This window comes from Megascapheus bottae, chromosome 3 (genome assembly GCF_031878675.1).
Source record: "Megascapheus bottae isolate mThoBot1 chromosome 3, mThoBot2.hap1, whole genome shotgun sequence".
NCBI classification, from domain to species: Eukaryota; Metazoa; Chordata; class Mammalia; order Rodentia; family Geomyidae; genus Megascapheus; species Megascapheus bottae.
The window spans coordinates 57993763-58227523 of NC_143511.1; the positions used below are offsets into that span (position 1 = coordinate 57993763).

At 41.8% G+C, this 233761-nt stretch overlaps 3 protein-coding genes, 1 long non-coding RNA gene and 3 pseudogenes across 14 annotated transcripts; 4 read left to right on the forward strand and 3 right to left on the reverse strand.

The window, feature by feature from the left end:
- The first annotated feature begins 18994 nt into the window (after positions 1-18994).
- On the forward strand, positions 18995-19648 carry LOC150065530 (adapter SH3BGRL pseudogene; annotated as a pseudogene).
- Positions 19649-39102: 19454 nt separating this feature from the next.
- On the reverse strand, positions 39103-39546 carry LOC150065531 (large ribosomal subunit protein eL29 pseudogene; annotated as a pseudogene).
- A 21178-nt stretch (positions 39547-60724) lies between these two features.
- On the forward strand, positions 60725-61215 carry LOC150065532 (large ribosomal subunit protein uL23 pseudogene; annotated as a pseudogene).
- Positions 61216-84700: 23485 nt separating this feature from the next.
- Positions 84701-168993, reverse strand: Aptx (aprataxin). 10 transcript variants are annotated; one of them, XM_090330092.1, is made up of 10 exons: positions 146847-146923; positions 138423-138559; positions 136435-136481; positions 135887-136198; positions 135215-135274; positions 133799-134025; positions 129877-129980; positions 128442-128592; positions 117299-117345; positions 84701-84719 (listed from the first exon to the last, which is right to left on the reverse strand). In XM_090330092.1, exons 2-9 carry the CDS (start codon positions 138553-138555, stop codon positions 117312-117314), a joined length of 1068 nt encoding a protein of 355 aa, XP_090186218.1. In that variant the 5' UTR covers positions 138556-138559; positions 146847-146923; the 3' UTR covers positions 84701-84719; positions 117299-117311. The 10 variants fall into 10 exon arrangements, with proteins under 10 accessions (XP_090186218.1, XP_090186226.1, XP_090186227.1 ...); XM_090330098.1 differs by lacking the exon at positions 84701-84719 and adding an exon at positions 108793-109768 and having other exon boundaries at positions 136112-136198; XM_090330093.1 differs by lacking the exons at positions 84701-84719; positions 146847-146923 and adding exons at positions 108794-109768; positions 168759-168993.
- Positions 100005-124802, forward strand: LOC150065534 (uncharacterized). The gene is made up of 2 exons (XR_016534965.1): positions 100005-100169; positions 124622-124802. It is a non-coding gene; the product is annotated as an uncharacterized LOC150065534 (long non-coding RNA).
- An 856-nt stretch (positions 168994-169849) lies between the features above and the next one.
- On the forward strand, positions 169850-179262 carry Dnaja1 (DnaJ heat shock protein family (Hsp40) member A1). Its single transcript, XM_090330102.1, has 8 exons — positions 169850-169989; positions 170102-170279; positions 171456-171560; positions 172307-172534; positions 175717-175831; positions 176240-176355; positions 176626-176726; positions 178024-179262. Exons 1-8 carry the CDS (start codon positions 169858-169860, stop codon positions 178240-178242), a joined length of 1194 nt encoding a protein of 397 aa, XP_090186228.1. The 5' UTR covers positions 169850-169857; the 3' UTR covers positions 178243-179262.
- A 4248-nt stretch (positions 179263-183510) lies between these two features.
- Positions 183511-213657, reverse strand: Smu1 (SMU1 DNA replication regulator and spliceosomal factor). 2 transcript variants are annotated; one of them, XM_090330103.1, is made up of 12 exons: positions 213556-213657; positions 206501-206711; positions 205285-205437; positions 203543-203653; positions 199869-199997; positions 197605-197724; positions 192888-193004; positions 191450-191577; positions 190556-190682; positions 187054-187221; positions 185063-185215; positions 183511-183877 (listed from the first exon to the last, which is right to left on the reverse strand). In XM_090330103.1, the coding sequence occupies exons 1-12, from the start codon at positions 213579-213581 to the stop codon at positions 183779-183781; spliced, it is 1542 nt and encodes a 513-aa protein (XP_090186229.1). In that variant the 5' UTR covers positions 213582-213657; the 3' UTR covers positions 183511-183778. The 2 variants fall into 2 exon arrangements, with proteins under 2 accessions (XP_090186229.1, XP_090186231.1); XM_090330105.1 differs by lacking the exon at positions 213556-213657 and adding an exon at positions 212799-213101.
- Between the last annotated feature and the right edge of the window lie 20104 nt (positions 213658-233761).

The following is a 233761-nucleotide window of genomic DNA, read 5'->3' on the forward strand; positions in this document are numbered from 1 at the left end:
GACAAACGGAAAAGAAAACAAAATAGCAACCATGGCAACTGAAAAACATGTCTTGTTTCCTTTTCTTGTTTCCTATTCTACTTCATATTTTATATGATCATAGACACAGAGCTATTGAGCCTTTGTCAACCACTCCTATGCATATCCTCCTTTCGCCTCCGTGTATGAATGGCTAGAGTCCCAGTGTATGTGTATATATATTTTATAGTCATTCCATGTGTTTACGTGTAGATTTATAGGCACATTCTAATTAGCACTAATGAGGGAAACCATGAAATCTGTTTCTTTGGCTTTAGCTTACTTCACTTAATATAATTTTTCCTAGTTTTTCTATTTCCCTACAAGTGGTACAATGCCATTCTTTCTGATAGATGAGTGGAATTCCATTGTGCATCTATGACCCATTTTCTTGGTCCATTCTTCCACTGAGGGGCAACTGTACACAAATTCAATGCAACACCCATCAAAATCTCAACACTTCAAAGGAATGGAGAAATCAATCCAATAATTCATAGAATAATAAAAGGCAATAGCAAAAACAATCCTTAGCAGGAAGAACAGTGCTGAAGGAATATCAATGCCAAATTTCAAGCTTTAGTGCCAAGCCATAGTAATAAAAACAGTTTGATACTGGCACAAGAATAGGCCTGAGGATCAACTGAACAGAAGACTCAGAAATAAGCCTGAAAATATACAGTCAACTAGTATTTGATAAGGAAGCCAAAAATACAGGTTGGAATAAAGATGGCCTCTTCAATAACTGGTGCTGGCAAGATTGGCTATCTATGTGCAGAAAACTGAAGCTAGATACTCATGTCATCCTACACCAGAATCAACTCTAAATGAATTGAGGACCTCAAGGTAAGGCCAGATGTTGTGAAAATGTTACAGGAAGGAATAGGGGAAACCCTGGTTCCCCGAGGCACTGGCAGAAACTTCTTAAAGAAAGATCCAGAATCACAACAAATCAAAGAAAGACTGGATAAATGGGATTATATCAAACTGAAGACCTTACTGATTTTCTACTAGCTGGATCTGTTCATTTCTGATAGAGGGGTGTTAGAGCTTCTAACTGATGGTGGATATATCTATTTATCTTTGTAGTTTAATTAATTTTTGTCTTTTGTATTTTGATCCTTTGTTTGGAGGCTCATATATAGTAAGAACTGGTATGTCTTCTTAGAGAATAAATCTATTTATGATTATATAATGTGCCTCTGTCTTCATCATCCTAGGTTGCCATAACAAAGACCCATAGACTAGGTATCTTAAACAACTGATAGTGCTTTTCTTACCAATCTAGAGACTAGAAGTGTAAGACTAGAGTGGCAAAACAGTCAGTCTTTCATGAGGATTCTCTTCTTGGCTTGTTGGTTGCCAATGTTTTGTTTATATGTTCATATGACCTCTAACTTGTATAGAGAAGCAGAGACGAGGGAGAGATGGATGGAAGGATATAGGGAAGGAGGCAAAGAGGGAGAGAAGGAGAGGGAGAAGGAAAGAGAAAGAGAGAGAAAGAGAGAGAGAGAGAGAGAGAGAGAGAGAGAGAGAGAGAGAGAGAGAACATAACTCTATCCACAAAGAAGAATTTGAAAACTTTCAAGATCCCTTTTTAATTCAGATTTTTTTAATTAGATTACTTCTGAAATTGCTATAAGAACAAAAGACTCACTCAAGCATAATGGAACAGTTTAAGAGCCAATCAGCTTGCATTATTGATGTCAACTGTTTAAAATACTCAAGAGAAATGAGGGAGAGCAATGGGAGGGATGACACTCCTCAAGACACGCCACACTCATAAACGAATTTTGTTCAGCTGAAACCTTTGTAAAACTAAAGATAATAATAGAAAAATACACTCAAAAAACTTAACAAATGGATTTTCAAAAATCACAAGGCCAAATCATTCATGACCTTGCACAATCTTTTCAAAGTTAATTCCCACAATTTCTTAACTACATGGTATTAACAACACACATTCAAATGAATTTAACTGAAGCAGTAACAGCAAACAAGATTAAACAAACAAAAAAAAAACTATTCATCCAAGCGTGCTGGCTCACACCTGTAATCCTAGCTACTCAGGAGCCTGAGATCCGAGGACTGCAGTACAAAGCCAGCCCAGGCTGGCTGTGAGACTCATCTCTAATTAACTACCAGAAAATCAGAAGCGGCACTGTGGCTCAAGGGGTAGGGTGGTAGCCTTGAGCTGAAGAGCTCAGGGACAGTGCCCAGGCCTAGAGTTCAAGTCCCACGACTGACAAAACAACAACAGAAAAACTATTCATGGGAGTTTGGTCTAGTGGTTCAGTGCTTGCCTAGCTTGCATGAAGCCCTAGGTTCAATTCCTTAGTACCACATAAACAGAAAAATCCAGAAGTGGTGCTGTGGCTCAAGTGGTAGAGTGCTAGCCTGAGCTGAAGCAGCTCAGGGGAAGTGTCCAGGTCCTGAGTTCAAGCTCCATGACCAGCAAAAAAAAAATGTTAATTCATTGGTTTCTTTTAAAGACTACAATTCTAAAAGTATATATATATATATATATATATATATATATATATAATTTCAAGTATGTAAACTACCCAGCTCTGTGTATCATTAAACAAGGAATGAGATGAAAAAGAAACTTTTGTTACTTCATATAATTGATTTATTGTGTAACTTACAATTCTGCCAACAATGAATTCCATAATCTCAGACCAAAAATTGAAAACACTGATTGAAATCTCTAGATTCATATTTGCAAAGTTGAAAGTACATAAGGTATTACATTTACATACTATACAGCTAAAAGTACCCTAAATGGAAGGGAAATTTCACATACAAGTGACTAGTTCTACATATTTCCTCATTTAACTCTATGACACATGAGCTGGATATCTCATTCCAATTTTTACAGACGAGAAAACTTCCGGCAATACAGATGGCCTGTTCAGGCAAATGGCGGACCTGGATCCAAGTCTGCTGTCCTTACCTTGGATTATTTATAACTTGCTACACCATCTCCCTTGAATTAGTAAATTCTGTGAAATTACTTATGTCTAATGACTAGTACAATTCAAATATTTAAAGCACGCATGTAGATTTCTTGCCCCTGTAAATAGAAGTGCCTTATTTAATTTGTTGTTGTTGTTGTTGTTTTGTGGGGGGGGGGGTGGGGGTGTGTGTGTGTGGAATGGAACTAAAGGGCATCACCTATGTATACAAACGCTCTTACCACTGAACTGTATCCCTAGCCCAAAACACATCATTAAAGGTGGAATGATTAGGCTAAGAAATGAATATCGACCTATTCTTGAAAAGATTCTTCCAATAATACCCCAGAGACTCATCAAAGAATGGAAAAACTACCATCATGGCTGATTCTTTATACTTGTTCACTGCCTCAATCCCCAGATCTTAAGCATATCAGCACATACACATCAGCTCTGAATAACTGCCTCTAAAGACCATTGTTTATTCCCAGTAATTAATACATAGTCAGCAAATGTGTGGTGTAATTGGAAGATACTTCTTTTCCTATCCTGCAAGAAAAACAGAGACTGTAGGCTGCCTGCATGCCTGGAAGTCTACTGATGACACCCAACTTGTATCCCTTGAAGGTTAAGCTGCCTGTGTTCACAGTGTCTAAGAAACACATTCTGGTGCTCAGGATAGCTTCTTCACAAACGTAACATGGCCAAACCAAGGACAAGGAAAAAGCAGAAGAAAATGCCCAGTTTACATGCACATACTTAAACATAATGTGTGGGGTCCTCTTCTTGCTATAAAATAAATACAGATTAAACAACGTCTGAGGAGAAAATCTCTGTTCTCATTCTCTTCCTTGGAAGGTATGTCCACCAGCCACACACACACACACACATACACACACACACACACACACACACACACACACACACACACACTACAACCTCACAGCTCCAGTTTAATTGTTGTACCATTTCTTTTTGTAATGGATTTGGCACCTAAATTCTTTCCTTACCTCAGACTTCCCCCATGCCTACACATCTACTCACTAGCCTCTTGCATCTAGTGATTCATTTCTCTCAGCCCAGGAATGGCTCGGATCCTTATCCCCACAATGCTGACATCTGCCACCTCCATGAGTTTATCCTATTACTCATTCTGAACAATAATGCTTCTCCTTTAACCCAAAAAGAACATATTAAAAGTCATTGGTGTGTGCTTCTATGGAATACACAACTCTGTGAGATAAGCATTGCTTACCTTCCTTGTGGCTGAGCAGGTTACTGAAACTTCCTACACAAAAATTCTAAGTGACTGAGATAGCCAGAGAAGTAAATGAGCTCCACTGGGGCCCTTACTGAGTGAATAATAATATAATAATAATAATATAAAAACCTGAAGGATTCATGGAACACCTGCCTGCTGACAGCATTCCCCCCCCCCCCCCGACCACCACAGTGGTGACCCACTTACAGAGGCAAAGCACAGATCTTGGTGAAGATGAAGCACAAGCAACAAGTTCATTTGCCTTCGACTTGGGACAGGCCTCTTGCACTTGGACCCATGATCTGTAGTGAGAAGGTAGAGCTCTTTCTCTGTTCCTTAAACCTGAACAGCAACCATACATTCTTCCCAATAAACCTACCCTGACCAGCCTTTGTCTAGAGTTGTTCCAATACTAGCAGGCTAACAGGACTTAATTCTGCTGCTTAGAGCCCTTCATAGGCAGCTATGTACATCTCCAACTACTGAAAGTTTAAGGAGTGTATTAAGCATACATTAATAAGCACTGTTTTTCAGGGAAAAAAAAAGACTATCTTTGAGAAAAAGTTCACCTGGTGGGGGCCTGAGGTGGGCTCACTGGCCATACTTCCGGCCATCTTATTTGCTGACTCTCCTCATTATAAGCTTCTCAAGGAGCACAGCTACCCTAGCTCCTCTCTCAATGTCCAGGACACCAGCGCAAAAATGTTTGCACCCAGTTTTGTCAGATAATTAGGAAAGCTTTCCTGAGCTGAGCTGTCAAATGACTAGAGGTGCATTTTCAGAAAAGAATGAATTTGACAAGGTATGAGGGATAGAATAAAGTGTAAAGGGGTGAAGGATAGAATGAAGTGGGGATTAAAGTCGGAATCAAGTGGGGGTGAAGGATGGAAGGAAGTGAAGATAAAGGTTGTGAGGCTGGGAAGGGCAGAGACAGTGTAAGTCATGGGCCTCTGACTGTGGAAGGGGGACACACACTCTCCTTGAAAGTAATACAAGGAACTTCCAAGAATGTCTCAGCAGGTGGATGGCTGCATGCTTTCCGGCATCTCTCCTCTAACTTCCTGATTAAAACCTAGAGGAAATTGAAAAAGACTTGATATCTTTCAGGGGGTGGGGAACCTTCTTTCTGAAACAGAAAAAGGAACACCATACTCTAAAAGCTTCCAGTTGGCCTTCTGTAGCCTGACCTAAGACCAAAAGGAAACTAATATTTAAAAGGATATACAGCTCTTGGCAAGGGCAGAGCAGACCCGTCCCTCTTTGGAAGGTATTGAGAATTATTAAAGAAAAAATTCCCATTCTAGATGTGGCCAGGAGGGATCACTACTACACTGTTGGTGGGAATACAAACTCATTCAACCACTGTGGAAAACAGTATGACAGTTCCTCAAAAGACTAAACATAGAGCTCCCCTATGACCCTGCAATCCCACCTCTTGGCATTTACCCAATCGTCCAGAAACATGGACATACTAAAGCCACTAGCACAAAGATGTTCATTGCAGCAATATTTACCATAGCAAAGATATGGAACCAACCCAGATGCTCCTCAGTTGATGAGTGGATCAAGATGTGGTATTTATACACAATGGAATTCTATGCTGCTGTGAAAAAGAACGACATCGCCCCATTTGTAAGGAAATGGAAAGACTTAGAAAAAATCATATTAAGTGAAGTAAGCCAGACTCAAAGGAACATAGGCTCAATGGTTTCCCTCATTTGTCATAATCAGTAGAAACCTTGGGCTCTCCTAGCAGAGATTTACAATAGAACAAAACCTACATACATAAGGCCATATAGGACGATGCTAAATGAAAGGACCTCCAGGATAAAGAAACAAAAGCCATAGAATAAGTGATTGTTATCCTTAATGTACTATGTTATCTCTCATCTCTTTTGTTGTCCCTTGGTTATTTCATATTGTTACAGTATTTCACCTGGTTATCTGATATATTGTATATATGTGTATTTGGTTATTTGAAATAGGAAAGGGAAGGGGGGAAAAGGATGAGGGGCAGGGGTGGGAGGAGGGAAATGGGGACCAAGACATGAGAAAGGGTATCAATGTTTGTGAAGTAATGCACCTTCTATCTGGTGAATATAATGTAACCCTTCTATTAATTACAATAAAATATATGGGAAAAATCCCATTCTAAAGCATTGTCTCCAAACGGGATCTTACTGCCTGTTATTTCCATGAGGAAAAAATAATACTACCTCCTGTCACATCCTCATTTGATATCATAAGAATAATTTACTCCATAAACAAGAAGTCAGTAGCTAATGAGGCCCCACAGGACAGCAGGCAGCCTGGAGGAAGAAATTACCTAAAACTCTGAGTAGAACAATGGCCATGGTTTGGGGCAGGGGGTGGTACTGGGGGAAAGAACTTGGCAGGGGCTGGGGAAAAGACAGGAAGCAAATACAGAAAGGGAAGCAAGGAAACTTAGGGATGATGGCATTTGACAATTTCAATTTTTTTGTTGAGAACTAGCCCTGCCCTGACATGCTTAATGAACTCTTTATCTACCATCAGTACTGGACAACTTCAGTCCTTATGGATATCACGCAGTGCCCTCTCCTTATGTCTTCCCACAGAAGAGGAGATGGGTAGTCATTTCATTTTTATTTTTTTTATCCTTTAGTTCATGGAGTTTTAATTTTTTATTATCTTTAAATGGTTGAACAAAGAAGGTGCCATTTCACAAAGCAGTTTATGACTACAAGGCATCTGGATTAGTGTGTGTGAGTGGGGTATGGCTTTAACCTGCAATGATTTCACGTGAGCTCACCAGGGCTAGGATCCTATAAGGCCTGTGAAATCACATGCTCTGTTCCAGCCAAGGCAACCACGGGCAGAACTCAAAATCCAATAAATCTAGAAGCTTTTTCATAGCAACATAAACATCAATACCAGTTAACATCACACGCCAAACAGTCCTTTCAGGAAAAATAAATAAATAAAAGTCTCCCTTCCCCAGGAAGGAACAGATGTTGCTCTGCTCAGCTGGCCCACAGATGTCACTACAGTTTCAAACTCTAATCTCCTTAGTATTTAATGACAAGAATGTGGGTGGCTGATCTACATGGCTAGAAAGGGTCAAAAGCCAGGGAAAACCAAACAGATGAGAATTACTTGACTTGAAACCAAGTTTGAGAGCAATTTGTGGCTAAGTACCCAGGGAATTCAGTTGGAAGAGCTTCTCTCCGGTCCTGGAAGGGACCAGCAGTGACCTAGACCCCTTTGGGATCTGCAGCTGACTTAGTTTCTTTCCAGCCAATAGGTCATCCTTTCCCTCTGTTCCCTGGGGAAGAAAATACAAGTGTTTAATGAGGGGAAAAGCAGCCAACTCAGCCAGAAAGAGAGCCATCCTGTTACAGATGTTCAACTCATTGAACATGACAGCGCACAGCCTCAAGTCTACCCAAGGGAACCTGAGGTCCTCACGGCTTGGCATCCCCAGGAGACGGCTCTTTAATTGGCTCCCCCATGGGTGCTGAGTGTACGCCCCATGACCACTGCTGCCTGGACACCACAATACACTGACAGACTAATGAGTCCCGGTCACCCACGCACACTCACGGATCCTGCTGGGCCAAGGAATCCACGTGTGCGCCCAAGCCAGGAGGAGAGAGAAGCTTAGACTCTGAACTCAGCCTTTCTTGCAGGGCTAAAAAGGATGAGGACCTAGTAACTAGGAGGACTGACATCTTTTAGGGCAATTACTATCTCAGCAGTATCTCCAAAACGAAAAGCAGCAACCTCCTCCAACCAGGCCAGGATGGTGGCCTCTCGTGTTTGGGAGCTTTCTCTCTTGGCTCACTTGGATGCACTCTGCAAGGGAAGCAAATCCCATCTGCATTTGCCCATCAGATCCCCATGAATTCATGGAAATTCATGTCAATAGAGAAGCTTCCTGCAGGCAGAACTCTGTAAAAAGCCATCCCATAGTTAAGCCACAGGAGTGAACTGCTCCTCCTGTGCTCTCCTATATGGATTTCCATGACATTCTCTCTAAACACATTTCATATCTTACAGATGCAAAGAAAGCACAGGAACTGTTCGGGCAATGTCTGAAGGGAATCACCCATCAATGATGTATATGTATCTCACTTTTTTCTTCTTCCCCCTCTGGTTACATTGACTTCAAACAGGACTGGTTTGTTTAGTCTTTCTCTAAGTCACATATTCATTATTGCTCTGGCTTTCCATCTCAAGGAGCTGGAGCTGAATGAAGTGTCCTGATCACAGACCTGGGGCTGGGAGAAAGAGAGCCAAAACTTCCCCTTGCTCTCGTCTCCAGCTTGGAGAGAGTCAAGACCTTCTTCCCACTTGTAGCCACGCCAATTATTTAAGTACAATTGATTTAATGGCCTTTTGGAGGGACTGGTCTTCTAAAGTGCAGCACTGCTGGTCACGTGGCTCAGTGGTGGATCATTTGCCTTGTATACTAGAAGCTCCAGGTTCCAGCCTTGGCAGCAGAGATGGGAAAAGGGGAAGTTCTCTAGCAGCACCTCATTGCAAATGAGCTCACGAGTGAATCTTTTCCTTTTATAGAAGGAGCTTAAGAAAATGACAGTGAAATCTCTCCAGGGACAGGGAAAGATAAGGATGCTAAAACCAGCCAAAAAGGAAGGATGTAGAAAGGGAATTGTGGAGGTAGAGGAAACCAAGGGCATAGGTGACCTATTTCACAGCCTTTCCGTGGATTTCTGGCTCTACTTCTCTCCTTCCTCCCTGCCTTCCAGAAAGAGCATCTCAACCGACGTCTGATCTGTCCTAAAGAGTTGGAAACTATATCATCTATCCATCCTTTATGGGCCAAAGGAAACGTGCAACTCGCCAGCAGATGTTCATCCCAGAATGCTGCATAAGTTAAGATCTTGACCAAAAGTCAAAGGATCTCCAGTTTCACCTGGTACTTTTTCCCCTGTGGCAGAACAGCCTATCCAGTGCTGTGAACTGAGTTTACTGAGCCTGGTGACCCATAAGACTGTCATGTCAGGAGATTTTCTCCCTGGGCTGTCTCCACACACAAGAAACCAATGTCCACTTGGACCTGTAAATTCCCATAACACATTGGTATGCATCTTCAATTGGTTCCAAGATGTGATATGCACTCGAGCTGCACTGAATTCTCAGAGCTGAAGGATAGATAAAGAGCACAGTTTATAGAACCAGGCACCACCCCTTCTTTCATTTTACTGCTCCCCAATAACCAAATCAGATAACTCTGAGAAAAGCCATGGAAATGGAAGTCCTAAAATCTCACCTGGAAAAAAGGTTCCTGGAGACACATCCCAGAAAACATCCACTGGTGTTTCACAGAATATTTTGCATCCGACTGGCTTTTCCCATAGTAGCTATGTGGCAGAGCCTGCCTGCTGACCAAGAAAGCCTTGCATATTCTAGATTGAAAACTCAGTGTTTGGTCATTTTAGACAGTTCTCTAGAAAACTCTCCCCCACGGATGTCACATGCCTCCCTCTACCAGTCAGCTTTTGACTGAGATAAGAGTGGTCAGAGCAAGAATAAAGCTACCAGCCTTGGGAAACCCAGGTTGTACTCTTGCTCTAATCATTTGCGCACTTGCATATGCATGTGCATGTGTGTGTGCATATGCAAATGTGTATGCGCGCAAGTGCATGTGCCTGTGTGTAGGTACTGGATCTTGAACTCAGGGCCTAAGTGATGTCTCTAAGCTTTATTCACTCCAGCTAGTACTCCTATCCTTGAGTAATAGCTCTACTTCTTTTTGCTGGTTAATTGGGGGAAAAGTTCACAGGCTTTTCCTTTGCAGCTGGCTTTGAACCCTGATCCTCATATCTCTGCCTCCTGAGTAGCTAAGATACATACAAGAACTACTGGAAACCAGCAATCCCTGTATTTTTACAGCCCTGTCTACCTGATTATCTTCAATAAGTTAAAAATGACAAAACCTGTGTAATACAAGCCAGGCTAATTATTCCCTGAACAACTATATTAACTAACCAAGCCAATCGTGCTTAAACAAAATTTATTAAAGGCATATTACTGAGGCCAGGAGTTTGGCCTAGTGGTAGAGTGCCTGCCTAGCAAGCACGAAGACCCAGGTTCTATTCCTCGATACCACATACGTAGAACAAAGCCAGAAATGGTGCTGTGGCTCAAGTGGTATAGCGTTAGCCTTGAGAAAGTCCAAAAACAGTGCTCAGGCCCTGAGATCAAGCCCCAAAACTGGCAAAAAAAAAAAAGTGTATTACTTCCCATAAAGAAGATGATAGACTTTAAAGAGCATTTGCTGCCTCTAATTTTTAGGTTACAATGATCTTTCAGAACCTGCCTTTAATGATTATTGGTACTTGTCGACATTTATTGTGTCCAGGTTTGGTCATCTACAATGATGCCTCACCCCTTTAGTATTCCTAGGAAGTGTGTAGACTCATCCCCATTGTGTTGGTTAGGTAACTGAGAGTAAGGAGGTCATACTCATGCCCAAGAGAACAAAACTCAGAAATTTCGGAGCCAGGATCCTAAAGCCATTGCTTTGAATTCTTGAATAATGTTGCTCTAAACCCTAAAATACTCTCCCCCCATAAAGATAGTCATGGGAAGCAAGAAATGGAAGTTCTCTGTGAGAACACATTTTCCTAAAATGAACACCACATTCTAAGCTCTTACCAACCCAGTGGAGAATTTGCTAGCAGGCTTTTAGTAGAATTCTCATCTTTTGCTGCTTACAGCAAAAGTTTAAAGAGCTTCCATTAATGAAGGGAAAATAGTCTGGAAAATGGCAAAAAGCCTTTGACTATCATAATTTTTCAAAAATAACACTGAAACAACCTGGGTTATACGTCATAACAATCCCAGTGGAAATTTCCCCATGGATAGTTAGCTTTTGAGTACCATAGCATGAATGTTCCTTGGAACTCTCCTCCTGACTTTTCCTTTCTTCCAAAAACTTTTGATCATAATTCTTCCTCTAGGGATATAAATCTTCTCCATCTCTTATCAATTTTAGAACAAAAAATGTCATTCTCAAGAGTCTGGATCTATCCTTTATAGAAGTAATCAAGAAGACAGCATCCTAGCTCCCAGATTTTTGGGGAGAGTAGGGACTCAATTTCAATAAGCACCAATCAAAAAGACACAAAATATCTAATTATATGAGCTAACCAGTACCAGGTAGTATTTTTCCATTGCCATACTAGGTGTTTAAACATATTTCTCCTGTGGTGCCAGTGTTGAGTTTAATCTCTTCTCTACTTCAGTAGACCTGAAGAGCCTCCCTTGAATGTTCCACTCCATTTGGTGAAATTTTTCTTTGATGATTTTGGTTCACTACCACCTATGTCAACACATCCTCTCTCTATTAGCAATGATTCTGCTTGTAGCGAGCCAGAGACTGAGGATTTTCCTACAAGGGGAGGTGGAAATGAGTGCTATAGGATCACATTCAGATACTGAACATTGCTAACTCATGTCTTCTCGGTTGTAATTTAGTCAGCAGGGAGACTTCAAGGAAATCATCCCAACAGGCAAGAAGCAGCACATGCAGCCCAGCTTAGACCTCCACCCCAACCTGCCGCTATCCCCACTAACTGGAAGTCCACTTGGACTCACATGAATTTCTTTTTTTTTTTTTTTGCCAGTCTTGGGCCTTGAACTCTGGGCATGGGCACTGTCCGTGGGCTTTCTCAAGGCTAGAGCTCTACCACGTGAGCCACAGCACCATTTCTGGCTATTTTCTATGTATGTGGTACCAAGGAATTAAACCCAGGTCTTTGTGCATGATAGGCAAGCACTCTACCACTAGGATAAACTCCCAGCCCCTCATATGAATTTCTTTAAAGATACTGCACTCTGAATTCAAATAGGATGCATCAGGAAATGTTTGGACCCTGCCACCTTCAAAATCTTGAAGGACACAGACTGCAATTTGCTCACAGAAACAGTGCCTTTTAATTCACAGAATCCCCAACTTGTGTTGTCTCCTGTATGAGCCCCCAAAGGAGCTTCCTCCTCCCCATTAAGCACCCATTATTGAGTGACCCAGTGGGATGTTGATGACCTGAATCAGATCTGTTGGAAATGACAAGCTTAAAGGTGGTTTTAGATAATTTTTTGAAGGTACCAGACAAGGGAATTACCATGTAACTTGATGTGTGTGAGAAAGCATACCAACTAGTTAATCCCTGAGAAACCAGATCTTTGACCTTGTGACAGAGAGAGTATGTTTTTTTCTTTTTGCTGAATCAGGACTTGAGCTCAGGGCCTTGTGCTCACTCACTTGGCTTACTTCCTTATGACTGGAAGCCATTCCTCCTTAGCTGGTTGACACCATCTAGGAGTGAGTTTATTGTCCAATAGACAATATCAGAGCATTTTGGTCCCTATAAATCCAGCAACCACTGGTTCTAATTAGAAAACAATTCATAATCTATAGACCTACAAAGCAAATTTTAGGCCGAGGGTAAGAAAACATGAAGCTACCATGGGAGCCTCAGATGGAGCTAGAAACCAGATCCTCACGTGAGGCCATCAGCACCATCAAGTTCAGGGTACAGAAGAGGAAGTGAACAGCATATCAGCACAGAGGCACAACTAGGACTAAGAGTCCTCAGAAACAACTGGACATTGGTCATGGATTCAGGCGGTGTAAATAAACAAGCAAGAAAAACTAGCTACACGAAACTGTTGAGATCCTGGAGCTGAATACAGCTAGAATACACAATGGAATTTTATGCTGCTGTCAGAAAGAAGGACATCGCCCCATTTTTTAGGAAATGGAAAGACTTAGAAAAAAAATCATATTAAGTGAAGTAAGCCAGACTCAAAGGAACTTAGGCTCAATGGTTTCCCTCATTTGCCATCATCAGTAGAAACCTTGGGCTCTTCTAGCAGAGATGTGCAATAGAGCAAAACCCTGATACCAAAGGCCATATAGTATGACACTAAATGAAAGGATCTGTAGGATATAGAAACATAAGCCATATAATGAATGATTGTTTTCCATAACGTACTATGTTATCTCTCATCTCTTTTGTTGTCCCTTGGTTATCTCATATTTTTACTGTATTTCGCTTTGTTACCTGATATAATGGATATATTTGTATTTGGTTATTAGAAATTGGATGGGGAAGGGGGAAAACAAGATAAGGGGTGGAGATGGGGGGGGAGGGAAATGGGGACCAAGACAGGTGGAAGGGAATCAATGTATGTGAATTAATGCACCTTCTATCTGGCAAATATCATGCAACCCTTCTATTAATTACAATAAAAAGATATGAAAAAAAAAAGAAAACAAACTGAGTTAGTAGTGGAGCAAGAAGAGAGGAGAAAGGAATGTGGACTCAGAGCAGGAAGTTTCCAAAGCAGCACTACATCTGGGCAGTTGGTGTAAGAGCAGCATCAGTAGCCCCTGGCTAACCCCATCCACCGCCAGCAGCTTCAGGAAACCAGGCAACTTGATAAGATGGTGTGTGTAGACTGAAGGGGAAAGAATATGCCAACCCAAAATATAACACTTGGGCATAAAAATTACTTCAGAAACAAAATTAAGAATTTTTAGATAGGGAAGGAATCTGTCTACCCTGTCCCTGGTTGCCTAAAAGTAAGGCATAAATTTCCCTTGATGAAGCTGCCCCTGTGTGTGTGCACGCACACACATACACACACGCACACGCACGCACCATAACAGGAAAGACAAAATAGAAGAAATCTGCATAGCAAACCTTACTAAAATAATCCTTCTCTTCCATTTGTTCCACCCCAGATATTTACCTCCCACAATGTATAGCCAGAAATGATTTTGATTCCTCTTTACAAATGCATTGGTTTTGTTAAAATGGTATATAGCCCGGCACGGTGGCCCACGCTTGTAATCCTAGCTACTCGGGAGACTGAAATCTGAGGATCAAGGTTCAAAGCCAGCCTGGGTACAAAAGGACCTGAGACTCTTATCTCCAGTTAACTTCTAGAAAACAGGAAGTGGGGCTTGGCTCAAGGGTGGGGTGGTAGCATTGAGCTGAAGAGCTCAGGGACAGTGCCCAGGTCAAGTTCAAGCCTCACGACTCACAAAGATAAATAAATAAATAATAAAATGTCATATAAGCCTCTGAGACTAAGTGAGCTCATTGGGCTTTTCATTTCATTGACCCTGATAAGCATATCAAATAAACCTCTTTCTCTCACTAATCTGTATTTGGGACTTGCAAGGCCCCAAGAACTGAGCCTGAGCATGTAGAAGAAAAAAATAGTGTATTCTTTCCTGGCAGGGCATTGCTTCGATTGTGAATTTAAAAATGCCTGACAACTATTAGTTTCATTGTTAAGGGTTACTGGGAAGATGGTCTCTAGCCACATGCTTGAAGCACTAAACCCTGAAGCACACAATTATCAACCTATCTTATCTCTCCTGTGGATGGCCCAGGTCTATTGAAAAACAATTTTCACCATTATGCCATCACCACTGAAATCACTGTCTCAGTTCTAAATGTCATTCTGATTCTGACATCCAATTCCCTCAAATCTGTGGGAATTTCTCAGTGTGAGAAGAAATACGCCTGTCAAGATCATGGTTGGACTACTGCAAGCTAATTATGCACATATATTGATCGGACTTCCCCACACATCGCCAACTAGAAGGCTGGCTGTGAATGGCAACGGAAAACTCCAGGATTGCTTTGAAAAAGTAAGGGTGAGGAATGGGAGCTGCAGTACCAAGTTCTTACCTGTAGGAGCAGCAGTACACAGAATTGGGTTCAGTGGTCAGCTCTGCTGCCAAACTCCCTCTCCAACTTAGGAGCTAAGTAACCCTCTATGAAGGTTATTCTCTACCTCCTCTTCTGTAGCATGAGTAAATAACATCTACTCTGCCTGGTTGTCTTAAAGATTAAATAAGATCAAATATATAAAGCAGTTGGCACAGGATTTGGCACATAATACATCTTGATTGAACTGTAAATATTAACATTATCAGATTTCCAAATAGTATGTTAGAGAAATGAACTGCTTCCAGGTCATTGCTGTGAGCCATAGGAGCTGATTCCCATAAACCACTGATTGTTGTCTGAGACTTCGTCCCAAAGGTCCTTGAGAAGTTGGGAAGTCATTCATATTTTCACACACTCTCCTTTCCTCCTTCCCTCCCTCCCTCCCTCTCTCTTTCTGTCTCTCCCTCTCCCTCCCTCCTCTCTCTGTCTCTCTTGGTGTTCCTCTGTCTCTCTCTCTCTCTCTGATCTAGTGACACCAGCACTACCTGGCATTTATCAGAACTGGCCTCACAAAGCCTCTTCCTGCAGCCATGTTACAAGACTATCTCTTCCAGCTCTGGGGCTGCTGGCACCATGCACAGCATTGAACTTTGCACTGGAGAACATATTCCAACAGTCCACTCATCCCACACACCCACTGATGAGCATCCACATTCCAGTGGATGCTCAGCTCACCAAGGAAATGAAGACAGGGATTTCCTAAGTTTGGCCTTGCCTTGTGGCTCATCACCTTCACAGTCAGGGTGGAGCCACTGTCAGAGGGCATGGGGGATAGGATAATGCAAGAAGTCTTTGGAGACCTCGTCAGGAATGTTTCGGACAATTTGGGGTTCTCATTGCCTCCCTTCCTCCTTCTTTGCAAACTGGAATTGTCTCCAATGTTGTGCTCATATCTGACCTGGTCTTTGCCAGACTGCACTGGAAACAGATTAAAACAACAGAGCAGATATGACCCGTAGGGCTCAGAAGATTGATTTGTTTTGCCCAAACTTTTGCAGCTGATCATTTGGGCAATGTGAGCTCTTGCTTGCCCATGTCCCCTGGGGGTACTATGATAAGTAGAAACAAAGGGCTTTTCCATTATTCAGAGCGTTCCTTTTGTAGACAGAATGGGGAAAACAGAGCTGACAATGTTTTTAATAGGAAAACTTTTCACCTGAAACAATAACTTATTTTTTTTTCAGTAGAAACAATTTCCATTGAATGAGAAATAAAGAAAACCTGGGCCCAGTGGCTCATACCTGTAATCTTAGCTACCTGGAGGATGAGATCAGGAGAATTTCAAATTTGGGCACCAGCCCAGGTAAGGAAGAGAGAAGTTATTCAAAAATAACCAACCCTGGTGCCAGTGGCTTATACCTGTAAATTCTAGCTTGCAGAGAGGCTGAGAACGAAGGACCACAATTTGAGATTCAGCAGAGAGGTTTACAAGACTCCTCCACCCTTAGTTGTGGGCCCAGCTGTCATCCCAAGCCATGTGGAAGGCTGAGATTGGGGAGACTGTGGTTCTAGGACAGCCCTTCTCCATCTGAACTCCAGGAGAACACTCATCACTCTCACATGAACAGTTCACCTTTTCTAGAATTTCATCCCAATGACCCCATTCTGTATGTTATGCTCAAACTTTTACTTGGTATGTTTTTACAAAAAAAAAATCACCCACACACAATAGCATGCACTAATATTCTATTCCTTCTCTATTACTGAGTAATATTTCTTGGTATACATATGCTATGATTTTCTTTAGCCATTCACCAGTTGATGGACATTGGGCTTGTGTCAACTATAATGAATAATGCTGTTAACATTTTCACATCATTATGTTGTGTGTTGTACATTTTGTTCCCAAAGTGTGTATTTAAAATTTAAAGTGTAGGAGGAACCACTTCTCTGAATAGCTAGACTCTGGAATAAATGAATGTAATTACGGTCTTCCAGGCTAAGGTTTATATAATGCCTTTCCACGTGTACTTCTTTATACCCTTCTGTGTGTTATATATGCAAATATGTAAGAATGATTTGACCTTTTAAACTATGCATCTGTTTGATTTTCCCAGATGATAAGATGAATCAAGTCACAATATTAAATACTTCTCTGTGGCCTCAATGGTACCTAACAGTCTTTTAAAAAAATAATTTTATACCCCTTGGCAATTTGTTTTGCTATGGGTTTTTTATTGGCTTTATGTCTGTTTGTTTGTTTGAGGGACAGGAAATCAACCCCAGAGGCTTGCACACGCTAGGCAAGTACTCTGCCACTAAGCTACCTGTTCAGCCTTTGTACGTTTTGTCTTGCAAAAGGTCTCTTTAGGTCTATCCATTTTTAATTGGGTTACTTAGAGGTTTGGCTATTCAGCTGAATTCCTGATGTATATATTATGGATATGAAAATCTTTATCAGATGCATAGTTTCACAAATATTTCCTCTCATTCTACAAGTTGTCTTTTTGCTATTGATTCCCTGCTTTGCTGTTCAGAACATTTATTAAGTACCTCTTATTAAAGTAAATCTTATTTCATTGTTATTATAGCCTTTGCTTCTTAGTTGGATGTAATCCAATTTGTCTATTTTTGCTTTCATTTTTGATGTTTTTGAGATCTTGTCCACAGTTTCTGTCCATTTTAATTTCCTGAAACATCTCCCCTATGTTTTCTTCCAGTTGTTTTATAGTTTCAGGGGTATTGTTGTTGTTGTTGTTGTTGTTGTTGTCCTCAGTGATGGGGCTTGAACTCTTGGCCTGAGTACTGTCCCTGAGCTCTTCAGCTCAAGGCTACTGCCCTGTCCTTTGAGCCACAGAACCACTTCTGGTTTTCTACTGGTTAATTGGAGATAAGAGTATCATGGACTTTTTAGTGCCCAGGAAGGCTTTGAACCGAGATCTTTATTCTCAGCCTCTTGAGTAGCTAGGATTACAGGCGTGAGCCACCAAGCACAGCTACTTTCAGGTTTTTCATGAAAGTCCTAATGCATTTGGAGTTGATTTTTGTGTGGGAGGGGGTCATGGGGCTTTTGCTCTATTGCAGATCTCTGCTAGTAGGATTCCACCTCACTCCAGTTAGAATGGCCAGGATCAGGAAGGGGATGTGGCCAGGAGGGATCACTACTACACTGTTGGTGGGAGTGCAAACTCATCCAGCCATTATGGAAAGCAGTATGGCAGTGCCTCAAAAGGCTAAACATAGAACTCCCCTATGACCCAGCAATTCCACTACTTGGCATTTACCCAACCATCCAGAATCTGGGGCATATTAAATCCACTAGCACAACAATGTTCATTGCAGCACTATTCACCATATCAAAGATATGGAACCAACCTAGATGTCCCTCAGTTGATGAGTGGATCAGCAAGTTGTGGTATTTGTACACAATGGAATTCTATTCTGCCGTCAGAAAAAACGACATCGACCCATTTGTTAGGAAATGGAAAGACTTAGAAAAAATCATATTAAGTGAAGTAAGCCAGACTCAAAGGAACTTAGGCTCAATGGTTTCCCTCATTTGTCATAATCAGTAGAAACCTTGGGCTCTGCTAGCAGAGATCTGCAATACAGCAAAACCTTGATACATAAGGCCATATAGTATGAAGCTAATTGAAAGGACCTCCAGGATATTGAAACAAAAGCCATATAACGAATGACTGTTGTCCTTAATGTACTATGTTATCTCTCATCTCCTTTGCTGTCCCTTGGGTTTCTCATATTGTTACAATATCTCACTTTGTTATCTGATATATTGAATTTATTTGTATTTGGTTATTTGAAATTTGATAGGGAAGGGGGGAAAACCAAGGGGGGGAGGGTAATTGGTACCAAGACATGTGAAAGGGTATCAATGTATGTGAATTAATGTACCTTCTATCTGGCAAATATCATGTAACCCTTTTATTAATTACAATAAAAAATATTTTTTAAAAAGTGAAGTAAGCCAGACTCAAAGGAACTTAGGCTCAATGGTTTCCCTCATTTGTCATAATCAGTAGAAACCCACTTCCTGTTTTCTAGAGGTTAATTGGAGATAAGAATCTCAGGTCCTATTCCAGACGTTACTGCAGCTGTTCCAACACCCCAACAATCAATGGCAAGGCGCCCTTTCCAGGATGGTGATCCACGTGTACATTGCATCCTCCTCTGGCTCTACAGCGATTAAGAAGAAACAGCAAGATGTGCTTGGCTTCTTAGATGCCAACAAAATTGGATTTGAAGAGAAAGATATTGCAGCCAATGAAGAGAATAGGAAGTGGATGAGAGACAATGTACCTGCAGACAGTCATCCCGCAACAGGGCAACCCCTGCCGCCTCAGATTTTCAATGAAAGCCAGTACCGTGGGGACTATGATGCCTTCTTTGAAGCTCGAGAAAATAATGCAGTGTATGCCTTTTTAGGATTGACAGCTCCACCTGGTTCAAAGGAGACAGAGCCCAGGCAAAGCAGCAAGCGTGACTGTTCAGCGTTCTGTCATCAGCATCTTGAAAATTGAGTCTCCTTTGCTTTTTAAAATGGCAAAAGTATCTTGGCTTCTAAAGAAACAGGCTTACTGCTGTTAGTTGGTTTCTCCCATGCAAACAATCAAAATGAATACATAATTAAAATGTGAACACTCTGGTGAAATGATTGGGTGATGAACATAACATCTTAAGTAGATATCATAGAATAGAATAGAATAGAATAGAACTAGTATTGTTATCTGCCAAGGCTTTTTATGTACTTCAGTGATTTTACAAAGAAAACACCCTCCTTTTTTGATATTCTTATTGCAGCTTAAGTATATCTACAGCTAGACATGAAATTTAAAGGAGAAAGGCTCTGCTTCCTAAATTACCTTGTTAACTTGAGTGAACAAAAACATGGGCCTTTTAAATTTGATATTATTGTGACTAAAGTATACTTGCAAATAATGTGTATGGTAGATTACACATTAAGATTTCTTACAATAATTATGACAGTCCCAGTTCTTTTGTAGAAGAAATTTCTTCATACTGAAACATATGTTTTCTGGGCCCCTCAATGTGCCCTTCCATTGCACATTGAGTAGAATAGATGGCATCTCATAAAAGGCAATAAATTCATCAGCTTTAGAAGTCCCTTGGTTAGTTCCACAGTTATGATGGAATTATGTTTCTAAATTACTTAATTTGATGAAATAGGCATTATAAAAACATATGATACAAAAAAAAAAGAATCTCAGGTCCTTTTGTGCCCAGGCTGGCTTTGAACCTTGATCCTCAGCTCTCAGCCTCCAAAGTAGCTAGGATTACAGTTGTGAGCCACTGCACCTGGCTCTGGAGTTAATTTTTTTAAGTGGTAAGAGATAAGAGTTGCATTTCATTCTTCTGCAAGTAGATATTCAGTATCCACTCCTGATTATTTTCAAGGTCCGATCCAGCCAGGGCCACAATCCTCCTGTGACACTGGGGATAGCAGGCATGTGCCCAGCCATTGGTAGAGAGATAGGACTGGCCTCACACCTCATTCCTCCATCTCAGCTTCCCAAGTAGGTGTGTGTGTGTGTGTGTGTGTGTGTGTGTGTGTGTGTGTGTATAATAGTTATTTTATTTAAAAAAAACTAATTGGCTCTAAAGGCAAGGATTTACTTCTTATTTTCTTCTTCTCCATTGGTCTATGTGATGCTATGCCTGTGCTGAAATGATTACAACAGTTGTACAGGGTATTTTGAGACCAGGAGGCATGGCATTACAGGGTAGTATGACTGTGTATGGCAGTGATGAAATGAACCCTTCAAAGAGCTGGAAGAAAGGATTCTGAATATTTTCAACCTAAGAAAGTGCTACATATTTGAGCAGATAGATATGCTTACGTGAATTAAAGATTAAACAACATATAGATGCATAAAATGATCATGGAGTACCCCCATAAACATGTAATTGGTGGAGGACCATTAGAGTTTGGACTCAGGGCCTTGTGCTTCCTAGACAGGTATTCCACACTTGAGCCACGCCTCCAGCCCTTTTTGTTTTAGTTATTATTTACACAGAGCCTCGTGTTTGTTTTGCTTTTGCTCAGACTGTCCTCAGATCACATTCCTATCCATTCCTCCTTCAGAACAGGATTACAAACATGAACTCTCATGCCTGGGTTATTTCTTGAGATGGAATTGTCCTACCTTTTTGCCTGGCTAGCCTTGAATTATGATCCTTCCATTCTCTACCTACCAAATAGCTGGGATCCATTGCAACTGGCTAATATGTAATGTGTATGTTTTTATGTGTCAGTTAAAAGTATAAAATTAGTTACTTTTTAATTGTTTAAACGTTAAAAGGGAAAAGGGAAAAATCATTAATGTTTATAGGCAACCCTGTGTTGGGGATGAGAGTGCATGTATTTGGAACCAAAGCTTTCATCAGTTCAAATAGAGGTAGACCTAATCTATGGAAGTAAAGGCGAGATGAGGGCGACTTTGTCAGGAGTCACTGGTATTGACTGGGGCAAAAAGAAATAGGGGAATGTGGCCAAAGTTTGGGTGAAGAACTGTTCTCTATTTTCACTTGAGGTCTGGCTCCCTGTATATATAGGTAGACAAAAATTCATTTTTCTGTTTTTGGTAGTGGGACTTGAACTCTTGGCTTGGCCACTGTCCCTGAGCTCTTCAACTCAAGGCTAACACTCTACCACTTGAGCCACAAGACTACTTCTGGCTTTCTGGTAATTAGAGATAAGAGTTTCATGGACTTTTGTGCCTAGCCTGGCTTTGAACTGCGATCCACAGATCTCAGCCTCCTGAGTAGCTAGAATTACTTGCTTGGGACACCAGCTCCTGGCTTAAATATATATTTACTTTTAGCAAAAATAAACTAAAAAGCCAATCAGTATTATCTCTCTATCTTGGGACCAAGAAGATTATATGTACAACTGCCCGGTGCTTTCCATCAGAATAGTACTTTGTCAGTGCTCATTTCACTCCCCTGCTCTCATTTCCAAGGAAATTGTATGGCATTGCATTTGTCACAAACATGGACTTTGTCCTGTTATTTACCACTTGTCTATTGGCCACACAAATGAGGCCACATCACCCGCTCTGGAGTGCAAAAATGAACACAGAGTATGCCCTCACAGCCCATCATGCTTCCATGAATGGTTCCAACTGTTTTCAGCTGGACATTAGTTTGTCCAGAGGTGCAAGGCACCTCTGTGGCCTTGCACATAGGTACCAGGCCCAAGACCATGCTTACCGCCTCCCAGTATGCAGGGGCCCATTGGCCCCTGGTGTTGGGGCCCCCAGCACCATCTCTAAAAATAGACAAGATGATGATATATCTTGGGTGGGGAAACTCCTTGGTCTACCCAGCAGCACCAGAAAAATCCTCTCTGCGTCCACTGCAGACAGAGAGCCTGCCTCAATATTATTGCATTGTAGGATCTTGGGATGCTAAAATCCAAACTGGTAATTAAGGAGTCAATTATTTTTCAACAGAGCTCTCTGGGTACAGTGTGCCAGTCTTTCTTACATTCTAATTCACCAGGTGTCAGAGGAACAAGGCAATTAAAAATAACTAACCAACCAGTACAGTATTAAATTATGGTTTGGGGAAAACACTCTTGGAACTTCTCAAGGACCACAAATGTCATCCCACCAATTGGCCCTTTTTTGCCCCTTGAAAACATTCTGTCTTTTTTGTGTAGTTTTTGTCTGTTTTTCATATGTCTTCTTGCTTGCTTGATTTATTTGTGGGCAGTACCATGGTTTGAACTTGTTAGGCAGGTGCTCCACCACTTGAGCCACATCCCCAGATCCCATATGCAAGTAATCTGAAACTCAATTTGACTTTGATGGCTTTAAAGGCTAACAATTCACCCAGAGAAAATTCTACAAAAAAAATCACAGCCCAACTAATATTAGACTAAGACGCAGCTAATGAAGATACCTCATTTATGATTAATCCGAAACTTAATTTATTTCAATGAAAAAATCATTTATCTGTCATCATTACTAATAACCATTATGTTAGTGATTACTGTTGTAGTATATATTTAGTCTACAGGGCAACGTGAGGATTAGGAAAGTTTTTGCGAGCATACCAAATTTTAGGAGACAAATGTGACTTATTATTATTTATTATTATTTTGCCAGTCGTGGGGCTTGAGCTCAGGGCCTGAGCACTGTCCTTGGACTTTCTCAAGGCTAGAACTCTACCACTTGAGCCGCAGCACAACTTCCAGCTTTTTGCTATGTATGTGGTACCGAGGAATGGAACCTGGGTTTTCATACATGCTAGGCAAGCACTCTACCACTAGGCCAAACTCCCAGCTCAATGACTTTTTTTTTTTAAAGCTAATGTATTAAGCATCCTGGAGTTAACAGGAGAAATACTACAAGAGAAAGCCAGTATATAAAGGCATGGGATGGCCTGGGCATTCATCACGTGATTTGTCACGAAGTGTCCTGTGGAAGAACAATGGTGGATGAAGCTGTGTAATAAAGAAGTTCATTGACCAAAGAGGGGTCTGGTCTTTATTTTGCCACCTGGCTACTGAAGGTTCTTCTCAAAGTCCATATAATTTTTTTCCTCCAACCTCTAGAGAACTGATGGCTAAAGCGGTCAGGAGTAGCTAGAGACTACCAGTCAGCCATGTGGACGTATGCAAGCCAGCCCCAGTATCAGTTCTAGACAACAAAGGCCTGGGTAAGCTGCTGTGGGTGACAAAGCTTCAAGTGACTTGTCACACATGGTGACCACAGGGCAAGAAAGCATTTGGATCCTTCCTGGTCTCACCTTCATGTGCCTCATCCCTTGGTTGGTTAAATTTGTATCCTTTCACTACAATAAAACTTTGCTAATAAGTATACGAGTAGTTGAGGAAAGCCCCAAATTTGTAGCCACCTGGTCTGAAGAAATGATGATCTTAGGTATCACCAAACTTGCAGTTGAGTTCAGAAGTGAGAGAATCTGATGAGGATTCAAACTGTATGGCTGGCTGCAGACATTGAAGAGAGCGGAGGCAGTCAGCTACGTAGGACAGGGGAGAGTGGACCTGCTGCGATAGGCAGCAAGCTGTTGATCAAGAGACCGACATTAGCAAAGTATAATTTCATAATAGTGCAAGTGGCAAGAGGCTAAGAGGCTGGATGGGAGATTGGGTTTTGTCCAGGTATAGGGAGCTGAAGATTGATCACAGAAAAGCAAAGGAAAAGAGTAAGTAATATTTATACAGAGCATATGACAGACAACATCAGAGGTCCAAGCCACAAAACAATCTTATCTGAGGGGCAACATTGCTGTCTCTACTTTGCAGATATAAGTAACTAAAGCATAGAGAGATTGATCATCCAGCAGGAAATTGGTAGAGCTGAGATTTGAACACAGATGAAAGCTGACTTGACAGCCTCACTCATAACCATTCTACTGCATGACCTCTAGCATGCACATTAAAAAAAAAACAGACAACAGTATTTCCTGGACATCTGGATATGAGGGAAAATTCAGGAAGTATTGAAGATGACTCTGGAGTTTTTCACATTGATAAGTAAATATGGAAACCCCCAATGCTCAATTCTATTTACTATGAGCACAAAGGACATTGGCCCAAGAGATCTGTGTCACAACCTAAAATCTGTCACTAGCAGTAACTTGGATGGATCACTTAACTTTCTGGCCCTCAAATTCCTTCTCAGCTGAGTAAATCTCTGAATTCCCTTCCAGCCTCAAGAGGCAGTATAAGCTCTTGATATTACAGGTTTGGGTCCTGCTGTAAGAGCTTTGATTTTATCACATAGGATATACAGATTATGATAGTATCTAAGTCATTGGAATGTTGAGATCATATTTATGATGATCAGTTGTCATGTCAAGCCCTTTGCAAAAGCCTATGTGTGCCACAGTAGCCTTCGTGTTAGTTTTCCGACCCTAGCACGCAATGTGACCATGCAGGACTTGTTAGCCCTGAAGACACATTCCTCACAATTCATCTCAGAAGTGAAGAGCTGATTTCCAATCCTGATGAATAATAATATGAGAGAAACAAATATTCTCATTTACCTTTGATGTGGGTGTATATTCTGTCCTTTGCTGTGTGATCTCTGTTACTATGGAGATACGCACCATAAGCAGGAAAGGGTCACACTAACACACAGCCAAATTGTGCAAGAATAATAAAGCAGGCAACCCTAAAAGGTGAAGATTTGGAATTACATCATACTTGAACCAAAATTCAAGTTCATCCATATTTTCATGAAGCATAACAAAGCAAAATCTCAGTTACAATCAAGTCTTACATGCCTAAGAACTTAATCTATTTTTAATTAGCTCCAAGCAAAATTTTCTTCAAATTTAGCCAAAGGATTATTTCAGCTTTCTTTTTGCATTCCTCTAATGGTAGCCATCAGAAACAGGCATATAGGCATCACTCACAGTTGTGCTTTACCAACCTACCCTTGGTGAAAAAGAAAAAACACTTTTAGATCTAGGGATTAGTGAACATCAGAATCCCTGCTTACTGTGTACTTAGTGCCCTGTTTACTATTAACTGTGAGGACTGTTCAAAGTCATCTTTTTGCTGGGAGCATATTTGGATGTGAACATCTGTTGGGAGATTCTGAGAAATAGGGAAGAAAAGCTCAGAGAAGAAAGGAGTATGTAAGGCAAATGCAGTTTAATTTCACTGTAGGATAGAAACTTTAATTCCATAATGCCATGTTTCCCAGTAATGAAACAGGAATTATATGAGCACAGTAGTTTCATCACCAACGTTACCTAGCAACGATGGCAGTTACCTGCCTTTCAGCACTGGATGGAAAGAAAAGTATTGAGAGAGTTGCAGTGGATTCTGCAATGACCTAAACAAACAGCAGGGGAAGCAGTGAAGGTCAGTGCAGGGACTGGTCTCAGTCTTGTTTGCTACAGCACTGGGCTCCCATTAAGCTCTGCTTCATATGCCCTGCAGTTCCAGGCTAACACAGTGTCTAGGACACATGAAGTTCTCATCAACAACGCACTGAATGAATAAATGGTAACTTCTTAAAATTTGTTTGAACCTTGCTTCAAGATTGATAGAATACCTATAGTCCTTCCTCAAGGTACACAATTACAAGTTAAAAAGTCGTCATTGGTACAACTACTTAAAGATAATAAAATTTGCCATGATATGTGTGTGTGTGTGTGTGTGTATAAGAGAGAGAGAGAGAGAGAGAGAGAGAGAGAGAGAGAGAGAGAGAGAGAGAGAGAGAGAGAGAGAGAGAGAGCTGGTCTTGTGGCTTCAACTTGGGCCCTGGGCTCTATCCCCGAGCTTTTCTAGCACTCTATCATTTGAGCCACAGCTTTCCTCATAGACTTTCCTGCCAGACACCATAATCCTCAAATCTCAGCCTCCTGAGTAGCTAGGATTACAGACATGTGCCATGGGGCCCAGTCCTGTCAGACTTTTTTAATATTATAACTTTATCTAAATATTATTTCACTTTTGCTACTTTTACTTACTGGCCATGAGGAATGGGACCAACCAATGTGAAAAACGGAGATGGGGTGCCTCTAACTGGATTATCATCAGATAACACATTATTATCGGAATTAATAAACATGAAGAAGTGAAAGGCCACTCAACCAATGTGCCTGAGATCCTGGACAAAAAAAAATGAAAACTACAAGCTTACTTTTTATGTTAGAGGATGAATAATACCAAAATGCATTGCATCAGGGAATGAAGATTGCATAATGAAACTCACTGAAAGCTGCTGAATAATAGGGAATAATTAGAATGGGGAAAGTGAGAGTAAGCAAGAGCACTGATCTGATTAAAGTATTGTGTATATGCACAGGAAAAATAAAACAACATACACTTGAAATGTAAGATGGGTACTGTCTTCAGTGTGGCAGTAATGGGGAGGCGGGCAATCAGAGAAGGTGAATGTAGTCAAAGTACTTCATGTCCATATGTGAAAATGGAACCACGAAACTTGCTGAGAGATAGGGGGGAGGGAGGGACAGTGGCAGAGATGAGTCTGACTGAGGCACACTGGATGCATATATGGATATGTTGGATATGTTCAAATGAAGCCCCTTGATACCCCTGGCTGAGAGTAATCAATAAATGCGAGACAAATATAATAAATAAATTCATTTCCCTTAGTATTGAAATGATTCTTGATGACAAACACCTGTAGTCCTATTTACTCACTCAGCACGCTAAGGCAGGAGAATTGCTTGAGTCGTGACCCTCCAGGCAACATACTAGGACACTGTGTGTGTGTGTGCGTGTGTGTGTGTGTGTGTGTGTGTGTGTGTGAGAGAGAGAGAGAGAGAGAGAGAGAGAGAGAGAGAGAGAGAGAGAGAGAGAGAGAGGAGACTCTAAAATCAACAAGTGCATGTTTTCTGAGTGCCACCACAAGAAAAGCCATTGGCACAATGGAAGCCACTAAGATTTGGCTCTCTGGCAACTGAAAGCTTAGGAAAATTAGAATTTTTATATAAGGGATTCACTGCCATTAGTTTCCACTTTCCCCCTAAATTTTACTATCATTTCATGTCTCAGGAATCCATTGATGATCATTGTCTCACATCTCCTATCATCTCCATTGTGTAGCCATTCATCAGACTTGGGCAGTGTGGGTGTGGGTGTGGAGCTGTCCTCGCCCTGAGGTGATGCTCTGGTCCTAAGGAGGCTGAGTGAAGATGGCAGTCATGTCCCTGGGAAGGAGTGATGAGGTAAAACAAGGTAAACCCGGTAAAAATCAGCAGGTCCTAATTAAGCAAAAGAACCTCCGATTCAGCACATTTTTTTAAGTTTTCCAAAATCTGAGCCTGAGAGACCAGAATGAGTCAGGCTTATTAATTGCTGTAAGAGGGTGTGTGTGTGTGTGTGTGTGTGTGTGTGTGTGTGCGCGTGCGTGCGTGTGTGTGTGTGTGTGTGTGTGTTCTGTTGTTTATAACAAATTTTCTGTTTGTGTTGTTAGTTTTGTTGGGGGGGGCTTGGTACTGATTTTGTTTGTTTGCTGCTCAGTTCACTTCATACTGTGTGGACACAGTCACAGCACAGTGAGCTTGACTGACGCCAGCTCCATCCCCTAACGTCTGGACCCTTATGGCTTTTGTGGATCAGATGAAAGGGTTTATGCAACAGATTTACACAGAGTGAGGAAGCCATGAAAAAGAAGTCCAACATGGAAATTAACTTGCTCACCAGTTACCCTGATACAGGGTAATTGTTCATATTCTACAACTTCTGTTTCTTGCTGGTAGTGGTTCTTAGGTTTCTTCAGATGAGTTTAGTGCAGGCTTTTTGCGAGGAAGAGGCTGTTTTGCTGCTCCGGTGCCAGCACCTTTACCACCACTCCTCTGACCCCTAAACACATATCTAAAAGGAATCTGCATTATGATAAGGCATAGCTCTGGGGCTCTCTTTAAACTCTCTCCCTCAGTTTCTCCATCTATACAGCAAGGAATGGTCTCTGATATCCAGTTAGGGACTGATTGCCTTGATGCTTGCAGTAAACTGAAAATTTCTGTTTCAGCCTCACAATTTATAACACTTAACTTTTGGGGTTTTCTCTGAAGTTGAAAGACTTTCCCACAAACAAGATGACCTTGGTCCTGCCTCACTGTAAAGGTAGCTATTGTATCCTTTAATGTAAAAAGGGGGAATCTCACTGGGTACCAGTGGCTTGTGACTGTAAGCATAGCTTCTCAGGAGGCTGAGATCTGAGGATCACAGTTTGAAGCTAGCCTGAACAGGAAAGTTTGTGAGATTTCATCTCCAAAATAACCACTCAAAAGCCAGAAGTGAAGCTGTGGTTCAAGTAATAGAGTATAGGCCTTCGGTGAGAAAGCCAAGTGAGAGTGGAAGGCCCTGAGTTCAAGTCCCGGTACCATAACAAAAAAAGAAAGAAAGTAAAGTAAAAAGAAGAATCACATACCTTCTTGCTTCATATTTTAAAACCCACTCCCTAGACTAGAGTAAGGAGCCGATTCATGATGTTTTTTTTTTCATCAGGATACCTTTTAGCTCTAGGAAGTTGGTTAAGGTTTTTGCTGTTGTTTTCTTTTCTTTTTAAGGGAGGGGAGAGGAGGAAGGGGAGAAGGAGTAGGGGATGGGTGAACTTAACCAAATCACATGACACAAGTCACATGCCATGGTATTTTAAAGGGCTGCCTAAAATGTCAACTCACTGCTACCTTGCTCACAGGCCTGCACTCTCTTCTGTGGCAGACATCATGCTCTCCACCTACTGACAATCTCAACCATGTTGTCTAGTCTGATAGCAGGCTCTTGTCTCTCTGCCTTTACATTTGAAATTATAATGAAGTGTGCAGATCAGGTCTGGCCAATGCCATCTTGTCTTCACAGTTGGGGAAGGTGAAGCTCTGACCTCCCAGATGGTGGGCAAGCCTGAATCTCTGCAGGCAGGACCAAGCACTTGAGTGCTAGGTTCCTAAACCCTTCCCCTTGACCTGACCCTATTTAGAACCCAACCAGTTCAGGTGCCATTACACCTGCCACGTGTCTCCGTTCTCCTGTCCCGTCTCTGTCTCCTGGCTCTTCTCCAGTCCGCATGGTGTTTCACTTCAGCTCTCCACTGGAGCTGAATTGGCATTCTTTTGTTCTTTCTTCCTTCTCTGGCCTTCATGGCTAAGTTTCGAGAGTGTTACATGTATTTGCTGGCTGAGGTCTTTGTGACAATTAGCTGCCTGCAGATGGCTAGCACTCCAATAAAGACTCCAAAATTGGAGCTCTCAAAATGTGGCTTTTCTATTTTCTTTTTTTTAATTTATTTTTTATTGTAATTAGTAAAAGGGTTACATGATATTTGCCAGATAGAAGGTGCATTAATTCACATACATTGGGCTTTTCTATTTTCTCATGACTGGATTTATATCTAAGTTAAGGTACAACATTAATACCAGTCACACACATTTACCTGAAAACCATGGACATACTCTGGCAACTCTGACCAAGCCTAACAAGTTAGTGTAAGACTCACCCAAATGGCCCCATATAGACATGCCCCCCGCCCAATCCTGGTTAAGCCTCTTCCCAATACCTGCATAAACTAGGTAACTGGCACACCTGGAGACAGTCATCTCCCCTTCTCTGAGGTCACTTCTTGGACCACCCCCACTCGCACCTCCATAGGATCCATCACAGGATCATCAATCCCAAGCTCTGGGGTCACATCCACATCTGGCCAGGGAAGGTAGCCACTTCTCGCCACACCTTCTCTCCTCCCCCTTCCCTAAATAAACCGTGGCCATTCATCCTCTTCAGCCTCGTGTGTCTCTACCACACCTGGAGGGGCGGCCCTTGGGAAGTAAACTTCCCTTTCCTGCCTGAATACAGTGTGGTGTTCTCTTTCATTGGCTACCTAATTAAAACCTAACTAGTTAGGTCTAGTCTTTGGTCATTACAAACCTGTTTTCTGCTCTAAATTAGAATAGTTGATCATGTTCAAGGAAAAACAACACCCAGTCTATTCTTGGTGTCTGCCCTCTTTTGTCAGCAGTGGCCTCTTGATTGTCTGTCCTCTAGGCCAAGGAATAAGGGGATTGTTTGTATTGTCTTCCTGGCCAAATGGATTGTGCCTAGCCAAGCACATTTTCTCTAACTCAGCCTCCCTTGGGGCCACTGATGCCATGGAGTCAGGGGTGCTGCTGGAGTGAAGAGACAGTGGAAGCTAATTGGAGGCTTGGAAGCTCTGCCTGGGCTCTCATGAGTAACAGCCTTGACTGACCTAGCACTTTGGAGGTTTAGATGGATGCCTCACCTGACTAGAGATACTTTTCAGAACCAGGACCTCTCATGTTAAAGCAGGCCTAGCTCCCACCCTGCGGGGGTTTGTGGTGTAGGTGGTTTAGAGAGCTCCTGGGCTTTGTGCTCTGGGGGGGATGGCGCTTCTGTTCCCCCAACTGGCTATTACCTTCTTCACAGGGAGTTTTCCCTAAGCATTGGAAGGGACATGAACAGTTTTATCTCTCCTCTTTCAGTACTTCAGATTTAAAATATAGTTAGCCTGGCACTGGTGGCTGATGCCAGCCATCCTAGCTACTCAAGAGGCTGAGATCTGAAGATCATGGCTCAAAGCCAGTCCTAGCAGGAAAAGTCTGTGAGATTCTGATCTCGAATTAGCCCTCCTACTTTCCCTCCTCTAAAAAAGCTGAAAGTGAGACTATGGCTAAGTGGTAGAGTGCTAGCCTTGAGCAAAAGAAGCTCAGGGACAGTGCCCAGGCCCCCATTACAAAAAAAAAAGTTAGTTATTTGAATCTCTGGACTGTTGAATAGAAGCAAATCAACTAAGATCTTCATTCTGTTTACAGGGTAAAAACAATCAGAGTGATTTACTGGGGCACATGTAGCCCTCATTTTGCTTGCAGGAAGCTTGGGACCCCCCCCAGAGGGATAAAGGATGAATATTTATTAGAGTCTAATAATAGTGGGAAAGATCAGATTCTGTATTTTTTTTCAGGGAAAGAAATAGGGTGATATTTTTATAGCTCCCTTAGGAATTTCTATCTCAACAGCCATCTTTTGATATACATATTCATAATCTACCTTGGTAATATGCTAAACACTTTTAAATGCAGCATAATCTGGCTATATTGCTACCTCTTCTAGGCATTGTTAATTGAAGCTTTTTAAGGCGTAGTCAGGCTTCTAACCCATATTTCCAGAGCACCTTCCATATCCTAAGCACTGAGCAAGGCACTAGTGAACATAGACAAAATTAAGTTACCCCATACAGGGAGTATATGATCCTGCTAGATAAGCAACAGTGTAGAGCGCTGGTCACATAGTGTGCTAGTTGGATTGTGATGGCTCAGAAACGATAGCAAAGATTACTTAGGAAATATTGACATGTTTCTGCCACAGAAGGAGTAACTTTTACCCAGCCATACCACTCCTGGGCATCTACCCAGAACATCACGAGCCAGGGTACTGTAAAGACACGTGCACATCCAAATTCACTGCCACACTATTTACAATAGCTTAGCTATGGAAACAGCCCAGATGCCCTACCACAAATAAGTGGATCAAAAAAATGTGGTATCTCTACACAATGAAATTTTACACCGCCATTAGAAAAAAAATATGATGTCATTTACAGGGAAATAGAGGTACCTAGAACAAATTATGGTAAGTGAGGTAAGCCAAACTCAGAGAGACAAATGGCCCATGTTGTCTCCCATATGCAAAAGCTAGACCTAAAATGCACGGGAACATGATAAGTCATAAAGGACTCTAGGCAACCACACACAGTGAGACTAAAGAAAGATATGTTTAGGGAAGGAACATAAAGGCAGAATGCATATGTGCATCTGATCATATAAAATAATATTTATCAAAATGATCTTCACAAGATAGAAACAAGAGGTTTTTTTCTTTGTTGCTGCTTTTGTTTTTGTTTTCTCTTTGTCTTATTTGTTCATTTATGTGTTTGTGGAAGGGTAAAAGGCAATCACAATAAGGTCATATAGGAAGAGTCTAAATGAAAGGATCTCTAGGATATGGAAACAAGAACTTTATCTTGTGTGATTGTTGTTCTTAATGTGCTATGGTGCCCTTAGGTTATCATATTGTTACTGTATCTGACTTTGTTACCTGGTATATTGTATATACGTATATTTGTTTATTTGAAATAGGAAAGGGAAGGGGGAAAAAACAAGATGATTGGGAGAGGTTGGGGAGGGAAATGGGGACAAAAACATGAGATGGGGTATCAATGTATGAGAAGTAATGCACCTACTATCTGGCGAATGTAACTGTAACCCCTCTATACATTACCCTGACAATAAAAAATAGAATTTTTTTTAAAATAAAGGGTAAACAATGCATCAGTGGTACTCACTAGCCGTTATGCTGAAAATGAATTATACAACTTGCAGGTCGAGATGGTAGGGGAAATTGGGAAAGAGTAAGGGAAGAAGTGATATTGTCCCTCCAAAAATGCAATCTTTGACTGGCCTGGAGCAGTGGCTCACACCTGTAATCCTAGCTACTCATGAGGCTGAGATCTGAGGATCTAAAGACATGATACTCTTTATCTCCAGTTAACCGCCAGAAAACCAAAAGTGGCACTGTGGCTCCAGGGGTAGGGCAGTAGCCTTGAGTTGAAGAGCTTAGGAACACTGACCAGGCCCAGAGTTCAAGCCCCAGAACTGGTAAAAAACCAAAACAAAAAAAATGTACTTTTTGCCTAACTTATGTAACTGTACATCACCTTTACAATAACAATAAAAAAAGTTTAAGCAAAAAGTGGAGCTGTGGCTCAAGTGACAGAGAGTGACTGCCTTGATCATAAAAGCTCAGGGATAGCACCACAGCCCTGAGTTCAAGCCCCAGAACCAGCACACACAAGAAAGACAGACAGACAGACAGAAAGAAAGAAAGAAAGAAAGAAAGAAAGAAAGAAAGAAAGAAAGAAAGAAAGAAAGAAAGAAAGAGAAAGAAGGGGGAAGGGAGGGAGGGGAGGGAGGAAAGGGAGGGAGAGAGGGAGGGAGAAAAAAAGAGAGACTTGCATCATGCAAGTCTTTAACTTCCCTGGATTCCGGCTCAGATGGCAGCTTGGATGCCATGGACATATAATGGTGACAGTCACTGGGAGCTAGGAGTTATATGAGGATATGAAAATGTCACCATGAAACCCATTATCTTGTACAAATAATATAACCAATAAAAATGTTTTTATAAAGAATGAGTGAAAGGTAGGCTAAATGAGGACAGACCCTAGGAAACCGTTAGCATTTGAGATGGATATGAAGGATACAAAGCTGCTACAAAGATGAGTGGGAATCAGCTAAGCAGTAGGAAGTGTGCCAGTAGAGGAAGCAGAGAAATTCAAGGAGAGAATTCCAAGGGAAGAGAAGTCAATGGGGTTAAATACTGGAAAGAGGTCAAACAGGAGATGGGTGAAATACAATCTATTACAGATATTTATTTCTTCCATTGCATTAAAAAACAGCTTAGTTTATGTCTTAGGCTAATACTCAGTAGTTCTTCAAGCTATTCATTAGAATCCATCAGTATCAAAATACCTTTAGAAGCCAACCCAGTTAGGAAAGTCTTCAATACTCCATTTCCAGCAACAAGTCAGGTTAGAGGCATAACTCAAGGCATAGAGTATCAGCCACACAAGTACAAGACCCTGAGTTCAAACCTCGATACTGGAAGATGATGAAGATGATGATGATGATGATGATGATGATGATGATGATGATGATAGCGATGATGATGGACTTCTTCGTTATACCAGGCACTTGCTAAGGATTTCAGAGGTATTCACTCATATAAATAACATGTCTATGCAGTGCGTACAGTTTTTAATCCCTACTTCAAGGAATAAAGAAAGGTGTGACTTGCCCAGGATCATTAAAGCTGGAAAAGGAGAAGTAAAGCACTGGTCCAGCTCTGGCTCACTCAGAGCTCAAGCTCAGAGTAATATTTAGAACACATCCCACTCCAGTTATAATAGCCATGATCAAGAAATCTAATAACGGGGCCAGGAGTTGGCCTAGTGGTTAAAGTGCTTGCCTAGCATGCATGAAGACCCAGGTTCGATTCCTCGGTACCACATACATAGAAAAAAGTCGGAAGTGGTGCTGAAGCTCAAGTGGTAGAGCTCTAGCCTTGAGAAAGTCCAAGGACAGTGCTCAGGCCCTGAGCTCAAGCCCAGGACTGGCAAAAAAAAAAAAGAAAGAAAGAAATCTAATAACAACAGATGCTGGAGGGGATGTGGCCAGGAGGGATCACTACTACACTGTTGGTGGGAGTGCAAACTTGTTCAACCACTATGGAAAGCAGTATGGCAGTTCCTCAAAAGACTAAACATAGAGCTCCCCTATGACCCAGCAATCCCACTCCTTGGCATTTACCCAATCATCCAGAAACAAGGACATACTAAGTCCACTAGCACAACGATGTTCATTGCAGCACTATTTACCATAGCAAAGATATGCAACCAACCCAAATGCCCCTCAGTAGACGACTGGATCAACAAGATGTGGAATTTATATACAATGGAATTCTATGCTGCCGTCAGAAAGCTCGACATCATTTGCAAGGAAATAGGAAGACTTAAGAAAAATTACGTGAAGTAAGCCAGACTCAAAGGAACATAGGCTCAATGGTTTCCCTCATTTGTCATAATCAGTAAAAACCTTGGGATCTCCTAGCAGAGGTTTACAATAGAGCAAAACTTAGATATATAAGGCCATATAGTATGATGCTAAATGAAAGGACCTCCAGGATATAGAAACAAAAGCCATAGAATGAGTGATTGTTGTCCTTAATGTACTATGTTATCTCTCATCTCTTTTGCTGTCCCTTGGTTATCTATATTGTTACAGTATCTTACCTTGTTATCTGATATATTGTATATATGTTTATTTGGTTATTTGAAATAGGATAGGGAAGGGGAAAACAGCATGAGGGGCGGGGTGGGGGGAGGGAAATGGGGACCAAGACATGAGAAAGGGTATCAATGTTTGTAAAGTAATGCACCTTCTATATGGTAAATATAATGTAATCCTTCTATTAATTACAATTTTAAAAAGAACATATCTTCTCCACTCCACTGCTGGGGCTAGAAGCCTCTACCTGCCTCCACTGCCCTTTGCAGGAGCTACTTTCCTAGCTCAACCCTACTCCATCTCCACCCACCCCCAGTTTAGGCACTTCCTCACAAAACACACAGCAGGGACTGCTCAGATAGCTGAGATTTGAAGATGGAAGTTCAGAGCCACTCTGGCCAGGAAGGTCTATAAGACTCTTCTCTCCAATTAACTACCTGAAGGCCAGGAGCAGACCTGCTCAAGTAGCAGAGTGCTAGCCCTGAGTAAAACAATCCAGAGACAGTGCCTAGACCTTGAGTTCAAGCCCCAGGAAATACAAAGAGAGGGAGAGAGAGAGAAAGGTGGGGGAGAAAGGAAAGCCCAGATGCAGTGCTGGCATCCCAGATAATGATATTTTTTTCTACCTTTGATGCGCAGTGACTTCCTAATGCAAATAAAAAGCGACCCTTAAAAGCATTCACACGAGCAAGAAATGCCAGACTTCAAAACAAAGATGTAAAATGTCATCCCTGTGCTTCTAACAATTAGCTCAAGGAAAAAAATATATAAAACATAAAATATACATTATATATCAGAGAAACAAATTGAACCGAAATGATAAACTACCCAAATGAGTCTTTCGTACTGCCTGTTTCCAAATGGCATTACTTGCTGGAGAGTAGGTGGTTGGGTTTGTTGTTTTTCATACATGAGGTCTAAGGCCTTTTCTGCTACAAGTACTTCCAGGTGTTGGCTGTTTTTCTCCACCTAGGCTTCCAGCACATAGAAACCACTTCACGGGAGCATTCTGTTCCCTCTGTACTGATCTCTGATTCTTTGAAGGCTCTTGGCTAACAAAGGGCTTTAAGGCTTATAATTATCATCCTCTTGGAATCCAATAACCCAGCCAGCTAAGTGTTCCCTGAGAAGGGTATACCACAGAGCCTGCCCTGAATGCTCCTGCAAACCCATACCTGAAGGAATGAGTCTCACTTGGCCATTCGGATACATTCAGTGAGGATGGGAGGTCAGTCAAGGCAACGGAGATAGCCTCTTGTCCAGTGGACTCACTTGGTTGGGATTCATCTGATGCTAGAGAAGCTTTGCTTCCTCCAGTGCACTTCTTTTTTTTTTTTTTAATTTTAAAAGATTTTATTAACACTGCTTTTTTATATCATATTTCAAATGTCATGTTTAACAAATAAGCACTGGAACATAGATTTTAGAACATAATTAAAATTAAGCTGAGCGTTCGTCTGTCATAGATACATATTGATCTATATAATATAACATTATGTCTATAGAGTAAATATCCCATCAAAGATTTATTTATTTATTTTGTATTGGAATGTATAGAGGGGTTACAGTTACATTAGCCAGATAGTAGGTGCATTACTTCTTACACATTGATTTTTTATGTCTATGTATTTATATCTCCAAGACTATGTCAATGACTGTGGGTACCCGAATATTGAGTCATCACTCTTGTACTGTTTGGATCTAACATCCACATATCAAGGAGACCGTGTGCCTTTGTTACTTTGGTCTTGGCTTATCTCACTCTACATAATTGCTGCTCAGGAGGCTGAGCCCTAAGGATCACAGTTCAAAGCCAGCCCAGGCATGAAAAGTCTGTGAGACTTTTATCTCCAATTAACTAACAGAAAACTAGAAGCAGTACTGTGGCTCAAGTGGTAGAGTGATAGTCTTGAGCCGAAGTGCTCAGGAACAACGTCCAGGCTCAGAATTCAAGCCCCGTGACTGACAGAAAAAAATTTAAAAAGGAAAAAAGAAACCATCTTATCCCTGACTGCTCTTTTTTAGCTTTATCCCCAGCAGCCAGGAAGACTTGATTGACATTTCCTTTCAGTAGTTAGACATTTTTAATTAATACACAACATTTTTCATGTTACCAACATAAAGTATGGCAATGATATTCAATATGATGTGATTTTACACAAGATTATATTCAGTTTTTATATGTTATCTATGTGTGCCCCTTTATGCTGGCTGATAAAAATATCCCCCCCTTTTTTTTTTTGGTTGTAGGCCTTGAACTCTAGGTCTGGGCCCTGTCCCTGGGCTCTTCAACTCAAGGGTAGGGCTCTACCACTTTGAGCCACAGTGCTACTTCCAGTTTTCTGGTGGTTAATTGGAGATAAGCATCTAATGGACTTTTTATGCCCAGAGTGGCTTTGAACTGTTATCCTCAGATCTCAGCTTCCTAGTAGCTAGGATTACAGGTGTGAGCCACCAGCACCTGGCTTTGTACTTTAAACATAAAGAAATCCAAGGCTCAGAGGTGCTAAGTGACAGAGAACCAAAGAGGTATGGGCAATTAAGGGTATGGCTAGAGCAAGATCCAAAGGATTTGTAATATGACTGGTTGATCTTTTCTGTTCTACTCTAAGTCTCTCCCATTAACGTCACGTAACCCTTCCAAGCTCATAATTCTCATTGTTTTTTTTTTATTTTAGCAAGTTGGATGCTATGAATTAAATAAAATTCTTGTGCATGTCTAAAAGATAGGGAACTATAACCATACCTACTGGTAAACATGCTTCATGAGGACATGCTTTCTGTGTTTCAGCATCATGATAGTCTCTGTTACCATGCTTTTTTTAATTTAGTGGGGGAGGGTTGGGGGGCTTGCACTCAGGGCCTGAGCACCACCCTGCACTTCTTTGGCTCAAGGCTAGAACTCTAGCAATTGATCCCCTGCTTCACTTCCTGCTTTTTTTATGTGATTAAAGAGTCTCACAAACTTTCCTGCTGGCTCCAAACCTCAGTCCTTAGATCTCAGCCTCTGGAGTAGAGTAGCTAGGATTACAGGCATGAGCTACTGGCACCTGGCTATTACCATATTTGTATGGCCCCACAGCTCTATGATCATGCTGGATTCCTCTCCTAGGTTATGCCAGGGCCCTCGCTGTCCTTTTCTATGACTTTTCTCTGGGTTTCATCTTCACCTACAGCTTTACCACAGCAGTGACCCCTAAATTTTTACTTCCATCTGAACCTCTATTCCAAGTTTCTGACATATATTCCAATTGTTTACTGAAACATCATCTGGATATGAATTCTGAAACGCTCTTTTAAAATGCCAAGAGTTGTTACTTGAGGAGTCAGGTTACTCTTGTTGATTTATCTCTTTCTAAGACAAAACTGTGATCTCCTCATTTGTCGATGTGATGTCAGAATTAGCAACCAACAGCTTCCCTTTTCTTCCTCATTCTCTTACCTCTACATATTTAAGGAGCAAGAACAACAATCTGAGGCCTCCCTGCAACCCAGTTCCTTTAGAGGGAGACGCAAGGAACACTCCTCATCATGTGGCTATCCTTTCTATGAGAGGATAAGAGAAAATGGATCAAAGCAGAAACGGCTTTAGAAATAATCAGAACAGAAGGATGTGCCCAACCAACCATTTAACCATTCTAAAAGTTCCTTTCACCTTTACTGCCTTTTTGTGTTTTTTGTTGTTTTTTGGTTTTTGTTTGCTTGTTTTTACCAGATCCTGCCTCACGTTTATTGGTAGAAATGACGCAGGCCACCAATCCCCTGAAGATGGCAGCCAGGGAGCCACAGCAGTCCCCCTGTCCTCACACTGGCAGACAGACAGAAGTCTTCATTGTGGGGCCTTCACAGGGCCCTGGGCACCCTTAGGAGCTGGGGCTTAGGCACTCTTGGGGGCTGCAGCCTGGGCCTGAGCTGGAGTGGCAGTTGGAGCCTGGGCCTTGGCTTGTGCCTTAGCCTTGCTTTAGCCAGGGCCTGCGCCCTAACTTTGGGCCATGTGAGCCTGCAGCCCTTGGCAATGTAGGCACGGATGCGCTTCCCAAGCCTGGAGGGGGCGATGTAGGTGAGTCACTGGAAGCTTGCATTTGTTGCTCACTACTTTGGGCTTCATCAGGGTCTTGATGGCCTCGGCCCTGTTGCTCATGGCCTTGGCATTGTTGGCCTGCATCTTCTTAAAGCCCTTCTTGTTGTATTTCTTAGCAAAACGCATGTTCCTCAGGAACGTGGGGTCCACCCCCTTCAGAGACTGGGTTTCTTGATGCCATTTCTATGCCATTTCCAGGACTGGTTGGTTGTAGTGTGGTTCTTGGACTTGGCCATGTCTAAACTGCCAACCCTCGGGAGCTGATGTGCCTGGAACCACAAGGGGAACCTGACCTGTTTTTTTTCATTTAATTTATATTTATTAAGTACCTATCATATGCCTATCATGTTCAAGGCATTTGGGCTGTAGCAAGGAACAAAGAGATTGAAATTTCTACCCGTGAGGAGATTGTAGTCCAAATAAGGAGACATATGTCAATCCACCAAGTATATGTAGTTAAATAATTGGTAATAATAGGAGAAAATATAGGTAAATGATAGTCCATATCAATGATGGACCATGGAATTTAAGGCAGATGAAGAAACAGAGACATGACAGGAAAGTGAGGGAGGGAAGGAGGAAAGTAAGGACCCGGGAGAGGAGTGTGAGGAGGGAGGGAAGGAGAGAAAGAGGGAGAGAGAAGATAAGGAGTAAGCAGAAGGGAAAGGAGAGTGAGGTAGGGGAAAAAATTAATTTATTTAAACATATACCAAAATTATATCTAATCAGATAATTGGGGAAAGTGGAAATAGTGAATGAACCCAAATAATGTAGTTGCTGGCACAAAGCAAACTCTCTAGTAGTCAGAATTTGGCTTGAGCTTTCAAGGCAGATCCTTTCTTGCTTTCTTTCTTTCTTTCTTTCTTTTTTGCCAGTCCTGGAACTTGAATGCAGGGTCTGAGCACTATCCTTGGGCTTTCTCAAGGCTAACACTCTGCACTTGAGCCACAACACCACTTCCAGCTTTCTCTATGTATATGGTATCAAGCAGCTGAACCCAGGTCTAGGCAAGCACTCTACCACTAGGCCAAACTCCAGGCCCGAGGCAGATTTTCTTATTATAAACTTTTATCTCCTTGTTGCTCATAAGCATTTATTTAAAGACATCAAAATCAGTTAATAATGTTTGAAAGTTCTGAATGAAATTCCTACATCCCTTAATGAATCTGTTAAATGATATGCACATGATGAATATTAATGCATAATTCTCAGTGGCTTTATACTTTAAAAAACAAAATGAAAACCAAATTGAAAGAATTGTTTCCCACTCTCCCCCCCTCTCATTTCACTTACACACTGTGTTTAACACAGTTTTATCTGTATGAAAATATATGCACAATTTCTGTAACCAGTTGAGATTTATGAACCGGAGGGGGGAGTATTTCTTAAATAAACAAAACCTATAAGTGAAAAGAGCTTCTTTGAGGACTCACATCCTGGGTACCAAAAATCCGTGTTCAACTTCGCAATGATTTGAGTGTGGTTGAGACCAATCCCACAGGAGCCCAGGGTTCCAGATGCAGCCTGCATATTTTTTGTCTGGCTCTCCTTTAACTCTATATACCTAAATATGAGCAGGACAAACTCTTAATACCCGCATTAACTTACTGTATGGGATTTGTGTTCAGTGCTGATTCAAACCAAGAGCATTTTCTGGTCCAAATGAAATATCATACACATGTACACATATATATACACATACACATCCAGCTATAGGTAGAGAACATTTCCTGTTTGTTTGTGTCCTCTGTAGTATCTGATAGAGTGTTTGTCAAGCACATTAATAAAACCAAGCCAGTGCCGATAGCTGCCAGAACCATGTGTGAGGTATAGCTTATATCCCTCTTAGAGGCTAATGAGAATTTTTTACCAACTTCTTCAGCCAATGTCCCTAGATTCCAGGAGATGGGCCTAACTCAAAATCCTGCTCTGTCTCAGTCTCCCTGTCTAAATATAATGATCTACCTCTTCCTATCCATGCTTCCAAATCATTGCACTCACTTCTAAGATAAGGCACTCCCAGTAAATATGTCTTCACTAGATTGCTAGGAGCAGCAAGAAAGGAGGGCTTTGTGGTAGCATTTCACTGGCTATATTTCTGACCACTCACAAGCCTGGCTCTTGCTGGAAACCTCATTGAGAGGACTGTCGTCAATGAGCAGAATGCCCATCATGCTTCCCTTTGGGCAGCAATCCATCACAATAATAACATCTGGCACTTCGATGTAGCCTCCAGTGAATCTGCAAATGTGTGCCTCATCTAATTCTCTGAGAAAACCAATACAGATCAGAAAGGATTTATCTCCGGCATGATCTCCTAATTCCCATTTTTAAAATTTGACCTAGTTTTTCTGATCACATAGAGGAAAACTTTCTCCCTGGATTTAATGTTGTGTACAAAGCTTGCAAATTCACCACCCACTGTGATGCAAAGCAAAGCATCTAGGAAATTAAAAAAGCAAGCCAGGAGCAATGGCTCACACCTATAATCCTAGCTACTCAGGAGGCTGAGATCTGAGGATCATCAAGGTTCAAAGCCAGTCTGGACATAAAAGCCCATGAGACTCTTATCTCCAATTAACCTCTAGAAAACTGGAAGTGGCACTGTGGCTCAAAGAGTAGAGCGGTAGCCTTGAGCTAAAGAACTCAGGGACAATGCCCAGGCCCAGAGTTTAAGTCCCATAACCAATAAAAGAAACACATCATCAACACAATTCATTCTGGGCAAGGTACTTTACATCCAGTGTGTATAAGGTTACAAAAATCCTTGGCTGGTTGCTATAACTGTCTCCTCTCTGAAGAAGAAATGAGAGCTGAGGGAGGAGAGAACCAGAGCAAGCAGTAAAGGGACTTGACCAAGGTCAACAGAGCCAGCCTTACCCTGACTTTGCCCAATTCTAAATTCATTCATGGGGTTTCAACTTTGCCACCATGGACTTCAGCAGAAAATACAAATACCAAAATGAACACAGAGGTTTTTGTTTTTTTCTTATTAGCTGTTTTTGTTTTCTTTTCTTTTTGTGCTGTTTGTTTACATGTCATTGTGAAAGTAAGGAGAGGCACACAAATGGAGGGACAAAGAGTAAAAAAATACAACAATAGCATGCTTGGATACTACATTGAACATGAACTATGTAACTTGTGGGTGGGGGTGGGTGGAAAAACTAGGAAGGATGATGTGACATTCTCCTAAAAGTTTACCTGACTTAAGTAACTATGATCCCTTTGTACATCACCTTTATAATAACAATAAATACGTTTTAAATGCAAATATCTAAAGAAATGTTCTCACATAGGAAAGTTTCATTTTCTCAACAATGTTGTTTCATATACAAAAGACTTTTTTTTCAGTCTGTCTACACCTGCTTCTCTTATGCTTGGTGTTTTTTAAGTTAGAATCCCTTCCCCACTCCCCCCCCCCACTCATGCTCCAACACCCCCCCTTCTGGGAGAGAGGGCTTGAGCGCTCTCTCAATGCCAGGCCTGCAGCTGGCTCTTCAGCATGGTTAATTATTACACCTGCACTGTCAGCACAGAGGCACAGGTGTTGCCCTGTATATACCAAAGACTCATTTGCAGACTGTCCATGAGGAGTTTTCTAGGCATATCCTCTCCTCCAATGAAAACTTTACCACCTTTTCAGCTGACAACTTTTTCTCTCTATCATCAGTCCTTAGATCAATGGCTCCAAAATGACATATCCTCTAAAGGATAGATCTCAAGAGTCACATAACTCTTTCAAATGCAAGCTAAGTTTTGGTGGTACAATTGGAAGATGAAGGGCCTTTCTTCTGTCCTCTCTCCCTTCTCTTAGGAGCACTGAATGGAGTGATTCTGGTGTTTCCAATTCCTTATTCAGTTTCCACTAATGATGTAGACCGTCAGATGGGAAAGAACTCATATACACTGTAAGGCCATTACTGGCAGGCAATATCACTATAGCACCATTATTTCTTCCACATGGTAAACCCCTCCCTGGCCATCCTTCCTGACTAGGCCAGGACTACCATTACATTTTTCTTCTACCTATAACTGGGTAAGAAGGGCAGGCAAGAGTTCTGGGGTGACTCTGTAATGTTATAGCTATTTTATAAGCCAGGTGACTTCCCTTGGCCTCTGTGCTATGTGGCTGGAGTCATGAGTCTAAGGATCACTTTGGGCTGAGAGGTAGAAGACTCTAGTCAGGTTCTCCAATCTGGCTCTTCTTATTTTGCTTTGGGTAACAATAGCTTGCCTGGCCCTGAGAAAGTGGTACTTCCCTTTGAACTATTATTGCTTTTTGTGTTCTCAATTGGTCAGAATCAAAAAGGAAAAAAAGAGGTGAATCATAATCTGAACATCTAAAGGCTGGGCGTTCTTAGAAAACCCAATCTAGAAATACTCTCTGTCCACATTAGAGTAATACCAGGTAGAGAACACAAAAGGCAACTCCTCCCAACTACAGGGTGAAATGCTTGAAATACCTGAAGGATCTATATTAAGAGGATGGTTGTTTAGTTCCGGCTTCATAATCTATAATACGCTTCCAATATACTCAACTCATTGATGCTTTGGCTTGTTACTATAGAGCCCTTTGCAAAGTTGAAGAAATCACATGTGGCTACAGATACTAGAGGCAACCTGGAAACCTAGTTTGAGCATCAAGTAGTTCTGATACTGAAAAACCACACATTTCAATATAATCCAGTGTCTCTTTGACCAAGACAAACTGCTGTCACTCTAATTAATGTCCTGCTCTTATTTGGAGAAGAGGAAATTACATAGTGTCCTGTGAGTCTTCTGGGTCTTAGAAGGCAGAGAGGAAGGAAAAAGCCATGTTCCTCTTTTCTCTTCTCTCTTCTGAATCTTAATCCAATGTGATAGAGTAAGAGGGCATGAGGAGAAGCTGAATTGCTGAAGTGAAGAGAAACCATGATTTCCATTAACAGCTAAGTTTGAGGCATAACCTGCTTACAAAATAAAGCCTTAGAAGAATAAATGGGTAAAATAATGAAGAAAAGGGACTGGGAATGTGGCTTCATAGTTGAGTGCATATCTAGCATGCATGAAGTCTGGAATTCCATTCCTCAGCATCACATAAACAGAAAAGGCCAGAAGTGGCTCAAGTGTGTATATGCCAGCCTTGAGCACAGAGAGGCTCAAGAACAGTACCCAGGCCGTGAGTTTAAGCCCCAGGACTGGAAAAAAGTGAAGATAATAAAATGGAAGAATGCAGTTGCAAATTTAATCCTACAAAATTAAGAAAAGTAAGACAAGGGATGGTTGGGGAAGGATGGGTGAGAATGATGAAAAGGGTAACAATGATGAAGACACGTTATAGTCATAAAGTGCTCCGTTGAATGACAACTCCCTTATAAATCTACTTCAAGATAATTAAAACATTGTTAAAAGGAGAAAAGGAATAAAACGTTCAAAAGTCAAAAAAAGGAGAAAAGGATGAAAAATGGATCCAATGTTCAAGTTTTCTGTATATTATATGAATCCTATCAAGCTCTAACACTAGGCATCATACTAGTCTTTTGTATCGCTAGCAAAGCTTTGGCATAATGAACTACATATAAAAGAAAACACACTCTAAACCAATGAAAAATGCGGAAAGCATGTTTTTCTATCAGCTCTGAAAGATGATTGGTGATAGCTACCTAGATTCTAGGAAAGATCTGGGCTCACAGGAAGAACATTGCTCTTAAGGAAGGACCATGGATGTGAACAAGGTTCATTGGCATGAATGCAACACACATTTTCCATCCTTAATAAATATGGTGGCTTATCCTCACACCCAAAGGCCAATTTGTAAGTACATCCATGAGGAAGTCTATGTCACCATATAATATGGAGAGTATTACAAACTCATGATGTGAGAAATGTGAGAGCCATCAGAGAGGGTGGCTGAGGTGGAGGCATGGTGCCTAAGGCCATGGAGATGTGATCTGACGATGGCAACAGAGCTGAGTTGCCACCCTGGGAAAGCAGGATGAGCCAACACATAGGAGAATGGCTGCCATTAAAAGGCTTTGAAACTTGTGTTTTAGAAGAATGAGAAAGATGTTCAGCCTTAGGAAGAGAAAAACCTAATGAAACCCTGGGACTCACCCTTCCCAGTAATGCAGTATACCTGTTGTCCTCACGTGAGGCAAGCATTACTTTATCTGACTGGATAACCCACATGAGCTCCCTACTGTGTTTATCTTCCTTCCACTTTCACATTGTGCCTGCTGTACCCAGATTATCAAGCTTGTAGGCTGGGACCAATTAGCAATTGTAATTAAAGCTAACTGCAATTTATCACATAATAGTGAGATGTTCTTGTGTAATTTCCTGAAGTTAGGAGACTATGACATTCTAAACGGAAGATAATAATCTAAATAAATCTCCCCAGTGCAGATGTGCATTTGAATCACAACTAAGTAACTGTTCACAAAGCGTATTGTTATCAATTAGAAAGTCACTGGCCCCCACATGAGATGAGTGATATTGTGACCCACTACCAAACCACATGGATGTCCCTGATGCCTTCAAATGCTTACTAGTAGCTAAGGCCGGGCACAGTGGCTCATGCCTGTAATCCAAGCTGCTCAGGAAACCAAGATCTGAGGATCACAGTTCAAAGCCAGCCTGGGCACTCCGTGAGACTCTTATTTCCAATTAACCACCAGAAAACCAGAAGTGGCTCTGTGGCTCAAGTGGTAGAGCTGTAGCCTTGAGCTGAAGAGCTCAGGGACAACAGCCAGGCCTAGAGTTTAAGCTCCACAACTGATAGCTCACCACTATGAAGGTACTTTCTGCTACTGAATAAGTTTTGGGGGAAAACATGGTAATAAAAATACAAGTTTGGGGAGGACTGTCTAAGAGCAGATCAGTAAGAAGGAAAAGGAAAAAAGAGAGATGCTAAGGGGTGAAAAAAATCAAAGGATGTGCCAGGTGTGGTGGCTCATGCCTGTAATCCTAGCTACTCAGGAGGCTGAGACCTGAGGATCAAGGTTCAAAGCCAGCTCAGGCACAAAAGGTCCTGCGACTCTTATCTCCAATTAATCACTAGAAAATAGGAAGTGGGGCTTGGCTCAAGGGTAGGGCGGTAGCCTTGAGCTGAAGAGCTCAGGGACAGTGCCCAGGCTGAGTTCAAGCCCTATGACCTACCCCCCCCCCAAAATCACAGGATGTTACACAAATGCATACATAGATACATATATATGTGTATGCATATATATACATACATAGGTACATATATATGTACATAGTGGTGAGAATGGAGGGAGAAGGGGAGAAAAAAATAGAAAGGAGTAAACTTGTCCAAAGTATACTGTACATGGAAATATAATTAACCCCCAAGATTATAAATGTATTCTGTATATTCAGTATATTATGTTTCTCAATATTATAAATGTAGGCTAATTAAAAAAGAAAAGAAAAGAAACCAGAAGTGGTACAGTGTCTCAAGTGATAGAATGCTAGCCTTGAGAAAGCCCAAGCACAGTACTCAGGCCCTGAGCCCAAGCCCAGGACTGGCAAAAAAATAAATAAAATGAAATTAAAACTATATGCTTTTAAATCCAGGAGTTTAAATTCTGGGTAGATCACTTACTGGCTCTGTTATCTTTAAGCAAGTTACTGAACTGTTCTGAATCCTAATTTTTTCTTCTCTATAAAATGGTAGTGTGTACCTCTTATATGAGATTGGAGCAAGAGGTAAAATGCCAAAATAATGTATAGAAAGCCCCCAGTAATGACCAGGCAGCTGAGGACAGATTAGACTCAGTGTAAAAAGCAATGGATAAAAGTTCAGAGTATGAAGTTATGCACCTTCTATCTGGTGAATATTATGTAACCCTTCTATTAATCACAATAAAAAATTATTTTAAAAAAAAGTTCAGAGATTTCCTCCTTGAACAATTGTTTGTTAAACTTGTCATTTAAAATATGATATAAACATAAGCCATATAATTAATCATTGTTGTTCTTAAGGTACTATGTTATCTCTCATCACTTCTACTGTCCCTTGGTTATCTCATATTGTTACACTGTCTCACTTTGTTACCTGATATATCGGATATAATTGTATTTGGGTATCTGAAATTGGATAGGGAACAGCGGAAAACAAGATGAGGGGTGGGGGAGGGGGAAGGGAAATGGGGACCAGACATGTGAAAGGGTATCAATGTGTGGGAATTAATGCACCATTTATCTGGCAAATATCATGTAACCCTTCTATTAATTACAATAAAAAATATATTTAAAAAAGTTCAGAGTAGACCTATGACAATCAGAAGAAGGAGATTTGCTAATTTGGAGCTGCCTAATGATGGAAGAGGCCCCTCCACAGGGAAAAGCCACAGTCCTGCAAAACCACAGTGCTACAAATCACAGCAGGGGAGAAAAAAATGTATATAACCCACAAACCTAAGGTTCCCAGATAATGATTCACAGCCCAAGACTGAGGCTTTATGGGTGAAGGAGTCACCCATAAACAGCAAACGCACAGTGAGCTCAGACTTCCCAACACGTGGAGTATATTGTGACTAGCAGCCATGCTTATCCAGTGCGTCATCTCTTCCCTATGGGTCACCATGGAGGCAGTGAACGTCTTCTTGATGCTCTTCATGGCTGCAGTCTCATCATCACTGTAATAAGAACGGCTATGCAAACTCCTATTTGTCTGATACTAAACTGTATTCCCCCTCTCATCCATGAATAAAGCTGAAATATGTCCCCCCAGGACAAGCTGTTTTGATGGGCACACTAATTTGCTCAAAAACATAGAAAACACTCAGCTGGAAAATTAGGTTCATTCAGGAAGGCAGAGTAGCTACCAGGTACATTGTTGGTGCTGTAGCCCATCTCACTGAAAATCTTCCCTGTAGCTTTCAAGTATAAGAATAAGAAGAGGCTCAGGGTTTGGCCTAGTGGTTAAAGTGCTTACCTAGCATGCACAAAGACCAGGGTTCAATTCCTTGGTACCACATACATAGAAAAAAGCTGGAAGTGGTGCTGAGGCTCAAGTGGTAGAGCTCTAGCCTTGAGAAAGTCCAAGGACAGCGTTCAGGCCCTGAGCTCAAGCCCAGGACTGGCAAAAAAAAAATAAAAATAAAATAAGAAGAGAAGAGGCAGAAGTGGAGTGGGGGGAGGGGTTCTGCTTACTACAGTTTTGTGTGTGTGTGTGTGTGTGTGTGTGTGTGTGTGTGTGTGTGTGTGTGTGTGTGTATGTGTCTGCAAGTCCTAAGGCTTGAACTCAGGGCCTGGGTGTTGTCCCTGAGCTTTTTTTGTTCAATGGTACCACGCTACCAACTGAGTCACAGCTCCATTTCTAGCTTTTTGCTAGTTAATTGAGAATAAGACTTTCCTGCTTTGACTTGCTTCAAACCATGATCCTCAGATCTCAGCCTCCCAAGTAGCTAGGATTACAGGCCAACCTTAGTGGATATTTTAAATAACTTTTCCTTGATGATTTTTCTAGCATTGTTTTCTTGGAACTCCCAGATGACTTCAGTGAATCTTTTTTTATGCCCTTGTCTGTAAGTTTATCTGCTTAAGTGTCCATGTCTCTGGACTTTGTGAGCAACCTGGGGGCAGAAGCTGTCTTTTCCTTGTTGAAATTTCCAGTACCTTATAAGAGCAAAACTCAGAGTAAATTCTCAAGGGAAGGTGGTTATGTATGTTTGATAGAGCCAAATGAGCTGGAGTATAGAAACAGGAAGGCAAAGTATTGAACCCATATGTCTGTCATCATGAATAAATCCTCATAAAAACCCAACAAGAGTAGACACTATTATTCATTTCTTTAAATGGTTTCTAAAAGTAAGTTTCCCAGAGATGTCCCTTTGTAAATGAGGAGGCAAGATTCAGCCTACAATCTGCCTTTTTCAAAGCTCATGCTATTTTCTCTAGAATAAAATAATTAATTAACCTAAAATAAAATGTAAACCCTCAGTTCAGCCTCTTTCTCTATATATATGGCTGTGCTGTCTTGGTTCTATACAACTCCTTTTCACCCTTGAAGCTTCTCCAACAGCCCAGGAACTTGCTTTACTGTAATTCCTAAGGATCTTGCATACATAAATTTCAATTTTTTAAAGTACAAAATATTTTTAAAAAATTAACAAAAAGAGGGGCCAGGAGTTTGGCCTAGTGGTAAAGTGACTGACTAGCATGCACAAAGACCAAGGTTCGATTCCTCGGTACCACATACATAGAAAAAACTCCAGAAGTGGTGGCTCAAGTGGTAGAGCTCTAGCCTTGAGAAAGCCCAACAACAGTGCTCAGGCCCTGAGTCCAAGCCCAGGACTGGCAAAAATAATAATAATAATAATAATAATAACAAAAAGAATGCCAGTAGGCTAAAACATGTTTTTTCTGAGCGGGTAGGGGCTAAAGGAAAAAAAGTAAGTGAATAGAGAGAGAAATGGTAAGGCTAATACAGTCAGAATACTTGTACATACGCAGTATGGAGAGATGGGGGTGAGAAACAATGGAAGGGATGACACTGACAAAGATGCATTGACACATCAATTGGCATTACATCAAAACCTCTCCGTACAACTATTTGGAGATGATTTTTTTAAAAAACAGAATGAGATGGGCGCCAGTGGCCCACACTTGTAATCCTTGCTACTCAGGAGGCTGAGCTCTGAGGGTAGCTGTTCAAAGCCAGCCCAGGCCAAAAAAAAGTCCCCATGAGACTCTTATCTCCAATTATCCACTCAAAAACCAGTGGCTAAAAGTAGTAAAGTGCTTGTCTTGAGCACAAGAGCTTAGAGTGGCCAGGCCCAGAGTAGAAGTCTCACAAAGAAAGAGAGAAAGAAAGAGAGAGAGAGAGAAAGAAAGAAAGAAAGAAAGAAAGAAAGAAAGAAAGAAAGAAAGAAAGAAAGGAAGGAAGGAAGGAAGGAAGGAAGGAAGAAGGGAGGGAAGGAGGGAGGGAGGGAGGGAGGGAAGGAAAGAAAGAGACAAAGAGAGAAAGGAAGAAGGAAGGAGAGAGGGAGGGAGGTAGGAAGGAAAGAGAGAGACAGAGAAGGAAGAAGGGTGAGGGAGGGAGGAAGGAAGGAAAGAGAGAGAGAAACAGAAAGAAAGGAAGGGAGGAGGGAGGAAGAAAGAAAGAAAGGGAAGGATGGAGGAGAGGAAAGAAAAGGATAAAAAAGCCAAGCATCTTTTGCACCAGTCCTGGGGCTTGAACTTAGGGCCTGAGCACTGTCCTTGGGTTTTCTCAAGGCTAGAGTTCTACCACTTGAGCCACTGCACCACTTCTGGCTTTATCTATATTTATGGTACCAAGGAATCGAATCTGGGTCTTTGTGCATGCTAGGCAAGCACTCTACTACTAGGCCAAAAAAAGTTGAATCTCTCCAATACAAATCTTCAAAGAAACAACCATCCCATTAAAAAGATGGGCTAAAGACTTAAAGCGAGACTTCTGAAGAAGAAATAAGAATAGCCTATAGACACATGAAGAAATGCTCAACATCTCTGGCCATAAAAGAAACACAAATCCAAACAACTTTGAGATTCCACCTCACTCCAGTTAGAATGGCCAGGATCAAGAAATCTAATAACAACAGATGCTGGCAGGGATGTGGACAGGAGGATTACTACTACATGTTGGTGGGAGTGTAAACTCGTTCAACCACTATGGAAAGCAGTATGGCAGTTCCTCAAAAGAGGGACCCCTCCCTGCCATGACCCAGCAATTTCACTACTTGGCATTTACCCAATCGTCCAGAAACAAGGACATACTAAATCTACTAGCTCAACGATGTTCATTGCAGCACTATTTACCATAGCAAAGACATGGAACCAACCCAGATACCCCTCAGTAGATTATTGGATCAACAAGATGTGGTATTTATACACAATAGAATTCTATGCTGCCATCTGAAAGAATGACATCGCCCCATTTGTAGGGAAATGGAAAGACTTGGAAAAAAATCATATTAAGTGAAGTAAGCCAGACCTAAAGGAACATAGGCTCAATGGTTTCCCTACAAACCTAGGACTCCTAGCAGAGGATTACAATAGCTCAAAACCTAGATACATAGGGCCATATAGGATGAGACTAAATGAAAGGATCTCTAGGATATGGAAACAAGAGTTTTATCTTGAGTGATTGTTGTACTTAATGTACTATGCTATTTCTGTTCGCTGTTGCTGCCCTTTGGTTGATCTCATATTGTTACAGTATCTGACTTTGTTACCTGGTATATTGTATATTAGTTTATTTGTTTATTTGAAATAGGATAGGGAAGGGGAAAAAACAAGATGATTGGGAGGGGTGGGGGAGGGAAATGGGGACCAAGAATGAGAAAGGATATCAATATGTGAGAAATAATGCACCTTCTATCTGGCAAATGTAACTATAACCCCTCTAAACATTACAATAAAAAATTAAATAAATAAATAAGCCAAGCACCAGAGGTTTATGCTTCTAATCCAAGCTACTCAGGAAGCTGAGATCTGAGGATTGTAGCTCAAAGAGAACCAGGAATGAAAAGTCTGTGAGATTCTTATTTCCAATTAACCACAAAAATCTGGAACTGGAACAGAGGCTCAAGTAGTGGCGCACCAGCCCTAAGGGCAGGGGCGGGGGGGGGGGAAGCTCAGTGAAAGCACCCAAGCCCTTAATTCAAGCTCCAAGAACCAGCAGAAACCAAGTTATATGTCTTCAAATTGTTTAAATTATCTACCTTACAGTTTGTAGAAAGATTTAATATACACTAATCTTATTTGATCTTTCCAAAAAACTCAAGTAAGTTAGATATTTTCATCGTTGAATGCATGTAAACCTATCATTATTGTCCTTCTAAGTCAATCCATTGGTTTTCAGCTTATAACCTCCTTTCTTTAAAAAAAAATCTTTCAATTGTTATAATAATGCACCATTTCACTAATCTAGAATTGATTTAGGAAATAGTGTGAGGTAAACATGCAACCTAATTCTCCCTACATAGCAGATCTATTATTCCAGCACAATGTATGGAGTACTCCTTCAGACATTAAAGCTGTGTCATGAATTTATTTTATACAGATGCATTTGTTTATTTCAATATATTTTATTCTAAATCTATTTTGCAAACCTTTGTATCAGAAACACATCCTGAATTATTTTTCCCATTAATTCTTCCAAATGAAGCTTGGAATCATTTTTGCTAGCACAACCCTGCATCTTCAAGGCAAGAATAGACAGCCGGAGAACAGCCTTCTCTCAGACAAAAATTGCTGTTCTTCATGCGAGGTGAAGCAAGCAGAGTCTACAAATTACTTCGCTAATCCCTGCTTTCCCATTTCTACTTTTGGACATCTGTATAATTCAAAAGCTCTTCTTATATCAAGCAAGATTTTGACAAAATCTGTTCTCACTAAGCCTATGCTCAGTCTATGCTATAGTTTGGATCTAGAGTGTCCCCAAAAAGATTTGTTAAAAGCTGGGTCCCTAGCTTGGTGAATGAAAAGGTAGTGGAAACTTTAAGAGCCCTCATAGGAGGTATAAAAGTCACTGGAAGCCATTTCACTCAACGGGCATTGGGGGATTCTGTTCTCTTCCTCTTTTATCTCCAGTCATGACATGAGTAGTTTTCTTGCTTTGCTTTGCACTTCCTACCATGATGGACTGTCTCATCAAAGCAGCATGACTAACAGATCACAGACTGACACCTCCAAAATAAATTTCTCATCATTATGAGTTGATTATGAGGTTCTCGTTGCAGTGGGAGAAAGCTGACTGCTACTCTTAGCCAAGGATGGATGAGGTAGGCAGAAGGGCAAATCCACGAACGCCTTCCCAAAGAGTTAAAGATTAACTGAGGGTCCAACAGCTTTGGAGTTTCAAACCGGCTCTACTTGCTACTACACAAAAGCTCTAGGAAATTTATTTAACAGTTCTGTACCTCACTTTCCTTGTATATAGTGCTGAGAGACTCAGAGTTGACTTGTAGGATTCAAGGAGCAGGGAGAATGCATGTAAAGAGTTTTTTCTCAATAGTTGGTAGTACAATGGCTCTGTTTGCCATTTCCTCAGCACCAGCTACATTCTGTCATCCTCCTTTCCCCTCCCAGGGCTCATTCAATGCTAAGACATACGGGCCATTCTCAAGGCTTCTGTATTCTAACAGTCTCAACTCCTTTCTCTGTTCCAGCCACCATGAGGGTGGCAGCTGCTTCCTGCAGCTGCTACCTGTGAGGCTTCTTGGTGCTCCCTGAATGCCTTTCCAATTCTCTAATGCTGGTTATGGTCATTTCTCTGTTAAATAGCTAGTATGCTTTCTGTCTCCTGATTGGACTCTGACTGACACATAGAATCATCTTCTCTAGTGTTTCTCAAATAAGAAAACACACTTAATATGAGAACTTAATGTTGCTATCCACTTCAAAATGCCATACAACCCAGTGAGACACATACCACCATTCCTATAAAAACAGATGTGGAAACAGAGGCTCATAAGTTACAATATTATTGTCATCATTAGTCCACTTAGAAAGGTTCAAAAGAAACACATATCATTATCTCTGCAAACAGATAAGGAAACTAAGGCTCAAAAACTGTGAGGCAGGCTGGGAGTTTGGCCTAGTGGTAGAGTGCTTGCCTAGCATGTAAGAAGACTGGGTTCAATTCTTTGGTACCACATACATAGAAAAAAGCACTGTCCAAGGACAGTGCTCAGGGCCTGAGCTCAAGCCTAGGACTGGCAAAAAAAAAAAGTTGTGAGGCTTCCCTAAAGTTATCATCTAAAGAATAACCAGTACCATCTGAACTGAATTAGCCTAACTACAAAACCAGAGCTCTTGGCCACTCTATTATATTCAGATCTCATCTCCCAACTCCTGTAGATCAGACAAAGGTCCCTGTATCTTCTCAGGCTGGTGGGTCCCTCACTCTCCCTTTAGGTCCACTCTTTCTTTAGACAACTAGTATTTTTCTTGATGGCACAGAATAAAAATCTCAACTATTACTCCATCTATTTACATTTCTTTTCTTTTTTCCTTCATTTTTTGCCAGTCGTGGGGCTTAAATTCATGGCTGGGCACTGTTCCTGAGCCTCTCTGTACTCTACCACTTGAGCCACCTCCAGCTTTTTCTTTGTATGTGGTATCAAGGAATCAAACCCTGGGCTTCCTGCATGCTAGGCAAACACTCTACCACTAGGCCATATCCCAGACCTTGACATTTCATTAACCAAGTCCCCAAACCAAAAAGGGAAGGAAGCAACTGTCATGTACATAATATTATTTGTCTCCTAAGCTATCCAGGAATCTTCAGAATTGCTGAAACCCCTCTCACCACCAATCACAGTAACACTGAGTCCTGGATGATTTAAAGCCCAAAGCTGAAGAGGATTATGCAGCAATTAGGAAAGAGTAAACTCGTAGCTATTAAAGTTATAAATACCTTTAATATGCCTCCTATAGACTGGGCCACAAAATGAGAACAATTCAATATGTTATTTATTAGTTATCAAAAAGTACAAAGTCGCCTTGCAAAAATATCAATAAATCTCTCCCTATTACCTCTTGACAGGTGGAGCCCCACTTATGAGCTTGCAGGGAGCGGGGTTTGGAGTGCAGCCACTCCCTCACCGGGGGCTCTGCTGATCACAGCTAAGTCGGTTAATCACAGGAGGAAGCTGGATGGCTCCCTCATCCGTGTTGCTGCAGAGCTGTAGCAGAAGGGGCTGCTTGTTGTCTACTGGGCCAGCCTGGATGTGCTGCAGGCTCTTGCTGGCTCAGTGCCCTTGTTTCTAGGACACATCCTCAGAGACATTCAGTTTAGGTCAAAACAAGATAGAAGTCAGGAGGCAGCCACAGAGAATGAAGAAGGCTTGACTACCACTCCAAGTTTGAGCCTACCTACCAACGAAGGCAGAGAGAACTTGATGAAGAGATAATGGGCCTTTTCACGCATCCTGAGCCTTGGAGGACAGCTACCTTGAAGCCCTTTAGTTAGTAACTACTTATAAACAACTAGGTATCAGTCACTGACTATTTTGACTATTTGTTCAAGTCAATAAACATTTGCTGAGAAATAATTATGTACCAATACTTTCCTGGAGAGAGAAGTTTTGTGCATAAAGGAGGTAGGTTGAGGTCTTAAGGTGTAAAAAAAAAAAAGGTTGTAGACCATTTGCTTAGCAGATGCAAGGCACTGGGCTCGATCTCCAGCAATGGTGGGGGGGGGGGGTGAAAAGAAGTACAAGGAAGGAGATAGATCCTTCTATGACTTCTCTTGAACCATCTTGAAACTGTGTTTGGGGACCCCAGGCCCATACTCAAGAGTCTCCCTGACAGGTCCAGCCACTCACCCCTATTTGCGGAAAAAAAAAAGAGACATGGTATAAAGGGCAGACAAAATAAATTTATTACGTAGCAGGTACTGGAAGAACCACCTCGTTTATCTTCAGCCATCTCTAGGGGCACAGACATTTGCCCTGGTTTTAAATAGACAGGAAACTGGAGACAGGGGATGAGAAAAGAATGAAGAGTTCAAACAGTCTCAAGTTACAGGAGCAATTATCTCAGTGTTTGTTGGCAGGGTTCTAGAGAAGTGATTATGTCATCAATTGACAGGAGCAGGGACAAGGTTGCCGGTGTTGCCCAGCCTGTGGAATGTTTTCTGTACTCTTTGGGGGAAGTTTTACCTTTCATCACAACATGATAAGAAGGTGTCATTACCTATCTTAGGGATAGTTTGCCATATGTGATAGATGCGTATGGGTAGTAAACTCCTGAAAGTGATTGCAAAGTGACTGCTGGAAAGAATGGCTCCGATCAAAGGGTACAGCTCAGAGACAAAGTGAAGAGCTGGATGCTAACCTTTTATCTTGCTATCATGCTTTTAGCTAATTTCTGGACCCAGAAAAAAAGCAAGTTTTAAGTTGCTCAGGTTTTGGCAGATTTTTCTAAATGCCCCGCCGGCAGGTAGCAGTCCATTGTACTAGGCATTGGGCCAGATGTCAGAAATGCTAAGACAGGCTCTGCTACACCCCTTCTACATAATATAGGCATATTACTTACCTATTCCACATGTTTTTCATCTGCCAAAGGAATCTGATAAGATCCAATAAGTTAAGTCTAATGTCAGTTATCACTAATATTTTCAGGAAAGACAGGGACTGGACAAATATGCATTTTAGCAGTATTTAATATATTCCTTATAGTAGACATAATTCCATAGGGATTAAGAACTAGGCTATATCCAAAGACAGCTCTAATAAAATAGAACCACAGATAGGCTGATCCATGGGGTCGCTCTCTTTGGCTTCACCTTAATTACCGCTCAAAAACAGCCCTTCTCCCACCTCTCCAGATTCAATAGAAGATCACAGAAATGGAAAGGCCTCTGCACACATATAAACCAGTTCCCTGTTTCCACAGACTTCCCATCTCCTACATCCTGGTACACACCTCTTCGCTTGAATACATTCAAAGATAAGGTGTTCATTGTTTGCCAATATGACACTCCTCTCTTATTGCTCTCCATGAGCTCCAAACACTCTCTCTGTCTTTATCTCTCATTGCTCGATGGCCCCATGAAGCTACCTGAATTCCCCTGACCCTCTTTTTCAGGGCAGCCTTGGGCCCATGTCATCATTCTCCTCATCTTCCTAAGAGTTCCTAACAACTGCCTTTCATATGCATCTTTAGCAAAAGGATGTTCCAGGGGAAGAAAAAACTCCACCCCTGACACAATTTGGGACCTATTAACAGAAACGTGTTTGTTCCTCACCCTGATTATTCAGAAGTTGACATTAGGTATGAAAATAGGCATGACCTTTTTAGTCAGACCCTAGAGATGAAATACTAAAAATATATGTATGTCTTCAGGCACCATGGCTATTGCTGACACTACGAATAACCCTCTGAGTTCCCTGGAGACCCAGGCAACATGAAGAGACCTGAAGGCTAATTTGCATATAGGGTACCAAGAAAGTCATCAGCAGAACGGGCCTATGTCCACTAAGATAGCAGACAGAGCTGGTTGCAATGGAGACCTTGTCTGTTCCTCAACCTTTTCCTGGAGAAGAATTAGGAGAGGATTTGGCTATGTTATCACTAGTCTCCTCAATAGTTTCAGTATTTGAGAACTATAATCAAGGACTTTAGCTCAAATTTACATGATTTAATTCAAATAACCCTATAGTGTTATTGATTAAAATGGGATAGAGTGAGCCCACGATATCCATAAGTTCATAACTAAGGACTCTGTGTCATGCTACATTAGAGACTTGAGCATCCATAGATCTAACATCCATAATGAGGTCTACAACAAATTCCCTGGCTGTATCTTTTACTGAATAGTTAATCCCATATAAACATAAGGTTCAAATCTAGCCCAGGCAAGAAAATCCTTGAGACTTATCTCCAATTAACTGCCAAGAATCCCAGAAGTAAGTAGTGCTGTGGCTCACTCAATAGAGTGCTAGCCTTAAGCCCCCAAACTTAAGGACAGCACCCAGGCACTGAGTTCAAGCCCCATGACCAGCATAGAAAAAAAAGTCACAAAAGTATTAAATGAAAGTTTACATGTACATAAGTTTCAGCTTGAATACAAGTCAAGCAACATATTAAAATCTCCCTATCCTACTCATCTTCCTAGGACATGATCACTCACATCTCCAGCAAATCCATGTTATCTATGCCCTAACCCATTGGTTGTTTAGTAGCCATGACAACTTTGAGGTCCACAGTCCTCATTCTGCATGCTTGTGCCCAAATAACCCTTACTTTACTTATTAATGGCACCAAAGGACAAAGAGTAATGATGTTGGCAATTCTGTTACAGTATATTATTATTCTAAATTATTATTAATGTTGTCAGTGTCTTACCCTATCTAATTTGTAAATTAAACTTTATTGTAGGAATCTCTGCTTAGGAAAATATAGCCCACCTACAGTCCAGTACTATCCAATCTGTCAGGTATCCTCTGGAGTTTTTAGAGGGTATTCCTGTGGGTTAGCAGGGAGGGATGAAGGATTACTTCATTCAGTTATGTTTAAATAGTATTGTCTGTGAAATCATATGCATTAAAATATACAACTTTTAAAGTTTTTTGCCTAATTTCCCACCAGTAATACATAAACCACTGCTGGCATATTAGGCTTTATCAGATATACAGATCCTTCTTCAGCTCTGTAAACATGTGATTAATCAAGTTTTTTCAATAACTCTAGAGATACTTGTTCATCGTTTTTTCTGGTTGTAATCTAAATATTTCAAAAGAGGAAGTGTTTCTGTGGCTCAGGTGGTAGAGTGCTAACTTAGCTGAAGAGCTCAGGGACAGCATCCAGGCCAAGAGTTTAAGCCCCAGGATCCATCAAAAAAGGGACAGTGTCCTAGCCTCCAGCTCAAGCCCCATGATGAGAGGGAGGGAGGGAGGGAGGGAGGGAGGGAGAGAGAGAGAGAGAGAGAGAGAGAGAGAGAGAGAGAGAGAGAGAGAGAGAGAGAGAGAGAGAGAGAGAACTGATAAGTATGAGATTTGTGGAGGGAGAAGAGAAAAAGGATGTGTACTCATCACCTGACATATGTAACGGGAGCTCCTCTTTGTATATCACCTTTACAATATAAAACTTAAAAATATAGAGTAAGACCAAAAAAAAGAAAAAGATTTCAAAAGATTACAAACCAAGACTCAGTAAACCAATCAGTGCAACCATGTTCATTGCAGCACTAAGTCACCATAGCCAAGATATGGAATCAACCCAGATGCCCCTCCCTGGATGAATGGATCAAGGAAATGTCATATGTATGCACAATGGAATTTTACTCATCCATTAGAAAGAATGATATTGTACCATTTGTAAAGAAATGAAAAGACTTGGAGAAAAATATGTTAAGTGAAGTCAGGCCCAGAGAGACATGTCTCCCCTTATATGTGAAAGCTAGATTTAGCTTATAAACTTACAAGTAAATATATTGAGTAGTAAGCAAGTATAGACATATGCATTTACTGAAATATGGTACATTCAAGAGAGAATTCAAATGGTTTAATTCCTTTGAAAAGCAAAGTCAAAGTTCAACAAAATAGAAACCAGAAAGTGAGAATACTCAAACAAGTGTGGGGAGGGATCAAGGGGAAAGAAGAAGATGATTGAAGAGGAGGAGAAGTGGAGAATGCAGTCAAGAATTCAATGTATATTCTACAAAATTAAGAAGAGCAAGGGAAGGGGTAGATAAAGGGTAGAGGTGAAAATGTTGAAAGAAGTGATACTGGTCATGCATTGTTTTCATTCATTGTATTCAAACTGCTTTGGTGAATGGCAACCTCTTTGTACAACTAAAGCTAATTTAAAGAAATAAAAATAAAAGATTTCCTTACCCACTGGATAGAGAGATTTGAAAGGGTAATCAGGCAGGCCTGACAATATCAATGAAACACTACAATTTTTGCTTTTTTCCAGGAAGTCTCTCATAAAAGAAGATGAGAGGGATCACCAGAATTCCAAGAAATGGGTCACTAGGTACAGGTTCTTGGGAAATGTTGTCTCTTGCCCCTCCTGTATTCCCTCCTTCTTTCTGGCTACCAGGATATAAACTGCTCTATCTACTATGTTCTCCCCAGAACAATGGACTGACACCTCTGAAACTGTAAACCAAAACAAGTAATTCCTCCTTTTGAGGTGTTTTTGTCAGGCATTTGGCCAAGGGTATGGAAAGGTAACCAATTTAGAAACTCTAATACCTATTTCATGGGGTTGTGTTATAAACGAGATCACACACAGAAAGCCACTAGTGTTGCACTCATTTGGCACAATCACCAAATAAACACAAAATCCCTTCCTTTTCTATAAGCATGGTGAGTAAAGTGACAGGAAATGCATCAGAGCCCTTACTATTGGCCTTCATATGGACAAGTTTCCATGTCCCCAAGGGCAAAACTATCCTGCCTTCAGGAGACATAGGGAGCAGGATAAGCTCTCACCTAAGAGGGACCAGTCCTGTGACTAGTGATGCATAAGTCAATTTTACCCAGCCCTGTATAGTGTGCTGGTGTTAGAAATGCTGGAATCTTTTAACATAGGCTACAAGGAGAAGCAGAAATGGAGCCCAGGCAGTCTTAATGAGGTTAGGTGAAGGTTAGACTTCCTTGTATCCATTTTCTCTTATTAGGATATAACATTCAGGAAATTTTCTGCTGAGTACAGTGACCATGATGTGATTTCTTATGCAGGCCAGGTGTATGCAGAGCATTATAAGACATAACAATTCTCAAAGAGATATATATATAATCTGACAATTTTCATCAGTCTCCAAAAGGATTTTTTTACATTTTGTAGCCATTTCTTCTGTGTGAGGAGGGGTGTGTGTTTTTTAGTGTTACTATAAAAGAGAGTGACAGTGAACCAAATGTATAACCTTTGTATGTCCTTGCAAAAATTAGATGTGTTTTTCACCAAGATGGCGCCACAAGTGAAGAAAGGAGCTCCTGCTCCTCCTAAAGCCGCAGCCAAGGAAAAGGCTTTGAAGGCCAAGAAGGCAGTGCTGAAAGGCATCCACATCCATAAAAAGAAAAAAATATGCACTTCACCCACCTTCCAGCAACCCCCAAGACCCTGCGGGTCTGGAGACAGCCCAGATATCCTCAGAACAGTGCTCGGAGGAGAAACAAGCTTGACCACTATTCCATTATCAAGTTCTCTCTGACCACTGAGTCAGCCATGAAGAAGACAGAGGACAACAACACATTTCTGTTCACTGTGGATGTCAAAGCCAACAAGCATCAAATCAAACAGGCTGTGAGGAAGCTCTATGACACTGATGTGGCTAAGGTCAATACCCTGATCAGGCCTGATGGAGAGAAGAAGGCATATGTTCAACTGGCTCCTGACGATGATGCTTTAGATGTGTCAACAAAATTGGAATCACCTAAACTGCATCCAGGTGGCTAATTATGTACATCTTTTTCCCACTTAAAGAATAGTAATGTGACATCAATGTTGTCTTTTCTTCATTTTCACTACCATCATTTCTCAGCAGGTAAATTAAATATGAACCTGGTCAAACTCTTCTTCTGCATATGAGGATTCCCTTGATTTTGGGGGTTGGCCTATGAGCACCAGACTTTGGGATCAAATAGCAATAATCTAGGCTATAAGATCCTGACTCCTCTATTCTCAACATTTGGATCATGATTTGAGGAATTTGAGAATAAACATCTGATTCTAGCCATTTATAAGCCTTGTTTGACATGAATGTAATTAAGTTGGAGCCCCTAACATCTTTCACTTCTGATACTGAAGTCATTATAAAAGAAATGTATGTGTTTTACATTAAAATTAACTAAAACAAAGCACTTGCCACAAAATTGATTCTTAATTATTCATCATTAATTGTAAAACTACCAATAGCATGACAATCCTCTGCAAAATCCATTGCAATAGATTTAATAAGGATAGTAATCTAAAATTCATATAAATGAGATGGTTTGGAAGGATAGAGGAAAAGTGAGGAAAGGGAGCTTGGATCTGATCAGAACATATGTAGAAATAACACACATAACCCCATTATTATGTGTAACTAATACTTATCATCGAAAATAAAAATAATAGCCAGGCAACAGTGGCTCAAACATTCAATTTTAACTACTTTAAAGGCTGAGATCTGAGAATCCTGGTTTGGATCTTGTCTGAGCAGAGCTGAAACACTTACCTTCAATTAACCTACAAAAAAGCCAGAAGTGGGCCAGGAGAGTAGCCTAGTAGAGTGCTTGCCTAGCACACACTGGGTTCAATTCCTCTGTACCACACACACACAGAAAAAGTCCAAAGTGGTGCTGTGGCTCAAGTGGTAGAATGCTATCCTTGAGGGGGAAAAAAAAAGTTCAAGGACAGTGCTCAGGCCCTGAGTTCAAGCTCCAGGGCTTGCCAAAAAGAAAGACGAAGAAGCTATGGCTATGCTTCCTTTCACCCCACCCATACCTCTATGGAATCCCTTTGTAAGAATCAATCAATGATACAAATGAATAGAAAATGTCAAGTATGGATGTTTTGTTTCATCCTAACGTACTGAATACATTTTGAAGAGAACTGGGCCTTTCTAATGACAGTTTCTAGAATAACACCTACTTGTACAATGTCAGGTTTCTAGGCATAAACCAAGTAACATGAGGAACAAGAGCCTACACATTAGAATATGAGCTGGTAAAAGTTGAAGTGTTCAATCTGCTTCAGTGTGGGTGTACTTACAGTTGGTTTGATAGGAGACACCACACACACACACACACACACACACACACACACACACACACACACACACACACACAATGTATGAATGGTCCTAGTCACTTCCTATTTCCACCTAAGGAGGAAATAACCACACTATCAGGACAGACACAGAGAGCAATGGTCAAGCTTAGTAAGGACCATTCCAAACCTAGAACTGGTCCTGTACATCTCTCTGGCCCAGTGGGAAGTAGGGCCTGAGACAGTGTGCTGTGATTGGAGCTGAATTATAGTAGGAACACTCATCATCCTAACTTCTAGGATAGTTCCTAGGCCTTCCTTTATCACAAAGAATCAAGACAATGAGAAAAGAAGGAAAATGTAAAGTTATTGCAGAAGGATATAGTAACCTACTTAATAAAGAGCTGAGCAAAGAAAGAAGAGTGGAGGGACAAATGAGTTTATGTGAGTTCAATTTAGAGTATAGCAGGAAGTAAGAGTAAAGAGAGACTTTAGAGGACCTTTCTAAAACCAGGACTGCTCCAGCCCAATGGGAATTAGTGCTTGAAACAGCCTTCTATGATGAGAGCTTAAATTCAGTGGAAGACTCTTCAGTCAACAGAACTGGATTCAATCCAACTTCACTTACTGCTTTAGCAGGAAACAATCCTGGGCTGAGAGGCTGTGAAAATTAATGCACCTTGGAGCTCGAGGAGATAAGGTTCAAATCCCAGCTCCCTCACTTATCTTGTGATTTTGGACAAAGCACTTCATTTTTATTTCTCATATGCCTCATTTTCCTCATCTGTAAAAAGAAAATACTGCTCCGTATTCACCAGTATTTGATGTAAGAATCAAATGAGAGTGTAAGCACTCAATAAAGGTGATATTGTGTGGTCTTAGGAAAACCACTTAACATCTTTGAACCTCAATTTCCTTTTTCGTAAAGGACATGATAGATTATGTAATTCCAAAGAGTTTGACAATGATGATTTCTTAGAAGGAATGTGATCCTGATAGAGAGTGATAAATACACGGAACAAAGAGCTAAGGGAAATTCATATGAGATGTTGACTAACTCTTAACCGAAGTAGTCAAGATAGAACTATGGTAACCAAACACATGGGAAAAGCAGTCGCCATCCCACCCCTGAAGGAAGAGGGTACTCCATTCTCCACAGCCATCTGGGCACATAGAAAAATTCCCATAGGAGAGCTTGAAGAAGTAAATTAGATTTCAAAACTATGGAAGTGCCTCAATAGCAGAATCCTTGCCTAGTATATACAAGACTCTGGGTTCAATCTTTAGTACTGAAAAAAAAGTGTGGGTTTTCTTAAATTTATCTTTTTTCTGAACTTTTAAAAAGTTGTATGGAGGGGAGTTTACAATTTAACATGTACATCTGAATGTCTACTACATCCTTACAGAATCTCTTCTGTCATTCTCTCCCCTCCCACGTGGTCCCTCCCCCTATTTCATTTCATAGCTCTCACTTCCTCTATCACATATTACATAGACCATGCTTATTGTATTTGTCCCCTGTTCCCTTTTTCATATATCCACCCTACTCCAACCACACACACACACACACACACACACACACACACACACACACACACACACACCATAATCTCATTTCAGCTTTTAGTATTCATTTTGTTAAACAGTTGTATGAAAGGTCTACCCCATGGAGACTTACTCTTGCATATACTATACCTTAGTTGACATAATGTATAGAAGTATATGCTTCTATGCATGATTATATGGGAAGCTGCACTTTTTTAAATTTTTTATTGTAATTAATAAAAGGGTTACATGATATTTGCCAGATAGAAGGTGCATTAATTCACATACATTGATACCCTTTCACATGTCTTAGTACCCATTACCCTCCCCCCCACCCCCCCACCCGTCTTGGTTTTCCCCCCTTCCCTATCAAATTTCAAATAACCAAATACAAATAAATTCAATATATCAGATAACAAAGTGAGATACTGTAACAATATGAGATACCTGTCAGAGACCAAGGAGTTAAACGGAACAAAGCAAAGACCCTCTAGCCTTGAGCAAATCGCACCTGGTTGAGTCATCTGCACAACATACTTCTCGGAATAACCGCAGGTGGTTGCTTGGGTTAGCACAACGGCCAAAAGAACAGCCTGACCCACCCCTAACCTTGAGATTTCCCGTTCTTGTTATCACAAAAACTCTCCATCCCCCCCCCCTCTATACTCCCTTCCTTACACTCAGGGTATATAAACCCTGCTTTACTTTTAATAAATGAGACCTTGACGCGACTCAGATTGTTTCTGTCTTTCTTTATGCGCCTGGTCTCCTTCCTCTCTTTCCCCCATTGGTTTTCTTCTCTTAGGAGGTGCCTCCTCGGGCTTTACGAATAACTGAACCCGCGGTACGGGAGAAGTGGCGCCCAACGTGGGGCTCGAGGCACGGTGACCTACCGGACGGCGTGGAGAGCAGGGGACCCCGATTATATTAAGGTAGAGACGCCCACACCGGATCGCTCGTGCACCGTGGGAGAGTCTTGAGGTAAGTTCTGCCGTCCCATCAACCATGGGCAAAGCGTTATCAAAAGAGGTTTTATTTATAAAAGAAATGAAAGGATCACTTAGGGAGAGAGGAATAAGAGTTAAGTGTTATCAAAAGAGGTTTTATTTATAAAAGAAATGAAAGGATCACTTAGGGAGAGAGGAATAAGAGTTAAAAAGAAAGATTTGGTAAAATTCTTTTGTTTTGTTGGAGAAAAGTGTCCGTGGTTGGTCTTGCACGGACCAGACATCCATCCCCTTACCTGGAATAAGGTAGGGAAAAATATCAATGATTTACTCCGTCAGGGAGAGCAAATCCCCGAGGCCTTCTTTAGCTTCTATGGGGTTATTAGAGATATTTTAAAGGAAGCAGAGGAGGGAGGTGACAGTGCTCGCTTACTAGCTTTAACAGAGGACTACCTAATGGAGTCACGTTGCCCGTCTCGCAAAAGCGAAAGTGACGATGAAAAACCTATGGTCACTGGCCTTCGGCCTGGCTCTCGCACTCCCTCTTTGATTGATGAGCCTGTGCCCTCAGGACGCCGCTTGGCGCCACCTTTAATCCCCGAAAAAGAGGAACAAGTGCAACCCCCTTTAGAAGACAGGATCAAGAACAATACTAAAAAGAAAAATATGTCACTAAAACCTTATAAAAATATTTATCCTATTATTCCTAAGACTTCTCCTGATAATGGCAGGCTCAACCCCCCCTCTGAGGTGGAGCTAGAGGAGGAGGCAGCGCATTGTGAGGAAGAAAGATATGGCCCTTTTTCTCTTCCCCAAGTTTCTGCAGCTACACAGACTCCAGAGATAAGGGCCCTTCACTGGGCCACCCCTCCCCCCTATCCAGACACCTCTCTCCCGTCAGCCCCACCACAGGAAATGTTGAGATCATTTTCTGTTCCTCCGGAGGTGCAAGGTCTCCTTAAATCCAAAGACTCTCTCTTGAAACAAGTGACAGAATTAAAAAACGTGCTTCATTTTAAAAGAGAGTTAAGGGACCTCACTTTGCAAATTCATGATTTACAAATGGATCTTGTTGGGGAAGCCATGACTACCCCCCATGCCTCGGGTAACAAGCCCCCTAAAACACCCTCGGCCTCAAAGAGCCGCAATAGTAGACTCAGATCCGGGGCGCAAACTGTTTCCCTCTCCTTCCCCGTAATTACTCGCGGGAGAAGAGGAGGTGGACACCACCAGAAGGCAGGAGGAGGGGCAAAACCTAGATTCCTCTGCCTCCGAGGAGGAAGGGGGTGATCAGGAGGAGGCAAGGAGAGATTCTCAAATTACATATAGGAAATTAACGTTTAAACAAATTAAAGAACTACATTCGGCTGTTAAGAATTATGGAATTAACGCTCCTTTTACTTTAACAGTACTGGAGGGCCTCGGGGGTGAGGGACATTTATTGCCTCATGAGTGGCACAAGATTGTACAGTCTGTTTTAACCAGGAGTCAATATCTAACCTGGAAAGCTGAATTTATAGATAAGGCAGAAAATCAAGCCATTACCAATAAAAAACATACACAAATGGCTTCATGGTCTTCTGATAAAATTTCAGGGAGGGGCAAATTTGCCTCGGAGGAAAAACAACAAAAACTCCCTGCAGGAATATTAACCCAGACTGCTCAGGCTGCCCTGGCCGCCTGGAGAGCCGTGCCTGCTGCAGGAGCGGTTACTACCTCTCTTTCCAGGGTAGTACAAGGCAATAATGAACCATATTCTCAATTTGTTGCCAGACTGTTGGAAGCAGCCGAAAGAATATTAGATGAGGTAGATACAGATGACATTATAGTTAGACAGTTGGCCATAGAAAATGCTAATGCAGCCTGTAAAGCTGCTTTAAGAGGCAAAACAAAGACCCTAGATTTAAATGGTATGATTAAAATTTGCAATGATGTGGATTCCTTTGAACATAAAATGTCTAAATCTATTAATTTGGCCATTGGAGCCATACTCCAAAACCAGACTCCACCTTCAGGAAAACTAGGACAAATATCTAGCCCTAAAAACTGTTTTAAATGTGGACAAATTGGACATTTTGCTAGAGAATGCCCTGGAGCTATTAAACAACCCAACGTTCCTGGGACAATTCCCCTCCCCCTTCCCCCTGGCCTTTGTCCTAAATGCAAAAGAGGCCGGGCTAGAGAGTGCCGGTCCAAGACCGATATAAATGGCCAGCCTTTATCTGCGGTTTCGGGAAACGGGCTACGGGCCCCAGCAGGGGGCCCTACCTACCCACCACGACAACCAATGACCCTTCCTGCCCAAAATCTGCCTCTGATGCAAACATCGCTGACTCAGACTTATTCCGAGCCACTGCAGGCAGCGCAGGACTGGACCTCTGTTCCTCCACCACCAGAATTATAACTCCAGAGGAAGGAACAGTTGTTATAAACTCTGGAAGGTTCGGGCCTCCCCCGCCAGGAATGTTTTTTCTTATTATAGGCCGAGCTTCAAGCTCACTGCAAGGACTCTCCTTTAAAATGGTTTATCTGAATAAAAAAAGGATCTGAAAGGAATTCTCTTAAATGTTTGCTCAAAAGGGAAAATAATCATGGAATGTTCATGTAAGTCGTAAAAGGTTTGAGTATGTCGCCAATGGTATGAGTATGTCTTGAGTAAAGTTGGTATGCAGTTAAACTGCAGTAATGTAAATAGAGTCAGAATTGATACACTGATGTGAGGGGTTGCTATACTTGGATGTATATTTTCTAATTGTGTGGGTTTTCTTGGGTGCAGAACTGGGAGGGAATGCTGTATGCCCCTCCAAACCAAAGAATGCTGTCTGCCCAGCATTCTGCCCAGGTCTGATAGCAATTGTTAGCCCCCCCCCCACCAGGCCATATGTTATCTCTGGTATCAGAGGCAGCCCCAGGAGTCATTTAAAGGAAAACTTGGGAAAGCTAAACTAGCTGACAGTGCTAACCATGATTCAGTCCAGTCCTTCCAGGCCTTACAGGTTGATCTAGGGACATGTTCATCGTCTGGTTTCTAACATCCTGGCTCTCCCACAGCTATCCCTAAAGGATTTTTTAAAATTATAATAGATATAAAAGACTGTTTTTTCTCCATTCCCCTCGATCCTGGAGATTGTAAAAGATTTGCCTTTTCCATACCCATGATAAACCATAAAGGCCCTAATCCCCGCTTTCAATGGTGAGTGTTGCCACAGGGTATGGCTAATTCTCCCACTCTTTGTCAAAAATTTGTGGCTCAATCCATAGACCCAATTCGTGTTCAATACCCTCATATATATATATTATACATTATATGGATGACCTATTAATTGCTGCCAAACTAGAACTGGAGGCACATCAAGTAACTCAAAAAATAGTTATTACTTTATTCGTGCTCATTCTGGCCTACCTGGGCCACTAACCCGGGGCAATGAATTACCTGATTTGGCAACCCAAATAGTTACCTTATCTCAAACAGTTGATCCGGATATACCAGTCAAAAGTTCAAACAATTTTGCTCCCAAATGAGCATAAAACATATTACTGGAATCCCCTACAACCCCCAAGGACAAGGAATGGTGGAAAGGGCTCATCAGACTTTAAAAAACACCCTCATTAAACTTGCCTCACAAGAAACATTATATTCCCTTAAAGGAAACTATAAGACTTTGCTAGTACATGCTCTCTTTGTTTTAAACTTTTTAACCCTTGACGCTAATGGCAAATCTGCTGCAGAACGCCTTTGGCATCCCACCACACAAACAGACTACGCCCAGGCCCTATGGAAAGACCCACTGACGGGAATATGGAATGGCCCTGACCCAGTCATTATCTGGGGAAAAGGATCAGCTTGCATTTATAATTCTAAAGAAGGGGGAGCTAGATGGTTGCCTGAAAGATTAATAAAACCATATAATAAACAATAAAGCCATATAATTAATTCCAGGGTGGCGCCTGAGAACAAAAATATTTTTCTTTTACAGGTCAACAACCATGATGATGAGGCCTTCCCCGTCATCACTCCGCATGATGATATTGACGGTGATGCTCTCTGGCAGAAGTTGTCCTCCAAAATCGACGAGGATTAGACTTACTTTTTCTACAGCAAGGAGGCTTATGCGCGGTTTTAAAGGAAAAATGCTGCATATATGTAGATAGAACAGGACTTGTTAAGGATAGCTTAGAAAAAATTACAGCTAGCCTAGAAAAGCGAAAAAGAGAAAGGGAAAAACAAGAATCTTGGTATCAAAATTGGTTCTCCACATCTCCCTGGCTATCAACTCTTTTACCCTCCCTCTTGGGCCCCCTTGTGGGACTTCTCCTCCTAATTTCTTTTGGCCCTTGGGCTTTTCAGCGCCTTACGCGATTTATAAAAAATCAAATTGATTCTGCCTTTTCCAAAAACTCAATCTCGGTGCATTATCATCGCTTAGAGGCTCAGGATGACCCTGTAGGGTCCGAAACAAGCACTCCCGAAAGAGGGCTCCAGTTTCATACACTTCTTGGCTGATAAACCCCAAGCGGCTAGAGAGCATCCAATGACGGGATTATTATGGAGCTTACCCTGGGTGGCACAACATACAGAGGCCGTCGAGGCTGGCTCAACAAGGCATGTTGCCAGGAGTAAGGGTCCCTCCATATAGCCTAAGACAGGGTGTTCTCTCCACCTATAAAGACCTTGTTCTTTAAAGGAAAGGGGGAATTGTCAGAGACCAAGGAGTTAAACGGAACAAAGCAAAGCCTTGAGCAAATCGCATCTGGTTGAGTCATCTGCACAACATACTTCTCGGAATAACCGCAGGTGGTTGCTTGGGTTAGCACAACGGCCAAAAGAACAGCCTGACCCACCCCTAACCTTGAGATTTCCCGTTCTTGTTATCACAAAAATTCTCCATCCCCCCCCCCTCTATACTCCCTTCCTTACACTCAGGGTATATAAACCCTGCTTTACTTTTAATAAATGAGACCTTGACGCGACTCAGATTGTTTCTGTCTTTCTTTATGCGCCTGGTCTCCTTCCTCTCTTTCCCCCATTGGTTTTCTTCTCTTAGGAGGTGCCTCCTCGGGCTTTACGAATAACTGAACCCGCGGGACGGGAGAGATACCCAAGGGACAGCAAAGGAGATGAGAGACAACATAGTACATTAAGGACAACAGTCATTCGTTATATGGCTTTTGTTTCAATATCCTGGAGGTCCTTTCAATTAGGGAAGCTGCATTTTGAATCTAAGACTCATATATAAGAAAAAATGCATATCCTTTGTCTTTCTGGGCCTACCTTACTTAGTTCAGTATGACAATTCCCAGACTAATTTATTTCCCTACAAATGATGTAATTTTACTCTTCATGATGTGATGGCTGCATAAAGTTCATATGAATATATATGAATTCATACTATATTCACATGTGAATCCATATATATTCATATTCATATATAATCCATTCATCCATAATGGAGTATCTGGGCTGTGTCCATAATAAGGCTATTGTGAACTGTGCTGTAATGAACATAGATTTCCCAAGTGCCTTTGATGTATCCTGACATGGAGTTTTCCAGATTAATGCCCAGGAGCAGGATTTCTGGATCAAAGAGTAACCCTATGTTTAGTTTTTTAGGACTCTCCAAACTGATTTTCATAGTGGTTGTACCACTTTACCTTTCCAGCAACAGTATACTAGGGTTCCTTTTCCCCTCTTCATAAGCATCTGTCATTGTTTTTATTCTTGGTGATGACAATTCATACTGGAGTGAGATGGAATCTCTGTGTTGTTTTATTTGCACTTCCTTTATGGCCAGGAATGTTGAGAATTTCCTCATGTGTTTATTGACCATGAATACATCATCTGAGAAATGTCTGTTTAGCTCTGTTAGGTCTGCCTGGAAGAAATGACTTCTTCCCTTGGCTCTCTCCCACTGCACCCTGGAAATCCCCACCTAGCACCCATAACCCCGGCCACTGGCATGCCTGGGGGCAGTGGGAGGTCCCCACTGAGGTATTTCCCCATCCTCTGAGGTCACATCCACTTCCACTGTGTCTAAACCACTCCCCCTACATAATCACTCACTTCCCGCCCTAAGCTCTCTTGCTCGCCTGACTCCATCTTGGGTGGCAGAAGTCTGCTCTTTCCTCACGCAATAAACCCTCTTCTCCTGAACTGCGTGGGGTTTCCTTTCGGCAGACCTTAGAAGCTCCTTGACCATTTATCAGTTGGATTTTTGATTCTTTGGGAGTTTTGTTTTTTTAGCTCCTTATATATTATGATTATTAGGTCTTTGTCAGATATATAGCAAAAAATAAACTGGTCTAAGGATGAATTCTGAGGTTGGTTCTATCAGTAGCTTAATTTTGTTTCTGGTTTTGTTTTGGCTACCAGAAATAATATCACACTTATAGTTCGTGTGTGTGTGTGTAAGTGTGTGTGTGTGTGTGTGTGTGTAAGTGTGTGTGTGTGTGTGTATACATATCCCTGTTGGTTCAATCTGGAGCACTCTGATTACCATATCTATGACCACAGCTTGTTTTATTTTATTTTATATTTTCCTATTTCTTTTTATCTATTCTCTTTTTTTTGTCAGTTATGGGACTTGAACTCTGGGTCTGGGAACAGATCCTGAGCTTTTCAGCTCAAGGCTACCACCCTACCCCTTGAAACACAGTACCACTTCCAGTTTTCTGGTGATTAACTGGAGATAAGAGTCTCATAGACTTTTAGTGCCCAGGCTGGCTTTGAGCCATGATCCTCAGATCATAGCCTCCTGAGTAGCTAGGATTACAGATGTGAGCCATTGTGCCTGGCTTTCTTTGTATCTATTCTTGTATCTTTTTTATATTCTCTACTTGAATTTCTTTACAAAATAAAGTAGAATGTAAATGAATAGAAATCATCTTGTAAGTCACTCAATTACTTTACATGTCATTTTCCTAGGTATGAAACCAACTCTGTTACTTGTAACCTCTCATTTCTGTAGCCCAAACACCATATTAGATATATACAGCCTGGCCTTCAATGACTGTAAGCAGCACTAGGGTCTCTCAGGTGCTTGTTTTCCTTCTATTTTCATTGGGCATCATGCATGCTCTGGAAGACTACAGTTAGCAGTATGAATGACTTTTAAATAACTTGTTTTATAGATTCCTTCCCATGTTATTACCATTGGGAGCTCCATTAGTATTCTTAGATCTAGAGTTCTATCTCTAGGTCTATTAATACCTGCATAGAAATTAAACTTGCAGGGCTGTGAGTTTGGTCTAGTGGTAGGGTGCTTACCTAGCATGCACAAAGACCAGGATTCAATTCCTGCTGTGGCTCAAGTGGGAGTGCTAGCCTTGAAAATAGCCCAAGGACAGTGCTAAGGCCCTGAGGTCAAGCCCCAGGACTGGAAAAGGATCTGCTGGGCACAGTGGCTCACACATGTAATCCTAGCTACTCAGGAGGCTGAGATCTGAGGATCGAGGTTCAAAGCTGTTGGAGACATTGCTTTCAGCCTCCTAGGAAGTAAGATTATAAGACGGCACCTGGCAGCTCACCAATGAGTCAGTACTTGCTGACCAGGAAGTTTCTTTGCATTGGTTGATTTGTTTCTTCCGTGCTTGTGGATAGAGTGGATCGCTAGATTTCTTCCAGGTTTGTTTGCTGCTTTGCAGATGACCTTTACTGTGATTGGCTGCTTAAGGATATAAATAGTGTGGGATTTCCAGGAAAGAAGGGAGAAGAGAGAAGAGAGAAGGAAAAAGGCAGAGAGAGAAGAAAGGAGAGAGAGATTTGAGATCATTCCCAGTCCGCATCCGAAGTGACATGTAGTTGCGGTGGGCAGTGACAAAAGCCAGCCTGGGCACAAAAGGACCTAAGACTCTTATCTCCATTTAACCTTTAGAAAATGGGAAGTGGGACTTGGGTCAAGAGTAGGGTGGTAGCCTTGAGCTGAAGAGCTCAGGAACAGCACCCAGGCTGAGTTCAAGCCCCATGACCCAAGGAAAGAAAGAAGAAAGAAAGAAAGAAAGAAAGAAAGAAAGAAAGAGAGAGAGAGAGAGAGAGAGAGAGAGAGAGAGAGAGAGAAAGAAAGAAAGAAAGAAAGAAAGAAAGAAAGAAAGAAAGAAAGAAAGAAAGAAAGAGGAAGGAAGGAAGGAAGGAAGGCAGGCAGGCAAGCAGGCAGGCATCCCAGTTTGATTTATCCCTGCGTGATAAGTATAATAGGAACCTATCTCCATATCATATATGGGCAAAGGGTAATACAGACAGACTAAGGATTTGCTTCTAAGTCCCTCTCCTAGCTTCGAGTCTTGACTAAAAACAACAACCACCACAACAACAACAAATCTTTCTAGCTCCTGCTGAGCACTTCTAGGTCACACATCTCCTGTAAGAGCCTCAGTAAGCCATGGTGTGGACTCTTGTTAGCTGCAATCCCATGGAATACCATACAACGACTCATACTGCTGCTAGACTTACAAACCTCATGGTTACCAGCAACAGCCTGAGCCCTTTAAATCTTTCGTTTTTGAGCTACACATCATAGTCAAATTCCCTCCGAGCTATTTTATCTGTTAGGCACAGAGGTTCCGTGTCCTGGCACTATCAGCTTTCCAGATGCTAATGGAGGGGGGAATGAGCTGCCTTCAAGCTACCATTAGCTGCTGGGAAAATATAAAATTATATCAGCTTCACTGTTAAACATACTATTCATCAAAAAAAACTCATAATAAGTGAAAACAATTGGAGGGTTAGATTCTTTCATTCTTTGAGAATTCCTAAGTACAATGACTGACTGGAAGACAGGGCCAATTATATTGAGTCAGTAATTCATAGGAAAGAAATTCTGAAGGCAAAACTATAAAATCCTTTGAACATTTTATGGAATTTGGTTTATATTTCATTCAAGATGTGAGGACATTTTAATGTGTCTGGGCTAAGTGATGAATCTTCTAGGAGAGTCCACAGCTTAAAAAGCTTAAAAGGCCTTATGCCTCCCTGCAGGCTGATGTCTTTCAGTGGAATTGCTCCCTGTGGAACTCACAGTCAACATAGTTCCCTCTAGATGCTGAATTTAGCCAAGAAATTCAACTTTATCTGTTGGGAAGAAAATGAAGCTCTCAGGGAACAGTGGGTCCTGCCACAATAACTGCCAGCACAGCTTCCATTGTGCTAGGAATTGTAGATGACCAAGACTTCAGAAGGAAGCTTTCCTTCACACCAAGCAGTATCCCCCAGCTACAAGAGAAAGTGCTCTTCTAAACCTGCCCTCTGGGAGAAGAGTCAAGCAAGGCAATCTCATTGCTGAGAGCATGGTTTTAACTTCCTCAAAGGGCCTTGGGGTATCCTGGAAGCTCCTAAAAATGTTGTAGGTTAACAAAAACATCTTGCTTCCAGACAAAGAAACTGCTGTTGTTAACTTGTTGAACTTCTCAAATTCAAGTGATATATTTTTAAAGGGTAATTCCTTGGAGGCACCACAGCTCTGTGAGAGCAGCCTTCACAGAGCCTAAGCTGTGACCATCGCAGGAAGTTTTTATCCCCAGAGCCCTCAAGACACCTAAGAGAGATGCGCTTTGGAGGACTGCTTCATGACTCCTGAAGGCTGGTAATGATGACAAACCTACTTCCTGAAGGCCTGAGCCTAGGATTCTTGGCTTAAATCCCAGGCCTTCAGGGAGTCCTGGGGAGCTGGGTTACTGAAGCAACAATATTAATGGGCCCTGCTGAAGCTACAGCCAATTCTGGAGCTTGTTTTCCTGCTGGGCAAATAAAAAGCTGAACATCATTGGGGTTCAATGAGGACTTCTGAGTCCTGCTGCATATGGCAGGAAATAAAACACGTTCTTAAAAAAGTGGGGAAGGAGGCACGGGGCTCTATGTCACAGAAATGTGTTTAGGAAAAGCTTTGTCAAGGCTATAGAAAGAATGCTATGTCCTCAGAGACTCAGAATCCTGGGGGAGAAGAAATTTGCCTTCGAAGAGCCCTGGATCTTGGGTTGAGCTTATAGTTCAAAGGTAGATCACTTACCACTTGTCTAAATGCACCAGGTGCTGTATTTAATCACCCATATGGCCAAACAAAAGGAGAGTCTACCAGGGCTGCCTCATCCCCCAGATCGGGTTGTCCCATCTCTGTGCTTCAATTCTCAATTCACTGCACTTCACATCTTTCAGATTGATGCTCAGATCAGCTTGGGTCTCGATCCCTGCATCTCCAGAGGATCACCAATGTAGTCCGCAGACTTCCCTTATCCGTGTTCCCAAGCCAGTTCTGACTGCGGCTAAAGTCACAACTCTGTTCAGATAAATGCTCTGGGTGCTCTCGTGTTGAGATCTCTACAGTTTCTATGTGGAAACTCAGCCAACACCCTTGAAGAAAGAGAACCAATGAGCACAGAGCAATAAATCACCTTCTGAAATACAGTAGTATTCAGTGGGAGCTTAGGTGGTGCAGGAACTTGACTAGGCCTAGAAGACAGAGCCACTGGCCGCACCGAGCTTCCAGTCACCTTCCAGTCACCTTGCTGCTGCGGGCACAGTGGTCTATACTTCTAGAGCACCTAGCACTTTCTCTTTCTGATGGGGGCAATAAGAGAGCCCACAGCCATAATGGAGTAATCCGTGAGCGTGTGTGTGGAAGGAGAACACTAACACCTGTTGAAACTTTCAAGCATGAGAGCTGGAGAAGAGGAAAGATAAAGGACCAAGACGGAGGGGTGAGTCTGAGGAGATGATACAATGTACAGATGAATGAATATGCTGCTGAAAAATCCTTATAAATCTGTGCTAATTTTTTTTGCCAGTCCTGGGCTTGAACTCAGGGCCTGAGCACTGTCCTTGGACTTTTCTCAAGGCTAGAGCTGTACCATTTGAGCCTCAGCACCACTTCTGTCTTTTTTCTATATATGTGGTATGGAGGAATGGAACCTGGGTCTTTGTGCATGCTAGGCAAGCACTCTACCACTAGGCCAAACTCCTGGCCTTTGCTAATTTTAAAAACTCAAAAAAAATAATAATCAGACCAAAAGAGCTGAGGCATAGTTCAACAGATACTGAGCTTGCCTAGCAAGTGAGTTCAAGCCCCATACCACCAAAATAAATAAGTAAATAAAAGATTAAAATGGGAACAGCAATAATTTTAAAAAGAGAGAGGTTACATTCATGGGGACTAACACCGTCTGTGCAGCAAAAATAAAGCAAGAAATCTATAAAGCCAAGATTCATTCCAGCTATCTATCTAATTCTTTTTCTAGTTCATGCTTTGCTGCTCTGGGCATGCCATGATCTATGCGGACCTCTTGCATAATACAATCCATCAGTCTCTTCAAGTTGCAAAGGGAAAAAAAATGTGACAGTCAATAAATACCCCATGGCTGTTCAGGGTAGTACATGTTGAACTTGATCTTTACACTAAAATAAGGAGGAGTTTACCTTATTAGAGAATACATGACAGCAAGAAAAATGAGGCTCATAAAATTATATTTATTTTTTATTAATCTTATAATGGCATCTCTCATCCAGACTAAAAGACTCATAGTCACCTGCAAGGCATATGACTGATTAAGAATAAGCATTTCTCATTCATGAGGTTGACTTTTGTTTTTGGCAGGCCTGGGCTTGAGCTCAGGGCCTGAGCACTATCCTTGGACTTTCTCAAGGCTAGAGCTCTACCACTTGAGCCTCAGCACCACTTCTGGCTTTTTTCTATGTATGTGGTACCAAGGAATCGAACCCAGGTCTTTGTGCATGCTAGGCAAGCATTCTACCACTAGGCCAAACTCCTGGCCCCCCTGAGGTTGATTTTTTGAAGAGCATCAAAAGGAAACAAATTTCTCTTTGTCTCTGCCTCTCTCTCTCTCTGTATCTCTCTCTGTGTCTCTATCGCGGTCTCTCTCTGTCTCTCAGTCTCTCTCTGTCTCTTTGTCTCTCTCTCTCTGTTTCTCTGTCTCTTTGTCTCTCTGTGTCTCTCGGTGTCTCTCTCAGTGTGTGTCTCTCTCTGTCTCTCTGTCTCTTTGTCTCTCTCTGTGTGTCTGTGTCTCTGTCTCTTCTGTCTCACTCTGTCTCTGACTGTCTATCTGTCTCTCTCTTTCCCTCTCCCCCACCCTGTCATTTTCCTTCCCCTTCTCTCGGCCTAAGAAAAGAGCTCACGATGTAATACAAGTTGGCATGACCGAGGCTGACATCAGACATGAGATTCTCCGACTCTGTCTCCTGAGAGCTGGGCTTACGGAGGTATACCATCACAGTCCATGAACTGTCTGCTCTCTTATTACATGATCCAAGATAAGATTCTTCCATTTAAAAATCACAGATACTGACACATCCTGAAACATTCAGTCCTGTGATAACTAATCTAAATCCTCCAAAATACAAGTTCATCCTTAACTGGTCATACTACACTCAGTGATATTTTTTTGCATTTTTTTTGCATTTTTATTGTAATTAGTAAAAGGGTTACATGATATTTGCCAGATAGAAGGTGCATTAATTCACGTACATTGATACCCTTTCACATGTCTTGGTACCCATTACCCCCCCCACACACACCCCCCCACCCGTCTTGGTTTTCCCCCCTTCCCTATCAAATTTCAAATAACCAAATACAAATAAATTCAATATATCAGATAACAAAGTGAGATACTATAACAATATGAGATAACCAAGGGACAGCAAAGGAGATGAGAGACAACATAGTACATTAAGGACAACAATCATTCATTATATGGCTTTTGTTTCAATATCCTGGAGGTCATTTCAATTAGCTTCATACTATATGGCCTTATGTATCAAGATTTTGCTCTATTGCAGATCTCTGCTAGTATACACTCAGTGATATTAAACCTTGAAGATCAAATATACAGTATTTCTATAACATGTATTTAAAAGCAAGAGTTTAAGCCAGGCACTGGTGCTCACTCCTGTAATCCTAGCTACTCAGGAGGCTGAGATCTGAGGATCACAGTTCAAGCCAGCCCAGGCACTAAAGTCCATGAGTCTCTTATTTCCAACTAACCACCAGAAAACTAGAAGTGGCACTGTGGCTCAAGGGGTAGGGTGATAGCCTTGAACTGAAGAGCTCAAGGACAGTGCCCAGACCCAGAGTTCAAACCCCATGACTAACAACAACAACAACAAAAAGCAAGAATTCATTTAATGGTCTTCCATTTAAAAATTATACTTATATTGGACATTTTGTGGTCTTTGTATTTCTTACAGTCACAGTTTTCAGAATAAATGCACCCCACAAGGTTCATCCCACAAGGTTCACCCTTCGGATGAACCTCTGAGAATCACAGAAAATCTATCCTAAGATAAAACAAAATCACCTTCCAGGGTAAAGAAACCTCTTTTAAGTCATACATTAAAAGAAAAAATTTTGATAAAATAATATCCACATGAAGACTAAAGTTTCTTTTGTTTGACAAAATTATCTCTAGAGTTAAAGAGACAGCAATTATAGCTTGAGAACAGAACATCCCAGACTTTAAAAAAAAAAATCAGTCATCATTTTACAAGAGAATACACAAAACTTTCTTTGGGTGCTCAGACCTTGTTTCCTAGCAATTTACAGAGGCTGAAGACTCTCATGGTTAAGCAATTGAGCTAAGGCTGGGGGAGAGTGCAGAGCAAGGCTCCACGTGCTACCGGAAGTGGATCCAAAGGCAATTATGAAGACATGTGTCTTCACTGATGTATCTAAGTTACTTGTTATCCAAGTTAGGGCAAGGCTTTAGATATCATGTAATAATGCCTTTATTGATGAGAAATGATATGTTCTCCTTAAAGGAAGAACAAAACAGGTTTTAAAAAAAAAGTGATTGCCTGATGAAAGTACATGGTAGAGTGTTGTAGATCGGACTGTGTGGCTAGGAGTTCAGTGTTTTACCCTAATATACAAATTAGGGTATGTATGTGCCTATGTGTGAGCATGACCATGCATGTATGTATAGATATAGATAAATAGCAGTGTAATTACAGCCTCATACCTTTTGCTAAGAGGTAATTACACACTAACTGAGAAGAAAAGGGAGCTTCAGGTGGAGATATAAATTTATTTCCAACTACTTAAACATGAAAGAAGGACAGGATAAGGACAGGCTACCACATTTGGGGAGCTAAAGCAAGAGGATCGAGGCCTACCTGGACTATGTAGTGAGATAAAGAGGAAGCGTGAAGAAATGCAGTCTTGTTATTCAATAGACACTATGTGGAAAATGAAGTGTGTTGTGGGCAGGGATGCCGCTGGAGATATGGCTCAAGGAGTAGAACATGGGCACTTGCCAAGCAAGCACAAGACCCTGGGTTCAACTCCAGTAATTCAAAAAATAAAGAAATAAACTACAAAAAGTATACCAGACTAACTATGAATGATTGTGAATGATTTTTCTTCCTGCATTTTTGCATTTTCCTAGTGTGTATATTACAAGTGTATCTTTGACTTCCATGTATAATGGAGACATGTTTAAAAAAACAGCAAGAAAGTCTTAAGGCTAAGGAATAGCAAGCAAAGATAAATGTCTTTACCAGGAAAATTAGTAAGAGGAGTATTGGATTGAGAAGCTGGGGGTGGAGCTGGTAGAGAAAACATTAAAATCTACCTGTGAACCTACACCTGAAGACAGATTGAGTGTGGGCTTCAGTCAATTTTCTGTTGGTAAAATAGGCTGGGAAAATGGCAAGCTAACATATGTGGAAGCTAGAGCTAAAATATAACTGGACATGATAACCTGTACAGGCCCCTAGGTATCCACACTCAGTCGGACTAAAGGAGGATACCTCCGGGGAAAAACCGAAAAGTATTGCTTCTCTGAACATTTAAAACACTGTTTATTGAAATGAATGCCAGGAAATGTGGTGGTGGTGGTGGTGGTGGTGGTGGTGATGGTATTTGGTTTGGTTTTGAGGGTTTTTATGGGGGGCAAAGGAGGAGTACAGAAATGGAGGGAGGAAGAGTGAAGAAATGTAATATTGCTAGGGAAAATGAACTATGTAACTTGTGGACAGGGATGGGAGAGAAAAACTGAAGGAAAACAAAGGAAGGCATGACATTGTCCGGAAAAAAAAAAAACCAGAAATGACTCTATCTGTTTTAAAAGATGAATGGCGGGGCCGGGAGTTTGGCCTAGTGGTAGAGTGCTTGCCTAGCATGCATGAAGACCCGGGTCCGATTCCTCGGTACTACATACATAGAAAAAAGCCGGAAGTGGTGCTGAGGCTCAAGTGGTAGAGCTCTAGCCTTGAGAAAGTCCAAGGACAGTGCTCAGGCCCTGAGCTCAAGCCCAGGACTGGCAAAAAAAAAAAAAAAAAAAAAAAAAGATGAATGGCAATAGTTGAAATAGTCTTTGTATCTAAAACATGATACTTGACAAGTTCATGTGTTGGTGCTCGCCAATAAAAAGCCCTTTAATGAATGTGGTATTTATACTCAAAGGAATTCTATGCTGTCATCAGAAATAATGACATCGCCCCATTTGTAGGGAAATGGAAAGACTTGGAAAAAATCATATTAAGCCAGACCCAAAGGAACATAGGCTCAATGGTTTCCCTCATTTGTAATAATTAGTACAAAACTTGGACTCTCCTAGCAGAGGATTACAATAGCTCAAAACCTAGATATACAAGACCATATAGGATGAGGCTAAATGAAAGGACCTCCAGGATAAAGAAACAAGAGCTATATAATGTGTGAATGTTGCTCTTAATGTACTATGTTATTTCTCCTCTCTTTTGTTGTCACTTGGTTATTCTCATATTGTTACAGTATGTATATTGTATATACCATTTTTTGTTTATTTGAAATAGGAAAGGGAAGGGGAGAAAACAAGATGAGGGGAGGGGTGGGGGTGGGAAATGGGGACAAAAACATGAGAAGGGGTATCAATGTGTGAGAAGTAATGCACCTCTATCCGGCAAATATAATGTAACCCTTCTATTAATTACAATGTAAAAAACTGAAAAAAAGCCCTTTAATGAGATCAGTAGTAATTAGCCTAATCAGAACCAATAAGGACATGTATTGGAAGATATACTGCTAACCTTATATGCACATAGTCATCTACAGGATGGAACTTTCTGGGTGTCCTAAGAATGCTAGTAAACGCAGAGTCTTGGTGAATAGTCAAGACTTACATAATAACAAATGAGTTCCCTAATATGGTGCAAGAGTATTCACTGCATATCACAAACTAGCTTAAAAATAGCAAGAATATGGCACAAGGTTGGCAGTCAGGGCATACACCTGTAATCCCAGCTACTCACAAGGTAGAAATCAGGAAGCTCTTTCTGGTTGGCTTATGCAAAAAGTTGATGAGAACACCTTGTCAACCAACACACCAGGTGTGGTAGTACACACCTGTGCTCCAAGCTACAAAGCAGAGATAGGTGGATCATTATCCAAGACCAGCTTACCTGAAAAGTAACCAACGCAAAACAAGGCTTGGGAGCTTGGGTCAAGTGATAGAGCACATGCCTAGCAAGCATCAGGCCTTGAGTGCCAAATCCTAGTAGGAAAAAAAAAATGCATGCAGGTCTTCTTTCAGTGACCTTGACAGGAATTATTAATCAGTCTACCAGTTTTTCCTGCTGATCCAGGCATGAGCCTAAAAACTTCCCCAAGTGATTAAGGGAATACAAGAGGCAGGGTGAACTTATTCTAAGTTTATTATATCACAATGAAATCATTTTGTACAGGACTAATATATGCTAATAAAAATACCATTTTAGGCCGGGAGTTTGGCCTAGTGGTTAAAGTGCTTGCCTAGCATGCACGAAGACCCGGGTTCGATTCCTCGGTATCACATACATAGAAAAAAGCCAGAAGTGGTGCTGAGGCTCAAGTGGTAGAGCCCTAGCCTTGAGAAAAAAAAAATATATATATATATAATTTTAGCCAGGCATCTGTGTCGCACCTATAATCCTAGCTGCTCAGAAGGTTGAGATCTGAGGATCTCAGTTTGAATCAAGCCCTGGCAGGAAAGGCCATGAGACTCTTTTCTCCACTAAACTATCAAAAAATAAGCTGGAAGTGGAGCTGTGGCTCAAGTGGTAGAGCACTAACCTTGAACAAAAAGCTTAGGGACAGCACTTAGGCCCTGAATCCAAATCACAATACATAGATACATTCGTACACACATACATAGGTTTTTAAAACTCATTGCATCTCCTGATGAATCAGAACTGGAATCAGAACTGTTTGAGGGATGAATATAGCCAAAAGGTCTGTGTGGGTACAAGCGTCTGAAAACCCCACCCTAGGAATGCACAGGGATATTAGAGTTGATGGTATGAGATGAACTGACAGCAGAGCTGGTCATCTGTGAAAGCCACTGACAGGCTATTCCCACAGGGCAGGGAGAGAAAGGACAATAATCCCTCATAAACCTCCAAGCCTGCCCCATTTTACCTCTTGGTTTTTAAACACTGAAGATGGTCACCCAAAACCATTTTCCAGAAAGAGTGTTCTTTTAAAATATGATTGCCTTTTATGCACACCTTGGCTCAGTCGTAGCCATCAACAAACCCGATACAAAAACAGTAAAGGGTAAGGGTTCCAGCAGGGTTTGGTTTGTAGAGGTAAGTGGTTGGGGATTTGTCGATGATGGCAGTGAGCCATGGGTGTGGCCACAGCATCTCACCTGTGGGACGACCTTCTCTGAAGCTCAGCCCTGCCTCAAGAACAGTCCCCTCTGTAAACAGACATCCTAGGCACAAATAAGGAACAAAGCCCACCATTGACAGCTAAGGGAAAACATTTGATTTGGCCTTCTTCCTTAGCAATTGAAATTAGAATTCAAGACAATACTTTGTAAATTACGTCTTTGAATAACTTCAACATTTACATGAGAGAGAATAACTTTTCTAACGAAAAGAGCATAATACTGCAGTATCACTAATCCTTCAGTCTTCATTTTGTGCTCGGTCTTGGCAGTACGAACATGAGAAGATCACTTTTGTGTCTATACATTAAAGAATTACTAATTTGCCAATGGCTATCTTCTTTGCCCATTGAATTCATCTGCTTTGCAAATTGTCATGCTGTCATTCTTCCTGGGTTTCTCTTTAGCTATTAGCTTCTCTGATGATCCTAAGCTATTTTGTATGGGATTTAGAAAAACGTCATTTTCTTCACCTCAATAAAATCCTGAAATGTTTGCAAGACAGACAATTTCTCTTCACATGCTACTACTTATTACTTGATGCTACCACAGCTACTGGAAAAAGATGTAAGCAATAAAGACAGGCAAGTGCTGGCAGGAGAGATATTTAAGAGAAGACACGTCTTACACATTTATGAGTGATTTTCAGGTGATGAGAAATTTTGCTTCTGTGAAGCAACTGTTCTTGTAACATCACTCAGGTACTGAGGATGACTACATCAGGCTACAGCTGGCTGGACCAGAGTAGACTCCTAAAGCCATTATTTTCCCTTTCCTGGGAAGTTAGGATTGAGATATAGTTACTTGAATAGAAGAGTGATCTCTGAACTTCCTTTTGGGGGTGGATTGCTGGAATTTGAGCCTACTGCTTATGCTAAACATAAGCTCTACCACCTCCCACCCAGTGTCTGAATGTTTTTATTGTTATCTCCCTACCATTAAAGTGAGTTAAAATATGCACTTTGCTCCTTTTTGTTGTTGCTTACTTTTGTTGTTCTCTGAGACAGACAGCGCCTCACTACAGTAGGCTAGACTGACCTCAAATTCATACGCCTACAACCTCAACTTTCCTCCCAAATGCTGAGATTACAAGCATAAGCAACCATACCTGGCTAACTGTATACTTTCAATAAATGTTATTTATAAATTGTATTCAGAATCAAAATTTTTTATTTTAAAATTACATAAATGTAATTTTTAATCCTTTTTTGAATGTTTTAACTTTATAATTAAAACCACACATACACACACACACACACACACACACACACACACACACACACTTTATTCTCTGCAACAAAAATGTTAATGACTTCCTATGGCACTTTGGGTCCTTCAACTTCAATTCTTCTTTAAGTCTACATTGTCTATAGACAACAATGAATAGATTTCTCATGTGGGTTATATTCTAGTCTTATTCCATACTATTTTTATTATAATCATTGAATGGAGCAACTGCTCCAGTAATGATTGCACAAAGGCATAAAGCATATATTTTTTTCTTTTTTGAATTTAATTTTATTGTCAAGGTAATGTACAGAGGGGTTACAGTTGCATACTTAAAATAATGAGTACATTTCTTGTTAAACATTCTTATCCCCTCTCTCATTTTTCTCCCACCCACCCTCCCCACATTGTAAAGTTCATGTCCACCACATTGTCCTGTGAGTACCACTGTTGCAAGGATGAGTATCACCCTCTGTCCCTTGTCTCACCATTTTGATGTTCTTCTTCCCTTCCTCAATTCAGATAAACATATGTGTAAGACACAGGATTCCAAAATCAAATACAGTGGCAACATAGGATAAGCCAAATTAAAAAAAGAGAGAGAAAAAAGAAGTACTTTCACACAGTTCATTAAAAGCAACAACAACAGCAAAGCATTATATTTTAAAGACTTCGTTTCCTGGGTGACTGTGGCTGACAGCTGAGTGTCTGGTACATTGTCCCCTGCGGCAGGATGCTGCATACCTTAGCTGTCCAGTTTCACTGGGTCATTGGAGCAGAAGAAGGCAAGGAGTATACGATCTGTCTGTCCACTGTCAGGAATCCAGGGCTAGTGTCCCATCTTTCCCTTCCATCAAAAGAAGGAAGCTATTTTTCTTAACAATAGAGAAGGTATTTAAAAAAAAAAAAAGCAGCACCCATTATAATGACAAGAAAGTAACCAGGGAAAAAAATGAAAAAATGATTACCCAAGGAAATATTTAAACCCTTTGCCCTGATAAGGGCTACTCTGTATTGAAGATCTTGTCACTCTGAAGAGTTCTCAAATGACTTATTTAGCTTTCGAGTCTTAGGGCCTCATGCAAGTAGATGGAATTTACCTTATTAAAAAATCATTTTCTGTGTCTTATGTTCAAGAAGTCTTATAGCACACTGATGACTAATTTTATTGTCAAGGTAATACAGAGGGGTTACAGTTATGTATGCAATTGGATTACTTTAAATGCTCAAATAGTTCAGCTTACCTACATCCTCAAAATCAATTCCACTGGAGAAAATGAAGAAGGTGCCAAGAGAATCACATTTTCCCTTAAAATCAGAGAGCTTTGGCCTGCCTAGCTACAGCTTTGGCTTTTATCCTCATCTTATATGAGATACTTTTTGAAAATTTCTATTATAAAGATTTGATATGTAATTTAAAAGCTAGGTGGAAATGGCATTTACCAAATTAAACATAAGCACAATCTTCAAGACATTCTTTACACAAATATATCTTTTAACCACAAAATGCACAAAAGTCCCGGTGGCTACAAATGGAATATAAATTAGTGTTTCCCAACACTACAGCTAGCTCCTCATCTGAATCTCAGGCAATCTTGGCCCAGGCTTTATCTTTCAATTTCATTAGACTAGTCTCACAAACATTGGGCAAAATGCACCAGTTATTAACTAGATAGCTGATTCCCCCAGAGACAACACTACTTCCAAGAGTTCTGGGTTCTTGGCAGGGTACAGATTCGCCCCAGTTACAAAGCTTCCTTGAGACATTTCTGCCAACAAGAAGACATGTTTTAGGCTTCTGCACCAAAATGAGTAGAACCTTTGACAGCTAGTAAGAATGTACTCTAAGAAAGAATAAAAACCAGAAAATAAATAACCTAAATCATGCTACTTATAAAACCTAGCTATGGTACTTAGGAAAAAAATAACTGAGACCTGAGAAATGTAATTACTCTGTTGATTCAATGTTATTTTATATATACCACTAAAACTATATTTAAGAAAATTGTGTTCACCAAGACGGGTGGGGGGTGTTGGGGGGGAGGAAAATGGGTACCAAGACATGTGAAAGGGTATCAATGTACGTGAATTAATGCACCTTCTATCTGGCAAATATCATGTAACCCTTTTATTAATTACAATTTAAAAATGCAAAAAAGAAATAAATACAAAAAAAAAAGAAATGACTTCTGGATTATGTTCAGGCCCAAAGTTTAAGTCCTAGCATAAGAACCGAAAACTAATATAGTCATATAGTATGACACTAAATGAAAGGATCTCTAGGATATAGAAACATAAGCCATAAAATGAATGATTGTTGTCCTTGAGGTACTATGTTTTCTCTCATCTCTTTTGCTGTCCCTTGGTTATCTCATATTGTTACAGTATCTCACTTTGTTACCTGATATATCAGATATATTTGTACTTGGTTATTTGAAATTGGATAGGGAAGGGGGGAAAACAAGGTGAGGGGTGGGGGTGGGGGTGAAGGAAATGGGTACCAAGACATGTGAAAGGGTATCAATGTATGTGAATTAATGCACCTTTTATCTGGAAAATATCATGTAACTCTTCTATTAATTACAATAAAAAGTATATGAAAAAAAAGAAAAAAAAGAAAATTGTGTTCATATCACTGATGATTAAGGCTCATGACATAATATTGTCTCTTTCTAAAAAATATAAAAATAATGCTTGAATATAAAAATATAAAAAGAATGTTTGAATATGCATTAGACATTAGAGTCACAAATTTAGAGGAATTTTTCCTATGTATAATATAAAATGGTTGAAAAGAAAAACAATTGGCTGGTAATAGTGGCTCACACCTGTAATCCTAGGATCCTCAGGAGGCTGAGATCTAAAGATCAAAGTTTGAAACCAGCTCAGGCAGAAAAGACTATGAAGCTCTTATCACCAATAAGTATCAAAAAAAAAAAAAAAACAGAAATTGGGGGAGTTGGAAGATGGCGCCTAGACAATAGGGACCCAGCCTAGTTCTCTCCCACAAAAAGAATCAGGGAATCCCACGAGCCAACTACCTTAAGAAATCCACAACAACAAATTCAAGAAGCAACGGAGAAGGACTCAAACCAGAAAAGAAATCCAGGTAAAGCTCACAACAGCCCCCTCCCCCAGGCCATTGACTGGAGACTGACAGGCTGCGGGGCGCTAAGACCCAGCACCCCACCAAGGGAGATGGAGGTGTCCCAGGCCCCACTCTCCCAACAGCCTCCTCCCCCAGGCCTCTGACTGGAAACTGACAAGCGGGCGGGTGCTAAAACCCAGCACCCCACCAAGGGAGATGGAGGTGTCCCTGCTCCCACCCCCCCCAACAGGTTCCTCTCCCAGGCCACTGGATCTGGAGAGTGGGGGGGCGCTGAGACCCTGCCTTCCAAAAGTGGATGGGGTGTGCGGGAGTCGAGGAGGCAGCATCTGTCCCACTCAAATCTTGAGCCGGACACGCTCCAGCTGGGAATTCCCAGCAAAACAGCACCACAGTCACAGACTCTCAGCCAAAGTGGCGGAAACACAGCAGGGAACTGAAGGGCAGACCAGTAGCCAAGCTCGCCTTCTGAGAGTCAGAAAGGCGTGGCTCCGCCTTCGGAGCCCACCTCTTTGGCTGGGCCCCGCCCCTGGAAACAGAGCGGAAACTAGTCAAGCTGGTCCAGTTGAGAGCTCCCAGAAACTCTCAAACCCCAGACCCTTGGCCAGGGCCCGTCCCTGGAAACAGCGCAGGAAAACCAACCATCCGCCCAGCGCGCTAAGACTGAGAGCGCAGACCCATCCCACGGCCCACTGTGAGGCCACTAGTTGGGCTGAGAGCTAGTTGTGTAGCAGCACACAGCCTCTGGGAACACGCCGAACACCTGCAAAAACTGCAAACTCTGACCTAGTAAGCAGCGGAATCAATTATTGAAGGTTTCAGGACTCCGAACAGGCAAGATCCTAGAAGGAACTCATCTAGACATATCATAGTAAAAACACTAGACCCGAATACCAAGGAATTGATCTTAAATGCTGAAAAAAACAAAGAAAGAGCTATACTACAATGGGAAAAAAAATTCAAATTACAGCAGATCTCTCCATGCAAACCCTAAATGCAAGAAAAGCTTGGAAAAATATCATTGATGTCCTGAATACCAACAACTGCCAACCCAGAATGATATATCCAGCAAAACTAGCATTTACATTTGAGGGAGAAACAAGAATATTTCACTCCAAAGAGAAGCTTTATGAATACGTGCACACTAAACCAGCGTTACAAAGAATACTAATTAATCGAGAACAAATTGTAGAACATCAAGAACCCCCATCAAGAAGCGAATATCTATAATTCACTAAACAAAAAGAGGAAAAAAAGAGAGAGAAAGAAACTTAGACGTAAAAATAAATAATAACAATGGACACTGACCACTTCTCCATAATTTCCCTAAATGTGAATGGGCTGAACAATCCAATCAAAAGACACAGAGCAGCAGATTGGATCAAGAAACACCACCCATCCATATGTTGCCTCCAAGAGACTCACTTCACTGCCAAAGACAGAAACAAACTCCAAGTGAAAGGACAGAAACGAATCTTCCACTCCAATGCACCATGCAAAAAAGCAGGAGTAGCAATCTTAATCTCCGACAAAATTAACTTCTCAGTAAAATCAGTACATAAAAATAGAGACGGCCATTACGTATTAGTAAAGGGTACAATCCATACCCACAATATTACAGTTATAAACATCTACTCCCCCAACACGGGAGCACCCAAATTCATCAAACAAACTCTCTTAGAATTACAGAACAAGATAGACTCAAACACAATCATAGTGGGAGACCTCAATACACCACTCTCAACAAACAACAGGTCAACTCAACAAAAATTAAGCAAAGACACCATCGACTTGAACGACACCATAGCCCAGCTGGGCTTAACAGATACACACAGAGTCTTCCACCCAACAGCAAAACTTTTTACATTTTTCTCAGCAGCACATGGAACACACTCCAAAATTGATCATATAATAGTTCATACAGAAAACTTAAGCAGATACAAGAGGACTGATATAATCCCATGCATTCTAACAGACCACAGTGGAGTCAGACTAATTCTGAATAATGCAGTCAAAGTCAAAAAAATTCAGTCACTTGGAAGCTGAATAAAACACTTCTGAATAACTCCTGAGTAACAGATCAGATCAGAAAAGAAATTAAAAACTTCCTTGAATGTAATGACAATGAAGAGACATCACAAAGGAACTCATGGGACACAGCAAAGGCAGTTCTAAGAGGCAAATTTAGCGCACTAGGAGCGCATATTAAAAAGACAGAAGAAGAGCATGTAAATAACCTAAAAAAACCTGAAACACCTAGAGGAGCAAGAAAAAGTTAATTCTAAAACAACTAGAAGGACAGAAATAACAAAAATAAAATCAGAAATATCAGAGATTGAAATAAGATCTACTACACACAAAATTGGTAAATCAAAAAGTTGGTTCTTTGAAAGAGTCAACAAAATAGACAGACCCCTGGCAAGATTAATCAAAAAAAGGAGAGGGGAGACTCAAATAAACAAGATTAGAGACCCCACGGGAACAATCACAACTGATATCCAAGAAATTCAGTCCATAATGAATAAGTACTACCAGGGCCTATCTTCAAAGAAACAAGAAAACCTAGTAGGAATGAATGATTTCTTAAATAAATATAGGCTACCAGAAGTGATAGAGTGCTAGCTTTGGGAACAAGAGCTCAGGGACAGCACCCAGGTCCCAAGTTCAGGTCCCACAACAGGCAAAAAAAAAAAGGAATCATGTAAAGACCAATTTAACATATCCCTAATGCTCTTCCCAATTATTAATGGAAAATGATTCTAAATTTACAGAAAAAAATGTCCAATACAGATGTAGTGTCCAATAGCTACATGAAATATGTTTGCCAGATATAAAACTTAGTTAAAATGAATTACTCATTTTTGCCAATTAAACATTTTAATGATCATTTTCTAAAATAATAGAATGACAGTAAGAATATATCAATAGATCTATTAAAATCTGTAGAAACTGAACAGATGAGAAAGATCCTTACAGTGTAGATTTTAACCTAAATGCTATAAACAAATGCTGGGAGCAGGCTTAATATCCCAATCCATCTTATGTTTAAAGGAGCTGAATCAGCTTTGACTTGAAATAAGAACTGCCCTCTGGCCACAGCACATAAAAGTCTTCCTTTGTGCTGTTGACCTGGTTTTCCTATCAAAACTCACAAATGATCTCCAGGAAGAACTAAACTTGGGGAGAGAAAGAGGGGTAAAGTTAATCAAGATGTATTATACTCATAAACTAGCTTGTTGAGTTGAAACTCCTTTGTAGAACTATTCAAAGATAATTCAAAAACCAAATATAAAAAAAAAACACAAATTGACTGGCAAACTATATTGGAATAAAGAATTTAGGTAAAACATATTGTAGCAACCAGATTAGCAACCTACTCTAATTTCTTCCTCCAAATTGCAAAACTCTTTCTCTGTCTCTCCAACATGCATGCAAGCATATTTACAGAGCATCTTTCTTCCTTGCTCTGTTTTGTTTTGTTTTGTTTTGTTGTTGGGGAAGCTGTTTTGTTCTTGATAAGCTGTTGTTGCATAGCCAGCTTGCCTCAAATTCACATCCTCCTATCTCAGCCTCCCAAAAGTGCTCACCTTAAAGACATGCACACCCAGGTAACTTTCCCTTTATTTTACCACCTTTTCAAGACATTTCTTCTCAGAATATTCTAACTTTTGTTCTGTCACTCGCCCCTCTCTGCTACCTAGTTTTTCTTATTAGGCCCCTAAATAGCCTAAATGATTTACACCCTGGCTCCTGTGTTTTACACACTAGGAATGTTATTCTCTCTCTGCTATTGCTATAGAACTCTGTTCTCAAGTTACATATCTCCAGCTATGTAAACTATCCTCACGAATACTAGATCAAGATTTCTTGTATTAACTTCAAATATATGCATCTAAAATGAAATCTTAAACTGGATGTGTATGGCCTACTCTTGTAATCCTAGCTACTCAGGAGGCTGAAATGTAAGGATCAGTGTGCAAAGTCAGCTTGGACAAGAAAGACCATGAGACTCCTATCTCTAATTCATCACCCAAAAGCCAGAAGTGGAGCTGTGGCTCAAGTGGTAAAGGGTTAGCCTTGAGCAAAGAAGCTCAGAGATGGAACCCAGGACCTGAATAGAAGCCCCAGGAATGACACAAAGTATCTTTTTCCCATCCTTCCTGTTTTTTGTCCTATATTTGCTCATTCATTTGGTTAACAGTTGTCTAGTACAAAACATTGCTGACAATTCTTCTTGGCCTTTTGGCTGCTTGAGTCAACTGTATATTCTAACTCACATCTCAGTGTCAGCCTTTCCTCCCTCCTCACTAGCATCCCAGTCGTCATCATCCCTCACCAAGATGTCTGCAGTTACCTCCCAAATACTTTCCCTGCCAGTGAAGTCCATCTACTTCCATATAGTTGGTAGAATTCTCTTCCTAAAAACTAAATTGGGTCATGTCATTCCCTGTTCTTAAAAGCATTCATAGCCCATAGCAATGATGGGGTCTGTGGGCCAACCACATCAGAATCAGCTGGGGAGCTCATTAAGCTGTCATCTCTCCCTGCATCCACTTCCTTGGAGAGAAGACCTAGGAATCCTCATTTTTAATGAGCTCCCTGGTGATTTTTTGAATCTACAAATAGTAGAGGACCACAGCCCTCCAGACAGGAACCCCTCTTCCACAGGCAGAAGTACAAGGCCCTTCACCCTGTAGACACAATCAGCTTCTGTTCCCTCTAGTCTAGACTGTTTCCTCCATACCAGGCCCACTGTTTTTCTCATTCTCACCTGAACACCAGAGCCCTTCCATGCCTCCAGACCTTCTCTTCTTCCTCCACCTAGATAAACCCTTATCCACCTGAATCTTCCCGTGTGCTACTAAAGTTGTCTCTTCCCTCGTTCATCTTTCAAAGTCCTTTCCTTAGGCCTTCATGGTGGCCAGGCACCGGCCCCACTGGGTCATAACTTGACTGTTCAGATCACAGTCTCCTAAAGACATTGTTGCCTAATGGCATTATCTGACAACGTAAAGAACCTTGATAAGTGTCTAATACTCAATTGCTGTCTCTCAATAAGACTATTAATGTATCTAGAAAGCTATACAGAACTCTTTCAAAACTTAAGTTGTAGGAGAACTAATATAAAATAACCCTCTCTGGAGTTAATGGATTCTAAACTCATAATGGGTTATATCACCAATACAAATTCCCTTTTTTAGCTGCTCACATCATTCATAACACAATTTGATGTGTTATGCTGTGCTAATGGGGGACTGTTGTTTATAAAGTTCTCAGGGTAGCTTTCTAGATTGCGGAGACATCTGCCTAATCTGGCACAGGGAAACAGATGGTGAGGCTCACTTCTACATGTCCAGAGGACATTTACCCTAACAATGATCCAGAGCTAGAGTCACTGACACCTTCAAAGCCCTTCATAAGTATGCACTAAGTGATGCATTATTTATCCCCCAGAGAGGGCGGATCACAGTACCCCAAGAACTGAGAAACCACTCCAGAATCTAATTGGCTTAACTAGGCCATCACAATCTGCAGAACATTGGGCCCAGAAACCTACCCATTCCCCCAAAGTCTTACATAACATTCTGGTAGTAGTTATATATAATCTACTCACATCCTTTTTAAATCACATCTAAATTACTTAAACTACCTAATATGATATAACTACTAGCTAAATACTTTTTATACTCTTCTGCTTCCGGGATAATAAGAAAAATGTGTGTACATGTTCAGAACAGAAGCCATTTATATGACTGGTTAAATATGCAGATGTGGAACCCACATATAGAAAGTGATGATTGTAAATTCACAATAAATTTCATGAGGGGAAAAATGGCCCTAGCCAGGAACCAGTGGCTCATGCCTATAATCCTAGCTACTCAAGAGGCTGAGATCTGAGAACGGTAGTCCAAAGCCAGTTCAGCAAGAAAGTCTGTGAGACTCTTGTCTTCAGTTACACACACACACACACACAGACACACACACACACACACACACACACACACACACACACACACACACAGACACACACACACAAAGCTGGAAGTAGAAAAGTAGAGCTGTGACTCAAATGATAGAACACTAGCTCGGCCCAGGCCCTGAGTTAAAATCCCAGGAAAGGCACCAAAAACAAATGACCCCACTGCCTCCACTCTCTTCTCTATACCAGTAGAGGCACCGCTCTATGAGGAAAGTACTCATCCATCATCAATTGTGTTCACTGAAGACTTAGTGTGTTCCAAGCACCACAATTTACAGCATCATCTTCCCTAAGTTTCCCAATAGCCATGTAAAGAGGCTACTCCCCTTTCACAGATGAGGAAACCGAAGACTCAGATCCAGAAAGACTCTAAACAATACTGCCTTTCCAATATGGGGCAGGCTGTATGGGAAAGATGTCAAACAAAGCACGCCATCCCACATCATCCCTAAAGAGCAAAAATGGCAGCTGCCACAAAAGGAGGGAGGAGGGGAAGGTGAGCAAATGCAGTCATTATACTCATTGTGCATTATGTAAAATCTGAGGGAGAACAAGAGAGGGGTATCATTGATCAAGATGCACTGTACTCATAATTGAGCAAATGGAATTGTAACAGCTTTATGCGACCATTTAATAATAGTAACAATTTTTAAATGGCTATTGCTCACCAGAGGAGCTGGATTTATGCATTAGATATAGATGTATTGAGCATAACTGAATTTAAAGTGGCTTTATTTGCCAAATATTAAATCTCAGCATTGGCTGAAATTTCAGTAACAGTGATGGGTTGAACTCTTGACAATTATGCAATCTGTCTAACGCTGACACTGCTCAGGTCACACTGAAAGTCTCCCAGTTGACCTCCCCCCTGGATTCCTCTACACTCAGGCCATCTCTAAGACTGAAAAGATGCTCATCCAGTGAGGTTATATTTCAGTCTGCACACCATTCCAGCATAACTGAGTTTTAAGAAGAGTATTTTAAATGAGATACTATACTATATGTCAAACAACTGACAATGTTATTCTACATTTCAGTGCCATTTTTATTCCACTGTTGCAAGGTACCATTTATTTAGTCCGAATATAATGCATTTCTAGGTGTGGTGGGGATGTTAGCTGAGACATTTCCTGTTTACTGAAACCTCTGTCCCTACTTCTACTCTAGTGCCTACCATTCAGCAGACTGTGGAATGATACATTAAATCTGAATCAAAGCTGGGCATGGAGGTACATGCTTTTAATACCACCTATTAGGAAGCTAGCAGGAGCAACAGTTGAGAGTTTAAGACCAGCCTGAGCTACATAGCAAATCTAAAGCCAGCTTGACAACTTGGTGAGACCTTGTCTCAAACACAAATGTTTTTTTAAAAAGGTGAGTAGAGGGGGCCGGGAGTTTGGCCTAGTGGTTAAAGTGCTTGCCTAGCATGTACGAAGACCCAGGTTAAATTCCTCGGTACCACATACATAGAAAAAAGCCGGAAGTGGTGCTGAGGCTCAAGTGGCAGAGCTCTAGCCTTGAGAAAGTCCAAGGACAGTGCTCAGGGCCTGAGCTCAAGCCCGGGACTGGCAAAAAAAAAAAAGGTGGGTGGGGTGCTGGGTGGTAGGGTCAGGGGCGGTGGTTGCTGGGGATATAGCTCAGCAGAGACAGCACCTGCTGGAATGTACAAGACCTTGGGTTCCATCCCCAGTACTGAAGAGCTGGTGTGTGGCCAGTGATAGAGACCTGCCAAGGAACACAAGGCCCTGTGTTCAAACTCCAGTGCTGCCTTCAGCACTAGATAATTAAGAAAAGATCAAAGGGATGTCCAGAATGCAGATATTTACCTCTTCCCCCAAACAGTAACCATACCCTGGCTGACCAGATGCCCTGCTTTAACACCTCAGATGCATACTTGAGGGGAGAAGTAGAGTTGGGGAAAATGAGAGAGAACAAAGGAAGAAGCAACATGGATCAAAATACATTATAATTGAATTGAAAGCCTCCTTGTACAACTACTTAAAGATAATTTAAAAATTTTAGCCAGGGGGCTGGGAGCATGGCCTAGTGGTAGCATGCTTGCCTAGCATGCATGAACACCTAGGTTTGATTCCCTGGAACCACACATATAGAAAAAGCCAGAAGTGGTGCTGTGGCTCAAGTGGCAGAATGCTAGCCTTGAGCAAAAAGTGTCCAAGGACAGTACCCAGATCCTGAGTTCAAACCCCAGGACTGGCAAAAAAAAAAAAACTCAGCTAGCTACTGATGGATCAAGCCTATAATCCTATCTAATCAGGAAACTGAGATCTGACCATTGAAGTTCAAAGTTATCCTAGGCAGAAAAGTCCATGAGAGTCTTACCTCCAATCAACCACCAAAAAGCCAGAAATGGAACTATGGCTCAAGTGGTAAAGCACTAGCCTTAGCAAAGAAAGAGCACCAGGCAGAGTTCAAAGCCCAGTATTGGTACAATAACAACAATAATAGTAATGAATAAATTATAAAAATATTTATATATTATGCAATAGTACCCCTCTGAACAATACTTTAAGAATAACACTAAAATTATATTTAATTTGAAGAAAGAAAAGCAAAAGGTAAAGATAAAGGTAGGACACCAGAGAGAAAGAAAGAAAAGGAAGAAGCCTTAGATGAACTATTGGCACCATTACTTCCTAGGCATTCACCCAAAAACTGCACAGGAATTTTTTCACATTTTCATATGATAATCATAAAAGAATGTGTTATCTATTTAGATGTTAATTAAAAGGCAACAGACAACTGTGGGGGAGGAAAAACACTTTCAACTCCAGAAAACAGATGGAGATCAACACATAGGTGTCTGAATGACTAAGAAAATACAAAACTGAGACAAATCTCATTGGTGCTTGAAATGGAGGCAAAGGAGAATTTACAGCCAGAAAGTTCATCTGGGGAGAAAGAGAGAGGCAGAGATAGAGACACGAGAGAGAGAGAGAGAGAGAGAGAGAGAGAGAGAGAGAGAGAGAGAGAGAGAGAGGGGGGGGGGAGGGGGAGGGGGAGGGGAGGGGAGAGGGAGAGGGAGGGGGTGAGGGAGAGGGAGAGGGAGGGGGAGAGGGAGAGAGGGAGAGGGAGAGAGGGAGGAGGAGAGGGAGAGGGAGGGGGGAGAGGGAGAGAGGGAGAGGGAGAGAGGGAGGAGGAGAGGGAGAGGGAGGGGGAGAGGGAGAGAGGGAGAGGGAGAGGAGAGAGAGAGAGGAGGAGAGGGAGAGGGAGAGGGAGAGAGAGAGAGAGAGAGAGAGAGAGAGAGATAACCACAATAAAGCAAGGGCAAGAGCTTAGTCAGCATACTGCCCAGAGAAAATGAATTTGCTTGGGTGGGCCGGTGAATAGAGAACCCCAGTCCCCTCACCTGCCCCTCCTCTGGAGGAACTTCCCTGCAGTGGACCAGAGAGTAGAGCTGAGGGAACCAAGGACAAAAGCTCCAACCCAGAGCAGCTGTCAGGGAAGATGGCACTTCTTCCCCATGTGGCTATAGGCAGCACTTCCTGAAAGCAGCTGGGCTGTTTCCAGGGAAGAGGAGGGCTCTTTGCTTGGCATAATGAGCAGGAGGAAGACACCCAGACACAGCATGTCTGGCACCTGGTGTCATGGCTTCCTGAGGGACAAGCCCTAGGACTAGCAAAAAAGGAAAAAGAAAAGAAAAGACTTCCAGAAGCCTTCCAGGTAGTCAAAAGTCCCAGACATCTACATGGAGAAGAGACCTGAGCCCTCCCCTGCTGATCCTGGAGTAGCAGAGGAATCACTGAGAAGTTCCCAGATATGCCAGAGCTACAGCTGCATGGCTCAGAAACACAGCTCAGAACCTGAAAGTTCTAAGCCAGAGAGCTCAGAGATACCCATGCTGGTGGATGACCAGGGCTACCTGGTCACAATCTAGAATCAAATTGAAGACAATAAAATAAACTGAAAGTTTAAAATGTACTGGTTCTTATAAAACAAGTAACTACCCATTACATATCGATTTTTGTGTTCTGAGTTCTTTAAAAAATGAATTTTACAGGCCAGGAGTGTGGCCTACTGGTACAGTGCTTGCCTAGCATGGATGAAGCCCTGGGTTCAATTCCACATAAACAGAAAATGCCTCAAGTGGTAGAGCTCTAGCTTTGAGAAAGCCCAAAGACAGTGCTCAGGTCCTGAATTCGAGCCCAAACTGGCAAAAAAAAAAAAACAGATGCCCTCAGTAGATGATTCAATCAAAAAGATATGTTATGAATACACAATGGAATTCTATGTTGCCATCAGAAAGAATGACATCGCCCCATTTATAAGGAAATAAAAAGATTTGGAAAAAATCATATTAAGTGAAATAAGCCAGACACAAAGGAACATAGGCTCAATGGTTTCCCTCATTTGTAATAATTAGTACAAACCTTTGACTCTCCTAGCAGAGGATTACAATAGCTCAAAACCTAGATACACAAGGCCATATAGGATGAAGCTAAATGGATGGACCTCCAGGATATGGAAACAAGAGCTATATAATGTGTGATTGTTGTTCTTGTATTATGTTATTTCTCATCTCTTTTTTTGCCCTTTGGTTATTCTCATATTGTTACAGTATCTTACCTTATTATCTGGTATATTGTATATTCATTTATTTGTTTCTTTGAAATAGGAAAGGGAAGGGGGAAACAGGATGACTGGTAGGGGGTGGGGGGAGAGAAATGAGGGCAAAAACATAAGAAGGGGTATCAATGTGTGAGAAGTAATGTACCTACTGTCTAGTGAATGTAACTGTAACCCCGCTATACATTACCCCAACCAAAAAAAAATAAATAAATGAAAATAAATATTTTAAAACAAAAGAAGAAAAGGCCAGGCACAGTGGCTCATGCCTATAATCCTAACTACTCAGGAGGTCTGATATCTGAGGATGGTGGTTCAAAGCCAGGCTGGGCACTAACGACTGGGAAGTGGGTCTTGGCTCAAGGGTAGGTTGAGCTGAAGAGCTCAGGACAGCGCCCAGGCCCAGAGTTCAAGCCCCATTACCCACACAAAAAAATGAAAAATGAATTTTTATCTTATAAGGAATTCTGAAAGTCAACAAAGAAGCAAATAATCTGACTTTAAACTGCGCAACAGACCTAAATAGACATTCTTAAAATAAGTCATCAAGCCAGGATTACTGGCTCGCCCCAGTAATCCTAAGTCACTATCTCACTTAAATGTGGAAACAAAAATGGTTGATCCACTATGTTCAATATACACTACGTAACAAATGAACTGAGACCAGAGGGGGCAAATGAAGAAGAAGGAAGGAAGAGGTCACACTGTCCAAGAAACATATTCGTAATCTGAATTATGAAACTGTAACCCCTTTGTGCAACTACTTAATAGCAATAATTTAAAATGACAAGTAAAACAGTTGGTCTCATGTAAACTTAGAGTACAATGGTAATTATGACAGGCTAGGAGGACAAGAAAGACTGAGCAAGTCACACTAAGTTTCAGCTCCATGGAGTAAGAAACTCAGTGGGCGGCTGCACAGAAAGCTGAGTATAGATAACAGTGATGTGCTAGACATTTCAGAAAGCTACAAGGTTTTTAAAGATTTTTTTACCCCAAGTTTAAGACAATAAATATTGCAAAATAAATGCATGAGTCAAAATAATGCATGGCATCCCCAATAATACATATAATTTTATATTTCACATAAATTACTTTTTAATTAAAAAATGATTTCTATGCAACCCTAATGTCCAGTCTGGCTCATTTGTCTCTTAGTTCACATCCTTGAAAGATGAAGTCCCTTTTAGTTCAAATGTCTAGTCGGTCCTATTCAGCCCTAGCCAGGAAGGGAGGGAGGCGCCTGAACGTGCTTCACTTGCCCAGTGGGATATATCTGGGACAAGGTGCTAAAGCAGCTGTCTCTGTTGGAAAAGAGTCTGGCTGAGATGCAGACAGACCAAAAAGACATGGCAGCAGGACATGCTTAACTGTAGCTGATAAAGGCTTAAGAATTGAAACAACTTCAGAGTCGAATCAATGTTGCATGAATAACGTTTGGACAAATCTGAGGCATTTCTCAGAAAAAAACTAAAGAGAGATAAAGTTATGAAAAAGAAAACTAGAGATACTGGGAACAGAGACTAAAGGGACAACATTATTTTATGGGCCTCAAGAAAGTACCAAAAAAAAATAGAAAAGAAACAACAATCCTACAAAGAAAATCCTCTAAACTGAAAAATAAAGATTTATCTCCTCAGTTGACAAGGACCCAAGGCTAAGTGGCAGTAGCTACTCTGGAGGCCAAGATCTTAGGCTCACTGTTTAAAACCAGCCTAAACTAGGAAGTCCATGAAACTTCTTTTTTGCCAGTTGTGCGTCTTGAACTCAGGGCCTGAGCATTGTTCTTGGGTTTTCTCAGGACTAGAGCTATGCCACTTGAACCACAGCACCACTTCTGGCTTTTTCTATTATGTGGTACCAAGGAATCAAACCCGGGGTCTTCATGCATGCTAGGCAAGCGCTCTACCACTAGGCCCAACTCCCAGCCCCAAGTCCATGAAACTCTTATCTCCCTTAAACCTCCAAAAATCAGAAGTGGAGCTGTGGCTCAAGTGGTAAAGCACTAGCTGTCTCTAACTCAGTTAGGCCCTGAGTTCGAGCCCACATACAAAGGACTCATTAGGAGCCAGGTAGAGTCAGTGCCAAAAGACCAATTTCTACAATGCAAGGAGGCAAATAATGAATGTCAAGGTAAGAAATTAATCCTTGAAGTTTCTGGGAAGCAGAAATAAAATTATTTATAAAGAAAGAACAGTCAGGTTAACCTTTGCCACCACACAATAGACAGAATTTTAAGAGGGAAAGTTAATCCATAATTAATTAGTCATTAATCTAAAAGTACGCCATCAGCCATGCTGTGTTTTCCACAAAGAGCAGTGTGCTATGCTGAGTGTTCAAGGCCCGAGGCCCCCCATGCCACAGCCTTTCCAGGAAGTGCTCACACAGCTCTCCAGTCCACAGATGGAAGGACACCAGAGCAGTTACTAGGTAAAGCCACCACCATGACCATGTCATCCTAGCAACATAGAAGTTCCAGTAATTACAGATATGTTACCAACTTGAAAAGTCAAATCTTTGTGAAAGAAGACACACAGCACGCACTGTTGAGCATGTATACAGGTCGAGCTCTGACTTATCCAGTATGCATTCCATTAAGACAAATGAAAAAGAAGGAAAAAGAGAAAGAGGAGGAGGAGATAGAAAGGTAGGTTGATTCATAGGAGGTTAATTTCAAATCTTCTCATGCTATGGGTAGATTTTTGTTCCTAACTTTTTTTTTCCCTCAACTGGAATAATGTAAATTTCTGCCATGGCTTCTTAGGTAAAGAAAGGCATGTGCAAACAATATTTAAACCCAAGAAATATAGACATCATAATAATTTAAAAAATAAAATTGTTATAGGTATAAGGCAGGAACTTATACTTCAGAAAATACCAAGCTGAGTGCTAGTGATTCCCATCTATACTCCTAGCTACTCAAAAGGCTGAGATCCAAGGATGGCAGTTTGAAATCAGCCCAAGCAGAAAAGTCTGTGAGACTTTTATCTCCAATTAACCACCTAGAAATCAGGAGGATTGTCATTAAAGATTTGCCCAGACAGAAAGTTTGAGAGATGCCAGCTCAGCCAATAAAAGCTGTGGCGTACACCCATCATCTCAGCTACTAGAAGCATCAATAAGAGAAACACAGCCCAGAGAGCCCCATACATCCATGTAAGACCCTATTTAAAAATAAAACAATAGGGCCGGGAGTTTGGCCTAGTGGTTAAAGTGCTTGCCTACCATGCATGAAGACCCGGGTTCGATTCCTCGGCACCACATACATAGAAAAAAAAAGCCAGAAGTGGTGCTGAGGCTCAAATGGTAGAGCTCTAGCCTTGAGAAAGTCCAAGGACAGTGCTCAGGCCCTGAGCTCAAGCCCAGGACTGGTAAAAAATAAATAAATAAATAAAACAATAGCCGAGCAGTGTCTCACGCCTGTAATCCTAGCTACTCCGGAGGCTAAGATCTGAGGATCAAGGTTCAAAGCCAGTCTAGGCACAAAAGGACCTGAAACTCTTATCTCTAACCTCTAGAAAATGGGAAGTGGGGTTTGGCCCAAAGGTAGGATGAGAGACTTGAGCTGAAGAGCTCAGGGACAACCCCCAGGCCCAGGGGTACAGCGGTAGCCTTGAGCTGAAAAGTTCGGGGACAGCGCCCAGACTGAGTTCAAGCCCTATGACAAAAATAAATAAATGAACAAATAAATAAATAAAATAACACCAAAAATATTGGGTATCCCACAGGATTCTCAGGAAATCTTGAGGAAATGCCAGTCCCTTACTTTTATAATGTAAAACCATGGATTACTCTCTTCTTGTAAACTCTTTCAAAACAGGCCTTTTGAAATGGTTTGTCCTGAATCCCTCTTCAAAGGCAGAATGGGATCTCTTACTTTTTAGTGCCATCATCACCCCAGGTTTCTAGCCATTCCTTTCTCCTCTGATGTCTGGTCTCAGGATTTGTACTGCTATATATTTAAAAAAAAATAGTCTCTTTAAAAAAGCTCAATGTTGTCTCAGATGGAGACCCATTCCTGAGTAAAGAGTATGAGTTTCCATCATACGGATGTTTCTTCCAAGTTTTTACCGCTTTTAGCTGTTGCAAATAAATGATTAGATTTTTTGTGATTATTCTACAAAAGAGAATAAGAGTATGCCTCATAGAAAATTGCTCTATAGTTTTTATTTGTGAAGAAAACAGAAAATAAGAATCACAATACTGAGTAACAAGGAGACAGGTCTGCTACATAGAAAAGGGAAAGCATCAGGAGGCTGAGATCTGAGGATCTCGGTTCAAAGCCAGCTCAGGCACTAAAAAATGTGAGACTCTTATCTCCAGTGAACCACTAGAAAACCAGAAATGGGGCTGAGGCTCAAGGGGTGGGGCAGTAGCCTTGAGCTGAAGAGCTCTGGGACAGCACCCAGGCTCCAAGTTCAAGCCCGTGACCCACAAAAAAAAAAAGAAAGAAAGAAAGAAAAGGTATGGGGGAGGAAAATGGGGACCAAGACATGAGAAAGGGTATCAATGTATGTGAAGTAATGCACCTTCTGTTTGGTGAATATAATGTAACCCTTCTATTAATTATAATAAAAAATATATGGGAAGGGACGGGAGTTTGGCCTAGTGGTAGAGTGCTTGCCTAGCATGCATGAAGACCCAGGTTTGATTCCTCGGTACCACATACATAGAAAAAAGCTGGAAGTGGTGCTGAGGCTCAAGTGGTAGAGCTCTAGTCTTGAGAAAGTCCAAGGACAGTGCTCAGGCCCTGAGCTCAAGCCCAGGACTGCAAAAAATAAAAATAAAAAATAAAAAAATATATGGGAAAAAAAGAAAGCCATACAAAAAAAAAGAAAGAAAGAAACGGTAAGCTACACAAGTCTATGGGTGATCCTAGTTCTGTAAAATACATGTATATGTTTGTAGATGCATAGACCAAATCAGAAGGGATTAGGAGTCATTACAAGGTTAGGAATTACTGAGACCTTTATCACAATGTCATTTACTTATGTAATGTTCAATGTTTATAAGACATCGACATTTTTTTTGCCAGTCCTGAGGTTTGAACTCGGGGTCTGAGCACTGTCCTTGAGCTTTCTCAAGGCTAGAGCTCAACCACTTGAGCCACAGCACCATTTCCAGCTTTTCTATGTATGTGGTATCAAGGAATCAAACCCAGACCTTCATGCATGCTAGGCAAGCTCTCTACTACTAGGCCAAACTCCTGGTCCAAGACATCAACATTTTTATGAGGCTGACACACTGCTTGATGCACTAAAGAGGCAGAAAAGAGAGCGACATTTTTATAAGTGCTAAAAAAAATAATTAAAATTAAAAACACAGCTCATGCTACATTCTCAGAAACTAAGCTTCTGGAAATTCTGGATGAAAGTTCAACTCTATTCTGCATATTTTCTGTTGCTACAAGGAAAGGGCACCTAATAACCATTGATTTTTTTTTCCAGGCTCCAAAATAGACTATTGGACTCCAAGTAAATCTCACAGATATGATAAGTTCTAATAAAGAGCTGAGGATTCTTGCAGTAAGACACTGGCCTGGAAATCTGCTGGATAGTAGATGAAGCTATTTCAAAAGCTCTCAAAGTCCCCGCAAGCTTAGAAAATTGCAGCTCTTCTCAAACCTACACAATTTTACAAAGAAAATGTCCTTTGGCTGGCAAGAATTCTAGCAACTAGAAAGGCGTTTCAAAACCTACTCCATTTGCTAATTTAAAAAAATGTTGATGATTTAGTATGAAAAACCAATATGTACTTAATAGAGGTTATTGTTTTTGTTCCTGGTGGGTAGTGGGGGGTACCACACAGGAATGTCTTTCCTGCATTGTCTCCATCGTGCATGAGTATGTATAAAGCATTAAGCCAGAAGAAGACATGAACTCCAAAACGTTTCGATTTAATTTATTTTTATTTTTTTATTGTAATTAGTAAAAGGGTTACATGATATTTGCCAGATAGAAGGTGCATTAATTCACATACATTGATACCCTTTCACATGTCTTGGTACCCATTTCCCTCCCGCCCCCCACACCCCCCTTCGATTTAATTTAAAATGCCCAAGTTTTAAACTCTTGCGCAGACATTGGGACTAGTGATTCATGACTGTAATCGTAACCTACTTGAGAGGCTAGAGGATTGTGGTTCCAGGTCAGCCTGGGAAAGTAAAGTTCAAGACACCCTTTCTTAGCACATAGCTCAATGTGGTGGTACACACCTACCCATCTAGCTTCATAGGAGGCTGCGAGCAGAAGGATTGTGATTCCATGCCAAAAAACTCATGACTCCATCTTCGCAGAAGTTCCATGTGATGATACAGGTAGGAAACCTCACTACGGTAAAGACGTGCCTGGGCAAAAAGCAATACCCTGTCTCAAAAATACTAGAACAAAAAAAGGGCTAAAGGCATGGCTCAAGTGGTTGAAAATCTGTCTAGTAAACACAAAACCTCCCTTGGGGACCAGGAGTTTGGCCTAGTGGTAGCATGCTTGCCTAGCATGCATGAAGACCCAGGTTTGATTCCTCGGTACCACATACATAGAAAAAAGCCGGAAATGGTGTTGAGGCTTAAGTGGTAGAGCTCTAGCCTTGAGAAAGTCCAAGGACAGTGCTCAGGCCCTGAGCTCAAGCCCAGGACTGGCAAAAAAAAAAAAAAAAGAACAAACCTCCCTTGATTCAAGCCTCATATGAGAGTAACAGAAATGTTATTGAAGTATGAAAAGTGAGCTAATGCTATATTTGGAAAATAGCATTATTGTTCCCATCTCTTCAAACTTCCTCATGTCCTACCTTTTGCCATTCTTCTCATTATTGATGAAGTATATTGCTGATGTTTGTGTGCATAATTGGCTTTGGCCAATGGGATATTGGTAGATATAATGATAGCAAGAGCTTCTGACACCCTGTGGCTATCAGCTTGCCCTTCTGTTCTATACACTCCAGATTGTCCACAAAGTGGCACATGGAGCAGATATGCCCTGGCTAGCCACACACCCACAATCTGAAGCTGAGCTGTCCCAGCCAGACCTACAGACTTACAAATATGAGGTAACACTTCTTCCGGCAGACCCCTCAACTTGGGGGTAATCTGTTGATCAACATTTTTGGGGGAGAGACAGTACCAAGGTTTGCACACAGGGCCTGTTCTTGCTAAGCAAAGTGCCCCACTACTGAGCCACACTTCCAGCCTTTATGTGCTGTTTTTTGTTCCTTTTTAAGATAGATCATTTTTTTATATTAGCTGGCCTTAAATGGGAAGAAAACAGAAGGAAGCTACACCTACGAATGTGTAGGATTTGGGGATATTCTCTAGGAAAAGATAAGTGACTAGGTGAGGTACGCTGTGGGGGTCCCCAGAAGAGAGCATAATGAAATACCGCGCTATCATGAATGAAACATCCACAGAGGAAAACTTCACAAATGAAGAAAAGCTAGATGAGACAGCAGGAAGACAGAGATGTCTAAAAGATAAAAATCTCAGAGAAAAATCACATTTTCAGAAAATTCTGTAAAGAAACGAGGCTGTTCAGGCATAATAAGTGTCTCCATTTGAGAACAGACATGTATTCCTTCCTCCATTTGATACTGACATTTTTATATGGCTATCCAAATCTACTTCCTCTGCTTTTTTGTTGTTCTTGGGATAATATATAGAAGGGTTACAGTTACATTCATCTTCTTGTGCTTTATGATGTATAATCCAAAAGTATCTGTGAATGCCTATAACCTCCCTCTCTAAGAGGGAAAACTGGAACAGGAGAATTCAGGACTGTGAATTTGAGACCAGGCAGGGTTATATAGTGAGAACCTGTCTCAAAACAGATTTTATTTATTTATTTTTTTTGGAACCAAGCAGATCAGTGGCTCCTTGCAATTTGAAACTTGAACATAGGGAGACAAAACTAAACATGCCTGATCCCCAGCCTTTGGTTTTCTCAAGGTTAGAGCTTTACCACTTGAGCCACTGAACCATTTCTGGCTTTTTTTTTCTATGTATGTGGTACCAATGAATCAAACCTAGAGCTTCATGCATGCTGGACAAACACTCTACCACTAGGCCAAACTCCCGGCTCCATGTGACTTTTTTTAAAACTCACTCATCTTTTTTCATATTTATGGAATTACAAGGATAAAAAACAAGAAACTATTCAGTTCCAGAAGAAAAGCACAAGATTATTTGCAAAGAAGAAAAAGCAACAATTGCTTCTAGCATTAAGTTTTTATAAAGCAAGGGCTAAGGATATGACTCGAGTGATAGAGTAGCTGCCTTGCCAAGCACAAGGCCTTGAGTTCCAGTACTGGCAAAACAAATTTGCAAATTAAAAAAAACAAACCCAATGTCATGAGGAAGGGCTGGAGGCCTACTCAGTGGTCACGTCTCAGCCCAGTGAGCACAAAGCTCTTAGTGCAAACCAGAGTATCTCCAATAAAAAAAAAAAAGTCATGATGTGGGAATTCAGTCTGCAAAAAACAGAAACACCATCTTGAGAGGTCTATTTGAGATTCTTTATTAGAAAGCCATTGACTGCCTGTTGATTCCTTTCTCAAACACCTACGGTCCAGAATCAGCTTGCACTAAACTTTTTTTTGAGGATTTTATTAACATTGATTTTTCCATTATATTTCAAATGTCATGTTTAACACATAAGTATTCTAGAAGAGAACCACTGGCACATGGATTTTAGAAAATAATTGAAATTAAGCTGAGGATTTGTATGTCATAGATAATGTCTATAGAGTGTATATCCCATCATAGATTTTTATGTCTATGTAGTTACGTTTATATCTCCAAGACCATGTCCATAATCTTGGGTACCCAAATATTGAGTCATTGCTCTTGTACAGTTTGGATCTAATATCCACATATTAAGGAGACCGTGCACCTTTTGCTCCTTTGGTCTTGACTTATCTCACTCAACATGATTTGCTCTAATTTCAAAAAAAAGTCATGATGAAATATTTTATAATGTACAGTTTTATGCACACCAACGTCACCCATCCCTGGAAGCCTGTCCCCCAGAGCCTCAGAACATGTCCTATACACAACTCTCTGAAGTCCATCACTTGCCACATTTCCCTCGACTCTGACCTTTCCTCAAATTATTATGTTTTTCCCCCTAAAGGGGCTAACATTTGGCTATCCTCCAAGGACGTTAGAGTGAGGAGTGAATTGGTGGGAGCAAGCAAGCACATTAAAGATGCCTCAAAGCCAATATGCATGTTTATCATTCAAGAATCCAGTATCTAAAGTCATTTTGTGAAAATTACTGTTACCATGGCAACCCTCCAGTTTGTATTCCATAATTTTATATTCACATTTTAATGTAAGCTAACCTATTGGCTTGTTTGGTCTTGATTACTTTTTGTTGTTATTTTTATTATTATGGTCCTGGGGCTTGAATTTAGGGCCTGGGTGCTCTCTGAGCTTCTTTTTTGCTCAAGGCTAGTCTCTACCACAGTGTCATTTCTGGCTTTTCTGGTGGGTAACTGGAGATAAGAGTGTCATGGACTTTCTTACCTGGGCTAGCTTCAAACCATAATTGTCCAATCTCAGCGCCTGTAATCCTAGCTACTCAGGAGGCTAAGATCTGAGGATCAAGGCTCAAAGCCAGCAGAGGCACAAAAGGACCTGAGACTCCCACCACCAACCCCAGCATCAGCTCTTTTCAATGTTACATGAACTTACAAAGGGAATGGTGTATCTTCCCCTTTAAAGTTTTTTTTTGGGGGGGTGACATTTTGTTTAATTTCAACATGTGTGTGTGTGTTGATGTGTGTACATAGTGTCAGTCTTGGGGCTTGAACGCAGAGACTGGGCAATATCCCTGAGTTTTATTACTCAACTATTGCCCCCACTTTCAGCTTTTTGATTGTTGATGAGAGCTAAGAGTCTCAGGGACTTTTCTGCCCAGGTTGGCTTCAAATTACAGTCCCTCTAAGTAGCTAGGTTAAATAGGCATACACCACCAGCACCTGAACTATTTTCAGTTTCTGGGGTAGTGTCTCACTATACAGCCCAGGATGACCTTAAACTGGATCTGAAACCCAGGCTGGCCTCAAATTCATGATCCTCCTACCTCAGCCTTTCTAATGCTAAGATTACAGAAATGCACCCCCATGCACAGCTAGTATATCTTCTCTAGTCAATGCAATTAAAGATCTATTTTCTGTATTCACGAGTATAAATGCACACACATTTATTTTTTTAATATTTTTATTGTAATTAATAAAAGGGTGACATGATATTTGCTAGATAGAAGGTGCATTAATTCACATACATTGATACCCTTTCACATGTCTTGGTCCCCATTACCCTCCTCCCCACCCCCCATCGTGTTTTCCCCCCTTCCCTATCCAATTTCAAATAACCAAATACAAATATATCCAATATATCAGATAACAAAGTGAGATACTGTAACAATATGATATAACCAAGGGACAGCAAAAGAGATGAGAGATAACAGTACATTGAGGATAACAATCATTCATTATATGGCTTTTGTTTCAATATCCTGGAGGTTCTTTCAATTAGCTTCATACTATATGGCCTTATGTCTCAAGGTTTTGCTCTATTGCAAATCTCTGCTAGTCGAGCCCAAGGTTTCTACTGATTATGACAAATGAGGGAAACCATTGAGCCTAAGTTCCTTTGAGTCTGGCTTACTTCACTTAATATGATTTTTTCTAAGTCTTTCCATTTCCTAACAAATGGGTCGATGTCGTTTTTTCTGACAGCAGCATAGACTTCCATTGTGTACAAATACCACATCTTGTTGATCCACTCATCAACTGAGAGACATCTAGGTTGGTTCCATATCTTTGCTATGGTGAATAATGCTGCAATGAACATTGTTGTGCTAATGGATTTAGTATGCCCTAGTTTCTGGATGGTTGGGTAAATGCCAAGTAGTGGAATTACTGGGTCATAGGGGAGCTCTGTGTTTAGCCTTTTGAGGCACTGCCACACTGCTTTCCATAGTGGTTGAACGAGTTTGCACTCCCACCAACAGTGTAGTAGTGATCCCTCCTGGCCACATCCCCTCCAGCATCTGTTGTTATTAGTTTTCCTGATCCTGGCCATTCTAACTGGAGTGAGGTAGAATCTTAGAGTTGTTTTGATTTGCATTTCTTTTATGACCAGAGATGTTGAGCATTTCTTCATGTGTCTATAGGTCATTTTTGTTTCTTCTTCAGAGAAGACTCTCTTTAAGTCTTTGGCCCATTTTTTAATGGGATGTTTGTTACTTTGGAGATTAGTTTTGGAGTGATTCAATTTTTTGAGCTGTTGATATATTTTAGATATGAGGCCTTTGTCTGTTGTATGGTTGGTGAAGATCTTCTCCCACTCTGTAGGCTTCCTAATTAATTTACTAGCTATTTCCTTTGCCATACAAAAGCTCTGCAGTTTAATGCAGTCCCACTTATCCAGCCTTTCTCTGATTTGTTGTGATTCTTGGTCCTTATTAATAAAGTTTCAAACTTGCACATACATTTATGTTCTTCATTGCTTGATTCTTCTATGTCCTTGCTTATTTTTGCTTCCTGAAAATGTACAATTTTGATATGTATGTACTCAAACCTCTCACAATTAATTGTTTATCTCATTAGTTAACAAAAGTTATAATTAAAGAATTGTACAAAAATGAATTGCAATCTAAAAATTAAAACAGTCTTGTTAAGCAATAAATGAATCAAAAAATATTAAAATATTGAATTATATAATTAGAATTGTCTATAGCTAGATACTTTACAGACTAAATTGCAAGATATTTTTCTTTTAAAAATACTTTTGTTCACTGGAGCTGTGGCTCAATTAGTAGAGCATTAGCCTTAAGTAAAAGAGCTGAGGGACAGTGCCCAGACCCTGAGGTCAAGCCCCCCTACCAGAGCAAAAATAATAAATGAGCATCGTGTTTAATTTATGGACTGTGCTCACGTGGACACACAGAAATGGGCAGCAGGAACAGAAGTGGAGTGTTCATTTCTGACATTGTGAAAGGCGGGCCGCAGACCTGGATGGGAGGCTGATTCGAGGTGATCAGATCCTGTCAGTGAATGGGGAGAACGTGAGAAATGCCTCGCAGGAGGCCGTGGCCACTGTCCTCAAGTGTGCTCAGGGTTTGTGCAGCTGGAGATTGGGAGATTCGGAGCGGGTTCCTGGACCTCATCAAGGAAGACGTTGCAAAACAGTCAGGCGATGCACACGACACTTGACCTTCCTTGACTCCTGTCATCGCTGGCCTGCAAAACCTGGTGGGCACAAAAAGAACTTCAGATCTCTCCCAGAAACCTCCAGGCACAAATATGGACCCAAGAACTGTTGAGATCATCAGAGAGCTCAGTGATGCTCTTGGAATCAGTATCGCAGGAGGAAAAGGAAGTCCTTTGGGAGATATCCCTATATGTATTGCCATGATTCAGGCTAATGGAGTGGCTGCACATAGCCAAAGGCTTAAAGTTGGAGATCGGATTGTCAGCATTAACGGCCAGCCTTTGGATGACTGTCACATACCGATGTGGTTAATCTGTTGAAGAATGCCTATGGGCGCATTATCCTCCAGGTACTGTGGAGTGCAGAGTACAGCTGCAGCCTCGTGGGGGAAATGAGTGGCAGGAGGGCGAGACTGAGCAGCTGGGCATCAGGTATCACTTCCCAGCAGGGTGCAGGCACATGTGAATTATGAAAACTGAGATCAAGACATTTTAATTTTTATTCAGAAATCCCTTAACTCCAGCAGACAGGTAGTGAGCATGCTTATAGGAAAGCATCAAAGGAGAGAAAAATTACTCTTTGTTTTCCTTGATAAATCAACAAAGCTTTTGCTTTCATTTTTCATGGTTCCTTTTATAAATCCTCCTTTGTCAGGGATAGGAAATGATTGCCTTTCTTAGGTCCAACGACTGTTTCTTCCTTCCCTTTCAAGGAAGAGAACAATACAAATTTCTCTTTGCTGGTAGCATAAATGATTGTCTGCCCTGAAACTTACTGCACAGTAGTCATCATTTATGGCAGACAATTATTGGTCAGTGTGGTCCCTCTTGTATTGTCCAGGAGCACAGAGCTATACCAGGAAGAAAAGCAAAGGACACTTTTTTCCCCTGTACAGTTTCTGTCTCTGCGACTATGCTGGGCAGAAATGGGTATCTTATTGGTATTGAGCTTCAGTAATGAGTGCCCCCCCAAAAAACATGAAGAGTTATAATCATACTGCTACAAAAGTATTCTAAAATGGCTTATAGTAATAAGGATAAAGAATAACAGCCACTGTCTAAAAAAATACTTTTGTTCATATAAAATTAAATCACTCAGGTACAAAAATATAGATCATATTATTTATCTCTTACCAGTCTGTAATTATTTTCCCAGGTTCATTTTTAATATTAGCTTTTGTATGATTGTAAATGACTGTGAAATTAAGTGATTCTAGTTTTTAAATGCAAAAAAAATCCTCTCAAGAAACAAAGACATAATTAATACTGTGATGAGAAACTAAAAAGCAATTTAAAAACACTTTTCATTAAAACACAAAGTCCTGTTAGGCTAGCCTACACATGTAATTATAAGCAAACAATCTGCCTGTATTGTTCATTTCTAAAGAGGCTTTCTTTTCATTTTGATAACTCATTTTTGGGGTTTTAAATAAAAGAGTAGGTAATGACACAACACAATTGCATGATGTCTACAGCATGGCCCCAAACAAAAAGAAATGAATCATTATGAGGAAAAGTTGTCGAGAACTTTTGCTATTTGTTATGTTGGTTTAGGTTTCTGGTAACAGGACAAGTAGGAAAGGATAAGAAAGATTCCAGAATGTTAACACTATGGTCATCACAAGTGTTTATACTTAGACAAAACATTTAATTTTCACATAGGCTTAACAAATAAGTTGGAAGGTTAATCGGCCTCTAATCAGGTGGCTGGGTGCTGATTTTGAAGCAAACTGGTGATCCAGACATGTGTAAACTGCATTCACCTAAACTCTTCACCTGTCAGATCAATGTATAAACTACCAGTATAAGCTCTGGGGAGGGGGCCTAAGTTATTTTGAATTAATAATGACTTTTCTGAAGCCAGGATCACCAAAATGCATTTTGTCTTGAGCCTGCTCATTGCTGTATGATTTCTGAGGGTGAAAAATAAATGAATTTGGATGGATAGACTAAACCAATTTTACAGGCAAGCTTCCTTTGAAAATTGGTCTCACTCAAGGATGCCCACTCTCTCCACTCTTTAATATAGTATTAGAATTCCTAGCCAAAGAAATAAGGCAAGAAGCTAGCATAAAGGGGATCCAAATAGGGAAAGAGGAAATGAAACTTTCCCGCTTTGCAGATGACATAAATCTGTAAAGAACCCCGTAGACTCCACTCTCAAGTCGCTTGAGCTGATTCAAAACTTTGGTAAGGTAGCAGGGTATAAAATTAACCCTCAAGGGGCTGGGAGTTTACCCTAATGGTAGAGTGCTTGCCTAGCATTCATGAGGACCCAGGTTCAATTCCTCGGTACCACATATATAGAAAAAAGCCAGAAATGTTGCTGTGGCTCAAGTGGTAGAGCTCTAGCCTTGAGAAAGCCCAAGGACAGTGCTCAGGCCCTGAGTTCAAGGGCCAGGATTGGCAAAAAAAAAGAAAAGAAAAGAAAATTAACCTTCAAAAATCAACTTCCTTCCTGTATGTCAACAACGAGAGGAGTGAGGCAGAAATCAGGAAAACAACTCCTTTTAGCCTCAATGAAAATAAAGTACCTAGGAATTAACTAAGAATGCAAAGGACCTTTAGGATGAAAACTTTAAAATCCGGGAAAAGGAAATTAAAACAGAACTGAGGAAGTGGAAAAACCTCCCATGCTCCTGGATTGGAAGAATCAACATTGTGAAAATGGCAATCCTGACAAGGGCTATCTACAAATTCAATGCAATACCCATCAATATCCCAATGTCATTCTTTAATGAAATAGAAGAAGCAATCCAAAATTTCATATGGAATAATAAAAGACTCTGAATAGCAAAAACAATCCTTAGCAGAAAGAACAGCACTTGAGGAATATCAATTCCAAACTTTAGACTCTATTACAGAGCTATAGTAACCAAAACAGCTTGGTACTGGCAAAAGAACAGGCCTAAGAACCAATGGAATAGAACTGAAGACTGAGAAATCAACCCGCAGACCTATGGCCACCTAATATTTGATAAGGGAGCCAAAAAAATAAAATGGAAGAAAGACAACCTCTTCAACAAGGGGTGCTGACAGAATTGGTTAAGCACCTACAATAAACTAAAGTTAGATCCTTCTATATCACACTGCACCAGGATTAATTCCAAATGGATCGAAGACCTTGAGGTAAAAGCAGATACCCTGAAAACTTTACAAGAAGGAATAGGAGATACACTAGCTCTCCTTGGTACAGGTTGAAACTTCCTTAATAAAGACCCAGAAACACAACAAATTAAAGAAAGTTTGGACAAATGGGACTACATTAAACTGCAGAGCTTCTGTATGGTAAAGGACATAGCTAGCAAGTTAAATAGAAAGCCCACAGAGTGGGAGAAGATCTTCACTAACTATATAATAGGCAAAGGCCTCATATCTAAAATATATCTACAGCTAAAAAAAAATTGAATCTCTCCAAAACAAATCTTCAAAGAAACAACCATCCCATTAAAAGATGGGCTAAAGACTTAAAGAGAGACTTCTCTGAAGAAGAAATAAGAATGGCCTATGGACACATGAAGAAATGCTCAACATCTCTGGCCATAAAAGAAATGCAAATCAAAACAACTTTGAAATTCCACCTCACTCCAGTTAAAATGGCCATGATCAAGAAAACTAATAACAACAGATGCTGGAGGGGATGTGGACAGGAGGGATCACTACTACACTGTTGGTGGGAGTGCAAACTCGTTCAAACACTATGGAAAGCAGTATGGCGATTCCGCAAAAGAATAAACAAAGAGCTCCCCTATGACCCAGCAATTCCACTCTTTGGCAGTTACCAAAATGTCCAGAAACAAGGACATACTAAATCCACTAGCACAATATGCTCATTGCAGCACTATTTACCATAGCAAGGATATGGAACCAACCCAGATGCCCCTCAGTTGATGATTGGATCAACAAGATGTGGTATTTATACACAATGGAATTCTATGCTGCCATCTGAAAGAATGGCATCGCCCCATTTGTAAGGAAATGGAAAGACTTGGAAAAAATCATATTAAGTAAAGTAAGCCAGACCCAAAGGAACATAGGGTCAATGGTTTCCCTCATTTGCAATAATTAGTACACATCTAGGACTCTCCTAGCAGAGGATCATAATAGCTCAAAAGCTATGTATATATAAGATGTAAAAGCTACGGTCATATAGGATGAGACTAAAAGAAATGAATCTAGCTGGATGCAATGGCTCACACCTGTAATCCTAGCTACTCGGGAGGCTAAAATCTGAGGATCATGGTTCAAAGATAGCCTGGGCACAAAAGAACTGGAGACTCATCTCCAATAAATTATAAGAGAATGGGAAGTGGGGGATAGCCTTGAGCTTAAGAGCCCAGGGATACAGCTCAGGCCCATAGTTCAAGCCCCATGACCCACAAAAAAAAAAAGAAGAAATGAATTCTAGGATATGGAAACAAGAAGTTTATCTTTGTGATTGCTGTTCTTATTTCGTTTTTTCTCATGTGATTACTGTATCTGACTTTGTTACCCCATATACTATACATAAGTTTATTTGTTTATTTGAAATTGGGAAGGGAAGGGGAGGAAACAAGATGATTGGGAGGGGGTTTAGGGGAGGTAAAGGGGGACAAAAACGTAAGGGGTATCAATGTGGGAGAAGTAATGCATCCGCTATCTGATTAGTGTAACTAACCCCTCTATACATTATCCCAACAATAAAATAAAATTTAAAAAAAGTAAACGACTCTTGGGGGCTACAGGTCTCTAACAAGTACAGGCTCAGCCCTTTTCTCTATCTGCATCATTCACCTTGCTTTCAGTGCTTCCTAGTATCTGACATTCATCAACTTAATAGCAATTAAATCTATATTGAAATGGTGCTACTTTCCAAGAAAAGGCCCAGGAGAAATGTCTGCTCCCAGTGCTATCACTGGGTATTCTTGTGAGGAAAATAAGAACCATGAACCTGGGTTCAAATTAGGAAATAAAGGAAAGGAACCAGCATGTTTCAATACCTACCAGACTCTAGACAGGCCCAAGGACCCTCATGCTCTAGACATCCACATTTAAAATGCACTTCACCGCAGAGCGAAGTAGCTTTCCTTATCGACTGATTCAGTATAATCTGCATTTTAATTACCTACATACTGGTTTTCCCACAAACTTCTGAGTTAGCACATCAATTATACCACATTACCATATTTTTTAAAAAATGAAATTCATTATTTTCTACAAGTATTAATGCAAAAAAAGAATACACTTATATATTTTATTTTAAGCATTAATTCTGAAATGTTTTTAAATTACCTAAAACATCTTTCAAATAAAATCTTCGTGGCTTAGAAGACAATTATTTATTGTGCATATGCTGCCACCTGGTGGCCAAAAATGGCAAACCCTGAAATGAGGCAGCAAATGAACATTCCCACCTAATCACCTGGTTTGTTAGCATGGACTGATAATCTGAAATATAGTGAGAAAATGTAACCTGCCTATGCTCCACTCATTTTTTTGCCAGTCCTGGGGCTTAAACTCAGGGCCTGAGCATTGTCCTTGAGCTTTCTCAAAGCTAGAGCTCTGCCACTTGAGCCACAGCACCACTTCCAGCTTTTTCTGTGTATGTGGTACTGAGGAATCAAACCCAGGGCTTCGTGCATGCTAGGCAAGCATTCTACCACTAGCCCACACTCCTAGCCCTCAAGCTCCATTTATTCTGACCATTAAAGATGCTTTGCCTAGAAATAATAACAGTGAGATGTTCATTGAAATGTTTCCAAAAAAACTCAACAAATATTTTTGGCAATTAAATTCCAGTAGGACAGAAATAGTTCTCTTTTATATGTTTTCAAAGAGTATGATGCAATGTTTCATTATCTCAGCAAAATGTAAATGTGAGAAGTTGGATGTTAGTGGCTCACATCTGTAATCCTAACTAGCCAGGTGGCTGAGATCTGAGGATTGCCGTTGAAAGCCAGCATAGGCAGGAAAGTCTGTAGGACTCTTATTTCCAATTAAGTAACAAAAAAGCTGGAATTGGAGCCATGACTCAAGAAGTAGAGCACTAGCCTTGACCAAAAAAGTCCAGAGACAGTAACCAGGCCCTGAATTCAAGTCCCAGGACCAGCACCACCAAAAAATTAATAATTATGAGTCCTAGTATGTTCCAGGTACTCTTGGAACGATCTTGGAAAGTCATGCTTTACATGGGGCTTAAAACTTATGCTACCAGCCAAGTACCTGTGGCTTACAGCATCCGATCTATTCAGGAGGCTAAGTATTGCAGTTCAAAGTCAGCCTGGCAAGAAAATCTGTGAGACTCATCTCCAATTAACCACCAAAAAACCAGAAGTGGTGCTATAGCTCAACGTGGTAGAGTGCTAGCCTTGAGCTTAAGCATTCAGGGAGAGTGCCCAGGCTCAGAGTTCGATCGTCATTATTGACAAAAAATTAATTAATTTAAAATTGCTGAATGAGCCCTTAAGCCTTCAAGTCACAGTTATTCTGTCAAAAAATAAATTAAAAGTGTCGAGGCCAGGAGTTTAGCTTAGTGGTAGAGTGCTTGCCTCACATGCATGAAGTCCCAGGTTCAATTCCTTGGTACCACATACACAGAAAAGGCCGAAAGTGGTGCTATGGGTCAAGTGGTAGAGCTCTAGCCTTGAGAAAGCCCAAGGACAGTGCTCAGACCCTGAGTTCAAGTCTCAGGACTGGCAAAAAATAAAAACGTCATGGGCCAAGAGTGTGGTCTAGTGGTAGAGTGGTTGCTTGGCATTCATGAAGCCTTGGTTCGATTGCTCTGTACCACATACACAGAAGTAGTGCTGTGGCTCAAGTGGTAGAGTGCTTGCTCAAGGACAGTACCTAGGCTCTGAGTTCAAGCCCTAGGATTGGCAAAAAAAAAAAAGGTGTCATAATGAATCTGTAAAATGAAACAGGTCAAATTAGTTTAAAAGTCTAAAGAACTAGGGCTGGGAGTTTTGGCCTGGTGGTAGAATGCTTGCCTAGAATGCACGAAGACCGGGTTTGAGTCCTCAGTACCATATACATAGAAAACAGCCAGAAGTGGTGCTGTGGCTCAAGTGGCAGAGCACTAGCCTTGAGGAAAAAGCCCAAGGGCAAAGTTCAGACCCTGAGTTCAAGCCCCAGGACTGGCAAAAAAAAAAAGTCTAAAGACATAAATTCCTTTCCTGTCCTGTTCATCAGTACCTCGGGATTCCTTTCCCTGGGGTTAAACTCACATACATTCATATATGTTGCTAAACTTTTTTTTGCTACTCCTGAGCCTTGAACTCGGGGCCTGAGCACTGTCTCAAGGCTAGAGCTCTACCACTTGAGCCACAGCACCATTCCTGGCTTTTTCTATGTATATGTGGCACCGAGGAATCGAACCTGGGTCTTCGTGCAAGGTAGGCAAACTTTCTACCACTAGGCCAAACTCCCGGCCCTATGTTGCTAATTTTAACAACTCATTTATGATTGTCTCCATAATGCTCACCTACCAGCTCCTTCTTGAATCAGATGTATCAGAAGCCTCATCTTAGTTAGTCTATATGTCACTGCAACAAAATCCCTTTTATTAAAAACTCAAGAAACGTTCTGGCTCACCGTTGCAGAAGTTTCAGTCCACAGTCTTTGGCTTGTTGATTTGGGGCCTGTAGTGAGGAAGAACAACAGGACATCAGATGAAAGGTGAGATTGCTCACCTCATGGCAAGCAGGAAGTGGGAGGAGAGCTAGGATAAGATGCAACCCCCAAGGATATGAGCCCTGACCTTCTTCCAATTAGATCTTACATCCTAAATTTCCCACCACTTTCCAAAACAGTGCTGCCAGATGGGGGCCAAATCTTCAGTATATAATGTCATCTTTGGGGGTGATATTTCATATCCAAATCATAACATTTGCCCCTGGGCACTAAAGGCTCATGTTAAACTCAGAAGGCAAAATGCCTCAGAAGGCAAACTCTTAGCAGGTGCTCTTGTAAAACATTCCCATTTTAAAAGAATGGTATAGAAGAATAGCAAAGAAGGATGGGACCAAAGCAAGACCAGAACTTAGCAAAGCAAGCCCTAAATCCTGAATATTCATTTCTGGTATCCAGAGAATTTGGTGTTATGACATGATCTCCTAAAGGCTTTGGCAACACTGTACCTACCAATGGCCTTATTTTTTGCAGCTCATAGGATCCCTCTCTGGCTAGCTACATTCATTGCCTGTGGCTTTCCTTGGAAGATATCTGGGACACTTCCAACTCGCTGGGTTGTCCACTGCAGCTCAGTTCCACCTTCACAGCATCACATACTGCCCTCTCAAGTGCTGCCTGCAGGGACTCTGATCCTTTCACACATGGCCCAGCCTCACAGGCTTTCCTTTGAAATCTAAATGAAACTTTCCACTACCCTGATATTCTTGCACTTTGCACTTTTGCCAAACCAGCAATATAAGGATGATGCCAACCTCTGCTGCCAGCTCAAGTTGTAGCCCCCTTGGACGATGGTTGTATTGACCTCTAAGAGCCTGGGAAGCTGAACACAGTGAAACAAATCCTGAAGAAACAACTTTTAAGTAGCCCTGGGCAATCCAAGCACCCTGGAGACACTGTCTTCTAAGGAAATGGCTGTCAAATGAGTTTATTCTTTCAGACCTGTGTGTGATGGATGGGATCTGGAAAATTTCTGAGATGCCACAAGGCATCTTTCCCATTTTCCTGCTACAAAACACTTAGCTTCTTTCTTTCTCTTAGCTTCTTTTTAATGACCCCACTCTGTTTAATAACATAGCTTCACCAGTCCCAGCATGCTTTTAACATTCCTACTACAGTCCCAGTTTAAAGCATGCCCATAGGCTGGAAGTTTGGTCTAGGGGTAGAGTGCTTGCCTAGCATGCACAAAGACCCAGGTTCCATTCCTCGGTACCACATACATAGAAAAAGCTGGAAGTGGTGCTGTGGCTCCAGTGGTAGAGCTCTAGCCTTGAGAAACCCCAAGGAAAATGCTCAGGCCCTGAGTTCAGTCCCCAGACTGGCAAAAAAGAAAAAAATGCCCTTTTTCTGAACTGTACATTTTTTTTCAAATCTTTCCTCTGTATACTCTCATAACAAACTTAATTTAAAAAGTCAGCAGTACTCATGTCAATAGTCTGAATGCTGGACCACCTTGAAATCTTCTCTGACAGAAAAATTCATACAGCGCCTTTAACTACAGTCTCCCACTAAGTTTCTTATTTTTTTTTTCTTGCCAGTCCTGGGCTTAAGCTCAGGGCCTGAGCACTGTCCTTGGATTTTTCTCAAGGCTAGAACTCTACTGTTAGGGTCTAGTTCCCCAATATTAGGGTCCGTGATCAAAGGAACGAGTCTGACACAAAAGCGGAAGTTAAACAGAGTTTTATTCTGCGCCTAGCATCGAGAATCATACTGACCAGTCAGGGCCACCTCTAGGATATGAGTGAGAGAGCGACCCTGCCTAATCTTACAGGCTACCTTTATAGACCCCAGCCATGTGGCTGGGCTGGCCATACACAGGTGGCCAATGGAATTCAACATGGTTGATTGATGGCTGGGGCAACCACTGACACCTTTGCTGTTTGAAGAGGCCTATCATCTTGGTGGGCTTCTGGCGCACTGCTCTGACATTGACAAAGGAAAGGGAAGGAGTTTCCTGGCAGGCCAAAGGGGGTAAAGTGGGGAGGAATTGGGGAAGTCCCTTTCATTCCCCCCTCGTTTTGGAAAATGAGTCAAATCTTTGACTCTTCCTCCCACCCTATGTCCTCCTGTCATAAGGGCCATATTGAGTCCTCAGCACTGGCCTTTTAACCACTCCAATTCTCCTTTGTACAAATGATCATTATGCTGTTTACAATGCAGGGGCCAAGAGCAACATTAGTAAAGCTAAGGATTCTGCAATTGCAGATATTGGGGATGTCATCATGGAGACCAGCTGGATAAGCTTTTATACACCATCCTTGGGACCCCTGCTTCTCTCTTGCTCAAGTCTCCTTTTTATATCTGCCAGGTTATCTTTCATCACTCTATCATGGTTTGTCCAAAGTGACATTCTCATGCTGTCTCCATCTGGGAGTGATGAATCCAGTAGCTCTTTCCCGCTCCTTTCACAGTGGTTGGAGTCCTGGGTATCACAGTGCAGGTACACTTGAGTGCCAGGATGTTAGAAACCAGACGATGAACATGTCCCCCAATCAACCTGTAAGGCCTGTAGGAACTGGACTGAATCATGGTTAACACTATCAGCTAGTCCAACTTCCCCAAGTTTTAGGAGAAGGTCTCCCTCCAATGGGGAGAACTTTACGTGTGGAGAGTTCCCATTATTAGGACATGCTTCATACCATCTGCTACATACTCATACTCTCTGGGATCTGTCGTCCTCCCTTTTTAGAACATGTAAGACAATTCCTTTCAGATCCTTTCTTTTCTAGAATAAACCATTTCTTTAAAAATTCCTTTCCCAAGGTTTCTTTACTGTCCTTTCTCTCTCTTCATTTGACCATAGCCCTCATTCACATTTAGCACCTCTCACCCCTAGACTTCTCATCACCCGGTGGAGAATTCCCCTCATGAAGCCATAGGCACCAAGATGGCTATGACTGCAAAAGGCTAGGGTCAACCTCACTTTATTTTCTCTCCCATGACCTAGGGGACTTTGAACTTAGCACAGATACAGTGTTCCACCACCAAGGGTTTAGTCCCAGTCAGGAAGCGGCTGTAGAGTTGTGGCGTCAGGCTGGACAGGTACAGCAGCAGCCTTGCCTCTCACAGCAGCTCCAATGGAACGTCACACCTCCTAAGTTGCCTCCAAATTCTTGCATGCTGGATAAAGAAGCTTAACCTAAGGCCTGACTTTGGTGAATTCTCTCAATGGTCTCCTAATTGCTTTCCTTGAGCACACTTGTTTTTGCAGGCTGGCATCCCATTGGTTTTCAGGGCAGTAAAGGGTTGAGATTTCCAAGTTATACCAGGGTGACAACTTTTAGTAACCAGATTTCCTTTAAATGAGGCTAGGATTCTCTAGACAGGTATAGAAGACTTGAACCTGTGGTCATTGCCATTCCCCACACGTGCAGTCTCCACTCTTGCACATCTGTTACTATTCTTTCCATACCTCTAATTTATCCTGTCTCACTTTCCCAAAATGACTCTGGTCCCTTCATCTTAAGGGGAGTTGATGGGCGAAGATCCATCTTCTATAACTTCTTCAAGCTGACTCAGGGGCGTTGTCTCTGTACCTGACTAGGGACCTTAAAAAGCTTAGCCTATTTTACCAAGGGGTTGCCAGGATTAGCTATCAGGAACAACGATTTGCTCCAAACTAGAGATCATATTCAACATTTAATAACTGCACAGACCGTCTTTGGCTAAAATAGTTTAGCTTACTTAGCACCCATTTGCAAAGGCATTTTCTTGATTGTCTGGGGAACTTAATCCCTGCGATCCCAACAATGCCTCAGTTACCTATGTAGGCCTGTATACAGATCAATGGAGACACAGTCTTAGGTCCACAGACTTCTTTCCTGAATTTGTGGTTGGTGTTCAACCCAAATCTTGCTCATCTAGGACTTTAAACTACCCACTATCACAGATGATTGACACGTTCCTGCCCAGTTATGAAAGGCATGGGCATCAGTAAGGCATGCTTACCAACTATTCTATGACCTCCCGGCTCTGATTAATACTGAATGGCCAAGCACGAGTGACTCTAGGATCTGACACCATCTCTGCCATCCAAGCAGAGGCTTTCTGCATCTGGATGCTTTATTTCTTTTGTCCCAGTAGTGTCTCTCCACACAGGGATGAACATCCCATTGGCATTTCACTTTGTTGGTTGCTGGATTTGAACTCAGGGCCTGGGTGCTGTCCCTCAGCTCTCCAGCTCAAGGCTAGCACTCTGCCACTTTGAGCTCCAAAGCATCTCTTCCCCAGCATTCTGCTGCCAGATTAGACACCACAGTCTCACAGGGACTTTGCTTTGCCCGGGCTGGCTCAAAACTGTGGCTTTCAGATCAATGAGTCCTGCAAAAGGCCACTTTACTCCAATTAGAAACAACAAGGTGGTCAACTCAGAAATAGTTTCTAACCATGATCTTACCTGGAACTTGGTGAGGGCCAAAATTACATCTGAATGAGGATCTGCTGTCCTTCTCCATGGGCCAGCTGGAAATTGCTATAAAGAGACTTACAAGAGCAAGCTAAATAGTAGCAGTCATCTACCACTTGAGCCTCAGCACCACTTCTGGCTTTTTCTAAGTATGTGGTACCAAGGAATCGAACCCGGGTCTTCGTGCATGCTAGGCAAGCACTCTACCACTAGGCCAAACTCCAGGCTCCCACTAAGTTTCTAGATAGACTAAATGCAGCTAGTTCTTTACAAGAATTAAACATATAAGCAGTCTTTCCTCATTTCCACATTTTTATTGGCATTTTGTTTTGGTCTGAGCACCCACCAGAATATCCAGTAAGCTCTGTTTACAGCAACCTCAGTCTCTCCAAGCTTATATCCACTTTCTTCCAAATTCCTCCTCCCTGCCAGTTCCAAAGACTTAGGAACACCATAGTCAGGTTTGGTCATGGTAACAACCTCACTTTTCTCACATCAGTTTTCTGGTACTAGTCACTGTGACAAAATACCTGACATAAACAACTTTCTCCATGAGAAAGAACATCATGGTGGCAGGAGCTTATGAAGGAGGCTATTTGCCTCCTGGAAGATAAGGAAGGTGTGGGGGTGGAGGGCAAGATGCAACCTCTACCAATGACTTATTTCCTCCAGTTAGTCCTACCTCCTGACCTTTCTACCACCTTCCCAAATAGCACCATAATCTGGGAATAAAGCCTTAAATACATGAGCCATTAGGAGTGACACTTCAAATCTGAGCCATAATATCCTAATCATCACAACCTAAAATCCCACAGTCTATTTGTTGTTAGTTTACTTTGTAAAATTAGATTAAAAATCAGATGGTAAAATACTCCATTTCAGAGAACCTAATGAACTTTGATAGTTCATCTTTCCAGCTCGGGCTGGAAATTCAGAGATTTTTTTTTTAACTACACAGGGGGGAAAAAAACACAACTTCACTGAATTGGTGGCTCACACCTATAATCCTAGCTATTCAGGAGGCTGAGATCTGGGGGTCATAGTTCAAAGCAGGAAATTCTGTGAGACTCTTATCTACAATTAACTACCAGAAACCCGGCAGTGGCACTGTGGTTCAAAGTGGTAGAATACTAGCCTTGAGCAGAAAAGCACAGTGGCTAGGCCCCAAGTTCAAGCCCCATGACCAACAATAAAACAGAGAACAAAAACTCAGTCTCAGCCAAGTATTTCACAGGCTCATGCCTGTAATCCTAGCTACTCAAGAAGCTGAGATCTGAAGATCTTGGTTCAAAGCCAGTCCAGACACTAAAGTCCTTGAGACTCTGATCTCCAATTAATCACCAGAAAACAGAAAGTGGTGCTATGGGTCAAGTAGTAGAGCACTAGCCTTGAGCTAAAGAGCTCAGTGATAGCACCCAGGCCCAGAGTTCAAGATTCATGACCACCAAAAAATTTTAAAAAGAAAAAAAAGAGAAGTCTACAGGACTCCATCTCCAAAATAACTAATAACAAAAGCCAGACTGGAGGCATGGCTCAAGTGGTAGAGTACCTGTTATAAGTGAAAAAGCTGAACTTAGTGAACAACACTAAGTTCAAGTCCTGATGTCCACACATACAAACTCACTTTCACAGTTGTAGGCCAGGATTCCAGTTCAGGTCTGTCACATCTACCTTCTCTTATGGGAACAAAGAGTTATATTATACATTTGCTTTCTTGAGTAGACTGAAGTATACATACAGTTCAACTGCTTAATTTTTTGTGTGCATGCTAATCCTAGGGCTTGAACTCAGAGCCTTAGTGCTGTTCCTGAGTTTTTTGTTCAAGAATACTGTAGTGCTAGCCAACACAGTGGCTCATACCTGTAATCCTAGCTACTCAGGAGGCTGAAAGCTGAGGATCAAGGTTCAAAACCAGCCTGGCACAAAAGGACCTGTGACTCTTATCTCCAATAAGTCTCTAGAAAATCTCTAGAAAATGGGAAGTGGGGCTTGGCTTAAGGGTAGGGCAGTAGCCTTGCACTGAAGAGCTCAGGGAGTGCCAAGGCCAAGTTCAAGCTCCATGACCCATAAATAAATAAATACTGTAGTGCCATTCTACCACTTGAGCCAGAGCTGCACTTCCAGCTCTTTGGTGATTAATTGGAGTTAAGAGTCTCATGGACATTCCTGCCTGGATTGTCTTCAAACCAAGATTTTCAGATGTTAGCCTAGGATCACAGGCATGATCCATAGGTAACAAATGGAACTATTTAATTTTTATAAAACTGCTACTGTGCCTAGCTACAGTGGATCCAAGAAAAAGAGACTATGCTTTGGCATCGCAAATAAAATTTTCTTGCTTCTGGTCTACATTTTCATATCAGTACTTCTTACATTGTTAGAAGACTCCACACAATATCACAATGCAATGATAAATATGGGCAAAATAAGTACCTGAAATGTTGTTTCTCCTAAAGATACTGTTGTGGCCAAAATTTAGGGTCCCCGAAGACCACCAAGGAGCTGAATCCAATGTAAAAGTATGTCTTTATTACAAGTCTTTATTACAAGACTCATAAGTGGGATAATCAATGCAGTTTATCTGGGTAGATGATTGCTACTACTTTTCCCCATACGTTCATTCTACTAAGGCAGATTGAAGGCCTTTTGGGTGGTTTGTGAAAGGCCTGTCCTCCAGCATTTCTAAGCCCCTCATCTTTAAGGATCTCATGTTCCCAAGACATTTGCCTCACTGACTGGGTGGCTGAACTTGACCCAGCGGTAATTGGGCTTAAACTCCTAAAGGCATTTTGAAGATGACATCTGTTACTCTTCCTCCACAGTGACCTGACTCCCCCAAATGACTCGGATGCATGGTGATAAGCTTCTTCTCTAGATTCTGTAACTGGCGTCCATAAACCCTGCAGTCTATGGAAAAATCTGACTGACACAAAAAGCTCTCGGATAACATATGCAAGATTTGTATGTCTACATTATTCTGAATAAAGGGCTACATAACTTTCAGTACTTTTTTAAACTTAAGTCTTTGGTAGAATTTTCAGTTTTATGAAACTGTCCAAATTAGAGTTGTTGAGGAAAACAGACCAACTCTGTCAGAAGAGACCTGATCTCTCATTTCCAGGCATATTGGATTATATGTAAGTGAATGCCAGATGCCAGGCTCTAGGAAATGTTTCTGAAACTACAGAGATTGTTAATGACTATCTCAAGTACTATCTGGCTTCTGCAAGGACAGTCTCTAGACCTGGTTATCTCAGAGACAGACCCAGAAGGGGGAAAAAAAATCTTCGAGGCCGGTAGGCGACAACCAAATCTTGGAAGTTTCAGAAAGGCAAGGTACTTTGAAGGCAAGGTTCATTTATATTGTGATCTCCAAAACTTAACTGAATAAAGATCAGCTTCAATGTTTTAAAATGCACATTCTTAGGCCTTCAGAGCAGAGTCCCAGTATATATATATATATATATATATCTTGCTATAGATATAAGATATCGACAGAGAGAGAGAACCAGTGAGGGAAATGGGGACAAAAACAAAACATGAGAAGGGGTATCAATGTGTATGAATGTACCTTTTATCTGGTGAATATAACTGTAACCCTTCTATTAATTACAATTTAAAAAAAAGTAAACCAGTAATTCTAATCTCAGGAGTCTGTGAAGTACAACTTCGAAGTTTCTAGAGGTCCTAGAGCTTCCAGTGTGGAAAGATAGATGAGGTGACCCTCCTTCCCAATCCAGGCCAAGATAAAATAAAAGTATCATTTCAAGGGTCCTTACCTCCTGTACTACATGTTATGCTAAACCCTTCATAGATTACTTTATCTAATCCTAATAATCTAACCCTCTTATGCCCACTTACACATGTGACTACTGAAGCTCAAAGAAAATAGGTAAATTGCCCAAGATCCCTCAGCAATGAGTAGCAGAGCCAGGATTGGGGCCCAGGTCTGAATTCAGATCTATTCTTAACTAGTCTGTCCATGATTAAAGAGTTTCAGTGCCTCGTACATGGGTTGGTGACAAACCCCATGGATCACAGGGTAATTAGACAAACACTACAAAGAGAAGTAGATGATCAGACAGACTCAAAGGTCCAGGTTCAAGCCAGTCAGCAGGAACTATGGACAGATGGGCTGGTGAGAGAATTATATTTCTGTAGTACAGATGGGACAGAAAACAGAGATGACAGATGTGGTATAATGAGAGATGAACACAAAGAGGCTTTAAAGAAGCTAACTGGCTTCAGAGAAATCAGTGAAATACACAGAAAACTTTTGATCCATACAAGCCCAAGGCTCTTGATTCCCTTTTGCTTCCAATAGCTATTCCTACATTTGTATTCAACTGACAAGGAAAGTAGTAAGTATGCTGACTCAAATAACAAAACTTTGCAATTTGGGAGCATTGAGAGAATATTAGACACTTGTAAATTAGAAGGATAAGAGTACTTAACTCATAGTTATATACAGTAAAAATTAAATGATGATTTGGTTAAAGTACTCAGCATAACGCTGAACACGTAGGAGTTGGAAAATGGAAGCTTTACTGTCATTAAATTCTACTAATTACTACTGTAGTATGTTCAACAACAAATCCATATGGTATCTTGTTTATTTGTGATAAACACAGGCTTTCTCTCCAGAGAAAACATAGTTAAGGGTTTTTTTTGTTTTGTTGTTGTTCTTTTTGTGGGTCATGGGACTTGAACTTGACCTGGGTACTATCCCTGAGCTCTTCAGCTCAAGGTTACCACCCTACCCCTGAGCCTGGGCATTGTCTCTACCTTTGAGCCAAGCCCCACTTCCCATTTTCTAGAGGTTAATTGGAGATAAGAGTCTCAAGTCCTTTTGTGCCGGGCTGGCTTTGAATCTTGATCCTCAGATCTCAGCCATCTGAATAGCTAGGATTACAGGCATGAGCCATCACAACCTGTCAGTTTTAGGTTTTTTAACAACTCAAGAGTGAAAAAAAAAGAGCCTGGAGTATAGCTTAGTGGTAGAGTACTTGTCCAGCATGCATAAAGCCCTGGGTTCATTTCCTCAGTACCACATACACAGAAAAGCTGGAAGTGATGCTGTGGCTCAAGTGATAAGAGTGCTAGCTTTGAGAAAGCTCAAGGACTGTGTCCAGACCCTGAGTTCAAGCCCCAGGACTGGCAAATAAATAAAGTCAATTTGATCAAAATAACTTGTAGCTTTCCCTTTATCTTTCATCTGAACACCATCCAAAAATTAATTTGATACAACTATTTCATCCATATTTATTATAATTGAAAAATAAAAATTGTTGCCAGGCACCAGTAGCTCACACTTATAATCCTAGCTACTCAGGAGGCTGAGACCTGAGGATCTCAGTTCAAAACAAGCCAGGGCACGAAAGTTCGTGAGACTCTTCTCTTCAATTAACCTCCAGAAAACTGGAAGTGGCACTGTGGCTTAAGTGGGTAGAGTGCTAGCTCAGGGACAGCACCCAGGCCCAGAGTTCAAGCCCCACAACGAAAGGAAGAAGGAAGGAAGGAAGGAAGGAAGGAAGGAAGGAAGGAAGGAAGGAAGGAAGGAAGGAAGGCAGGCAGGCAAGCAAGCAGAGAAAGAAAGAAGGAAGCTGTATTAGAAACAACCTTGTTATTGCCAGCTAAACTTCCAATCATTTTCATCTTGAGCTTATAAGAAAAGAGATGCCTCAAAAAAAAAAAAAAAAAAAAGGCCAGGCATGGTGGCTTATACCTTTAATCCTAGCTACTCAGGAGGCTGAGATCTAAGGATCAAGGTTCAAAGCCAGCCCCAGGCACAAAAGGAGCTGAGACGATTATCTCCAAATAACCTCTAGAAAACAAGTGAGGCTTGGCTCAAGAGAAGGGCGGTAGCCTAGAGCTGAAGAGCTCAGGGACAACACCCAGGCCCAAGGGTAGGGTCGTAGCCTTGAGCTAAAGAGCTCTGGGACAGGGCCCAGACCAAGTTCAAGTCCCACAACTCACAAAAAAAAAAAAAAAAGACTTCATTTACAGACACAAAATTCAAGCAGGCAATGAGAGACCTAGCTGATGAACATGTTCTGTGAACTTGACTCCAAGTGCTCTCACCACCTAAAGATACTATCCTTGCATTCATCTAGCTGTATTGCTAACAGTGAAGAACTGATAGAGACAGACCTCCCAATCTTGATGACCATGGATAGAAGGGAGTTGAAAACTTAGAATGACCTAGGCCTCTCCATGGATTGAAGACTACCAAAAACCAGATTAGGGTCAAGAACTAGACTTCTCAGAGCCTTCAGGATAAACAAGAGACCATTCCAAACACTTCAATGCAAAGGGTGCCCCATGCCTCCAGGGAAAAAAAGAATAGAGGAAACAAACAGTATATAACAACCTCATTACTGCATTAGAGGGTCTGAGTGTAGTTTTGCTGCCCCTCCCATCAGTCAGGCCTGACATGAGCCCTAGAGACAATGCTCAGGCATGTTTCAGCCACCCCACCACTCCCACCCCAAGAATAAAATAAACTTTGTGAATCCCTCTAAAAAAAAACTGCATATTTTAATTGGAGAAATAAGTAGAAGTTCTCAAACAATCCAGAATAGGTGCCAGTATTTTTCTCCAGTTGGCCACACTTGGAGCAGAAACTGGGGCTCTTTAGCTCACTTTGCCCAGTGCTTCCTGAGATGCTCTTTCAGCTGTGGAATGGAAGGCAGCAGCTGCTGACACTCATGACAACGAAGGGGCAGCTTCAAGAGCTCAGATGACTCATCTTGGACAGTCACTCTGCCAGCTTCTTGTACCATCTTGATTATAGCTGCAAGCAAAAAAGAAGAGTTTAGCTTCCAGTCAGTCTAGAAACCCACTATAAGATACAAAATAAAAAAGAAAAGAAGAAAAAAAAAAAAAAAGAAAAGAAGACCCTAATCAATACACTATGTATTTTAAATCTGATAAGCTTGCTTGGATTTCAGCTGAGAAATTGCATTTAAAATTCTAAATCTGATCAGTCTATATTCCAGTAATACACTCCTTCAATACACATTCCTTGCTACTTTGTCAAGGGCTTATCATAAATGCTTTAGTTCTAGTTTGGTCTTCTTTTTTCCCCCCTAGTCCTGGGACTGAAACTCTGGGCCTGGATACTATACCTGGGCTTTCCCAAGGCTGGCACTCTACCACTTCCAGCTTTTCCTATGTGTGTAATACCAAAGAATCTAATCCAGGGCTTCATGCATGCTAGGTAAGCACTTTATCAACTAGCCCACACTCTTAGCCCTCCTAGTTTGGTCATTGGTAAATAGTAGTGGCTCTCCTCATCAACTTCTCCACAGTACTGAAGTTCTACCATACATACATACTTCCTATACATATAAACAGCCTTCCCTTATTCATTAACCACTCCTAATATAAGGTAGTCCCCAGACTCCTGTCCAACTGATACAGAAGAGACAAATAACTGTTTAGATTCTTATCTATGAACTTTCAGATAGTTTGGATATGATGTATCGAAATGCTCATGTATTGAAGGCTTGATCTCCAGCTAGTGCTATTTGGGGAGGTGGTAAACACTTTTAGGAGATATGGTCCATCTAGAGGAAATAGATCCTTGAAGGGTATATGTGGTCCTAATTGTATCTCCTTCGCCTCCCTTTCCTTCTCTCTCCCTTCCTCCTACCATGTTCTGCCTCATACCAGTCTAATGACCACGGACTAAAATTTCTAAAACGAGAAAAAAAAAAAAAAGGTATATCCTTCCTTCCTTAAGTTGTTTGTATGAGCTATTTTGTCACTGACAAAAGCAGAGTAACACAGATTCCAATAATTTTCATGGAAACCTTTAAGTCCCCTGTTTCTGAAATAAAATACTTCTTGACCCTGTCATATCCAGCTTACTAACTCCCTCACAAGGATGCTCATAGCTAAGTACCAAGCATATTACAATCTAAATATTCCAGTTGCTTTTGATACTGTTCTCTTTATATAAAACACAAAGTTCTATATGTGTTTTTCAGACTGACTTCTTAGCAAACAACTGAATCAAAGCAAAAGAACAACTGAGAATATGAAACAAATACAAAAAAACAAGAAATATGGTTACCTTTTGACTCTAGGAAGTATTCTGTATTGAAAGAATTCCAATGTTTTTTGTTTTTAAGGCAAGGAGAATCAAAATCCTGGCTGATCACATGAAGGTGTACATGGCTAGTTAAAAATTAAAAAAAAAAATCATTAAACTCAATAGAATTTATGGCTTACCCAAAATGACAATAATCCAGTGTGAGAAGTATGAGTACAGTCAAGTATTAATAGGATGTTCATTAAATAAAGTTTATTATTTAATTTAAAAATACTTGCCAGGAGCCAGGCACTGTGGCTCACTCCTGTAATCCTAGCTACTTAGGAGGCTAAGATCTGAGGATCTCGGTTCAAAGCTAATCCTAACCCAGGCATTAATGAGAAACTTTTATCTCCAATTAACCACTAGAAAACTGGAAGTGGTGCTGTTGCTCAAGGGGTAGGTCAGTAGCCTTGAGCTAAAGAGCTCAGGGACAATGCCCAGGCCCAAAGTCCCAAGCCCCATGACCAACAAAAAAATATATATGTGCCAGGTACCAGTGGCTCACTCCGGTAATCCTAGAAATTTTAGTATCATAGTTCAAAGCGAGCCTAGGGCAGAAAAGTTCATGAGATTCTCACCTCCAACTAACCTTCAAAAAGCCAGAAGTAGGACTGTGCCTGCAGCACAAAATCTCTGGGATGGCACCTAAGCCCTGAATTCAAACCCCAGGACTTGCAGCATGGGGGGGGGGGGGGGGAGGTGGGGGATATGCTTAGCTTCCTACTGGAAGCTGGGTATGACAGCTCATACCGCTAACTCTACAGGGCTTTTCAACTGTCCTTATTATATTAACACAAAGAAAAACAACAGTAGCAGCAAAAGGATAAGATAAAATTTCAAGACTTATTTTAAAGATTGGCATTGGCGGGGTCGGAGGGAGAGAGTCAAGGGACTTGAACTCTGGCCTGGGTGCTGTCCTTGAGTTCTTCAGCTCCAGGCTACTACCCTGCCCTTGAGCCACAGCCCCACTTCCCATTTTCTAGTGATTAACTGAGATAAGAGTCTCTGGCTTTGTATTGCCTAGGCTGGCTTTGAACCATGATCCTCAGATCTCAGCTTTCTGAGTAGCTAGGATTACAGGCGTTAGCTACTGTGCCATCCCAGCTAATAGTATGCCTAGTAGTGTGCCGGCTAGTAGTATATTTTTCATAGTCATATTCCTTGTGTATTGTTGACATAGTCATTGCTTATAGTGGTAATAAATAGAATTTAAACTGAAGTCATTACATTTGGTAATGCACACAAAAATGCCAATATTCTGGGCACGGTGGCTCACGCCTGAAATCCTAGCTACTCAAGAGGCTGAAACCTGAGAATCGAGGCTCAAAGCCAGCCCAGGCACAAAAGGACCAGAGACTCTTATCTCTAACCTCCAGAAAATGGGAAGTGGGGCTTGGCTCAAGGGTAGGGTGGTAGCCTTGAGCTGAACAGCTCAGGGGCAATGCCCAGGCCCAGGGGTAGGGTGACACACTTGAGCTGAAGAGCTCACGGCCAGCATCCAGGCTGGGTTCAAGCCCCATGACCCACAAAAAAAAAATATATATATATATATATATAATATAAATTATATATATAACTAAATTACTGTTATAAGATAAACATATGCAAATACATATACATGTGGTGGGGAGGTTGCCCTAGTGGTAGAGTGCTTGCCTAGCATGCACGAAGACCTGGGTTCAATCCCTTGATACCACATATATAGTAAAAAAACAGAAGTGGTACTATGGCTCAAGTGGTAGAGCTCTAGCCATGAGAAAAAAAAAAACCCAAGGTCGGTGCTCAGACCCTGTGCCCAAGCCCAGGACTGGCAAAAAAAAAAAAGAAAGAAAGAAATACATATGTGTGTATACGAATAAAGCATATGTAAAATATAAAGAGGATACATTTGTATTTGTGAGTCTGTTTTTAGGGGGTTGGGATAAGGAAAGAAAACAGAGTGTTAGACTGACTTAACAGCAGTTGAATCATACAGGATAGGAGATGGGGAAAGTGACAGTAAAAGCAGATATTAATCTGATTAAAGCACCATATATATATATATATATATATGATAAATACCAAATATATATATATATATACACACACACACAATATTCTTAAACAGATCTTGTCCAGTTCCTAACAGGAACTGTAACAAATGGAGCAAACAAATGGAGAGAGTAAAGAAAGATGAATGTGGTCTAAATATTTATGTGCACTTGTGAAAATGGAACAATGAAGTTTGTTGAGATTGGTTTTAGAAAGGATGCTGGAATGAGAAAGAGAGTGACAGACAGGGTGAGTCTGATTAAGGTACGTGTCAAAATGAAGCTTCCTTATACAAATTAATTGATGTTCATAAGAAAATACAGAAAAAAAGAGAGAAAGAAAGTGGTAAAGAGGGAAGGACAAAGGGAAGAAGGAAAAGAGGGATATTTCTTTAATTGAGGTCTAACATATATTTACCCTATGGCCTATCAATTCTAATCTATTTATCCAAGGACAAATAAAATGAAGTATGTCTTTGATATATATATGTATATATATACAATTTAAATTTCAAAATTATTACACTGACCAGAAAAAAAGAGTAGATACTATATAATCCTATTTGTATAAAGCCCTAGAGCCAACTAAAGCTATCTATGCTGAATGAAATCAGAACAATGCTTGGTTGTAAAAAGGAAATGAGAAGAGGTATATGGGAACTTTCTGGAATAAGATAGATATGTTTTGTATCTTGATCAGTGATAGTGACATGACTATATACATATGTCCAAACTGACAAAATTATACATCTCAGTATGTGAAACAAAGATCTTATTTGGTTAAGATAGCCAATAATCTAAGTCACCCCCCTAAATTTATTCCCCACCTGGAAACCATAGATGTTAGTAGAACTCCTGTCACATGCTACAACATGGATAAACACCTACAGTATTCAAATTCATAGATACAGAACATAATGGTGGTAGCCAGGGAGAAGAGAAATTGAGGAATTAGTATTTAAAGGGTATAAAGTTTCAATTCAAGAATATGATAAAAGGCATGGAAATGAATGATGGCATCGTTACACAATAGTGTGCATATACTTAATGGCAATAAATTGAGAATTCAAAAGTGGGTGCAATGATATATGTCTGTAATCTCAACACTTGAGAAGCTGAGGTGAAAAAGGATCACTCAAGCCCAAGAGTTCAAGACCAGCCTGGGCAACATGACTTCATTGCAAAGCATAAATGGCTAATTGATTAATTACAGAATAGTCTAAAACATAAACTTTATATTGTTGGTTGTACCACATGTTTTTCAAAAGCTAGAAATTGGAAGGGATCAGCAGTACAGCATATGTTTAGCATATACAAAGCCATAGGTCCTAACATACACAAATAAAGCTACAAATTCTGAAATCCGCTATTATTATGCTATTGGTTAGATCAAAGAACTGTAGAGTTTCAGTCTTACCTGTATTCTTGGAAAGAATACATTCTTTCCCAAATACTTCTGGGTATAAACCAAAGAAAAAGAATATCTATATTTTTTTTCTCATTTATTCTATGTACTAAGCCGGTATTACAGAAGTCTGTCTTTGTTTCTTTAAGAGCATGATATCTAATAGAAGCTGCTATAATTCCTTATCTGAGGATAATAAAGTTGCTTCATCTAGTTCCCACATTAGACCCTCTAAGATTTCCATTTCAAGGAAAACAAAGAGCCATATAGGATTAAATTACAGGCAGAGGTAGGAACCCATAGCTCACGGGCAAGTCAGGCAGAGGAATAAAACCTTCAGTCCATTTTCCCATTTTAGAACATCCCATCCTATTCCCTTAGGCCTCAGCCTATCCTCACACCCACCAAATGTATGCTGGTCACATGGACAAAAGCAGGAGGCACCACCAGCCCTGCCAAGGCTTACCTCATGCTGGGAATGGCATGATAGCCCAGTCGGAAACGGAGTTTGCTGCATCCAGCAAAATCTGAAATCACCTTTTCTCCTACAGTATGCATATGTTGGAGAAGTTCAAGGTGTTCACTGGTCACAGCCTTCAAACTGGAAATGGAAGCCCATGGCAAGACCAGCCAATGATACCGGGCCTTAGGATATTTATCCTTAATCACCACCACCTGCTCATCTTTGTAAACCTAACAAAAGGGCACAAGAGAAAACATCTACTGAGAATTTTCTGTGTGCCAGGTGCTTGTCACAGTTGTCTAGGCATTCAATTCCCATGACAATCCTGTGGGGGAGGGGGGAATTAACATCCCAATTTTAAGAAGTGATGGCTAGGAACGTAGCCTAGTGGTAGAGTGCTAGCATGCATGAAGCCCTGGGTTCGATTCCTCAGCACCACACACACACGCAGAAAAAGCTGGAGGTAGTACTGTGGCTCAAGTAGTAGAATGCTAGCCTTGAGCAAAATGTGTCAAGAACAGTGTCCAGGCCTGAGTTCAAGCTCCAGGACTGGCAAAAAAAAGAGTGGGTGGGGAGGGAGAAAGAGAAAAGTAGTGAGAGCACAGGGCCAGAGCGTGGCCTAGTGGTAAAAGTGTTTGCCTAGCATGTGCGAAGCCCTGGGTTCGATTCCTCAGTATCACATACACAGAAAAAGTCAGAAGTCGTGCTGTGGCTCAAGTGGTAGAGTCTAGCCTTGAGAATGCCCAAGGGCAGCGCTCAGACCTGAGTTCAAACCCTAAGACTGGCAAAAAAATAAAAAAAGTGAGCACACTTAAACTCAAATAGATTGATAGTATCTTACACAAGTCACATGGTTAGAAAGCAAGCAGGAAATCTAGAATTCCAACCCAGATCACATGTACTCCAGAGTCAGTTTCCAACAATCAGACTAAACAAAATATGCCCATGATACTCAGTACAAAGAGATTCCCAAAGATCTGATGTCAAATTTTCTGCAGACATCAGTTCAAATTCACCTACTCTGAGGAGCCCTAACAAACCTGGCCTCCTGTTAGCCATCAAGTAACTAAAGAAGACCTCAAACTCAAAGGCTCCTCAATACTCGGGCAACACAATACTAGAGTCATGCTTTTCTAAAAGAGATCATGCCAAAGTCAACATGAAGTAGTTTAACACCCAGAAGCTTAAAAGATTAAAGACATGAAGGATATTTGCTTGAAGAACTTTGCTTTTCTCCAAAAAAAAAAAAAAGACAATCTTTTTGCCAAGAGAAAAGCCATCTGTTCTCACAGAATAGCTCAGTAAAACCAGTCTCACTCAGAAGAGCCATATGCTTTGATTTCATCTGCAATTGAGGCCTATGTGGTGTGGTCATATAAAACATGAAATCTACTTAAACTCTACAAATTCTATTCTGACCTGCATTTTAGGGTCTTGCATAGAAATCTTCAAGCCTTGACTCCAGTGCCCCAGTGATTCCTGAACAAAAAAGGTCAAGATAAATTGTAAATGTCAATAATTTAAATTTGGTATTAGCTGCTGTGTGACAATAAAATCCAACCAAACTTGGAAGTAAAGTTAGTTCTTGAAAATTAAACTACCCTTCTTTAGTTCAACCTATTGTCCTTTAGGACCATGAATCCCTAGTACTATCTCCTTATAGTCAGACTGGGGAGCTGGATAGAGAGCAGAAATGCCAGAGCATTACTAACTTCTTTTTTGTCCTCTTATGCTCCAACTACAATCTGAGTTCCCACCTTGACATTAGTAGGTGAATTACATCATGTATGAAAACTGTTCCCGGAAATATTCTGCTAACCTTCTACAGAAATATAAACAACTAACCTATTTTAGTGTTAAGTATACTGCCATTACTGACCTGCCTTTCCTCAAGTGGCGTACCTTAAAACCCATAAAGGGACATTTACCCAAGTGATGTTCATGCTTCAAACAAGTAACTCTTTCATCATAGTTAACAAGCCTCATTATAGTAAATAACCCCTCACATGTGTCTAGACGTTACAATGTACACAATGATTAAAGAATCATTATATCTCATTTAATCCCACATCCTCCAATCAATCATATTACCCTCGCCTTTTTGGCAGATGCATCTTTCCCCTTCTTTGGGGGTAGAGGATACTGGCTGGCGTCAGTGGTCTCGAGTTCTTGCTCTGTCATAGGCTCAGTTTCTTGGGCAGCATCACCTTCTATAGAATTGCTGCCGGCTGACCTCTTTCTCTTCCTGTGTGTTTCTAGGCCAGAGCTCTTTGCCTCTTCCTCAAACTCTATAATATATGGATAAAGTTCATTCACCATATGGAGAACCTGGCCAGGCTGCAGCTTCATCTCTTGGTTCTTCCCAATTATGACTGAGTCAATGCTGGTGGGATTGACCCCTACCTATGGAATAAATAATGAGAAGACAATTATAATAGTAATAACATCTATACTATAGCCACTGCTATGCCAGCCACTTACTATGGGCCAATAATCCTGTTTAATTTTCATCTATACTACTCAGTCACCTCAATATGCCAAGGATGCCATGATTGATTGGAACAAACATTCTGAAGGAAACCCCCCACCTAAGAAATCCATCAAGTATAAAACAAAAATTCAAGTTACAATAAACTTACCTGCTTTACCTTGACATACCCCTTGTTACACTCTGCTTTCAACTGTACTGAAAGAGATTAGAGAAAAAAAAAATAACACAGATGCAACAAAAACTAGGCAGGTATTTGATCCTGTTTTCCCCAGAGGATAATGAAGCCTTAGTACAGAAGGCAGTGGGACAGATGAGCAACTGCCTGAACTGCAAGTGGCTGGGTCTCTAAATCCCACCAACATTTAAGAGCTATAAATCCTTTCATAAAATGTCTATTGGTGGCCGAGAGTTTGGCCTAGTGGTTAAAGTGCTTGCCTAGCATGCATGAAGACCCGGGTTCGATTCCTCGGTACCACATACATAGAAAAAAGCCAGAAGTGGTGCTGAGGCTCAAGTGGTAGAGCTCTAGCCTTGAGAAAGTCCAAGGACAGTGTTCAGGCCCTGAGCTCAAGCCCAGGACTGGCAAAAAAAAAAAAAAAAAATGTCTATTGGTGGGGCCGGGAGTTTGGCCTAATGGTAGAGTTGCTTGCCTAGCATGCACAAAGGTCCAGGTTCAATTCCTTGGTACCACATACCTAGAAAAAAGCCAGAAGTGGTGCTATGGCTCAAGTGGTAGAGTTCTAGCCTTGAGGAAGCCCAAGGACAGTGCTCAGACCCTGGGCTCAAAAAAATGTCAATTGGTGCATGTGCTTTCTCAGCTTCAGTTAATCCCTATACATTTCCCTATGCCAGAACCCTTGGTCTGCTTGCATCACACACCCTGCCAATGAGAGAAAAATCTAAGCTCTTAGCTTAAGATTCTAAGAAAATAAAAATAAAAACTTGCAAGAGCAGGAGTGTAGAGTAGTAGTGCCTCTCAAGCATGTACAAGGCCCTAGGTTTGATCTTCAAACCAAAACCACAACCAAAAAAAATCAGATGCCTTGAGGCCAGGAGTTTGGCCTAGTGGTAGAGTGCTTGCCTAGCATGCACAAAGATGCAGGTTTAATTCCTCAGTACCACATAAAAAACATGGAAGTTTGGTGCTGTGGCTCAAGTGGTAGCCTTGAGAAGACCCAGGGACAGTGCAAAAAAAAAAAAAAAAATCAGATGCCTTCAGTAGAGAAAAAGGTAAAAGTATAAGTTCATGAAAAACAGAAAGGAAATTCAGCTAGCTTTGAAATGGAAAGACAAGTCTAGAAAGAGACTGCAGAGATGACAAATACTCTTGAGCATGTTTGAAAACAGATAACATTGAACACTCATGTTCAGAAAAGTGAATAAAGTATCTAGGGTTGAGGCAGGAAACAAGAAGACATACCTCAGCTATACACCAGAATGAAAAGGCAAAGGACTGACTCCCACCCATACATGTCCCTGCAGGGAAGAGGACAGATAAGACAGTGGCTACTTAAATAGCTTGGACCTAATCGACTCAAACATAGCCTTTCTTCCCTGAATATGAATAAATGCCCATAGAAAAATGTATCATCAGTGGAGATTCCAACTCTCCAGAATGCTTAGGAGTATAGGGTCATACCACAGACAGCAGTGCATAAGCCCTAAGTATATAGGGGGTATGGGGGTGGGAGAGGTAAATAGTAAGGCATAAATCTCACAGATGACAAGAACTAGATGCCATAATCTATAAATATGCTATCCTTTGTTTGAGGCAAGGTTTCTCAGTTAGAATTTCTTCCTGAATCCTCAAGATTCTATCTGCCTTGCTGCCAAAAGCACAATCTCCCTGGGAAAGCAAGATGCAATATTCAAATTCACTATCTCATGGTAACAGAACAGACCCTGCCTGCTCATACCCCTCACCCTACCTGCCTTAAATGTTACCACACTGGGAGGGCACAATCAGGAATGAATGAGGCCCTGGTGTTAGTTAAAAAAGCTTAATTTCTGACAGGGTCTTGATGGGTGGTCAAGGGGTAGGGGAGGGAATACAATAAGTTTTGCCTCAAGAACATTCAGGAAATGTGCACCTCTATAACTATTTCCTAGAAACAAACATACTAATCACATTCTTACCTTGCTGGCGAGAACATTTCTTATCAGTGATCTTTGTCTCTGGGCTGCGCCCAATCACAACTGTTTCTAAATGTGGAAGTTTGATTCGCTGCTGCTGGATATCCTGTCTCACCAACCAGCACACCCGCATCATCACTCTGAGAGACAAAAGAGAAGCACTGAAAAGCCAAATCCACTAGTACATCTGCTCCAGGCCACACCCTGTCTCTAACACACATGTGATTTCTTAGCTGTTCATCAAAGCAGGCGACTTCACATTCCTAGTCTCAGTCTTACCTATAAATCTATGGTAATGACAGGACTCAAGAGGTTGCTGTGAGGATTAAATTAGATAATGTATTTACCCCACTGTCTCAATCACCCTAACCTAATACTACCTATATATTTACTAATCTACTGGCTGTTCTGCACATTTGGCTATATCCTGAGGTTCCATTGGAGGTGAATAAAACATTGTGCATGTGCTTGAAGAGCTTGGGGTTCAGTGGAGCTGGCAGACTCACTCATGCCAATTACTGCAACATAATATAGTATGCACTATAAATGTTGAAATGCAGCATGAGCTAAGAGAGGACTGAATGACTTTTGATGGGAACATTGAAACATGACCCGGGTCTTCATGCTTGCTAGGCAAGCACTCTACCATGCACCAAACTCCCAGCCCTTGTAAGATGTTTTTAATGGTACTGCATATTAATATAATGGTACTGTTAAAAAAATGCTTCATGAAGGGATAAGTTTATGCTGAGTTTTAAAGGATGGTCAGAAATCTGCCTGCCAGAGAACTAAGAAAGTAAGAATGATATCCTTCAGTCTTCACATTATCTGTATGTGTTAGTTTCTTTTTCTTTTTTTTTCTGGGGGTGGGGGGAGTGAGGGATATTTCTGTTCTTGCTTTTTGGTGGTACTGAACAGGGTCTTGCACTTGCTAAAGGGGAACTCTATCTCTTAAGCTATCTTCCAGCCCTTTTTGCCTTCATTCTTTTCCAAACAGGGATATATATACTTTGAACTGAACCATGAATCACCTATTTATGCTTTCCATATACCTCATCCAACTATTGATTAAAAATAAGTTCTCAGGCAGGGAGTTTGGCCTAGTGGTAGAGTGCTTGCCTAGCATGCACAAAGACCCGGGTCCGATTCCTGGGTACCACATACATAGAAAAAAGCTGGAAGAACGGTGTTAACTTCAGTTGAAATGCAGTATGAGAAGTTATTTTCTTAATGTGATGTTAACAGTTTGATGGCCAAGTGCCTACTCTATTCTGACTGGACTCAACATGTACTTCCTAACTTAAATAAATAATACAGAATCAAAGGCAAAAAAAAAAAAAAGAAAAAAGAAAAAAGCTGGAAGTGGTGCTGAGGCTCAAGTGGTAGAGCTCTAGCCTTAAGAAAGTCCAAGGACAGTGCTCAGGTCCTAAACTCAAACCCAGGGCTAGCAAATGAATAAATAAATATAAGCTCTCATATTTAGGCCTGGGCTGGCCTTGAACTGTGAGCCTCCTAATCTGTTTCCTGAATAGCTAGCCACCAGTATACAGCCTAGTTTTCCTTTCTTAATTAAAACAAGTTACTAATATTTTAACAGCATTTTACCCCGTCAAAAAATATGCAAATCTATGATTCATAAAGTGTGATTATGATATCTTTGTATAATACACAACCTACACAAAAGCAGAAGTGCCAATGCTCTTGTGAAAAAAACAACCTTTATAGGCAGATATTAGAAGAGAAAAAAAAAACAAGAAATTCAGAGACAATATGAGGCCTGAACAAAATCAGAAGCAAAGGAGATAGAAAGGAAGAACTGAGGAGCGTAGAAAAGATCTATATATTTTCTATAAACCTATGAATAGCCATTTGTATTTTTATACTTGTATTCATTTGTATTTTTATACTTGTACAAGGTCGGACTTGCGAGGGCCAGCGAACTAGGCACAAGCCTGTTAGCCTGTCTGCGTCTGGACCCTTGTAGGGGTTTTCTCCACTAACCCTATATTGGGTTTCTCCCTTCACCCATTAGCCAATCAGTTCAAAGCTCGACAGCTCACTAAACCGACCAATGATTAGTCACGACCCTCCTCCCGCTTTGTATTGTGCCAATCATTTAATGGAATTGTGGTATGAATTTCCCATGTGGTGTATTGATTTGCTGCCAATGCTTGCTGGGACCTGCCCCCTACCAAAGAATGTATTAAAGGTGCTGCAATTTTGTGCTCGTGGCCTCTGGTCTGCACTCTACTATCAGTGCGCAGAGACCCGTGCTCGAGCTCCTCAATAAACGACTCACTGCAATTTGCATTGATCTTCGGTCTCTGGTGATCCTTCCGGGGGGCTTCAAGTTTCTGGTCATTACAGATCCGTTATGAGAAAGCTAAGGAGAGAGTTAATTTCTAATGATATTTGGAAAATGACAAAAGCATAAAGGGAGGCAGTAAAGATTTCTAATGTGGAAGATGGTTATTAGCCACAATAAGGGTAAACATGAAGTTGATATTTAGGAATGGAAAAAAGGTAAAGAAAGACCATAAATTGGTTGACATAGACTGTGGAAGATCCAAGAGACAAGCTGGGATATATAAATAGTAAACTCAGAAGAAAGGAGCATATATATATATTTGAAAAGTACACTGATATTCTTCATAGTACATTGACACCATAAAAGCTGAGTCAAATGAAGGATGAAATCACCCAATGTGTTAGTTTTATTGATACTATAACCAATACCTGACAGAAACTTATTTTGCTCAGAGGGTTTATCATAAAGGGAAAGATATGGCAAAGAAGCTGATTAATATGATGGACAGAAAACAGAGCAGAGCAAAAGCAGTAAGGAGCCTTTAAGGACACAACCCTAGTGACCTACTTCCTTCAACCAGGTTCCACCCTCCACAGTTCCACCACCTCCTAACAGTCTATTCAAGGTTGAATCCATCAGTGGATGAAACCATTCATTAGATCAGACCTAATTGTCTCTGGAAATACCCACACAGACATGCCCAGACATATATATCACTTGTGTGTGCTTCTTAATCCAATCAGGTTAATGATCAAGATTAACCACTAGAAAGAAGCAGATGCTGGGAGCCTCACACCAGTAATCCTAGCTAGTCAGGATGGTAAGATCAGAGGATAGTGGTGTAAAGCAGCCCAGGCCTGAAAGCCTATGATATTCTTCTATTCAATTAACCGCCAAAAAGACAAAAGTAAGCTGAGAGCTCACACCTGTAATCCTAGCTATTGAGGAAGCTGAGATCTGAGGATTGTGGTTTGAAACCAGACCAGGCAGGAAAGTCTGTAAGATTCATATCTCTAATTAAACACCAAAAAGCTGTGACTTAAGTGGTAGAGCACTAATCTTGAGCATAAAAGCTCAGGGTCAACTGGGAGAGAGGGAAGGGGTGACACTGTAATGTACTCATTACCAGACTTATATAACTGTAAAACTTATACAATTAATCTTAGCTAACCTCTGTATATCATCTTTGTAATAATAATTTTTAAAAGATTCACATACCCTGGGACATGATAAAGGAATTTAAACATTCACACAAATGAGACCAAAGGAAGATATTCTTAGGTGAGGAATAAAAACAGTGTAAAACCTATGTGCCTCTGATCATACAAAATAATTTATCAAAATGTACTCCAGGAAATGGAAACGAGAGGGTTTTGCTTTAAAAAAAAAAAAATTGCAGTCAGCCAGGTGTGGTGGCTCATGCCTGTAATCCTAGCTACTCATAAGGCTGAGATCTGAGGATCAAGGTTCAAAGCCAGCCCAGGCACAAAAGGACCTGTGAATCTTATCTCCAATTAATATCTAGAAAATGGGAAGTGGGGTTTGGCTTAAGGGTAGGGTGGTAGCCTTGAGCTGAAGAGCTCAGGGACAACACCCAGGCCCAGGGCTAGGGCCTTGAGTTGAAGAGCTCAGGGATAGCACCCAGACTGAGTTCAAGCCCCATGATTCACCAAAAATAATAATACACAGATACACACACAAAAAGTCTCAATACCTCAGTATTGTGAGCTAGCACACAATACACATACACATACACACACACACACACACACACACACACACACAAAACTAAGCTCTGAGGCCAGGAGTTTGGCCTAGTGGTAGAGTGCTTGCCTAGCATGCACAAAGACGCAAGTTCTATTCCTTTTTACCACAAACACAGAAAAAGCTGGAAGTGGTGCTGTGGCTTAAGTGGCAGAATACTAGCTTTGAGGAAAAATCCCAAGGACAGTGATCAGACCCTGAGTTCAAGCCCCAGGACTGGCAAACAAAAAAAAAACCTAAGCTAGTCAGGGTGTAGTGGCCTATGCCTATAATCCTAGCTACTCAGGAGACTGAGATCTGAGGAACGAGGTTCAAAGCCAGCCCAGGCACTAAAAAATGTGAGTCTCTTCTCTCCAATTCTCCAATTAACCACTAGAAAATTGGAAGTGGGACTGTGGCTCAAGGGGTAGTGCGGTAGCCTTGAGCTGAAGAGCTCAGGGACAGCGCCCAGGCCCAGAGTTCAAGCTACATGAACCACAAAAAGTCAGAAGTGGTGGTGTAGCTCAAGTGGTACAGCACTAGTCTTGAGAAAGCCCAAGGACAGTGCTCAGGCCCTGAGTTCAAGCCCCAGGACTGGCAAAAAAAAAAAAAAGCAAAAACACAAAAAAGCTGAAAAGCTTAGGTTTAACATAATCAGTATAAGAAATTGTCTTATACTTTCCAGGTTTTGAGCATCAGAGTAAAATGAAAGACTAAAATCAAAGAACACTTTTGTATATGAATATACATTAATAGAACATTAATATAATGTAGGTCAAAAAATGCAAAAGGCGGGCTGGGAGTTTGGCCTAGTGGTAGAGTGCTTGCCTGACATGCATGAAGACCTGGGTTCGATTCCTTGGTCCCACATACATAGAAAAAAATCCGGAAGTTGTACTGAGGCTCAAGTGCTAGAGTGCTAGTATTGAGAAAGTCCAAAACAGTGCTCAGACCCTGAGCTCAAGCCCAGGACTGGCAAAAAAAAAAAAAAACATGCAAAAGGCATTCAGAAAGTCTCTGGGAAGGAATTGACACAAGAACATGAAGAATTAGCTGTATGGCTGAAGAGGTAACTCAAGTGGTAGAATGTGTGCCCATCTGCACAAAGCCCAGGGTTCAATCCTCAGTACTGGAAAAAAAAAAAAAGGAAAAAAAAAGTCAGCTGTAAATCTAAAATCTTAAACCTGGGCCCTAAATGATAATGGTATTGCAAGCAGATCCCATTTTGAAATACTGTTTTCAAGGGCTTTTTATACTTCCTTTAATTGATAATTAAGCAGGTGATGGACTGAGAAGAATGTGTTCAGTGGGAATGGAAGGAAAAAGTCATGTAACTAATGACTCCTATTGACAATAAAAGGAGCCATTAAGAAGGCAGAAGACAGAAATAGGGAAGAACCCAATGACAGCTGGAATTATAGCTGGCTTTTTTTTTTTTTTCCCAGTCCTGGGCTTGAGCTCAGGGCCTGAGCACTGTCCTTGGACTTTCTCAAGGCTAGAGCTCTATCAAAGAGCCTCAGCACCATTTCCAGCTTTTCTCCATGTATGTGGTACCGAGGAATGGAAACTGGGTCTTCGTGCATGCTAGGCAAGCACTCTACCACTAGGCCAAACTATGGCTGGCATTTGTAGGGTAACTATCTCTTCTGCTCTTCACTAATATATATTCAAACAATATATTCTCTCAATGTTCTGGTTAAGCCATTCCTACTTACTAATCCCTAAGAAGTTGATACAGTGTTAGCACAATGCTTATACAACTAATCTTGTATAGTGTATTTGCTCAGTTTAGCCTCCAAACTCAACCTCTAGGAACAGGGGGTTTTTCTTAATCTCCAATCAGTCCCTCCAGTAAATCTCAATAAAGTGCAAGCTATGTGACAATAAAAAGGCATGCTTATTTTTGCTTATCAATATACCTCCAAAATTTAATGCAATATTTCACAAGCATATAATAAATGTCTGCAAATGAATGATCACTGGACTACCCTACCCCAGGTTATCATCCTTTTCTTCAATCACCTCTTCTTCCTATGGTAGAATATTCAAAAAAAAAAAAAAAAGAGGTGAGCATTCCACTAGCCTGTACTTTTTAAGCTACATTCCTTTTTTTTTTCTTTTCTTTTTTTGCCAATCCTGGGGCTTGAACTCAGGGCTTGGGCACTGTCCCTGGGTATTCTCAAGGCTATCACTCTACCACTTTTTCTGTGTATGTGGTACAGAGAAATGGAACCTGGGTCTTTGCGCATACTAGGCCATGCTCCGGGCCCATACATTCTAATTTTTAGCTCCATATTTTTCACTGCAAAGTTGTGGGAACTTCTCAGAAAGAATTTTTTTCATATATTCTTTATTGTAATTAGTAGAAGGATTACATTATATTCACCAGATAGAAGGTACATTATGTCACAAACATTGATACCCTTTCTCATGTTTTGGTCCCCATTTCCCTCCCTCCACCCCCACCCTCAGAAAGAAAATTTTGATAATGTCTTAAGTGATTTGATAGGCCACGTAAGACCAACAGTGTGGAACACTGTTGTCTAATAGAATTTTCTGCAATGATGAAAATGTTCTGTCTGCATTACATAGTAAGTTGGCCACCATGTGACAATTGAGCATCTGAAGTGTAGCTAATAAAACAGAGAACTGAATTTTTCACTTGAGAGTCCTTTCCTTCCTCCTATATAACGATATGTGGCTGGAGAAGAGGTATGTGTGAAATAGGGTTAGAAACAGAGAAGCCAATTAGAAGACTATATTTCAGGTGAAAGATGATGAAGTCTAAAGTACAATACAGCCCTCCTCCTTATCCACAGTTTCCATGGTTTCAGTTACCCACAGTCAACCATGCTCTAAAACTATTAAAACAGAAAACTCCAGACGTAAGCAATTTCTTTAAAGAACTTTTAAAATATATTGCTGTAATTTTTATCAGTGTTAAGCTATCTGATTTATAAATGAAATTTCTTCATAAGAATGTATATGCAGGGGGCCGGGAGTTTGGCCTAGTGGTAGAGTGCTTGCCTAGCATGCACGAAGATCTGGGTTCGATTCCTCGGTACCACATACATAGAAAAAAGCTGGAAGTGGTGCTGAGGCTCAAGTGGTAGAGTGCTAGCTTTGAGAAAGTCCAAGGACAGTGCTCAGGCCCTTAGCCCAAGCCCAGGACTGGCAAAAAAATAAAAAAATGTATGCAGGAAAAAACAATAGATACAGATTTTAGTGTGCTCCAGGTTTCAATCACTCACTGAATGTATCCCTCTCAGGTAAACAGAGGAGAGAATAGTACAATAGAGACAGAATAAAGAACACAGATTTAGCTGGTAAAGATCATGAGGCTTTAGAGATATTAAAGTGCAAGGAAGATTGTTGAGTTCAGCTTCAGGCTTCTGAAGTGCAGGTATCTGTGGAACTTAATGAAATGTCCATTAGGGTAGTCAGATATGACTTTGAATATCAAAATATGGCACTGAGAGACCTAAGACAAGTTAAAGTCAACACTGTCACTTCTGTTAATAGGATCAAAGCAGGAGCGGCATGCCGACTTGGACGAAGAGCCTTCAAAAGTCATGGTTGGGCAACTAAATGAAATGGCACAAATCTGCATTCTTTCCCCACAAGGACAACTCTTGACTTTATAGAGTTCTACAAAATTACCAGTATAAATCAAATTCCCAAAAGGCTCCAAACGTGGGCCACCTAATTCCATATAAATAATCCTCACCCCATCTCCATTCCTGCCTTCCCCACACCACCACCACCACCACTACCGACATACATTTTATTTTACTTTTTGCCAGTCGCGGGGTTTGAACTCGGGGCCTGAGCACTGTCCTTGGGCTTTCTCAAGGTTAGAGCTCTACCACGGGAGCCACAGCAGCACTTCCGACTTTTTCTATGTATGCGGTTCCAAGGAATTGAGCCAGGGTCTTCGTGCATGCTAGGCAAGCACTCTAGCACTAGGCCAGACTCGCGGCCCACACGTATTGTTACGTATCACTGGTCTGTCTGGGGAAAGGCTTGCTTCTCGAATGAAAAGCCTGTGGGAGCTGCGAAGGGGTGATGCTCTCAGGTGGGTTTTTGCCTGCTCATCGAGGCTGTGCCCCTCTTGGTTAGACAGTGCTTAGGCTTAGTCTATCTTTTCTGCCTGTTTTGCCACCAACTAGTTGCTGGTGTGGACACACGTGAACAGACACGAAACGTGGCCGAGACCCACGGGAGCAGGAGAGGGGACTGGAGCTAGGTCTGCGGAGAGACGAGCTTCAAGGAGCCACTTACGGGCCACCATTCACGAGGGGCAGCCGCCGCAGCGAGCTAAAAGTCCACAGGACCTCCCAACCCCGCCAGAAGACCAAGTAGGACGGCCGCGTTACCTCCTGTCGACGGAAGACGACGCGTTCACGACAATCCGCCCGTCCGTGCTTCGTGGCTTCCGGCGCCGCGCGATGACATCACACGACGCCTACGCACAACCAGTGACGCCAGCACTACCTCTCCTGGGGATTGGCTGACAGGGATCGCCCGATGCCCGGATGTAGCCGCGCCGGCCCGGCTGGCCGGCCCGGCTGGTCGGCCGTGCTCCCTCTCCCCTCCTCCCCGCCCGCGCGGTGGTCTGTCTGTGAGTGGAGTTGGGATAGACTCCAGGCAGCACTCTCCTCTGTGGCCTTTCTACACGGCCGTGCATCCCCTCGTCACTCTCGTTAGAAGTAGCTCGCTGTAGTGAAGGCCCTATGAAGCTGCAGACAGACATGGCCTGCAGAAGCATGGCCGCCCTTCCTAAACTGCAGCCTGAGGGGCTGTTGGAGACGAGAGAGGCGGGAGGATACCTATTACGGTTTGGTTTTGTTTTTCCTGCGTGTGAAAGTGAATTGAGGGGAGATTGGGGAGTAGGAAAAAAAAAAAATAGGACCCGGAATGAGACGCTTGTACTGATTTTTGACAGCAGTTGCAGGATGTTCCCAAACACTCATGTATTGCAAATTACTCAAAGGCATTTTGACAGATGAAAAGGTTTCTAAGTTCCTGTTTCGTGAGTGAGGGCATAATGTACAGTGTTACTCAAACGTAATGGGAAGTGAGCCTTAAGAAGTCCCTTACAAGGGAAGGAACACCTGCAATCCTAGCTACTCAGGAGGCTGAGATCTGAGGATCAAGGTTCAAAGCCAACCAGGGCACAAAAGGGCCTGAGACTCTTATCTCCAATTAACCTCTAGAAAACAGGGAAGTGGAGCTTGGCTCAAGGGTGGGGCGGTAGCCTTGAGCTGAAGAGCTCAGGGACAGGGCCCAGGTCCAGTTCAAGCGCCATGGTCCACCAAAAAAAAAAGAGGGAAGGGGGCAACATTGTCCAAAAAGAAATGTACTTTTTACCTGCCTCATGTAATTGTAACCTCTCTATACATCACCTTATAATAATTTTTAAAATATTAAAATCTTTTCTCGCCCCATCTGTGCTGGTACTGGGGTTAACTTAGGGCCTACATGCCATCCCTCAGCTTTTTCACTCAAAGCTGATGTTCTACCACTTGAGTCAGAGCTCCATTTACAGCATGGTGCTGGTTAATTAAAGACTGGACTTTCCTGACCCAGCTGGCTTTGAACCTCAGTCCTCAGATCTTAAGATTCTATAGTCAGACCACAGTTGAAGTGCCCAGCTTTCTTTCTTCCTTTTTTTTCTTTATCTGTGGTGGGACTTGAACTCTGGGCCTGGATGCTGTCCCTGAGCTCTTTAGCTCAAAACTACAGCCCTATCCCTTGAAGCCACAGCGCCACTTCCTGTTTCCTGGTGATTAAATGGAGATAAGAGTCTCACAGCCAGCCTGAGCTGGCTTTGAACTGCGATCCTCAGATCTCAGCCTCCTGAGTAGATAGGATTACAGGTGTGAGCCCCTGCACCGGGCTTTCTCCTTAAAAAAATGTATCTATATCTATATAGATATAGATATAGATAATTGAACTAGGAATGTGGCCTAATGGCAGAGTGCTTGCCCAGCATGAACAAATCCCTGGGTTCAATTCCTTAGTACCACATACATAGAAAGAAGTACTGTTTATCTGAGACAAGGTCTTACTAGACAGTCCAGGATAACCTGCAGTTTATTATGATAGCCCATACTGGTCTTCTCCACGTTATCATTCTGCCTCAGCTTTCTGTGTGCTGGGATTACAGATAGGCACTATGTACAGATTACCACACACAGTTTTCTTGTTCAAAGTGGAATATTATTTCCTTCCACAGAAAAACAAACTCCACTGTGTGATGGTGACAATGATGCTATCAGAGCTGCAGAGAGGATGGGAACTTCCTCCAGAAAATAAAAGACAGACTTCCTTTTTTGTTGTTAGCAGAAAAGATACAGGTTTATATGTGGTTCACTCTAGGAAGTGGAGAAACACAGAAAGCATCTCAGCAGCTGATGCAAGACGCAAGACTAGGGAATTCAGTTTCAAGTACTAGAGATAAAAAGAGGTAGCTCTGGTGACCTGACCTGTTTTTTGTTCCCTCAGGACTAAGCTTTTTAGCCTTTGGTTCTACCTGCCTTGCTTTGTTTGTCATGTAATAAGTACTGTGTGGACTGTATGGAATTGGCAGACATTTTCCCTATTCCCAGTTTATTATCTCTATAGGGTAGTGGCTAGAAAAGCAAGGTCTTGGGACAATGCATAGCTAAGTGTGTGTCACTCAATTGACTTCATATTGTTGTATACCTAATCTCCAGAGCTTTTGCAGCTGACAAAACTAAAAGAATCTCAGTTACACAATTCCTAATTACCATCTCCCTAACCTCATCTAAGTGAAATCATAGTATTTGTCTTTTTGTGACTGGTTTATTTCATAGTATAAGGTTCATGGCAGAACTCCTTTTTTTTTTTTTTCCTTGTATTTATTTTGCTTAAGCAGTAAATGGAGTTTAAACTGGGGACCTTCCACGTACTAGGAAAAGATTTTACCACTCAGTGGCTGGGGGTTTGCCCTAGTGGTAGAGTGCTTGCATAGCATGCATAAAGACCCAGCTTCGATTCCTCAACACCACATACATAGAGAAGCCCAAAGTGGTGCTATAATTCAAGTGGTAGAGCACCAAGCATTCAGGAAAGCCCAAGGACAGTGCTCATACCCTGAATTGAAGCCCCCAGACTGGCAAAAGACTCCGCCACTCAAAGCCATCCCCCCAGCCTCTTTTGTTCTGGTTATTTTTTTAGAAAGGGTCTCATTTTTTTGCCCAGGTTAATCTAGAGAGCATTCCTCTAAACTGCCCACGGTGTTTCAATAAGGCTTCATGAACTTTTGTCTGGTTGTAAGCCATTTGCACCCATCTAAAACTTCCTTTTAAAAGATGAATAGGGCTTGGAGTTTGGCCTAGTGGTAGAGTGTTTGTCTAGCATGCACAAAAACCCGGGTTCGATTCCTCGGTACCACAAACAGAAAAAAAAAAAGCTGGAAGTGGTGCTGAGGCTCAAGTGGTAGAGCTCTAGCCTTGAGAAAAGTCCAAGGACAGTGCTCAGGCCCTGAGCTCAAGCTCAGGACTGGCAAAAAAAAAGAAAAAAGAAAAAAAGATGAATAATATCCATTGTGGGTTTGGAGGTGTGGCTCAGTAGAGCCCTAGCCAGAAATCAAAAGCATCAGATACAGAGTTGGAGTCTCTATCTAGAAGGAAGGAAGGGAGGGAGGAAGGGAGGGAGGGGAGAAAGAAAGAAAGAAAGAAAGAAAGAAAGAAAGAAAGAAAGAAAGAAAGAAAGAAAGAAAGAAAGAAAGAGAAAAGAGAAACCTCCATTGCATATACACATTTTATACATTTCTCCATAGATGGCTTATGTGATACTTTCCTCACCATGTGACCTGATAAGACAAGCCTGAGCTGTGTGGTAAGATCCTGTCTCAAAAAACAAGACCAGGGGCCAGGAGTTTAGCCTAGTGGTAGAGTGCTTGCCTAGCATGCACGAAGACCCAGGTTCAATTCCTTGGTACCACATACATAGAAAAAAGCCAGAAATGGTGCTGTGGCTCAAGTGGTAGAGCTCTAGCCTTGAGAAAGTCCAAGGACAGTGCTCAGGCCCTGAGCTCAAGCCCAGGACTGGGAAAAAAAAAAAAGAAACTGAGGGACAGTGCCCAAGCCCTGAGTTCAAGCCCCAGGACCAGCACAATTTAAAAAACAAACAAACAAACAAAAACTTGGCATATAATCTCAGTATGGTAGCGTGCTGACCTAGCAAATGTAAAGCCCTGAATTAGATCTAAAGCACTAGAAAAAGAAAAGAGTTCCTGAGGAAATGAAAATTAAATTAATCCACAAAGATAGAAAAGAAGTAGACTAGTGAAAGTACCTTATAGAAAATATTCTAAACCCAGATGCCCTGCTACAGATGAATGGATACAAAAAATGTGAGATATACATATACACACAATGGAATTCTACATAGCCAACAGACAAGATAAAATAATGTTGAATGAGATAAGTCAAGACCAAAGGAACAAAAGGCACACAGTCTCCTTGATATGTGGATATTAGATCCAAACAGTACAAGAGCAATGACTCAATATTTAGGTACCCAAGGTTATGGACATGGTCTTGGAGATATAAACATAACTACATAGACATAAAAATCTATGATGGAGGCCGGGAGTTTGGCCTAGTGGTTAAAGTGCTTGCCTAGCATACATGAAGACCCGGGTTCGATTCCTCGGTACCACATACATTTAAAAAAAAAAAAAGCCGGAAGTGGTACTGAGTTTCAAGTGGTAGAGCTCTAGCTTTGAGAAAGTCCAAGGACAGTGCTCAGGCCTTGAGCTCAAGCCCAGGACTGGAAAAAAAAAATCTATGATGGGCTATATACTCTATAGAAATGTTTTATTATATATTAATATGTATCTATGACATACAAACCCTCAGCTTAACTTTATGTTCTATGTGCCAGTGATTGTATATAGAGATTCCCTTCTGGAATACTTGTTTGTTAAACATGACATTTGAAATATGATGTAAAAATCCTATTGATCATGTTAATAAAATCTTTAAAAGAAAAGAAAATATTCTAATGGGTGCGGAGGGAAACAGGGACAAAAACATGAGAAGGGGTATCAGTGTATGAGAAGTAATGCACCTACTACCTAACGAATGTAACTGTATCCCCTCTATACATTATTCTGACAATAAAATTTTTTTAAAAAACAAAATATTCTGGTCTATAGAAGACATCTACAAAGGCTTTCAGCATCTTCTTTCAGGCATGCTAGCAGTCTAATAGAGTTGGCTGTAAAAGAAAAATAGTGATATCTGGAAAGGAAGGAGATAATAAACCACTGAGATTATATATAAGTTCATCATTCAAGGAAAAAACTGAAAAGACATGCAGAGAGGTTTATGCTATAATGACCCTGCTGGGAGAAAGATCAGAGAAGCTGAGAGCAGGAAGTGGCACTGTGGCTCAAGGGGTAGGGCAGTAGCCTTGGGCCGAAGAGCTCAGGGGCAGTGAACAGGTCCAGAGTTCAAGCCCCATGACCAACCAAAAGAAAAAAGCTGAGGTAGTGCAAAAGATCATGACAGCATCAACAAAGAGAAGTTCAGTGACTTGGACTATTTCATGGGCAGCCTCAGTTGGGATTTTCTGTAGGAAAACCTAGGTCGGACACCGAATCATAAAAGCTACTGAGTAGGGCTGGGGGTTTGGCCTAGAGGTAGAGTGCTTGCCTAGCATGCACGAAGACATAAGTTCAATTCCTCAGTACCACCTACATAGAAAAAAAGCTGGACATGGTGCTGAGGCTCAAGTGGTAGAGCTCTAGCCTTCAGAAAGTCCAAGGACAGTGCTCAGGTCCTGAGTTCAAGCTCCAGGACTGGCAAAAAAAATTGTTTTAAGTTATTGAGTAGTGTTAGGACAAAAACATTAGTTGCATGTTTCACAGATCCAAGAAATACATTATTGCCTATTGCTTCCTCTAGCTCCTCGGGAGCCTTCTCTCACCACATACAAACTAGAAGGGAGAGAATTTATTCCCATGGGAGCAGAATTGACAATGATGTAAAGAAAAGGATAGACAGCTGAGTATAATGGTTCACACACCTGTAATATCACTTACTCCAGAGGTGAGATTATGGGAGTTAGATATTCAAGGCCAGCCTGAACAAAAAAGTTAGTAATGCCTATTTAAACCAACAAGCCAGGAATGGTGGTACATGCTTGTAATCCAAGCTATGCAGAAGCTTAGAGGAGGAGGGTCTCTGAGGCTGGTCACAGGCAAAAACAGAAATAGCTACATGAGAACATAACTGAAAAGCAAAATAGAGCTACATACATGGCTCGAATGGTAAAGCACCTGTGTAGCATGTTCAGTGCCCTTAGTTCAAATCCCAGTACTACCAAAACAAAAAAAATAAGCCTGCACATTAATTCTGTACTGTCTTCCTTTTGTCCTGTCCTCTTCTTGCTTCTTCACTACTCTCCTACCCTTCCTTAGACTCATCTCTAAACAAAATCTTGTTGTCAGTGTCTGCTTCTGGAAGAATCTAATCTGAGGCACTTTTTTTTCTTTTTTGGCCAGTCCTGGGTCATGAACTCAGGGCCTAAGCACTAGCTCAACTCTACCACCTGAGCCACAGCACCACTTCTGGCTTTTTTCTATGTATGTGATACCAAGGAATAGAATGTGGGTCTTCGTGCATACTAGGCAAGCACTCTACCACTAGGCAAAACTCCCAGTCCTGAGGCACTTTTGACTACATTCTAATGACTTCATTTTATTTTTCGTTCTTTTTTTTTTAGACTTATTGGTACCCTTGGTGGGCTATGAACTCACTATATAGATCAGGGTAGACAAACTCAGTCTTATTGCCTCAGGTTCCCAAGGTGCTGGGATTATAGGCATACACCAGTATTCCCAGTTCCTTTCTTAACTTTTTTATATCATGGCACAAAGATTAAAATACAGTATTTTCAGGACACACATGGGTACATTTAAGTAGATATGATGAGGCTTACATAGAACCTAATAAAAATCATTACTTTTTTAAAAAATATAGTAAGATTTTAAAACAGTATATTTGAGGGGCCGGGAGTTTGGCCTAGTGGTAGAGTGCTTGCCTTGCATGCATGAACACCCAGGTTCAATTCCTCGGTACCACATGCATAGAAAAAAGCTGGAAGTGGTGCGGAGGCTCAAGTGGTAGAGCTCTAGCCTTGAGAAAGTCCAAGGACAGTGTCAGGCCCTGAGCTCAAGCCCAGGACTGGCCAAAAAAAAAAAAAAAAACAGTATATTTGAGAACTAGAGGAATGGCTCAATGACAGGGTACTTGCCTAGCATACACAGGTCCTGGCTTTGATTCCCAGAACTGCGTAATTAAGAGTATGTTGGGAAAATATTTATTTGACTAGGAAAATAAAAGATTTCTCATTTTCATGATAAGATAGCTATATTGTTTCTTATTAATATATTTTAATCACAGTATTGCCACAGGTTTAAGATGTTCTATCCAATAAACATGATGATATAACCATAGACTATACCCTACAATTTACTTTAAAGTCATCTCCCCATAATTTGTACTTTATTATATTTTTGACTCGTACCTTAAGGACAGTGAACTTCCACTGTGTGCTGACTTCATAGTTTTTGTTTTGGTTTTGGTTGGTCATGGGCCTGGGCATTGTCACTGAGCTCTTCAGCTCAAGGCTAGCCTCTATCACTGCGCCTCAGAGCCACTTCCTGGATGTAAGAGTCTCAGTCACTGGGCTGGGAGTTTGGCCTAGTGGTTAAGGTGCTTGCCTAGCATGCATGAGGACCCGGGTTCGATTCCTTGGTACCACATACATAGAAAAAAAGCCAGAAGTGGTGCTGAGGCTCAAGTGGTAGAGCTCTAGCCTTGAGAAAGTCCAAGGACAGTGCTCAGGCCCTGAGCTCAAGCCCAGGACTGGCAAAAAAAAAAAAAAAAAAAGAGTCTCAGTCACTTTCCTGCCTGGGTTGGCTTTGAACCATGATCCTCATATCTCAGCCTCCTGAGTAGCCAGGATTATAGGTGTGAGCCACCAGTACCCGGTTCTGACTTCATAGTTTTAACTCCCTAAAGAATCTAATTTCCAAGTTTTTCAGGATATGTCACTGCAATCTCAAATATTAATACTCATCATAAATGGATGTCAGAACTTTTACTTCAATTAAATAATGCTTATTTATGTTGGAGGGGGGTTATCCTGGAAAGAGGGGAAGAGAGAAAGAGAGAAAGAGACCACGACAGAGACAGAGAGAGGTCCTCTGGGTGCTGTCCCTGAGGGTTTTTTTGTTTTATTTTGTATTTTTGCTCAAGGCTAAAACTCGATCACTTGAACCACACCTCTAGTCCCTGTTTCTTTGGAAGTTTATTAGAGAAATAAGTCTCATGGACTTTTCTGCCTAGGCTTGCCTAGAATCTTGATCCCCAGCTCTCAGCCTCCTGAGTAGCTAGGATTACAGGCACAGCCACCAGCGCCAGGCAAGGTTTTGAACTCAAAGATGTGTTTACGTGGAAGGTACTCTTACTCTACCATTTGAACTATGCCTCCAGCACTTTGCTTTTTAGATTATTGTTTAAATAACCTGGACATGCTTTTGTGCAGAGCCAGCTTGAGCCATAATCCTTACATCTATACTTGGATTTCAGGCATGCACCATCACTCCTGGTTTATTTTTTGAGATCAATCTCATAAACTTTCACCCAGGCTGGTCTCAAACAGTAATCCTTCAAATCTCTGATTAGCTGAGACTATACGTTTGAGCCCCCTTGCCCAGTTATCCTGGAACTTCTTAGAAACATTAAGAAGACACAGGAAACAAAATATTAAATAAATAAATGCACAGGAATCTCTTCTAATTTATCCTGCCTTGCCTTCCCCTCCACCCCCCCTCTTCCTCCCTTTTTTGCCAGTCCTGGGGCTTGAACCAGGGCCTGGGCACTGTCCTTGGGCCTTCTCAAGGCTAGCGCTCTACTACCTGAGCCACTTCCAGCTTTTCCATGTATGTGGTACCGGGGAATCAAACCTAAGGCTTCATGTAGGCTAGGCAAGCACTCTACCACTAGGCCACACTCCCAGGCCCTCCACTATCTCTTCATTCCCAGGATTGTACCAGCAATATTTTTGCACAAATAGGCCTTTTATTTGACACTATTAAAAATCTGATTTTTTTTTTGCCAGACCTGGGCCATGAACTCGAGGCCTGAGCACTGTCCTTGGACTTTCCCAAGACTAGAGCTGTACCACTGGAGCCATAGCACCATTCCCAGCTTTTTTTCTATATATGTGGTACCAAGGAATCGAACCTGGGACTTCATGTATGCTAGGCAAGCACTCTTACCCCTAGGCCAAACTCCCAGTCCCAAGAATCTGAATTTTAAATGGATTCTTGAAGTAGAGGTTTGTATCCATCAGTGCATTCAACTTTAGCACCAGTCTTGTCTGCAATAGCTTTCCCAAACTACCACCTTCATCATGAAGCTCCATGGGCTTTCTCAATTCATGGGCTTCTTTAGCATTTTTACCTTCCTAATGAAGACATGATGAAATGGATAGACAGGCTAGCCTGTTCTTTTTTGTAAGGTATTACATACATTTATCCTCTTTACACATAATAATTGATAATCTGATGGCATGTTTTAAAGCCTGCTGCAGTATCAAATTGATAGTCAGTGTTTGTCATGCACAGGCCAGCCTTTTCTATGTCTCTCCCAGTCTGGAGAATCCATTTATTAACTACACCTTTCAAGTCATCTATACTTCTCAGATCATGATTTCCATCATCCTCTTCTGGATCTGGTAGACCTGCTGGTACTAAGTATAGGAGGTTTTGAATATCTGGCTGTTGCATTTTTTTAGTAAAAAGAAATGCAGAGGGGTCAGGAGTTTGGCCTAGTGGTAGAGTGCTTGCCTAACATGAACAAAGACCTGGGTTCAATTCCTCGGTACCAAATACCTAGAAAAAGCCAGAAGTGGTGCCGTGTCAAGTGGTAGAGCTCTAGCCTTGAGAAAGCCCAAGGACAGTACTCAGGCCCTGAGTTCAAGCCCAGGACGAGAAAACAAACAAAAACCAATGTGGAAAAGACAAAGTAAATAACCATTTGTACTCTTGACATCAGTATGAGATTCAGCCATTTTTTTTTTTTTTGACAACAGAGCACATTTTTTCCCCAGGTAAGATTCGTGTCTTGGAAGTTGGTCAGACAGTTCTTGCCCTGAACATCCTCAGCAAGTAGCTTGAATTTTCTCCTCCTCCTCCTCTTCCTCCTCCTCCTCCTCCTCCTCCTCCCCAGGAGGATCTTGATCTTCGTCAAAGCTAGTGCTCTACCACTTGAGCCACAGCTCCACTTCCAGCTTTTTTCTATGTATGTGGTACCTAGGAATCAAACCCAGGTCTTTGTGAATGCTAGGCAAGTACTCTACCACTAGTCCAAACTCCCAGCCCTGTAGCTTGAATTTTCTACATGAAGACTGATCATTCTGCAGATCAGCAAGGCTCACTTCAAACACCCAATCCTTGAGGCCATCAGATGCAAATTCGGTTCCTTGAGTCCTATGACTCTTAATTTTTTTTTTGCCAGTCCTGGGGCTTGAACTCAGGGCCTTGGTACTGTCCTTCAGCTTTTTCAAGGCTAGTGCTCTACCACTTGGGCCACACCACCACTTCTGGCTTTTTCTGTGTATGTGGTACTGAGGAATCAAACCCAGGACTTCCTGCATGCTAGGCAATCACTATGCCACTAGGCCACACTCCCAGCCCCCTAATATTTCTTTCCTTAAACATGGCCAGTACTTTCACATTATGCAATCTTTCTTAGAAAATGGATTAACCACTCTCTTCTTGGCTCCCTTTTTGCCGACTTTTTTTTTTTTGCCAGTCCTGGGCTTGAACTCAGGGCCTGAACACTGTTCTTGGGCTTTCTCAAGGGTAGATCTCTACCACAGCACCACTTCCAGCTTTTCTATGTATGTGGTACCAAGGAATCAAACCCAGGTCTTTGTACCTGCTAGGCAAGCACTCTACCACTAGGCCAAACTCCCAGCCTCCTTTTTGCTGACTTTTGTAAGGTGCTTGTTCTTGCCAACTGCCATGGTGCTGCTCAGTAAGCCAAAAGGCTATACCAGCAGTACTGAACTTCCAACTTTCCTCCCACCCTAAGATAGCACTCTTGAATTTCCTGATGTTCATTCTATTTGCTCTAAAATATTCTTTTTTTTCCTTCCTAATTTACATTTGGCTCCTCCAGTCTATTTACACTTTAATATACAAACTAATTGTGTTGCACACACACATACACTCACACTTAAACCCTTTCCTGGAAAATGCTTCAAAACACAAATCTGATTGTGTTCCTACCACATCTTAGGATTACTGTAGAATCCTTGTTTAGTGTTGTGCTATGGAAAATTTTTATCCATCTTCCACTCCCATCTGCTGTCTATACCTTTCTATCAACATGTCATAACATCAGGAATTCTTCCCACTTTAATAAACCTGCTCAGTCAAGGTTTTCAAGAAACCTAGAAATTTTCTCTGGCTAATGTTAAAAATTGCTGGAATTGCCCTTTGTGCCATCCCCAAACATATGAATCCTCTACCATCAAGGTCCTTAACCTCACAGTCAGAGAAGTAATAGTAGTTCTTAGAACAAGAGGATCTCTATGCTTTTGAGATTCCACTCCTCCTACTAGTCCAGTGAGAGGGACATGGCTATAGGAATCCATGTGAACACCTGTGTTCCACACACTCTAGAGTCTTGGCCTTCAGCCAGATGGAACCACAGCAGCTCTAACTCTCCATTGGCTGGTATACTTATTTAGCCATTTGACTCAGACCACCATCTACACTGAGCAATATTAGACATTGTTCTAGTTGCTTTCAAGACTTTACAATCTAGAGGGGACAAGCAGACCATAAACAAAGAAATATATAGGTCATGTGAGGATAAATACCATTTTAAAAAAGCAAGATAAAGAGTGGAAAGGATATTTTTGTGAATTGTGGAACACTTCTATTGAAAAAGGAAGAAAAGTAGAAGTCTGAGTAAAACGAAAAGCAAACAAAGAATTTAAGTCAGAAGACTGATTTTTGGGGGGGAGCAGGGGAGACAAAGGATCTCATGTTATTCAGACTAGCCTCAGACTCCTGGGATCTATCCCAGGAATGAAAATATCAAAGATTGCTTTTTAGGCAAGTACTTTACCACTAAGATATATCCTTAGCTCCTTCCTGGATTTTTTTTTTTTTTTTGCCAGCCCTGGGTTTGAGCTCAGGGCCTGAGCACTGTCCTTGGACTTTCTCAAGGCTAGACAAGGCTAGAGCTCTACCACTTGAGCCTCAGCACCACCTCCGGCTTTTTTTGTATATGTGGTACCAAGGAATTGAACCCGGGTCTTCCTGCATGCCAGGCAAGCACTTTAACCACTAGGCCAAACTCCCGGCCCCCTTCCTGGATAGTTTAACATTTGTGATTGAGGAGTAAAAGTAACCATTTTTTCAAGAAAATCTTTGGGTAACCTTTCTCCCTATGGCAGTCTATTATTGTAGTAGATCCATTGATTCTCACATCAGAATTCTCACCATTGTGTAGTGCCCTCTACATTGACTCTGGATTTGGCTTTGGCCAATGGGAAGTTAAGAAGCACAATGCAAGCAAAGCTCTGTGTTTACAGAAGCACCATGCAAACAGAGCTAGTACTTACTCATTGTGGTATATGTGGGCTTAACCTCTTTAGATCTTCCTGTTCAGATCCCAGTGGCCAGGCTATGAGAAGTCTAAATCAGCCACACAAAGCTAAATGAAGCCCCCAGCTGAGCTGAGCCCCAAAGCCAGATTCTATCCATAATCAAGTCATCCCAGTTGTTACCACATGGAATAGAAACGGGCTATCCCTGCTAAGACTTACCCTAGTTGCAATCTTTTGAACACATACGTGTTATTTTATATCACCAATTCTAGAAACACCGTGGTAAACAGCACTGAACAACTACATGGTTTATATTTTAAAATAACTATTTTCCTACAGTTTGCTAATTTTTTTTTTTTTGGTACAGGGTCCTGGGGCTTGAAGTCAAGGCCTGAATGCTAGCCTTGAGCTTTTGTGCTTTTGTGCTCAAGGCTAGTAGCACTCTACCATTTGAGCCACAGTTCCCCTTCTAGCTTCTGTTGCTTATTTGGAGATGAGTCTCACGGGCTTTCCTGCCCCGGCTGGCTTCAAACTGCCATCCTAGATCTCAGCTTCCTCTGTAACTAGTATTACAGGCATAAACCACCAGCACCCAGCCTGCTTGCTGAAGTGTTAAAAGTAAAATATCTAAAATTTGTGAAGACCTGCCTTGTATACTTGTACAAAAGTCAGTTTAAGTGGCACTGTGGCTCAAGGGGTAGGGCAGTAGGCTTGAGCTGAAGAGCTCAGGGATAAACCCAGGCCAGAATTCAAGCCCCACCCCACACAGAAAAAGAAAAGTCAGTTTAATGTCTGTGCTCCCACTCAGCTACAGGTCCACAGGGAAAAAGACTATGTCTATCCTGGTCAACATTGTTTCATTGAAAAGACCCTAGCACAATAGTAGACATTACACCAACATTTTAGTAAATTGACTGGGCTATATAAAAATCAGCAGTAGAGCAGGTACATGTGCAGTTGAATCCTCAGTACCAAAAAAAAAAGTTGGTAAATCAACATTGCTAATTACATCATTTCCTCTGCTTGAATAGGATAGTAATTCTTATAAGCATTTTTACTAGTAAACACATAAAATATTCAGTACATGCTGACACTATTCTAAGCATTTTATAGATATAATCATACATGCTAATGTATGTTTATGTTTAGGAATATGTTCTAAGAAAGGCATTAGTAAGAAATTTTGCCATTGTGTAAATATCAGAGTGTACTTAGGTGAAATAAGATAAGTAACATTACCAGGGGATATAATCTTATGAGACCATCATCATTAAACAAAATATCATTATGTAGAACATGATGATGTTAACTCATTTAGTCCTTCACAGTAACCCAATAATCTAATAATAATCTATCATTAGTCCCTCTTTAAGATGAGGAAATCTAGACACAGAAAGGAGAAATCATTTGCTCATGGAAGGACCAAATTTAAACATAGAATCCTTTTCCAGAATCCATATGCTTATCTCTCCCCTGCTACTTTTTCCTGATGCTGAGCAAATACTCTGCCACTGAACTATATACCTCTAGCTCCTAAAATCTCTCCTCCTCCTCCACTTCTTCCTCCTTCTCTTCTTTTTTTGGTCAATGATGGGACTTGAACTCAGGGCCTCGGTGCTGTCCCTGAGCTTTTTTGCTCTACCACTTTAAGCCACAGCTCTTCTAGTTTTCTCTCATTTAGTTAGTTGGAGATGAGTCACACAGACTTTCCTACCCCGGCTGGCTTTCAACCTCCTGAGTAACTAGGATTACAGGTGTGAGCTACCAGTGCCCTCTCTTCCTCTCTCTCCCTTTCTCTCTCTCTCTCTCTCCCTTTCTCTCTCTCTCTCTCTCTCTCTCTCTCTCTCTCTCTCTCTCTCTCTCTCACACACACACACACACACACACACACACACACACAGTGCCCCTCTATGTAGCACAAGCTGACTTTTCAAACTTACAATTCTACCTCAGCATCCCGTGTGTTAATATTACAGGTTTATATTACCATGCTCAGCCTCCAAAATCCATATTCTTCATGGGGGAAGAAGGGAGACAGAAAACACATAAGGAGTATATCTGTTTGAATTCAGGGATTCATGCTTGCTAGGCAGGTGCTCTATGTCTGCTCTACTTTTGCTCCAGTTAAAATTGAGATCAGGTTTCACTGTTATGCCTGGGCCAGCCTGGCTACTTATACTTCCTAGCATAGCTGGAAGGATGAGAGACATCCACCATTCCATTCTTTTTTTTGCTGAGACATCAAACCCTTTAATACGTGAGGTGGGGGGGACACAATCCTTCACAATCCTCCCAATCTCAGCCTTGCAAGTAGCTGGGATGACTGGCACTGGTGCAGTCAGCCACTAGTTGAGATGGAGGTCTCATGAACTTTTTGCCTGGGCTAGCCTTGAACTGAATTTCTCCCAATCTCCACTTCCCGACCAGACAGAATTAGAGAAAGAGCCACTCGCACTTGATCAGAATCCCTAGTAGAGACCACCTCAATAGACTTTGCTGGTGAAACAAGAATAAAGATTTCAAAGCACAAGAGGAAGAGCATGATCCACATTGATGACATCATCAAGTAGTAACTTCCCGTTGGGTGCATGCTTCTGCTCCAAAAATGTGCTCATGATGCCAGTGAAAACAGGAAAATGACAGTCAGGAATGACAGGTGATGACAAACACTAGGAAGAAAGACTACATGTGGTCTATCTCTAGACTTTTAACTCTGTCAGCTAAACTAACCAAACTCTAACCCATGGATTTAGCCCAATTCCCATCTCCTAAATCAACCAAGAAACCTGAATCAAATTTGGATGCTGATGGTTCATGCTTACAATTCTAGCTACTCAAGAGCTGAGATCTTTGAGGCCAGCCCAGACAAATCCAAGAGATGCGTATCCACAATTAACCAGAAAAACTGAGAAGTAGAGGTGTTGGAGCAAATGGAAATGTGTCCCAGTAGTAGTACATGCATGCACATGTGCAAGCACACACACATAGAGCCAGGTGTCAGTAGTTGCTAGCCCAGTTTGGAGGTTCTCAGTCTTTTATAATGCTTGCATAACCTGTGAGCAACACAAAGACTGATAGCAAAGCCCTATCTTGGTACCCTTCTCAGCCACGCTTTTGTCCTGAGAGAAGGCCTGGATGCAGAAATATAGATTCAAGCCAACAACACTGTTGAGGTCTTGTGTGAACAAACTCAGTTGGAGAAATACAGTATTTTTTCCACCACCACAAGAATATATACACACAAATACCCCTAGCCCAATTCTCAGATTTGGAGAAGACATAGAAATTTAACATTAAAATATTAAAGTGGCAGCTTAACCCAATAATAGGAAAAACGTTCCTTAAGTACTCTGCTTAATAGCTATAAAAAGGAGGCCAAGATCAAAGGAGTAGAACTTCAGGTCTTGGAAATCAGGAGTCTTCCTCAAGGGAATCTTTAAACTGGGTCTTCTTCATTAAACAGTCACAAAACAAACATTGAGACTGTCTATCTGACCATTTCTGTCCTTGCTGCTGGAGATAAAATATTAAGCCATACTCTTCAGAAGCACTGGTGTATTCCAGTGAATGGCCTTTTTAAATGTGTGCTGCCATCAAGCTATAAGAAGCTACCACCTGTGGCTGGCAATGTGGCTTAGTGGTAGAGTGCATGCCTAGCACAAACCCTCAGTATGACGTAAAACAGAAAAAGCCAGAAGTGGCTTTGTAGCTCGAGTGGTAGAGTGGTAGCCTTGAGCAAAAGAAGCTCAGAGACAATGCCCAGGCCCTGAGTTTAAGCCCCAGGACTGGCAAAAGAGAAGAGGAAAAGAAAAGGAAGTGGAAGAGGAAGAGGAGGAAGAAGAGTTCAAGCCCCATGACCAAAGAAGAAGAAGAGGAGGAGGAAGAAGAAGAAGAAGAAGAAGAAGAAGAGGAGGAGGAGGAGGAGGAGGAGGAGGAGGAGGAGGAGGAGGAGGAGGAAGCAGCAGCAGTAACCCTCTGAACTGGCTACTCAAGGCAGGGATGGTAACAAAGGCTCTACTCATATAACACAGTGTATTCATCATCACTATATTAGTGTTATTATTATTGATGGTGGTATTGGGGACTGAACTCAGGGCTTCGTACTTGGTAGGCAAATTGGTGTGTTTGGTTTTGTTGGTATTGAGGATTAAACTCATATAATGCTTTACAGTATGTGCTCTGTATAAGCATCCTGGAAGACATTCTAATCTCATCTCATTTCCAAGGGAGATCTTTTTTTCTCCAGAACAACTATTATTATTATTATTATTATTATTATTATTATCATTATTATTTTGCCAGTCCTGGGCTTCAGCTCAGGGCATGAGCATTGTCCTTGGGCTTTCTCAAAGTCAGAGCTTTACCACTTGAGCCACAGCACCACTCTGGCTTTTTTCTATGTATGTGGGACTGAGGAATCAAACCTGGGTCTTTATGCATGCTAGGCAAGCGCTCTACCACGAGGCCAGACTCCCGGTTTCAACTAGTATTAATTTTATCTTCTGATACCATGAAATGTAGGACCAATGAGGCTGCCAACTTGAGAGACAAATACATGACTCAGTTGCACTAATATGCTTTTTTGTTGTTGTTGGAGCTGGGAGCTGTCTTGAGCACCTCTGTGTTCAAGGCTAGTGCTTTACCACCGAGCTACAGCACCATTTCGGGTTTTTAAGTGACTAATTGGAGGTAAGAGTTTCACAAGGATTTTTCTGCCCAGGCTGGCTTCAAACCGTGATCCTTGGATCTCAGCCTCCTGAGTAGCTAGGATTACAGGTGTGAGTCACTGGCAACCAACTCCTAATATGCATTTTTTGTGTCCTTAGGAGTGGCTATAAGCCATTCTGGAAGAAGGCATTTTTCTTACCACCAGTCCCTATATTTGTTACCACCAGTTACCTACAGTACTACATTCATATAAATGCAGTGACAGGCGGGAATATGACAGCATTTAAAAATTAGGCAAACAGCTAAACACCAGTGTTGCACACCTGTAATCAATCCTAGCTACTCATGAGGCTGGGATCTGAAGATCTGGCTATCTGAAGCAAGCCCTGGCAGAAAGGTCCAATTAATAATCACCAGAAAACTGGAAGTGGATCTGTGGTTCAAGAGGTACAGCATTAGCCTGGAGCCAAAAAGCTCAGGGACTCTAAGTTCAAGCCCCATATTGACCAAATTAAAAAAAAAATCAGGCAAAAGCCTTACAGAAGACGGCATTGGGCTCACTGCTTAAGTTATTTCCTTGTTTGCTTCACTCAGGAGGTTGAGTTTATTACGTCCCAATTCAAACAAAATTCAAGTTCCTGCCAAGTAGAAGAAGAAAATTAAAGTATCACGCAGACTAGATTTTAGTGTCACAGGTTTATGGGATACCATAAAAACTGCTTACAAGTTAAAGCTATTCACATAAATTACCTCTCACCAGTTTTTTTTTTTTCCTCTTGATGAAAAGACTATGGGGCAAGCTGGGTGTGGTGGCTCACGCCTGAAATCCTAGCTACTCAAAAGGCTGAGATCTGAGGATCAACATTCAAAGCCAGCCTGGGCACAAAAGGACCTGAAAACTCTTATCTCCAACTTCTAGAAAACAGAGAATGAGGTTTGACTCAAGGGTAGGGCAGTAGCCTGAAGAGCTGAGCCTGAAGAGCTCAGGGACAACACCCAGGTGAGTTCAAGCCCCATGACGCACAAAAAAAGACACTCTGGGGCAAAAGAATTGATATCTACATCAGAATTTATATTCAGAGAAGGAAATTCAGGTGTAATATCAAGCTTAAGAAGATATTTGAGAGCAAGGTTAATTAATAATGTATAAGATACGTGTACATGTGAGCTCACACAACACACACAATATCACCAACTGAATCATTCTCATAAATGATGTCACTAGGCATCCACACAGTAATCTTAGCACTTAGGAGGCTGGAGTGAGAGAGTTGTAAATTTGAGGGTAGCCTGGATTATATAGTAATCACCTGTCTCAAAAAATATAAAGTATTAAAAAAGGGGCTGGGAGTTTGGCCTGGTTGTAGAGTGCTTGCCTAGCATACACAAAGACCCAGGTTCCATTCCTCGGTACCACATACATACCAAAAGCTGTAAGTGGTGCTGTGGCTCCAGTGGCAGAGAGCTAGCCTTGAGGAAAGCCCAAGGACAGTGCTCAGGCCACGAGTTCAAGCCCCAGGGCTGGTTAAAAAAAAAAAGGATAAGAATAAAAACTAGCGGGCATGGTGGCTCACACCTGTAATCCTAGCTACTCAGGAGGCTGAGATCTGAGGATCAAGGTTCAAAGCCAGCCCAGGCACAAAAGGACCTGAGACTCTTATCTCCAGTTAACTTCCAGAAAATGGAAAGTGGGGCTTGGGTCAAGGGTAGGGTGGTAGCCTTGAGCTGAAGAGCTCAGGGACAGTGTCCAGGCCCAGGGGTAGGGTGGTAGCCTTGAGCTGTAGAGCTCAGGGATAACACCCAGACCAAGGTCAAGCCCCATGACCCACAAACAAGAAAAAGAAAAAAGAAAAGAAAAAGAAAACGTACAGAGGCACCAGCAAAGGTGACAAGGAGTTTATTTGACTGGCCATAACTTCCTTGTCCTAGGGGGACCAAAAACAGCCCCAATCTACAGTGGGGCAGAGTTTATATAGGTCACCATACAGGTGGTGGTTTACAGATGCTCAAGGATCACTGGGACAGGGATATTTTTCAGCTGTGGTCAGGACCAGGCAGACAGCATTCTGAAAGCCAGAGATTTAACATTGGAAGTGGGAGTTATCAAGGAATGAAAAAAGCTGGATTATTACACTAGCACTGTAGCTCAAAGTGATAAGAGTGTTGCCCTTGAGTGGAAAAGCTCAGGGACAGCAGTCAGGCCCTGAGTTCAAGTCCCACAACCAACAACAACAGCAAAGGTTAACATTTGGAAGGAATCATCCTTAATTCCTCATTTTGCTTTTCAGGTGTTATCTTCAGTCTTTACATTTCCCTTGAGTGCTTATGTAAGAACAGGGTAAGAGAAAGAACATGCGTTGACACATGGAATTATGCTGAACCAGCAAATAATCTCAAATCTTTTTCTCTTTCGTTATCTTCTTCTCTCTTTTCCTCACCCATGGATGGGGTTTGAACTTGGCTTGGGTGTTGTCCCTGAGTTATTTTGCACAAGGCTAGTGCTCAACTTTAAATCACTTTGAGCTCCACTTCTGGTTTTATGGTGGTTAATTGGAGATAGGAATTTCATGGACTTTCCTGTATAGGCTGGCTTTGAATTGTGATCCTCAGATATCAGCCTCATTAGTAGCTGGTGTGAGCCACCAGCACCCGGATGTAATGGTTATTTTTGAGACGGGGTCTTGCTTCTTGCCCAGGTTCATGCCTAAACCATGATCCCTCGTTGTTTCCTATCATAGCACTAAAAAGTCCGGGTGACTCATCTCCAATTAATCACCAGAAAACAGGAAGTGGTACTGTGGCTCAAGGAGTAGGGCTGCAGCCTTGAGCTGAAGAGCTCAGAGACAATGCCTAGACCCAGAGTTCAAGCCCCACAAATGACAAAAAAAGATTCACAAAATCGAAAGTGGTGCTGTGATAGGCTTGTGCAAAACAGCTCAGGGAAAGTGCCCGGGCCCTGAGAGCAAACTTCAAGACTGGCAGAAAAGAAGAAAAAGAAACATTTTAGATGGGTGCTGGAGAGGCTGAGATGTGAGGATCATGGTACGAATGCAGCCTGAGCAGAAAAGTCCCCATGAGACTCATCTCTAATTAAGCACTCGAAAACTGGAAGTGGCACTATGACTCAAGTGGTAGAGGACTAACCTTGAGCACAAAGAGGCTCAGGGATAGTGCCCAGACCCTGAGTTCAGGCCCCACATCCAATCAAAGAAAAAAGAAAAGATTCACAAATGCACAATTCACACTACAGTGAAAGTGGGGACTCACAAGTCCATGAGATATTTTTATTGCTTTCTAATAATCATGCTTTTATGCTTGCTGGTCTGACTGGATATTCATCTGAGTGGTGCAAGTCTCCACTATTCAGCATCTCATATTCCTTATTTTCTAGCATTTGTCACACACTTGTTCTTTTATGTTTGATTCTTCCATTGTCTCCCCAGCTTCTTGAAGGTAGGGAGCTCCCATCCAGCCAGTCCAGCTCTTTTAAACTTGACTACATACAAAGACTTACAATTTCCTAAAATTTTCTTATTCCACAACCTGTATTTCCCCTGCACGTTGCTGGAATGCTTTCCTTTCTTCTTCAAAACTCAGCTCAGCTGCCACTTTCACAGGAAAAAAAATAACCCTCAGCCGGGCACAGTGGCTCCTACCTGTAATCCTAGCTACTCAGGAGACTGAGATCTGAGGATCGAGGTTCAAAGCCAGCCAGGGTACAGAAGGACCTGAGCCTCTTATCTCCAATTAACCTCTAGAAAACGGGAAGTGGGGCTTGGCTCAAGGGTAGGGTGGTAGCCTTGGGCTGAAGAGCTCAGGGACAGCACCCAGGCCGAATAATAAGCCCCAATTCCCCGCCCCCCCCCAAAAAAAATAACCCTCAAGTTAGAACAGGAGCTTCTCCTGGGCTGACCTCTTAGTTTTAGGCTTGTCTTGTATTTCCTTGATTGCCTTCCCTACTAAAGCCGAAGCAACTAGGCTTTTTTCCCAACTCGCACCTCCACCTGATTCCATGGCAGATACCACTGCCTGATGTTCCAGTCCTCAAATAACATCTGAAAATTCAAGGACTCTGCAGATTGTAGGTAGATCCGGGCTCACAGAACAGTGAGGGTGTGCAAATAAGTGTCTCTTGGTAAGCAGAAAACCTGGTTGGCCCTCAGTTTGCATGAAAGCAATCTAATCCCCAGCCCACCCCACCCCCCATTCGTGCAGCCCCACCCAGGCTCCTAAGGCACCCCAAGGTCCCAGGACCCACAAGATACGAAATCGGTAACAGGCCTGGGCGCCTGGACTTGGGCAATACATAAATAAAGTGACATCTTCCCAATTCGGTGAACTAGGGGTGTCCTTGAGCCGCGCATGAAAAACAGGCGAGATCCGAGCAGCACGGTGACTGCCGTGGCCGGGCCGGCTTAGCTCTACATTTCTTGCCCAGCAGGTTCCGAATTAAAACAAAACCAATCACAAACATGAGAAGCCAAATGAGGCTCCTCGGGCTCCGGGGCGGGGTGCCGGCCTGTGTCCGGAGAGGGCCCGCTCCCTCCCGGGCTGCCCACTGAGGGGAGGGCAGGGCCACGGCCCCTTCCCGCGGACAATCGCGGCGCCCCCTGCGCTCCCGAGCGGAGAGAACAAGGCTCCAGAAGCTTCCACGAGCCTCCGAAAGCCGGGTGCGCGCCTGTCCTCCCACAAGGCCATTCGGCACAGCCCCGCCCGCTCCGAGCGCCCCCGCGCCGTCGCCCAGGTAACCGCGGGGCGGTGGCAGCAGCCAGAGAGGCGGGACTTCCGGCGAGTGACGCGCTCCGGCTAGACTACAAAAGACGACGGCTGCGGCGGGCCGGGCGGAACTTTCCAGAACGCTCGGGGAGAGGTTGGAGGAGCCGCGGCTGCCCTAGCTGCGCATAGCTACGAGCTCCTTCCCGCTCCCTCACCGGCCCCAGCCCGCTCACCGGTGAGTTTTAGCCCTCGTGCTTTCCCTGAGACTCCGGTTTGAATCCTTGGCGATGCCAAGAAGCCGGATGGAGCCGCAGTCAGGAGGCGGTTGGTTCCGCGTGGGCGAGAGGGTGGAGGGTCCCTGGAGCCACCATTCCCTTTTCGTGGGGGCGGGGTCCCGGTGTGGCCTCACCGTGAGTGGGCCCGAGACCTTTCCTCGGCCTCGCCCGCCCACCCTTGAGTTATGTGAGAACCGGGCCGCCTTGGGCCTCCCCGCCGTGCGCGCCGCCGCGTCCCTCCGCCCGCGCTCGCGCCGGGTGGGCCGTCCGGCGCGCACGCGCGGAGCGAGGCAGGGTTGAGGGGTTGCGGGAGGAGCCGGGCGGAGGCTGCGGCTGGCGCTTCTCCGGTCTCCCCTCCCTCTCTTTGTTGAGAGCTGAGCTTCCCCCTTCCATCCCTCACGAGCTGGGCGGGGGCGGGGGGGACGAGAAAGGAAGGAAAAAGCTTAACGGTCGGCGCCAAGTGCGGAGGTTGGGGGTGTGTGTGGGGGGTGAACCTGAGAACGGACGCGTCCACAGGGGTTTGCCGGGGAACGTGGGTAAGCTGGAAGCAATGTGGCCGGAAAACACCCCTAAGGGGCCTGGGGAGCTAGCTCTCCGGAGGCTGGTTTCATAAACCACTGGCCCATCCCCCGTGCACCGCGACATCGTTTTCTGGAGCGTGCGTGTTGACTTACCAGATGTGCCAAAGACAGTGATAACGTAGTAATGACCGACGGACGGAACCTATTAGTGCACCTTTGAATTGCTGCTGTCACCACCTCCGGGAAGGGGAACCGGAAGAATCCAGATCACAGTTTTTCGTTAGGTTAATGTAGTAGCTCTGCTGAGGGGCATAAGGAGTCACCTGCCAGAAGGCTTTTTTAAATTCCCTGGTAGTTATTGAAGCTTGTATTTCCTGTTAGAATTTAACAGCTGAATAATTGTAGGGATTATCTTTAAGGAAGGCACTCTCCTTACGATTGAGTTTGAGTAAGAACAGATTGCCTTAGCTCTGATTATTAAAAACCATGCGTTGAAAGCCGGTTAGAATTCCTTTTTCTTCATTTCAGGCCACAAAATGGTGAAAGAAACCACTTACTATGATGTTTTGGGAGTCAAACCCAATGCCACCCAGGAAGAATTGAAAAAGGCTTACAGGAAACTGGCCTTGAAGTACCACCCTGATAAGAATCCTAATGAGGGAGAAAAGGTAAGTAGTAGATTAAACATACCTTAGCAACTCTTGGCTATGAAATTGTGTCTAATACAATGGCTATGTTTTGTACCATTTTTTTTAATGGATTTTACTTTTTCCTTAACAGTTTAAACAGATTTCTCAAGCTTATGAGGTTCTCTCTGATGCCAAGAAAAGAGAATTATATGACAAAGGAGGAGAACAGGCAATTAAGGAGGGTGGAGCAGGTGGTGGTTTTGGCTCCCCCATGGACATCTTTGATATGTTTTTTGGAGGAGGAGGAAGAATGCAGAGAGAAAGGCGAGGTATGAGAAATTCGTGGGACCGGGAGTTTGGCTTAGTGAAGGAGTGCTTACCTGGGTTGCATGAAGACCCTGATTCCATTCCTTGATTTCTGCTGTCATTTTTAGATGTTACCACTGGACTGGTTTAGCTTATATTTTAGTTATAAGTGACTATTTTAAATCCCTTGCTTTACCATGCGCCTGGTGACTACAGGGACAGTTTTTAGAGAAAGGTCAGTTAAAGTTGAGAAACCTAAATTCTCAAGTTCCTGAATCAAGCCAACAACAAAACCATTATTCATAGCCTGCTGTCCATTAAATCTTGCTTCCATTTTAGTATCAACATGTGCATTTTAATATTTCAGAAAAAAGTCGGCATTTATAGCATTCTGGTCGAGAAGTCAGTGTCCCTTTTCCATTATGATTTAAACAGAATGGCTAATGAGTAGATTAATACTGATTAATGAATTGTTTCACTTAGAACTAAATAGTTGACCTAAAAGTTATCAGTGGTTTATTCCTATATGGATGAGCTCAGAGTTGTGTAAAATAATGAAATCAAACTTCAGAAACTTTCTTTTACTCTATAAAGCTCGGGTGAGAAGGGAGGCTTTAAGCATGCCAAAGACATCTGTGTAAACAGATAAATGGTGAAGCTAGGAGCAGAAAGAATAGTGATGCTTCATAATTCATTTATAGAGTAAATGCTTATGAGGCATGTTGTGCAGAAAGGAATGGAGAACTTTTTTTCAGTTAGGCAATACTGTTTTGTTGGTGGGTAAAGTCCTATTGGAAGGATCGCTAGTTAGGAACTTATTAACCTGATGAGGGACTCTAGACCCACTATCCTTACATGATCTCTACCTTCCACTTGTCAAGTAAGTGATGTAGAGCACGCTTTTGTAGCCACTAATAACATAAGGGGAAAAAATAGAATTTTTCAGTTTTAAGTAGCCATCAGACAATGAGCTCATTAACTGTTAGCATGGGGCTGTTACATTGGACAGTACAAATAAAACATTTCTAAGGTGTCTCCATCTATATCCTTAGATTATTAATTTCTGGCTGTTTTCCTCACCTGTAATGATATCAATTTGAGAATCGTATTTGATTTGAAGCTTACCTTCTGTTATTTGTCAATTTTGTCATGCTTTCAAGTGAAACATTTACATAGATTTGATGAACATTTTGTTCTAGGTAAAAATGTTGTGCATCAGCTCTCAGTTACCTTGGAAGATTTGTATAACGGTGCAACAAGGAAACTGGCTCTGCAAAAGAATGTGATTTGTGACAAATGTGAAGGTATATATATATATATATATATATATAGTCATTACTGTCATTCCCATAACTGAAAATGTTGCTGGAGGCCTTATGGATAAATAAAACTGATGTGCTATCTAAGACTTGGTGATAATAAAGACTAAAAGCTGAGGGCCGGGAGTTTGGCCTACTGGTTAAAGTGCTTGCCTAGCATGCACAAAGACCCGGGTTCGTTTTCTTGGTACCACATATATAGAAAAAAGCTGGAAGTGTTGCTGAGGCTCAAGTGGTAGAGCTCTAGCCTTGAGAAAGTCCAAGGACAGTGCTCAGGCCCTGAGCTCAAGCTCAGGACTGGCAAAAAAAAAAAAGAAAGATTAAAAGCTGAATATGCCTCCTAGAGAAATGTTAGCAAAATTGGCAATTTTTCCCCCATCCCATTAGTTCATTTTTTTTTTTTCATTTTGAGATGGGTTCTTACTTTGAAACTCAAAATAACTTGGAACTCACGTTGGAGCTCTTACTGGCTTCAGACTCCCTCAACCTGCCTTCCACCTTTCTGGGTGCCTCTACCTCCTGTTACTGGGATGATTGCAGCCTTATGCCACTACATTGAATTTTATATGCAGTTGATAAAACTAATTTGATGCCCAACTGGCTCCCTGGGAGTTTTCTTAGAATAATATCCATAATACAAATATTAAGAAACCTAGAATTTCAGAACTGTCTTGCTAAAACATTACTAAGTTTGTCACTAAGTTTGTATGATTTTCTTTAAACTTACATAGGCCGTGGTGGTAAAAAGGGGGCAGTGGAATGCTGTCCCAACTGCCGAGGTACTGGGATGCAAATACGAATTCATCAGATAGGACCTGGAATGGTTCAGCAAATTCAATCTGTGTGCATGGAGTGCCAGGGCCATGGAGAAAGGATCAGTCCTAAAGATAGATGTAAAAGCTGCAATGGAAGGAAGATAGTTCGAGAGAAGAAGATTCTGGAAGTTCATATTGACAAAGGTGAGTGCTGATCTACTTCCATGGCATGATTTTTAGTGTTTCATAATTTTTTTTTTTAAAGAAGCAAAGTGCTGTGGCTCACACCTGTAATCCTAGCTACTGAGGAGGCTGAGATCTGAGGATCAAGGTTCAAAGCCATCCCCAGCACAAAAGGACCTGAGACTCTTACCTCCAATTAACCTCTAGAAAACGGGAAGTGGGGCTTGGCTCAAGGGTAGGGTGATAGCCTTCAGCTGAAGAGCTTAGGGACAGCACCCAAGCTGGGTTCAAGCCCCATGACCCACCAGGAAAAAAAAAAAAAATCTTGGGTTATGTGTGTGATCCAGTTCTCTTCACTTAACTAGCTTAGTGTTACTGTAAATGGTTGAATATTTTTCTCCTGTGTTGTCATAATTCTCCTACTTTCTTTAAAAATTGCTGTTAATTTGGGTCTAAAATGCTGTAATTGGGGTCTTTAGTGGGGAGCAAGGATAAGATTTGGGTGAAGAGTGGGCTTATTAAAATTTGTGGCTTTTCTGAGTGGGTATGTGTATTGATTGGTGGTTTTTTGGTGGTGATGCTGTGTATCCCAGATGAGTATGTGCATTACCGTGTCTGGCTACATTTTTTTAATGAACATTTTTGGGGGGGGTATAATTTTATTATTAAGGCATTGTACAGAATGGTTACCACTTCATAAATCAGATAATGAGTACTCTACTCTCCCACCCCTAATCATGGGACTTGAATTAAGGATCTAGGTGCTCTCCTGAGCCTCTTTCTGTTCAAGGCTAGCACTTCACCTCTTGAGCCATAGTCACTTCCTGTTTTTGAGTGGTGTTTTAGAAACTTGTCTGCCTGGGCTAGCTTTGAAATGTGACCCTCAGATATCAGCCTCCTGATATCTAGGATTATAAGCTTGAGCCCCCAGTACCTGGCTTGCTCTTTGGTAATACTACCAATTTATGAAGAAGTTTTAAAATGTAGAGGGCAGTGCATGTTTGTTATAAAAAATATATGGAAATTTAAGCTAACATTTAAACAGTTTGAACAAAGCTGGTCCTTTATATCTATGGGTTACATACACATCTACATTCAGGCAAATGTGGATTGGAAATATTTGGGGAAGAAAATTGTATGTATAAACTTTATCTTGAAATTCCCTGAGCAGTAGACAAATATGTTGATATTGTGTTGAGTATTGCAAATCTGGAGGTGATTTAAAGTACGGGTAGATAAACTCCCAAGTTATTTCCAGATGCTGTCTTTTTATTATGTAAGGGGTTTTAGCATCCTCAGATTTTGGTATTTGGGCCAATCCACTGCTGATATCAAGGAATGACCAGTAAGTACCAGTGACTGATAACTGCCTGCTCTCCTGTACCTCCAACTCCATACAGAAAAGTAGTCGGGTGCTAACCTTGAGAAAGCTCAAGCACAGTGTTCAGCCCCAAAGGACAGTGTCCAGCCCCAGAGTTCAGGCCCCAGGACTGGCAAAAAAAAAAAAAATACTTGTGAATTTATGGGTATAGTTGGATTTTGCTTCAAAATACGCAGAGCATGTAGATGCAATATATTACATAGTAATCATGAGTTAACCACTGACTCTAGATTATTGTCTGCATTTATATAGGTTTAATGTTTTTCTTATCCAAAAATTGAAACAATTGTTTTAAGTACATAATTCATAGTGATCATTAATCTGCAAGCACAGGATGTATGTGTGTTTGTGTATGCACACACATGTGCATACCAGTCCTGGGGCGCAGTGCACAGCCTTTTTTTGTTTGGTTTTGGTCAGTTGAACTTGGGCTAAGGTGCTGTCCATGAGCTCTTTGGCTCGAGTCTAGCATTACCACTTTGAGCCACAGCTCCACTTTGAGCCATAGCTCCACTTAGACTTCGGGTTTTCTGGTGATAACCATCCCATGTTTTTTAGTAAAGGTTTGAACATTTCGTTAAACATAAATTTAAGTGAAAAATCCATCACTGGAGCCATCACTAGTGGCTCCTTTAATCCTAGCTTCTCAAGAGGCTTGTTTCAAAGCCAGTCCTGGAAGGAAAGTCCATGAGCATTGTCACTCATCATGATAGAGCTTCTAGCCTTAAGCAAAAGAGCTTAGGAATAGTGCCAAGGCCTTGAGTTCAAGCTCCATGACCAACAAAAAAATCCATCACAGGGTGTTGGTGGCTCACACCTGTAATCCTAGCAATTCACCAGGCTGAGACCAGATGATCTTGGTTCAAAGCCAACCTATGAAAAGTCTGAGTCTCCATCTCCTTACCAGTTGTAAAAAAAAGCCAGACTAGAGATGAAAAAAAACCAAAAAAACCCATGAGGCCCCTGAGCTCAACCAAATGCGCTTGGTCCTAGTGTGCACATAGACAGTATATACATATCTAGAAAAATATTTTCTCCTTTTGAAAATAGCCCTACCCTTCCAATGTATTTTTAACATAGACCACACGGGTCTAATACAAAACATCCTTTTTTCCTCCCTTCTTCTAGATCTGAGTCTAGAACTAGAACCGAGGAGCAAGCACTGTACTACTGAGCTGTATGCCAGCCTAGATTCTACATTTTTAAAGCTTGCGTATGTCTTAAGTACTGCTACGAGTTTAAACTGCAGTAAAAGTAATCTGGCATAGGTGCTTAGAAGTAACAGTTGAAAAGGAACATTATTAGCTGGACTCGGTGGCTCACCTCTCATCCTAGGTACTGAGGAGTGAAATCTGAGAATCGAGGTTCAAAGCCAGCCTGGACACTAAAAAGACTATCTCCAATTAACCACTAAAACACGGGTAGTGGGGATGTGGCTCAAGGGGTAGGGAGGTAGTCTTGAGCTAAAGAAGAGCTCAGGGATAGCGCCCATGGCCAGAGTTCAACCCCCATGACCTACCAAAAAGAAAAAGACTAGGGACATTATTGTGTTTGTCAATTTCAGTGCCTGTGTTGACTTCTAAAATTTAACAGCTTTAATGAGCTGTGGGAAAGTTGGGACTTTGGGAAATTGTATAACTTGCTTTCCCAGAGTAAATCAGCTCTGAGATTTGAAGCCTCTGTTTGCTTCTAGTTTTTATTTTCTCATTTCTCATTAACATATTTCATGCACCCACAAATAAACATTTTTGTCTTAGTAGGTTTTGGGATAGGTGGCCTTAGTGTTGGGTATGCACTAAAAGTACAAAATTCATCTTATCAGGCATGAAAGATGGCCAGAAGATAACATTCCACGGTGAAGGAGACCAAGAACCAGGATTGGAACCTGGAGATATCATTATTGTATTAGATCAGAAGGACCATGCTGTTTTTACAAGGTAAAAAGTTAGTCATTGCTTACTGACATTTTGCATATTTAGTTATTTGTGCTGGTCCTTGGGGCTTGGCCTCAAGTCCTGAACAGTTGTCTCTAAACTTGATCCACTGCTTTACTTCTGGCTTTTTGGCAGTCACTTGGAGGTAAGAATCTCACCAACTCTCCTGCTGGACTTGTTTCAAACCATGATCCTCAGATCTCAGCTTTCTGGGTTGGCTCAGATTATAGGCATGAGCCAGTGCCTATTTATCCATATTCAAATGAACTTTGTTTGGCTTAGAATGTAGGTTGTACTGTATCATTAACCAACCAGGTGCCAAGTGAGTTCCTTGTTAAGGAAATTATTGTGTGATAGTACTTTTAATCATTAACTGACATGTATTAATGTGCCATGTTTGCATTGTTACAGACGAGGAGAAGACCTTTTCATGTGTATGGATATTCAGCTGGTGGAAGCATTATGTGGCTTCCAAAAGCCAATCTCCACTCTTGACAACAGAACCATAGTCATCACTTCTCATCCAGGTATACTTACTACGTGGATCTTCTTTCTAGTCTGGTGTTAAAAACTACAGGTGCTTTCTGGGCTGAATAAGGTTATTTAAAAAAGAAAAAAAATCTTGACTGTATTGGTACCTCCTAGAAAATCCAAATAGAAGGCATCAAGATTGTTTTCCTGCATAAATGTCCGGCTAATGTCTTACCATCTGGGCATTTATTTCTCCGTAGTTTTTCTTGCCTTATGAAAAAAAATGTCCATACTTTTAAGGAAAAACTTGGCTTCATTGTTTCTAGGTCAGATTGTCAAGCATGGAGATATTAAATGTGTGCTAAATGAAGGCATGCCAATTTACCGACGACCATATGAAAAGGGGCGCCTAATCATTGAATTTAAGGTGAGATGCAATACTTAAATATTTGAGAGTGGTAATAAGCTTATTTGAGAGTGGTAAGCTTACAAAAATTGGTGCTAAACTCCATTTCTCCTTGTCTATGAGTAAGAAATAATATGGATTTATAATATTACTGCTGTAAGTACTGCTTACTAAGTTGTGGATGGATTTTATTAGTTCTAAAGCTATTTTAGGGAGGTTGCATAACAAGTATTAGGGAAAATCTATAAAGTGGAGGTTGCATTTCAGTAGTGTAGGCATGAGCTTCTAGGTTTGACTAGCACTGCACACTGAGCAGGAAGAAGGTAGTTATAACTACCATCTTAGTTTCAATTCAACAGAAAACATTCTGTAAAAAGACTCAGAAAGTTCGTTGGAAAGTTTTTATAATCAGAAATATTCTCCAATCTTGGCCTCTAAAAACATGAAAATGTTTATTCATGAAGTCAGAAATGGCTTTTGTTTAGGGGGCTTGAACTCAGGGCCTAGACACTGTCCTGAGCTTCTTTTGCTAAAGGCAGCTAGCACTTTACCACTTAGCCACAGCTGAGCCACAGGGCTACTTTTGGCTTTTTCTGTTTATGTGGTACTGAGGTATAAAACCCAGGGCTTCATGCATGCTAAGCAGTCAAACACTACCACTAAGCCACAGTCCAGCCCTAAGATTGTTTCTATTTTTTATTTCTATTTTAATTTTTTGTCAGTTGTAGGGCTTTTCAACTCTGGGCCTGGGTGCTATCCCTGAGCTCTTCTTCTGCTCAAGGCTACCACTTGAGCCACAGTAACCACTTCCAGCTTTTTCTGAGTATGTGGTTACCAAGGAATCGAACCTGGGTCATGGTGCATGCTAGACAAGCACTCTACCACTAGGCCAAACTGGCCCAAAAGATGTTATTTTTTAGTCAGAACCTGATTCAATATTAGACACTAAGCCCTTTCTAATGTGGGATTGCAAATCACTTATGATTATACGTGGCCGGGTGTGGTGGCTCACGTCTGCAATCCTAGCTATTCTGGAGGCTGAAATCTGAGGATCGGGGTTCAAAGCCAGCCTGGGCACTAAAAGTCCATGAGACTTTTACCTCAGTAACCACTAGGACATGGGAAGTGGGGCTGTGTAGCTCAAGGGATAGGGTGGTAGCCTTGAGCTGAAGAGCTTAGGGACCCATGCCCAGAGTTCAAGTCCTACAACCCACCAAAAATAAATGTAATTATGTGTTTTTCCTGGGGGAAATGAATCTACGATGCTTTTTAAGAAGCTAATGGTTTGAGTGAAATTAACAGAAATTTCTTTCTTCAGGTAAACTTTCCTGAAAATGGCTTTCTCTCTCCTGATAAACTCTCTTTGCTGGAAAAACTCCTTCCTGAGAGGAAGGAAGTGGAAGAGACTGATGAGATGGATCAGGTAGAACTGGTGGACTTTGATCCAAATCAGGAGAGACGGCGCCATTATAATGGAGAAGCGTATGAGGACGATGAGCATCACCCTAGGGGTGGTGTTCAGTGTCAGACCTCGTAACGGGGCCAGTGAATAGCACTACTGGCATTTTAAATGCAGTAGTGAATGAGTGAAGGACTGTAATCATAAGCTCACTACTTGCTATTGTTTTTTGTTGTAATATTCAACTATAGTAGTGTTTTAAAGTTAAATGAAGAATAAACACATATAAAAGCTCTGCCTTTGCTCTGTATGGATGACTTCAGTGTGCAAGATGAAGTTTTAATATCTGTGAAAACTACTTTTAAAATAGCTCCTCTAGCATCTGTTAAGCTACATCTTGTAACTGATTCAGCTGTGTATGTGGACAAGTTTAAATTGAAATGCTAGTATATGTGTTGACTCTGGTATATGGCCTTTTTATCACTAATCTGTGGGGCTAAAACTTGGCATTTGGTTAGTAATCTGAAAAAGAGAAGTTGATTTGTAGAGAAATGTCGGTTTGTCTAGTTATTTGTATTAAGTGAACTCTTTGTGATGCCTTTGAATTTTATTGCCTCAAATATTACTTGAAGAGTGGCATAATACATAACTTAGCGTGTGTTAAGTGATACAGAAATGCCTTTCTAATGAAGAGGTTTATCGTAACGCTGCTTCTAAGGGCTTGCACTTCTAGAATTGCATCCCCTCTGTGCCATCTTCTTCAATATATGTGTGTTCCTAATATAAACATACATATATATCTATATATAATGTTGACCAGTCAGTTACGTTCTTTTTCCCTTTGGACCATGATAAAGCTCTTGAGTAGTGACTTTTTCAGTTGGGTAGCAAGAACGATTGAAGAGACCTGAACAATGAGAAGTTGCATGTATTACATAGGAAGATGTTTCTTAGATATGTTACAGGCTTACTTTAAACCACTTGCTTCAAAGTAACTGTAATTAAATGTTGGTAGTATAGCAAATTACAATGAATAGCTTTAACTGTATGTTTAAAGTCATGTTCATAAGCTTAAATCTGGAATCAGAATTTAAGCATTTATTGAAATGTATGAATGTCTCCTTAATATACTAATTACAAAGTATTTCCAGTGTGTCACTACAGGCTTTTTTTTCCCCTGTCATTACCAAGACATTCGCTTTTAAAAACTGAATTGTAAATTGATGTTTAAAACAAACATGGGCAGGGAGTGAAAGTGGTGGCCAAGTATAAAATCAAGTGTTTTAGTGTTCCCCAAACCTTTTGTTTAGTACAAGGTTTCTTAACCACCAATGATTGACATACAGAAACTAAAACTGGGGCTGGGATGTAGCTCAGTGACAAAGCGTTTGCCCAGCAAGTGCAATGTCCTGGGTTCAATCTCCAGAACCAAAAAAGATCAAAAATAAATAAAACTGGAACCAGTCCCAAAGGTCTCTGGTAAGCCAAAGTATTGAAATGACTGCAGTGGGACTTGAAAACTACCAACACAGGGATACCTATGTAAGGGACTTAGGAGAGTTAGCTCTAAACAGGGTCAGACCAGAATTTAACTTGGACAAATACTGGAAAAATGAAGGTTCTAAAAGCACAATGAGAATTGCTAGCAAGCTGCATAATACAAAAAGGAAAAAAACTGTTCTAATGGCTTATATCACCTAAGGTTGTCAACCACCACAGCTGTTAGGACTGAGAGCAAGAATATTTATATAAATTTCCTACTTATGAGAAAACTAGTATTGTCAAATTTGAACATGCTAGCTGGACCTTAAACCAGTTTTGTGTAGATCTGTAAATTGCCAATTCACACTTTACTATGGACTCCCAACTTGTACTTCAGTTCGGTTCAATTATCTGCCCATTGTTAATAGGTTCTAAGACTTAGGGGTTAGGAAGAAACCACCCATGCACTCCTCTCCCAACTCAATTCTATAGATTGTAGTGAGGAAACTGATAGCAAAATTCAAACGGGTAGGCAGTAGAGAAGAAATGGAGCTTCTGTGAGAATTGTTAATGTAAAAATTTGTGGTCTGTGCATTGATCCTGGGATTGAGTTTGGCCAGGGCATGCACCTTTCCCTTTTTTGCTTAAGGCTAGTGCTCTACCACTTGAGCCACAACTCTACATCCAGCTTTTTTGCTGCTTAGTCTCAGACTTAGCTGCCTGGACTGACTTAGTCTCTTGAGTAGCTAGGATAACAGACATATTAAGTTGCTGACCCAGATCTTCATTCTGTGGTTCTGAGAAAACTGAAGTTCCTGCACCTGAGATTTGTACCATTTGCTGTAGAAAGACTGCCTTCTTATGAGTCTTTTTTTTTTTTTTTTTTGCATTTTTTTAATTGTAATTAGTAAAAAGGTTACATGATATTTGCCAGATAGAAGGTGCATTAATTCACGTACCCTTTCACATGTCTTGGTACTTATGAGTCTTAAATTTCAAAACTAGGAATAAAAATAGGACAAGTTCTCAGGTATGTGTTCAGCTTTTTTTTTTTTTTCCAGTCCTGGGCTTGGGCTCAGGGTTTGAGCACTGTCCCTGGGTTTTCTCAAGGCTAGGGCTCTACCACTTGAGCCACAGCACCACTTCTGGCTTTTTGCTACATATGTGGTACCAAGGAATCGAACCCGGGTCTTCGTGCATGCTAGGCAAGCACTCTACCACTAGGCCAAACTCCTGGCCCGTATCTGTTCAGCTTTATGTGGCAGTAGAGAAGAGTCTGAGCCCAGACCGTAATATCCAAAGCACGTTAGCGCATGCCTTGTTTTAGAATAGTTTGATTTCTGGCACCCAGCTTGCATCAGGCGCCTCCCCCCTCCCCCCCCAGTAGTCCTGGAGAGTGAACTCAAGGCTTGAGCACTGTCTTTAGGCTTTCCTTAAGTGCTCTACCACTTGAGCCACAGCATCACTTCAGGCTTCTCTATGTATGTGGTACTATGGAATTGAACTTTGGTCTTTGTGCATCCTAGGCAAGCAAACTCGTGGCCCCTGCATCAGCTTTTACTAGGTAGTCCCTTACAAAACCAACAGCCCAGGAACGTTAAGGGAAATGGCACTACTATTGGAAGTTGGTCCCAATCCCCACTATTTTGTAAGTGGTTCATCTTCCTAGTCCTGGACCTGAGCCAAGTGGGCAAACAGGAAGCAGACTTGTGTAGTCACAGGCTCTGATGTAGGGTCTGGATTTTCAACCTTCAGCCTTGGAGGGGATTGCCATCTGGCATTTAAGAAAAGCCAGGCAAGGCCAGACACACCAGTGGCTCTTGCTTACCTACAATCCTAGCTACTTAATTAGGAAGCTCACATCTGAGGATCCCTGTTAAGCCCAGATAAGCAAATCTGATTCATCTCCAACTTAACCAGAAAGATGCTGGAAATGGAGGTTCAAGTGGTAGAGTGTTAGCCCAGTGAAAAAGCTAAGCAAGAGCCTGAGCCTGAGTTTAATTCCCAATTGCAGTCACATATGTGTTAAAAAAAAATAAGCGAGGTTCCTATTAAAAAACCAAGTTTGTACAAAATGAAAGATTAATACTGCCTGGGAAAAGTATACAAATTCGTTTTAATTTTACAGTTACGACCAATGCATTCTCACTTAAAGGGAATACCCAACTGAGGTCCCTGCCTAATCTCTATACTACCAATCTGTGCAGTGCAGTTTACTTTGCTAGGTCATGCTATGATCCTGCAAAGATTCCTTCATGTCAAAGTCCTTCATTCCCAGCTTTGTTTTGTTAACTGGTTAGTTTGATAAGGGTCCAGGCAGTGCTTCAGCCTCCCAAGTGTTTCCTGCCTTCAAAGAATGTCAGTGTAAGGCTGGGGATATTTAGCCCTATGCTAAACAGTCTTCAAACAGTGGTAGCGGGGTGATAACTTTCCTCTTCCAAACTTAAACTTAGGCATGCCGCAAGCAGCAGATCACCAGTTGTGAATAAAAAAAAAGTGTCAAGTGAAGGCTGAGTTAAAGCCCATTATCACCATAAAAACTTTTAAACAACTCTTTAACTGGAATGGTAAACTACATTTTACATTAGTTCTATCCTAATGACTATGTTCAAATCCCATGAATATTTTTGACATCAGGCAGTGGGAAGTTGGCCGCATAAGATGGCTGGAAAAGGGGCTGGGAGTTTGACCCAGTGGTTAAAGTGCTTGCCTAGCATGCGCAAAGACCCGGGTTCAATTCCTTGGTACCATATACATACAAAAAAGCTGGAAGTGGTGCTGAGGCTCAAGTGGTAGAGCTCTAGCCTTGAGAAAGTCCAACGACAGTGCTCAGGCCCTGAGCTCAAGCCCAGGACTGGCAAAAAAAAAAAGATGGCTGGAAAAGAATATTTTGTACAGCAGCATTAAGAAAATCTAGCCAACATTGAGTAGTATCTGCCAGGTACAGGATTCAAATCACTTAAGAACAAAAAACTTTCCCTTTTCTCCATTAGTTTGTTCTTAAAGGGAGGCATAAAAAGCCTGAAAATAGCCAGGTGTGGTGGCTTATGCCTGTAATCCCAGCAACTCAGGAAACAGATTTGGCTTAAAGCCAGCCCGAGTACTAAGGACCAAAGGACCAAGAGACTCATCTCCAATTAAACACTAGAAAACCAGATGTAGTGATGTGGCTCAAGGGTAGAGCAGTAGCCTTGAGCTGAAGAGCTCAGGGACAGTGCCCAGACCCAGAGTTCAAGCACCATGACCCCAAAAAAGGGGGGTTGCCTGAAAATAAGAGTCCTACACATCATTTTTTACTTTTTATTTTTTTAAATTTTTGCAGCACACGAGTTTGAATTCAGGGCCTCCCACTTGTAAGTACTCTACAACTTGAGCTATTCTCCCAGGCCTACATCTTGGTAGAAATCCATGTTTTATTTTTGAAATGTTTTTAGCTGAATATTATCATTACAAAAGACTTAAATTTCAGGTTCCTTGTCTAATTTTTCTTTAGAACAGCATATTGGGCTGGGGGTGTAGCTCAAGAGGTACAGAGCTTATCTAGAACTACAGCAGCACATTTTCAGTGCCAAACCCTCCTCCACATTATAGACAGATGCCAGAACTGAGTCTCAACTGATCCTGCAACTATTTTCCAACCAGATGAATTGGCCTGACAGTATGAGAAGGCAAAATGAGCAAAAAGGGCAGTGCCATGAAATCATGATAGTTTTTATGTCAGTCTGTCCAACTGCTGTCAATATGAGCCTAGGAATCGCTTGATAGACCTGAGACTTAAGGATAACGAATTCTCTCACCTATTCATGTTCAGTAAACATACTGACTAGATGAATATTTATTTACAAAGCATCTAGAAATGTGTAATTTATTAACATCTTAAAAAAACAGCTACTGAATATGGGTTATTTACAAGTTTTATGTAGTCAGGATTTTGATGATCAAAGTTCATCTTTTTTTTTTTTCTAGAAATATCAGTATTTCAAATCTTCAGGCAGATTAATGTCTGCCACAGAAGCAAAAAAGCCCTAAAATCTTAAAAATAGATTTTTAAATGGTAACAATTTTTAAGAGTGTAATTATTTGTGGTTAAATGGGATAGTTTTTTTTTTTTAGAAATCTGACCTGAAAAAACAAAAACACACAAGTATGTTTCATTGAAGTACATGCTTCAAGCTCTGTTTTTAAAGCTGAATCAGGGTTTCCAGAGCTTTAGGAGTCCATCTTCACTATAGGTAGCAATCAGATTCTGATGAGGATGATGTGCAATACCAATCACATCCTTCTCGTGAACCTGATGGGAAAAGCAGAGTGCAAGTCTTAATAAATCAATCTAAAGAGATCTTAAAACTTTACACATTCCAAATGACACACCTAAAAGACAGAGGATATGCAACTCACATGTTGTACCACAAAAAACTTTTGGTAGAGAGCCTGCTGTCCCTGAATGTAAACTCTAGAAAAAACCCTTTTATTGTGTTAAGCCCCTGGCATTTGGAGACTTTCACACAGGTGGCATTAATTCCTTGTCTGACTTTAATAAGAGCTAAAAGTGTAAAACAAAACAGGGTCAGGAGTTTGGCCTAGTGGTAGAGTGCCTGCCTAGCATGCACAAAGCCCTGGGTTCGATTCCTTGGTACCATATACACAGAAAAAGCTGGAAATGGTGCTGTGACTCAAGTGGTAGAGCACTAGGCCTTGAGAAATTCCAAGGACAGTGCTCAGGCCTGAGTTCAATTACTGCCAAAACAAAACCACCACCTAATTAGCTAGGACAATAGAGACAATAATATGCTTTCCACATGATATGGAGAAAAGTATCTGTTACCTGTCAATCCTCAAGAGGAAGAAATGGCTAGATAGGTTCTATTCCCTTCTGTAATTATATACACACATCCCTATCTACCTGAAGCTCAGAGGGTCACTAAAGGATGATTTTTCCTGGCAAAGTAGACAATTTTCTACAATTACTTATGATCCCTTATTTTTACTTGAGTGGTAAAATACCTCCATTACACTCTTGTTTTTTCATATTTAAGATTCACAATGGTAATTACGTTTGTAGAAAAAAAAATTATATGTAGAGAGTAGGGGCCAGGAGTTTGGCCTAGTGGTAGGGTGCTTGACTAGCATGCACAAAGACTCGGGTTCAATTACTTGGTACCACATACATAGGGGGAAAAAAAAAAAAAACAAGTTTTGCTGAGGCTCAAGTGGTAGAGCTCTAGCCTTGAGAAAGTCCAAGGACAGTCAGTGCTCAAGCCCTGATCTCAAGCCCAAGACTGGCAAAAAGAGAAAATGAGAGTATTAAGGCATTACCATATACATCCAATATGCAGCCCACTTCAGTGCCAGAAGCCTACAGGCAATGGCTTAGGGCCAGTTTGCTCTGTCATGGAATACCATGAGAGGCTCAAGGAAATAAAGTCCAAATCCATGCATTACCACAATTTCTTTAGGTGACCTTAGTAATACTTACTGTCAAAGTTCTCTCCAGCTTGCCTGTGACTGTGCTGAAGCAGTAGAGCACAAAGTCTTCCCCTACACAATAGATCCATTCACCACGAGGAGAGAGAGCACAGCAAACAAAGTCACCACCTTCTCTTTTACCAGAGCTGAAGCTTCTGACAATCTAGACGATATCACATCCAAGGGAAAAACAGAACAAAACATTGGTTGAAAGAGCTTGTCTACAAGTAGCACTTTAAGCCCCTTTTCCCCCTCTTAGGTGGTTAGAGACTGAAAGAGAATGCTAACTTCTACTGAGATCTGACATTTTGAAAATGCATTTTTGCCGGGCACTGATGGCTCACATCTATAACCCTATCTACTCAGGAGGCTGAGATCTGAGGACAGTGGTTCAAAACCAGCCTGGGCACAAAAAGTTCATGAGACTCTAATCTCCAATTAATCTCCAGCAAATCGGAAGTGGCACTATGGCTCAAGTGATACATCCCTAGTCTCGAGCTGAAGGGATAGTGCCTAGGCCAAGAGTTCAAGCCCCACAACTGCTCCCTCCCCCCAAAAATAAATAAAGCTGGGCAATGGGAGCACATCTGTGTAGTCCCATGGAGGCCCAAAGCAGGAGGTTGAAGCTGTTCTGGGATATATAGCAAGTTTTTCTTCGAAATAAATGTTTAGAGGTCAAGCAGAACACTATAGAGTATATTCAGTTGATATACTGGGCAGCAGTGGTTCTGTGCAGTGGTCTAATACTGTAGAGTGGCCATCTCAGCCATGAATTCTTTCTTTTATTTATTATTATTATCATTATTATTATTATTATTGCCAATCCTAGGGCTTGAACTCAGGGTCTAAGCACTGTTCTTGGGCTTTCTCAAGGCTAGAGCTCTACCACTTAAGCCATAGCACCACTTCTGGCTTTTTCTATGTATGTAGTACCGAGGAATCAAACCTGGGTCTGTGCAAGCTAGAAAAGCACTCTACCACTAGGCCAAATTCCCAGCCCCTCAGCTATGAATTCTTTTTTTTTTTTTTTTTTTTGCCAGTCCTGGGCTTGAGCTCAGGGCCTGAGCACTGTCCTTGGACTTTCTCAAGGCTAGAGCTCTACCACTTGAGCCTCAGCACCACTTCGGCTTTTTCTATGTATGTGGTACCGAGGAATCGAACCCGGGTCTTCATGCATGCTAGGCAAGCACTTTAACCACTAGGCCAAACTCCCGGCCCCTCAGCTATGAATTCTTAACTACTACTTTTTTAATTATAGGAATCGAAGGACAAAAAGTGAATAATATACACCAGCCCATAGGTCTTCTCCATGCTCAGCAGGATCCTCAAATTCCCAGGCCAACACACGTTTGTGACCTGAACCCTGACACTGCTAATGCCCCAGTGCTTCATCATGGCCCCCTGAAGTTAAATTCCTGGGAAATCTTCATATCAGAACACAGTTGCCCTTCTCCTTTGAAAGCTCCACTTTAGTGGAACTAAAGGTAGCTATACACTGCCCCAGATTCACACACCACATGTTTCTACCTAACACAAAGATTGCTGCCAGCTTAAAATATTCTATATCTCTGGCTAAGAGTTTGGCCTAGTAGTAGAGTACTTGCCTAGCATGCAAGACCACCAGGGTTTGATTCCTCGGTACCACATACAAGAAAAAAAGCTGGAAGTAGTGCTGAGGCTCAAGTGGTAGAGCTCTCCCCTTGAGAAAGCCCAAGCTAAGGCCCTGAGCTCAAGCCCAGGACTGGCAAAAAAAAAAATGTTGTATGTGTCTAAAAGAGGTTTAAAGACAGATCAAAGCCTTATTTACCCATAGGATAAAAAAGGTAGATCATAGAACACAAATATCCTGGAGAAAGGAGGTTATTTCTGAACTACTAAAGCAATGTTTTGTAGAGCTACAATTTAAATGTCTGAAAAATTAAAAAAAAGAAAGCTTTCATGTATACAAGGTGGAGCCACAGCAAGCTGGGCCCCACTCAGGCGCACTTCCTGAGCACTCACCTGCCCTTGCATGTTCATGATGACCACCGTGTTTGATCGGTTGCACACCACAAAGTGCTCTGGGTTTTTAGGAAGAAGAATCACACTGTTGACTGTAATGTCTGTCCCTGCAGTGCTGCCCAAGGACTTAAAGGTATTCGAACATTCTGTTGTCTTCATATTCCAGATCTACCAAACAAAAGTTGAAGACTTCTAGTTTCAAGGCTTAGAAAACAAGTAACTACAAAGACTAAAATTAATTCTTTAAAAAAGCTTATTTAACTTTAAGATCAAATACCCAGTATTCTCATGTATGTAGCAAGCATTCGTCTATTTGTTAATCAACATAAACATTAAAATCAAAGCATTTTAAAAGTCTATATTTTTTTGTATTTCTTTTTTTTCTTTTTTTTTTTTTTTGGCCAGTCCTGGCTTGAACTCAGGGCCTGAGTATTGTCTTTGGGCTTTCTCAAGACTAACGCTCTACCACAGAATCACTTCCAGCTTTTTTTTCTATGTATGTGGTACTAAGGAATCGAACCCAGGTCTATCATGCATGCTAGGCAAGCACTCTACCACTAGGCCAAACTTCCGGACCTTCTGTATCTTTTTCATAATATGTTGCCCATCTTTTATGTTAGTCATTAACACTGCTATTGTTAAAAACAACCAGATGCCAGGCATTATGTCTGTTGAACCCAGCACCTGATAAGCTGAGGCAAGAGGGCAGTGAGTTCAAGAACAGCTTGGATTACACAGTAAGAATCTGCCTTCAAAAAAATTAAAGTTGCAAGCTGGCATGTGGCTTAGTGGTAGACTGCTTGCCTAGCGTGTACTATTCCTCAGTACCACATAAACAGAAAAAGCCAGAAATGGCGCTGTGGCTTAAGTGGTAGAGCACTAGCCTCAAGCAAAAGAAATTCAGGGATAGTGCCCAGGCCCAGAGTTCAAGCCATAGGACTGGCAAAAAATAAAACAAACTAAAATTGGGCTAGGGCTGGTGGCTCAAACCTGTAATCCTAGCTACAACATTCAGGAAGCTGAGATTTGAGAATCACAGTTTGAAGCGCCAGCCCACACAGAAAAGTTTGTAAGACTCTTATCGCCTATTAATCACAGAAAACGCCAGAAGTGGTGCTGTGGCTCAAGTGGCAGAACACTAGCCTTACACCAAAAGGAAAAAAAAAAAAGGCTCAGGGACAATGACTAAGACCTTAAGTCAAGCCCCAGAACTGGAAAAAAAATGTGTGTGTGTGTGGGGGGGGGGGGGAGAATCTGCAAGTCTACCCTTGTCTGATAATCAACACCAAATAAGGCCTTACCATTCGATTCTACCATGAAAGTTCTGACTTGGTAGGTTTGAGGTGAGACATAGGCATGAGCAATTACTTTTTAGTCCCACAATAATTCCAGTGTTTGCCTAGCATCCATGCAGCCCTGGATTTGATTCCTTGGTATCACATATACGGAAAAAGCTAGACGTGGTGCTGTGGCTCAAGTGGTAGAGCACTAGCCTAGAAAAAGGTCAGGGACGGTGCCCAGGTCCTGAGTTCAAGCCTCAGGACTGGCAAACACGCAAACACAAACACACACACACACCCCACTACCACCACCACCAGAAGTCACAAAGGCTGGCATGTAAGAGGATCCATGAAGCATAAGCCACCTGACCACTTGTGTTATTTTTTCCAGTTTCTACTTTATCCTACTAGCCTTTGATACCTGAAGGGAGTTAAACAAGACAGCCCTGAAATAGGAGATAAACTTAGAGAAGTGATGGATCAATAATTGTATGGCACTGTCCAGACACCACTCACTAAATTATAAAAACCTCTAAAGCACAGCTGTCATATTTCTTCTGTGACTAACACAGAGCTTGGCAAAGCATCAACAAACCAGAGGAAATAGCTACCCACAAGTTGTTCAATATAAACACTTAATACTTGCCCTAATCTTTTCTCTAAAGATTAGTTGCTTAGGACAAAAATAAACATGTCAACAATTAACATTCTAAGATTTCTTAGGGTTTTCATTATAAGCCAGACAGAATCTAAGAATGATTTCTAGGGGCTGGGAGTTTGGCCTAGTGGTAGAGTGCTTGCCTAGCATGCATGAAGACCCCGGTTTGATTCCTCATTACCCCACATACATAGCAAAAAGCTGGAAGTGGTGCTGAGGCTCAAGTGGTAGAGTGCTAGCCTTGAGAAAGTCCAAGGACAGTGCTCAAGCCCTGAGCCCAAGCCTAGGACTGGCAAAAAAAAAAAAAGTATGAATTCTAGAATGACATCTTTCAAAATGCATTGTACTCATAAATTGCTTTGTTGAATAGCAACTACTGTGTACAACTAATAAAATATTTTTAAAATAGTGGATTCCAGGCCAAAAAAAAATCAATGAGATGCTTTGCCCCTTATACTGCATTAGAGGAGAGACTATAAAACAAAGAAGCCTAGACAAGTCAATGGCACAGATGAGTTGTTGAGTCCTACCTTCCTAACACAAAAAAGGCAAATCCTATGACTAAAGTTCTAAAAGCATTTTGCGTATTTCTATAACCATCCCATGGGAGAGTACATGTACTCTTACTTTCAGGTTTGTGGTTAAATATGTAATCAAGAACAATTTCAGATTTTAGATCCTCTAGCACAAAGCATTTGGCTAATATAAAGCAATTTAAATAGAAACAGGTCACAAAGAAGTATTTCAAAAATTTTTCTATTTTCTACTTCAGTTTCTCATACCTTTTCCAGGAAATGAGACCTTTTCTTTAAATAACTAAACATTTTAAGATAAAAGCCATCATTTCAGTTGAAACCTGACCTCTTCCATTCCTCTATACATGCTAGGGAAGACCTTAAATTTGAGAACTTTAGGTGAAGTTTTGTGACATATTGTATATGTAGTACTAATGTCAAAAAGAAATGTGTTATCTTTCCATTAAGTCTTGTAAATCTGATTATTATTTACAAGATAGATTTTACCACTGTGTGTATCTGAAAGGGAGAACACTGAATTTTTGAATTCCACACCCTTCCTCTTTTTCGTTTTTCCTCCTCTCTCTTTTTTTATTGGGTCATGGGGCTTGAACTTTGGTGCTGTCCCTGAGCTCTTCAGCTCAAGGCTACTGCCCTACCCTTGAGCCAAGCCCCACTTCCCCTTTTCTACAGGTTAACTGGAGATAAGAGTCTCAGGTCCTTTTGTGCCAGGGCTGGCTTTCTACCTTCATCCTCAGATCTCAGCCTCCTAAGTAGCTAGGATTACAGGCGTAAGCCACTGGTCCAGATACCCTTCCTTCTTTTTCTATACATGATAAAGCTTGTTTGGACTGTAGAGATTTTTGGTCCTCAGTCCAATAAAAACTACCCAGACTCTCTTACCACGTCTCAACTCACTTTAATCATGACTAAAGTATGTGGTAAGACAAGAATTCCAACCACTATCATCACCATTATCATGAATGCAACCTCCTTAAAGAACAAAAGAAAAGCAGACATTCCAAAAGAACCAGTATCAAATACTTAACCTTTACAGTGCCATCAGAGGATGCACTGATTATATAATGTCCATCTTGTGTAAATGTTGCTTCATTAACAAAGGAGGAATGACCACGAAATTCCTTCAAGGTTTTTCCAGATTTTAAACCATGAATTCTATCACAAAAGGAAAAGAAAAACAGTATTTTACCTATTGTGGTTGGAGCTAAGTGCTGAATGAATATTCAATGAATTATAGAATTCTGTGCTATAATATTAAGGAAGCAGATAATGCAATTGTGACATAATCTCCATTGTTAAACTGAAACAACACTAAATTGTTCATAAAGAGTCTAGAAGAATATGTTAATATTACCACAGGTGGTTAATCTCAAGGACTGGACTCTAAAATCCTAGTAATTAAAGATTCTAAATCATCGAGCCTCAGATGGATCCCAGGAATCTATGGGTAGCAGGCTCTCTACGGTGATTATGATGCAAATGATTCACAGCCCACACTCAAACACATGAAACACGGCAACATTCCCTTTAGGACTCAAGTAGACAAAAGGATAGTACTGTGGGGAAATAAAGGCCTACTATACCATGTCTCTTCCTATCACCCCATCCTGATGAAGAAAAAATAAAGAATCACTTCGGTGCTGGGAGTTTGGCCTAGTGGTAGAGTGCTTGCCTAGCATGCATGAAGACCCAGGTACTGATTCCTTGGTAGCACATATATAGAAAAAGCCAGAAGTGGTACTGTGGCTAAACTGGTAGAGTGCTAGGTAGCCTTGAGAAAGCCCAAGGACAATGCTCAGGCCCTGAGTTCAAGCCCCAGGACTGGCAAAAAAAAAAAAAAAAAAAAAATCACTAGTACTTTCTATTTCTAAGGCCTCATTTTATCAAACCTAAGTGAGGAGAATTCTGGACTTATTACTTACCTGATTGTCTGATCAAAAGAGGCACTAAGGATCTGACTGCTATCTTTGGAGAAGCTTAGACAGGTGACGCCTTTACTATGTGCCCTTTCAAACCTCCTTAAACACTGTCCACTCTGAATCTTCCACACCTTTATTAAAAATAAAACAAAACTTAGAATATTCCAGTACAGTCCACAGAGCAATTAAGATGCAATGCTAATTCATTAATGTACCAAAACAGTATTAAAAATGTATGTTAACAGCTGAATATGATATGTCTGGATCACACAGAACAATGTCAGCTGATCCCATTGAAACTTAAAACTTTCTTACAAATTATTAAAACAAAAATTCAGGATTAGGGAACAAACTCAGTGATAATAAGGTTTACAGAAGGTCCTGAGCTCAACAGGGTGCCCAGCTACACTTTTAAGTCTGAAATGATCACTTATCAGAAACCATTGCTATTTCCTGGTTTTTTTTTTTGTTTTTTTTTTTTTTTGGGGGGGGGGGGAGGTCAGTTGTGGGGCTTGAACCTGAGTGCTCTTCAGCTCAAGTGCTCTACCACTATAAACCACAGGGCCACTTGCAGTTTTCTGGGGGTTAATCGGAGATGAGTCTCACAATCTTTGTGCCTGGGCTGGCTTTGAAGCATGATCCTCAGATCTCAGCCTCCTGAGTAGCTAGGGTTACAAGTGTGAGCCACTGGCTCCGGCTCCATTGTTATAGCTAATCTAACCTATGGAATAGTATAAGGAACTAAGTATAACTATAGCTAAGTAGTTATAAACAATTTCCTTTAAACAAACAATTAAAAGCCAGGCACCAGTGGCTCATGCCTGTAATCCTAGCTACTCAGGAGGATGTTAGAGGATTTAGTATAAAGCCAGCTCAGGCAGGAAAGTCCTTGACATTCTTTAATAAAGAACTCCCTCCAAAAAAGCTAGAAGTGGCACTCTGGGTCAACTGGTAGAGCACTAGCCTTATGTTGGTGGCTTCTATCTATAATCCTAGCTACTCAGGAGTCTGAGATCTGAAGAACATGGTTCATCGCCAGACCAGGCAGAAAAGCCCCTAAGACTCATCTCTAATTACCAAAATCCAGGGCACTGAAGCTGTGGTTAAAGTGGAAGAAGCACTAGCCTTGAGCAGAAAAACTCAGGGACAGCCCCCAGGATCTAAGTTCAAGCCCCAGGATTGGCATACCACACCAAAATTTAAAGCCCCAGTATTGACACAAAAATAAGGGAGAGAAAATATTTATAAGGTGTATTTGGGATATGGATCAAGTAGAACACTTGACTGGCAAATCCAAGCTCTAGTACTATAACTATAAAAAAAAAACCCCAAAACAAAAAACCAGTAATCAGAATAAAGTTGAAAGTTGAACATCATTAAATAATTATTACTATACTGAAGATCATACATATATATAAGAGCTCATGTCAATAATGCATACCTTGATTTTTCCATCTTGGGCCCCAGTTGCTAACATTTCTGTATCTCTGCTAAAACACATACACAGGACAGCATCATCCATCATCATGAAGTTATCCTGTGCCTGGTACTTCAGATCCTAAAAGAAACGATGGTTAGCAGTTACCAATATAACACAAAAACCAAGGCCCCAAGTGAGCACAGGACTGACTCTAAAGAAACTCATTAAAAGCAGGACAATGGAACATATCTACTACAACTCCAAAGTAAGGAGTTCATAATAAACTGGGAATAATTTTACATACTTAAAGCTAGTATTTCAATAACTATCAAGATAATCCAAGCATGTTCAAGAGGAACTAGTAAACTCAAGGGTCAGCTTCAGAAACACTTAAATCCTAAAAGAAAAAAAAGTTAACATAATACTCTAGATCTTTTCTAGATAAAATTTCTCTAGTTTCTATTTTACATATTTTATTTTTTGTGTGCTGATACCAAGGCTTGAACTCAGGGTGTCATGCTCTCATTCAGCTTTTGTTTTGTTCATATCTGTTATTCTACCACTTGAAATCACACTTTCACTTTTTGCTGGTTATTTGGAGATAAGAGTGTCTGATTCTCAGATCTCAGCCTCTTAAGTAGCTAGGATGGCGGGAAACAACACTGCCCAGCAAGTATTTTTTTTATTTTTTTGTGGGTCATGGGGCTTGAACTCTGGCCCAGGCACTGTCCCTAAGCTCTACAGCTCAAGGCTACCGCCCTACTCCTGGGCCTGGGCACTGACCTTGAGCACTACAGCTCAAGGCTTCCACCCTACCCCTGAGGCTCTACCCCTGAACCACAACCCCACATCCCCATTTTCTAGTGATTAACTGGAGACGAGTCTCTGGGTCTTTTGTGCCAGCTTTGACTGCTATCTTAGAACTCAGCCTCCTGAGCAGCGAGGATTAAAGGCATCACCCACCACACCACTTTTTTTTTTTTTCTTTTGCCAGTCTTGGGGCTTGAACTCAGCCTGAGCACTGTCCTTGGGTTTTTTTCAAGGTTAAAGCTCTATGACTTGAGCCACAGCACCACTTCTGGCTTTTTCTATGTATGTGGTACCAAGGAATCAAATGCAGATCTTTGTGCATGTCAGGTAAGCCCTCTACCACTAGGCTAAACTCAATTTTAAATTAAGCAAATAAAAGTAAAATAAATAAGTGGGTAGGCTCAGACAAAAACAATCTAAGTTGGAAGCCAGCACAGCAGAAAAATCCACTAGATTCCATCTCCGAACGAAAAGTAAGATTAGAATAAGCAATTATTAACTTTTAAGGTGTTAGCATCTGTTTCCAGGAACATGGCCGTCTGTTTACATGTCATAACTTCTGTTTAATTTTATGGTATTTCTAAATTGATTTGTTTAAATAAATTCAACAAATGTAAAAAGAAAAAATTAGAGTCATGGCTCAAGTGGTAGAACAAGCAAGCCAAGCAAGTGCAAGGTCCTGAGTTTAAACAGCACCACCAAAATAAAAAGATCAAGAAGGATTCTGGAGCACAATGGCCAAACAGAAGCTTCTCAATTTTTTTTTTCTTTTTGTCAGTTCTGGGGCTTGAACTCATGACCTGGGTGCTTTCCCTGGCTTCTTTTTGCTCAAGGCTAGTGCTCTACCAATTGAGTCAAAGCTCCACAGGCTTTCCTACCCAAACTGGCTTTGAATCATAATCCTCACATCTCAGCCCCAGGCTCCCACCATTTACTTTTTTATATTTTGTTTCTCCAGAATCATCATATCCCAATATCTATCTTTCTTCCAAATCATAGTCATTCCCCTCCCATACCCCTTCCCACTTATAACATTCTTCTGTCTTCAAGCAAAACCCTTCTCTTACTTACACTCCTGCCATCCCATACCCAATTCTATCTCATTACACTCTATACTCATAGCTGGTAACTAGATCACCCAAACATTATTAGGCTTGTTGTTGGCTTATGATTATCATTTCTTCTTCTTCCCTTTATCTTTTCTCCTTCGTCACTGGCACCTTCTGAGTTTTAAATTTTGTGTGTGTATACATACCTACTCAACTCTCCTCGCTTTACCTTTCCTACCCAATATAATATTACATTTTTCTCTACTTATCTCAACTCCACCTTCTCATTTAACCTTTTCAATAAAGATAAACTCTTACCCCTCCACCCTGTATAATCTTAATAGTTTTATTCCAATAATATCTTTATTCCAATAGTTTTATTCTATCTCCTATCCTTCCAAACTTAACTTCCCTGGTTAAGAGAGGTCTTCTTGGGGCCAGGAGTTTGGCCTAGTAGTAGAGTGCTTGCCTAGCATGCACAAAGATCCAGGTTCGATTCCTTAGTATCACATATATAGAAAAAGCCAGAAGTGGGGCTGTGGCTCAAGTGGTAGAGCATCACTAGCCTTGAGAAAGCCCAAGGACAGTGCTCAGGCCCTGAGTTCAGGCTCTAGGACTGGAAGTGGAGGTATAGATCAAACTGTAGAGCATCCATCTTGAGCACAAGTCAAACGAGGTCACAGGGCCCCCATACTGGGATAAATGAAAACTAAACATATAAAAGTACTAGGGCGAGTAGTAAAGTACTTGCCTTGCATGCATGAAGAACTGGGTTTGATTCCTCAGTACCACATATACAGAAAAAGCTGGAAGTGGCACTGTGGTTCAAGTGCTAGCCTTGAGCATAGAAAGGACAGATTCTGGGCTCTGAGTTCAAGTCTCAGGACAAGTAAAAAAAAAAGATAAAAGATAAAAGTACTAGAAGAAAGTATGAAAGAAAAGTTGAATAAATTTGATACAAAAAAATTAAGTCAGTAAAATAAAATAAGCAAAATCATAAGATAAATATGCAATGCATATTTTGATTTCCTCAAAACAGAATGCCTTCAAATCAGTTTTTAAAAAATTGAATAGGGGGGGCCGGGAGTTTGGCCTAGTGGCAGAGTACTTGCCTAGCATGCACGAAGACCCAGGTTCAATTCCTCGGCACCACATACATAGAAAAAAGCCGGAAGTGGTGCTGAGGCTCAAGTGGTAGAGCTCTAGCCTTGAGAAAGTCCAACAACAGTGCTCAGGCTCTGAGCTCAAGCCCAGGACTGGCAAAAAAAAAAAAAAAAAAAAAATGAATAGGGGGCCGGGAGTCTGGCCATGCACCAAGACCCAGGTTCCATTCCTCGGTACCACATACATAGAAAAAAGGCATAAATGGTGCTAAGGCTCAAGTGGCAGAGCTCTATCCTTGAGAAAAAGACCAAGGACAGTGCTCAGCCCTGAGTTCAACCCCTCAAGGCTGGCAAAAAAATAAATAATAATAATAATAAAAATTGAATAGGAAGCCGGGCACTGTGGCTCATGCCTCTAATCCTAGCTACTCTGGAGGCTGAGATCTTAGGATGAAGGTTCAAAGCCAGCCCTGGCACAAAAGGTCCTGAGACTCTAATCCCCAATTAACCTCTGAAAAATGAGAAGTGGGGCTTTGGCTCAGGGTTAGGTGGTAGCCTTGGGCTGAAGAGCTCAGGCCAAGTTCAAGCCCATGATCCACCAAAAACAAAACAAAACAAAAAAAAGAATGGGAAAATGACAAAGGATACTAACAGACTTCACAAAATAGAAAATACTGATGGCTTTTCACATAACTAACTTCATAAGAAATAGAATTTGTGGCCTGGGAGCAAGGTCTAGTGGTAGTGTTGGCTTAACATGCACAAAGACCTTGGTTCGATTCCTCAATACTACATACTGAAAAAGCCAGAATGGGTGCTGTGGCTCAGTGGTAGAGTGCTAGCCTTGAGAAAGCCCAAGGACAGTGCTCAAGCCCTGAGATCAAGCCCCAGGACTAGGGAGGAAAAAAATAAGAAATATAACTTAGGCTAAGATTAAAAACCATCTTAAAGTAACTGGATACATAGATTATGGCTCAACTCATACAAAAGATTGCTTTATTTCCAAAAAGAAACACTATAAAAATAAGTAGAATAGCAGGTATAATATACTGTCATCCATATAAAATCTCTGATCAGAATATATAATAAGTAATTGTTGACACATATCTAGGGAAGAGAACCGACTGCTAAAGGACATAAATGAGAGTCAAACTCTACTTGAATGTCATACCACTTTTTAAAAGTCAAATGTACATTTTACCCATTTAAAATATGAATTTTATAAGATATTCTATTTTTATAGCTAATAAAGATCTTCCCTTACTTAACAATAAATTCAGAATTTAAAATAGCTTAAGTTAATTTTCAAAAGAGTCTAGTGTCACCCTTTGTCCCACCATTTCTGTGGTTCTCCTTACCCTGCCCAAATTAGATAAATTTACATACAAGACATACAGAAATAAAAAAAGCAACAAAAAGGGAAAAACAGAAAGAAATGCGTGCATGTCGCACTCACGCACATGCACACACACACACACAAAGGTAAAATAAAGGGGGAGGGGGAGTTGGGATGAAAAAAACTGCAAGAAAATAAGGGAAGAGGTGATACTGTACAAATAGAAATGTACTCAATACCTGGCTGTAACTATTATCCCTCTTTACATTATCTTTACAATAAATAATCATTTTAAAATAAAATTGCTCTAGTTTTTAAATTATAAAATACATGCTCACTACATAAAGACTCTTAAATAATCTACCTGAGCATTATGACACAGATAATTCAAAGTCAGTAATTTCTCTATTAGAAAAGCTGTAACATTTAGAATACTTTACCTTCCTGATTTTTCCAGTAGTAAAGTTCCATACTTCAATAAATCCATCAACAGACCCAGTGACCAGATACTGACCATCTGGAGAAAATCTAGCACATTCCACATGTGATTTCTGACCAAACTGTTTTAAAAGAAAAGGTGAAATGTGAATTATTATTATTATTTTTTAATGTGTGTCATGGGCTTAAACCCAGGCCTGGGTGCTGTCCCTGAGCTCTTCAGCTCAAGGTTACCACCCTGTCCTGGAGCCAAGCCCCACTTCCCATTTTCTAGAGATTAACTGGAAATAAGACTCTCAGGACCTTTTGTGCCAGTGCTGACTTTGAACTTTGATCCTCAGATCTCAGCCTCCTGAGTAGCTAAGATTACAGGCGTGAAGCCATCGCACCCAGATGAAACATGAATTTTTATCTAATGGCCTTAAATCAATTCCTGTTTTAGCCTTTTAAGAATCCTTGCCTTGTACAAAAGTCACGGCTGGCCCACAGAATGAGGTATTTCTACACCTTGACATCAGGAGCTGGTCTATTTTTTTTCTGACAAATTTTATGTCTAGATGTTCAAAGTAAGATAGATTTTTGACAATAAGATTATTTCCAAACAAAGGGGGAAACTTAGCTCATGAGATCTGATAGTCAGCTACTATTAGTGTGATTTTTCACACTCAACATAGCCAATATGTAATGCAAATGTGTTTTCCCACACTACTTTGTAAATAAGCTGTCATTGTTTTCTGACCTTTATTTAATCATATGATTCTCAAATTCTAAGTTAAAGTTCATAGTTTACTCAAGAAAATGCATGCTAAGCATTTGATGGTGACAGTAACGTAAGAAAACTACACAACCTAAGACGAAAGGGGAAAACAAAGTTCTGATGTGTATTTCTTTTTCAATACCAAAAATAGAAAATGTTTATATCAAAAAAATATTAGTCTTAGCAATATAATAATGGATTTCTACTTTACTTGTGGGTGTGCTCCCACCAGGACAAAGGTATTGCCCAAAATAGCATTACATTCAAATTAGAACATATTATCGAGGAATGACAAATTCAAAAACGTTAAACCAAAGTCAAAGATCAGAAGAATACAGCATACTTTTTTTTTTTTTTTTGCCAGTCCTGGGCTTGAGCTCAGGGCCTGAGCACTATCCTTGGACTTTCTCAAGGCTAGAGCTCTACCACTTGAGACTCAGCACCACTTCTGGCTTTTTTTTCTATGTATATGGTACCAAGGAATCAAACCCGGGTCTTCATGCATGCTAGGAAAGCACTTTAACCACTAGGCTAAACTCCCAGCCCCTACAGCATACTTTTAAATCCATAAATTATAGTACAAATCCAGGAAGAAGCTCCAAAAATTTTGTGAATTGTAACAATTACTTGATCTGTACTTTGTCCCAGAAAAACCTCAGACTAAAATAAAAATACAAAGGGGGCTGGGGTTGTGGCTCAGTGGTGGAGTGCTAGCATGCCTAGCATGCACAGGCCCTGGGTTTGGTTCCTCAGTACCACATAAGCAGAAAAAGCTGGAAGTGATGATGTGGCTCAAGTGGTAGAGCTCTAGCTGCAAGCACAGAGAGGCTCAGTTATAGAGCCCTGAGTATAAATCAAAAAAATAAAAGAATCACCAAAATAAAAACACAAGGGTTCAATTGTATAGCACTAACCAAGTAGGTATAAGGCCTTAAACTTGATCCCCAACACCACAAAAAAATTTTTAAAAAAGTTTCAAGTTATCTGTAAAATTCACAGCCAGTCCCTAGGCTTAACCAGAGTTAACTATTCTTGGAGGACTATGATGGGGCTTGAACAAAGGGCCTGGGCACTGTCTGAGCTCTTTTGCTCAAAGATAATGCTCTACCACTTTGAGCCACAGCTCTACTTACAGCTTTTGAGTGGTTAATAGGAGGTAAGAGATCTAGCCTTAGAAAAGTCTAAGGACAGTGCTCAGGCCCTGAGTTCAAGCCCCACAACTGGCAAAAAAAAAAAAAGTCTCATAGGCAGTTCTCTGCCCATGTTGGCTTTGAACCATGATCTTTAGACCTCAGTGAGAGTAGCCGGGATTACAAGCGTTAAGCCACCAGCATCCAGCCCAAATATCACATTTAAGGTGTGCCACTACCAGGCCACAGCAGTACTCTCAATGGACATTAACAGCAACCTTGAGTGTTATCAGACTTAGAGAAGGAGCTCTTCACCCAAGCCTTGACAGGCTGTGTCTGAACCCATTTGAGTACACAAATGATTATCTGAGGATACTACCTTAATATGTCTGCTCAGCTGTGTAGGAAACTTTTCTTCTTCCACATCTTTGACAGCTGCTTTACCTCTGAACAAATCTATGGTCATACCAGGAGGAAGCAAGCCCTGGTGCTGTTGCCACTTCAATGCCTACAAAGAAAAAAAGATTAGCAATCTACTAAAGTACTTTTAAGACCTAGTCGTAATTACTCAGATAAAACCAAGCCTGAAAGAATGAGGCCCCCTCCCTCCCCCGACTCCTCTTTCCTTTCTCTCTACCTCCCTCGCTTCTTTAATTGTTCTCTCCCCTCCCCCTCCCCCCGCCCCCTACCAGTCTTGGGGCTTGAACTCAGGGCTATGCACTTTCTCTGAACTTCTTTTGCTCAAGGATAGCGTCTACCACCTAAGCCACAGCATCACTTCTGGATTTCTGTGTATGTGGTACTGAGGATTCGAATCTGGGGCTTCATGCATGCTACATAAGCACTCTACCACAAAGCCACACATTCCCTGCTTCTTCCTTTCCATCCTTCCCTTGCTTTCCTGGCCAGTCCTGGGGCTTGAACTCAGGGCCTAAGCACTGCCTTTGGGCTTTCTCAAGGCTAGAGATCTGGCACTTGAGCCACAGCACCATTTCCAGCTTTTTCCATGTATGTGGTAGTGAGGAACCGAACCCAGGTCTTCATGCATGCTAAGTAAGCAAGCACTCTACCACTAGACCAACCGCGCCCCCGCCCCCACCCAGCCCCTTTCTGTCCTTCTTTTTGGTAGTATGGAGTTTAAATTCATGACCTTGTAATTACAAGGCCACAGCCCCAGCTCATAACTTGCTTTTTAGTTGGCACATAAAAATATTGCATTTGTATACATAAAATTTTATATTGGTATAAAACACTCTGCATGAAGTTATCATGTGATATTTGGATACATGTATACACAGTGTACATATCTATTCAACATTCCTTCTCTCATATCTTTCTGGTAAAAACATTCAAAATCTTTTTGCTCCTGTAAAATATACAGTACATTCTGCCACCACTCTGTTATTCAGTAGATCTTAGAGCTTATTTTTCCTGTTTTTGTTTTTTTTTGTAAGTGGCTTTTATTTATTTATTTATTTTTCTTTTTTGGTTGTCCTGGGGCTTGAACTCTGGGCTTGGGTGCTGTCCCTGAGCTCTTCAGCTCAAGGCTAGTCCTCTACCACTTCAGCCACAGCACCACTTCTGGCTTTCTGGTCGTTGGTGGTAAGAGTCTCATGGACTTTCATGTCAGGCTGGCTTTGAACCACAATCCTCAGATCTCAGCCTCCTAAAGTAGTGTGAGCCACTGGCACCTGGATGCCTTTGGTTTTAATCGAAGTAACAGATGTATATATTCTAACCAATACTTCAGGGCTTATGCCGGCTTATAAATGGGCTTATATTGCCCATGTACTTTTTGTTACTCTTATTTCTACAACCACTCTTACCTTTCCTGGCATTGGCCTCTAAAGCTGAATATTATTTATATTGTTATTGCTTTTTTTTCCTTTTCCTTTTTTTTTTTTTGTGGGTTTTTTTTTGGCCAGTCCTAGGCCTTAAACTCAGGGCCTGAGCACTATACTTGGGCTTTCTCAAGGCTAGAGTACTACCACTTGAGCCACAGCACCACTTCTAGCTTTTTTTCTATATATATGGTATCAAGGAATTGAACCTGTGTCTTTGTGCACACTAGGCAAGCACTCTACCACTAGGCCAAACTCCTGGCTCTACTGTTTTGTTTTGTTTTTTTTTCCTGCAAACATCAGTTGCTAACTTTTTTTTTTGCCAGTCCTGAGGCTTGAACTCAGGGCCTAAGCATTGTACTTGGGCCTTCTCAAGACTAGATAGAGCTCTACCACTTGAGCCATAGCACCACTTCTGGCCTTTTCTGTGTATGTGGTCCTGAGGAATCAAACCCAGGGCTCCGTGCTTGCTAGGCAAACACTCTACCATTAGGCGATGCTCCTGATGCCGGTTGCTAACATTCCTCATTGGGTGATGATTCATCTCATACCCGTATTCAATAATACCACCTTCTCCCAGATTTTTAGTGTAATTATATCACAAACTTTAGTTAAACCAGTATTCACTGTTTACTATCTTAACATGACTATTGTAGTTAAAACAATTATAGTTCTAGGGTGAGGAGTTTGGCTTAGTGGTAGAGTGCTTACCTAGCATGCACAAAGACCTGGGTTGATTCCTTGGTTTCCACATACATAAAAAAAGCTGGAAGTAGTGCTGTGGCTCAGGTGATAGAGCTCTAGCCTTGAGAAAGCCCAAGGGCAGTGCTCAGGCCTAGAGGTCAAGCCAGGACTGGCAAAAAAAAGTAATAATTATAGTTCTAGTATAATTTTGCTAATGAATTGCAATATTGTTTCCTTTTTTACTTCGTTTGTATTGGGACTTGAACTCTGGGCCTGGGCATTGTCCCTAAGCTCTTCAGCTCAAGGCTACCGCACTGACCCTTGAGCCACAACACACTTCCAGTTCTCTGGTGATCAATTGGAGATAAGAATCTCTGGACTTTTTAGTGCCTGGGCTAGCTTTGAACCACAATCCTCAGATCTCAGTCCCCTGAGTACCTAGGAATATAGGCATGAGCCACTACGCCTGGCTATTTTTTTCTTGTTTTTCTACTAATATCTAATAAAGCATCAGGAATTAGAATTATAAAAGGTCCTGTTTTCCTTTTTGGTCAGTTGTAGGGCTTGAACTCTGGGCTTAAGACACTGTCCCTGAGCTCTTCAGCTCAAGGCTAGTGCTCTACCACTTGAGCCACAGCACCACTTCTTCCTAACTGCAGATTTAACACAAAGAATCTATTTACATTCCTGTTAAATCATTGTGCTCTTTGCTACTTATAAAACATCTATTACTACAGGTAGCTTTATGCCAATGCCAATGCTAAAAATACTACCAAAATGAAAATCAGCAGCAGCTTTTACTATTTACAAACTACTAGGTAATATATGAAGATATAAAGTACTTTATGAATATTATCCATTTAATCTTTACTGCAACACCAGGAGTAAATGTAATCAAAAAGTTAAATCAAAGTCAAGTCACTTGCCAAGACTCTTTTACATGCTGGTAAGGAGTCTAGATTCTACCTACCGTGAATTTCTGCCAGTATCCCTGAAACAGTTCCATTTTTACCTGGTATCTTAACATTGTGATTAGTAGTCCTCTCATAGTATCCCACACAAGATAAATTCTATCACTACCCTAATTCTAACTGATGCTAGAGCTTATGTTCTTAGCCACTGACCTACAGTACCTTTCCCTAGAAAGAAGAAAAGTAGCATGGCAAACTGCTGCTATAAGCAATTTCACAGAGAGGCTCCAATTCAGAGGATATCTGATTTCTTTATCTCAGACATATAGCTTATATACAGGAAACAGTACCACAAGTTCAGAGTTATTTCAGTTTCTCTCTCCCTCCCCCATCTACCTACCTACCTATCTTCCTACCTACCTTTCTTTTTTGCTAGTCCTGGGGCTTGAATACAGGGGACCTGGGCACTGTCCTTGACCTTTTTGCTCAAGGCATTCTACCACTTGAGCCACAGCACCACTTACAGCTTTTTCTGAGTATGTGATAACCGAGGAATCGTGCATGCTAGGCAAGCACTTAGGCCCTGGTAATTTCAGTTTCTATAGCCATTTAATTACCTGTCCCAGCAATGCCATGAGACGGGACGGAGGTACCACACTAACTTCCCCAGCTAAGGCTTGGGCAATAGCTGCTCTTCTTTTCTCTTTGCTACTTCCATCTGGATATGCCTGAAAGAGAGAACGTAGCGTCATTCCCCCAAAATAAGATAGGATTAAACAATTAAAGAAAAAAAGATGAAACTACCCAGCTAAATGGCATTAATTAAATCAATTTAGTTTTCAAAAATAGTTAACTGAATCTACCAATTTCATTTTAAAAGCATGAGCTGAGCCAGGCACAGTGGCTCACACCTGTAATCCTAGCTACTCAGGAGGTTGAGATCTAATGACTGAGGTTCAAAGCCAGCCTGGCATGAAAGCCCAAGAGACTCTTATCTCCAATTAAGCACTAGAAAATGGGAAGTGGAGCTGCCTTGAGCTGGAGAGCTCAGGGACAATACCCAGGCCCAGGGGTAAGGAACAGCCTTGAGATGAAGAGCTCAGAAACAGCTCAGACCCAGAGTTCAAGACCCACAGTGAGGTGGGGGGGGGGGGGAGGGAGAGATCTGAAAGAGAACAAATGCCAGTCATTCCACTTTGTTATTTTTTTTGGTTCTAACTTTTCATTTCTCCATTAACTAACACATAATCTTCAGAAATGGGAGGATAGCTGGGAAAAACTCTCAAATACTCAGAAAAGATTATTTCCTTCAACAGAAAAGTATTCGCAAAAAATAAGCAACAAAGTCTAATAAACGATTTTTAAAATTTTATTTATTTTTTATTTTTTGGCCAGTACTGGGCCTTGAACTCAGGACCTGGGTGCTGTCCCAGCCATAATGAAACCATTTTTCAAAAAGACTAATCCAGGGCTGGGAGTTTGGCCTAGTGGTGGAGGGCTTGCCTAGCATGCACAAAAACCTGAATTCGAGTCCTCGGTACCACATACATAGAAAAAGCAGTAAATGGTGCTGTGGCTCAAGTGGTAGAGCTTTAGCCTTGAGAAAACCCAACAACAGCGTTCAGGCTCTGAGTTCAAGCCTCAGGACTGGCAAAAAAAAAAAAAAAAAGACTATAGTGCTCACATCTGTAATCCTAGCTATTCAAGAGGTTGAGATCTGAGGATTACAGTTCCAATCCAGTCTAGACAGCAAAGTCCATGAGAATCTTCCATTTAACCACGAAAAAGCTGGAAGTAGAGGTGGCCTCAAATACTAGAGCACTAGCCTGGAGCATAAAAGCTCTGAATCCTGATAGCATACAGGTCATGAGTTCAAGCTCCAGGACTAGAACACCTCCCACCCCCCCAAAAAAAGAAAAGACCAGTATTCAAATGGCTCACAATTGTAAACCCTAGCTACTCAGGAAGTAGAGATCTAGAGGAACATGGCTCAAGGCCATTTGGGCAAAAAGTTTACAAGATCCCATCTCAATCAGTAGCTGGGTATAATGGCACAGAACTGTTATACCTGTTTCACAATAGCCTAACACAGAGACAATCACCAGCCCAAGCAAAAAACATTCAGAACACTCCCTCAACAGAAGCTATGACTGAAGGACCAAGGTCCAGACTGACCCAGGCCTATGAGAGCCTATCTCAAAAATAACTAGAGCAAAAAGGGCTGGAAACATGGTTCAAGTGATAAGACAACCTGCTTTATAAGCAGGTCCTAAGTTCAAATCTCAGTACCACCCCAAAAAGAGCACACTGTCATACATTTTCATAGCTAATAAAAGTTTTTCCAAGATTATAGTCATACCTCACGAGGATCAAAATAAGATCTGGCCAAGAGGTTCTCCAGATGAATATACCGCTCTGGCTGTGTTTGCTTTAACATAATCATGGGGTCTGTCTGTCTCAAAAGTGACCTGGCGGCACCCAATTCACGAAGTTCTATCAATTCCAGAACAACCTGGACAATGGAAAGAAGATATATAATTCAACATAACCCTTTGTCACTTTCTTTTCACTAGCAAAATCAGGTGAACAATATGCAACTCTAGTTACTCAATCTCTTCCTTCGTTCCTTCCCTTCCACCTTCTCCTCCCAAATTCTGGATTTTTACCTTGAATCATACCTAAATTTGTGCTAAAGAGGTGGCTTAGAATAGAACTTGATTACCAGAAAGACCCAACTATGTAAATTAGGTTAAAACTTGCAGTCAGTCCAACCTCTGGGAGTATTTGGGGGAAGATGAAGATTGGAACTGGAGACTGCATTATCAATCATGCCTACATAATAAAAGCCTCATGCCCAATAAAAAAGCCTCAATGGAACTTCCTGGTTGGTGAACACATTGACATGGCTGGTGGTAGCACAGCCTAATTATATAAACAGCACATAAGAGCTATATTCAGAACCATCTCAGAACTTCCCCTAAATATTTGTTTAGTCTTGATCTGCATCCTTGATAATAAAATCAATGTTAAGTATTAAACTTAGTTCTGAGTTCTATGAGTCATTACAAAGAATTATTAGACTTGAATAGCTGGGATCACACAAATTTGTAGTTAGCCAAAAGTGTAAGAAGTCTGGTGACCTAAAAAATACAGCTGTTATCTACAGTAAGAGCAATATTGTAGCAGACTGAGCATTTAATCTATATGGTCTTTGTTAATTCTGCATAGTGCTAAAACTAGATCACAGTATCTAGTTTGGTATCACTAAATTCATTTAATGATCACTTGAGACATAGTTTCAGTTTTCCTGTGACTTCTAAAACTACTTCCTGTTTTCTAGAGGTTAATTGGAGATAAGAGTCTTTTGTGTGCCCGGGTTGGCTTAGAACCTTGATCCTCAGATCTCAGCCTCCTCAGTAGCTAAGGATTACAGGTGTAAGCCACCGCACCAGGCGACAAAGTAAGTTTTAGAGGCAGTTATACCCCAAGTGTGCTTGAAGAAATGCTGATTCTTTCCAGTAAGGGGACTGTGCCATAGCCAACCAGTCTACAGGCATCAACATCACCCCTCTTACCTGTTCATAGAGGTCAATCAGGGTTTTGTCTGGCAATTTCAGAGACTGTATAGCTTGTAAAACAGTATCCCAATGGCCACTATTAATGTCAGCCACAAAACTCTCAATGCTGTCCACCGTATTCAGAGAGACGGTAGTCTCCTCTTGTAAGGTAGCCAAGGCCCGATGTAAACTGTTTTCCTTCAAGTATTGCATGATAAGACGGATCACACTGAAAATAACAAAGAGTCGTTTAGCTTTCTCCAGAAAGTTTTACTTCTCTATTTCTGGCCTCATTCACCACAGGGCAAAAAGTAAGCCCACTCCAACTTGATTCTCCCCACTCCTCTTCCTTCTACTGTATACCTTCTATTTTATTATGAGAGTAAACTCCCCCTGCCAAATCACAGATTCTAAGTTTCATCCTGGAGATAGGAGAATTGGGGTTCAGAGAAATCAGCTGCCCAGTGTCTCAGAGTCAGAAAGCAAGTTGCTACCAATGTGACTCTTTTGTTCTTAGGCCAGAAAGGATTTTTTTTTTCTGTTTCTTTGTTTTTGTTTTTATTCTGGGGGGTGGGGTGGGGTTGATTCTGGGGCTTGAACTCAGGACTTGGGCACTATCCCTGAGCGTTTTTGCTCAAGGTTAGATCTCTACCACTTGAGATATATCGCCACTTCCTAGATTTTTGGAGCCAGTCTTAAGGACTTTCCTGCCTGAGCCAGCTTCACAACAACCTCAAATCTCAGCCTACTGTGTAGCTAGGATTTTAGGCATGAGCCCCCTGGCATCCAGCCCAATTTCTTATTCTTATCAAAAGGCTGTCACTGAGCTGGCACCCGTAGCTGGCGCCTGAAATCCTAACTAAGACCTGAAGATCGAGGTTCAAAGCCAGCCCAGGATGAAAGTTCATGAGACTCCAACAAACCACCAGAAGATCAGAAGTGGTGATATGGCTCAACATGGTAGAACTCTAGCCTTGAGCTGAAGAACTCAGGAATAGCACCCAGGCCCAGACTTCAAGCCTCACATCTGACAAAACCGCAACAAAACAAAACAGTCATTTAAAACACTGTTGGGGGCCCGGGAGTTTGGCCTAGCGGTTAAAGTGCTTGACTAGCATGCACAAAGACCCGGGTTCGATTCCTCGGTATCCCACATACACAACCAAGCCGGAAGTGGCAGAGACGAGACACAACCAAACCGGAAAAGTGGCAGAGACAAGACGGCGACGGCGACAGAGAGCGAAAGAAGCGAGCTGAGCTGAAGTGAACAGAGCCCAACCGAGTGGTGGTGGCCGGAGCGAGCGGGGCCGGAGCGAGCAGGGCCGGAGCGAGCAGGACCGGAGCATGCGGGAGCCAGCCGAGCCAGAGCCAGCGAGGCCGGAGCGAGCGGGGCCAGAGCGAGCAGAGCCAGGAGCAAGCGAGAGCTGGCCGGGTCGGAGCGAGCGGGGCCAGAGCAAGCCAGGGCCGGAGCGAGCGGGGCCAGGAGCGTGCGGGAGCGACCCGGGCCGGAGCGAGCGGGGCCAGAGCAAGCCAGGAGCAGGGCCGGGCCGGAGCGAGCGGGGCCAGAGCGAGCAGAGCCAGGAGCAAGCGAGAGCTGGCCGGGCCGGAGCGAGCGGGGCCAGGGCCGGAGCGAGCGGGGCCAGGAGCGTGCGGGAGCGACCCGGGCCGGAGCAAGCGGGGCCAGAGCAAGCCAGGAGCAGGGCCGGGCCGGAGCGAGCGGGGCCAGAGCGAGAAGGGGCCAGAGCGAGAAGGGGCCAGAGCGAGCAGAGCCAGGAGCAAGCGAGAGCAGGCCGGGCCGGATCGAGCGGGGCCAGGGCCGGAGCGAGCGGGGCCAAGAGCAAGCTGGAGCAAGCCGGGCGGAAGCAAGCTGGGCCAGAGCGAGCAGGGCCGGAGTGAGCGGGGCCGGAGCTAGAAAGGGGGCCGAGCTAGAAAGGGGGCCTAGCCGGGCCGGAGCGAGCGGGGCCAGAAAGAGAAAGGGGCCAAAAAAAAAAAAAAAAGAAAGAAAGAAAAAAAAATAAAATAAAATAAAACACTGTTGGATGACTTGATCTATTTTTCAGTCCTGGGACTTGAACTCAGGGTCTGAGCACTGTCCTTGGGATTTCTCAAGGCTAGAGCTCTACCACTCAAGCCACATCACCATTTCTGGCTTTTTCTGGTACCAAGGAATCAAACCCTGGTCTTTGTGCATGCTTGACAAGCACTCTGCCACTAGGCCAAACTCCCAGCCCAACTTGAACTATTTTTAAATTGACAACCAAAAACTATAAATTGAAGATTTTTTTTCTTTTTTTGGGGGGGTGGTGTTGGCAGGACTTGAACTCTGGGCCTGGGCACCTTTCCTGAGCTCTTCAGCCCAAGGCTACTGCCCTACCCCTTGAGCCACAGGGCCACTTCCTGTTTTCTGGTGATTAATTGGAGTTAAGAGTCTCTCGGACTTTTCAGTGCCCTAGATCACTTTGAGCTGCTATCCTCAGATCTCAGCCTCCTGACTAGCCAGGATTATAGCTGGGAACCACCACGCCGGCGAGGTTTTTCTTAATGAGGATTTGAAAACAAGTAGAACTGTACAGTTATGCCTTCTCATCTGCAAAAATAATGCCCTCTATTTTTTTAAGCTAAGTTTTATGCCTCCAAATTTTTTTTTTTTTTTTTTTTTTTTGCCAGTCCTGGGCTTGAGCTCAGGGCCTGAGCACTGTCCTTGGACTTTCTCAAGGCTAGAGCTCTACCACTTGAGCCTCAGCACCACTTCGGGCTTTTTTCTATGTATGTGGTACCGAGGAATCGAACCCAGGTCTTCATGCATGCTAGGCAAACACTTTAACCACTAGGCCAAACTCCCGGCCCCATATGCCTCCAAATTTTATACTTCCTCATTTGGGGGGGAAAAATCCCTCACTTTTACTATCAAATATCAAGGACAAGAGAAATAAAAACATTGTAGATCAGAAGTGGTGTTGTGGCTCAAGTGGTAGCCTTGAGCTGAAAAGCTCAGGGACAGCATCCAAGCCTAGAGTTCAAGCCCCATGACACAGACATACCCACATCCACACACCCCACTGTAATCAAGTCCAAAGAAAAAGAGAAATTAGAATGCTTCCACATATTGGAAAATAGGCAACCAGTGTCAACATGCAGTAAAAACTTACTTATATTTTTAAATATAGAACTACTTGTAGTTAAAACTCCTTGACCCTGAACTTATCAATGAGGAGTCTAGTAAAGAACTCATTTATTAAGACAGACTGCATAAATGCACTTGGTGTTTCTTTCACTCTTTAAAGTACACATGTGGCTCACATTGTATTTTTCTGACAACACTACTATCCAGGGCCAGAATGTTCTGATTATGTAAGGGGCTTCAGATTCAAATTTAAGAAACTCCTTTCTCCAAAAACAATATATATATATATATATATATATATATAACAATAACCAGTATTCCATATTTACTATATAACAAGCATTCTTCTGAACATTTTAGATACATTGATCCATTTATTCCTCAAAACAAAATTAATATGTATTACTATTCCAATTTACAAATAAGTAGTTGGCCAAATAGCACAGACAATAAATGGAAAAATGAGAACTCAAACTGGCAATATGGATCTTAAAAACTACACTGGGAAGTGAGTCCTGCTACTTGTGGTTGTCCTTTTTCCCTACCCACTTCCTCACAGGCCTTTCGCAAGATAACCAGATTTAGCCCTCCAATATTCTGGAATGGTATCATCTTCCTTAGCACAATGCTACTGATTCCATTGACTTTCACTCTGCATACCCCAAATAAAATACCAGCCCAAAACACCCTTCTGCCATTGCCCAAATTAAATTCACTACTTTAACATGGTGTCATAAAGAGCTAAAAGCTCTTTACATTGTGAGATAGGCTGCAATTTGAATCAGGGTTCTATCACTTATTAAATGTAATCCTGGGCATGTCAATTCTCTATTTCATCATCTGTTAAGAAAAATGTCAATCAAACCCACAGATCAAGATTCTTTTTACCAGCTCAGTTCCTATGTCTGTCTTTCTGCCTACTTCAGGAGGCAGCCTTGTGATACTGTAGAGATATCTACTGTGGAGATGCCCCAGACTCACTCTACCTACATGATGTTGCTTAGAAGGATCGTATAAGTATGTGTTAAATTTTGTTCTGCACATGAATGCTGCTGGGGAGGAAAGATGTTGTTTTTGATTTTTATAAGAGTAACCTCTGCTGTGTGACTGCTCTGCCTCAAGTATTTTATTTATTTTTGTCAGTCATGGGACTGGCCCTGTCCCTGAGCTCTTCAGCTCAAGACTAACACCCTATCCCTGGATCTGGGCATTGTCCTTCAGCTCTTCAGTTCAAGGATACCACCCTACCCCTTGAGCTACAGTCCCACTCTTCCCGTTTTCCCCACAGTCTTTAGTGCCTAGGCTGGCTTTGAACCTCAGTGTTCAAATCTCAACCCCCTGATTGGTTAGGATTACAAGAGTGAGCCACTGCACCCAGCTCAAGTATTTTATTACTCTATAAAAAGTGTATGGAATGTTATCCTCATACAACCTGGAAGTGGAGCTGTGGCTCAAGTGGTACAGTGCCAGCCTTGAGTGAAAAAGCCACACAAGAGCACAACCTGAGTTCAAACCCCAGTACAAGCACAAAAGTAAAGAAAAAACAGCTGATCACTGGTGGCTCATGCCTGTGATCCTGGCTACTTATGGAGACTAATACTGATAGGATTACAGGTCCAGGCTACCCTGAACAGAAAATTCATCAAGACTCTATGTCAGCAACTACAAGAACCTAAAGACATGGACCAACGCAGGAAGCAAGACCCTACCTTAAAAATAACTGACTAAAAACAAGACTAGAGGCCTGGCTCAGCAGTAGAGTACCTACTTAGGAAGCACAAGCCCTGAGTTCAAACTCCAGTACTATCAAGTAAATATGTATTATTTGCCCCTGTCTAGCCTCCATCTCTAATCACTTTTATGTCATCCATAGCACAGATCACAATATTGTATAAAAGCAAATCATACTTGCCAGTCCTGGGGCTTAAACTCTGCCTCAGCACTGTCCCTGAGCTTCTTTTGCTAGCATTCTACCATTCTTAAAAAACAGCACCAATTCTGGCTTTTTTCTCAGCCATATTCCCAGCCCCGTACAATGTTATATCATGCGTATATTCTTCATCTCTCACATACAGAACATTGTATTTTATAGGTTACCAGTTATCCTCTAGGGTAGTTGCTATAGCATGTAAATCCAAATTTACTTCCCATGGAAGTGGCTTGTATGATCTTATTCTTTTTCTTTCCCCCACATTTTAGTACTAAGGAATGAATCCAATATCTCAATGTTATGTGTACCTTCTCCCACTGAGTTATTCCTCCTGTTTGGTTTTTATATTTTGATAACAGCTTACCATATTCAAGAAGGACATTTAAAATATATAATTGAGTTTTCTCAGCATAAGAAGGTACAAAAAACTGCAAGGTATATACATCTTAAACACTTCATGCAATCCATTTCACTTCTTAGTTGAAGTGGAAGTGTGGCTCCAGTGGCAGAGTGCCAGCCTTGACCCTTGACCAAGAGGTTGAGGCCCTGATTTCCAGCCCCAGTACTGGCATACTAAAATTTCAAAAAAAAAGAAACAAAAACAACAGCAATAAAATGTATCATCTCATCTGACACATTTTGTCAAGTAATGAGCAATCTAGTTCTTCAGGGACCTAGATTTGTACATATATTCATTTACTAAAAATTCACTCTCTTGGGAAAAAGAAAAATTTTCTATTCTGGAGGGTTGAAAAAGCAGTTGATTATACAATTTATAGAATGCTTCATATAGGAAGTAGTCAATAAGGGCCAGGAATGTGGATAGTGGTAGTGCTTGCCTAGCATGCATGAAACCCCAGGTTTGATTCTTCGGTACCACAGACACAGGAAGAAGCCAGAAGTGGCTTCTTCATTTCTTTTGAATGAAATGGTAGAGCACTAGCTTTGAGAAAGCCTAAGGACAGTGCCCAGGCCTTGAATTCAAGCCCCAGGACTGATTCCCCCCACCAAAAAAAAGTAGTCAATAAATAAGATCTATTATTGCCAATAAGAACGTGTCACCGCAGCCATTGCTGTCACAGTACGGTGCTCAAGTCTGGTTAAATCTATACGAGGACTTCACACCATGCAGTCCTTTCCAGCTCCTTCCCCTTAGTTATATTAATCTGTGGCAGCCCTTATCATCTTGCTAATTTATTGTTTTCTACAATATCTACCAGCATCTGTTAGCTTTATTTTGCTTTTTTCCTGTGTATATTTACCTTCTTCCCCGACCAAAACAAACAACTGCGGCGTTGCCTCTTCTATTTCCAGCATCTTACACAGCAACTGAATTGGCTTTCCGTGTGAAAGAATAAAACCCCCTTTCTGCTTATAGCAGATTTTCAGGACAAATCCTCTACCGCCCTTAAGACTTAGAAACGCGAAAGTTCTGTCTGTAAACGGAACCGTTAAGAGTAGTCGGTGCGGCTAGAGGAGGATGGAGTCTGGAGAGGTCCATTGATTTTCTACAGCACCACCCCCAACCTCATCCTTCGGGCCCAGTCTCCCGATTCCGTCCGTCCGTCCGTCCGTCTCTTCTTGGCGCTTGCGGACGCTCCCAGGCTCCAAGTTCCAAACAGACTGCAAGTCCCGCGCTAGATTCCTAACTGAGCCTGTGGCGTGTACGGAAGGAACCGGAACAATGAGGGAGCCCAAGTCCGTACGCGGAGGAGGGGGAACCCCGCCAAGGCCGAGGGGCGAGTGCGAGCCAGAGGAGCGCGAAGGGCAGGCAGGGCGCCCTCCCCGGCCTGGGCCGCCGCGCCGCCTCCGCGGGCCCCGGGCCGCGAGTCCGAGGGCGGATCCCCGCGGGGCCCCCTCCAGGGTCCTCGGATAATACAAGAGCATCTCCGAGGACCAGGAAGTGGCCTTCCAACCCCTCCCCATGCTCGCCGACGCACTCCCCGAAGGACCCTCCACACCACACGCTGACTTCCGGGCCCGCCGCCATGCAGGGAACACGGCCAGCGCAGAACTCACTCGGAAGACTCGATCTCGATCGACATCGCGGCAGCGCTCCGGAGCAGGCCCCACTCTCCACTCAGGTACGGCCGCGCAACTCACCAACGACACCTCCGGCGGTCGTCTTACGTCACTTCCGCTCGGCGCCAGCCTCTGGCCCAGGAGGAGGAGATATCCGGACGGGTGGGCGTGGCGAACGGGGGGCGTGGCGAACGGGGGCGGGGCCTCGATGAGGCTGGTTTGGAAATAAGGCCTCTGCTTGACATTGGATGCCATGAGATGAATTCAATTTAGAGATAGGGAATTCGTAGGGGCCTAATGATAGAGGATGGGGAGATAAGACTGAATGTATAATACTTTGTCCGGAGATGAATACATTTGAAACAAGTGGAATGCTAGGCAATTTCTAAGAAGAGTTCTTTTTAAATTTTTTTAAACAATGTTATTAGAAAGGTGATGAACAGAGGAGTTAAGGTTACTTAAGTAAGGTAAAGAGTACATTCTTTGTTGACAGCTTCACCCCTTCTCTATCTCTTTCCCAGGAGCTGAATTTTAAAAACAATTTCTTTTTCAAACTAAAACAGCTGAAATATCATGCGCCAATGACTCCCACCTGTAATCCTAGCTAGTCAGGTGGCTGAGATCTGAGGATCTCGGTTCCAAACCAGCGCAGGCAGGAAAGTCAATGAGACTCTTAATCTCCAGTAAACTACTCAGAAAAGCTAGAAGTGGTTCTGTGGCTCAAGTGGTAGAGTGCTAGACTTGAGTACAAAGAAGCTCAAGGACAGTGCCCAGGGTCTGAATTCAAGCCCCCGCACCAGCAAAATAAATAAATGAAATAACTGAGTCAACTATGAAATGTTTGTGACCCAACTAGAATTTGTGTACTCACATCTTGGAAAGAGGTAAATTATTTATAGCATTTTCAAATAAAATGTATTGCATTGGAGAAAGTTTCACTGGAGTGGTATAGTTACTGAAAAAAAAACAAGTCAAATGCAAATGTATGAAAGGAGTGTGTTGAGATTCCTTTTAATAGCCTTTAAACCTTACATTACTAAATTAGTAGTGACAAAATGTAGACCATTTAAAATGCTTTATTGAAGTCTCAGCTGACCTGGCTGCTTATAAGGAAATAATGTAGACTGATCTCTAGCAGCTCCTGAAATCTGAACTCTCCACTATCAGGTTTTGCCAGTTTCCTTAGAAGGGTGCTGAGTAATTAAGGATAGGAAAATCTTGGGGGAAAGTGATACTTGTCAGTCTTGTAACATGAGGAAGAAGTCACACTGAATCAGTCTGTACAAGAAAAAAAAGGGGGGGGGGGCGGGAGTTTGGCCTAGTAGTAGAGTGGTTGCCTAGCATGCAGGAAGACCAGGGTTTGATTCCTCAGTACCACATACATAGAAAAAAGTTGGAAGTGGTGCTAAGGCTCAACTGGTAGAGCTCTAGCCTTGAGAAAGTCCAAGGACAGTGCTCAGGCCCTGAGCTCAAGTCCCAGGACTGGCAAAAAAAAAAAAAAAAAAAGAAAGAAAAAAAGAAAAAGAAAAAGAAAAAAAAAGTCCAGAATAGGGAGGATCCTTCTTCCTCCCAAGGAAGCCCCAATCTGCCTATTTTATGTTTTCATTTGTCCCTGGGATAACAGGACACCACACCACTCCATCCAGCTTCCCTCTATGGAAACAAACTCTCCTGCTTTATGCTGAGGCCAGCCTGAAACTGTGATCCATCCAGCCTCAGCCTCCCACATAGCTTGAGATGACAGCTACATCACTGAGCCCAGATATGGGTTGAAAAGAGGTCTGAGAAACATTCTGTCCAGACTAAACTGGAACCACAGTCCTCCAGTCTTAGCCTCTAAAGTAGACAGGATTATAGGTGTGAGTCATGGCACTAACATCATCTGACCACTGGATGGAGACACTTCTCATCACAGTAATGAAGGGAAGCACAGATAGGAGGATCACGGTACAAGACAGCCCAGGTGTCAAAAAAATAACCAACACCAGGGCCAGGAGTTTGGCCTAGTGGTAGAGTGCCTGACTAGCAAGCATGAAGACCAGGTTTCGATTCCTTGGTACCACATGCATAGAAAAAGCCAGAAATGGTGCTGTGGTTCACATGGTAGAGCTCTAGCCTTGAGAAAGCCCAAGGACAGGCACACACACACACAAAAAAACCAACACCAAGCATGCTTCTGGAGTGACTCAAATGGCACAGTACCTGTCTAGTAAGTACAAGAGTACAAGGACCTGAATTCAAACTCTACTATTGCAGGAAGGAGGGAACGGAGGGAGGGATGGAGAGAGGGAGGAAGGAAGGAAGGAAGGAAGGAAGGAAGGAAACAAAAAGAGCCACAGTCACAGGAGCTGTATTTTGTCTATATTGCTTGCTGCTTAAGAAAATCCCTGGTGCCTACCAGCTTGCTTAAAGTCCGATCTTGTTATTTATCTCTGTGCTTGTGTTTTATGCACCTACATCAATCAGATCACACGCACCATCCTTGAGAAATCTGTACATCTTCATCCTTAACATGTCAGATTTTCTTTTTGCAAGTCTTGCTCTTGAGTTCAGGGCCTGAGCACTGTCCTTGGACTTTCTCAAGGCTAGAGCTCTACCACTCGAGCCTCAGCACCACTTCCAGCTTTTTTCTATGTATGTGGTGCCGAGGAATTGAACCCGGGTCTTCTTGCATGCTAGGCAAGCACTCTACCACTAGGCCAAATTCCTGACCTCTAGGAAATTATTTTTAACATCAGACCAATAAGGTCTCTTTCCTATCTCTCTATCATATATAGATAAAGAAACTTAAACAGGATTGGTGGGGTGGTATTTTCCTGTAATCGTGACACTCCAGAGCCTGTGGCAGGTACAAAGAAACCCTGTCCTTGAAGAAAAAAGAAACTAAAGCAGACTTTCAGACAAACAACTTTTTTTTATGCCAGTCCTGGGGCTTGAACTCAGGGCCCGAGTACTGTCCCTGAATTTCTTTTGCTTAAGGATAGCTCTCTACCATTTGAGCCACAGTGCCAATTCTGGCCTTTTCTGTTTATGTGGTACTGAGGAATTGAACCCAGGGTTTCATGCATGCTAGGCAAGCATCTACCACTAAGCCACATCCCCAACCCTACAATTTCTAGCCTCTGAACAAGACAGTTATATTGCTCAGGAATATTCCCATCTCTTACTCAGAGATCTCCTGGACATGGTTTTTAGAGAACAGCCAAAGGAAATCCAGTTTTCCAATTACACCCCCTTTCAGGGAAGTCCACGTATCCAAAGCTCATCTCCTATCGAAATTATCCAGCAGAGGGCAGAACAACCAAAGAAAAACTACCAGTATAAACTGGCCCTCTAGGTATCTTTAACTGGTTATTAGGAGAGGTACAAGGACAAGAGATTCTTGTTTTCAACGACAAATGAAGTAGAAGGCAAGGGCAATATTTGAGTGTCGAAGTATGATGAAAAGTTAGTTTTACTTTCTTTTAAACTACAGTAATTACTTCCTAAAACTATAATAATTTCGCCTAATGTGATAAGGCAAAGTTAGAGAAAAGTATCACACAATTCTACCATAACAAGATATGATTTTCTCCGGGTGTGTGTGTGTGTGTGTGTGTGTGTGTGTGTGTGTGTGTGTGTGTGTTCTTGGGCTTGAACTGGAGTCTGAGTACTTGTACTTGCCCTTAGTTTTTTTGTTTTTGTTTTTTTTGCTCAACACTAGCATTCTGTCACTTGAGCCATACCTCCACTTGTGGCTTTTTGGTAGTTAATTGAAGAGAAGATTCTCAAGGGCTTTCCTTCCTGGGCTGGCTTTGAACCTCAGTCCTAAGTTCTCAGCTTTTTTTTTTTTTTAATGTAATTAATAGGAGGGTTTCAGTAATATTCGCCAGATAGAAGGTGCATTACTTCACACACATTGATACCCCTTCTCATGTTTTTGTCCCCCATTTCCCTCCCCCCAACCGCCTAGATCTCAGCTTCCTGAGTAGCTAGAATTACAGGTATGAGCCAACAGAGCCCAGCTTCTCCTTTTTAATCCCTACTTTCCACACCAGGGCAAGAATCCCTGACAGAGAACATTTGTATTTGCTTTGTATACGTACATGGAGTTTTAAATATCACTTACATGATTTTGTAAATCCAAACTGACGACTGGTCAGTTTCTGGGTGAGGACATAATTCTCCCCTTTGCTGACATGCCCCTCGGCTGGGCTTGCAGTCTACTAGTATGTACCAGGTTGTAGCTGGCTCGTCCTCCTGCTCTTTCCCCTTTGTCTGGGCCCCTGGGAATCCCTGTGTGTGTCCACTGACCAATTCATCATCTGAACACAAAGCTGCAGAGGAGTCTGTGGCCAGCATGCTCTTTTGTTTACACAGAAAGGAGTTGCCCCATAGCTTTGGGGCTCAAAGGAGAGGCAAGTTCTCTACACCATGACTTGTTAGCACTTGTGATTTCTACAGGCTTTCCTCAGCACACCTTTGATCTTGGATCTGTGCAAACAGACTCTGCGGGGCCAGATCACAAGCTCCAGAAGCTTCCTGTGCTTCCCCACAGGGACTTCCCAGCAGTGCCGGCCTTTTAAGCAGCATCTCGAACCTCTTTCCCCAGATTACTTCTTTGTAAAGCCTCCAGGGACTCTGGGACACAGAGTAAATTCTAAACTTTCCTTTTGGGAGCGCTTGGCCTTTCTTTAACTAGATCCAGGGAAAGTTTCCATCCTTATTTCCTAGACCATCCTTAACTGTATAATATCTCAGCCATTTGGGGGTCTCTGAAACCCCCAGCAATGGAGTCACCAGCACTCAGTGAACAGAGCTAGGAGTCAGTTTATTAGCAGCCCAGCAGCTACTCTCCACCTTCGGGCTGAGAGCAGCCCCAACCTTCCAACCTTCCATGGGGCTGAGCTTAAAGGTGTTGCTGAGAAATAGTGTAAACAGGAGAGGGACTGTGACAGGAGCCAGTTAAGGCCCCTATAATAAAGTATAGGTGGGTCCATCTACCTAGCTGTGTCTTTTTCCTTAACAGGGCACAGTAAAAGGAGGGGGAACCATCATGAAAGAGGGTTAGAGCATCAAAGGCTCTAAGGAGAGACTTCTTGTACTGTGAGGACTGGACATGTTGCACACCTTTTTGTCTGGGCATCATATCAGTGTATATGCATGTCCCCGGGGTCCCCTCTGTATGGCAGGCAAGGAGGGAGAAGAGGACTTAGCCTGTATTTTGTCCTATAATTATGAAGTCCTGCACGATTGCCTGTGCTATGAGCCAGAATATCCACACATGTCTGTCTGCACATGAAAAGCAGGTTGGGGCCGGGAGTTTGGCCTAGTGGTTAAAGTGCTTGCCTAGCATGCATGAAGACCCGGGTTGGATTCCTCGGTACCACATACATAGAAAAAAGCCGGAAGTGGTGCTGAGGCTCAAGTGGTAGAGCTCTAGCCTTGAGAAAGTCCAAGGACAGTGCTCAGGCCCTGAGCTCAAGCCCAGGACTGGCAAAAAAAAAAAAAAAAAAAAAAAAAAAAAGAAAAGCAGGTTGGCTGAGAGACTGAACAAGAAAGAACTGAAGAGAAGTCATTTCAGAGTGTGAAGCACTAGATTTAAAGACCTCAGAGGTGGCACCGCTCTTAACTTGTGCCACAATTCAACATACAACGTGGGAAAATCATGGCATTTAAAAAGGGCAAGGACATAAAAACAGAAACATAGAAACAAGCACATAGCATTCATTTCTAGACACAGAATTCAAATAGCCACGTAGATATACACAGGCTCTCAACATATACACTCAAACAGGAAATTCTAGCAACAGGACACAGTACAGATTGGTATCTTCTCTACATTAAACACAGAGAGGGACCCAGAGCATGCACACACACAGCTATGAAACACTTAAGACAGGCATGTGCAGTCATGTGGCAGAAACTTTAATGTGCTTCAGTCCTGTGGCTTCAGGGAGATGGATTTTTCCTTGGGTATTGTTTTTCTTGTTGACTCTGTCCACGTGGCCAACGCATAGTTCTCAGAAAGAAAGAAACCCGAAGCCTCTCCCAAGTAGGAAACAAAAGTTCTGGCACATCCTGGTCCTGGCTCATCAGGGTAAGATATCTGCTCTTGCCTTTGTCTCCCTGGAACTGGCATTCTAGCTCAAATGCTGCCCCAGGGACTTTCAATGCAGGGAAACTGAACCTTCCTCCAGCACAGTGTGCCACAGGAGCACTTGGCCTGAGTGGAATAGACAACATCTGATAATCAGGGCCTCCTCCTTCCTTAACCAAGCATTTCTTTCTCAAACAAGCCACCTCACCCCATACAACATCCTGGCTAAGGAGATATGGAAAGGAGAAGGAAGAAAAGTGCAAGTGTGTGTATGGCGGGAGGGGTGGGGGAGAGAAGGAGATTAGAAATGAAGAATTCAGCCAGAGGAAAATGAGGGAGCCAAGAGGTGTTACTAAATGGAAAAGTGGCACATTTAAGTCTTAGCTCCTAGGATGGTACCTGATACATAGGAAATATAAATGGCTCTTCATGTAGAAGGGTTAGGAGCTGGTGACAAAGTTCAACTGTGGGAGCACCAGAATAAAGTAAGGGGATGGAGCCTTGGTCATCCTGCCAAAGACGACATAGGAATGAAGAGAAAGGAATAGAAGTCACTGGAGGGACTTAATAAAAAAAAAAGACTGACTAGAGCTGGGCCCATGGGCTTTCTCTCACTCAGGCCAATTAAAATGCCAGTATGAGGTAGCCATAGACAGCTAACTTGTGAATTCCCTTTGGAAAGTGTACACCTGCCATGTTCATCATATCAGCACACAGACCTATGCTGGTATCCATCATCCTTAAAATTCTTCACTGATTACCCCTATCATTTCACCTCAATTCTCTGCTTTCTTCATAAACTTCTAGAAAGTATTTCCCCAAATGCTATCTCTAGTCCTTTTCCCTATTCTAATATGACCTTCATCTCTATCAGCTCACAAAGGTCACGTGATGATTGCCCGCTGCCATCAAGAGAAAGTTGAGGTTCTGTAGGGTAAATAGAACTTCATTTTTTTTTCCAACTTAGCTCAGTCTTTTCTTCAAGGCATATGAAAAACGGGTGTTTTGAGACTTCATTTCCCTGACAGATATTTGTTGATGCTAGATGGATAGCCAAGAGTCAATGGTTTGCTTTTTTGTTTTGCTTTGCTTTTTGGGGTTTGAATTCACTGGAGATCTACCACTTGAGCCACATCTCCCACCTGGATTTTTACTGGTTATTTTGGAGATGAAGTCTCTTGGACTTTTCTGCTCAGGCTGGCTTCAAACCATTATCCTCTGGATCTCAGCTTCCCATATAGCAAGGATGAGAGCTTGAATCACTAGCAACTGGTACTTTTACCACTCTTTCAATGATATTGTAGGGATTAAAAACCAGTTTTACTTATTGAAGTCTGATCAGAATTTACCTCCTTCCAGAACAATTCAAATCTTGGAATATTTTTCCCCATTTAATTTCTTTTGGCTTATGTTATTTTTTATACATTTTAGTTTGACATAGTTTAAACCTCATAAGACAGTAGTAGTAGTAGTAATTGATGTTTGTTCTATACAATAAACAATTTAGGTTTACACATATATTTGCTTTTATTGCTTTTTATTCTTTTCTGCATTTCCAAACTTCTATCTGGAATTTGTGAATGTGTGTGTGTGTGTGTGTGTGTGTGCGCGCGCGCGCGTGTTTTACTAGGCTTTAAACTCAAGACCTCACTCTTGCTAGGATTCTTCCACTTGTCTCACCCCAACCCTCATTTTCCTTTTGCTCAAACATACTTTTTATTCTTTCAGGGACTATTAGAGTATGAATTCAGGGCTTCACACCTATATGCTATGTGCTTTACCACCTGAGCCATGTTCTCTGCACTTTTGGCTGCAGGTATTTTTTTCAATATAGTCACACTTCTTACCCAGGCCTGCCAGATCCATAATCCTTCTAATATATTCATGCTTCCAATATAGCTGGGATAACTCAATGGTGATTCACTGGCATTGTATTTTAACCATCTCTAAACATTTATTCACGTTCTCTTTTTTATAGGATCGTAGCTCGAGGCTAGCCCGGGAAAAAAATTCACTAGACTCCTTTTCAAAACATTTGGGAGGCTGAAAACTTGCGATCAGCTTTAGGCAGTGTTTGGGAGGAAAGCAGGAGTAATTTCATGTCTCACTTTGCATCTGTGCAGCTTCATTCAGCATAGTGATGAAGATAGACTGGAAAAGGTGAAGCAACAAGCCCTTTCAGGGAAATTCGTGCAAAGGCCTAGCTCCTTTTAGATTCTGTGCCATGCTTTTGGGGGTCCCTCAGAACTGGGAACTGCCCTTTCTTCTCTCTCTCTCTCTTCCTGGGTTTCCTCCTGGATTAACAAAGGGGACCTCTGTTTCTGGCCTTGAGGCTTTAGAGGAGGACAGGAGTCCTCAAGTGGCAACCTTGAATTGACTAGAGGTCTAGAGGAATAAAGATAAAAAGAAAAATACACCAAGGAATTTTCTCCTTTCTCTCTTCTTTCTTCATTTCTTTCTTCTTTTTTCTCCTCACTCTCTCTTCTATCCTTCCTTCCTTCCTTCCTTCCTTCCTTCCTTCCTTCCTTCTCTCTCTCTTACCTCCTTCTCTCTCTTTCCTTCCTTGTTCTCTACTTCCATTTCCTTTCATTTATTTCCTTTTCCTTTAACTTTTCTTTCTGGTCTTTTAAGGAAGATTCCTGTTTTGTAGCCCAGACTGGCTCTGATCGCCCTGCCTCACTCTCTTGAGGATTACTGTCATGCACCACCATAGTCAAATAACTGGTTTTTTTCTTTGTTGCAGAGGGTTGAATGTACGTCCTTACAAGTGCCAGGCAAGAAGTCTACCACCAAATAACACATCCATCCCTTCCCCTCATTTCTAGATAAGAATCCAAGAGGGAAGATCTGACTTTGGTCACTCAGAAGTCAATCCTGATCTTCTAGTCCAGGATTTTCTGTGTTCCTTCTAACTGCCTGTATTCTTCCAACATGAGGCAGCCATGGTGTGTATTATCATCTCGGAGAACAATCTCTTGGAATGTGTGGGCAGTGAACCTGCTCATAGAGTAAGCCCAAGACAGGATGAGAATCCACAGATGCTCAGAACCAGAAGGGACAAGCTCTATCAGTCACACTTGTCAGTCAAATTCACCAGAGACATACAGAAGCACTGTCAATCACAGAGCTGGCAGAAGTAGACCAGGCTGGCATCAGAGACTCTTTGCCCAACAGACAAACTGGTGCTCAGCAGACGGTCTGCCTCTCCCCATTCTACAGTCTTGCTTTGGCTAGGTAAGCACTTATTCAGACCAAACCACAGGGAACACACATATCACTGAGGTCTGGAGTTGGGGTAAACATCCATTGTCCTGCTCTTTCCAGATCTTGGTTCAGCCTCTCTTAAAAATCATGACTCACCAAAACAGCCCACAGCTCCTCGCTGCACCCAGGAAACTGTGCTTGTTTGTGGTATAGGTGGGGGCTGGGCAGAAGGTGGCAATTACCCTCCTTTGATGAGAAAGCAGAGGCACCCAGGAAGAAATGGAGAGCTGAACAGGGATCCAGGCCCCTGCAATGCAGCCTATCTCTCGACTTGCCCCTCTGAAGTATTGGGTCAAATGTCTAGCAGGGCTCAGCTCTCTTGGACACTAAGGGCTGGCCAAAGGCAGGGACAATCTAGGACGATGAAGAAGGTATGTTATCTGTGAGCTGGGGACCAGTGTTACTGCACACAATAACGCTCCCACTTGTTCAGATTCATATGTCCTCAATCTCCACAAGGACTCCTTTGCATCACTGTCCCCATGTGAGGCTTCTTTGCAGCCTCGTGGATAGTTTCATAACCAGTTCCATATGTCTGCCAGACACAGGCAACACTGGTGACTGTAGAGGATCTATGCCAAGTTTACCAGGTTTCCAAGTCCTTTAAAACTAGGAAGGGAAAACAAAGCCAAACAGTCCCATCAAAGAAATACCCCTTGGGTCCAGTCCTGGATCTAGAATTTATCTCAGCAATGCTCCTGCAGCCAGGCTCTGTGTAGGCTGGGGCAAGATACCTCTCAGTCTCCAGCTCCAGCTCCAGGGAAGGCTAGTGGAGCTAGATGAGGAGCCAGCCCAGGGGCCAGAGCTCTGGGCTGGGGCTCAGAAGTTCTGCGTTAGACATTAATTAGATGCTAGGCAAATCCTTCTGAGTTTGAATCCAGGATTACTGAAATGAGTAACACAGAGCAGGTGAGGGATAATTGGTTAGCAGTTCACAGAGTCTACCTGCATCTCCCTCCCAGCCTGGTGAAGTTAGGAAGTAGAGGGAGGGGCCACAGAGGTGGCTATCTTCCACATTGCTGTCATCAGGAGAGACAAACAAAAAGCAGGTCAACATTAGACCAAAATCCTCTCTAAAAGCTCAGTGGTCCTGACTGGATAGCCCTGTGGGGTGCCCTGTCCAAGGCTCTCACTACAGGGAGTCTAGCTGGTTAGGCTGCGTGAGGACTGAGTGGGGTGGGACCAGGCTCAGCACACAGCCCTCACCCCCCTCCTGATAGGACCCAAGAACGAATCTTATCACTGTAGCTGGTCACAGCTTGATACAGGCCTCACAGGCAGTGACTCGATCTGGATCAATTTTTCAGCATTTGCATCTGGCCCAGAAATGGGATTGCAACCGCTCTAGATTGTGTCAGAATCCAGTTGTCAGGGTCTGCCTCACAGAATCCATGATGCTTATATTCTGAGGTCAAAGTTCTACTGGTAATAGGGTTCTGCATTTCCTCCCTGGCTTTGCTCCTCCTGGGGCCTTCTGATCAGACTTCTCGCCAAGCTTGCACTTGGCTGAGAGCCCAGGGCTTAGCACTGCCTACCCCTTTTCTGTTCTTTGATATGCTTATGTTATTACACAGAAGAATCAGTAGTAGTCAGGGAAGAGTGGCAAGAAATGGCATAACTTTTTTGAAATATGAGTGACTACAAGTGCCCTCAGCTTTCACTGGACTCCTGTTAAGCCTTCTCCAGCTTTTCCCATAGTCATACCACATCTTACCATTTGTAACCAGGGATCAGGCCTCTACCAGTCCCCTGTGGGAGCTAGCCTCCCCTTCCTAAGTCTCAGCTTAGTTTGTGGTGATAGGAATGTGGTGCTAAGGCCTTGAACACACTGGATAAGTTGTGTCCATTAGGCTACACTTCAAGTTTGTTCTTTTTTTTTTTTTTTTTTTTTTTTTTTTTGCCAGTCCTGTGGCTTGAGCTCAGGGCCTGAGCGTTGTCCTTGGACTTTCTCAAGGCTAGCACTCTACCACTTGAGCCACAGCACCACTTCTGGTTTTTTCTATGTATGTGGAGTGCTGAGGAATCAAACCCTGGTCTTCGTACATGCTAGGCAAGCACTCTTACCACTAGGCCAAACTCCCAGCCCCTCAGACGCTCCTGAAACTTCAAAGGATGTTAGCCCTTCACTATACCCAGAACAAGAGCTCACCCAGTCTGTGCAAAGAAGGGAAGTCATTGACCTCAGTCTTTTGCTCCTACAAACTGGCTCCCCAATCCTGGTGAATCATAGCTTCACCGCTTCTACCCAAACCCCATCTGCCTGAGGACTAGTTGTAGCTGTATTTTAACTTTGCCTAACCTAGCCTCTCTAGGAAAGAACAATATTTATTTTGACAAGTGTAGCAACTGAAAAGCTACTCCTCTGGAGCCAAGTGTCAAGCTGGATTCAGTAGCCAGCTGAGTCCTCCTAATTTGTCAGTCTTCGTGTGGCATGTCCTGTTTGACAAGCTTCCCTCTCTCCAAATCTCTAATCATGATATTCTGCTACTTGCACAGAACGGATGCAGTAAAGCCTTGTTCTCAGGAGTCTTTTTATTTGATTTTTAAAATTGTGTTTTATTGTCAGAGTGATGTATAGAGGGGTTATAGTTACATTCATCAGGTTAATGGGCACATTACTTCTTTTTTTTTTTTTTTTGCCAGTCCTGGGCTTGAGCTCAGGGCCTGAGCACTGTCCTTGGACTTTCTCAAGGCTAGAGCTCTACCACTTGAGCCTCAGCACCACTTCCGGCTTTTTTCTATTTATGTGGTACCAAGGAATCGAACCCGGGTCTTCGTGCATGCTAGGCAAGCACTTTAACCACTAGGCCAAACTCCCAGCCCGCACATTACTTCTTGAACATTGATTCTCCTCATGTTTTTTCCCACTGTCCCTCCACCCACTCATCTTGTTTTTCCCTTTCCCTTCCCTATTTCAAATAAACAGATAAACATATATACAATATATCAGGTACCAAAATCAGATAAAATAACATGAGATAAACCATAAAGGGAAAAAATAAAGAAATAACTTCACATAGTACATTAAGAAAAACAATCAGAAAGATGAGGCCAGGAGTGCAGTCTAATGGTAGGGTGCTCACCTAGCATGCACAAAGCCCTGGGTTCCATTCCTCTGTATCACGTAAACAAAAAGGCCACAAGTGGCCCTTTGGCTCAAGTGGCAGAGCACTAGCCTTGGGCAAAAAGTGTCCAAGGACAGTGCCCAGGCCCTGAGTTCAAGCTCCAGGACTGGGAAAATACATATATACAGGGGCCAGGAGTTTGGCCTAGTGGTTAAAGTGCTTGCCTAGCATGCATGAAGACCCAGGTTCAAATCCTCGGTACCACATATAGAAAAAAAGCCGGAAGTGGTGTTGAGGCTCAAGTGGTAGAGCTCTAGCCTTGAGAAAGTCCAAGGACAGTGCTCAGGCCCTGAGCTCAAGCCCAGGACTGCCCCCCCCCCCAAATACATATATACATCCATAAAAATAAAAATGGTCTTGATTTTTAGAATATTGTGACAAAATATATTTAACACGAATATATTTACATAACACATTTACATAAATATATTTACATAATTTACAAGTTACATAAACATGACCTGTGGTGTGTATGTGTATGTGTGTATCAGTCCTAGTGCTTGAACTCAGGGCCTGAGCAGTGTCTTTATGCTTCTTTGCTCAAGGTTAGACCTCTACCACTTAAGACACAGCTCCATTTCTGGCTTTTTGGTGATTAACTGGCACCAAGCGTGTCATGGAAACCATGATTCTCAGAATGCAGCCTCCTGCGTAGCTAGGATTGTAGGGGTGAACCACCTGTGCCTGGCCTGTGCTGCCATTTTGTAGGTCAGAAACCTGACTTGTTAAAAAACAAAAACAAACGACTAGAGGAGAGCAGATGACATGAAGAACAGAGATAAAGAAGTATTTCTAAAGGGCAGAAATCAGATGGGGCACTCTCTCCTACCATCACTGGGAGAGCTTGTCTCAAACAAAGAAGAATTTACCAGATCCCAGAGGGGCCATCCAGTGGAAGAAGATGAGAACACAGCCATCCCATCCCAACCCTCCCTTATCAGGTAGAACTTTAACAGTTCATCTTACTATGCCTCAGGAAAGGACATGAGTCAGCAGAGATTGGTCTTTTTTTTTTTTTTTTTTTTGCCAGTCCTGGGGTTTGAACTCTGGGCCTGAGCACTGTCCTTGGGCTTTCTCAAGGCCAGGGCTTTACCACTTGAGCCACAGCACCACTTCCGGCTTTTTCTTTGTATGAGGTACTGAGGTCTTCATGCATGCTAGGCAAGCACTTTAACCACTAGGCCACACTCCCGGCCCAGCCCTATTTCTTTTATTATAAATTTTATTTTATAGTTGGGGCAATGTATAGAGGGGTTACAGTTACACTCGTAAGGTAGTGAGTACATTACTTCTTGAACATTGTTACCCCTTCCCATGTTTTTCTCCCTCTCTTCCTCCCGGACTCCCTCCCAGGTTGTAAAGTTCATTTCCAAATATTGTCTTATAAATATTGCTTTTATATATATATTTTAATGATGAAAACCTAGAGCTACCATGATTGTCTGTGATCCCAGAAAAGATGATCTTCAAGAGGAAAACCTCACCCCAGGACACTTCCTGCTAGGAAAAGGCAGAACTTTGGGAGACTGATGGTGGATTTTGAAAGCAAATCATAAATTGAAAGAGCAAAGGAGGCCCTGATAGGGGAACCTATTTACCCAGAGTCACATAGCACAAGGGAAGGCAGACAGAGCCAGAGATAATGACCACTGTGTGGGTATGGCCTCCTTCCTGCCATCTTCCTTGGCTCTCTGCCTGGTGACATGACCCTCACTTTCTGCAGATGCACTATGATATCCCTCTGCACACTCCCACCTCTTGGTGATCCTGTCTTGCATCTTGCTGAACTACAGAAGTCTGGGAATATCAGGGTGCTCTGACCTTCATTCTGCCAGCTCTATCATCCATGACAGCCCTAATTCATAGATGCCTTTGCCTCCCGTGCAGAAATAGATCCTGAGAGCCAGGAGTGTGGCCTAATGGCAGAGTGTTTGCTTAGCAACCACGAAGACCTGGGTTCGATTCCTCACATACACAGAAAAAGCCAGAAGTGGTGGTGTGGCAAGTGGTACAGTGCTAGCCTGAGAAAGCTCAAGGACAGTGCTCAGGCCCTGAGTTCAAGCCCAGGATTGGCAAAGAAAGAAAGGAAGAAGGAAGGAAGGAAGGAAGCAGGCAGGCAGCTGAGAGAGAGAGAGAGAGAGAGAGAGAGAGAGAGAGAGAGAGAGAGAGAGAGAGAGAGAGAGAGAGAGAGAGAGAGAGAGAGGGAGAGGAGGGAGGGAGGGAGAAAAGAAATATCCTGAAGTCCATAAGAAAACAGCACTCACTTTCCCTGCCTGGGGAACTCTGCTAGATAAGGAAATGAACTTTGTGTGGCATGACAGGCTCAGTCAGAAAAACCTCATTTCCTTTCTGACAGAGTAAAAAATAAGATAAATAAAATTCACAGGCAGCAACTAGTCAGTGCTCAGGCCCTGAGTTCAAGCCCAGGATTGGCAAAGAAAGAAAGGAAGAAGGAAGGAAGGAAGGAAGCAGGCAGGCAGCTGAGAGAGAGAGAGAGAGAGAGAGAGAGAGAGAGAGAGAGAGAGAGAGAGAGAGAGAGAGAGAGAGAGAGAGAGAGAGAGAGAGAGAGGAGGGAGGGAGGGAGAAAAGAAATATCCTGAAGTCCATAAGAAAACAGCACTCACTTTCCCTGCCTGGGGAACTCTGCTAGATAAGGAAATGAACTTTGTGTGGCATGACAGGCTCAGTCAGAAAAACCTCATTTCCTTTCTGACAGAGTAAAAAATAAGATAAATAAAATTCACAGGCAGCAACTAGTCCTGAGCAATGTCTGAGCTCCCATTTCTCTGAAGAACCAAGAGCAGGGGGAAGGCTTCTGGATGCCAAGTCGACATCAGTAACAGTGTGTTCTTCTTGTTGCCCTGCCACCCCCTCTCTGAGCCTGCTCTAGTCAAGGGGAGTGAACTCTCCTCTCAGAAGTGCTTTTCACTCCTGTCCAACACCCACCTTCCTAGACACCATAGCCTTGAAGTATCCCTCCTCAATGACTTAGCACCCAGGCTACATTCTTCTGTAGATCAGGTGCTCACCCATATCATTCCCATGGGGTTTGGCTGGCTCAGACTTGGTCTTGGGTCCTAGGTGAAATAAGATACAAGAGATAGTATTTCTTGAAGAAATGATCAGGGCTAGGAGCCTGTCATGGGTCCTCTTGTTCCTATCTACTCCCCTGCATAGTCTTTATTATTATTATTATTATTTTGCCAGTCCTGGGGCTTGAACTCAGGGCCTGAGCACTGTTCTTGAACAGTTTTTGCTCAAGGATAGCACTCTGCCACTTGAGCTACACAGCACCACCTCTGGATCTTTCTGTGTATGTGATTCGGGGGAATTGAACTCAGGGCTTTGTGCATGGTAGGTGAGCACTCTACCACCAGGCTACAATCCTGGCTCCCCTTCCTAGTCTCTTAGAACCCATCAGTCTTCCTTTCCCATGGCTGTCATTCCCAAGGCCTTCACTCAGGTGGTAGGGTGGTAGGGATGGGGCTGGGGAAGCACACTTGAAGCAGCCTTGAATATTTTCTGAAGAGCAGGCATTTACTCCTCTTCACCACCCAACAGCCTATAGCCGTGTTTCATACATGCACTAGAAGAGGCAGTGTCTGGCACTCAGGCTGGTGTAAATGTGCAGCTGTGTACTGTAGATGTAGGAATACATGTACATGTCAAAGTAAGTGCTCCGAGGCCTTTAAAAAATTGAACAAAAGCTTTGTATGCATTCCGTTGGAACAATACTTGTCTACAACTTTTAAGGCCCTGAGTTCAGTTCTGCAAAAATAAGCAAATAGGGCTGAGAGGGTAGCCTAGTGGTAGAGTACTCGCCTAGCATGCACAAAGCCCTGGGTTCGATTCCCTGGAACCAAATATACAGAAAAAGGCAGAAGTGGCCTTGTGGTTCAAGTGGCAATGTGCTGGCCTTCAGCAAAAAGTGTCCAAGGGCAGTGCCCAGGCCCTGAGTTCAAGCCCCAGGACTGGCAAAAATAAACAAACAGACAAACAAACAAACAAAAACCATATAACATAAAAAACAGCCAGGCACTGGTGGCTCATTTCTGTAATCCAAGGTACTCAGGAGACTGAGATCTAAGGATCACAGTTCAAAGTCAGTCCCGACATGAAAGTCCATGAGATTCTTATCTCCAATTAACTATCAGAAAAACTGGAAGCACTAAAATACTTATATTTTGGGGCCAGAAGTTTGGCCTAGTGGCAGAGTGCATACATGAAAATCCAGGTTCGATTCCAAGGTCCCACATACACAGAAATAAACAGCTGGAAGTGGTGCTGTGGCTCCCATGGTAGAGCTCTATCCTTGAGAAAGCCCAAGGACAGAGCTAAAGCCCTGAGTTCAGTCCCCGGGACTAGCAAAAAAAAAAAAAATCTTGATGGTAACAAGAGCTTAAATTGCTTTTGCTGAGAAGCACAGCCTTCTCACTTGGACCCACTAATTAATTAAAAGCTGGAGAAAAGGTTGGCATCCCTGCTTCCATTTTATATTTGTCTTTGTCTAAGCCAGTCATTTTACAGTCATCATGGAATACTGGAAGGACAGAACTAATTTATAACAATTCTTTTTTTTTTTTTTTTTGCTAGTCCTGGAGCTTGAGCTCAGGGCCTGAGCACTGTCCCTGAGCTTCTTTTGCCCAAGGCTAGCATTCTACCACTTGAGCCACAGTGCCACTTCCAGTGTTTTCTGTTTATGTGATAGTGAGGAATCAAACTGAGGTCTTCATGCATACTAGGAAAGCACTCTACCACAGGGCCACATTCTCAGCCCCTGATAACGTCTTCTATGACAAGGAACTGAAAACTCCCTTAAGGTAGTTTTACAGGACTACCATGCAGGACAAATAGGGACAATTACCTCCAATGAGGCTGGAGCAGGTGTAATTATCTCATGAAAATCACAAGATGACAGGCATTAAGTTTTTCCAGAACCCTTGAAAAGCCAGAACTGAGGCAATAACCAACCAAGGCATAAGTGTGTCTAGGACTGTTTTAACTATGCTACCTCTACATTAGCCCTAGTTTCATTTAAACCTTAGCCTCACATCTACACTCTGAAGATGACTGAAGATGGATTTAAATGCTAACTTTGCTTCTTTTCATGGCTGTCTGCGCCAGGTAATAAATCTTTCTTTGCCCTTCACCACTGTGTCTCTTTATTTAGTGTACAGAAACAAGTAGCCTAACCTGACATGTAGAATTCCAGGTTTGGACCAGGACCCTAACATTCGGAGTTGTGGCCAGGTGTCAGTGGTTCATGCCTATAATCTTAACAATTTGGGAGCAATGGGATTTGAGGCTACCCTGGGCAAAAAGTTCATTAGACACTCATCTCAATTGACAGCTCAGTGTTGTAATACATATTTATCATCTCAAACACAGCAGAAACAAGCATTAACAGGGGGATTATTCTAGCAAAAAGTGAGATCCTACCTCGAAAAAAATTTCTTTTGGTCAGTCATGGGGCTTGAACTCTGGGCCTGAGAACTGTCCCTGAGCTCTTCAGCTCAAGGATAGTCCTCTACCATTCTGAGCCATAATGCCACTTCTATTGTTTTATCTGGTGGTTAATTGGAGATAAAAGTCTCATGGACTTTTATGCCTGGGCTGGCTTTGAACTGTGATCTTTACATCTCAGCCCGAGTAGCTACGATTACAGGTGTGAGCCACTGGTGTTCAGCAGAAAAAGTTTTACATTAAAAATAAAATTAAATTAAAAAAAAACTTGGACATCACCTTTGTAATAACAAAATAAAATTTAAAGCAAAAAGGGCTGGAGGCATGGCTTAAGCAGTACAGTACCAACCTAACAAGTGTGAAGCTCTGAATTTAAACTCTAGTATTGTTCAAAGTCAAAAGCCCTCTAGATTGCGAAGGCTCAGGTAACACTGATCTAAATATATAGTTAATATAAATTCTATACACATATGTATATATGTAATACATTAAATATGTATGTATATACACACGTGTTTGTGTATAATTGTGTGTGTGTGCACAGAGTCTTTGCCCCTGGTTCCTAGCACAACATTCCTAAAATCCTTCTAATTTTCTGGACAATACAGATGCTGAGAACACTTTTTGTTGTAATATTTACATTGGGTTTCTAGATACAGGGCTTCCAATCCCTTGGTATTTCCCTCACCACTTGAATGTCTTTTGTTCAAGGGAATACTCTTGGTGGGGGTGGATAACCAGAAAGATAGCCTTGATAGCAGCTAAGGAACTTTCAGCCTCTCTCCCTCACGCTCCAGGGAGAGAGAAGATGGAAGGTTGGATAGATCACTGATGGGTCAACCATGCCTTCATGATGAAAGCTTCATAAAATCCCAAAGAATAATGTTTGAGTGGTGCCTAGGGTAAGGCTCTCCTCCTCTTCCCACAGGCTTAGTCCTGTGTATTTCCTTTGCCTATTCATTATAATGAGCCGCTTTTGTCATCTCCTCTATAATAAACCAGTATGTCTCCTTGTCCTGTGAGCCATTCTAGCAAATTAATGGAGGCTGAGGAGGCACTCATGGAGAAGCCAGTCTATAGCTGGGTAGTGAGAAGGGTAAGTCACAACCTGGCATTTGTTATTGGTCTTTGAAATGTAAGCCTGATGACTGACTGAAGCCTTTAGGCTGTAGGATCCAATTTCTGAGTGTCCTTGGAAGTGTTAGTCGTTAGGGAAAAATCTCCATGTTTCTGATGTCAGAAGTGAAACAACCGAAGTGCTAGTATCCAAGAACATAAGGAAAAACTGGCTTTTCCATCAGATCACACAGTTCAACAGAGAGAGCTAGGTGCTCCCTGAGGAGCCTTTGTTTAACCGATACTTATTCTTGGCTTCATTCTAGCAGAGTCCATAGCTCCCTAGTTCTGGATGGTAGAACCAGCTTCTTCTTCACATTAGCTTCCTCCTGGTCATGTCTTCAGGAGTGCTAGTTCAACACTATCGGTAAAAGAAGCTGATGGTTTCTGACCCCAGGGCCTGGGAGAAGGTACCTAGGTTAGCTTCAAGTACTTAGAATTAAGATTCTTTGGAGTCCCTGATTTAATTTTCTATGCAGACAAGAAATCTCAAGTTAGACTGGGAATTTCTTATGCAAATGTCCCTGAGTTCTATATCTGAATGATTATGGCATTTGTTAAACAAACAGCAGAATGAACCTAGGAGACTGGGCTCACACCTGTTATCCCACCTACTCAGGAGGCTGAAATCTGTGGATAGTAGTTTGAAGCCAGACTATGCACGAAAGTCCATGAAACTCTTAGCTTCAACTATCAAAAGGCTGAGAGTGGAACTGTGATTCCAGTGGTAGAATTCTGGCCTTGAGTAAAAAGCTCAGGGACAATGCCCAGGCACTGAGTTTAAGCCCAGGACTGACGGGGTGGGGGGGGGAGCCCACAAAAACAAAAATTGAAAACAATAAAAATCCCCAGCAGAATGTGGCCAGAGACAAACCTGCTAGAGAAAAATATATTTTGAAATCACATTAGAAATTACAATTTTTATTAAAGTATTAGCACTGAGGTTTGTACTCAGGGTCTTAAGCTCTCCTTTGGCTTTTTCAATCATGGGTGGCAGTCTACCCCTTAAGCCATTGCCCCTAGTTCCAGCTTCTTGTTGACTAATTGGAGGTAAGTCTTGCGGGCTTGTCTGAAAGGCTGGCTTTGAACTGTGATCAATAGATGGAGCCTTCTGAGTAGCTAGGACTAGGTATGTGTCACTAGAATAAGGTGATGA

Excerpts from the sequence above, each read along its gene's own strand:
- Aptx (XM_090330092.1), bottom strand. The coding sequence starts at position 138,555 with ATGATGCGGGTGTGCTGGTTGGTGAGACAGGATATCCAGCAGCAGCGA. Across the intron at positions 136,199-136,434 it reads GGTATGTCAAGGTAAAGCAG|GTAGGGGTCAATCCCACCAG; the intron begins GTAAGTTTATTG and ends TTTATTCCATAG. Across the intron at positions 135,275-135,886 it reads CATCTGCCAAAAAGGCGAGG|GAATCACTGGGGCACTGGAG; the intron begins GTAATATGATTG and ends TTTTTTGTTCAG.
- Dnaja1 (XM_090330102.1), top strand. The coding sequence starts at position 169,858 with ATGGTGAAAGAAACCACTTACTATGATGTTTTGGGAGTCAAACCCAAT. Across the intron at positions 170,280-171,455 it reads AATGCAGAGAGAAAGGCGAG|GTAAAAATGTTGTGCATCAG; the intron begins GTATGAGAAATT and ends ATTTTGTTCTAG. Across the intron at positions 175,832-176,239 it reads GACCATGCTGTTTTTACAAG|ACGAGGAGAAGACCTTTTCA; the intron begins GTAAAAAGTTAG and ends GCATTGTTACAG.
- Smu1 (XM_090330103.1), bottom strand. The coding sequence starts at position 213,581 with ATGTCGATCGAGATCGAGTCTTCCGA. Across the intron at positions 199,998-203,542 it reads TCATGGCATTGCTGGGACAG|GCATTGAAGTGGCAACAGCA; the intron begins GTAATTAAATGG and ends TTTTCTTTGTAG. Across the intron at positions 190,683-191,449 it reads TCTTTTGATCAGACAATCAG|AATTCATGGTTTAAAATCTG; the intron begins GTAAGTAATAAG and ends CTTTTGTGATAG.